This window comes from Ailuropoda melanoleuca, chromosome 10 (genome assembly GCF_002007445.2).
Source record: "Ailuropoda melanoleuca isolate Jingjing chromosome 10, ASM200744v2, whole genome shotgun sequence".
Lineage (NCBI taxonomy): Eukaryota > Metazoa > Chordata > Mammalia > Carnivora > Ursidae > Ailuropoda > Ailuropoda melanoleuca.
In genome coordinates, this window is record NC_048227.1 from 87,313,307 (window position 1) to 87,592,106 (window position 278,800).

At 38.3% G+C, this 278,800-nt stretch overlaps 1 protein-coding gene and 1 long non-coding RNA gene across 6 annotated transcripts; one reads left to right on the plus strand and one right to left on the minus strand.

Moving 5' to 3' along the window:
- The first annotated feature begins 38,825 nt into the window (after window positions 1–38,825).
- ADGRG6 (adhesion G protein-coupled receptor G6) lies at window positions 38,826–175,898 on the plus strand. 5 transcript variants are annotated; one of them, XM_034669210.1, is made up of 26 exons: window positions 38,826–39,021; window positions 39,721–39,999; window positions 47,422–47,522; window positions 103,531–103,872; window positions 106,109–106,732; window positions 115,119–115,187; window positions 117,474–117,557; window positions 123,239–123,324; window positions 126,179–126,231; window positions 127,325–127,387; window positions 133,018–133,160; window positions 135,773–135,884; window positions 136,987–137,051; window positions 137,696–137,906; window positions 138,905–139,076; window positions 140,424–140,564; window positions 142,941–143,060; window positions 144,684–144,729; window positions 146,297–146,403; window positions 150,266–150,393; window positions 151,560–151,828; window positions 153,008–153,104; window positions 155,137–155,420; window positions 166,980–167,081; window positions 167,729–167,881; window positions 173,001–175,898. In XM_034669210.1, coding segments are annotated over exons 2-26 (3,753 nt in total). In that variant the 5' UTR covers window positions 38,826–39,021; window positions 39,721–39,997; the 3' UTR covers window positions 173,180–175,898. The 5 variants fall into 5 exon arrangements, with proteins under 5 accessions (XP_034525101.1, XP_019651789.1, XP_019651793.1 ...); XM_019796237.2 differs by lacking the exon at window positions 38,826–39,021 and adding an exon at window positions 170,431–170,476 and having other exon boundaries at window positions 39,147–39,999; window positions 173,001–173,136; XM_019796230.2 differs by lacking the exon at window positions 38,826–39,021 and having other exon boundaries at window positions 39,143–39,999.
- Window positions 142,087–151,634, minus strand: LOC117804006. Its single transcript, XR_004628156.1, has 4 exons — window positions 151,498–151,634; window positions 150,484–150,616; window positions 146,600–146,638; window positions 142,087–142,366 (listed from the first exon to the last, which is right to left on the minus strand). It is a non-coding gene; the product is annotated as an uncharacterized LOC117804006 (long non-coding RNA).
- Window positions 175,899–278,800: the final 102,902 nt, after the last annotated feature.

Consider the following 278,800-nt stretch of genomic DNA (forward strand, 5'->3'; position numbering starts at 1 on the left):
AACAAGCAGGGGGAGAGGGAGAGGAAGAAGCAGGCTCATAGCAGAGGAGCCTGACGTGGGGCTTGATCCCATGACGCCGGGATCACGCCCTGAGCCGAAGGCAGACGCTTAACCGCTGTGCCGCCCAGGTGCCCCACCGCCTTGTTTTAAACAAGGCTAATATCAGAGCTGGATTCATTTAGTAAAAGAACTTAGTTAAATGGAGAGAGCTCACTGAAGAAAAAATATTGTTTACGGAGACATACAAATGTGCTAAACACATAAAAACATGCAGATGAGAAACTCCCAACTTTCAGATGATGGCTGCCTCAGGTAAGCGAGCTGAGGAAGGGGAAGGGGGCGGAGGAAATGTTAGTTTACAGATCTGAAACAAATATGGTGAATTATGAATGTTTAATATCAGCATTGGGTACACCTCGGTTATAGTATCTCCCGGGCTCCTCTGTGTTTGAAATGAAAATTGGGGAATTTTCAAAATTGCAAATTTACTTGTTTTTAGTGACAAAAGTTTGCCATCAGCCTGGGGCAGACTTTTGGGAGGAATTGGTGGGCAAAACTCTTGCAGTTCAAAATCAGATTATAAAATGCCAGCTATCTTTAGATACTTGCATAGGTAATTGAAGAAATTCCACATTATTTTATAATGGAAAGTATTCTATATTTGTCACTTTTAGGCAGCACACTTTTCTCCTCTAGACTATACTACCTCGTGGTACCGATTCCACTAATCTAGCTAAACGTCCCCATACTTAACGCTTTGTGTACAAGAATCCCTGATCGTCGCCATAGAAAACATCAAAGACAAAAATTTGATCTTTTAAAATACAGGACCATGAGTAAAAATAAATGAAATGACTGTTGCCATATATTAACAAAATGGTTCATATTTATATTTCATTTTCATCTTTAAACATACTGACAAAATCTTTATAGTTTTAGCAAAAATACAAAGTAGCAATTTTTATTCTCACCAGTAAATCCTCACATGACTAGTTAGAAATTAAGCAACAACTTATAAATGGTGTAACTAATATTTGAATCCAGGTTTATCCTGTTTCTTATCCTTACTCTGAAACACTAAGCTACACTCTCTTAACTTTCTTTGTCCCCAACATAGAGAAGTATTAAAATGAGAAAATCATCGAAAAGGCAATCACAATTTCTGAAGGCCGATAATTGTCTTTGTTCTCTTTGGCCAATCTATAGTTATTGTTCTGGTCCATAGTCTTGATAAAAGTGCGTAGGCATGAGCTCACTTCAATCTTATTCTGTGCTATTAAACAGGCAGGATGGGTACGTTCAAAGATAACCAATCTGTTACCTAAAATTTTGTATATAAGCTATTTGTGTGTGACATTCCCAGGTAAATTTCCCTTCTTACTAAAACTAATACTAATATTAATTAACACAAATAAAATGCTAACAGAAGTGTAATGAAAATTTTAAAAAAGAAGAAACGGGGGGTAAATAGAAGGGGGAATGAACCACGAGAGACTATGGACTCTGGGAAACAAACTGAGGGCTTCAGAGGGGAGGGGGGTAGGGGAATGGGATAGGCTGGTGATGGGTAGTAAGGAGGGCACGTATTGCATGGTGCACTGGGTGTTATACACAAGTAATGAATCACGGAACTTTACATCAAAAACTAGGGATGTACTGTATGGTGACTAACATAATAAAAATATTATTATAAAAAATATAAATAAAATCCTTTCTGCCAAAAAAAAATTATCATAACACACTAGGTAGAAAAGACTTTCTCAGATGACTTTAAATGATACAGCTAGGGGTGCCTGGGTGGCTTAGTCGGTTAAGCGTCCAACTCTTGATTTTGGCTCAGGTCATGATCTCAGGGTCGCGAGATGGACTCTGCTGTTAGGCTCTGCATTCATCAGGAAGTCTGCTTCTCTCCTTCTCCTTCTGCCCCTCAGTGCTCTCTCTCTCTCTCTCTCAAACAAATCTTTTTTAAAAAATAAGTGATATAGCTATATTCTCTCCTCTTCAGTTGACTAAAAAGACCCACCCCCTCATCTTGACATTCTTCATGTATAAGTTTGATCTTGCAAATACTGTTCTGTTCTTCCATGAAGCACATCTATCAAGGAGAAAGTTAATGGAGAAAAATCTAAATTTAGAAAAAAATTATGATCAACAAAATATGATAGAGAAATCAGAGCATTGCTATGAGAAAGCTAAAGATATTCATGTAAGGATGATTTTATACCTGAAAATTGCCATATCTAAAAAGAGATCACCATTTACTGGCTCTTAATAAGTTTATAGTTCCATGTAAATAGTAATATACTAAACTTTGCAAAATTCAGATTAAACACATTTAACTATTTCTTCATTACAGGACTTCTCAGAGCCTTTATTTTATCAATCTGATTGATTGCTCTTCAAGAGAAAGGTTTACTATGCATAACTGGATGATCCTCCTCTTTGTCCAGACTCTCTTATTTGGTTTTTCCAATAACAGACACTGAGGACTGCTGCCTCTAAAAGCTATGTCTTTCAATATCCTGTCTTGCCTTTTACTTAGTATGCATGCATTTATTGGATTCCTGGTCTATGTTGGAATCTGGAGACCTCATGAGGTTCAAAGTCTGTTTGGAAAAGCAAACATATGCAAACAACTTGTTACACAATAGGCTTAGTTCAAGGTTGGCTCTCGGTTAGAAAGATACCGAAAGGTAAGGAAGAAAAATCTTTTGCATTAGCAGTGCAGAGGAGAGTAAAATGTCTCAATGGCAGGCAGTCAGAGAAGTAAAATTTAGGACTGCTCCCACAGGAGACTGAGAAATAGGGAGTTTACCTTGAGTATCCACCATAACACTGAAACTCCACCAGGAAGGAACCAGGATTTTTCTTTTCTTTTTAGAAATATGTTCAAAGGATCTGGCATAGAGCAGACATTCAAATATTTGTTGGTTAATTAGTGAATGAATGTATATCCCCCACCTTACACGACCACATCCCTGCCAATAACTCATTTAGAATACTCTTATCTGGAGCTTGTGACTCTAATTCTTTGTCTCCAACTCATTCCTTCTATTCAGGGCTGGAACCCTCCTGAAGCTCTCTGGTCTCCTTATCTGTGGTTGAAGATCTCTTTCCTGAACCAATTGACATATGACTTCCTTTAGTTTTTCCAGAAATGTGTTTCCTTATCCTATCTCCCAAAGCTGGACTTTTTCTATCTTCCAAGGAAACAGCCACTCTATCTGATGGACTGGTTCTCACTACTGTGCTAACAGGCGTGTGTTAGTTTTAGACTTCCAAGAAGCAGGTGCCAAAATGGGACTAGGAGTGCAAGAGAGTTATTGGGGGACATGCTTGTAAAGGATAAAGGGAGGAAATAGGAAAGGACATGAGAACCTTCCATCTGACCCTAGTGAAGGAAAGGTGAGGCAGGAGGACTGGGGTGGGTAAAGAGTCTCAGACTACAGCACAGATCTGAGATTTCAGCCAGGCCAATGGAGGGTTCTTGGGACAAAGTTACCCGTTACAGGAGACCCCGCCAGGTCGGGATGGCTGGCTCTAATGCCCCATGCAGTGCTCAGCCGTTGGCTGGGAGGGGAGCACAGCATGGACACAGGGTGGGATGGGAGCAACAGCCAGAGCCATTGGTCAAATACGCTCCCACTGCAGGATCTGAGTTGTTCCTTTTTATGACCGCTACAGGAAAGAAAAGAGACGCGCCCCTTTTGTGTTTCTCTCCTTGCCGTGGTAAAAAGTGGGCATTTTCTAGTGCTCTCTGGAAACAAGGCTCTCATTTATATTCACACTTCCCAGGCTTTTTTTGTGTGTTTGGACACACATAGAAAGTGATAATATATTGGCAGGGTATTATGGAAAATAGAAGAAATAGAAGAGGCTGCTTGAGGCAAAGGCTCAGGGGCCCAAGCAATTCAGAGACTGAGAGAATCGGCATCTCAAACTCTTTGAATCCATTTGAAGCACACTTTAGGGACTCTGTGCTTTAACCCTTTGTATAAAATAACCCTCTGCATAAAATAACCCTCTGCATAAAATAACCCTCTGTATAAAATAACTAGTTATTTTAGAGGCATTTTCTCTGTGCAGTGGTTCTCAACTCTGGCTGTACATCTGAATTACCTGGAGAATTAAAAAAAAAAAATGAAGACTTTGATCCCACTCCAGACCAGTCACAAGCTTGTGGTGGATCCCTGATGCTGGTATACTGATTTTTGTGTATAGTCAAAGTTGAGAGCTACTGTTCTGGTGCTTTCTACAATGCCAGGGCAATAGAAAAGAGTCAATAGGGTAGGCAGGTCCTACAGCATACGTACTCTTCTCTAAATAGATGTGGCCCAGAGAAGAATGATAATGGGAAAGAGTATTAGGGCAGTCATTGCCTTCAGGATCCTTTTTTCCTATTCCTCTGGGTTTTCTAGGAGCTGGGCAGCCTATGCGGGACTGAATTTCATTGTTTGCCATCAGAGCCTGATTTTCAGTAGTGTTTTGTTACTGATTTCATATGGGAAAGCAAAAGAGGGGTGCCTGGGTGGCTCAGTTGGTTAAACATTTACCTTCAGCTCGGATCATGATCTCAGGGCCCTGGGATTGAGCCCTGTGTCGGGCTCTCTGCTCAGTGGGGAGTCTGCTTCTCCCTCTCCCTCTGTGCTGTCTCTTGCTCTCACTCTCTCTCCAGTAAACAAATAAAATCTTTAAAAAAATTAAAAAAAAAAAAAAAGAACAGCAAAGACCCAGAAAAGTCAACACGATACTGAAGAAGTTTTGTAGTTTTTTGAATTTTTATACCATGGAAATTGGCAAACATTACAAATCATAATTTTTCTTTTCCCTAGAGTGAGTCTAATAGTATATCACTGTTTTTAAGTATTTTTTTACATTTAGATTTCTCCTTCCAATGTTATTTATGTTGTTGTTGTTGTTGTTTTTCAATTTCTTTGTTGCAGATCCCTGGTTGTGTTTGGTGTTTATAACACACCATGGTGTGGTCTAACATGCATTTCCCATACATGAGCAAGTGGCATGACCAGGTTCAAGTTGATCGTTTTGAAGACCACCCGTTGGTGTTATGTTCTTCCATACGGAGGCACACAACTCGTGCTGCTTCTTCTTTTGGTGATGTTTACATCCACTGAAGCTCGCGAACGTGACTGTTAGTTCGTTATGGATAGCAGCGCCATCCCTATTTTCATTGCTTGACTGGAACACGTCTATAAAGAGAAACTCCCCTTGTCTATGATTTGGTGCCACAGTGACATCTATTTTACAGGAAAGGCAGGACACACGTTGGATTTTTTCCCCTTTATTTACCATCCTCGTGATAATCAATCAGTTCCTCAGCATCCTCTAATGGCAACCATTAGGTTGTGCTTGTTTTCCGGTATTACTAGAACTCATGGATATAAACACATACGATGTGTTTTATTCCACTGTAGTCATTATCCTAATAGATGTCGATCTTTGATTGGCGGGACCACTTAATGTTAGATGTTGAGTCCTTCTGACCCTATTCTAGTCTTTGATAGTTTCATTCATCTGGTATAATAACATGTTCTAGGCTCATCTTATATACTTCCTGTCCCAGACCTGGGAATCAAACATATTCCTAAGATAAGTTCATTTGTTTTTTTCTACTGGAAAATAGCACTTAGGGGCCACAATCCAGGCTCTAGGAGTACTTTGCTACTACTCATCATTTCTAGGTCTTTTCAGTGAACAGAGCTACAAAATATATTTTGTATATATATACATATATATATATGTATATGTATATGTATATATATATATATATATATATATATAATTCTGGTATTTCCAATAGAAATTCAGAACTGTATGGTTTTTACATATCCTCAACTATCTTAAATTTTTGTTTCTTTTCTCCAATACCAAGAATTCTGGTTTTCCAGGGTAATGGGATGCTAAAATTTGAATATCACATAAATTACTCATTTGATTTAATATATCTGATTCACAGAACACTCTCAGAATAAGAGCAGAATTACTACTAACAATATAATTATTGAAAGAAGTAAGCATTTTAACAGTTCTTTGGTTGCCTGATAACCCACTAAAACTACATAAATTCTAGTGTTTTAAAGTAATTTGAAATAGTTCCACTTGGTATGTTTGTGGCATCAATAAATAAATACAAAGTAGAGTAACTTATTTATTTTATTTTATTATTTTTAAAAAGATTTTATTCATTTGTTTATTTTAGAGAGAGAGAGAGTGCATGAGCGGGGGGAGGGGCAGAGGGGGAGAGAGAGAGAGAATCTCAAGTAGACTCCATGCTGAGCACAGAGCCTGATGCAGGGCTCAGTTTCACAACCCTGAGATCACAACCTGAGCAGAAATCAAGAGTAAGACGCTTAATCAACTGAGCCACCCAGTCACCCTGATTCACTTGTTTTTTAAATGACTTTTTATATTTAGAGATCCTTTTAAAATTTAAATTTTGTTTTAAAATTATGTAAAATACATATGTGATTCAACGTGCAAATCAACAAAGACAGGAAGTTGTATACAATTTCAAAATTAAAATTTCCAAAATGGTTAATGTGAAACCGACACTTGTTTGGTGACTATAACTTTCTAAAGTCCATTTGAAATAGCAACATGGAATTCCTAATCTGCAATGAAGAGACACTTTGTTCACAAGATGAAGTGACAACAATATCATGGCCTCTAGTTTTACCCATCCAAAAACTTACAAAAGTTTGAATTCTACTAATGAAACTAATGTCTCTTTTTCTTCTTTTGTTGATAAGTGTAACATGACCACGTGCTCTGATTAGTGAGCACGCAGGCTTGACACCACGACCTGATTCCCCTGTTGCCGGGGGATCTGGCCCAGCTTCCTCCGATCAGCTAACCCTGGGCGACACCTGTTCCTGGGGCACCTGGCAAACAAGCTCCCCCCACCACCTCCCCAGTGGAGGAACAGGATGGGCAGTGGCATGCTCTGAAGCTAGTTGCTAACAGAGTTGCCCCCCTTCTTGGTGATCTTGTTTGACCTGTCACATCACTGAGGAATGGTGAGTGCTGGATGCTCGTCACCTGAAGGGCCCTGCAGCCTGAGCCACCACTTACCATTTGAGAAAATCCAGACAAACCCACTCTTGGTCAGAAATGACCATCCCCAGGGCTCCAGCCACCCTGAGGGCTGAGGAAATCAATATGGCCTAGCATACCAGTAACTCAAACTCGTGCAGAAGAGTTGCGATGGTGTACTATGAGTAAAACACACCTGAGAGAAAATGTTCTCTTTAAATCCTTTCTTTAACACTCTATAGTCGGTGCTATAAAGGGAACATAGGCTCAAATAGTTATTTTTACATGGAATGTTTGAAATTTTTTTAAAAATTGAGAAGCTGGGGCACCTGGGTGGCTCAGTTGGTTAAGCATCCAGCTCTTGATTTTGGCTCAGGTCATGATCTTGGTCCTAAGATGAGTCCCATGGCAGGCTCTGTGCCAGGTATTGAGCCTGCTGAAGATTCTCTCTCCCTCTGCTCCCCACCCCCATCCCAGCTCATGCTCTCTCTCTCTTGCTCTCTCACTCTCTGTAAAAAAAAAATGAGAAACAAATCTGCTGTAGATTTTTATCTTACTCACTTGGGTAAAAAGAAGAGTTTTTAGGTAGGAAAACTACATGCATGTGAATTGTATTTCCTGGATGACTTTTCATATTGTCAACCAATGTACTTAGAGCCATCCCAACTGGGTCCCTCAGATTGTGAAACACTGTGGCCTTGCCTTAATGTTCCATTCACTACAACTAAATCAGAGAAGTATAAAAATTACAGAGAAAGAATTGTTGTTGTTGTTGTTGTTGTTTTGTCTTTATTTTTTTAATGTCCCCTACCGATCATCCTAGTTCTTATGTTCCATAGATGAGAGAAATCATATGATAATTGTCTTTCTCTGCTTGACTTATTTCACTTAGCATTATCTCCTCCAGTGCCGTCCATGTTGCAGCAAATGTTGAGAATTCGTTCTTTCTGATAGCTGAGTAATATTCCATTGTATATATGGACCACAGCTTCTTAATCCAGTCATCTGTTGAAGGGCATCTCGGCTCCTTCCATGATTTAGCTATTGTGGGACAATGCTGCTATGAACATTGGGGTGCCTATGGCCCTTCTCTTCACTATGTCTGTATCTTTGGGGTAAATACCCAGTAACTACAATGTTCTACTTTTTGAAGAAGATCTCCTATAAAATCATCACTTCCGTGTACATTGAAATCCATTGGCTTGTAGGCACCCAAATTCTGTCAATTGGTTGAGGTTAGCATAGCAAATTTCTCACTTCTCTAGACAGATTTCAAGAATAATGTAAAGGGGTGTGTGTGTGTGTTGGATGGTAGAGGATACGCAGTAAAGTGAGAATATGGTGGGAAGGGAAGGAAAGTAATGGCTGGGGGGAAGACTGGAGAAGGACAGGATTTGGTCACAAGGACAGAGGAGTAGAGAAAAATATGTGGTCAGAGACAGAGGTTGTTATCATGGGCACAGAAGTGCCCTTTTATAAATTGTTGGCTAATTCCACAAATACTGTCTAAGTGCCCCCTGCACTGGCCGCTGGGATACAACAGTGGATCAAACCAGATGAGCCCCCTGCCACTCACATTTTACATTCTAGCAGATTCTGTGCAATTGCCAAACTGAAGCGAATAATCATCTTATAATATATTTAGGAAAAAGTCCTATTAGTGGTGTGTCTTGAAGGAAAGATGTACATTCTATTTGATTTCTAATCCTGAGAAATGAAGCAAAAGAAAAAGTAGTATGCAACTGTCCTAATTTCAAGAAATATGGTGATGTTTAAAAATACATAAAATATCACAAATTGTTTTGTGAGAAGTTCTAGGAGCGAAGTTGTACATTTCATTATCACTATACATTCTCCTTCCTATATTTTTAAAAGGAATTTTGTGAAGTCTGTGTTTTCACAGAGTTTACTTTCAGATTGCTCATTGATCCCAGTATGCACAATCCCTTCATGAACTATGAAAGTATACATGGAGGGGACAGGAGGAATTCCATTCTCCAATTGGCATATTCCAGGGAGCTTCCCCACGCTCCTCCTGGGGCCCTGATCCAGCCCAGGTTAGGTTAAACAGAACAGGTATCTTATTACACTTTAGTAAAAGGAACAATAGACCCAGACATCTTGTTGTACTGTTACTTTACCAGAGAAGCTGTGAAGGGCAGGGGGACCTCTGTCTGAAACTGTTTCATATAGCCGATTTCAGGAAGGACCAGTTTCTGTCACTCCTTCCAGAGATACACTGAACCTGAAAATATCCACTCTACCAGCTCCATCAAAGGGAAAACCAGCTTGAACTGCCCAATTCTTGGCTCAAACCTAGAGAAAGAATTGTGCCACTGGGGAGGAGAAAGAAAAGGGAGTACGGAGAGAGAAAGACAATGGGCACGCCGATGCCCATCTAAATTTATCAATTTGCACCATGCTCTGGGCTCCAAGAAGGATTTTCAACTAGTAAGAATATGGTTAAAGGGGTTCATAAATATTTTATTGTTATAGTTACTATTGTTGTTACTATAGAGACAGACTCTAAACATGCCTCTCTCTCAGACCTCCCATGCGATCAGTGCTGGCCCCCAACATTCAGACTTCAGGGGTCACAATGGATGTCTTAGAGCAGCAGACCATGCTCACTACACTGTGTCCGTGAGACGGAGGGGGAAACAGCCAAGTTCTCCACATCCGAGGACCCAACCTTCACCTTTCTCCTCTTTGGATTCTCAGTATGTCCTTTTACGTTGGTCCTGCTTTCAGAACAGAAGGAAACTCTAGGCTCTGGACTGTTGTAAAATAGGAACCACTCACTGGAAAAGAACAGAATCATTGGAAAAGTGTTAGATACCTGAAGTGCTTTTCTTTTCTTTAATCTTTACAATAATGCTGCATATTATTACTTTTATTACCGTTATTTTACAGATGAGCAAACAGGCTCAGAAAAGTTAAGTGAATTGTCACCTTGGCTAACAAGTGGTAAAAATGGAATCTATCCCTAAATCTATCCAATGCCAGAGACTCTATATTTTGCACTGTGTATCATTGTCATGTTAATTTAAGGGGCTCTGTGAAAATACTCTATGCGCCTACGATGGCACTGAGTGCTGTGAGGGCCTCGAATGAGTCACTCTGCTGTGTGCTGGGTAAGTAGCTCTGACTCGTGGGCTCACATGTGAGCCAGACTTGTTTCACTCAGAGCAGGCATCGAGCTTTCTGAGGACGGGACTCCAGATGTTTGTCTCTTCTGATGCTATGAAGACTGATTCTATTCTTTGGGTGCCTTCTTTTCCAGAGCCTGCTGTTATTTCTTTCGGTATGATAGTAAAGTATATTGGTTGAAAGATGCAATTTGGAATCAGACCAGATGTGGGTTCAAGAGCTGGTTCCATCACTTTCTAGCTATGTGATTTTAGCTAAATATTCTCATCTGCACAATAGGGATAACACGGATATCTGTTCATGGAGTAACTGAGAATCAATGAAAGAGCGTAGCTCAAATCCTAGCACAGTGTTATATAGTAATCCAGGCAGGTGACGGAGTGAGTTTCTTGGAACTGTATATGCCTAGGTCAAGACATTATTGTTTAACTTTCATTGCCAAGGGCATTTATTCTGACTTTTTAAAAACCTGTTTCCCACTCCTTTTTCTGTTTAAAAGGTCATAATTTCTCTATAAATGATTCTATCTCTTCTGGGAAAAAATGATTTCTTCATAAATAACAGCCCTGTGAGGACGTGGTGTCCTTCTAATCGTAGCCATGCAGAAAAGGCACATTTGTAGACAGTGAGGATAAGTCTCCATCTCAATTTTCCATGGTGAAGTTCCTTGTTCCTTTTCTTCTTCGGCCAGGCCACCAAAACATAAAAGCTGTTAGTTGTATTAAGGGGTCAAATATGTGTCAGACATCTCTAAAAATGTATGTCTCTCAAAAAAAAAAAATGCCTCCTTCCTCAATGCCAAGGCATAGGAAGAACTCAATTGTTAATCAGAAAAGTGTTTGGGTAACATTTTTAACCAGCCACATCCTTCTTTTCTAAATATTTTGGTAAGCTTGAGAAGATTTATATGCAATTTCACTTAATTCAGAGATTTTTCAATTATAAATAGGGAAGTTTGTCCCAAAAGATTCCTTTTTTTGGGTGGGAATGGAGACCCAGACATCGGTATTTCCATGTAATACACAAAAATCTCTGGAACAGAGAAGGTGGCTGCCATATGTTAAGAAAAGTCAGCCTGAAGTGGGAAGGAAATAGATCAAAGGGCTGCCTGTGATCTATTACTCTTTTACTCCAAAAGGCCAGAGGAATCCCTTTTATGTATTTCCTGATTCATGTATGCTGTATTCTAATAGCCAGGTCCTTCCTCAGCTCTTTGGGTGGCAGGATGAATTCCGTAATGCACACACTGAACAGATATTTGATTGGTTGCCTTTGTGTTCCCAGCAGGCTGCTAGGAGCTCAGGGGGCCACAAAGGGAAGAGGAAAGCATGCATCCTCTCTCTCTTAGGAGTTTATATTTTGGTTGAATGAAGTTGAAACAACTCTTCCCTAAGACAAGCTTGCAAGGCTTTCCCTCAAGAGCAAAGAACTCATGTCACTTAATGTAAATTCAAATGCATTTAGACTCCTAGATGATGAAGCGTGGCCATGAAACAGAATGGGGAGGATTATTTGGATTTAAAGTCAAGAAATCTGGATTTTTAGTCTAAGTTTTTCTCTAACTTTCTGGGTCATCTAAGCCAATCACTTTATTCTGGTTTTTGATTTCTTTGCTAATAAAGCTGTGATTAAATAATCTTTAAATCTCTTTCAGTAATATATTTCTATAGTTCTAGATTATCTAATTCCAGGCAACAACACTATATGTGGGAACCTCTGAGCACTGTGCACTGTGCCCCCAGGAATGGAAGTGGAGGGATGAGTGAATCATAGATCCTGTGGACGAGGGCTTACTTTCTACTGGGCAAACTGGACGTGCATCCAATGTGGACCTGTGACTATAGAACCAAGGGGGCTACATGCTCTAACAGAGGTCCAAGAAAAGTAAGATAAGAGTGTTTATATATATTCATTGACTTCACATCTTTTACTTGCTAAGGCACTGGAAGAAGCCAAAAGACCTCTCATATCAGATTGATAATTTCTTCTCCCTGATCTGAACCTCCGTTTGTTATTATTTCAACCTATATGCAGATATCTCTCATATGCACGTATATGTATACACACATACATACAATACACACACACACACATTACTTTGTACATTGTGGGCAAGGTGTGTTTAAATTGTGTTTTTTATATTAACTAATGTTCTAGATGTACAAGGAGAACTGATACATTCATCAGGGTTCTTCAGTTGCAAGCAGTGTCAACAGACTCTGGATAATTTAAGCAAAAAGGGAATTTATTGTAAGTTGCTGAGTGAGAGCACAGAACTGAAGAAGTACAAGGCCCAGGATAAGAAAGTTCAGGAAACAGCTAGCTCCAGGGCTCCTTGTGGCGACAAAAACCCAATTGCCTTTATCAGTGAACCACCCAAGCTAGAAGGTGTATGTCACAGCCATTTTTTCTGACTTTAGGCTCAGGAGTCAAAATCCTTAGAAGACAAAACCCGATTAGTGCAGCTATGGCTTTCTGCTTACCCCTTGATGAGTCAGGGAGAGCACAGTGTTTTGTGATGACTCCAAGACTGCAAACAAAGGAGACAGGAACCTGGGAGATGTAAATATCCAAAGGAAAGAGTGAATGGGTGCTGAGTAGTGGACACCAACCCACATCCACTATGGTGAGCTCTTGGAAGAAAGCCTGAATTTTTCTTGAAAGACCAATCATCCTTAAAGTCTTCCTTTGTTGACACAAAGTGAACAAAACTTTTAGAATCTCTAAAAGTAAGAAAGAGAGTTTTGTTCCAGCCCAAATTAGGAGAGCTGCCCAGGGGACACAATCCTCACAGGGAAGGTAGCGCTCCGAGAATGAAGAACTTCTACAGGATTATATACCTTTTTACATCTTGTAAAAGTGCAAAAGATTATAGATTATCACACAGGCAGGAATCACAAGTTGTAAAGACAAGGAATGCAGGGAGGGCGACATTGATCGATATCTTAAGGACAAGATGGTTTTTCTTTTGGCTACTCATTTACAAAGCAGGTGCACGATGTTTGCTTAGCGGCCGTAAAAGCGGGCTTTTGGTTTAAATAAAGTTTATATGTAGTCATGTTGACTCAGAAAGAAATCTAAAATGGCCACCCTTATAGCTTAGGCCTTTAGAGAGGTTTTTTCTCTCATCCCCTTAAAGGCTGGTTTTGGTTAATTTTTCACTTGTTTTTAAAATCAATGTTATTTTTAATGTATCTATGATAATTTTTCAGACTTTTTTGTGTGTGTGAGTAACATGGATGTCCCAGGAATATATACTGTGTTTATTCTTTGGCTGTGAGTGACCCCTAACACATCCTGTGAAACTCCTGAGAGCAATTCTGGTTTTCTAGGAAAAGGACGTGTGGAAAGGAGCTGGCGCTAATGTCAGAGAATCTGCATTTGAATCTTCATTATCTACTTAATGTATAACTTCAGATAAATCATTTGACTTCTTTGAGTCTCAAATTTCTGAGGTATAAAGTGCAAATAATCCCTGACAAGCGCCTAATGAATGTGGAACACTTACAACAGTACCCCGGGGGGTACGAGACGCTAGTCACACTGCAGCGGTTAGTGCACAGACCAGTAGGGCCAAGGAGAGAGGTAAAATGTCTATTTTCCTTTCTAAGGAACTGGAAAAAGTCAAAAGACTTCTCAAGCAAGAATGAGAATATCTTTTCCCTGTTTTAAAATGCTCCCTAAAAGTCAGATATCATCATTTCCCTCCTGTTCTTAGAATGTGCCACTCTAACCAGGCATGCCTCATATTTCCTCCTTAGCTCAAGTACAATACTTTTTTGATGATAGTGTCTTCGCCTATCGATATATGTCTCCTTTCCCCCTTTCCACGTTTATCCCATTCCTACGTCCAGATATGAACCACGTCTTTCACTTCTTTTCAGCTTTGCACTGACGCTGGCCAGCTGCTAAGTACATTCATGGGACCTCGGTCACTAACAACTGAATTTCACAGAAAGACAGGAAAAGGGGGAAAGAATGATACTCGAGGAATCAGAAAACTCAATGTTGTTCTGGGGTTTTCTTTTCTGAAGTGAATCCAACCTGAATATGTATCCAACTGTTTCAGCTCAGAAAGTTCATGGAACAGAGATCAGAGTGGTCACAGAGGTGTGCGTTCCTTGTCCTTCACGTCCTGCTCCACAAACCTGAGGACCTCCACGAGCTTCCCATGTTACTTCCCAGGGTGCTCTCGCAGCTCTGATGAGAGGCTGTACCTTCAGTAGTTGTGGGATAATTGATACCTTCCTTTGTTTTGTTTTGTTTTGTTTTGTTATTAACTTCTGAGGTAGAGGAAATCAGAGCTCTGACTCCTTACTTTAACTTAGCAGTGGACATAAGATAACCAATCACAGAGAAACAAGAATGTCAATAGGGGTCCTGGGTTTCACCTCTTTGTATCCAGGTTGAGCTATTCTTGGATGATGGTCTATACCTAGATCATCATTCTAATTTTTTAAAAACAAGCACATTATTCCACTTTTATCAGTAATTTGTTTCACTGATTTACAAATTGAGCTTTATGCTTTTTTCTATCACCTTCTGTTGTTATTTACATTTTAAGTCAAACCATTAAAAACTCCATTCTGAGACAACATGAAATTTCCTTTATATTTGCTGTAGAGGCTCCCTGCCCAACGGGGGTCTTTGCATATTTTTATCTCTGTCATACACGTAGTGTTTTCCACAAGGAGCTTTTCACTTTGCTCTGGTTTCCATTGTGACCACTGGATTGTACTGACCACCCACCAGTTCCTTGTTTTTCATGCATAATAAATTTTAAAACCACATGTTTCAGCCAGGGAGGGAAATTAAGTATTCTCTTGATTTACTAATTGACCATTAGGCAAACGCATGTAAGTGCATGCAGAGAAATGCTGCTATAAAGTCCAGGTGGCCAAAGAATAAAGCTTCCTGTAAACAAAATGAAAGGAAACAAAAAGAAACCCCATAAAAACCACATTTCGGGAAATTTCAGAGGGCATATCTTTATTAGCCTCAAGTACGGGGACGGTACACAAATTGCTGGTGGAATTCTGGGCACTTATCAAAATACTCCCCTCACTCAACCAACGGGATAATTTAAGGAGGAATTTAATAATGATTTGGCAATGACACCTGCGGGGCACAGCTGCGAATTCTTACATTCAGCTTTGTCGACAGTTCAAATAGCGAGTGTCCGCGATGTACGTTTCTGTACAGCTGGAGGTACATCAATGATATTTTCTCGGAACTCGGTTTCCTCCAGACACAATCCAAGTGAAAGTCTTTCCAGTCATTTTTTCACATCCTCTTATAAACAATTCGAGTTCCATATTGACATCGGCATGTTGCATAATAATAAGATGCTGTTCTCTCTCGATCTTTTTAAAGATGACCCCCCAAAATGTCACATTCCAGGTGCCATTCTGGTATTTTCCCAATTCCTACTATTTGAATGTAGCTGCCAATTATAGGCCACTTAAAATTGATAGGACTGATTTCGCAGGTGCTGGCAAAAGGTTTCTCCTAAAAATTATCTTTGCTAATAGTGTAAATTCCTGAAATTTTACCTTTAGATATTTATTAGTTTTGTTCCCTACGTGTTAAACTACAAGTACCCAGGGAAGAAGGCAGCTGTAACACTTCTAGTTTTAACACTTATTTATGGATCTCTCAACCTTCTAGTTGGCAGTAGATTTTGCTGGGAATAGAGAGAGAACAGAAAGATCACCAGACAGCCTCGATCATAGGAGAAAGAAGAAAGGGACGCCTGGGTAGCTCAGTCGGTTAAGTATCTGCCTTTGGCTCAGGTCAAGATCTCAGGGTCCTGGGATGGAGCCCACATCAGGCTCTCTGCTCAGTAGGGAGTCTGATTTTCCCCTCTCCCTCTCACTCTCTCTCTCAAATAAAGAAATAAAATCTTTAAAAAATCTGAAAATAAAAAAAATAAAGAGAAAGAAGAAAAAAAGGGGGGTTTAGGGAGAGATTAGTACGAAGGTTCACATTTTTAAGAGTCAATTTTATGTCACTTTCTTCCTGAAGTTTCCTCGTGTGTCCCAGTCAGAAGCAAAATGATGCCTCTTTCCTATCAAATCCAGGAAGATTCAGCACCAATGTCACGATATTTGCACATACTCCCTCGCACTGTGGTAGTTTTTACAAATGTTTAATTTCCTGATTCATGTACACATGTATTTTATAAATCTCTTGCATTCTTTCCCGGCCCCCTCCCCCACACTTCTTATTCATAAGGAGTTTCTCCTAAACCTGGAGCAAGTCGTTTTACGCAGTATTTCATTCTGGAGTCAAGAGATGAGAGAGAACAAAGACTGTCTTCTTTCCTGAGAACAAAAGATGCTTCCCTGAACTATGACCTCAGAGTGCCCTGTCAGTAGCAAGTCTGACTTTGGCTATAGGAAAAACATGCTCTAAACCAGATAACAGCCTGGCTTAAGCAAATACTCTGTGTGCCTAGATTATGTGCTATTTGAATAATAACAGTAATATTCGTGTCCACATAGGTCTTCGTCCTCACTGCAATATAGCAATTCTGTGATGATGTCTAGGGTTTGTTAATTCCCCTCTCTCTCTCTTTTTATGTTTTCTGTCTCAATGGAGATATGAGTCATCTGAAGCTTAGCCAAGTTAAATGACTTGTTTAAAAAGCAGAAAGTTCCAGTGTCTGCAAAATGTACTATATCCAGGAAGGGAGAGTGGGATCACTTTACTATCATAAATGATTTACTGATTTTTTTTCTTTTGACTATAGTTTTTTCTCTCTCTGTGTATGTTCCATTTCAAATGCAAATATTTTGTTCCTCTCCTTCTACTCTTTGTGTCGTGTTGTATTGAAATCCCTGATGTCGTTAAGGATTTTAGCAACTGAGCTTACAAGGAATATTTGTGGATTTTTTTGTCTTGTAATTTTTTTCTTTCTGATTTTTCTGTCAGAGTGATAATGGCCCCATAAAACAAGTTGATAAATATTCCCCTTTTCCTGTTTTCTGGTAGAATTTGTGTAGAGCTGATATTATCTCTCTAATGTTTGATGGGATTTACTAGTCAAGCCCTCTGGGCTCAGAATTATTTTTTGTAGAAAACATTTTAATTATGAATTCGATAGTTTAAATTTGCCACTCAGATCTTCTGTTCCTTCTTTGATTCAGACTTTAGTAGTTTCTTTTAAGGAACTTGTGTATTTAATCTAGGTATTAATTTATTGGCATATGGTTTTTCATAATATGATCCTTTTAATATCTATAGAATCCTCTCATCTTTTTCATTCCTGATATTGATACATTGTGTTTCTCTTTTTTTATTGATCCAGATGACCTAGAGTTTTACCAATTTATCAAAATTTTAAAAAATCCACCTTCTTGTTTCATATATTTTCTCTATTGCTTTACTCCTTTCTATTTCATTGATTTCCACTTTTTTTGTTTCATTGCTTCTGCTAAGATAGGGGTTTTTTTTATATTAGCTTTTTAAGTTGAAAGCTTATATCATTGATTCTAGATCTTTCTTCTTTTCTCATGTAAGCATCGATTGCTATAAATTTCCCTTTAAGGGGCATCTGGGTGGCTCAATCTGTTAAGTGTTTGAATTAGGCTCAGGTCATGATCTCAGGGTCCTGGGATTCAACCCCACATTGGGTTTTGCACTCAGCCAGGAGTATGTTTGTCCCTCTCCCTCTGCCCCTCCCCCCCACTCCTGCGCTCACTCTTTCTTTCTTAAATAAATAAATAAAATCTTTAAAAAATTTCCCTTTAAGCACTGCTTTATTTTCATTCTACAAACTTTGCTATAATGTGTGTCCACTATCATTCATCACAAAATACTTTCTAATTCTCCTTTTGATTTATTTTTTGGCTAATGGGTTAATTTAATTTCTAAGTATTTAATGTCAAAATACTTGGATAAATTTCCACATATGTGTATGTTTGAATTCAAGTTTCATTTTGTTGTTGGAGAACACCCTTTGTATGATATCAGTACTTCACATTTATCAACAATTGTTGTATGGCCTATGGTCTGTATTGGCAAATCCTCCACATATGCTAAAAACGATTGTATATCACGTTGGGTTATGCATTGTCTTCTGTACCTGTCAATTAGTTGGCTGATAATGTGTTCAAGTCTTCTCTATTCTCAATTTTTATGTCTACTTTTTCTGTCAAATACTGAGAAAGGAGTATGGACATCTTCTACTATGGTTTTAAGTTTATCTATTTCTCCTTTTATTTCTGCGAGTTTGGGGAGATCTATTATTAGATGCATATAAATTTACAATCATTGAATCAACTCTTGCAACTTCATGAAATCTTTCATTTTTTCCGCAGTAATATTCCTTGGCTAGGAGTTTTTGTCTTATATTAATAGAGCAACTCCAGTTTTCTTATGCTTGTTATTTGCTTGTCCATTGTTCTTTCTCCTTTTTATTTCAACCTATTTGTGTCTTTGTATTTAAAATTCACTTCTTTTAGACCACACAGGGTAGAACCCTGCTTTTTAAATCCAGTTTTACATTCTCTGCTTTTTATTTTGTGTATTTGGTCAATTCACATTTAATAAAATTATGTATATTGTGGATTTGAAGTCTGCCATTTTGTTGCTATTTTTGTTTCATTTCTGTTTTGTTCCACTACTCCTCCTTCCCTGTTTTCCTTTGTGTTAAGCAAATATCTTGCAGCGTATTATTGTAAATCCTGTATTGATTTTTTAACGTATGTCTTGACAATTTGTTAGTGGTGGCTCTAGGGATTATAACATGCCACTTTAACTCATCAAAATTTACTTAATTCACAATGAAGACTTCCAGTTGAATATAGGAAACTTCCGACAATATAGTTCTGTTTACCCCTCCTTTCTTTGCTATGTTTTCATCTATATATATATATATATAGTAATCCCAACAATATAGTAGTATAAATTTGGCTTAAAGTATACATATATTTTTTAAAGAATCTGATAAAAAAGAAAAAATACATATATTTATATTAACTCACATATCACATATTTATTCTTTCGGGTACTCTTTATCTCCTCTGGTGTATCTGAATTACTATCTGGTGCAATTATCCTTCAGTACGAAAGCTTTCTGTTTCGAATAATGCAGTGTTGCTAACATTAATTTCTCTCAATTATTTTAATTTAAAATTGTCTTGATTTTAGCTTTAGTTTTGAAAAATAATTTCTCTGACTATAGATATCTTGAATAATTTTTTCTTTCACTACTTTGAATATGTCATCCCAATATCTAGCCTCCATTGTTTCTGATGAAAGGTTGAATATGAATCATATTGTCATCTCTGTTTTTAATATTTTATTCATTTTTCTCTTGTTGCTTTCAAATTTTCTATTTATTTTTAGCTTTTATTAGGTTGAATTTGATGTGGCTGGGTATGACTGTCCCTGTTTTTTAAACAATTTTTGAAAAGATTTTATTTATTTATTTTTGAGAGTAAGAGAGAGAGAGAGAGGGAAAGAAAGCAGGGGGAGGGGCAGAGGGAGAGAGAATCTCCAACAGAGGCCATGCTGAGTGCAGAGCCCAATGTGGGGCTCGATCTCAGGACCCTGGGATCATGACCTGAGCCAAAATCAGGACTTAGACACTTAAGCAACTGAGACACCCAAGTGCCCCTGTTTTTATTCCAATTAAGTTTCACAAAGCTTCTTGGATTCATAAATTTATGTTTTTTAATGAATTTAAGAAATTTCAAGCCATTATTTCTTTAACTGTTTTTGTTTTTTCTGCCAGTTTCTTTCAGTCCTCTTCTTCTGGGTGTCTGAATACATTTGTGCTGCATCACTTGATACTGTCACAAAATTTTTTTCATTTTCTTCAAACTTTTCTTCTTTTCTATTTGTCGGATGGGATAATTTTTCAAATACATTAGTTTTTTTTTCTTGCAACATCTGAGATCATCTGAATTTATTGCTGGTTTTTAAAGTTCAGTAATTGTACTTTTTAGATTTGGATTTTTCAAGTTTCAAATATAGTTTCTATTTCTTTGTTGGTATCCCTACATATTTACTCATTAGTATGACGTTTTCTTTAATTATTTGAACAAATTTCCTTTAATTACTTGAATATATTTACAGTAGTGTTTTAAAGTTTATAACAATTATATTCAACCCCTGGGCCCACTTTAAATTAGTGCCTATTGATAGCTTTGTTCCCTGATTTTTCTGTATTATAATGAATACATTTTAGTTAAAAATTAGACACAGTAGCAACTATGGAACCTGTTTTGCTCTTCTGAGGACTGTTGGTTTTTTGTCTAGTAGTCTGTAACTTGCTGGACTCAAATTATGACACTTGTCTTCAGGTGGTGTGATTGTACCTGCTGCCTAGTTTTTTGGGCTTTTAGTTGCTGTCTTTTGTTTATATTTTTGTTTTAGCTGGCCTCCCAGAAATCGCCATTGCTCAGGGAAAAAAAATTCATACAACCAAAGGGTGTGTGTGTGTGTGTGTGTGTGCGCACACATGACTTGTCCTGATTTTGTCTTGAGTTTGCTTGATGAAAATTAACAGTTATAGGACCATAATTCACTCAGAGTCTCTCTGCTACACTGCTATACCAATAGACTGTTTCTTTCCAAGTTGCCACGTTTTTTCCATTTCTTTATTCAGTCTTGCTTCCCCTTCCAGAACATGATGCCAAGGGGGTTCAAGGGTGCTTTAGAGTCCATCCAGTCTACCCCACTCTAATTGTTCCAAACAACAGATATTTGGCTTTGACCATGAGTGTTTCTACTTATGCTGAAACACTCTAAGCTCTGCCAAATCTGCCCAAGGTATTCTCTTTGTGTTCTCTCCTATGATGGCAGGATTTTATCACACTTGGGGGCCCTTCTTTATTTACTATGGTTCAACATTATGATAGTGTTTCTTACTGTCATTGAAGATGAAGCTGTTGATTTTTTTTATGACATTCTAAACTAGAAATCTGAAAACAATTCAAATCACATGGAAAATATTCAAATAATATCAAACACTTACCCTACACTTTGCAGTTTTAAAGGCATTGCCCATCGATTATTTAATGTGATCCACACAATATGTGGAATAGGTGTTGCTATAATTCCAGTTTTACCAAAATTAAGCTAAATGTTCAAAGTTTTTTAGATAGTTATGATGCATATTCACCAAATGCAAGAGACAATGCTTTCATATCCCCATGGATACCATACTCCATTCAACTTCACATCTCTGGAACTACGACAAGGCTCCATATTCATTTTCACTCCAAAATTAATGCTTCTTTCATTTTATGCTATGTTTCCATAGCTATAAATATTGTAGGACTAATAATTACATCAAAAATGTTAGTCTTAGAAATCTAAAAATTAAATCTAATAGTCAAATAATGAAAAAATATTTTTACGTTTTAAATTTAGATTAGATTTGTACCAGATATATTTATATATGATTACAAAACTTATATCTCACACTTATACTTATGTAATATATAGTTCATCAATCAAAGCCAAAGTATTAATTTTACCATATCATTATTTTGCATATGAACATTAAGGAAAATATATAATGTAAATAATTATAAGCTTCATAATACATACAAAGTGAAATGTGACCAAACAGGAAAAATATGATATCAACTTATTAATAAATTATCTATAATTTCAGGCAGAAATTCATGGTTAAATTTGATTTGAAGGAAAGAAGTTTACATATTTATGAGGAAATTTACATACATAAAAGAATAAATAAAAAATTATGAAAACATTGTAGTCAATTCTTTACCTTAATGACTGGGGATTGTTTTGAAAACAAAATAATACTACAAAAATAAAAGGTAATACTTTTGTTAACAATAATTACTGTAATTTATTGAATCCCTATTCTGTCCCAGGCTACACAATTAATAAGTGTTTTTTGTTTATTATTCTAGTCAGTTAGATCTAAAAAGGAAACTTTATTACATTGTTAAAACCTGATTAATAAATTTGAAAAGTGGCTTTAGATATGAGTATACACACACAAAAATAGTCTTCCAGTCTGGGATTATCATTCCTCTTTCTATGAAATATTGAATAATACCTCTCATTGAGTCCTTTGCACATTAGAAACTCAGGAAATGCTGATTTGCTAATAATTAAATGTAAGAAATTCCCAATTGCTTCATGACTCTTGCCCTGAGGGTCAAACACAACTTATTTTTATATCTTCTCATCTAGTTTTATAGATTCAATGAAAGAGTAATTTCTTCCATAAGAGACAGTGGCCATTTTAAATATGTTCAAAGAATAAATCTAGCCACTTTAGAATATGACTTTATTTTGTGTTAACCGTGTTAGCATGCGTTAGCATGATGAAAAAGACCAAAGGCCAAACAGCGTCTAGCAGGAATAGATTAATAGTTCTCTCAAGCTTTGTTGGAATCAGTTCCTACCCAAAGCACTGACCTATGCCTTGATTATAAGAATAAAAGCTTGTTGAGTCTAGCTGAGTTGGGAAAGCAAGATCTGTGATTCAGGTTCATTTGGGGAAACCATAAAAATGATCAGGCATTCACAGACATGAATCTTATTAATTTTGGCAAAGATTTCCTTCCACTTAAATCAATGGCCAGATATAAAAATAGAAATATGTGAGCTAATGATGCAACTCCATAGATCATAAATGGTATTTAGCTATTTAAACAATAGCCACGTTAAATTTAATGGACAGATATGGAGATGATGACAAAGTAAAACAAAAAACCAATTTGTGGTATGAATGATGATTGCTTTGATACCAGCCATAATTTTTTAAATGGGTGAGGAGAAACTGATTATAAATTTATTAATATGATATAGAAATGATTAAGAAAATATCATTAGGGGTACATTGAATATACTGTTTAAAAATATTTTTAATAAAATACATTTTAGGGGCGCCTGGGTAGCGCAGTCGTTAAGCGTCTGCCTTCGGCTCAGGGCGTGATCCCGGCATTGTGGGATCGAGCCCCGCATCAGGCTCCTCCGCTGGAAGCCTGCTTCTTCCTCTCCCGCTTCCCCTGCTGTGTTCCCTCTCTCGCTGGCTGTCTCTGTCAAATAAATAAATAAAAAATCTTTAAAAAAATAAATAAAATACATTTTAAAAATATTTTATTGGTTGAATCAGTTTGGATTCTAGACATAGTTGCCCATGCCCAAATGCACTAGCATTTTCCATGTCAAAATATTTTTTTTCCTGAAGCTACCTAACCATTAGCAGCTGTCTGTGTGAGAATAGAGGGAGGATTGTTTTCACTTCACTCAAAGATTAATGATACTTCACAGCTTCAAAAGAAGTTTTTAATTCTGGCTTTCATGGCAGGCACCACCTTCTTGTCTCCTTTAATTTTATTGCCACTTTTTAAACATAATTATTCATTCTGTGACATATTAAAATAGTCTACAAAGCAAAAGTTTTTATTGGAAAAAAGATTTTGCTTGCTGTTAGCTCTATAGAAGTACACTTCCCTCTTTCTCTCATTTACCAGGTAGCATTGTAATCATTCCAAACATTTTTTGTTTTTATTTTTGCTCGAATATTTAATGCTGGCTAATGGAAACAGGGAAAAGGGGTAAGAGAGGTGAGTTGAATTTGTTCTATTTTCCTCCAGATCGAATTTATTTTTGGTTCTCCAAAGACAACGTAGCAAAATTTCAATGATAAGAATTAAGTTCTGAACTAGTGAGATTATTATCCATATCCACAATTTCTGCCCTGTTATCAGAGCTGGAATTGGGTTGCAGAAGGGTCATAAACTTGCAATCAGCATGGATTCCACCCGTCCCGTCCTGCTTCTATAATCACCAGCATAACTCCATTTCGAAAGACTTGGGTATACTGGGTACTTTGTAATGTTATGTGTGATTCCTACAGGATACGCTCCAAACTCCAAGAATTAGACTTTTAAAAATACATGTAACAACCAACCAAAACCTCAGCAAGATATTTTGTGGATATTGACAAACTCATTCTCAAGTTTATACAGAGAGGCAGGAGACTCAAACTAGCCAACACCATATTAAAGAAGATAAAGTCAGAAAACTGACACAACCTGATGTCAAGACTTGCTATAAAGTGATGGTAATGAAGAGTGCGGTAGTAGTGAAAGAATAGACAAATAGAGCAGGGAAAAGAATAGAAAGCCAAGAAACAGACCCACATAAGCATAGTAACTGACCTTCGACAAAGGAATAAAAGCAGTACAGTGAGGACAAGATACTCTTTTCAATGGTAACAGTTTTTAGCCACATGCAAAAAACCAATTCCAGACACACACCATACACTCTTCATAGACATTAACTCAAAATAGATCACAGACCTAAATGTAAAACCAAAACATCGGTCTCCCAGAAGGTAACCTAAGAGAAACTATGGGCATAAGGACAACTCTTTAGATGCAACACCAAAGGCACGATCCATGAAAGACTTCACTAAAATCAAAAACTTTTGCTCTGCAAAAGACAATGTCAAGAAAATGAGCAGAAAAGCCACAGACTCGGGGAAAATATTTGCAGAAGACACATCTGGTAAAGGACTATTACCCAAAATATACAAAGAACACTTAAAACCCAATAGTAAAACAAACAACTCAATTAAAAAATGGGGCTTAACAGACACCTCAGCAAAGAAGACACACAGATGAGAAGTCAATATATGAACAAAGGCTCCAATCACACGTCATCAGGGAAATGCAGCTTAAGATGACGTATCACGACACACCTGCTACACTGGTCAAAATCCAGACCCCTGACAACACCAGATGCTGGCAAAGATGTGGAACAAGAGGAATCCTCGTTCATTGCTGCTGAAAATGCAAAATGGTACAGCCACTTTGGAATACAGTTTGGCAGTGTCTCACAAAACTAAATATATCCTTACCATACGATCCAGCAATGACGCTTTTTGGTATTGATGCAAAAGAGTTGTAAACTTACATCTGCACAAAAACCTGTACTTGGATATTTACAGCAGATGCTTTCATAACTGTCAAGACTTAGAGAAACCAAGATGTCCTTCAGAATGGCTAAAATAAAAAACACAAGAAATAACAGGTTGGCAAGGATATGGAGAAAAAGAAATCCTCTGGCGCTGTTGGAGGGAATGCAAACTGGTGCAGCCACTGTGGAAAACAGTATGGAGTTTCCTCAAAAAGTTAAAAATAGAATGACCCTATGATTCAGTAATTATAATACCAGGGATTTGCCCCCAAAATACAAAACCAGTAATTCAAAGGGATATACACCCTTATGTTTACAGTAGTATTTACAATAGCCAAATTATGGAAGCAGCCCAGGTGTCCAGTGATAGGTGGACAATTCTTTATATATACGGAATATTATATATAATATAATATATGAAATATTATTCAGCCATTAAAAAAGAAAGAAATCTTGCCATTTGCAATGACATGGATAGAGCTAGAAGGTATAATGCTAAGTGAAATAAGTCAGTCAGAGAAAGACAAATACCATATGATTTCACTCATAGGTGGAATTTAAGAAACAACAGAAAAAAACGAGCAAAGGTAAAAAAAAAAAGAGAGAGAGAGAGACAAACCAAGAAACAGACTTAGCTATAGAGAACAACCTGATGGGGGGTGCCTGCTTGGCTCAGTCAGTAGAGCACACAACTCTTGATCTCAGGGTCACAAGTTCAAATCACACATTGAGCATAGAGCTTACTTTAAAAAAACCCCAAAACAAACAAACAAGCAAACAACAAAACACACTAACAAATTGATGGTTACCACAGGGGAGGTGGGGGGAGGTGAAATAGGTGATGGGTAGTAAGGAGTGCGCTTGTCCTGATGAGCACTAGGTAACGTATGGAATTGTTGAGCCCCTGTATTGTACAATGGAAACTAATATAACGCTGTATGTTAACTATACCGGAATTAAAATTTTTTTTAAAAAAAGATGTTCTTCAGTAGGTGAATGGATAGATAAACAGTACGACATCCAGACAATGGAATATTATTTAGCTCTAGAAAGAAATGAGCTATCAAGACATGGAGGAAATTTAAATGCATATTGCTCAGTGAACAAAACCAGTAATACAATATGATTCCAACCATATGACATTCTAGAAAAAGCATAACTATGGAGACAGTAAAAAGATCAGTGGTTGCCAGGGGTTAGTGGGAGGGAGGGATGAATAGATGGAACACAGAGAATTTTTAGAACAATGAAAATATACAGTGTGATACTATATAATGATGTATACATGTCCTACTACCCTGGTCCAAACTCCTGGAATGCATAACAAGAGTGAACCCTAACATAAACTGTGGACTTGGAGGTGATAATGTTGTGTCAATATATCAGTTGGAACAAATGTACCACTCTGGTGGGGCGATGCTGACAATGGGGGAGGCTGTGCATGTGTGGGGGCAGAGGGATGTATGGGACATCTCTGTATCATCCCCTCAATTTTGCTATGAACCTAAAACTGCTCCTAAAAAATGTCTATTAAAAATAACGTTAATTGATAATTTATGCCTTTGGAAGTGAAAAAAACCCACAACCTTAAAGAGGAATGAAATTCAGATATGAGCTGCAACATAGATGAAACATGAAGATGTTAGGCTAAGTGAAATAAGCCAGACACAAAGGGAAACATATGATGCACCTAGAATAATCAAATTCATAGAGCTAGAAAGCAGAATAGAGGTTGCCAGAGGCTGGGGGAGATGAGAAAGAGGAGTTACTGTTTAGTAGGTATAGAGTTTAAGATTGGAAAGATGAAAAAGTTCTGAAGATAGAAAGTAGTGATGGTTGACAACAATGAGAATGTACTCAATACCACTGACCTGTACACTTGAAAACGTTTAAAACGGTAAATTTATGTTATGCGTATTTTACTACAGTAAAAAAAAGTTGATATAGCTCAATACATTATCTTTACTTTTTTTTAAGATTTCATTTATTTATTTATTTGATAGAGAGAGAGAGCACAAGCAGTGGGAGCGGTGGACAAAGGGAGAGGGAGAAGCAGGCTCCCTGCTGAGCAGAGCCCAATGTGGGACTTGATCTTGGGATCTGGGATCAGGACCTGAGCTGAAGGAAGACGCTTAAATGACTGAGCCACCCAGGCGCTCCTTATTTTAACTTTAGTTTGAAAAGGCATTTTGGAATGTTTCAATAAAACAAATAAGAAATTATTTTTTAGGGGCTCCTGGGTGGCTCAGTCATTAAGCGTCTGCCTTCGGCTCAGGCCGTGACCCGGGGTCCTGCGATCGAGCCCCCCATCGGGCTTCCTGCCCCACTGGGAGCCTGCTTCTTCCTCTTCCACTCCCCCTGCTTGTGTTCCCTCTCTCGCTGGCTGTCTCTTTCTCTGTCAAATAAATAAATAAAACCTTAAAAAAAAAAAGAAAAGAAATAATTTTCTAAAAAAACCCCATACGTCATACAAATGGCGGCACTTCAGGGATATTATGAGAACAAGAGTCCTGTAACTTTCTTGTCAATCAAAAAAAAGAACTGGTTTATAGAGAACTCAGAAAAAAGTAGTTTCTGGTGATGGTACTGCTCACAAAATTATTGTGCTGGAAGGGTTTAGGGTGTGCTGAATACCCAGTTTACCTGGCTTGTACGTTTGCAGTAAATACAGAAACACCAAAAAATCTTCAGTGGGTATGTCACACCTACAGTCCAAGATCTTTGTCTTTCTTCTATGGTGGTCGGCCAGACCATGAACATTTGAGACGGCAAAATCTATCACAGCACAATTCAAGGACTGCTGCCTACAACTGTATCCAAGATGGGAACACAGACCCTACAGAGTCACAGAATCCAACTCAGTTTGATTTAACTACTATTTTTTTGCTATTTATTCTGTTAGTGAATCTTGCCTTCTTCATTGAGGGAATTTTTTTTTCCATAGAAAGTTCTGATTCTAATTATAATTAATAACACTCCTGTCATCTCTAAGCTCTGACCGTGCCAAACATTTTACAAATAGTATCTCTAAACATAATAACAATTAATGAGGCTGGGCATCATTTATTTCCACTTATAGATACGGAACCAGGCTCGAGACCAGTCTCTGCCTAAGGCCACCTAATAAGTGATTGGTAGAGCCTAGGTTTTTATCCCTGCTTCTGTGGTTCGCATCTGTGTGTTTTTCCACTATGCTCTGATTTCTATTGGAGTCCCAAGTTCATTGCTCCTTCTGCTGGACCTAGGTTCTAGACCTTCTTGATTTCTTACTCTTTGAGGCCTCTATTTCAAAGCTAAGTTCAATGAGCAGCTGCTCATTTGAAACAAATTTGACAGCTCATTCCTTTTTTAACAACCCTCATCTACTGTCTAAGAGACATGTCTAATTTTCAGTCATATTTCTTGGCCTGGGATTGTGTTTCTTTTGTTCCCAATTACTCTGTCTCTGCCAGACATGTAACAATAAAACTCAGTTCTTTGAGACCAGCAGAGAAAATATGATTAAAGGTGCTATGAAAGAAAAGAAAAAGTCCAAACTCTGGCAATATTCCACATCAATTGGCATACTAAATATCAAATCAAAAATCATCTAGTTGGAACTTAGGCATGCATAAACTTTAGACAAAACATATTCAAACGTTTACAACATGTAGAAAGATATCTTGGGCTGAAAAATAATTTGTATAAATCTGTAATGAAAAAAAGCCTATTTTTTCAAACAGTTGAAATTTTAAACTAGTCATTGTTTCACTAAGGAATATATGGATTTAAAAATCTAAGATCAATTTTTCCTTCCTAAAAACCCCACAAAGATGATTCTGTGCATATTAATACCTCTACTGGGCTTTTTCTCTAAATACTGTTAGAATTTTGTCAACTGCAGACGTGTTTGATGAGTCAAGTATTTGTGTGTATGTGTGATTTGTTAGTATTTCTAGAAATATAAGCAATATGCTGATTTTGATTTTTGTTTTAGAATTTTCTGAACTAAAACTTGGCATAAGAGTTGGTTATTTCAGAACCACTCAGTAGCATTGCAGTAAGATTTGGTAGGATGTAGTAGTTTTGTCCTAAAAACTAGCATTGGAAATGACAGCTACTATCGTCCTTTTTATGAACTGGGACAAAATTACAGCACATACGTTTGTTAAATAAAATGTGTTAAATAAAAAATGTGAGATTAACTCCATCAATGTTAAGAAATTGCACTTAATTAAAAGTTATGGCAGAGTAAAGATATTATTTAAGAGTATAAATTCAATTAACTCAGCATGATAAGGATTTCACATATTTTAAAACTTGGTTTTTAAGCATAATTTTTTTTAAAGATTTTTTATTTTACTTACTTGACAGAGACGGCCAGCGAGAGAGGGAACACAAGCAGGGGGAGTGGGAGAGGAAGAAGCAGGCTCCTAGTGGAGGAGCCTGATGTGGGGCTCGATCCCAGAACGCCGGGATCACGCCCTGAGCCGAAGGCAGATGCTTAACGACTGTGCCACCCAGGCGCCCCTAAGCATAATTTTTGAAACACCAGAACAAATGTACTAAACTTCAACCTTTTAAATAATTAATTCTCAATAAATGTGCTCAAGTTTGTAAGGTATTCTTCAATTCTTAAATAATCATTTTCACCAATTAAGTCATATTTAACATTTATTTTTCACAATCATGAAACATTTTATCTTCAAACAAACTCCATCTTCAATGGCACTTGGAGATACCTGCATCTGAGGATCAATATATGAACCTGGAAAGCTAATGCAGGAAAGAATAGTAATTTTACAGATGGAAGTCAAACCTAAATGTGCCCAGATGGAGACCAATAGCATAACTGCTCTCAATCCAGGAAGGCTCAGAAATTGGAGGCATGAGGGCACCTGGGGGACTCAGTCGGTTAAGCATCTGCCTTTGGCTCAGGTCATGATCCCAGGATCCTGGGATCAAGGCCCACATCTGGCTCTCTGCTCAGCAGGGAACCTGCTTCTCCCTCTCCCTCTGCCTGTTGCTCTGCCTACTTGTGCTCTCTCTCAAATAAATAAATAAATAAATAAATAAATAAATAAATAAAATATTGAAATTGGAGGCATGAAATTCCTCTGATTTCAGAAGTGAGGTAGGGGACTGCCTTGGGAATCTATATAGCAAGCAACTTAAGACCAAAGACCTATTAAGAGGCAACATCCGGGGTAAAGGGGAATTCTGACTAAACGAACTTGACAGGATTCTTGTGCAGGTAGGCCAGGATGACCAGATACTACCTGGGGAATGGCTGAGATGCAGAATTTGTTCAGATATTAAGAGTGGGGTTTCTGGCTAAACTGACTTAGCAGGATTCTTGCTAAAACTGAGCTCTTGAAGACATGCCCAAGGATGGGGTCTAGTCAGACTCTGAGGAGCTGGCCTAGAGTTTGGTCCAGAAGCGTCTTTGTCAGTTCTAATATGTTTTTAAAATGTAAAATTGGTTGTCTGTTCACGTCTTTAAATATTCTTGGCCACATAGTTCTAAATGAAATGGCAGGATGTCCTTTGTGTTGAGTGTGTTTATTTTTTTTAACAGCTTTTTAAATTAATCATTTTTTCTCCAATTGTAGAAAAGTATCTCAGGTATTAAGTCCTGTACTAGTAAAGAATATTAGTATTGGTTTCACAAAGTGTTTACTTCCTGTCCATATTTGTTTTTCTCCCATGAGTAATTTGATTTCCCTTTTCTCACACACATGCATGTGAGCACATGGGCGCATACGCAAGCACACACACACACACACACATACTTTCCATTTTCTACCAAATCCCTGGAAAATTACTTTCCTTTGATTAAAAAAAAACCAAACAAACAGATCACAGAAAACTTGCATAGAATCAACTCAGGAAAGCAAATACATAATAAAAACTATTACTTCCTGTTTGCTTGTCTCTTTTTGGCCAGAGTTATGAATATCATTACAGTTTGTGTTATATCTGTTGCTCAATACTTTTGAAAAGGAAAGATTTCCCATATAAAATATGTTCCCTTAAATTATTTAAATATCTTTGACATTTGACTGTATAATACTTTATCAATTCCTCGGATAACAGTTACTATATCAGTCAGGATCAGCTAGATTATACCCTAGTAACAAATAACCCAAAATCTTAGTGGCTTATAGGAACAAAAGCATATTTCTCACTCACACTTGACCCTGTAGGTTTGCTGGAGTAGCTGTTCCAATCATCCTCACTCTGAAACTGATGAAATCACTTGATGCAATCACCATCAGTTCATATTTAATATTGCCAGTGGCTGCATCAGGAAGAGATGGTGATGAGTTTGCACTCTACTTTTTAAAAACTTTGTCCCAGGGTGCCTGGGTGGCTCAGATGGTTAAGCATCTGCCTTCGGCTCAGGTCATGATCTCCAGGTCCTGGGATTGAGCCCCACCTTGGGCTCCCAGCTCAGCAGGGAGTCTGCTTCTCTCTTTCCCTCTGCCTCTCCCTCTACTTGTGCTCTCTCTCTCTCTCTCAAATGAATAAATAAAATCTTAAAAAAATAAAAATGATAGAAATTTCTGTTCCAAAGTGACACACACCATTTTTGCTCATATCCTATTTCCCAAAGCAAGTCCCATTCCTATGCCTCACATCCTAGGGAAAGGAAAGAGCCCTCCTACCATGTGCTGAGAAAGAGAACCACAACCCTGGTAAACAGCCCTGATGACTCCTGCAGCTGTATCATGTAGAAATAACAAAGGACGGTGTATAATTGTGTAAATTAATGAGAATCCAGTCAATCATACTTTGTTGGCATGATGCCAAGCATCAAAGAGCTTAGGTATCTGTTACGGAGGCTTGGACTAGATAAGAATCACATACTCTTACCTTTATAAGCCTCTTGAACCTGTTGCTTGCTTTCCATTTCCATTGTTCTCACAATATATATTTTCTCATTCAGAGCTACTGCAGTCCTCCTCTTGCATAAATCTTCTCTACTATAGGCCATCCTGATTAATTCTCTACAAACATTGCTTTCATCCTGTGGCTCCCTTGCCAACAAAATAAACAAAAACAGAAGACAATTAAAAATAAATCAAACTCTTTAGTCTGACCCTCCAAGCCTTCCATAATCTGCCATCAATTAGCCTTTCACTCCTTATCAGCCTCTAGAATCTATGACTGTAGCCAGGCCATTTCCTCACTTGCCCTCAAGTATTTATCATCATTTCCTACATTGTGATTAAAACAGTCCCACTGTTTCAAATTCTCACTCTGTGCCTCTCTCATTGAGAATCAAACCTATTCTTCATGACCTCATGAAACTTCTCACTCTTCTATGAAAGCTTATTCTACAAACAGTTGCCAAAGGAGCTTGACAGAGATCTCAAGAAGAATCTGTGCATGTGGTGCTCGCTTGCTTAATTAAGTAATTAACGTTTATCAAGCATCTAATATATTCCAGTCAGTATGATAGTTGCATGTATTAGCTTGTTCAATAGATATTTCAGATTTACCATCTCTAAAACCGACCTCTTGATTTCCCTCCCAAACCTGCTTCTCCTTCAGTCAGCTCCCTAGGCTATTAGCAACTCAGCTCCCTCAGCTATGGAGGTGAAAATGCTGGAGCACTCCCATTTCTGTTCCATATCCAATTATCAGTAAATCCCCTTCAAAATATCCCAAGTCCAATAACTTTTCACCACTTCCATTTCGATCACCCTAGTTCAAATCTTTACCATCTCTTTCTTTGATGATGCACCCTGCTAAATAGTCTCTCTGCTCCACTTTTGAACCTCCTAGTTTCTATTTTCCAATACGTCAGATGACACTTTTTCCTCTTCAAAATTATTCCAATGTTTACTTATCCTGCAAAAAAATCCAATGTCTGTTCTCTTGCCTGTAACGAAAAAAATTGATCTTTTGCTCTCTCAAATCTCATTCCCTCTTTCCCCTTCAAGTCCTGCCTCTCTGTTCTCCTTGCTCTGATAGGCAAAACTACTGATATGCTAAGATATGCCATGATATGCTGTAGTGCACAGGGCATCTGCACTTGCTTATCCTTCCTGTTTGGAACATTCTCCCTCCGTATAACTGTCTGGTTCTACTCTCCACTTAATTCAAATTTCTTCTATGATGACATCTTATCAGAGAGGCTTCTCCTGACCACTCTAGAAAATAGCACGTCATCACAATCTTTTAAAATCCCTCCTTTCTTTTAGTTCATGGAACTTATCACCATCTGTATACCATAAATCTATTTTTTATTACGTTACCATTTACCTCCCCTCCCACCCCAAGTGAAATTTAAGCTCAGTGAAAGCAGAGACTTTATTTTTGTCCATTGCTATAATGACAGTGCTTAGAACAATGCTTGACATAAAGTAGGCAATCAATATTTTTATTGATGAATGAATAAACGAATGAAAGGGAAATTAATAATTACTTGGATGAATGTAGCTCTCATTATTGCATTTGTTTACATTTGATCTTCTTATACAATTCAGGATTGTTTCCCAGCTTTGAAACTGAAGTTTATATATTCAGCTGGATTCTCAGACACATTAACTAATGCCCACCCTGCTACTGAAAGCTGGTTTTGGAGTGCTTTTAAGAGCAGGGTAACACAATGGCTGAAACACCTGTATGCTTGTACTTTCTGGATCCATATCTACTTTGCTTGCATTTCTTCTGACCAGACTGCACACTTAAACCTCTATGTAAATGTTCCAGGCAAGTATAGCTGGACCTGCATTAATTGGTCAAGGGTAAAGGTGCTGAGTTAGAAAAAAAAAAAAATGAGTTTAAGTTCTGAATGCCTGGGCTCTTTTAGACCAAATCTCTGTATCTATAGGGCTGGTGTGAAGAGTAAAGGAAGTACTGCATGTAATTATCTCAATAGAGTATCAGGTGTGTGAGCAGCTCTAATGGTGGTAATTGCTGTCAATATTAATATTTTTATTATCAGTGGAAGACTACAGAACTAGCTGCCGGTACGTGAAATTCACAGCAGCCTTCATTAGTCACCAAGGACTATGAGACTCAGACTCACAATGCATGTCATGCCAGCTTTAAAACAATACCTAATTTGCTTTGATTTTATCATAGGAAAAAAGGATTTGTGGAAGTAGATTCTAGTGAACTTGGAGTTTCTCCTAGACATTGTCAAGGATGGGTTATACAAAAGATCACTTTTGAGCACTCAAACAGGAGGAGGTATTACTAAGACCCGGTAAGAGCTCACCAAGACCAAGTCCTATCCTCAAACTCACGTTCACGGATGAAAACTAGAACATCTAGATTGGGAAGCAGATCAGGAAAGTATAAAGGCTATGTGAATTTCCTAACCTATATCGTGTTCTGTGATCATCTCGGGGCTGCAGCTGGGGAAAATAGATGGTATAAGAGTAAAGCAAGTCGGATAAGAAATGGTCGTAAATGTGTGTCTTCCAACATTGATTATTAGTAAATCAGTATTAAGTAGCAGGCCCTTCATGGAGTTCCACAGGACTTTGCTTGGGTCAGTATTGTCATTTATGACTCAAATATAGGAAATGGAATTATTAAGTTTTCATGTAACAAAAACTTGGAAAAGATTGTTTACAAGATTAATAAAGGAATCAAATTTCAAATTGATTTCTACTAACTGATACACAGATTTAACTAATGCAACAAAATAAAATGTACTAGGCTCCCTGATGTGAATTCAGATTTTGCATTAGGGCTGGTTGGGCTGTCTGACCTGGTGACACCTCATGCGAAAAGATAAGTGGGGTCAACAGGAAGGAGAGGCCATGTGGGGAAGTACAATATTGGAAGTCGCTCAGACTGCTGTGGGCTCAGCTTTCCCTCGTTTGTTGTGTGATCTTGGGTAAGTTGCTAAACCACTTTGAACTTTAATTTCCTATCTTTAATTAGGAAGAATAATCATTTGCAAAACATTTGAATTTGTGGAAGCATGATGTTTTTGTGAGATTAACTTTTTGTTTTCCTTTTCCCCTTTATTTATTTCCCCTTCTCCTTCTCCCTGTTCGAGCTTCTAGCTGACGTATGCTCAGAGCTTCTGGAAATAATGGGGCAGAGAAAAAAAAACCCAGAATGCATTTAGGATGTCTGGACTTGTTTTTCATACCCTAAAGCATCACATCAAGAGAACTGAGAGGAGTGGAGATGCAGATGAAATGTTGAGACACAGCAGAGTAAGAAGCCATCTCCCTTCTCAGGTTAGAAGGGGAAGTAAGAGAAATTGTGGGTGTATTAAAGCAGAGAGCTGAGTGGTTTCCTGCATGCTGTCTCTCCCATCTCTATGAGATTCCAGAGAGGGGCCAAGGGTCTAGAATGGGAAGGACTACTTGGAGAGACTAGGCTGATGGACGTTGATGGCCCATCAGGAAGTCAAGAGATGGTCACAAACCTGGAGGGGCCTCATTGACAAGATTGACAACCTGTGTGGACTGATGACCAGAGATCAGAGAAGTCGATGTCTGCTGACACAGATAAAATCAAGGACCATGTTTTTCTACCCTCCCTGCTGAAGAAAGCAACTAGCCTGGTGGAAAGGGAACAATCAAATTAATTAAGGCAGAATGAGAAATTAAAACAGAAATTGGGTTGAATTATTTAAAAATAAAGATACATATTTGAACAACTAGATTTGTAGCATAAAACTTATACACTCCCTGCCGTGTAGTAGATCGATATAATAAAAGGTACTCCTATTCCTACTATAAATATTTTATGTGGCTGTTTAAAAGGTCAATATTAACTTTTATTTACACAAGAGTAATAATCCAGTTCAGGAAAGATAAGGATGGATCTCACCGTTACCAGGGGTGAGATGTGGAATCCACTTTGAGTACATTGTCAAGAGGGCTGATGTTGATTCCTGTTTCCATGGGAAAGGGTGACTCACATGTGTAGTGAGGAGCCAGGCACTGAATGGTTAAAATAACCATGGCTGTGGAAACTGAATAAGGAAAAGCTGAGTAGAGAGAGATGTTAGCTGGCTTCAGATATTTGAAAGGCTTTTTGTGGAAGATAGAATGTCCTTGTTCTGAATGGAAGTTGATGGCATGAATGTTTGATTCAATCAACAGAAAGAGGAAGTTTCTCATAGTTGAGTGTTCATCAATGCTAAGGATTCAAACAGATGTTCGATATTCATTTTGTCTGGAATGTTGTCAGAGGATTCCTGTGTGCAAAGGAATGTGGTCCTGGCACTTTCAGTTTTAGGATGATGCATGAGGCAGCAGAGGCAACCGATCTTACCAAATTCCAGGAAATATGCTGGGTGCTCGCTCTGTCTCGTTAGCTCATTGAAGCAGCCTAATGACCCCATGAGTTAAACATTATAAGTATTATTACAAATGAGGTTTATAGTTTACATAGTAAACTGCCAGAGTTCATAGTGCTGGTAAATTACAGGAACAAGTTTTGAACTCAGGTTGTTGCATTAAAAGATCATTTACTTTCCTGTTCATTCTCCCTTTCCCTAACATGCTTTTTGTTTTCTTTTCTTTTTTAAGATTTTATTTATTTATTTGAAAGAAAGAGAGAGAGCATAGGCAGGGAGGAGGGTTAGAGGGAGAAGGAGAAGTAGACTCCCCACTGAGTAAGGTGTCTGATGCAGGGCTCGATCCCTGGACCTGAGATCATGACCTGAGCTGAAGGCAGACACTTAACCGACTGAGCCACCCTGGTGCCCTCGTAACATGCTCTTTCAAGGAAAAGAACAAATCCTCAGTTTGAGGACAGAAGTATCAAAATACACAGATTTAACTAATGTACTGATCAATGAGAGGCCCTGTCTTGAGAAATATTTTACAAGAAAACTTGTAATCATGTAGAAATAACAATATATAAATTTATGAACATTTTAGCATATAATGGCACATGTAAATATACTCTTCCTCTCTGCTAGGCATATGTACAATTGTTTCAGTTACTATGATGGTTAATTTTATATGTCCATTTGGCTGGGCCACAGCATCCAGCTATTTGGTCAAACATTATTCTGGATGTTTCTGTGAAGAAACAGTCTGCCAGCAGACTTCCTTTGGACTTGGACTTATAACTCTTCCCTGAGTCTCCAGCCTGCTGGCCTACCCTGCAGATTTTGAACTTGTACCTTCACAATCACATAGGCCAATTCCTTAAATCTCTCTTTATATGTACGTATACATCCTGTTCATTCTGTTTCTCTAAAGAACCCTAATACAGTTATTTATACTTCATTTTTCACCCTTATGTTTCTTAGTTTTAAAATTCCGAGTGGAACAACTACGTATATGAGCTTGGAAGCAGCTCACTCCTCGGTCACGCCTTCAGATGAGACTGCAGCCTTAGCCAGTCTTGTGAGACGCTGGGCTAAGCTGCCCTCACATTCCTGCACCTGAGAACTGTGAAATAATAAATATTGTTGCTCTAAAGAAAATTCTATGAGTGGAACTTAAATTTTCCTATGACATTCTGGTGTCATAGAGACTGATTTGAATTTTAAGACCTGGATCCTAGCCCCTGGCCACTTCCAGCAAGTTAGTGCAGACCTCCCATCTCTGGGTCTCATTTCCCGTTCTGTAATAAGAGAGTGCTGCACAGAGGAACTTCAGTTTCCCTTAAGTGCTAACTTCAATGTCTCTATTAATTAAACTGTTTATTCATCAAAATACACTGATAAAAGTCACAAGAAGAACACACCCTGGATTTTCAGGCCTCTGAATTTGGTGGCAGTGTCCCAGCTTCCTTTCTGCCAGTAGCTGTCTGTGCTCAACTCCTGCTCTACTTTTTTTCCACCCCAGCAGTCTTCTATCACTAGCCCATCAATGTTCTATAAATTTGTCGACACTTCTCTGTGGGCCTGTGCATGTATGAATGTGCTTGCTCACAGCTCAAGCTGGGCTGCTCTGCTGTGGGCGTGTAGTACAGCTCTATCTATCACCGGAAGAGTTGCCTCCAGCGTTTCAGGGATTAACTCTGGCAGTTCACAAGGGGAAGGGAGCTACTTTCCAAGCGTGAGTCCTTTTTTTTCCTCTTTCCATCACTGAGGAGGTGTGTCCAGATCTTTTTGCCAGTCAGCTACTTTGTAGGAGCCCTGGAGGCCAGGCAGTGCACTTTCCCCAATGAGTAACTGCATTTGTATTTGCAAATCAGTTCTGCTGGATGAAATGCCATGTGAACATTTTCCCAGCCCCCTGTTAATATCCTTTCCTTTTTTTACTGATGGTGCAGATTTTAAAAAAAAAAAATGCACCTTACCTAGTCCCATCTCTAAGTCCTAGTGAAGCAGGGGAAAGGGTTCTGGCAGGACAGTCTCAGTCCAAACTGTGGACCAAGCAGTTTGCCACTAGTCCTGCCAAGTTTTGTTTTCACTGCATTCCTCTGCACCCACTTTCAGACCACCCCCCCCAGTCTGTTTCCACCTCATATCACAGCCCCAACTCCCCCTTCAACCACTTCTTTCCCGAAGGGATTTGAACAACTCAAACTAAGGCAGTGGTAAAGGTTTTAAGTATTAGCAATCCTTGGGGGTATTTAGAGGCACGTAATGAAGAAGACACAATTCTAAGCCAAAGTGATGAATATCTATGAAATTATAGGTGTCAGCAAATCAGTGGAGCTGATAGTGCGTGTACGTGTGGTGGGTACGGTGGTGGGAATAGGTACACTCAAACTGCCGCCTTCTCAGCCTCCTCTTACGTCGGGTCTTCATCCTCCTCGGTGGAAAAGGGTGTGGTGGGAGACCATCCCCTTTCCCGCAGAGCCCAAGAGAGATGAGGCGATGGTACCGGAAAACTCACGGCCTCCCCTTTCACTCCGGTTTTTAGAAAGAAAAAGAACTTAAGAACGAAGAAAGAAAGAAAAGAGGAGAGAGGTGAAAGGAAACAGAAGAAAAGGAAGACAGCAGGGAAGGAAAAGGGACAGAAACGAACAAGAAAAGTAAGGCAAAGCAAGGCGGCGGCCCCGGAGCTTGGTGGAGGGGTCCCGCGCAGGGACCGGGGTGGGCTGAGAGCGCGGAATCCTAGCAGGCGGGGAGGAGATACCCACATCGCCGCCCGCTTTCCGAACTGCTCCTTTCTTGCGCGGAGAGTCTCCCGAATTCAGGGCTCACGGCTTTCTGGTGACCTCGGGTCTTCCCCGTCCCCTCCCCCGCTGGGAGCCGAGCCCGGCCCAGCGCCAATCACCCATCCCGAGCCGGCTGCCCGTTGGGGGAGCGCCCCTCCCGCCCCGCAGTCAGACTTCTCCCTTTCTGCCCCGGGGCAAGCGATCCTGGGTGGGGCAGCCGCGCTTTGGGGACGGCCCCCGCCGCGGAGCGTCGAGACTGGGGCCGCCCGGGCCGCGCGGGGCCCGGCCAGACGCCGCGCGCCGCCGGGGCAGCCGCACCTGAGCCCCCAGCTCGGGCCGAGGGGACGGGCGCTGGAGCAGCTGGAGCCCGCCGGGCGAGTGGGGGGGTGGGGGTAAGCAGAGCCACAAAGGGGTGACCACGTGCCGCCTCCCGCGGGCGGGGGCGCGGACTTGCCGGGTCAGACCCTTCCACCCCCGCCCGGCCCAGATCACCTCGAGCACCCAGCACCAGCTCAGACGCAGACACAACCTCCCTCACCTCTCGCCCTAACTTTTCTTAAACTTGTCTGTAAGGGGGAACCTGCCGCCGCGCCCGCCCCCTAGCCGCGACGATTCGCACTTGAACTCCGCCGCGCCGGCCTTCCACCTTGCGCCGCCCCGAGCGCGGGCGTGGAGTGGCTGCCGGGAAACCCCGATGAACTCTCCAGAAAGAGCGTGAAGGAGGGTCCGGCCGCCGCGCTCGGCTCGGGCGCCCGGGGTCTCCATTGGGGAACTCGGAGCAGCAGAGCCTGGGAAGGACTGTGGACCGTGACCGTGCGGCCCCTGGAGACCTCAGCGCAGTGATGCCAACATGTAAGTCTCACCTTTCAGCTGAGAATTCCTTCACACCTTTACCTGTATCTACCCCTCCACCCCCACCTCAATGAAATGATTTTGTAAGGACTACATCGACAGAATAAACCGGTTTGTCTTCAGTTTGACCCCTGAGGCACTGAGGAGTGAGCTGGTATTGCCAGGCGGAGCTGTGACATGTGTGTGCGGCTTGCTTTTTTTCCAGGGAGAGGTAAACCTCACATTTGGGCGGCGTAAAGCATAATAAAAAGGGCAGGGCTTCAAGAATGGGGAAAACGTGTTTTCGAGTCAAATTAAACAAGGAGTAACAGGCACGGCTCCTCTGTCCAGGGGCCTTGCCCTGCCAAGAAAGAGGGATCCTGGATCAACACCTGGGGGCTTGGAAGGTACTGGTATACCGAGAAAATGTTGACTTTACACATTGTCACCCTTGACTGTAGAAGTTATTCTTGGATCTTTGGGTTATTTGAATGGTTAAAAAAAAAAGCGCGCAGAAAAGTTTCTTGGTTGTGTTTTGTAGATTAAAAAGTAATGAAGGAATATGTCATTTTACAAGATGGGACCTGGGAGGGGACTTGCCTTGAATTAGTGGGGGACACAGGGTTATGAATGGTCAGAGAAACCGAAAAGATTTTGATTTTATGGAATTACCATCGAAGGGGTGAGATTCCTCAGAGCAACCCCGCGAAAGGGCCACCGAGCGCCGCTTGGGCCTTCCAGAATGCAAAACAGAGATTGTTCTAAAAGGGGCCTTTTTTTGTGGCCAATTCAGAAGTTGCTTTTTCTTGTAATATGTAATTTTCCCTCAGATGTTTTATTTAATCTTGCGCAGATACTCTGACAGAAGTTTTACTCCCCTCCATTAACATACAAGTGTTTCTAGACATTGATATTCACCCTCCCTCCCCCAGCTACTGGATCCTTAAGTATTTCCATTAAAATTTCCCCTTTCAGCTTAATACCTGGGAAAAGACTTGCGCCTCAGGCCCTGTCTTTCCCTTCTCTGCAGCTTCTCCTCCTCTCCCCACCCAGCACACAGTTTTAAACAGGAAAAGAGTAGTGCCCACAAGCCTAGCCCTCTGCCCCTCTGTTCCTGGTAGTGAGCAGTATAATTAGAAAAGAACTACTTATTTTTATTAAAACTACATGTGAAGTAATTCCACACCTGTGAGTTTTAAGGTTTCCTTTATGCCAGTGGAATCAGCAAGGTATAACCTGAAATAATTTATCTTGGAATACAGCCAACAGTCCCACATAAGACTCGTTCTCATATACTGGCGACACATTTTGAATGAATGTGAATTTGTTTTGAACTTCAGTTTTTCCTACAACTATAGTAAGGTTTTTAACAGCAGATATTTGTCTAGCTTCCTTTCAGCTTTCCTAGGTAATTTAGATCCCCTGGAAAATGAAAAAAAGTGTGAATACTAATTTTTAAAATAAAACATGTGAAACTGATCAACAGGTAATGTACAGAATTCCTCATTATGCAGTTATTTCGCCCATGTGAATTGTGCATGACTAAAGCCTCTTCTGTCCTTTAGAGTACAAATATGAATATTTAATCACATAAAATATAGTTTAGTACCCTGACTTGAGTTTCTTTATTGAGCTTTTTTGACTGAAAGTTTTTCCATTTCTTGCCAGATTATAACTGTTTCTTTTTCCATTTTGCTGTTTATAATTCATACAGAATGGTTTAAGATGAGCTGATTCTTTATAGATATTAGTATGTTAGAATATATGGAAAGAATACCAACCTTTCCAAAGTAAATGTTCTTACTATCTTGTTGAAGAATGTTAAAATGGGAAACACAAACCCTATTATCTTTAAAATTTTAATTTTAATGGGTTTAAGCCCTCAAACTAAGATATTTTCTGCCTACTCTTTGTGAAGAAAGAGTATTAATATATTATGACATTCAAGTTATGTAATTATAGATTTTATGAATATATTTGGAGTTGTAGGGACTACATATTTTTCATATCCTAAGAAATTTAATAGATTTAGCAAGACTTGTGTTAAATGGTCTCAAGCTGCATGAAGCTCCTATTCGTTCCATTTATAGCTTATATAAATTACATGACATTGTGCTTTTCCAGTGTGAATGGTGAATGAGGCTATTGTCTCTTGGCTTATGGGAAATATTAGAAGCTTGTAGTTTTACTGCCTAACTGGACACGTCACTCTGATTTCTGGAAATAATGATTTGAAAGAGAATCAGTTTATACATTAAAAATAAACTGACAACCACTTCCTTAAACTGACCATTTTTCTAACTGCCCATCTCTTACAGAGTTTACATTTCTGACGGGATGATTAAAAGTTTCTAGAGACAATTTAGACTTTAGACTAAATAGAATAAGACTTTGTTCGATGTGTGTGGCATGCTTAGGCAAAAAAAAAAAAAAGAGTATCTTTCCATTTCATTTCTGATTGGATACCATTATTATATTATCTACATTGGATGGCATTAAGATGTATACTGGGTGACTGGGGTGATAACATTTAAGGGACTTTTCAGTGGTAACTAAAAATGCCAGTAAAACTCGAGTGTGGCTACCTATCATCTTACTTTCCCTTATAAGCATTACTCAGGATGGAATTATTTGGAATGCCCTAAGGAAAACTTCAAGATTACTGTGTTTAAAACATTTGTAGCAAATATGACAAAGGCTTAACATATTTCGTATAGTATTGGTAAAAAGAAGTCACAAATCAGTAAGAAATATATTTCTAATAGAAAACTACAGAAACGACTTGAGCATGGCAACCAAAATGAAGGAAATCCAAATGAGATGCTACTTCTAGCAGACTGGTGATGATGAAACAATCATAGTGATGGGAGTATCATGACATAAACATTGATACACTTCAGTGTCAATGTGGATGGGTGTGTTGAAATTTATTTAGAAATAATTTTAAACCTACAGAAAAGTTGCAAGAATAATACAAAGAACACCTGTTGATTCTTTATGCAGAATCACTTAATGTAAATGTTTACCCCATTTGTTTTTTTTTTCCCCTCCTTCTTCCCTCCACCCACTACTCTCCGTACAGGCACACACACAGTATTTTTCGTGAATCATCTGAATGTAAGTTGTATACATCAGGGCTTCAGGCTTAATTTTTTTTAATTGAAAATTTTATTGAGATGTTTGTAGATTTACATGCAGTTGGAAGAAATAGTAGAGATGCAATGCACCCTTTACGCAGTTTCTACCAGTGGTAACATTTTGCAAACGGTAGTACAATACCACAACCAGGATATTGATAGTCTTTTTCAGATGTGTTTCTCAGGGTTGCCTTTTAATTTCACCTGGGGTACAAGTCATGGTACAATGGATGTTTCTGCTCAAATAAGGGTCAAGATTGTGCATATTTGAAGAACAAATCCTTCTACCTATTTGAAGTGAGGGTGAACGCAACTTAATAAAAGAACTTGAATTGAGTAATAAAGATACTCTCTGTGCTACTCCTCGTGCCCCTTTGACAAGAATAGGGTTGGGAGATGAGGAATGAATGCAATTCTGACCACTGCGGGTAATAGAATTAGTGCCATGTCAATTTCTCCACTGATTTCAAAGTGTCTTCACTAATTTCTTTTTAAATTTGACTTTTAAAGAACCCAGCAGTAGAGAAGTGCAAAACAGTAGGTTTTCTAGATTACAGATTATTTCAGTGATGTGTTTGGATTAAATCACGTTTAAAAGGCGGTCCTTCTGACGTGAAAACAATTCCTATAGAAGGGTTAAGTTCTAGAGTTCCTGAAATAGGACTCAAGCATGTTGTATTTTGTAGCCTATGCCACTTGAAAAGGGGAGCAAGTTTGCAGTTAGAGATAGGTGACTTGGAAGCCAGCGGGCATTTTAGCTCTGCCACACTGGTTACGTGATCTTGGGCAAGTAGTTTGGCTTTGTAATCCTGTTGCCTGTGCAGTGATTGGTTTTGTTACATAATTTTTAGATTCTGTTCAGGCAATAGAAGTCTACGTATGACTCTCTTTTACTTAAAAGAAGAAATTGTTCTCGCTTTCTTCGGAACTTTGAGGCTACAGCATAAGTGATACAAGATTGCATTATGTTTTTTATGGTTCCCTTTTAGAACCTTAGTAACCCTGTTCAGGATTTTCCGTTCTTGTGAGAAAGTTGTTTGAAACTCAGGGATGTGTCTTTGCTAAGTGATCCCCTGAGAAGACACACAGTGCTTTCCTTCCTCTGTTCTATTCTTAATTTATTTGTTTCTGTTCTTCAGTAAACAGTCAACTGGATGAAAGTTGACTTGTCATGGGGTTTAAGTTTGGTTCCAAGTGCTTGCCCTGTCCTGGGTTCCTTTTCAATCCGAAGTGATGGAGTCTTGAGACCCAGAGTGCGCGACGCGCTGGGTCATCAGTTGCAGCTCTTGTCTGAGAGGATCGCAGGCAGCTTTTGTAAAACAGCTTCAGGATTGAGTGTGGAATCCCTAGCTGTCGGAACCTGTTGTCAAAAAGGAAAGTTGCGTGATGAAAAGAAATAGAACCGAATGTTGCCGAGCTAACAAACGTGATTCCTTGAGGATTGTTGAGAGAGCACATAAATCTAAGAGGAGCCCATTATTCACATATTGATAAAGGCAAATTGTCATGTGCCACAAAGATTAAGAAGCTGGGAGTTCTCTTGGGCTGACACTCCTGACTGTTACTGGTACAGCAGGCAGCTAGTTTTGATGGCTCTGCCCCTTTATTTCCCTGGGCCTCAGTTTCCACCTCTGTGAAATGAGGTTAGACTTCGTCTTTGGTCTTTCCAGCTCTAAACTTCTTTGAATATATGATTATGTTATAATTAAATTTTTTTTGTTTTGTTTTAGAAGCATACTCATTCATCTATGGCATGGATGGGAGATAACTCTTTCATCCAACATTAGTGGGAAATGAACCCATTCTTCCAAATGAGTGAACTTTCCATGTAGCAAAAGTCTATCGGCTACCCTTCCCCCCCCCCCGCCCAAAGATTTTATTTATTTGAGAGGGAGCTAGAGAGCACAAGCAGGGTGAAGGGCAAAAGGAGAGGGAGAAGCAAGCTCCCTGCTGAGCAGGGAGCCTGACACAGGGCTCCATCCCAGGACCCTGGGATCATGACCTGAGCTGAAGGCAGACGCTTAACCAACTGAACCACCCAGGCACCCCTATCGTCTACCCTTTTTAAAGCCCTTACTAAGTGCTGAGCAGTATTATCTCTATCTTTTTGATGATTGATATCCTATTTACAGAAGAGGAAATAGTCCAGAGTTTTAAGTACTTGTCTCTAAAGTCACACAATAAATAGAGGCAACAGGTTGTAATTCTGCTATTCCAGAGTTCACACCCGTTATTATTATATTACTAGGATGATGTACTATGGTATATTGCTCCTCATAAGTAGCAACATTGCTTTAAATTTTAACTATTTTGGATGGATATGTATATATATATATATTTAAGATTTTATTTATTTATTTGACAGAGATAGAGACAGCCAGCGAGAGAGGGAACACAAGCAGGGAGTGGGAGAGGGAGAAGCAGGCTCATAACGGAGGAGCCTGATGTGGGGCTCGATCCCATAACGCCGGGATCACGCCCTGAGCCGAAGGCAGATGCTTAACCGCTGTGCCACGCAGGCACCCCTGGATGGATATATTTTAAAACACACCCTCCATACAGAAAAATACTCTTCATATCTTAAGCTTTGCCTGGTTTAGAATTTCCATTAGGAGCTGTGTGATGCTAGAACTTCTAGTTGGGTGAATATAAAAACATGGCTTGAATATCAGACAGTACTCAAAATTTCTGCATTCCTGGCAGACATGAATAATCCGCTCCGTTTCTGTTCCCAGGTGATCCAGAAGTAGCCACAAAGTCAGTTGATGGTGTTGGTTTATGACATCCTATTGTCCGTTCTTGTTTAAGCCTTTTCTTTTGATTTTACTGTGGACAGAATAACCATATTTTTATTAGAATGCCTGGGATGGTAGCCGCAATAATAATAGCTAATATTTGCGGAGCACTTGCTGAGTGTCAGGCAGTGTTCTTAAAAGACATGATCTGACTGAATCATCCAGCAGCTCTGTGGTGTAGCTTCTACTACCCCTTCTATTTTACAGGTGAAAAATAGGTGCGGGGTGGTCAAGTAAATTTCCCAAGGGTTGCATAGTGTACAAGTAGCAAGCCCTGGTCTGTCAGACTCTAGAGCTCGTTCTCTCTGCTGCTTAGGTGGTCTGTAACAGTAAAGGATGGATTGGAAATGAAGGCTTGAGACAGGCACAGGAATCATTTTGTGTTTATTTTTGCTGACTTGAGTATTCCCTTTTCTACTTTTCTGGTTTTGTGTTTAGTATTACATATTTTATTCCAGATCAGCAGCCTTCAGGTTAAGAAGGTATTACTGTGATCCTACAGTGTCTGATTAGTTGTTTCTCTTTTTAGAAATAAAAAGACTCTCAATTATTACCTGGAACCATGGCAACTGCCTTTGGAGATTGTAAGATCTGGAGTTATCTAACTGCTACTTAACCATCTTCCTGCCTGATGGCTCTCATGCTCACCGATCCATTTATGGCCTTTACGGTGACTGAGATCTATGCTTGCTGCCCCATTCACAGGCTCGCCTCTTGTGATGGGTTTGAGTCAATGCAAGGGATCATACCACTGTTTGAAGCCATGATAATATGGATGTTCCTGTCTAAATTATTATTAGGTACAATTTTGAGTTTAAAGATGAGACCATTGTATGCACAAATACTTGAGAGTTTTCAAAGCACCAGCCCTCTATCTAATGTCATTAATGAGTTCACTGATACGCAGTGTATCACTGATACACTGATAGCTATTGTTATATGTAAAGAAGTTATGTAAGGAACAACCATTCTTTTTGGATGTTAGTGCTTCATTGCTTTATTTTAGGGGAAAGAAGACAATTGGACAATTTATTTTTATTTTAAATGTTTCCATTTGTAAAGCAGCAGATGTTAAAAAAGTGAAAACATTTGCTTAAAGTCTAAATTTTTGGAAGATTATAGGAGAGGTTGAAATAAAATCCTCCTGCCACCCAAATGGGTATGTGACTGCTGATACTGAAGGTTGAAGCTGAAAATTGTTTTATTTTTTAATAAATGAACTTGAATTATCTATTTTCCCATCTTCATTGGGAAATCAGCTATTATGTATATTCTCTGATAAGGAAGGTGCCACCAAGTGGCAAATGACATGATGGATTTTTTTTCTTTTGCTTAATTAGCTTAAAAGGGGTGATTTGGTTTATTATCTTTAAAGTTCCTTCTTTATTTGGAAGCAAGATTGAAAACGATTTGTATTTTCCAATCTCTGCTGAAAACCTACACTTTGGCTATGATTGTCCTAATGCTTTCCTGAATGCAGAGTGTCCTGATGGTTACTTCTTCCATTGCAGGATGTTTCACTCAGATCAAATGTGGAACTGTCATTGGAAATGGAAGCCAAGTTCTCTTTTGTTCTTATTTGCTTTGTGTATTGTGTATGTTCCTCTTTCAGGTAAGTAAGAATCTTTCTCTTTCAAACCCTGAATTTAATAGTGATCATGTTGCCTTCAGTATAACTGTGCTATGGGTTTAAGTCAGCTTTATTACTTGTCTTTTTCTTGTTTTGTTACTGCCCTTATAGGCTTTTACTGTCCATGGCCTCTCTGACTTCTATGTGAATACTTTTTCTTTGATCATTGTTCTGTTTTCTAATGAGTGTATTTCTTTAATCTTTGCTGCATTTCTATTAGTTTTATTTATTTATCTAGCCCATACTGAATGATGAGATAGCTACTTGTCTGACATTAAAAATGTGCTAGCTCTTTCTTCAACTGTTGAATAAATATAAAGTACTCAATTCTTTCTCTTTTCAAGTTTTCATATAGTTATTTATGGAAAGTAAAGTATAGAGTTTATCCTGATTTTCTTACTATGTTGCAGTATGAAACAGGAATTTGAAATTATTTTTAGACCATGAAGTTTATTTAGTTGGCTTAAAATGATACAAAAATTTAATTTTAATTGCAGCATTTTTGGATTAAAAATATGAAATCTTTGTAATTACATTTTTTTTTCTGAACTTTGAAACAAGATCCTTTTAGCCGTTGTTGCAAGCTAACTTTTCTATAAACAGTTAATTATATGAATGAGCCAATCAACCTGAGGAATGTGAGTGATATTTAAAAGCAGATTGTTTCTCCGTTATCTGATTTTGTGCCTGAGCAAACTGCATTTCTCTTAAGTCCATTTTGTTTTGCTCTTTTTTTAAAAATTGCCATATTCCTTCAGTTTTTGGAATAAAATTGTTACTCATGTAGTCTTATGTATTTATCACTTGGGGTTTAATCAAGATTTTATACATTCCATATTTATAACATACCTGTATGTTAAAAATAATACATTTAATGAATCATGAAAATAGATTATCTGCTAAAATTGTTCACTCATGGACTAAGAAATTCAACTTGTATTTAATATATAAATCTGATTTTCCAAGCCAGCAAGTATTTTAAGAGATTCAGCTACTAACTTGGAAAATTCCTGGCGCTTGCTTAATGGCTTCAAAACAAAACTGATCTTTGAAGTTTTTTGTGTGTTTGGTTCAATTTCATGATAAAGCCACTCTAACTCTTACTTCCATTGCCAAAAGAGGAAAGAAACTTGTTAAGAGAACTGAAAATTCAATATACATTGGATTTACTTGATATTGGACTTTTTCTTAACTTTGAAAAGTGACCCTCCAAGAGCCAATTACATGATGTAAAATAAATTAATGAGATTAAAATTGGTCGAGGTCTACTTACTTTCATTTTTGTTAGGTCATGGCAATTGTCAATTTTTAAGCCTTTTTCAGACCTGAAATTGAGACTTTTTATTTTTGATGTTAATATTTTAATTGACATATCCACGTTCATTATTTTAATCACTTGAATCAATGAAATGAAACACATGTTCTCAGATTAATTGAAGGAGTCAGCTGGCTAGGAGTAGGATGGGGCCAGGGAAGCACCTGGGTTGCAGAATTTAAGAGGGGACTCATTCTCAAGGTCACGGGAATCAAAGTCTGTAAGTTTGTTTTTAAGTTACTGTCTCACCTAAGAAATCTTTTTTAAAAATTCCTTTCATTACCCAACACTTTATGTGCATCATGTAAGGCTTTGTGACAGTCATCCGTGTTTACTCATGAACCCAGAACACTTTGTGTCTATATATCTGTAATCATGACTCACTCAGAGGGCCGCCACTTCACCTGTGAGTATCTAAACTCACAAAAAATGCGTTAGGGACTATTATTGGTATTTTGATATACAATTTTTGCCTTACAACTTAGTATAAGATTCCCTAAAATAATGCATATCAAAACTGTAGACATATCTAATGTTCAAAGTCCTATCTTTACATCATAGTGTAATTTTGATTAACGGTATTTTTGAAGAACATTTGGTGCTTGACTGTGATGTTGCATCTCAGCGTATGCACTCTCTGATGTTTTCACTTCTCTGGATGACCCCTACCTACCTGATCTTATGGAGTCCAGTTGCTTTCAATGGCGTCTTGTTGCCAATGTCTCCTAAATCTGTATTGTCAGCCCTGGCCCCTTCCTTGACTCTGGAGTCACCTCTAGGGTTGCTTATCCTCACCCATACTTGGATATATAATGGGCCTCAAACCTCACAGGTGCGAACAAGACTCTTGATTCCTACCTCCCCAGATCAACTTCACTTCCTACCTGTACAGTCCATCCTATTATATCCTGCTGTTCTCTCCCACCTTACTATTTTATAGGTATGTTGGCCCATCTGTTTCTTGATCATGCCTCCCTTATCCCCTCTTCTTCCTAAACTGCACACACCTAGTTCTTTCTTGACACTATAATCTTAATTATTACCACCTCAGATAGCCTTCTTGTCCCCTAATTCAAAGGTGCCCCTTTGCCACCCTCTTTCCATGTTACCCTTTAGTGATAATCTCTATAGATTTTGGTTGCTCCCTTGGTTGTTAATGTTGTGGTGATTTGGCTGTGATAGGTAAAATAGAGCGGTGTCAAAACCTCTTTTGATTGTTAAGCTTGAACTTAAGTGAGATGATTAAAAATTATGATCCTGTGGTTTGATTTGGATAATATCCTTCATTTAATTCACATAATAGAATTGCAAGGTTAAGTCTTCTAGTAGATAAGTTAACAATTGTAGTTTCATGGGGGCATTTACAAAGCAAATAGTATGAAGGTTTGTGCCCTTTGAGATTTAAAAAAGGAATGTAGAAAAAGAGCTCCTTGTCCCTTGAAAAGTGATGAATATAACTTTTAATAGGAACTATAACAAAACAGCAGCTGAATATTGAAACTAGTCCCACAGAGGTGTAAATTAAAACAATAAAACATGACTTTTTAAAATACACTGGCTCGACAGTATTTAGAAACATTGGTAATATCCATATCCAGTATTCTCAAAGTTGTTGGGGAAAGGGCACATACTGTTGGCTCTGTCTCTTGGGAGAGTAAGTAGGCAACAGTTTTTAAAAATTAAAAATTTGTATTTTTTTGATGTATCACTCCCACATGTAGGTATCTATCCTGCAGAAATAAATAATACATAGAGAAATAAGTACTGGTATGTTAACTCTAACACCATAGTACCAAACATTCAGCAAAGACTTCAACTTTTCTTCAGCGGGAGAATGGCTATATAAATTATTTTACGTTAATACTATGAAATACGATGCAGTCATTCAAAACAACGTGGTCAAACTGCGTATATTGGCTTTGAAAGATGTCAGTGATAATAATGTTAAGTTAAAAAAGCAAACTGCCGAACAATATCAGATCTGTAATAGGTTGTGTTACAAAACTGGAACGTGTTATGTTTATATGTGTTTGTTGAAGATTATATAAAAATCATAGTAAAACATGGAATGATACACATCAGACTTTAAAATGGGTCATCCTCAAGAGCATAGGTTGGAACAAAAAGGGGGAAGGCAATAGAACTTTACATGGCTCTGAATTATTTGCCTTGTTGCAATGAATATATATTACTTTAGTAATTTGGAAAAACAAAAGAAAACCTGATCTTTTTTTTTTTTTTTTTAAAGCCACATTAAAAAAATGGCCAGGGAGACTGTTGAAGTACATGAATGTTCAAATTTTCTGTTAGACATGCAACCGTTACTTTGGCGTTTCCTTTACTTGATAGGAATCTTTAAAAGGTGTTTCAAAAAATAATCTCCTTTTATGTAGCATGACACTCCATGACTCCGCAGATGAATGATGGTATCTCAAGCAGACTGAAGGTTACCACTTCAAGTAGAAGGGGAAACAAACAGCCAAGAGCCAATGAATTCCTAAGCAACCCAGAGCCTGTTTCCATACAGATAGCCTTAGTCATGAGCACTGAGGGAGGAGCCTCCCTTCTCTCCTGAAAAATAGATGATGTCAGCAGATTATTTCAAAGCTCAGTGTTGTTCTGATATCTATGATACATCAATAGCTAAAAGGGGAAATGTTTTTGAAAGTACAATCTGGCCCGAATTATGTACTTTTCTAGCCCAGAGCACAGCACAGTTCTAGAAGGCAGGTAGATAATTGGGCAAAAGCAATCCTGTACTTTCTGTTTGGTTATGTGCTAATTTTTTTCATGATCAAAGAATGGGCAGTTATTCTATACCATCAATTACATTGCAATCTATATTTAGGTGTTAGGCATATCACCTTATGCATATTTTTATATTTGATCGAAAAGACTTTCAAGTGCATAGAAAAATAACCTTTTTACAAGCTTTTTTTGGGGCCATTTTAGTATTAATGTGTCTGAAAGGTAAAAAAATCAAGGCTCTAAATGTGCCAGCTATTCTTTTTTTAAATTCCAGTATAGTTAATGTACAGGGTTATATTAGTTTCAAGTGTATGATACAGTGATTCAGCAATTTATACATCACCCAGTGCTTCTCAGGACAAGTACACTCCTTAATCCCCATCCCCCATTTCACCCATCCCCGACCCACCTCCCCTCTGTAGCCATCAGTTTGTTCTCAGTAGTTAAGAGTGTTTTCCTTGGCTTTTCTCTCTCTCTCTCTCTCTTTTTTCCTTGCTTGTTTGGTTTCTTAAATTCTACGTATGAGTGAAGTCATATGGTATTTGTCTTTCCCTGACTTATTTCACTTAGCATTATAGTCTCTAGCTCCACCCATGTTGTTACAAATGGCAAGATTTTATTCCTTTTTATGGCTGCATAATATTCCATTGTATGTATATACATACCACATCTTATGATATGCACTCCATATACCATACCATACCATATCATATGTATACATACCACATCTTCTTTATCCATTCATCTATCAGTGGACACTTGGTCTGCTCCTAAAATTTGGCTATTGTAAATAATGCTGCTATAAATCACTCACCATCAGGGAAACGCAAATCAAAACTAGAATGAGATATCACCTAACACCTGTCAGAATGGCTAAAATCAAAGACACAAGAAACAATAAGTGTTGGCAAGGATGTGGAGAAAAAGGAACTGTCACACACTGTTGGTGGGAATGCAGGCTGGTGTAGCCACCATGGAAAACAGTATGGAGGTTACTCAAAAAGTTAAAAATAGAACTACCCTATAAGCCAGCAGACTCTTCTTATCAAGTGAAAAAATACCCAGAATAATGATCAAGCAAGTAACAGAAAATTACATAGTAATAGTTTGTTTTTCAGTTAAGATAAAAATGTTCCAAATTACTGTCTGTAGCCATTAGCTAAAAGGCTCTTTTCTTATTCTACACTTGAGATTAGGGGGAGTCAATGTGATTGAATAAACAGATCCCAGAAATTTGTACACAAAAATTTCCTTGAAGCATCTTCCCAGATAATTTCCTTTGTGTACCTTTGAGATGATCTGAATTTGATGTAGGTAACTATGAAATCCTACGTTGGGGTCATTAATGTCAATCGCATAAACGTGGAAAGAGGATGACTTGTCACCACAGTGACAATTTCAAGTGACTGAGCAGTGTGATGGGCCCACTGATGAAGCTGCCGCCACGCAGACGGCATTAGGAAGAGGGGCTTGTCAGCAGAACCTTGCTCTTCCCTGGTCAGGTGACACTGTCTCCAGGCACAGTTGTCATCTTTAGAGAGAATCCATAAACAGGAGAAGCAGCAGGCAGATCTGCTTGGTGACGGGTCTGGAGCGGTCTGAGGAATGTTTGGGGCCATCTCTGTCTCTGCTGTGCTAGGAGAAGCCTTGCGGGGGGAGGGGCTGCCACTGTAGAAAAAGACTGTAGACTCACGCCCTTTGTCAGAAACAACATGGTTGCTTTTGTGTAGCAATTATTTTCTTTCTTTTTTCTTTTTTTTAAGTAAAAATCCTACTGAATAAAAAACAAAATTAGAGAAATGGCACATTTACTTTGGAGCAATGATGTCAGTCGGAGTAAGATAGTGGCCTTCAGATATTTGAAGAGTGGTCATTTGGAAGTGATAACAGACTTATTCTGAATTATCTCAGAGCAGAGATAAGACGATGGGGTTGGTGCTCTAAGTACCAGATGACTCTCCTAGTAATTGGTTGCCAAGAAATAAAACCAGCTGTCCTTTAAATTCCTCATCGCTGGAAATCAGGGCATGAAGAAGGAATCTTAATGTTGAAGAAGAATTTGTACTAAAGACCTTGAAGTTCTTCTCAGCCTACAACTTAGAGAGAAAGAGAGTGTGTGTGTTGTACAGTCTAGTTTTTTGAGGTACACTTAGTTTTAATTGTTTTACTTCAAAAGTTTCTTCTGTGTGTGTTTCCTTTCATTCAGTGTAGCAGGTATAATTTTTATATTGAACTGCAGATTGGGCAGGTAACTTTGTTTGCCATTAGAGACCTGTGAGAACTCGAGACTTCGGCAGATACAACATTTCCCTCCATTTTCAAATGAATAATTCTTTAAGGAGTTTTCATTTTATTTTCAGCAAGTAGAATATGTGCCTTTTGGCACCATTCTTACTACGACTGCAATGTCATAGGATTCTGTAAGTGAAGAATGTGGAAAAGAACAAAATGGAAATGAAGCAGAGAGAGAGAGAGAGAGAAACTTATTCCAGATTTAAAAAGTAAATATATTTTGCAGGGCGTGGCAGCAGAGAGAAGTATGGAGGTTAGATGAGAAAATATATTCATCCCACAATGAGCGTGAAGTCACAATACTATAAACATCCGTTCCTTCCACTGCACTGAGGCAGTAAAACACCTGAAAGAAAACGTCTTTTGCCAGCACATGGCTGGAGGCTCTCACCAGTTCAGCTAAACCTTTCTAACTATTAAAACACACACACACACACACACACACACACACACCCCAAAACTCTTAAAGAGGCATAAAGTAGTCTTGGTTTATAGTCATTCCTAAATCAGCTTCATCTTAAACTTGTGATTGAGAAAGAATGAGAAAGGATACACTATTTAAAAAAAAAAATTATGACATGTTCTTCAGTACACCAACTCTTAGGAATCAAAGAAAGATGTCTCTCTCTGACGTAATCTGTTTCACCCCTGGTGCTACTGGTTTAGATAAAGAAAAAGCAGGAAAGCTAGAGCTCAGGTGATGGATTGTTGTCAGCTCAGTGAAAAACCAGATTGTTTTTCTTCTCTTTAATTATGAAATTACACTAATCACTATTATTTGCCGCGGCAAAGCAACTGGAACGAGCTACTGCTCATGCTTTTTGCAAATCTCCGAACAAAAGGATCTTTTTTAGAAGATTTCCTTCCCCGGTCAAAACTTTAAAGAGCATTGTCAACGTGAAATTATAGAGCTGAAAAAAAGAAAATCGTGTGAATGGGAATATTAATCACTGCTTTTAAACACGTCCACAGTTCTTTTCTTTCTTTTATTTTTTTTGCTTTAAATATGTATAGTTAATGCTGGCCCCTATCGAGTTTAAGTAACAGTTCTGCTGGATTACTGGCTTTATTGAACACAGTTTTAAGGCACAGGATGAGAGTTTTATGGTCCTAGTGATTTCAGTGGCGTCAGTCATGGTGCTATGGGGGGGAAAAGCAAGACTTTTAAAGATATTTTGCCTGGGTGTGGGGTGTTTGAGAAAGCATGAGCAGTAAGCGTGCACACTAGGGCGCTGTGGAATGTGGCCTCCACCGCTTCCTGAAGGCTCTTACCAGATTATGTGCGCCAGTTGTCTCCTGGCGGGCTCATCCCAGGTCAATATTAGCTTTGCACTTGGGCTGCGACTCTCACGCTCCTTAGAATGGTAACCTGAAATCTGTTACTTGTAGGAAGCTCATGACCACAGCATTTCTATTCCAGTACTGATGACATGCTAATGTTTCAATAAACAATGATAAGGTTTGTGGTTTTTCTCTTGGAGCCTTTGCTCATTTGATATAGGACTTTTTGCTCCCAGTTAAGCAGCTTAGACACTTTTGTTGGGGTTTGGTGAGGACTCTCATGACTTACCAGCTGACTTGCTTCCGTGTCTCTCGCACATATGTTAGAGAGGGCTGCCCCTTTTAGTAACTACTCCCGAAGAAAGTCCTCTTTGAATTTTCAAACATTTCTTGTGTTGAAGGGGGTGCCTGTTTATAAATATGAGGCTATGATCGTGTGGTCCCAGAAGAGGTTTTCTGTAAACGTGTAGTGAATGAATCAAACTGCTTTTTCAAGCTGCCCTTCTGGGCCTTTGATTTTCCCTTAGCAGGGTGAGTCTAGCTGATTTAAGAGTTAGGCCTTCTTCATCAGAGCCTTGCCCTCCCCCTCATATTATTAAAGTACGTTAGACACTTGCGAGAACATTATGGTATTTAAATACCATACAAAGAACATAGAGTTAATATTGCTTCTTTTAGATGCATCTAAAAGCTGAGGGCTATGTCATAATAATATCATAATAATAATATTTGAGCGTTGTGTGCGTATGTGTATCAGATATATGTTAGAGCAAAATCACGTGGTCCTTAATGTCAAGGTGTTTTTGACAATGTTGATGAGGAGGCTGACATGAGACAAATAGGGAGCTCTGTAATACGTGGTCTAGTAGAATTGCACAGGTGATATCAAGGGATAGCAGAGGACAGCTCAGATAAGTTTTCATGGAAGAAGTAATGTTAAAACTGTGTCTTTGGGGCACCTGGGCGGCTCAGTCTGTTAAGTGTCTGCCTTCAGCTTGGGTCATGATCCCAGGGTCCTGGGATTGAGCCAGGAGTTGGGGCTCCCTGCTCAGTGGGAAGTCTGCTTCTCCCTCTCCCTCTGCTGCTCCCCCTACTTATGCTCTCTCTCTCTGTCAGATAAATAAATCTTAAAAAAAACCCCAAAAAACCTATGTGTTCTACCAGAGGTGATTGAACAAAATATTTACAAAATGATATGGCTTCCTCACTGACCATTTGAAGAGATTTCCCTGCTATCAGATTGCATGGATCACTGTAAAAACTGAGGCAGTCATGGGAGTGGTTTCTACCCAGGCAGTATCCCTTCTGATGGGAACAGAAAGCAGGAAAATGGAAAATGGATTTGACAATAGAGAAGGGCAGTGTTGGGGGAGAAAGGGCCAAAGGCAAACCCACGGATGCCTTGAAAATGACTGTGGAGGGATACATACTTCTTGTTACTAGAATAAAGGGTCTCTGCAGAAGGGAGTAAGGAATGAAGTTAGACCGGTGAGTGGGAGGCCAGACTGTGAAGGATGTCACTTGGGGGGTTGTGCTAACAAAGTGAGTGAGGACTTCCAGCCCAGGAGGGGAGAGAGACTTGTCACCACCAGCTATGATTAGGAGGGTCTGTGCAATCAGCAATGCATGCTGAAGGCAACAGAGGTTAAGGACTAACCTATGGTTGTAGTTAGGTAACTCAGTGGTAGAATTGCTGTTTATTGAATGCATAGTGCATGCTTTTTCTCTGTTGTACCATTTTGCTCCAGACATGGCAGCCTCCCTTTGCTCACCAGCGGTGAATAGCAACCATATACATATCTAGAACCTGGAGATACTAATAGAATTCCAGGCACCCCTGATGCCTTCTCTTTCTTGCTCGAACCCATATTTAATTGTGACCAAGGATTGCTGAATCTATATTAGACATGTCGCCTTTATCTTTATAACTGTTACCTCCAAGGCGCTCATCTCCACCAGCTGTGTTAAATGAGCTCCTAAGTCATCTCCCTGCATCCAGTGTGTCTGTTAAACTATACTTGGAATCATGCCACTGCCCTGATTAAGTCGCCTTGAAGATACTCATTACCTACAGGATACAGTCCAGTCCTTAATTTATGTAATTTCATGGCTCTCTAGCTTTGTTATGCCCTATCGAGTGCCTGCCAAATAGTAGGGCCTCAATTAAATATTGAATGAGTGCAGCAGGTAAAGAATTTATATATTTTTGTGAAACAAAATTAGGATTTAGCCATGGATATATAAATATATGTATGTATTGTAAATATCTGTTATACAATATATCATAAATACCCAGTTATGTTATCACAGGTGCTATGTTAAGTTTTAAAAACTAATGGTCAAACACTTCTGTCTTTGTGGAAGACCAACTATTTGAGAGAGGAAATTTCATAAAACTTTACGAGAATTATTTGTGCCAAAAGGAGAAAGTGGTCACTCTAAATGTGTACAATAACCAGAATAGTTTATTTATTTACACTTGCTTTGAGGACTGAGTTTCTTGTGGAAATACATCTTTTTTTAGTACCAAACTAATCTCATCACTCTTAAAATGTACACTTATGTTCCTTTTAAAAATAGCTACTTTTATTGAAAATGGAAAAAAGGTGATTATTGTCTTAAAACCCTTGTAGCTGTTCTCTTTCCCCTTTGCTAGTCTTTTCTGCAGCTATCCCCACCATCACCTGTATCTGAAACTTTTATCTTGCCTTATGCCTTCCCCAGATTAGCTCACAACTCACAAACATATTCACGTCTTGTCTTTTCAAGACAAAAATTTCACACCTCCCCTCAAGCCTCTTGCTCTTTTAGGCAGTCATTTTCATTTGTTATCCCTTCACTTCTGAATGTCTTGAAAGAGTAGTTTACATTTGGGTCTGTAATTTCTTCACCCTTAAAAAAAACAGATCATTCTGTTTGGGAGATGCATTGACAAGTATCTGTGTGTGTGTGTGTGTGTGTGTGTGTTAAACAATTCTGTTATGGTTGTCTCAAGCCCTAAAGATCTCCTGAGTAGTCTGATGTTTTCCAAAGGTTTTATATTTTTAAGAAATTTTTGAAGTAGATGGAGCATATTTGCCATAATAATGTTTGCTATTAAGGGAATAAGGAGGAGAGCACATGTTGGAATGAGCACTGGGTGTTATACTCAACTAATGAATCATTGAACACTACAAGAAAAACTTATGATGTACTATATGTTGGCTAACTGAACATAATGAAAATAAAATAAAAGAAATGCTAGGGAAAAAAGGGGAATAAGGAAAGCCTTCCTTCATGGAAAGTCTGTTTTAGGATGAAATTGTGTCACAAAATGAGATGACTAATGATTTAGAATTGAGTATATTTGCATTTAACTTTTACAAGATACCTTTTTGCATGCAGTTTTCCATATTCTTCAAATTGTTCCTTTAGGTGCCTCCGACTTCCTGTCTGCTTATATTCTCTTTTTTTCTCATTTAAATCAAATTTATATCCTGATTTGCCTAGTTGGTTCTGTTTTCCATTCCTGTTTCTTTCCTTTTCAATATTCCCATCATATCTTAACATTTTCTTGTATTAGGATATTAGGCGGTTATTAGGATTTTTACTTCAAAGTAGTTGGTTCAAGGGAAACAAAAAAAGTGTCTTTAATATTTGTCCAATATGTGTGTGCCCGACTTCACTTTACAATGACCTTTATTTTTGTTGTAATTATGTTTGAAAACATTTGAACTGAGAAATTTTGATTAATCGACATTTAAAGCTCCCATTTGTGGGAGGCAAAGATACACAAGATATAAAAATCTAGTGCTGAAAATCATGCCTTACTGTTTTGGTCAGAAAAAACATAGAGTTCATTAGGCTTTGTTAAAATAGGTTGGAAGTCTTTTAGCTCTTAGAGCAGAATATATAAACTAATCTGGTTTTGTTATTCATATAGAAGCAGAAAATTAGATTTGAAATCTAGTAATAAAATTGAATAGGTGTAGTTTTTCTTCCTTTATTATTAAAGGAGGACTTGTCATTTTTTCAAAAGTAAGACCATACTACTTTCTGAGTGTTTTAATTTTAGTAATCCTAGTCAGAAATAAAATCAGAAAATATGTTGTGGGCTATTTCAGGTTAAAAATGCTAGTGAATCCTGTATTGTTTGAGAGTGAAAATGTGCCCTTGAGAAACAGATTTTAAAAATTGAAACCTATGTTGGATTTTATTTAAACTTGAACTCCACATAGCAGGACATCAGGTTATTTTTAAAATGCATCTAAACTAATGATGATAATGAAAAAGTTGGGGTGATATCAGTGGCACTTGATCAATCAGTAACATGAGTTAAATGCTGGCTTTGAAATTAAATTTTGCAAAGATGTTCATTTGCAGCCAGAGATACCTTTTCGATGTCTGCTAGGGCTTTGTTACAATTACTAAATATTAAACATAACCTAAATATCCAACAATAGGGGATTTGATAAATTCTGGTATGTTTACATGATGAAATGGTACCCATATTTCTAACTTTATTTTTCCAAATGTTTAGTGAAATGGGGGGATCAAGATTCAAGTGTTAATTGAAAAGGGCAGAACATCAAACTATCACTAGTATGATTTTTTTTTTTTAACAATGGTCTGAGTTAAAAAAAATAAATAGAAATACAGCATGATAGCAAGCTCTGTGTTCTTGAGATTCAGGTATTTCCTTTTTCATCATATCTTTATGTTTCTAGCAATAACATGCATTGATTTCTTAATAATATCAAATCAATGCATACTCCTTGTTTTTGTAGCTTTATGTATGAATATGTATATAGTTTATGTATGGACATGATTATAAAACATCTTGATTTTATATTGGCGTATATACAATGTATACATACAGTGCTCATTTGTAATATGTATATAGAGTTCCCTAGTCTAATTCTACTGGTTAATGTTTTTGCTTAAGAAGACAGGTTTGAATAGTGGTAATCTCATCCTAAAAGCTGAAGACACCACTTCATCTCCCCTAGCTTAGCTCAAATTAAGAAGACTGAAAAATTCTAGTGGTGGTGAAGACATGGAATACTTGGAACTTTCATACATTGTTGGAACAAGTGTAAAATTGTACAACTACTTTGCAAAGCTGTTCAGTAGTTTCTTTAAAAAGATTACATACACACACATCTACATGGTGATTTAGTAATTTTATTATTGGGTATGTATCCCAAAGAAATTAAAGCATTTGTTCACAAAACTTCCATAACTACTTTATAATATCATTATTCATAATAGCCCCAAACTGGGAAAAATTCAAATGTCCATCAACATGTAAATGGATCAACAGATTTTGGTGTATTCATCAAATAGAACAGTACTCTGTGAAAAGGAAATGAACTAGTGATTCGTGCAACAGCATGAATTGAGATCTGTAAGACATGTTGAGCAAGGAAGGGACATAAAGTATATTCTCCGTGATTATACTTATATGGAGTTCTAGGATAGACCAACTAATCCATTATGATAAAAATCAGAACAGTGGGTACCCAGGGAGCAGCTGACTGGAAGGAGACCCAGGAAGATACACTAGGTTGATGGAATTGTTCCAAAGTTTAGTTGGGATACAATTATGTAGCGGCATACATCTATCAAAACTCATTGAACACTACCCTTGAAATCTGTGCATTTTATTGCATGTCAATTATAACTCCAAAAAAAGAAATCTCTACTAATTGGAAAAAATACTGGTTAATAGTTCTAGGGCACAATAAATGGAATTACAGTGACCTCAGAACTCTCAGGATTTTACTACCTGTATCAAGAATTAAATAATAGCGGGGCGCCTGGGTGGCACAGCAGTTAAGCGTCTGCCTTCGGCTCAGGGCGTGATCCCGGCGTTCTGGGATCAAGCCCCGCATCAGGCTCTTCCGCTATGAGCCTGCTTCTTCCTCTCCCACTCCCCCTACTTGTGTTCCCTGTCTCGCTGGCTGTCTCTATCTCTGTCGAATAAATAAATAAAATCTTTAAAAAAAAAAAAGAATTAAATAATAGCTTATTTATTTATTTATTTATTTATTTATTTATTTATTTGAAAGTGAGAGAGAGAGAGGACAAGCAGGTGGAGCTGCAAAGGGAGAGGGAGAAGCAGGCTCCCCGCTGAGCAGGGAGCCTGATGAAGGACTCGATTCTAGGACCCTGGGATCATGACCTGAGCAGAAGGCAGACACCTAACAGACTGAGCCACCCAGGTGCCCTGAGAATTAAATAATAGCTTTTTAAAGTACAACTTCTTTATTGTATTTGCTGTGCTTTTTTTTTTCTTTTGCCAGCAAGAGAGGAATATTCAGTATTACTATATATGGATTATTATGGTTGTTCAGATATTTTCGGTACTTAAGAATATTCTTTTGCGTGTGTGGGAGAAGAAATTTCTATAGAGGATATAAACTTCACCTACCTCAAGTGTAAGCTTCATTTCACTCTTCTTTAGTCCCTGCACACATTCTAAAGTTCAGATTATTTTACATCTTTGCCTGGCAGTAGTTTTCCTTGAGAGCTCCTTTGCTCCATCAGCATATCACTTTTTCTTGCTTGTTATATTTTTCATACATACATTGGATTTTCTTTTTAATTAAAACCTTATGGTAGACTTATTATATTTTTGGCTTATTACCTTTAATAAAAATTAGATAAAAAAGATGGCCCAGGGATACTAACTCCCGTTGGCTTGTTGTAAGCATATTTTCCTTCTGTTGAATTTGTTCTGTCTTTACTGAGCTGTTGCTCATTTACTGTAAAGTTATTTGCACTTGTCTCAAAAATTCATGGATCTTTTGAAAAACTTCACAAATCTTTTTGTAAATTTGATGGCTCAGCAAATATGAAGCAATGAGTCAGAAAGTAAATTTCAATCAAACACTTGAAAATTCCGACCTAGAGTGGAGTCAGCACCTGGTGAGTGGTTTCTGAGGGTTCTTTGTTCTGCTTGGTTACTGACTTGAGAGGTTTACATGGGTAAATAGTGGGTTGAAAGCATCAGTCAAGACAGTCTCATTTCTGGAGAAGCACCTGCTACGACTGTGTCCCTGTATCAAGGTCACTATTTGCCCATGGAGGGTCTAATGAGAATGTGGCTATTGATTGAAGGAAAATAATGGGACCTATTATCATCGACTGTTAATATTAAGATCCCAGATGATGCAGAGATTATACACAAACATCTCATGAAAGCGAGAATGTGTCCTTATTGGATGGATAATTTGAGGACGTGCTGTGAGTAATTCAGGAAATCTAAAAGGGGAATAGTATAATTTCACACTTTAATAAATATTACAAAAAAGGTAAAGCTCAACTTTTACATCTTAAATTCTGGTCTCATTTCTAATTTTCATACAAGTTTAAAATTCAGCTGATTTGGCAGATATTTTGCTATGGAGGGCCTGTGCTAATAATTATAGTATCATTGGTGGGGCCATTGAATAGGACATTTTATTTTCTTAAAAATTTTCATACATGGGGGCACCCGGGTGGCTCGTCAGTTAAGCATCCTACTCTTGATTTCAGCTCAGGTCATGATGTCAGGGTCGTGAGATCGAGGCCTGCATCGGGCTCCATGCTGGGTGTGGAGCCTGCTTACAATTCTCCCTCCCCCTCTCTTCCTCTGCCCTTCCCCTCTACGCACGTGCTCTCTTGCTCTCTCTCTCTCTCTCAAAAAAAACTTCATACATTATTAAGGTACCGGGGGTAGCTTGAAACCAAGCTTGTAACATGGTAGAGTAGGGGAAATTTTATAGATACTCTCTCTTGTGAAGCCACTACCCCCTGTTTGGGTTCCAGTTACCTGTACAGTGGCTTGGAAAGGACTCTCAGACAGATATGTAGGGCTCACCTAGTGTGTTTCTTTTCTCTCAAGGATCAGAGAACTTTGTTCTATCAGTTTTCCAGTGTCTGAATGCAATTGCTTCATGTATTTCATCCACTTCTATTTTTGCTTATGCTGGGAGAGGAATCCAGTACTTGTGATGTCATCACGGCTGGAGCCAGGAGTCCCTACCATTTGATTTGCACTTAACGTAAGCTTACACTTCCTTGTCATTCATTTCATATGGTACTAAGGCCTTTGAGGTTGGATCTGAATCGGAGCTCGTTGTTGCCTCTCTTGCAAAAATCATGCCCATAATGTGCTAGTGATCTTTTTGATTCCTTTACAGTGGAGAGAGATTGCTTATGAAGTGTTCTGAATGCAAAATCTTTCCATTTTCCCACCGGTTGTTAAAGAATCATCTTACTCATATTTAATTGAATGGCTATTTCATTTACCTTTATAAAAAACTTTCCCAACCATCCAACCAAGTTTTCATGGACTCATATATCTTTTGACTCTCATATTTTAATTGGTTGGTGTAAAATATAATACATTCTGTAACTACGAAGTGAAGTGCAACCAGCAAAAACTAGTCTGAGGACAGGCATCGTCAATAAACAGCTCACCTGGGGCAGCAGCTGAATCCCAGCCGCCCAGGAGGAATCGCTTTGACAGTTCCCCTTGTTGTATCTTCTTTAACCTGGGCTGCTTTTCCCTGGTCTCAGTGTCTTACTAATACCATTATTTTCCTTTCCTCTAGAATCAAACTTTCAGAGGTATCTTTGTCGCAACACCTCTCAGATATTGAATCCATTGCTAAATCTGGGAATCTCTTGTTTTTGAATGCTCCTTGTTTAAATGTGGACTCTTACTGCTTCTTGCCTCAACTTCTGTGATAATAGAAAAAATGGGCACTGTCGTCTCCTGTCTTCCTCTGCCATCTAGTAGTAAACCACTTTCATATAAACAGTTAGTGAAGTGTAATTTGCTCGGGGACCCTGAAGAGCGCTCGGTTGGGGAATTAAATGCTGCCTTTAGGGACAGTCAGTCAAGGTTCTTCACCAGGGAGCCTCAACCAGTATTTTCTAAGCATTTCTGAGTTTCCTTATTCATAATCTAAGAAAGAAAAAAAAACCAAATTGAAAAACCTATTTTTCTCTGGCATTCCATGTACTTCCCTGCCTTCTAGTCTTTCTTCACACCTCGTCCTCAACCTAAAACTCATTTCCACTTTGCTACCTAATAAAGACTTCCCCATCTCCAGACCCCTGATTAATGCCCTTTTGATGTCGGAAGCATTTAAAATGAGGCTGGTAAGATGGGTAGTTTCTTTTCCTTAATTTTCATGTCTGCGTTTACCCCTGGAACCACATATTGGATGCCATTTTAAAGGTTGAATTAGAGCAGGAAAGTATTTTTTAAATCTGCAGTTTTTCTCCATCTCTCCTTTGAAATTCTGTATGTTTGTCCTTTAGCTTTTGTTGCCGTATTGTGTTTTATGATTGTTAATGTTCATATTTTTTTCTTATTGATGAGGAGTGCTTAAAAGGTAGGGGTCATGTCTTGTTTACCTTTTATGTACAAAACCAAGAGAGTGTATGTACTACAATATAAATGAATTAAAGTACAGTATTTAAAGGGAGACATTTGAGGTTAGGGTAACCCATCCACTCTGCAGGTTTGACGGGAAAGGCATAGGAGCCATGTTTCGAGAAATCTGTAGGCCAAGGCATAAGCATGAGTTTCAGTTGTTGTCCTGGAGCAGGTGGGCTTGAATTAATCCGAATTCGGCAGACCCTGGTAGCCCATTCTGCATTTCATTCATTTTGACTTTGTCAATATATAGACAAAATACCACCCAAAAAGTTGGTAACATAAAAGCTGTGGTCTTAACAAAACAATGTGTCTAAAGGCCAATATCATGAGGTTTACTTCTTCCTGTCTTCCTGTCTTTTTTTGACTGACCCATCCCTGTGATAGGCTGTGCTCCCAGCACATCCTTCCGCTGTAACCCACGTTCCTCCCCCTGTCCACAGGAGAATAGGAGAGGTACAGGAGCTTGTGCCCAGCTCTCCTTTCATATTCTTTACACCTCCCAGGAGGCTTACAGCTTAGCAGAATCTCAGGCTGAAGTTCCAGAGTATTAAGTGGGTTTGGGATTCTGGGCTGCTATTAATTTTGTTTTAGCTATGTTATGAGTTGGCCTGGGATTTTAACAGAATTTTATAATGTTATTTCCATGGGAAAAAGAATTTTAAGATTCAAACAACCAACTAGGAACTTATTTTTTGCAATATAAGAATCAGTACATTTTGGACTTGGTAGTTTGGCTTTTTAAGACCAAATATTTCAAAATTCCTTGTGCCTATGCCCTACTGTTAAAAAGTCAAATTAGAACATCCTTACTGTGAATTACTTAGAAACATGATATAATCAGTGCTTTATCAGTTTATCTAATGTGCTTCTCATTTAAATGAGTATATATAGATTTTTAAAAAGGATTTATCTCTTATAACTAGTGGATTTATCACACTAAAATTATATATGTTTGATTTTTAAAAATAGTCTATGGTGGATGCATCCAGAGAGATGATATTATACCTTCTGATTAATTACTGGGAAATCCACCAAAGAGAACAATTTAGTAGAAGCAAAGGCTTTTCACATAAAGATGCTCATTTAGTACCATCTATGGTAGAAAAAGCAGCCACCTAAAGTTCCATTAATACAAAATAATTTTATTAACTACTTCAAAATGACTACAATTATAATGTAGAAATATGCATTTAGAATAATAAAGTATCGGTACTAAATATTAGGTACACCGTGTTTGCAAAATATGCGTGTATATAGGTGACTGGGAGGTAGTAAGCAAATATTAAAATAGGGGAAGAGAGTTAAGAGCATATAACTTGATTTTTTCAAAATGTGTCATCAAAATAATTATCCTTAATTTTAAATGAGTTGCTTCTGAAACAATAATGCAGGCTGATTTAAAGCAATATGCATTAAGATGAATTCAGAACTTTGATTTTATTTCTCTGCCCTTCCTCCTAACAAGAAAAGTCATTGTTAATAAGCGATCCCCAGTTGTTGTGATTCCTTTTCCCTACATTGCTATATGCCATTTGTGAATTTTTAAAACTCCCATACAAAATAAATGGGAATTAAAAATTAATTTTAATTTTAGGAATATAATTAGCAAATCTCATCAGGCCTATTTATTTATAATATGCAATGTTATCATAATTTTTCAGACTCTAAGCTTTTTTTTTTTTTTTTGGTCTTGAATGTGGTTCAAGATGAGTGTCACACTAATGTTGACTCCTTGTCCAGAAGAGAGTTGTTTATTTCTTATGTACCCCTTGACTGTTCACTGTTATTTTAAATTAATGGTGCAGGGACAAACTCATTCTATGAGACTGAGATCATCTGTTATCAAAACTTAGTTTAGGTGGAGACAGAGACTTCATGGCTGAAGTGATTGCAGAAGCATCTGAGGAAAGGGCCATACAATCAAGTTCTGTAAGAATAAAGGAAGTGTGTGGTGGCGGGGGTTGGGGGGTGTCAGTGGTTAGTTGCCTGTGAACCCTCTCTGTAGACTTATAGGATTTGTATTTACATATATTTGCTTTTCATTTAAAAATCTGTTCACTTTAAGAATCCCTTTTAGATTAAATGACATAGATCATTCTTTCAGAAACTGATAGCATCCAGAAAAATCTTTGTACATTATTTAATGATTCAGTACCAAATCGTGGATATTGTGAAAGTATAATGTCTCATCTTGGTCTGATTATGAAAGACTAGTGTAGGGGCAAAAAAAATGTTCCCTCTTCTCTTCTAGGTTCTTTCGCTGGTCTAATAGTTAAATTGACAGAAGGTGGATTCACAGGAGAAAAACAAATTGAATTTTGTTTATATTAGAGACCTAAATCTATGACACTCAAGGACAAGTCAGTTAGTTGAGGCTTTGGTGGGAGAGGGTTATTCACAGCCTGATAAGAAGAGCAGATGTCGGGGGCGCCTGGGTGGCACAGTGGTTAAGCGTCTGCCTTCAGCTCAGGGCGTGATCCCAGCGTTCTGGGATCGAGCCCCACATCAGGCTCTTCCACTATGAGCCTGCTTCTTCCTCTCCCACTCCCCCTGCTTGTGTTCCCTCTCTCGCTGGCTGTCTCTATCTCTGTCGAATAAATAAATAAAATCTTTAAAAAAAAAAAAGAGCAGATGTCTGTCCTGCTGCATCAAAAGTTATTTCTGGGAATAGCTCTCTTTCTGGGGCAGGTCCCTATAGAAATTTTTTTAGGTATTTAAGGGAGAGGTATAAGGTTTTCTTGAATCTGCTGGGTCTTGATTGCCTTCCGTTCAAAATAATCCACAGGCCAAAGTGGCACATTTTGGCTTCCCCACACTGGTGTCACATCTTGTTTTAATACTTTGTTTGGGTATTTATATTTTATTAATTGTTTCCAGATGTAACGCATCATCAAAACATTAAAAATGTTTTAATTTTTAGACCCCCATAAAATAAAGGCCGAGGCAGATGAACCACGGCTTAAACTAAAAGAATGACAGGTAAGGAGAGAAAAAGAGGAATTTAGGTTTTTTAAATTTATTTATTTTAATAAGTCTTTGAGAACTAGGAGGAACTGGAAGTACTGTAACAGCAACTTTCTGTGTAAGCTGGAAACTCCCCTAATTCAAATTTAACAACTGAAGTCTACTTTTAATTTTAAAAAATGTTGCTTCTGAACACAGTGTGAACAGATTTTCTTAGTACTGACTTCAAATAGACTTCTGAGGCTGAACAGTGTTATTCAGTTTGATTTAAAAATAGCTATTAGATATTTTTAGGAAATATATACTACCTTTTTTTGACAATTGCATAACACCAGAACTGTTTTTACCTGTGTCTGGCAGTAATTGTGAAGGACTTCTTACCCATCACCTTTCTATTTCCGTTCCTTCTCAAGAGAATTGTGTAATCAACCTCCATTCATTTTCTTTCTCGGGAGTTTGTTATTTTTATAAATGGTAAACTCTTTTCCATTTTTCCCACTAAGTTCTCTTCCATGGTTTCCTTTCTTTAGGAAATTTTTGAGTTAAAATATGCTCGAAGCATGACTCACTATGATCAACAATTCATAAATTGGGGGCGCCTGGGTGGCTCAGTCGTTAAGTGTCTGCCTTTGGCTCAGGGCATGATCCTGGCGTCATGGGATTAAGCCTCACATCAGGCTCCTCCACTGGAAGCCTGCTTCTTCCTCTCCCACTCCCCCTGCTTGTGTTCCCTCTCTCGCTGGCTGTCTCTCTCTGTCAAATGAATAAATAAAAAAATCTTAAAAAAATTTATAAATTGGTATAAAATTTAATTTTCTTTAAAGAAAACAAAAGTCCTACATTTTGAGACTAAATCAGACGTAATCAGAATCACAGTAATCTTTATTTTGTACATTGTTCCTTAGTATATAACATTTTTTATTCAGTTACTTCATCAGATTCTTACAATGTTCCAAAAACAAAACAAAACACAACAAACAAACAAAAAAAAGGAAAGGAATTATTTACTACTGTGTTGCACAGAAGAGGAGACCGACTTTAAGACGAAGTGCAGCTGGGGCGCCTGGGTGGCTTAGTCGGTTAAAGCATCTGACTCTTGATTTCAGCTCAGGTCATGATCTCAGTGTGGGAGATTGAGCCCCACGTTGGACATGTACCCCACACTCAGTGTGGAGTCCGCTTGAAATTCTCTCTCCCTCTGCTCCTCCCCCCACTCGCTCTCTCTCTCTCAAATAAATAAATAATCTTAAAAAAAGAAGCAGCAGCAGCACAGCTATGTGGAAGAAGAACCAGAATGTAATTCTTCTGGCTCCTGGTCTTCGTTCTTTCCACTTTGGTAGAGGTAAATCCACAAAGGGCCCAAAATACCAAGCAAGCAAAGGCTGCGAAGGTTCACACATGTTCTCAGGCGCTTATTCTTCTGTGATTCAATGTATTTCATCTCCGTAACCACGAGTCAAGGTATGTATTTTATGCCTAGTTCCTATTCAGTAATAGTACTTGACAAAATTTCTTCCATTGTGTTTCAGTTTTTAGTATCCCTGCTGTGATGGTTTGCAGTTCTGAAAGTGTGATCTGGTCCTGGAACTAGCAGTTATCCGTATCATGTGGGAGCTTGGTAGAAATGCGGATGCTTGGGCCTCATCCCCTCCCTACTGATTCAGAAACTCTGGGGGTGAATCCAGCAGGCTGTGCTCTAACAAGCCCTCCGGGTGATTCTGATGGAAGCTCGCGTGTGAGAACCACTGTTTTTTTTTTTTTTTTTTAAAGATTTTTATTTTTATTTATTTGACAGAGATAGAGACAGCCAACGAGAGAGGGAACACAAGCAGGGGGAGTGGGAGAGGAAGAAAGGCTCATAGCAGAGGAGCCTGATGTGGGGCTCGATCCCATAACGCCAGGATCACGCCCTGAGCCGAAGGCAGACGCTTNCAGCCAGCGAGAGAGGGAACACAAGCAGGGGGAGTGGGAGAGGAAGAAGCAGGCTCATAGCAGAGGAGCCTGATGTGGGGCTCGATCCCATAACGCCAGGATCACGCCCTGAGCCGAAGGCAGACGCTTAACCGCTGTGCCACCCAGGCGCCCCGAGAACCACTGTTTTAAACTGTTGTTCACCACAGTTGAAATGCAAGTTTTCGTTTATTAATCATTTTCTGAGACATATAAGGAACCTATGCCACGTTTATAATACTTTTTTGTGTTTTGAGGTCTGCACCCTCCAAGGCTGGTCACCTGAGATGGTAGAGTGGGATGGTTCAGTACGTGCCCCTGAGCTCAGACTCGGAGATGGAGTCCTGCTTCTGTTATTTACAAGTCCTATGGTTTCAGGAGAAGTTACTTCTGTGAAACGTGGGCCTGATAGTTTCTACTCCGTAGGGTGGTTGTGATGGTTAACAGATCCGTGCGATGTATTTAGCAGAACCTGACCCCTGGGGAAACAGCAGTGAAATGCTAGCTATCGTTTTTATCATTATTCAGCACAGCAGTTTGCACAGTGAGTGATTATTCACCAAGTAAGTATTAGTTAACCAAGGATCTTAAAAATGAACTTTGGAGGAAATGACCCATTTAGAAGACTTTCCAGGGGTAGCCCATAATATGCATGTCTCATTAGCAGCTTCTTTCCTTGCCGAATGTTTGCAATTTCATCTTAATAAACAATTTATTAATAACTAAAAGTAGGCACAAAGAGAATATTATCCCCCCCCAGTCACTTGAAGGTAATATTCCTCATTTTCTTTCCTCTAATATTTTTACTTTTGAAAGGGAAGCAAAGAATTCCGTAAGCATCCGGCCGCTGGGCATCAGCCACCCGCTGCAACACTTAGCATCTACTTTTGTTAATCCGTCAGACGTTCAGACGTTCATGATCCTTGCTAAAAGAAAATTCTTAACCAAGTGAATTTAAGCTACACCTTCTAGCCTTTCCTCCTTCCTTCAGTGAATAGTCATCACCTGTGGAAAGTTCCCATCCCTGAGTCCCGGCTGTGTTGATCCTCACAAAGGGTAAATCAAGGGAAGGACCTTGTGCGAGATGGAAAGGTGTTCTTCCCCTGAAGGGTCCTTTTTTCATTTAAACAGCAGTGGAGTTAAACAGTTTGTGGAGTCGGGGAGCTGCCTCCTGTGATGAGAGGAGGGCAGAAAAAGAAAAGGTGGGGAAGGCAGCTGTGCAAAGGTTCACTGTGTGAGGACTACCATGGAACTCCCCTCTTCCCTCTTCAGGTCAGCCCGTGGCCAGCAGCTGCTGCTCCTTTATTTTAGTCTTTAATGGGTTCTGGCAAGGAAAAAAAAATGCTCTGCTGGAAGAAATTTTTTTTTTTTACTTGCCACTGTAACTTTTTTTAAAAGCAGAAAAACAGAGAGCCTCAGAACTAGGTGGTGAGAACATTTTTTTCTTGATGGTATTCTCAGCCAGAAGGGACTTATGCAAGCCGGAAAGATGTGGGAGTGAATATGGTAATGTCATTCATTAATCATGAAAACCATATTAAGGAAAGGGCTTCCCCTGTCCCGGGGTGTCAGCCACTAGGTCACTGGATCTCTTTTGGGACAGAGTTTTCTGTACTGTTTGGAATCAAGAAGCAGCTAGTGTAGTAGTGTTTTGATACCTCGCCTTTCCCTTCAGGAAAAGAAATAAAATATGCTTGAGAAGAAGACAGTTTGATTTACTATAACCTTGTAATGTTGAATGCATTTAGTGGGCTGAAAGTTGAAAATAGTTTATATGCCTTTTCCCCTAATAGTCATTAATTTAGGATTTTGAAGAGGAGGAATTTACAACGTATTCCTTCCATTTTCATTACTAGAGTATAAAGACATGCTCTTTCTCTCTTGAAAAATCAATTTTCAGTTTATTAGACATCAGAGGAACTGTAGCCTGGGATTTTTAAAGCATAGAATTGTTGGCCATGTAAAACATTTCAGAATTATTTTCGAAAAGGGTTTTTTTAAGCTTCATTTATGGAGCTGGGCTTGATCAACAGTTTTGTCTGTGGGAGCTCAGAAGCAAAACTTGCCTTTGCCTGGAATTCACTGACGGGGGCCCGAGAAGGCGGGTCTCCTTCCGAGTCGGGGTCAGGAATGCCTGTGAGTGACGTGGGTATTCTACAGGAGACAGCAGAATAATAATAATAAATAACCATCAGACTGGTGTTTTTCAGTTGTCTTGGATTTTTTAGTGTTTCCCCCTAAGTTCTAACCTTTGCCATCCCTGTTCCCCTGGTTCTGAGAACATATAGTGCCTCTTCTTTTCCTCCTGCCCCTGCCCCTCCCTGCCTTGAATCTTATGGTGCCTTTAAAGTGTGTAGTTCAAAGAAAAGCCACAGTGAAAAGGGCTGTGTCTTTTTAGGTCCAGCGAAACATGTCCTGCAGCCCATGAGCTTTGTGTGAGGCTTTCTGTGATCTCATCTTTCAGGGTCAGAAATGAAAAGAGATTCTTCTGTTCTGTGTTTGCCGGTATAATCATCATGCTGTATGACGAAAATGCAGGGACTCCAACAATGACATGACCCTCTGAAAACGATGCTAAAAGAAAACTTTTTAGAAATGTCGTTAACTTGACCTTGCTGTATTTTCATTGATGGAAATGTTCTGAAAAGCCCTGGTTTTCACAGACTATGGATCAAGAGTGATATATTTAAAAAAAATTTAAAGCAACGATATTGATTCCTATAGGTAGGGTTAGTGGAACAGAAGCGTCGATGAAAACTATTGCCCTCGGCTGTTTTTTTAAACTTTTTTTTTTCTTTTTTCTTTTTTTTTTTAGTGTACTTATGACTAAGTAGGAAAATATGCATCACTACTTCCCTCATCCCCTCTCCATTAACTAATCAACTTAATTCACAGCTTGTGGAATTTGGCATGTTTTTGTATTAACATTTTTTGTCTAGAATGTTAGACCATCTTTTAATGTTAGACCATCTTTTAATGAGATGTGAAGAAATACTGGTACTTCCAACAAGTTAACCCCAATTTTACAATTCAGGACGATATCGATATCTTGTGTTAACAAGAGTTTCACGGTGGGACAATTAAGTAGAACTCTGTAGACCTTTAGAATAAAATATTGTCAGATCTAAAATTTATATTGTTGGTATTTCAAAAAAAGAGAAACTGTATGTCAATTCATGTATGGCACCCAATTCTTCTCCAAGTAGATGTAACAGAATTTAATATCAAAATACGGGTAGGTTACTCCTTGTTGATTACTTTAAAATGACTGTATCTCTACAGTATTAAATAGGTTCCCATCTTCCTGACAGAAGATTCAGATACAGAAGTGTGAAGAAAGGCTGTACTTGTTAGCATAGTGGCGAGTAGGTATTGTGTCTTGGAATATTAGTGATAGTCTCTTTGAATTCAACTGTGTTCTCCACTAAACTAGAATGTTTTTAACCAGGATGTTTTTTGCCTCGTTTGTGAAGGAAGTCTGGGTTAGGCACAGCTGACATTCCGCTGCCTTAGATAACGAGCCACCTCCTTCCAAGGCAGTTTCTCTAGGAAATGATTTCCTTTCTTCATCTTGCTGTGAGGCTTTCATGTTGTGTGGACATAAAACATTATTATGTCCTAAGCCAAGATATGAGAGCTTTTGCGAGAGAAATGAAGATAGGTTACGTTTATTTTATATACATCTGTACGGTTTAGCTTTGGGCTTTTATCCAGATCTTCCTCCTCTGTAAATTATTCTGTGTAAATTAGTGAGAAGACTCTTGAGCCCCCTTTCCTCTCACTCCAGAGACAAAAGTACAGAACCATGATATGGGCTGAAGGATCGTGGCAGGAGGAACAGGCCAATAGGAATTCTTAAATCTTCCAGGGAAGGGCTTCTGTCTAGAAGCCTGGAAAGCTAAGCATATGGCAACACGACTGTGCTGTCCAGTTATCCTAGCTTAGCTCCAGTAGGAAACTGACCGAGCATAAAAATAGCCTGGCACTTACCTTACTGACTCAGAGGTGTTTGAACTGTTCCAAAAGCTAGAGCCTAGAGATGCTCACAGATTTCCGCCACCCAAACAGTGATAACATTAGAAAAGTATGATCCTGTGGTTTGTCTCAAATTTCAAAGCAAAGAGAATACATGATATGGGCCTTGATGGAAACAACATTAATTTATGTTTCTTGCTTGGGTTTGTTAATTAATCACTGTCTCAGTGATCAGACCTGCCCAGGGAACAGTGTTGGGCAGAGTGTGAGGCCCAGAGCGTTAGAACAAGAGCTTTGTATGTTGACTCATTTGTTTTAATTCATCACCAGGAGTACTTAATGTTGGTTTTATTCCTTCTTAACTATTTTATTTTTCCTTAAGTGTTTGCATATGTCATTAGCATCATAAAATATGATAGATCTTGGATACCAGGGAATTTTTCTTCCTCATTTGAGTGTATGGTGTACTCGAGAGTGGGTGTTGGGGTCAGTCCAACTCGAGCCCCTAACTCACCTTCATCACCTTTAAGCTTCAGGCTCTGGGAACTTGGAGACTACATGTTCTGATCTTTTGAGGATGGGATTAAAAATACCTGTCTTACACTATGATAAGGTTGAAACAGTGTAACAGATGTCTGCCTGCCTACTTGTAGTTTATTATTATTTAAGAAAGAGGGAGTTGAGTTGCAGAGAACTTCGGGTATTTGCCCATCATCAGAGTAGGAGGTAGTAGCTGGGTAGGGCTTCAGTTCCAGCCTTCCGTCTCTAATCCCATGTCTTGCCCAACTATCATTCCTCTTAATTCAAACAGATTTTGGTGAATAAAATCTTTTCCAAGGGATTGCATGTATGTAAGCTAATGATGTTTGCTGAGGGAGAGCTGATACGAATTACCACCCATTCATGATATCAAATCGTTGACTTGGGGGAGAAAGTCATTTTCCAGTAACTCCAGTGAATGGGTGTAGCAGTCTGTTCTGTGGTAGCTTCAAGATATTTCCCAGGTGAGCCCCAAGGTTTGGCGGCTCAACCTGAAATTCTAGAAGTACAATCATTAGAAGAAATATGAAATTCCTATCTGAAAGATGGAAAAATATTCTAATGAGGAAGTTAGAAAGAATAATATTTCATGTAAGAAGCAGGAAATCAAAACAGTGAGCGACTAAAGGGAGAAAGTGGTAAGAAGAAAGGAAACGCAAAAGGACTCCTTATTCCCAGGTCTACTAGACAAATACTATATGGGTTAGCAGCTAGGGGTTCCAGACTATACCAACCAGTGCCCCCTAAAACAATAGGGTGGATTTGCAAATATTAACAGATTGTAGAAATAACAGAAGCCCAAGTGTTTGTAGCACCAGAGCTGGGAGTGATGAGGAAAACTTACCAGGAAGTATGTCTTGGCCCAGAGTAAGGAAGAACTTTCTAACAATAAGAGCTGCCAACAATGGAATGTCCCATTCCCCAAAGTAATGAGCTTCCTTTCACTGGAGAGTCCGACGGCAGCCAGAACATTGTCTGGCAGGGGTTGTCGCATTGGGGTTGTAGCATTGGGTCACAGTTTGAATCAGATGACCCCGAGGGTCCCTTGCCAAGATTCTGTGATTCTATGTTTTGGTTACACCTTATTTCTCTTTCATGCTCCAAGTTTTACTGTTTTTCATAAATATCCTTTAATACGCACAGAGAGAGACTTAGGCTTATGCAATAAGATTAGCTGTGACAATCCTTTAAGAAGTAACCAAATAAATTCAAAGTAATGTATGTTTTGGGAAAATAAGCAGAATATGAGATTCTTTACAAAGTCGTATCGTATAAAGCCTGTGGGAGTGATTATAACTCTCAGTTGGATAAGTGTGATTTGCGATGGACACAAACACATCTAGGAAGGAGTTTTTCGTTGCGTTTAGTATTTGGTATTACTCTGGCAGAGAAAAGAGCTCACACAGGGTAGATGGAAGCCACGTATAAGAAGCTATGAGCAGATGTTTTCCTTTAGTTTAGCTGATGGGAGGACAGTGCTGGCACAAAAGCAGTCAGAAATAGAGTCAGGTATTTCAGGTTCATATGTTTGGCCTTTGGACACCTGATTTCTATTGAAAGGCTTTTGTTTTTTAAATAGAGGCAGACATGATATGAGTTTTGTTTCACAAATATTAATTTGGTAGTGGTTTCCAAGGTTTAGGAAAGAAGAATGAGAAGGGAGGGATAAAATGTCTAAGTGAAATAAGTTGAAGGCCAGAATAGAACTGGGAATTCAGCTCCTAGGAAGACAGAGTTGCCTTTCACTGAAATGGGAAACCCGTAAGGAGGAAAGGTCTTGGAGGGTATCAGAGTGAAGGCAGGTTGTCTTGCCCACCTGACAGCCACCAGTGCAGTACAGAGGTCAGGAATGGGAAAGAGATCAGGAATTGGAGTGAAGCCCAGGAATTGAGGCTCAGATTTGGGAGTTGTTAACACAGAGGACAAAACTGACATAATCAGATTTGATGAAATCCCAAAAGGAGAAACTCAGGGGAAAAGAGACCTCTAAGCTGAACTTTGGTAATATCAAAATATAGGGAATGAGAAGGAAAACTTAGAGAAGGCAGGAATAAGAGAATAACAAATAAGGAGAATAAGCAAGAGATAGTATTTCTTGGAAGCTGAGAAAGAAGAGAATTTCAAGAAAATGTAGTCAGGGGGACACCTGGGTGGCTCAGTCAGTTAAGAGTCTGCCTTCAGCTCAGGTCATGATCCCAGGGTCCCGGGGTCGAGTCCCACATAGGGCTCCCTGCTCAGCGGGGAGTCTGCTTCTCCCTCTCCCTTTGCTGCATGCACGCGTTCTTTCTCTGTCAAATAAATAAATAAAATCTTAAAATAAAATGTAGTCAGGGTCCCTCTGAGAGAGTAGAAAGGTGGGAAGTAAAAACAACCTGAGTGGTTTTTTTTTTTCCTGAGTTGGAGGTTTCTGTGGAAGATTTGAACAACCCATCAAGAGCTTGGAAACTGGGATGACTGTATAATTTTTTAAATCTGAAAGAACAAAAAACAGCCCCCAATTACAAATTATTTAAAGTTTTGTTACTTGCAGGGACTTTTCATGATGTCCTTCTTTGCCTTCTGGGTAACAGCAATGCCTTTCTATGCCCATCTGTGCAGTGCTCTTCCCCACACCGCAGCTCGGACTTCTCTCAGGGATAAAGGCTTCAAGTCAGACTTAATTCATAGTTTGGGATCAGCTCGTTGGAGGATGGCATTGCCCCTCTTTTTCTTGAGGCATGCTAACAGGGAACTTCTCCTTATCTCTGAAATAATGTGCAGGTGATAACGTTGTTGGAAGACTGACTTTGGTCTAAATAGTCGTTCAGAAAGGCCAAATCCTTAGAACTAGTTTCACTATCCATACGGTTAAGACTGTAATTTCACTATCCATACGGTTAAGACTGTAATTGAGGAGTATTTACAGGTTTTCTTTTTTACGTTTTTTTATTCGATATGATAAAAATAACTATATAGTTGAAAGTAAAGTCCTTGATTAAGTAGTTCACCTGTTATATCAGAGCAACTCTAGTGTATGCTGCTGATCCTGAAATACACTCATTCCACTAATATAACAGCTGCACACGTTGAGGCATGTCCTAAGGTGCTTTGGTAGATATTATATATAATCCTACATACAAAAATATGCATCTATATTATCTTTTTTTATAAGCTCCTTAGAGAAGTGTTATTATTGTCATCATATGGGTGAGCAAACTGAGTTTGTAACTGTCCCGTTTTCAAATCCAATATTCTCCATCCCATGCTGTCCTTCCTGGGATATGGAGATCTCAAGGCGGGGACCACCCAAGGACTTCACCATCGAGGTGTGAATGTGAGTGAGCTAACGCGCAGAGAGGTTCAGAGCTCTCTGGGGCCCAGCTGGTGGCCAGCTCTGCACGGATCAGGGCACTGTCCCTTCCACTACCGTGTGCTTCAAGAGGGGCATTTTTTTCTCTTTTTGAATAAATTTCAGAGACCGTTCTATCCAATATTCATCTTCCAAATTCCTTGCCATTAACATTCTTTAGGATCGTATGCTATCATTTTATTGTGATACTATGTGTCTTCAAGAATTTCACGTGATCTGATATTCTTTGTGAATTTGGGAGTGTGCGTTTACCAAAAAAAGCCTGCAACTCTTAGGGTGAATAAAATTTCCACCTACTGGAAGTACTCAAGTGGTATCAGAGCTTAAGAAAAAATTTTCACTTTGTCTTTTGGAAGTCTTAATTAAAATCAAATAAATTGTGGGTCAGTCTTATTAGATTTTTTTTCCCCCTATGGACTGTTTTACCAAGTGCTGCAGTATGACTCAAGCAATGAAATCAAAACAAACCAGAAAATGGCAACGGTGTATTTGGGCAGAAACATGTCTTTCCTTCTGATGACTCCTCCCTGTGAAGGGAGCTCCAGGTTGACTTTATTCTTGAAGGGATTTAAATGATGGGTAATTTGTGGAACATATAACTGCATGCTTAGCCTAAGTGCACCCTTCTATGTGGAGGTGGCTTCCGACCTGAAGGAGGAGGCATTCTAGAGCATTCTAGCGCATCTCCACAGGGACACCTATTGATGTATCTGAAATGAATGTTAGTGAATAGTTATTATCTGATCACTTATATAAAGCTTTCTGACACTAGATTTAAATATACATCTTATATTGAAAATGAACAAATATTCTGATAATTTTTTATGACCTGTATTTTTGATACTATAATGAAATTAAGGAGATAAATCTGTGGTTTTAATTATATTAAAGTTGTTTCTTAAAAAGTACTGAGAATACCTAATTTTCTTTGGTTGTAGTTCAATAATTTAATTCTTAATGAAGGCTCTAAATAAGTATTTATTCTGTTACATAAGTTTAAAAATTTATAAAATACTTGGTGTTTAAATAATGGCTAATAACTTTACATTTATATATAATCACATTTATCTTAGCCATAAAACTTTAAAATATCCAAATTAATTTTCTTTGATATCATTTCAATATAAAAAGTTCTCAGCAAAAATTTTACTAAGGTATTTACCATTTCATAAATAGTTGTAGAATGTTTACATCATTAGATGTATATATTATCATCCTACAAATAATCTAAAAGAAATGAAGCATAATTCTTTATTTTATCTGGTATGTAATGAAACCATTTTAAGTATTTTTTTCCAATTCAAATAATACCTATCATTCCTTTATCCATCCTTTCATCTATCCAGCCCCACGCACCCTTACAAACATGAAAGCAACCCAAATATAAATGAACTATGCTCTCAGTGGATAAACTAATTGTTCCAAAAGTTTGTCAGTCCTACCGCCTGCCATAGACAGAAACACAGTCCGCATCCCACTGGATGTGATTGACACTGTATTAACTCTACCTTTGTAAGAACTTTGTCTTTATTCTTAAGTCTTCATATACTGGACAATTATTAATTTGTAACCTGCCTTAGCTAGCTAGTGTACAAATCTCAGATTTAATTTAAGTGTTTATATATCTTAGTAGAGTTCTTCATATTTTTGAGCCTGAGACCTTTTGAGAATCTGACACTAGATATGCAAAGGCTTTTGTAATCACTTACTGGAGGTTAGTTGACCACTTAGAGCTCATGCAAAGACCAGCCAAGTAGGGAATCCCTTCTATGCTGTAAATTGCCCATTGATGTTGGAGGTATAACAACAATGTGAATGCCTCCAAAGTAGCTAGAGACCAGCAGGCAATCAGAATTGGCATGAAGCATTGAAACTGAGAATTCGATTGAGAAACTATTAAGCATGGATATATCAGGGCTGATCTCAGAGCTTTCTAGAAACTACACTAAAATTAGAACCCCTCCTTTCCCTCTGTAGTGCCAAGAATGAATACTGATACAAACGGGCCATTTCTTTTTTTCTACTCCTGCTTTGCTAGAGTACCCAGATTTGTCCTTCTGAGTTGTTACAGACATTGCCTTATGTTAAAAAACGTAATCCTTCTGTGATTTCAAGGGGTGGGTTTATGCAGCGCTCTCACACTTAGCGATCGTGGGTAGGCCTTCCTCAAGACTATCCATGCCCCTCAGATGTTTTGACTTTAAGAATTATCATGTGCCTTACTAGAAGTACAGAACAAAATCCATTATGAAATTACCTACTTAATCTTTTCATTACAACTGTTTAAATCTAATGCCAGATAATTGTCCTTCGACTGCCTTACATCACTGGAACTTTAGAAACCAAGTGCCTTTTTATTATTATTATTATTCTAGTATATTATCCCTCAACATAATAGGGTAAGTATTCCCTTCTGCGTTGTGTTGTTATTTAATGTGTGTTCTGCAGGTGTGGGTGGCATTAGAAATTCTGGTTCCTGATCTGCAGACAGAAAAGCTTTCAAATATTAGATGCAGAGTTAGGCAATGCTAANATCCATCCTTTCATCTATCCAGCCCCACGCACCCTTACAAACATGAAAGCAACCCAAATATAAATGAACTATGCTCTCAGTGGATAAACTAATTGTTCCAAAAGTTTGTCAGTCCTACCGCCTGCCATAGACAGAAACACAGTCCGCATCCCACTGGATGTGATTGACACTGTATTAACTCTACCTTTGTAAGAACTTTGTCTTTATTCTTAAGTCTTCATATACTGGACAATTATTAATTTGTAACCTGCCTTAGCTAGCTAGTGTACAAATCTCAGATTTAATTTAAGTGTTTATATATCTTAGTAGAGTTCTTCATATTTTTGAGCCTGAGACCTTTTGAGAATCTGACACTAGATATGCAAAGGCTTTTGTAATCACTTACTGGAGGTTAGTTGACCACTTAGAGCTCATGCAAAGACCAGCCAAGTAGGGAATCCCTTCTATGCTGTAAATTGCCCATTGATGTTGGAGGTATAACAACAATGTGAATGCCTCCAAAGTAGCTAGAGACCAGCAGGCAATCAGAATTGGCATGAAGCATTGAAACTGAGAATTCGATTGAGAAACTATTAAGCATGGATATATCAGGGCTGATCTCAGAGCTTTCTAGAAACTACACTAAAATTAGAACCCCTCCTTTCCCTCTGTAGTGCCAAGAATGAATACTGATACAAACGGGCCATTTCTTTTTTTCTACTCCTGCTTTGCTAGAGTACCCAGATTTGTCCTTCTGAGTTGTTACAGACATTGCCTTATGTTAAAAAACGTAATCCTTCTGTGATTTCAAGGGGTGGGTTTATGCAGCGCTCTCACACTTAGCGATCGTGGGTAGGCCTTCCTCAAGACTATCCATGCCCCTCAGATGTTTTGACTTTAAGAATTATCATGTGCCTTACTAGAAGTACAGAACAAAATCCATTATGAAATTACCTACTTAATCTTTTCATTACAACTGTTTAAATCTAATGCCAGATAATTGTCCTTCGACTGCCTTACATCACTGGAACTTTAGAAACCAAGTGCCTTTTTATTATTATTATTATTCTAGTATATTATCCCTCAACATAATAGGGTAAGTATTCCCTTCTGCGTTGTGTTGTTATTTAATGTGTGTTCTGCAGGTGTGGGTGGCATTAGGAAATTCTGGTTCCTGATCTGCAGACAGAAAAGCTTTCAAATATTAGATGCAGAGTTAGGCAATGCTAAGCCACTCCCATTTGGTATAATTAACTGCTTATTTTTGTCTTATTAATGAGAAATAGTGTACTACCAGTGGCTCGTATGTGCAGTGAGATCCGGCTCTTGCCTGTATGAACTGCACATCTGTGGAAAGAGGAACACTGGAAGTGGGAGTGAGATCACGTGGGGTGTTATGCTGACGGACCAGCAATCACTGCAAGTTGTTTTGCAAAGAAGACAATGTGGAATGCAGGTGTATTCCCAAGGAGGAGTGCTTATCTGTGGCAATTTGTTCATCACCAAATATTGATTCCCTGTCTCCTAGGCACAAGTCTCCCTGTTCATGAAAGCCCTATATTTATTCAGTTCCCAGTGTGTACATTTAACTCCCTCGAGGAGGTTTTATGAGAGTCAGATCACTTGCAAGAGCGTGGAAGTGCTCGCGTAGAGGTGGGCGTGTGAAGTTACAGAGCGTGTAATCGTAAGTGCTCATGTGTACATCATGTAAAACAAGAACTTAAATGTACTACGAAAAGTTTCAGAAGAATATATCCTTACTCTTTAGTTAAGAACAAAATAAAGGGAGAAAGAGATTTCCATTCTATCTGGACTTTTAGGCCTTTTTGAGTCATAGACTTTCCCAGAGAGAGAAGCATCCTTTTCTCCCCACCTATTCCAGGTAGAACGAGACATATCTTTATTTCTTAATCAGTGAAGTTGCTTATTTACAAGAGTAACTTTTAAAAGCTTGGAGCATTTATTTGAAGTTTGTATAATGCATATTTCTGTTACCATAAGGTCTCTGAGGATACTTTCATATTAAATTAAGGGGTTTAAATGAGTTAGAGTACTGCTCCACTGTATCATTTTCTTTGGTTATCCTAAACTTCAGGACATTGTAGGATGACTTTGGTTGTAACTTTTAAAAAAAATTAATTAATTAAAGAGAGAGAGAGAGCACGAATAGGGAGAAGAGCAGAGGGAGAGAGACAAGCAGACTCTTTGCTGAGCATGAGTCCGACCTGGGGCTCCATCCCACATCCCAGAGATTATGACCTGCGCTGAAACCAAGAGTCTGACACTTTAAGGAACTGAGTCACCCAGGTGCCCTGTAACATTTTTAATATTTACAGAAAACAACAGTTTCATAAAATGCAGGGGTAGGAATTGGTTTAGGAAGTCATTGTGGAAAGATGTCTTCAAAATTAAAAAAGAAACAGAAGTGCCTGGGTGTCTCAGTCAGTTAAGCAGCCGACTCTTGATTTGGGCTCAGGTAGTGATCTCAAAGTCCTGGGATCCAGCCCTGCAATGCTCAGCATGAGTCTGCTTAAGATTCTCTCTTTCCTTCTGCCCTTCCCCCGCTCTCTTTCCCTTTCAAATAATAGATAAATTTTTTAAAAAAGGAAAAAAGTAAAAAAAAAAAAGTAAAAGGGAAAGGGAAAGTGATAAGAGAGTGTGCTTCTGGCTGGTGGATTTTGAGAATGAAGAGGTCTTCAAAATGGAAAGCGACAGCCTAGAATTGACGTCTGTATTTGAAGGTAATTAATGATGGTGCTCCTGGGTGACAGGGAAGTCCTGGAGTGGAGTCCTTGAGTTTGATTCCTGCTTCTGGCACTTGGAAGCTCTGTGACTTGGGAGTACCTAATTTTCTTTAAGCTTCGGTTTTACCACCTCTCCACTAGGGTTATTAGTAATGTCTGCCTCATTGAGTTCCTTAGCATATGGTAAGAGCTTAATATACCTTTTAATGGAAAATCGAGATCTTGGTTTATTGCTCTTAGAAATATGAATGGAGAGTTCATTGGAACGCAAGATTCTAATCGTAGTTATACTGCTGAGTAATGTGTGAGTAGCTATGTGGCCTTGGACAGGTTACACTGTTCTCCTCTACGTCTTCCTTCTTCTTCTAAATTATAAAATGAAATCGTGGACTGTCTGCTCTTTAATTCTATTCTAGTTAGAGTTCTATAATTGTATGAGCATTTTATTAGTGAATACCAACTTTTTAAAAAACGTGTTCACTCGAATATGAAATGCCCCCAACCTGGTTTTGTTCTGTGAATGTCAGAGGTAGAAGGTGGACTCAGACTCCACGCCTAGAAGGCGTGCCATTTAGGGCTAATCCAGAAAACACTCTTTTGGTGTTTGGTGACTCAATTGGTTCTAAGAGGCTGCCTTACAAGGAAGGACCTGTGCACAAAGGGGGAATAAAATGAAGTGAAAGGCAAGCAGGGCAGTGGGAGTTTTGGAAAGATGAGCAAGTGGTTAAGAGTCAAAGTGTAACTGCATGGAAAAAACGTTCCCCAGAGAAAATTGTTGAAAGGAAAAACATTAGGAAACTAAGTTTATCTCAGGGATTTATTCCAAAAATCAAATTCCGGAGGAGATTCATTTTTACGGTGCTTTCCCAATCCATATTTAAGCTGTAGTTCAGTGATAATTATTATTCAAAGGAGAAATTATAATATCCTGAAGAACCAAGGAAAAACGTGGATGATTTTTATTGTTCTGTAGCACATAGTATGTTCTTCAAAAAGGAATTTTGGGAAAAATGATCCTTATCATTAACTTGAAAATATTTAGGGGCGCCTGGGTGGTTCAGTCGTTAAATGTCTGCCTTCGGCTCAGGGCGTGATCCCAGAGTACTGGGATCGAGCCCCACATCAGGTTCTTCTGCTGGGAGCCTGCTTCTTCCTCTCCCACTCCCCCTGCTTGTGTTCCCTCTCTCACTGGCTGTCTCTCTCTCTCTGTCAAATAAATAAATAAAATCTTAAAAAAAATTGAAAATACTTATTGTAAAACTCCTAATTTCCTGAGCATTCTTACTGAAGCTTTACCATCTCAATAAAGTATATAGAAGTGTTCGTAATTAACTGGCCATCCCAGTTGTTCTTTTACCAAGATCAAAATAAGAAGCCACGAAGCTGACAGTAGTGTTCTTTCCGTTGAGTTTTCTTTTTCATTTTACTAACCTTATCAGTGTTTAAAAAAAGATTATCCAAACTCCTTCAAGCCAATCATCTAGTAGAAAAAACGAATGAAATCAGTTTCATTCATACTCATCTGGCATGAATTATCTCCCCACATGAAATATATTAAATTTAGAAGAGGAAAATAATGGGAAAAAAACAATTTTATTTATTTTAAGATGTAGTTAGACAAGTAAAATTTTTGCTGAGACTATAGAAGAGATTCTGACTTCTGACTTGCTCATGTACTATTGCTTATATGGACCTCAGCATGGCTCCCAGATACACACGAATGCAATCTTTGTATCAAATTGGGCAAAATACAGATATTTGTCTACAAATGTATTCTCTGCGTTTTCTGTAAAATGAGATGTGTTTTTGACGACTCTATAAATATGTTGGCTGCTATTCCTCTACTTTTATTTAATAACTTCAGTGATGCCTAAATAAGTTCCTGGGTGGTCTTTATATTCATGGAGAACTTAATTAAAATTTACTTAGTTATTTGGAATAAAGAAAGCACTTGGATGTAAGAAAGGAACACAGTATCTTAAAAAATTCAATAGCCATAAATAGCCATCTTTAAGTAAATAAATAAAAAGTTTTACTTTTAATAACAGAAAAATTATATGTGTTGTTTTCAATAAAAATGAAGAGGGGCCTCAACATTTTTGACTAAAGATCTTTATCTACTGTGTATTTTAAGTTATGATTTTTCTCTCATGATGATCTTATTTAATGAAATTATTCTATGAAAGATAAAAAAAAGTTTTTAGAGACACATATTTTATTATATATGTTTAGGTTTTTCCTGAGATTGTAAAATTAGAGATTTTTAGCTATGGATTTTAAAATTTTAACATAATAAAAGTAGTTTTAATGTTAATTATCAAAAAAGAGAGAGGGGGCATCTGTGTGGCTCTGTTGGTCAAGTGTCTGCCTTCCTCTTAGGTCATGATCTCAGAGTTCTGGGATCGAGCACAGCATTGAGCTCCTTGCTTAGCAGGGAGCCTGCTTCTCCCTCCCCTCTGTTTCTCCCCTTCTTGTGCTCTTTTGTGTTCTCTCTCTCTCAAATAAACAAATGAAATCTTAAAAAAAAAAAAAAAAGAGAGAGAGAGAGCAAGAGTTACCAATTTGGAAAATATGTCTGTTGTTAAGCGTAATAATATTTAATCATTCCGTAACTTTTAGATTAACCAAATTCAAAGTCATGAAAATTTGCAATTCACTTATTTCTTTTAATTTGGTCCAAAAGTCAAGATTTTTTGTGTGAATTATCTGGCAAAAGAAAAAGTTCAAAAAGGGTAAGTTCTGAATTTATACTCTCCCGAATTGAAACATTAAAATGTATGATACCCCATCGTATTATATTTAGTATACTTCATTAATGTTTGAAATTTACAGCACTGAATTCCCGTATCTAAGTTTTATCTACATGCTAAATGAAATGTATGAAAGATATCTGTGTTGAACAATAACTACAGTTCCTACTGGATTTTTTTTTCCTGTTGGAAGATTGAAAGGGTGTTCAGAGAGAAGTCGGAAAGATCTAGCTTGCATGTTAATACATGATTCATTATTCTGGATTTATTACTCTGTGAAATGTGAAAGGAAAAAACCTTGTAGATGGTGTCACTGATAGTTTTGTTTCCAAAGTATTAGTGATAAGAAAAATATTGCATGAGGTCAAAATTGTTTAAAAAAAAAATGCTTGAGAAAAATCCCATCTAACAATGTGATGATCAGTATAAGTTTTTCTTTATACTATAACTTTGTACTAAAAGGATATTTGTAATGCTTTATTACTACTATCTGAATATTTTACATGAGTTTTAGCATACCACACAGAGCTATTAAGTCATGACTTGAAAAGTATAATACGATTTATCCTTTGCATTTAAAATTAACTTGGCATTTAATTACAAACATATTTTAAAGAAAATAGTGTGGAATAATATTTAAAGGGAAGAAAATTTCTGAGACTAAATAGTCTAGTAATTTACAATTAACTAGTTAAAGGTTTTCTTTAGATACTTACTATCATGTGATATATTAAGAGGCACTGCCTCCTTCAAAAAATTCTGTTAAAGTAGCTGGTGCTTTAAAACTGTAAATAAAAAATTGTTTCCATTTCCGTTTCCCATTCTATTTTAGGCAGTAATTGGTAGGTAAGATTTAATGGAAAGGGTACATAGAAGATACACACACATACACACTCACACACATGCCTTGTTTAACATATCTATCATTGTGATATTCACTTATACTTCCTTAGTTGTCTTTGTGATAAAATAGATTGATGACTACAAGGATATTCACAAATCCCTTAAGATGATGAGGATATGAGGAAATAAGCTGATTGTACTCCCCCTTCAAATAATTCCTGGTACCAAAGAGGGAACATAGTAGAAAGGTGAGAGGGAGATTAGAAAAACTGAGAGTCAAAGCAGCCCAAATAAAGGTCAGAATAATATATAATATACTAGGTTTTGTAGATGCAGTAGTAAATGCAACTGTTCTTGTGCCCAGGGACCTCACTGTATACAAGGGGAGAAAAGTGTTAAACAAGTAACTGGAAGTTTACTTACAAGTAAAAGTAAGTGCAGAAGTCATGGTCAGAACTGATATTCAGCTGTTTTTCATGGTCTGCCTTCCTGACCAACATCTACTCTGATTGGTTAAGGCCCAAGTCCTATCGTTATGGGTTGTTCAGTATTTTTTATATTGTCCCTGTTTACATGGCTTGTATGGAGATATTGCTACTTGAGAAACCAACTTGTAATGAGCTAATTTGTTGATATATAATGAGTACTATCAGAGGAACCAGGAGAATTGGTGGTCCACCTGTGTAGGAAACCAGACAGTGGTCTGAGCATGAATTAGAAGATTGTGATGAATCCCATTTTTAACCTGATCAATCCAATTGAGCCAAATATCCATCTCCCGAGAGACTGGATCTTATCAGTGGCACGAGGTCTCTGGGCCGTTTGCTAGGATTTCCTCCTGGCCCAGCACGGTATTTAGAAGGTACCACCATTGGGTTCAGGTCTTATTCAGGAAGACTCTTTTTCTAAGATGATTATGTCAGTATCAACACAAAAGAGTTAAAACTGAACACTTTAAAGAACAATCTGATTTCTAAATTCTTGGGGGAACTCTTCATCATAGCACCCAAGTACTAATAAGAGTTTTTGTTTGAATAAAGTTGCTGAATGTTCTCCTGGATTCCTGGGTTAGTTTTTTTTATATTCTGGACCAAACTACCATGTTTTTTCTGGCCAAAAGATTTAAAATCTAAACATAAAGGTTTATTTTTCATAAATATGTTTTGAATTCGACCTTCACAGGGAACATTTTAAGTGTTGTGATCAATGAGGTTTCAGGTACCTCTTTACAGAGAACTACTGTGATTATGTTTTTGTGGTTGGATTTTTCTGAACCCGTTAGCTACATGGGAATGGAGTGGTGGAATTAAGGTTTTGAGAATCATCACACCACCCGCTTACCAGAAAGTCAATGAAAAACAAACATGAGTGATAGGTTTATGTTCTAGTACAGTATATTTTTAAAATGGTGTTTGTTAAGCCCTCTAGAGAATACATCAAAGGGAATATAAAAATCCAACTTTGAACAAGTGAACCTTCTTATAATTGGACTCTGCATCAAATGTTAAAAGATCAAATGGGTGAGATAAATTTAGATATAGGCATGAGATAGGTTATTTTCCCAGTGGGAACAATATATATCTTTGGATTGGTAAAAATAGGATATTAGGAAAATGTCATTTTCTAATCCCAATGTTATTTAAAAGTGTCCTTCCACCGTTCATTCCTGACATCACTTGAAAGCATCTGCTACTTGAGTGTGCACAAAAGTGTACTTGAGTAACTAAATAACTTCCTCTCTGTGCCTCAAAAAATTCATGAGTCATGAGCAAAGAAATATGTAGTAATGGAGCTTTCTTTTGAGGTATTTAGAAGGACTAGTTTCCTAAAACTTACTTAGTGGTAATATAGGAAATTTCAATATACTTGCATTAGTAGTCTACAATAAGTTATTTAATGAATTTCTACTTGGCTAGATTAATCTGGAAAGTTGTGCATTCCAAATCTGTTAAGAAAAACATCATGACCTTTCAATTCATCACCTCGGGCCTGTGAATTGATTAGGATTTGATGAAAATACATGTATTGATTTTTTTTTTCAGTACAGGTCATGTTTTTCTTGGCCTGGTAAAAATACTAGGGCTTAAAGGCAGAACTAAAATGAGGGAGCCTAAGTTTTATGTCAAAGTTATAATCCATCACATTTTAAACCATTAAAGCCAAGATATTAAATAAGCAGCCCAGCATTCCTATGTAGTAACTGGAACCAGACTTACACCTTTGGCTTCTTGCTTCAGTATTTATCACATCACTGCAGTTTGAATGGAGATTTCTTTTTTGAACATCCTCAATGCCTCCCGTTTCATTAGGGCACAAGACAATGAAATGATCAGATGTTACAGGTTGAGTTCTCGTGGTTCAAACTCTGAGACGGAGATTAACATGTAAGGGGTTTATCAGGGAGTATTCTTCAACCAACACCACGGGAAAGGAAGAGCAGGGCCGAGGGAGAAGCTGGGCTTCGAATGGCCACAACAGCCTCAGCAGATACTCCAGGGAGCTCTGGAGCTGAGGGGCCCGTCAGAGTGGGTAGCGGGGGGCTGGGCCTTGTGTCCCTACTTTGGTCTGTCCCCGGATGGAGGCTGTACCAGGAACGTGGTGTGACCTTGGGTGCAGTGTCTCTCTTTGGCGGATGGCAGTCTTGAGAGAAACTCAACTGTGAACTGTTAGTAGGCTGACTGTCCCAGCATCTGAGAGAAGGGGATCCGAGGGGCATCTGACTACTGCTCTGTAGCACCCGTTACACCACGAGTAACCAAATAGCCATATCATGTCAGCCAATGCCTGAGGTCCTTTATGGAGGATTTCACTCATCCATTCAGTAACCACAATAAAAGGAAGCAATGTCTTTCCTTTTCTAAGAGGAGAAAAAGGGTTTAGAGGTTATATAATTTGCCCAAGATCCACATACAAACGGCAAGTCTCCCTGACTCCAAAGTTCATGTTCCTTTCATGTTTCTGCTTCTTATGGTAAGAAATATGGCTGGAGTGGGTTATCTAAACTCTAAGATTCCTTGAAATCCTTTGGTTCTGGAGAAAGTTTGGATTAAATTAATTGTTACTAATACTGTGACTACCCATACTGCCCCCACTAGAAATAGATTTTAGCACGTGATGTTGACTAAACCAAGTTAGATGTGGTGATCCCTGGCTTTCAGAAGTGTATGGGCTGGATTATAGAAACAAAGTAATACATTAAAATGATACACAGAAATCTCCATTTTCTCATCAATAAAATCGTGACAACACTATAATTTTCAAGACCGTTACAAGAATTTAATTTACTTATGGAAAGGTAATTGTACGTGACTTCAGATACCTTAGGCACTCTAAATTTATTTACTATGTTTAAATTTAGTGGAAGCATTACAGATATTAGAGAATATTTACATTTACCAGAGTTGAGAGCAGAAATGATTCTTATTTTGATTTTAATTCATGGCGTTCTCCTAGGCAAGTCTGCTGATATCTCTGGGCTTTAGCTTTCATATCTGAAAAATGAAGGGCATGTGGCAGGTGAACTAGAAGCAGTGGTATCCTACCAAATGTTTTGATGATAGAGATCCAGGTGGTTCAAGATGAAACAATGCATAAAGTCAACAACTGGCCTTAAGTAGAGCAACCTTCTAGGTCAGCAAGTTTATGGCATCTCGGCTGTGGCTTCTTGTTATGTCTGAAGGAAATAATTTTCCTCTTTAGTACTTACAACGTGTGTCTTATACGTAATAAGTATAGGTCGACTAGAGCAAAGCAAGCATATTATATGAAATCAAATATCATCTCAGCTAGAATGGAATTCAGTTTAACTTTTATCATGAGCAGGAAGGAACCAAAAATGCCTTGATGCTCTTCTACCATCTAAAACTCATGATTATTACAAAAAAAGTTATCTTGTAACATATATATTTAAAAATATATGTAACTATATGTATGTTAATATTGTATATATTCTGAAGTATGAATGTGTAGGGGTTGTATGTCTGTGTCTTTTTTTCTTAATTTTCGGGTGTTTGGTGAATCCTTGCTATGTGCCGTTGGGCTTTGGAGATTTAGCAGTGAACCAGGTAGGCGTGCTGCCTGACCTCATGGAAATTGTCTGCATACATATCACGTATGTATTCAGAAGGCATACATATTATGGATACACATGTAGAACTTTTCCCTTTTTTATTCTTTACTGTGTTTTTTTTTTTTAGCCTGATTCATGAATTTGTGGTATTGAATTCAGAAAAAAAAATATTTGACAAGGAAAGCAAGCAAATAAAATTAGATGAAGGATGCCAAGGAAAATAGTCTTAAGTTTCAGAGGGTGTGCCACAAGATTTTCAAATCTCCCCCAAATCCAACAACAAAAAAACCCCAAAAAACAAAACAAAACAAAAAAACAAAAACACCAAAAAAAAAAAAAACAGCAAGCCTTTCTCTATGTGAGTTGAAGGAAGTCTGTAACTTTGTGTACTGGCATTATACAATGTCACAGTATGAACTCAAGGTAAGTGGGTCATCTTAGAGATATCCACTTCTTTTTTTCTTTCTACTTCCATTTTTATTGGATATAACCCAAAGAATCAAAGAGGAAGCAGACAGCAAAAGTCTCTCACCCAAGCCATGTCCAAAATATATTTTATTTTACTTCTTTTTATTTCTTACTACCAGTTAGTTACCAAAGGAGGTTGACAGGAAATGTGATAGTTTAATCTGCCCTAACGCATTTCCAATTATATCTAACAAGATGGCACTCATCTTGCAATGATTTAATCACATCCTATATCACACATTCTTAGTGTAACATGTTCCCTCCCAGCCTTCCCCTAAAATCCTGGATCACATCAACTGAGCATTGACTTTATCTTTTCTTCTTCAATTTTTTTTCATCCACTAAAGACAGTGAAAGGATAAGCACATTAATATTACTTGGATGATACAAAAGTGGGCTACAATTTGATGTAGTTTTTTTCATTAAAATTTCTTGAACATTAACATTTGCCTTTATTAATGATTTTAATAGAAAAGTTACTCCAACTTACGAGATTTTTCTCACCCAAGTCTTTATATTTCTGAAATGAGCGCACCCCCAGGCATAGATGTACATCTTTTACATGGCATCTACATCACTTGAAGCCATGTAGGAAAATCAAGCTGTGAATTGAAAGGCTGTACCTAAAAATGACGTCATGAAGCAAATTGATTGAATTACACAGGATATAGTGCTGCCTTTGTCTTCCGCTTCGGCAGCCCAAATCGAATTGTTGAATAATGTGCTTTAGAGGACAGTAGTGTCTTTCACTGAAACACTGTGCAGAAAGTTCCAGCCAGTCAGTGTGCTATTTCTAGTCCAGTGTATGGAGCGTTTACATACTGAGAGCAGCTGTAAGGATGTTGGCATAGGAGCAACTTCAAAGCCAGTTCAACTAGAAACTTAGATTGGTATCCAAAAGAGCGTCTGTGAACTCTAGGTGTTTAATGTTCAGCTCTCCTGGGAGCAGATGTTTAAATCTAGTAAACAAATGACGAGACAGGCTGTCCTTTAATGTTCTGCTTGTCTCACATTCTTCTGTGGAAAGGGCTTTGCTGTGTCTGAATTGTTAATGACCAGATAGGATCCTCCATTTGTCAGCTGTAAGCTGTCTTACGCACAGTCCCATAGAACATTCTGTCTTATGTTGTAGCCAACAACTTTGGCCTGCATCTTAAGATCAGTGGGATACATATATTTCTCACTGACTCTGTTTGTTGGGAGACAGAGAGAGTGACAGAGGAACTTCATCTGCATTGTCTGCTTTTGAATCGTGACTTAGTTTTATAGAAAATAAATGTATAAAGTATCATAAAATAATATCCATAAAATATTTTCGATAATTTAAAAAATGATTCCTTTCAGGCAAAAATCACATGTACGTAAACTTTTGACATCACTTTATAAGCAAAAATTGACTTTTATTAAAATTTCAGTTAACTTTGTTTTTTGGCCCATTTTGCATTGTGAGGCTAACAGTCCTTCCACATAGAACAGTATCACACTGGCTGGGTGGTCTTTCACAAAAATGCCTCATGTCTTGCTCATCATAAAAAACTGAAAGTCAGCTGATCACAAAATCTGCATTAATCACAAAATATTAGAGGGAGAAGAAAATCATTTTGATTTTCTTAAATAGAGATTCAATTCAAATTGCCTCAGTAAATAACTTTCAGAAAGATGTGTTATCCAGATATCTCCTATTTACTTCAACCCATTATTGAAGAATCCCCAAGTCTAAAGTTTCTCATCTTTTTTGGGGTTGAGATTTGGTGCCAGGAGGACTTACAATCTTCCCATCCTATTCCCTTGCCTGGAAAATTGACATATATATATATATGTATCCAAAGCTTTGTATTTATATTGGAATCCCAAATGGCCATTGTTTGTAAAATGGGGCTGTAAAAGGGACTTCCCTGTGTCACTGCAATCATCCCTGGGGCGTGGTCTGCCTCTTCATCAGTGTCATTTTGGAGTGGGGCAGCTCAACTGTGTGCTATAACTTGTATTGAACCAGAATAGTGCATACCTGTTATTATTCCAAAGTCATTTCCCTCTAGAATACCCTTCAAAAGTTCCCTATTCAGTGTTCTACATGGGCTCATGAAAGGAATCTGTATGTTAAAATAATGTTTCCCTTTTTCTCAACACTGCACAGCTAAATAGTAGTCAAGAACATGGAAGCAATCGGACAGAAATTTCAAGCGATCATTAAGCCCCTCAAATGGTAAATGAAACAGACGCTTGCAGCTTGAGCATGCCTCCCCTCTCCAGAGGCAGTCCGGTTTGCCCCAGTTCAGACCTCTGGGACACCAACAAACTTCTGTTCCTAGTCTGTGCCTCCAGTTGGAAATATGCTGCATGCACTGTTTGCTCTGTAGACCACCCAGCCTGCCCACTTGTGGTGGTTTGGCCTTCTCTCGGGCTTGCCTGCAGGTGTGACCTTATTCACCCACCTATGACAAGTCACTCTCCCATTTTTCTGGAGTTTAAAAATATAAGCGGCCAAAAGAGAGTAAGCAAGTAGATTTTTTGGCTATCCTGGAAATTTATAATTACAAAGTTTGGTGACCTTCATGAACTTTCTCAAGGTGTTTTTGCTGCAGATTTTGTGATTAATGCGGAGGACCCCTGGGGCAGAAGTGAAACACTTTAAATGTGGAGAAGTTGACTGGGTTGCCTGGAGGGACATAACCTGCCAGAGGCCCCACGAAGTCAGCACCTACATTACCTCATGCCCAACCCAGGGCAATTTGAAATTTAGATAAACATTTTGGCAATAGTGTGGCAAACCAAAATTCAACCTTACTTCTCAATAGGTGTATTAACTTTATAAAAGTAATAAACTGTTTTTTGCTTTTGTAAAGTAAGCTGGTAGGCATCAAGAACACGCTAGTGCAGCTATATTAGGTAGGGAGTAGGTGATTTTTTTCCCCTGATGTAACCACACTCTAAATCTTTACAATCTGTTACAGATTGTTCTATTAATTCCAAGCCAGCAGTATTCAAAATAGCATTATAACTACTGTTAGCAAGATGTAGAAATTTTCTTGAGCGGTCGGAATATATCCCAGAAGCCTGGATGTTTGCTGACCATTAGCCCTACTTCCATTTAACCTGTATGGGCTGACATATGGCTCAGAGTAGACAAATGAACACAAACAGGCTGAGACTCATGAATATTCAAAAAGGCCCTGTTTCCTCATAGTTCCATGAAAGAAAGCACATTCTTTTCCTCAGGGAAGCACCAGACATCTTCATGACTCTCCTGGAAGCTTCCTCCTACTAAAGCGAGCGATTGAAGCTCTACTGTGTGTGAGGCTCTGAATCTATCACCTATACTGGGATTTTAGAGGTAGAAAAGACATTTCTTTCAGATGTGGCAGCCAGGGCCTCAATGGCTAGTGACTAGCTCAGAGTCCCATGGTTGTTAATGGAAGAGTCAAGACCAGAACCCACTGTGATCCACTCATGATATGACCAAATATTCATATAAACGTTATTTCAGGAGGAAGCCGATGGCATCTTCTCTCACCTGGCACAAAGGAATCACTCATCAAATGCTAATTGTTGTTAGAGTTGTTGCAATTATTACTTCTCTGTTTCTATATATATGGGTTTAAATGACTTATACAGAAATTTTAAAGAGAATACTTTGTAGGGCCCCTGGGTGACTCAGTCGGTTAAGCATCTGACACTTGATTTCAGCTCAGGTCATGATCTCAGAGTCGTGAAATCAAGCTCCACGGTTGGGCTCCACGCTGTCCTTCTCCCTTTGCCTCTTGCACTCATTCTCTCTCTCTCTCTCTCTCTCTGTTCTCTGTCATTAAAAAAAAAAATTACCTTGAAAGGTATAATTTTCCATCTGGAAAGGATTTTGAGAGAGCTTCTAGTTCAGCATCAAGAGTATATTGTCGTTGCCATAGTGTTTCTTTTTTGAAGATAATAATATTTTTTATCAGATCTTATGATGTAGCTAGAAAGAAGTTGGAAATAGAACTTTTTAAAGTTTAATTTCAGAGTGTGCTGAACAAACTTAAGAGAATCTATTTCTCTTTCTCCTTCCCTCTTGCACACAATCCTCAAATATATTATTCCTCAGATCTGTGTGTGAAGTTGACATTATATAAATATTTTGAAAAGTAATTCTAGCGTTGGATGAACTTAAGGCAGTTAGCATATTTAAACAACCTATTTATGTATAAAATGGAAACTTTTACTGCAAAAACGTTTTTATTTTAAAAATCTATGTTATGGAATTTTTACATCAGCCCTTTCTTATTCCCAAAATGTTTACATAAAAAGTATTCCATACAGGGGCAAAATTATGCGAGTTGCATCTATCACTTAATTTGCTCCAAACCCTTCACTATTTAAACTGCTGCCATTTATGTGAACAAACCAGAGTGGTTTTGCTGTTTTTGTTTTGTTTTTAATGCCCTCAAATTAAAGGCTCATTTGGAAAATTTGAGCTACGGGGCACACTTATTCTGCCACTGCCATCTTCTTCCCAATATATTCTCCCAGCTTATTGGGAGGGCAAGGTTCTTAAACCAAAACCTGTTCTAGCTATTAATTTCAGGTTCTTCACCTGCACCACATAACATGCCATAAATTAGAAGCCATAACCTTTGACTCCGCCCTCTGATTCTGACCATCCTCTGTTAACCATATGTAAAGACATCGAAGAGAAAACTGGAAATGAATGGAACTAGGGGCCCAGAAAATGGAACGAATGAATGAATGACTGAACTAACATGATCTGAAGCATTGCTCACATGCTATGAAGTAGCAAGCATAATCACAATGACGCTAAAAACTAATATCATTTGAGCATCTTCCTAGCAGCCAAGTACAGTCCTAGTGTTTTATAGGGTATCTCATTAGCTGCATGCATGTGCTCAAGAAGTTGGTAATGTGCTGGTCAGCAAATAATGATATCATTACCTTCATGGATATTAGAACTATAATCAGCTTTAATTAGGCTAAGACATTCTCCACTCATGTTGGTAACATGTAGCAATATTTTTCTGGCTGATGCCAACATAAACCAGTTTTACCCTGCAGCGCTGCCTAGATAATCCATATGGAAAAGTTTTCCGTGACATTCTCAAGCGAAATGAACATTAGGTGGGCGTTTGTTTTTTGTAGTTCCCTCAGTTTTCATCAGGGGTAATAAAACATGTAAGATCACAGTAAGACAGATCTTCGGTGAACTCTAGATTGGTCACTTGGCTGCTTTTAGATCTTACCCATCAACAGCGAGGCTCTGCTGCGGGAGTCCTTGTGGAATTAATCTTCCTACTGCTGTGACAACTATTCTCTCTCCACAAATGAGCTGCCAGGGTAGTTTGCTGTCTCCTTCTTCTTGTCTCCTGTCATGTCCTTTGAATGAGGCTGCAGGGACTCTTAGAAGGGGCTTTGTTCATTGGTAGTTTTGTGTTGTTTATAAAAGGGTAAAGATTTTTAAAAAATCTGTGCTAAACACAAATCTGATTATTTTACTTTCCCCTAATTAAAACCTCTTTATTTTCTCTGCTGCTCTTACTATAATCTTTCATTTTCTTTAGGATGGCTTGCAGAATCCTGCAGAATATAACTTTGGCCTACCTTGCCATCTTTATCTCTTCTTTTGCCTCACTTTAGATACTACATTTCCATGAAACTAAACTCTTAGAAGTTACCCGAACAGTCATGCTCTCTTTCCCCTGCTACCCTTTATACCTGCTGACCTACTGGCCAGAACACTTTACTTTTTCTCCTCCTTACATGGCCCACTTCTGTGCAGCATAATTAGGTCTTAGTTTCTTTCTCATCTGTTAGAAATAGCACTGTTTCCACAAAATCTAAATCCAGGTGATTGCACACATCTACCTGTTCAATCAGAGCAGTTTTCACATTGTGCTGTTGCTGTCTACTTATTTATCTGTATTTGAAGTAATCTAGATGTTCCATAAAGTCAGGGATTATATCCTGTCCATGATATGCTTGATATTCACAGTGCCAGACACAGAGATGCTTCAGAAGTATTTATCGAGTGAATGGATATGGGGGAATGGGAAGAGATGAGTAGACAGTGTGAACAGGACACTATGGGTGCTTTATGTGTCATTCAAAAAGCTTGTCCTTTTGGGGGTGCCTGGGTGGCTCAGTCGTTAAGCCTCTGCCTTCGGCTTAGGGCATAATCCCAGGGTCCTGGGATCGAGCCCCGCATCAAGCTCTGTGCTCCACCGGGAGTGCTGGGAGCCTGCTTCTTCCTCTCCCACTCCCCTGCTTGTGTTCCCTCTCCACTGGATCCCTCTCTCTGTGTCAAATAAATAAATAAAGTCTTAAAAAACAAACAAACAAAAAACAAAAACAAAAAAAAAACTTGTCCTTTTGGATCCCAGAGAAGATTTTGAGTTAGAAAAAGTGTATTTTTTACATGAGTTGGAGGTGATAGGACTATTGACAAGGAGACTAGCTACTGAGCTTTTTGTCCGAGAGAGAAAAGATGCGAACCTTAAACTAAGTAGCATGGGGATGAGATAAGGGAATGAATTAAATAATCATGAATAAGATGACACAGCTCTTGACAAAATATTTGTAAAGGTAGGGGAGAAGGAAAAATATTCAGAGTTCTACTTCAGATGTTTCTCATACTACAAACAATTGCAAAATGGATAAAAACAAATCATTTGAAAAATGGTGTTTGAATTGAGGGATCTATGGGATATCCAAGTGGAGACATTGAGTAGACATTCGCAAGTGTGGGTGTGGTGCTCGTAGGACAGGCATGTCATCAGCGTTTGGACATAATGAAGGCCTGTGTTTGGATGAGATCATCCAGAGAGACTGAGTGTAGAGACAGAAAAGCTGAAGGGAGAGGAGGGCCCTGTGAGGTATTGCCTGGAGGCACCCTTGGTTGTAAGGAACAGAAATCTGCTGAAAGTGGGTCAAGAGAAGTGAGATTGTAGGTGTGAGTTCTTGTCTTAGAATTCAAGGATAAGCCACAAAGAACAGTTCCTCTCATTGACTTCTGGACATGGAACGTCTAAAATTAAAGTCTCTCTGTTTCTCAGAGGTCTGATTTTCTCTCATCTCTCTGTTCTCTACATTTGCTTTCTTTCTCTTTTCTCTGTCTGCTCATCAGTGTCCTTCATTTGCAAGTTGGCAAGGTAGCTGCTGTCCTTGAATTCATAGAACTTGGACATTCTATTTTTCATCATTCTCTGAATAAATTATCTGTGTCCCTAACTTCACATTCTCAGAGGGAGAATCTGACTGAGAGCCAAGCTCATGATTTGGTTCCCTTCACGTCAGGGGTTCTTCCCTGGGCTGAGGGTACCAATATGACTGCGTGAGATGTGGGAGGGGCAGATCCCTCTGGCAGAAGGTGTATGTGTGGAGATTGTGAATAGCTTCTGTAGTATGTTGTTATTTAAAGGAGCACTTCTCAGATGTTAATGTACTTAATGAATCACCAGAAAATCTTGCTAAAATACGGGTTTTGTGTAGTAGGTCTGGTTGATTCCGTATGTCTGACAAGCACCAGATGATGCTGAAGCCATGGTCTGAGGATCACACTTAAAATAGCAAAGACTGTGAAGGCGGTTAGAGCAGGGGCAGGCTCAGAGAGAGCTGAGAGAAGGGCAGGAGGAGAATAAGGAGAAGGTAGGAGCTATGAGTGGAGAGACTCAAGAATCAGGGAGTGTTCAGAGGCATCGAATGTTGAAGAGGGTGAGTGAGATAAAATTGGAAGCCTCTTTAGTATAAATCTGCCCAGTGTTGTGGATTCTTCCCAACAGTGTTCGGAAGCTTACGTAGTAGAGAGCAAAAGGTCCCTGGCTGGATTAATACAGAGTTGGGGGGGTTTGCAGTGTAGGAATATGGAAAGGGCTAAGAGACTTGAACATATTAACCAGAAGGTAGCTTGAGTGATGGGCCCTGCAGCTTTAGTTTATTTAAAATTATGTATTGCCTTTAGATTGTTTTTTTTAACAGCTGGAGAAGGATTAAACCACTGGTTAAGAGAGAATAGTTTCCCATGAAATGTGGGTGGGTGTGTGTGCATATGCATGCACACGTGCTTGTGTGCGTAATCCCCTTGCAAGGGAAATGTAGCTACATAATAAAGTGAGTCTGGACCGATCTCCAGCAGTTCACGTGTTTGGATCCAGACAGTATTATTTTCACAGTTACATACGGAATGTTCTTATGCTCCGGTGGTTATGGAAAGGCAAGACTTGGAGTTTAAACAAAATTATAGAAGACAGAAATGCATCTGAAGGTGTGGTGCATGTGAATCTCTTTGGAGAGTCAAAAAAAACCTGTCAGGCTCCATGCTGCTTCATCGAGGAACCTTCAGCTTCTTGTTTATTTTCTAGCTATGTCAAACTGAATTGAACTGATTCAAGTAAAGCGCTACCCTTTTCAACTAACATGCAAGTCATGGGATGGCTTCAGATTCATGGTGTCTCCAAGGAACGTCTTGAGGCTGAAACATCCACAGTGGGAAATCAAACAATTTTCTAGCTAACTCTGGGGAATCCTGTGTTTGAGGAGGAGTTTGGGAGCAAATTGATATCCTTGCTTGGCCGCTGGAAATTCCAGCAGGAGATTGGAATGACCAGTGGAAGCCTGGTTTCGGAGGGAGCCTCCCCTCCATGGAAATGCGATCTCTGAGTGCAGAGCTTGAAGAAGAGTGGTGAGGGTGGGCGGGGATGCTCGCCAAGTCTGTCACATTCACAGACACGCAGATGTCACAGCAGACTGCCTTCAGACTCCTTGCCATCCTGAAAAAATATGCATAGAGGCCTGAAATCACTGAGATTTAAACACTTACTTTGATGACTATATATGTTATATATAGTTCTGTGTATTATCTGTCAGCTCATCCATGCAGGCATCGAAAGTATTATCTCTGACAGTTCAGGGATGTTGTGGCTGCGTTGTACTTGATCTGGAGAAATCCTGCGATGCTGCTCCTGGCTTTGTGGTGATTGAGGCATTAGAACAGGTCCTGGAATTCTCAGTTGTTAACCTTTCCACTTAATCTTCAGAAACCACCGAGGCTCCTAAATATCGGAAACCTTTTTAAGCCATTAATAAACCTTATTCGTTAGAATTTAATGTATTCACATAGATAATTCAAACAGTGACTTTGAGTAGATTGAACCTGAGCAGGCAACGTAAGCAAATTTTCTGAGCTGATTTTCAGCAGCAAGGTTTTCCAACAGATTCATTAGCTGCAGTTTGAGACACAGTCAAATAAAAAACAAGATTTCATTTAAGTGCATTTGTTCTGCTCATCATTTAACACAGTGGAGGAAAAAGTTGTTCCATTTACAGATCTGTGTTGAAAGCGGCGAAAATGATTTCTTTTGATATCTTTTGGAACCTGATACTCCAACTTTAGATTTTAAAGAACATGCTGTTTGATTTTGGGGGAAGGACTTGAAGCAAGTGTGGGATAAGAATCCAAATCTCTGAGATAAAACAGCGACGACAAAAAACACAGAAGGTCATGATTGTTAAATCTGGGTCTAAATGTCACTTATAAATCGAAATAGGCTTTGGCACGACTGGGAGGTTTCCAGTCTTAGATTTGAGTTTCTTTGAAGAATAAAGTTTTGCGAAATAAGCATGAGTAAATTATTGCTAAATATTTGCAAGCATAGGCGAGAACCGAAAACGTTGCTTTATAGGTTTATAGGTGTGAATATGTTAGGACGTTGGTCATTGAAAAAAATTTAATCCAGATGTTTTGAGTATCTTAGAAAATATGTTAATTCTGGTTTTACTAAGACCAAATTCCATGCCTACTTCAGTAGTCATCTTTTTCAGTAGCTGTGACTTTAAGGGGGGGACTCATTAAGTTCTTAATGAATTAGCTCATTGTATAGGAATCGATTAACAGTCACAATTGATTGCTCTAAATGGGCAAATTCAAATCACCATATTGTGGAAACTTTTCTTTTCCCCTAGAAAAACACTAGACTTACATTTAGAACAGCTGGTTTGAGTCTTGGTCCTCTTATCAGTTAGATGTATAACTTTGAACAAGTTATAGAATCTGTGTTAGCCTTATTAGATTCATTTGAAGATGGACATGGTGCTAATTCCCAGGGCTGTTATTGATGTCAAATGAGATAATATATATGAAAGCCCTTTGCTGTGAAGTTATCTACAAATACGATGAACACGACGATACTGTGCCTAGTGTAATTGATTTTTCACCCACCTAAGGTCATCGCTATTTAGCAGCACTAACTGCTGCCTAGTGACTTTAAATGAGAATCATAGAAGAAAGCTTTAAATGGTTTTTGAATGAATATTATGGTGTTTTTCTCTTTCACTTTTTCATCCCAGTGAGTGCCGGAAGGAAACAGAGATTCTATTAAAGTGGGATACTGTTTTCATCTCTCAAGTTATCGATGCATGGATTTTGCGTTATAGTAATGATTAATGATAGCCAGCACTTATATGGGGCTCCCAGGACCCTTGGTGCACTTATATGGTGTGGCTCCCAGGACTTTCCAATATTAACCTATCTAATCCTCTCAATAACCACGGGAAATGGGTGCTTCTATTGCCACCAGTGTGAAATGAAGGTAGTGAAACTGGAGCAGATTAACTTGTTCAAGATTACAGAGTCCATGTGCTCAGTCAGGTCAAACATTCCTGTACTTTTCACTCAGCTCTTAGAGAAGAATTAGGCAAAAAATACACACATCAGGATAAAGGAAGTCATGAACATTACTTGGGTTTGGATGTAGGGGATGGTGTTTTATTTTGGAAAAATGATGGTGCGTCATGCTTGTTGAGATGACAGAGATGACACAGAGATTGTATCTTATTTTCCTTTCTGTTTTTCTCTTTTGATCTTCAGTGCCTTTTACTGGGTACAGTGTTGTTAATTTACTAGAATTACCTCTCTCTCTAGGGCCCAAGGTACAGCAACAGGAAGCTAAAGGGTCAGAGAGGACCATTGCTCTCAATCTTATACTATGCGTGAAACATTTGAAAGAAAGAGCCCCAAACCCCCATCCAAAGGGACATTGCAGAGCTCATGCGCTGTCTTTTTCTGACTTGGACTTTGGCTTAGTTTCATATGCTGTTTTAGTCCTTCTTTAATTGAGACATGATTTACGCTATTCATTTATTTGTTCACGAATTTAACAGACTTTGTTGGAAGTCTTCCGTGTGTACCAGAGATGCAGGGACGTCCTGAGGAGTAAGATGGGGAACAGAATAGTACGTACTCTGCTTGTGGGGCTCAGAAAATAGTGGGGAAAACAGACAATAAGCAAATAATGTCACAAGTGGAAGTAACACAACTGCTGTGATTGGAGCTGCAGAGAGGCACGGGTGCTCCAGAGGTGTGTGAGAGAAGGCGTTTGGCGAACACTTGGTGATCATAATTTGTTTTCCCCTCTCTATCTTTGGCCCATATAAGACCTTGAAGACATAGGAAGGAAGAGCAGAGGGAGGGCAAGTTAGAAGGAACTGATGGGGAGCAGGGGGTCAAGGATACGGTACATAACGCAAGGTGGCCATTGGGGAAAGAAAAAAGAAAACCCTAACCTGCGCGGTGTAACATAGCTGTTAAGTCCTGCATATTATCGCTGTATCATAGAAGAAGTAGTAGTATTTGTAGTAACTACCACGTTCAAGGAAAGTTACTGCATATTCATTCTACTCAACCCAGTAAATTTAGAGTGACTTCCATTAACACAGTTAAAGTATTTTATTGTTTTAAAGTGTGTGTGTAGGTTTTATGGTGGTTTATTTATCCAGAACATTGAGTACATGAAATTAGTGCCTATACTTGTACAAATATTTAAAAGAAACATGAATATTAATTGCAAAAGCACCACCAAAGACAGTAGACCTTGGTTTCTTGTTCAGCTGGTGACCAGGCCCTGGAGGATGAATAATTGAGAAAGAATAGATTGCTTTACTTTTCTTCCTACCTCTTCCTACCATCTGTCATTGTATTATTTGTTTATCTTTGGGCCCAGAACCAAAGTGTCAGAATCATTCAGACATAGACTTTTGTCTTTCTTGCTGATTAATATATACTATTTAGAATAGTGCCTGGCATGTAACAGACACTCAATAAATATTCACTGCATGAATGAATGAATGAGATGATCACACAAGCATAGACTCAACCATTGTAATGAACAAATGAGATAAGTGAAACTATTTTCAAAACTATAAATATTCCACACGTACAAGGTGATGCTATTTATTTGAATTTTAGAAAAAAGTACAGTTTGTCAGAAGATAACTTATTTGCTTATTTATTTTGTATTAGTAGATTTCTCTTTAAACACTTACTTCCTAAGTATTTATCTTCCTTTATATCCATGGTTGTAATATTGACTTCTACGTTTATGGGTCTATAACTCCCTTACCCAGTGCAATTACTCTCTAGAGTAGAGATTCTTAACCCAGGCCAGTGAACCTTTGGGAAATCCCTTGTTGCCTCCTAAAACAGTATCCCAAGTGTAGTGGCTTCTGTGCATTTGACAGAGAGTTACTGTAACTTCCATCAGATTCTTAGAGTATGTGACCCCCAAGTTTAAGAATCATGGCTCTAAAATTTTCTGTTTTTCTTTTACTTTTTTTTCCTCTGCTGCTTTTTCCTTCTCTCTTCGAGGTGGTTTCATTCTCCTTTTATTTAGCATGATTGTACTTCGGTATTTTAAAATGCTTACCGTTTGATTGTCCCCAGTGTGTGGTATTCTCGGTTTATTGTATGCCTCTGATCCCCGCCCTTCTCTCTGTCTCTCTCTTGTCTGGCCAACAGTGTGGGGATGTGCCAACTGCAGGGTTATCCTATCCAACCCTTCTGGGACATTTACTTCTCCGTGCTACCCTAACGACTACCCTAACAGCCAGGCTTGCATGTGGACCCTGCGAGCCCCCACCGGCTATATCATTCAGATAACGTTCAATGATTTCGACATTGAAGAAGCTCCCAATTGCATTTATGACTCATTATCCCTTGATAATGGAGAGAGCCAGACTAAATTTTGTGGAGCAACTGCCAAAGGCCTATCATTTAACTCAAGTGCGAATGAGATGCATGTGTCCTTTTCAAGCGACTTCAGCATCCAGAAGAAAGGTTTCAATGCCAGCTACATCAGAGGTATGTAAACCAAAGGCAGTGCCAACCTTCTGCTTTCATTTAACATGTTCTACAGTAAACACCAGGGCCAGAAGACAGAGTCATGCGCTTTTATGTGAATGTGAATGATTAGGATTAGAATTGAAGGGCAAGAATCTGTTAATATTCTCTGAACCTTCTCATTAGCAATATATAGTTACCAGATCCAAAATCTGGTTACAGTAGAGATGAATTTGTTTATATTGTTTATATGCAGAACATTTAAAGGCTGCTTGGAAGATATGGTAGGTATTCCACAGCTAATAATTAAAAGCTGTAATTCTGACAGCTCTTCACTGAACATTTAAAGCATTCCTATTCAGAAATCATTTTATTTTAGGCTTTTAAGTTGTTGCCCTTTTAAGGAACTGTGCTAGGGGACAAATATAAAAAAATTAGCATATAAATTAAAATAAAAAAGAGCTGTTTATAGCTAGAGCTAATAAACAACTTAGCCTGAGGAAAGCCCCTTAAAAATGACTAATGAAAGGAAAAAAATATTTCTGTCAAACATATTTCCCAGATTCTGGCACATTGAAATATTTGAATAATCTCAGTCTCTTTAGAACCTCTCTTTGCTTAAGGGAAGGAAACTCAAGCTTAAGTCAATGTCATGTCTGAAAGAAAGAAACGAAAAAGAAAGGCACCGTTATGAAAATGACCCTCATTATTATAAATTGTGTTTTTGGTGGCAGAGTCATGTACTGTTTGTGATTGACATTAGATGTATGTGTGATTAATTGGAAAACGTGCTTTAATTTTTCAAATCACGTTTTAAAAATTGTAAAATATTATAGGAAATTGGAAAATAAAAAAGAAGCAAAGTAGACTTGCCAATACACCTATAACGCAGCCATAACCACAAATAAAATGTTGAGGGACATATTTCCTTTCAGCCCTTTTAATAATACATATAGAATACTGGGTTCATATAACATAAATATCCTTTTGGGTAAAAAGACCTTTCAAGTTCTTTATATTTAAAAAGTAAACTAAAATCCATGATTCTATTAAATTCGATCATGGATTTTTAACTAGAATATTCATATTAAAGTGTTGTTTTTACCATAGACCTTTTCTTGGTGTGTATTAAAAAGATATTCAAACTGGCATTCCTGTGAAGCTAGCATTAAACAGAATTTTTGAGTAGGACACTTCTGTCTCAGTCAATACATATTTCATGGTGTCTATTATATTAACATGAGGTGAAATCCTTTTTATTTAATAATTTCACATATGTCACAGAAAGACTAGGCTAATGCATTTTATTTGGAATTTATTATGCAGATGATAATAGTAATCTGTATTAGTAATCGGTAACATTAGTAATCAATTCTAGCTATATATTGACTATAGCAGGCACTGTTCTAGTGCTTTCCAGGTATTAACTTAATTCCTATTGGCCACCTATGCGATCGGGGTCATTGTCTTTCATTTTATGGATGAGGAGACTGAGGTAGAGAGTGCTGAGGTAACATGTTCAAAGTCACACTCCATTTTGTGGAAGAGCTAGGGTAGGAAGTTGCATTATCTGCCCCTTTTATCTCTGCTCCTCGCTATCCCTCACAAAGGAGCTCAGACACCCAGCTATAAAGAAAATATAGCTTACAATTCCATTTTTATTTTTATTTTTTTATTACACTGCTTCTCCTTAATAGGGTTATCTTTACCTTTGTTCCTGAAATAGCCTGATGATGGGGAAAATGAATAGGATATGGGGTATCTGAAGGGGAGAGGGTACTATAGGAGTGTTTAGGAAGAGTAAAAGGCTATTAATGAAAAATAGAACTATTAACTATTATGTTTAGAAAATTATTTGAAAAATAACAAATTTCTGAAAATCTTAATGTATAAACAGAGCTTTCCTGAAACAGTAGTTTCCTTAATTTGAGCTTTGGGTTGGTTGTTTTTTGTTGTTGTTGTTGTTGTTTAGTTCAGGGATTAAAAAAAGATACTTATCAACTTGGTTGGCTATAACTCAAAAGGTTTGGTGTAAGAGCCCATCATGATTACAGTTAACGTGAGTGGGGTTACATATTGTTAGTATTATTGGTACAAGGTGATGGGGTGGTGAGAGAGAGTCATGAAAGAGGGGTGATGGGGCAGAAGTCAGTCAGTCCTGAGTGATGGGGTGGGGGTGGGCATATCAGATGTTTTGCATCTCATTAGTTCATACTTGAAGTGAATACATTTTATCTGTTATTATGTTTTGTCCTAGTTGCTGTGTCCTTAAGGAACCAGAAGGTCATTTTACCCCAGACACTAGATAGTTACCAGGTATCCGTTGCCAAAAGTGTCTCTATTCCAGAACTCAGCGCTTTCACGCTCTGTTTTGAAGCAACCAAAATTGGCAAGGAAGACCATGAATGGATAGCTTTCTCCTACTCAAATGCATCCTTCACACAGTTACTCAGCTTTGGAAAGGCCAAGAATGGCTACTTTATTTCTATTTCTGGCTCAAAATGCTTCCTAAACAGCGTGTTACCTGTGAAGGATAAAGAAGACATTTTCACGGAAAGCTTTGAGCAGCTCTGCATCATTTGGAATAATTCTCTGGGTTCTGTTGGTGTAAATTTCAAAAGAAACTATGAAGCAGTTCCGTGTGATTCTACCATCAGTAAAGTTATTCCTGGAAATGGGAAGTTGTTGTTAGGCTCCAGTCACAATGAGATGGCCTCCCTAAAAGGGGACATTTATAACTTTCGACTTTGGAATTTTACCATGAATTCCAAAGTCCTCTCCAACCTCAGCTGTCACGTGAAAGGGAATGTGGTCGACTGGCAAAATGACTTCTGGAATATCCCCACCCTAGCACTGAAAGCAGAAAGCAACCTAAGCTGTGGTAAGTCTGGGCATATCACTGCCCTTTTGTAAAAAGCATTATTCAATGAGTGCTGGTCAACAAGAAATCATACACACGTACATGTGGCTATGTATATGTGTATTTGTGTGTGTATGTATGTGTGCATATATATATATATAGTTGTCATTAATGAGCTTTTGAATTTTTAAAATGTTATATGTTCAGCCATATATAGTACACATTTGATTACAAGCGTTCTTTATTCAATCAGAGCTTTTGGTGCTACCATTTTAAAGTTTTCCTTATGTCATAAAATGTCACACAGTTTATCATTGATGTAAGAAAAGTTATAACTGTCATACCTCAAGTAGAAAGGTTAACACTGGGACCGAAACAAAAGAAACTAATAAGTTACTGTGTTTAGTCACAAAGAGGATACAATAAAAAGTTGATCTTTATGAAATTTCCATTATGTTACTTAAATAAACAACCACAACTGAAAAAGAATGGTATTTACTCAGCCAGGATAACATATCAAAGCTGTCCATTTTATGGAAAAATCTTTGATAATCAGAAATTATCAACTTTTTCTTTGAACTTTTTCCCTCTGTTGGAAGATGAGCATTTGTTGTTTGTTTTGAATACTCCTAATGGTTGCTCTTTGAGAGACTTTAAATGTGATATTACTGGAAGTACCTAAATGCAAAATATTTAGGAAAATAATTCTATATAACAACATTATATTAAAATAGACTTCTATCAGACATTCTTTATGTACATAAGTTAATTTTGAAAGTCCTTATTTTATTACAGGACTGATTAAAATACAAAAAGTAGAAGTTTCATTATCACTTTTGAATTTCATATGACTAAATCTAAAGTGTTGATATATATACTTTTTAGTCACAGAGATAACTTTCATTAAAAGAGGAAAGAAGGTGTCTGATGTTAAAAAGTAATTCTCATGTGACTTTGAACAAAGTAGGACCCCTTAGAAGACCTGAGACCACCTCCCCCGTTTCCCTGACCCCTGTGTGCCCTTCTGCTCCAGGGAACCGTTGTCACCTAACTCTCTCTGTAAGTCACCCATCCCTCCGTGTGTCCGTGGTGCTCCTGATAATGGTGGGAGGCTATGAAGTGATGCCATTTGAGAGCTGTTTGCTTGTGGGTTGTTGGACAGACATAGTGGTGTTCCCCAACATTCTCTCAGTCTGACTAGCTACAGAGAGTGGTCAGGGACCCCTGAGAATCTTTCACTCAGTGAGGAAATGGAGAAGATCAAGTTCATGTGTTTGGTGTGGGATGGTAAGCAGCAAGAGGGCAGGGATATCCCTCCTATGTCCAGGGAGATTGTATTTACTCTAGTGGCCTGTTTTCACCATACCCTTGGCTGTTATTAAAAAGGCATAATATAGACCATTTAATAGTTGCCTTTCTACAGGGCAATATTTGAGGACTGTGGCAACCAAAAAAAATTTGAGTAGGTATATTAATAATTGCTAACTTAAGCAATTAAGTACCTTAACCAGTGTCAATTAGTAAGTGGCCAAGCCAGGAGGTGAAGCCAGGAAGTTGAGTTTTAGAGCTCTGTCTCTTACAAGTATAAATTAGACTGTCTTTTGGAATAAGCAGGACTAGAACCTGAGACATACTAGAGTAAGTGAGCTAATTCTTGCCCAGATGAGGTGTATGAAGGCCCAGGAGTGATCTGTGGGAAAACACCTGCTTTCCAGGGCATAAATATTAAACTTGTTTTAAACAAAAGTAATAAGGTTTCTTTCCTGCATTGCTTCTTGGATACATTAATGTGATAAAATGTGAGGGATATACATGCATTGATTCCTAAACTTTTCTAGGAAATCCTCTAGACCAGGGGTTGGCAAGCTAGGAAGGCCTATGGCAGGCCACCTATTTTTGTAAATAAAGTTTTATTGCAACACAGCCGTGCCTAGGGAGCTTTGTATTGTCTCTGGCTGCCTCTGTGCCACAGGGGCAGGGTTGGTGATGGTGGGAGACTATAACATGGCCCACCACCCTAACATTTTTCCTGTTGGACCCTTTCAGAGAAAATTTGCCAATCCCTGAAACTAGTCCAGAAAATCATGAGGGTCCAGTCTTCTGAAGCACACACTTTGGACAACACTGGGAAAGACCTGTTAGAGATCTCCAGGGCCAAAGGGAGTCAGCCAGCCACTCGTGAGCTCATTTAGCCCTCGGACATCCATGATGGTGGCAACATTAGTTGTTCTCATTTATTTATCTTGGTTCCACACAATGCTTTTAAACGGTGATTTATTTCCAACATTAAAAAAATTAGATTTCAAATGAAAATAAATTTTTGGATTTTCTGGCAGACAAGAAAAAGCCTAGGCTAGTCTTACTGCCAGGCCAACACAGCTGGAGCTAGGTGGTGTCCGCTCCTTACAAAGGGACGGGCATTCTCCTCAGTCCTTACCACTGTCTGTATTCTTCTTACACCAGCCCCCTTTCACCTTTAGGTGGCCTTCTGGCTCCAGGAGGCATTTCTCTTTGGGAATCCCAACTTAGGCCAGTTCCTTCCCTTAATATAGGGCAAGAAACTGAAAATTAAAAAAATAAATTAAAAAAAAATAAGTGGCCAAGCCAGTTGGTGGGCATTTTCTGTCCTCCTTCTGCAGGATTTATATGTTAAAATGTGTACTCACATTTTAACACTGTCTTTAACACTCTTTTCCCAAGGCTTAAGATTACTGGGATGCATCAAACACATGCTTGTGTAACGTAGTCATCTGTACGTTTTCAAAATGATTTCATTGAAAGAGTAGCACACATTACAGACTCAGTGTGCTTGAATTCCTTTAATTTTCACAGCGGTCTTCTTGACATTCCACGATGATGCCAAACACCCCATTCCGTGGATTCAGATATCCTGGGCTGTGTTTCAGGAGTCCTCATGGGAGGGGGAGTTAGTTTCCTGCCACTCAGTCATCAGCTTTGGGAATTGAAGAACCCAAGTCATTTATTAACTGGCAGGAAATACCTGTAGGAGAGATGATAGCTAAGCTTGTTAACTAAGCAGGACTTCAACAAATGAAAAAAGTTTGCTCTATTAACATTTTAACCTTTCTTTTTTTCAGGAACATTTTGGCTTGCTGTTTATGGTAACAGTAATGTGCAAAAACTAATGATCAGTACAGTAACCAATGGGAAAATAGAATTTCATGCCTAACATTCCATTGGACTGACAATGTCTGTTAAATATGACCTTTAATTCCAGATTCAACTTGTGGTGGAAGAATGAATAGATTTTCCAAAGGTCTGTTGCTGAGTAAATTATAATATGAAAATAAGATGGTAAAACAGAACTGATTATATCTAACTTTAAAACATCCTGTCATTTGCTTCAAATAGTAAATATCCTAGCCTTTAAAATCAACATATTATTAATTAATGTTTCAACAATTTCAGGGTTAGACTTTTTTGTTTTCTGACACTATTCTAAGCCTAGTTGGGTAATATACCTTAATTGAGAAATTTTCAGCAGTTTTTTTTTTTAACACAGTTAATTTTGTCAGTCTTTTTCAGAAAGAAATACTTTATTTAGCAGTAATTCTTTTTTCATTTTGTGGCATCATTCTTTTTCTTAGAATTTTTATTTTACAATTTGATTTTAGTAAACATTTTTTATACAATTTTCTTAAAAATATACAGTTTTATGACCTCCATAGATAGACAGTTTTCCTAGTGAGTGGACTCTTTTAATTATCACTGCAAGTATTTGCCTGTTATGATTCAAGTTTAGATACTGGCTAATGTCCATCAATTTTCACAAAGAACAAACAGTGCCTTCCATACCAGTTTTATTTATTTTCCTGATGACTGCTCTTTCCTGAGGAGTGGTACAGTATAACCCAATGAATGGTCTAAGTTCAAACAAACTACATTTATTTAACAAGCATTTATTAAAACTTCCATTTATTAACGACTTGTGGATGTAGAGATAAGACACAATTCATAAGTACCCAGCTTTTTTGTTATTCTTTTCTAGAAATTTTTGGATTCATACTGACTTTTGTTTTCACTTCCAAACTTTTGTGTTTAATTATTAAGGCTTCATCAACTCTTGGATTTCTACCCTTTCTTTTTCAATTGTTACAGTTCTTTCCTTCACAGCCATAAAATTGTGACTCACTGTTGGCTCCTTCCTTTCATCCCTAAAAAAATGATTGAGTATAGCATTTTTAGATAACTGAATTATTTTTTAAATAATAGAATCAAGATAAAATTATAAAGGACTTTATCTTTACAAAGGACTTTATTCTTTGAAGATGCCCCAAACTCTTTATGAGCATAAATCGCTTCCAGAAATAATGTTATTTTAAATTTATTTATGAAAAATTATAAAATTCAATTTAATAATAACTGCAAAGAAGGAATTGAAAGCAATTGTTTTTTTCTCATTATTGCAACTCTCTGTGAGGATTTACCTATTATTTGGATTATCACTATGTTGAATGTAAGATGAGTTCTTGGCTACACATCAGTCTTTTTTACCACAACCTGTGTAAATAGTGACTCCTTTCAGTGGCAAGATTTTGGAAGGACAACAGATAGAGAAGAAAGATTAACAGCTTTGCAGCTTTTCATCACCTGTTCACTTTCGGTGGTTACATTTTTCAAGGAAATTTGCTCTGAATTTTGCAGTTAATATTAAGTAAATACCTTTAAAACCTTTGTGGTATCCACAAACGTCAGTGAACACACATAGGTCACATTCCGAATATAATTCCTTGATAATACTTATATCATGATCCAGGAAAGAAAATTGTCTCTTCTTCCTTAACAATCTGGTTCATAAATATGTCCACCTAAGAAAATTCCAAGAGCGACTTTTCATGCAGATATGCTGAAAATAGAACTGGGTGGAAATAAAAAGTTTGTTGTACACTTTTTATATATTATGTATGTGTGTAATTTGGTGTATTTGTAATACAAGCTTTCATTTGTCAATATAATTTCCTGCTAATTAAATTTGTCACATGCAGAGCACCTGGGTGGCTCTGTCAGTTAACCGTGTACTCTTGGTTTCAGCTCAGGTCCGATCTCAGTCCTGTGATTGAGCCCCACGCCAGGCTCCACACTCAGTGCACAGACTGCCCCTTCCTCTCCCTCTGCTCCTCCCCCTACTGTCTCTCTCTCTCTAAAAAATAAACACATAATAAAATCTTTAAAAAAAGATAAATTTGTCACTTATACTTGCAGCATGTAGTCCTCAGATTTAATTTCTGTTGTTACAGCGAATCATCATAAAATAGTGTTTATTGAGTATTTATAGTGCAGTATCAATTTGCTAAACCGTAAGTACCTAAAAAGGAGCAACCAATAATTTAAATATTGAGAAGTGTTAACAATTTCCTGTGACAAGGGTGTCACATATTGGAATTTATACTTGTTACCATACACTGAAACTGAGGAATGTTAAAAAAAATTGTTAAATATCTTGCTCTGAATCATAATTCTTCTGATTCTGTCCTCATTTCCACTTCTAAGCCCCTTAATGTACTGCACTGGAAGTGTAGTTAGTCTAGAAACTTCTTTCCCACACCATCTCCTTATCTCTCTCTGTCTTCCAGAGATATTGTATCAGTACCAGAAGTGGCCTAAGGAACCTTTGACTGCCAACATTGTGTGTAATTTGAGAAGCACAGGAACTCCATCCAAGGGTGTCTCTCTCTCTCTCATGTTGTGGTAGCTGACATTTCCTCATTTTGAGTTTTGAAGCCTTTTTAGTTTTCAGAAGTTCCTCATTAAAATATAAGTACCTCACAGAGAAGTAAGGTTCTGCAAAAAGGAGGCATAAGTTAAATGTGATGAGAAAGAAGAGTGGACAAAAAACATCAACAGTAAAACTTTACCTCAGTCCTGACCAGGCAAGCCTCAAATTCTGCCTCCTCAGGTGCCCTTTTTCCATAGTACACTTGTCTAAGTTTTTGGTCTTTCAAATTCACCCTCCCTATCTCTGCTTTCTTTCATAGCCAGGCTTCCTCTTTTTGCATTCACTTCTCAAAAGGTGCTCATGAGTTCATCATTTCCACACTACTAAAACTAATTCCTGTACAGTTACCACCAAAATTGCAATGCAAAGTTAAAGGTCTTCTTGGTTTTGACCATTCTTGACCTTTCTAGTGTACTTGATATGGCCACACCTCCTGTGAAATTTCTTCACTTAAATTCTATAAAACCACCTTCCACAAGAACTATTTTTAGTTCTCAGATTTAGAGCTCTTAAAAAAATAATACAACATTTAAGTATAGGAATATCTATGGTTACATCAAATCTCCGTTCTAGCTTGAGTGATCCCAGACACATCTATAGATTCTCTGGCATTGTTTCTTGGCTAGACCTCTTACAAAAACCTGTATACCTGCCCATGTATCCAGATGTCACATAGGCACCTCAGTTCCCATTATTGGATTTATTCATCCCACCCCACCTAAGTGTGCTGTTCTTTTAGTATTTCCTCTTTCCTTTTATGACATCATTATGTACCAGTTTCTCAAGCTGGAGACCAGAAATATATCCCCTAGTCCTCCCTTTCTTTATCTCTTCCCCAATTAGTTACTAAATATTGTACATTCTATTTTTGGATGCCTTGTATCCATCTCTTTCTTACCATCCTCATTGTACTCAAAACATCAAGCCTGAATTAATACTGTTATTTATTCTTATTGTATATTCCCTTTTAGTTGGCCATGGAGCCTCAAAAGTGGTTTCAAATTTAAATCTAATTTTCTCACTTAGTTTCCTTTCATATTTTCCCTTTCCTCTAAGACAGTTCAAAATATTATCAGTGATTCATGATGCATCCAGAAATTTATTCGGTAAAGATTGAGTACCCACCTACTATGGGTGTGGGATATGACAGGAAGACAGAGTCCCACCATTCATGGTGCCAACATTCTATAAGGCCCTCCAATAGTATCCATTACCTATATATCCGATCCTTCCTGCACTTAACTCCAGTAATGCCATGTCACCCAGGTTCCCAGAACTTTTCACTGCCATCTTGGTATGTATTTCAGTAATTCTGTTTGCTAGGAATATTTATCTCTAGTCTCTTGTCCCCACATTGCTATAGTGATCCCTGATATTACTCACAGGTATCCTTTGTAATGGATTGTCTTTGCCCCCTTCTCACCAAACTGCTAGTCATGCCCTCCTTTGAGCCACTGAGGACTTACAGCATTCAGAGAACTGTGACTCTATCTCCCATTCATGCCTCTGTGAGAGCAGTGGCATTGTCTTAGAGCATAATTCTAGCCTGTGTGCCTCACACACTAAACAGTGATTATATTTTTATTGAATGAACATGTAAATGTCTGTGATGAGAGCTTCTTGCCAGTTAACTTCACAGACCTGCCTGTAGAGTTGGGTTTTTCTGAAGTAACATTCCTTCCTTGGGCTAGGTGCCTGAGGCAGTTGAGAATGAAGAAATCATGATTCACAAGATGCGGTTAAACTGTTGTGATGCTTTCTGCTTATGCACATCAATTACCTAATTAGACATCTTTTGTTAGATCACGTACCTTCATGTACTATTCCTACAGGACAGTTTGGAAAATGTTTAAATATTAGAATGGAATCATTATTATAGAAATGTCCTTTTAAAATTAAATATATATATTTGTATACGTGTATGTGTATGCCTATATAAATATTTGTACGTAGTCTTCTGTCTTTATACATAGTGCAGGTGCTTTGTGATAAGTTTAGCCCATCTTCCCCAGTCTCAACCTCTTGGTAAAAGTCTGTTAACTGTCAGGGAGACTTAGTGTAACAGAGAAAATCCATTACTCCTACTAGAAAGCCAGCTTTAAACTTGTTTCTTACTGAGGATGAGTCAGTAAAAAGAACTTGAAATAAAAAGACACAGAGACCAACTTGAAGTCACAGAAGCATATTTCTGGGAAGGCACAGAAACATATTTCTGGAATTGCAAATGGCATATGCTGGTGCCTGTGAACCCCAAATATGCATTTTATGAATATTAATAATATGCGAGTTCACTTTTGAAATTTACCTTTGATGTTTATATTACTTTATTTATATGAATTTCTACCAGAGCTTTATAATTTATTCTGTGAAAAGGCCCTGGACTTTTTACACAAACTCTAACGGGCAGTAGCACTTCTTTCCTTTCATGTGTGGATAGCCAGTAAATTGAGTTGAAGATTTTGAGGGAAATTTCAATAACTCGATTTTACACTTGTGGAAATGAAGACACAAAGACCTTAAGAGACTTCCTTGTTGTTGGAGTATTATTGATGGACTCTTCTAGGGCTGCTCGCATTATACCGACCCTAAGATTCATGGGTTGTTTGGTTTTCTTGGATAATGTCATTAAATCATAAATCAAACTTGTATAATCCCTCTGTGTTGATCAAGGTTCCTACCTGATCCCACTCCCGGCAGCAGAACTAGCCAACTGTGCGGATTTGGGGACCCTCTGCCAAGGTAGGGAGCCAACATCATCCTCTGGAGTCTGTTTCCTACTTGCTATTTTGGATAATGTGGTTGTAATTATGTTGATTATTATCTTAATTTTCACTTGAGAAGCCAGAAACCAGCAAAACAGAATTTCTGGATGTGTGTTTTAGCTGTGTGGGTGCACAGTACGTACACTGTGGAGAAAGAATGCATTCACACACTGGACGACCATATTTCCATAAAGCACTGGGTTTTTAAATGTGAATGATTATATGCTATTAAACAAGGATTTATTTCATTTTTCCCTCTTCTTATTCTCAAGACTATTGCCAACGTCCTGTATAAATATAGTCATGCAATATTTTCAAAAAGTATTCATGTGTAAAAAACGGGGAAAATTAAGTTAAATATTCAGTTAACCTTGAGACAAGACCATAAGGCAATTTATGGTGTACAATATAACTTAAATATTAAGATAAAATTAGTTATGTTAAACTAATCTTAATGTAATTGTATCATTATAATGCATGATGACTGTAGTATGGCCGGTACTCCAATTATATATTATGTACTAAATAGTTGCATGATAATAATATATAATTAAAGTCACATAAGTTTTAAAATAATAAGCATTTTGCTTTAATTTTATCATTGCTCCTCCTAATTACTTATGACCCATTTTCATCCATTTATTCTATTAAATATTTCCTAATGAAGTAACACATTCTATGTACCACATTAAGAATCATGACAATGCCTTTTGAAAAAGCTGGATCTCTTATTAAGAGGATCATATCCTGAAAGTGAGGGATTAGAAGTGCTTCTAAGTAGACAGAAACCTAAGCTCTCTTCTGTGGTTCCAGTGTGGGAGTAGTCAGGGAGAAGAGATGTAATTCAGTATTATGTTTGCTGCTTTTCTGAGACAGTATTTTTTGTTATTATTACTGATGAATGATTTATGAAAATAAAGTCATTACATAATTTCCACATACTCACTGTAGTCTTAAAATAGTTAAATAAAATAGAAAGAAACCTTAATTTTGCTTTGTTCAAGATCTGAAGGGTTTTTTAAATTGTTTTTTTCTTTTAATCTGAGATACCTATAGTACTGATTCCTTGAGTCAAAGAGTGGATGCCTGGCATCTCCCCCCTCCCCCTGCCCCCCGCCATGTCCTAAATGGCCAAAAAGCATTTTTAAATTCATTGATGTATTTTACACTAAGATAAATACAATTTATTGTTCATGATTTTAAAAAATAAAAACTTCAAAGAGAATCCTCATTTTTAAGAATTATATATTACTTTGGAATGGAGAATTATTTTAGTTAAAGATATATATTTTGAATCAAAGAATTTCACTTTCAGAAGGTAATAGTAATCATGATCACTTAATGCATAATCATGTAAGCGTCTTAAATTTAGGTAATATTTTTAAAATTGAGATATATGACAAATAGTCATTGTACACATGAATGTACATCTAATGCAAACATACTCCTAAGATAAACTAAAGGGAAATTGTGTGTACAGTTATTTTACTGCCTCTACAGCTCTTCCAGAATCCCTTAGAAAGTTATAGATTTGAAAGTTATAGAAAATTATATATAGTTATATAGAGAGAGAGCATATAGAAGGTTGTGTATTTGAAATCTTTGAAAGTTTTAATAGTATAAGAAGCATAGCTATGAAAATGTCTCCCCTGTAAGGCTTGTCCTTACGAAATCCATTTTATCCATCAACATTTAGTAGAATTATTGGGATCTATCAATGATACTATACATTTACATTCTGCATAGTCTATACATTTCATTCTCTTTTGTTTTTCTTTACATTTATCTTCTCAAGGAGAAATACATTTTCCTCTGAGACTTTACTTCTCTGGCCTCATTGGAAGACTAACTTCGTTTAGATGATTTTCCAAACTGATAGGTATAATACAGACAGTCTTCTCTAACCTTTTCTTTTTTGCAAACTTAGGAAATTGCGTTCTAGAAAGATTTAGCAATTCACTGTGTGGTCATCAGCCTGTTACTGGCAGACCTGGGTCCCGAATCTACATGTTCTTCCTCCTGTTCCTTGGTCCCAGCTCCAAACTCTTGTGCAGTATGACACCAAAGGACACAGGACATGATTCTTAATGTGCCATAGGCAGCATTGCTTCATTTTATGCATTGTAACCCTAGAGTCTGTTGTATTTAGTAGCAAGAAATGGTTTCTATGCCTCCTCTATATAGCATTAATTATAGATTGCCCATCCATATTAACTGTCATGTGCTCCTTGCAAAATTACATCTTTCTCATCTTTATTACCAGCTACTATAGATTCTCCCAGTACTACACCGCCCACTGTCACCACTAACATGCCTGTTACTAATAGAATCGATAAACAAAGGAATGGTAAGAAATCATTACCTTTTATACTTGTAGTATGTCTGATGTGATAAAAAATTGTATTCTAAGAACGGGGATATCTAATGTTCAAACAAAATCTCTGTTATTGGACTCAATCGGTACATTTGCACATTTGTGAAGATTAATAAGATAAATAAATACCACTTGACTCCCTTGAGTTCCTTATTCCAATGACCGGTGGTATGAGTACATTTCCAGTACTACTCTTGTACACTTTTGCAAAAACTGCTTTCAAAGGAAGATTTTAGAGAAAAGCATTTAATTAAAAGGAATTAATTTGCTTTATACTAGATATCTAAAAAAAATATTCATGGTATCTTGTCAGATTATTCTTTTCAGGAAACTAGTTTCTTAAAGAATTTTATAATTTCAAAAAAAAACTAAATTATGCCAGGAATGTAATTTCTCACTGAAGCCAACTTTATTTATGTTTAAGGGTTCATGTCATTTAGATCAATTTATATGGTAATACTTTTATATGGCTCTCTGTTTTTATTTGTTGGAAGAATAATGGTTAGAATGTGATTGCATATCAACTAAGTCAATTTTCAGCTGACAAAATTTCAATTTAAGTGGCAATACTTCTTGCCTCTTTTTCCATATATACTTTTCTATTTATATTATTTGTAATTTGTAAATAGGGCAGTTATATAAGATACAGAAATGAGCAGAGAAAATGCCAGGTAATGTGAGTTATTTAGTCTGCCACCTATACGGACTACATACATAGCCTCTTGGTAATTCAGAGTAAACGATTTAAGTCTCTTCTAGAAAAGAGAAATTCCAGTCAGGTGACCACACCGTTGCCTCGCCTACAGTAACATTCTCAAATATGAGCTATTAGAAACAAAGGAATTTTTTCAACCCCAACCATTTAACTTGTGAGGCCAAAACATCTGTAATATATCACCAGGCACCAAAACCCAGAGAAAAGAAACCCACATAGTTCATTTTTTTCTCTGGCTTCACGGGTTACACCAACTTCCTCTGTGAGGACATTTAAATTGGAAGTATGGAATATTTTACATGAAACATAGATATAAATTTCACTAGGGTTATAAAGACATCGATTCAGGGAAGTGTTTATGGTTATTCTGGTAGTTACACCAAGGAGATTTATGATGGGGCGAACATTCCAGCAACCCCCAGGAAAGCAGCAGCAGCTGAAGTTCCCAGTGCATATTTCACATGGACGCCAGCCAGTAGATGGGAATATTATAATTCTAACTAAGTATTTCACTCTTTGTATGAACATACAAAGAGCCTCTGTGGCATTCTCCCTCCAGGACTGGCACATCCTCTACTGCCCAAGAACGTTTATAGGATGCTTCAGAGTCCTTGACTTGGTGGAGTGGAACTGTATTCACTCAATCATGTCATTTCTGACATTCTCGAAGAGAGCCTTGTTCAGCCATATCTCTCTGCGTCATAACCTTCACTGGAGTTTCAACAAAGCAAGCGAATGATAGAATCAGTTAAAATGGTGTGACTTGACTACATTAAAGGAAAAAACAATTTAGATGATTTCTTGATAAAAATGTAATCTTAGCATTTAAAAATACTCAACAGTCATCACGTGGTAGAAATATTCTCAAAATTATGTATTCAAATCTGTGTGCTATCAGAACACTTTTTACCACATCCTTGAACCACCTAGACTATTGATTTAATAGTTTTTTTCTAAATTGACTCCCATTTTTACTTACACATTTGCATTTATATGGGCAAATCGATATCGCTTTTGTAAAGTCAGTACTGTTTATTGTAAAATAGAAATGAAAGTGAGAATAAATGTAATGAAAACATAGTTTTCGAATTTTCCCTGTATCCTATTACTTTCTCATATCCCTATGCCTGAAGCCTTCATTATCTTTTTAAAAAGGGAGAGTAACAAAGTGTTTGAGGCAGACTATAATCTAATTAATATTTTTTTCTTTGATGTAGTCAAATTAAAAATAACTGGAAAGAGAATTATTTGTTCACCTTGTGAATAAATGGGATTTAACATCATGTCCCGGACTATCTAAATCATTTACATACTGTCAGCAATTTCAGATACACTTTTCTTATTCCTTGGGAAACTAACACAGTAAACATTTTCAGGCTTATGATCTGATATATTAGAGAATCCTGTTTTATGCACTGTAAGAAAGATAGGCGCAACTATCAAATTTGTCGTTTAACTTATCCAGTCCTTTAAATTCTGGATTATCGAAGAGTTTTGCCGGGTCCATGAATGACAATATGCTGGTGTGGGGAGGGGCAGGGATTGAGATTGTTTGATAATCAGACATATTTCTTCAATGTATCAATGAAATTTGCTTTCCTAAACTTTATGAAGTGTTCCTATTTCTCTATGTAAAGTTCTTTTTGTTATCTTCAATAGGACTTTTATCTGATACCTCAGATTGTGCAGTAGGAAAATCATATCTTTAAGCTACTTTTCATAAACAGATATTTCAGTATGTAATGGATAATCTAGGTATTCCCACGAATAACTTTTGTGCCTTTTACATTACATTCTGAAGGAGAGCTCTTGGGCAAATTATTATTTGCATACCAAACCGTCTCTTCTGTGCTTGAAGCATCACTCCAGTGCTACTGAGTATTAAATCTTGTGGTGTCAACACAAGTAACCCAAGTAAGGAGCTAACTCAGTTAGTCATTATTATTCTAAACACGCAACTTACAGGTATTAGTGGTATCACTGCTTCCAGATTCTTAACATACGTTTAACTACTCAAAAAAAATTATTCTCTGGATATGTGTATAGATTGGACAATCAATCTAACTTTACATGCCAGTTATCTAAAGAAATTGTGTGTATAGGATAAGGAGAACTCCGTTTTATTACAAATGGTGACTGTCATGTTGTGATTGCCTCATCACCAGTTCAAGGAAATCACTTTAACTCTAAAATAACATTTGGTTTATATTTTAACATCTCTCTTTTCAAACAAATATTTTAAAATCTACCTTTTGCAAAACTATATTTCACACTCTTGAATATAGAATAAATACATAGTATCATTTCTATGTCTCCTAAGAACCCCTGAAAAGAGTGTTAAGAAGGACCAAAAAAATGATTAATTGGAGAAAGACCTATTGACAGGAATATACTGTTTTGATACATCTGTAATGGCAAGCACTGATTTCTACTTTGAGGTTCTCCCTGACTGAAAGAGTCCTCTAATTGGAAAACGGGTATACTCTTTAATACTTCTTCCCCCCACCCCACCTCCAGAAATGTCTGTCATAAATTCTTCTAGCTTGGCTGTCATTATTAGGACAATAGCTTTTGAAGTCTCTGGAAAATATGAGAACGTGTGATTGGCTTTTCTATTGAGACACTGTGGGAGTTGTTACATCTGAGAAAACCCCTTGACTGCTGGGATGGCCTGGCAAAGCCTGAATCAGTATGTCATAATTGTGCATTTTCTGCAGCACCAGTACTTAAGCCAATGTATTTTTGTGGCAATCCCAAACCCCTCCCACCAATTCTTTGGTGGACATTTTCTCTTGCTTTGACAGCTCACTCCTGGACATTGCTTATGTTTACTTGTTGGCTACATTATTCACAAATTTTTAACAAGTATAGCAAGTAGCCTCCACTGAGTATACAAATACCTCATTCCAAGGCTTCTGAAGAGAGACTACTTGAAAATGATTTATAGCACAAGAGAATCGGTAACATAGGATGTTACGTTGTTCTCTGTGTTCACCTATTTTATTTGCTATCAGCAATATAACTCTAGGGAGAGTGCTGTATTTATAGATTGATTTAGGCTGTCTCTGATGTGGATGCCCTTCTCATTTATAAATAACAGCAGATTGAAAAAAATGAGGCAGGAAATATTTAAAATTTAAAGAAGAATATCTTAAATGTGTCCAAAACATTTCAGAAATGTCAGTGATAAAAAAAATAATGAATTTTAGTATTTTGCAATATTTTCCTGAGAGGGAAAGAACACTACTCTTAAACATATGCTTTAGGTCTCCATCTAGTGGTGGCTTTTCAGCGGCTCTGTGGGCACCAAGGAGCATACCCAGGATACCCTTAGAATCCTGGAATAACCCTTGGACCTCTGCAATTTGAATTTCTCCTCAGTCGTTCAGAATGTCCATGATTTTATATGATGACGTATACAGTGTGAAAAGGTTTTTTAAAAATCTGAAGTCATATCATTTGTTTTGAATATATTCCTCTAAATATTTTAAATTCAGAATATTTTTAGAGGAGCATAAAATCAACATCATTAAAATACCTGAAGAGATTTAGAAGCTAAATAACCTAGTCTGCATAAGTTAAACCCACTTGTCCTTGGACTTGTACCAATTTCATGTATTTATATTGTTACATCTGAGGGTGGCAAAATTTTTAGCATGAGATTCTGACCCCATACTGGAAAAGCATTCCTTTAATAGTGGGACTGGAATTTGCATTTTGGTAGATATGGGAGTTTCCAGAGGCAGAGTTTTATATTTTTTCTACTGACGTCCCAACTTTTTTATTAAATCTATTCCCCAACATCACTTTAATCATATATTTCTACATTTTCTGTGCATACTTTACTTAAACTACACCAAAATATAAGCATGAGGAAAGATGACTGACAATAATGAAGATTCAATTTTCTTTCTCTGTGTAGCCTATGATATTTTAAAATGATATTTTTCTTATTAGCTACTTATAGTAAGGTACCCTATAGCATACATCTAGAGAGATTTAGCAAACCCTGGCTGGTGACTTCAAACTGCATTTATGATATACATATATCAGGCTACTTTAAAGACTGTCCCAAAAAGAAAACAGCAGAACCTTCTTCTCCCAAAAGAGTTTCTTTCTAAAGCAACTTCGTCCAGTTAAAATTCTATCTGCAAATATGCTTTCTTTTCCCCCTTTACTTTGATACAAGTGACTATATTTATGGAATTTTGATGAAAAATCTCGTAAATGACTCCATAGGAGTAAATGCTACATTGGGGAGGGGAAAGAGAAAAGGAAGAATACGGGGCCGAGGGCACTAAATATGTATATGCCTGTTCTTTTTCAGGTTAACTTCTGTCCATCATCCCACTCAAATTTTCATACCCTAAACTCTGTCATTCTTTATAATGAACAAAAAAATGATAATTTCTTGTTATAAGAGATCAAATTGTACATGAAAAAGTCATGAAAAAATTTTGGAATTCTATATCCAAAATCTATAGAATTAAAGAAATATGTGGGCAATAGTTGAGGAGCAATGAATTATTTATAAGAATAAATTGAAAACTCTAAGAATTATAAATGTCAATGAACATAAAGTCAAAATATCTCAAGTTTTCTGTGCCTATGTATAAGGTGTTTTATTTATTTTTTTAGGTTTTTTTTTAATTGAAGTGTAGGCGACACACCATGTTATGGTGTACAACACAGTGATTTGACAAGTGTGTGTTATGCTGTGCTCACAAATATAGCTACCATCTCATGATACAAATGCTGTTACAATGCCATTGACTATATTCTCTGTACTGTACCTTTTATTATTGTGACTGATTCATTCCATAACTGGAAAACCTGTATCTCCCACAGAAGGCATTTCTTTTAAATTGTGTGATTATAAATTTGAATTGATAATTATATGCATATAATTAACGGACCAAATCCTATTTCCAATGGACAGATGGAATTGTCTATAGAATTTCCATAGTGATTCAAAATATCCTTCGTCACCCTGAGGTTAAAGTACAGAGCAAGGTAGCAGAATGGGTAAGTGAACTTGTACAGTTTCCTCTTTTTGACAGAAAGAAAAGTTTGAAACTTTTAACCTCTGGAAATCTGGAAAGGACTCTACTGTCTGGGGTGCTGACTCCACAGATCACACTGAAACATAGACACTGTTACACTGTTCCTTATATACATTACGAATAGACGTGGAAGTGAGGTGTATGTTGATGCCTAGAAAGGGAGGTGCATTTGAATCAAGGATAAGCCTAATAGACGATTAATGTCTAAGGAGGAAAAGTACCACACAAATAGGAATATATTTTCATAGGTATCTTTATTTACTATTATATCCCTACATTTTCAGCAGAGCTTTGAAAGATAGATTATATATTTTTATTTAATTGCTTGAATGTTTGATTCATAAACCAAAAAGCATAACAAAGTATATCATGAAAATATTCTACCCACCTCTGTAGCTCATCTCCTTGGAGACCAACCCATCTGCTTAGAAATCATTGGGTTTTTTTCCCCTGAATTTCTTTGTGCATATGAAAGAGAGTAAGACTATAGAATCTGCTTTTTCCTCCTTTTACACTAAAAACATATTTTGCATATCTGTTATTGCCAGATTTACATCATGAGTATGCAGAGACCTTCCTTTTTTCTTTTTTCTTTTCTTTTCTTTTCTTTTCTTTTTTCTTTTCTTTTCTTCTTTTCTTTTCTTTTCTTTCTTTTTTTCTTTCTTTCTTTCTTTCTTTCTTTCTTTCTTTCTTTCTTTCTTTCTTTCTTTCTTTTTTTAAATAATGCATAGTATTCCATTAGGTGGCTATCTGGTCATTAATTTAGCAAGTCTTCTACTGATGGAGATTTAGAGTATACTAATTTATTTAATCAGTATTCTGTTAATGAAACTTTTTTTGATTTCCTGTTTAAAGAAAAAGAACTTCAGCGTTTTATTTTCTTGTCCTTACAGATACCACCTATGGGTTTTTGTTTTTGTTTTTGTCTCCATAACAAAAATTTCATTTTCCATAGGTTTCTATTTTTTTCTGTTTTATTTTCTGTCTATATCATACTGTGGGACTTTGTACTGCTTTTTATATATAAAACTATTATAGTTCAAACACTGAATAAAGTCACTCTGGTATACATTTTGAGAAAGATGGGTTTTCTTATGCAGAAGATGTCAAGTAAACATGCCCTTGGTAGCAAAACAAAGTTAAATCATACATTGAGAGGTAGTGGGGACTATCTGTCTGTCTATCTATCTATCATCTTTGGAGAATTATTAAATATAACAATACAGTCTTGAAGGGTCTAGAGTAAGAAAAGTACTATTTTCAATACACTTTAAAACAAGTTGACCACAGGAAACAATAGTATGTAAATAACAGTTCTATTGTAAAATTGAGGGGAAGAGCAACATTCTCTAATAGAAGTCAATGAAAAATGCTGCTGTTAACTTTTTGGACTGACGCATTAAAGTCAGTAACTAATTCAAACACTGGGAGATATGTTTCATTTCCAAATGGAGAGCAGCTTTATAGAAAGAATACGCAAGTAATGAATCATGGAACTTATCAAAAACCAGGGATGTACTGTATGGTGACTAACATAATATAATAAAAAAATATTATTAAAAAAAAGAAAGAAAGAGCCTATTCTTGCAACCCATTTACTTTCAAACACTCTGCTTTTTGTTTTAAGTCAGAATGATTTCAAGAGATAAAATTCTGAATTTTCATTCTCAAATAAGCCACTACTAATATTATTAATCTGGGAAAGTAACATTCACTGGAGAGTCTGTACCTTAAGCAGCATATAATTTTACATTTATATTATTAAATGCATAGCTTTCAGCATAGCTTCATTTTCATCTGAAGCTAAACTTAACGGGACACTTTTCATTTAAGGTGCAGGATACCAAAATAGATGCTTGATACTAGAGAAAACATAAGTGGTGTCCCTAATTTGTATTATTGCTGTTTATAATTTTAAAATAATTTAATACTTTTTGTGAGCACTTCATAGGGTTTACATTCAATTTTAGGAATGCTTCCAAGGAAAGCTAACTGTGTGTATGAAATAAGACCTTAAAAACCCCTTGGAGGTGACACGAAAGTAGGAAGATTTCATATCCGTAAAGAAATCCCACTTGTGATCGTATTGGACAGTGCATCATGGAAGGTTGTTATTTATATTGAGAGGTCCATAGTCCATTGCTTCTTTAAAAGGTCTGGTGGTGAGACCCATAAGACTGTTAAATAGCCACATAATAATTAACATAGTTCCCAATAATGTTGAACTCCTTTTGTTTTTTTTAAATGTATAGTTAATTTGTAATTTTTCTTACTAATATCCTTATCAGGTGATACTTACTAGAAAAACATGTGTTATTGTACCACAGTGTTTGTTGAATGAAGAATATGGAAGGTGTTTATGTGCTTATCCTCTTCTGCAGCACTCAGTGTTATGGCTAATTTGAAGAATCACTAGAGTGGGACCATTATAATAGGGGCTAAAGAAGAAAGTATAGTGTTTCCAAACACTTGACTTGAGTTCCAATGTGGGATCTGTTACTTCTTAGCTGGGGACATTGTGCTCATTGTGCTCTTTCCTCTCCATGAAGCTCAGGGTCTTCATCTATAAGGGTGGGGGAGCAGATAATACGTATCTCATTAGTTGTTGTGAAATCAAAGAAACAACCTTTGTAAAGTTCTTGGCATATAATGATCCAGTGACTGTTATCTTTACCTTTCTCTCAGTCCTCTGGCTCTCTGGGATTTTCCCAGGGTCTTATTCCAATAACAACTTATCTTTTGGGAGGGGAGAAACTAGATTCAGATATTTTTTAGAAAGTATTACCAGACTCACCCTTTTCCATTGTATTTTTCAGCTCAATTCAACCTTCCAAAATTGGAACTACACTGTTTATGTGGTTAATATCAGGTAAATGACAGAATTAATAATTTGAAAAATAAAAAGTAGTGTCTAATTTAATGCTACTCTTCATCTCTCCTATTATACCCCACACACGACACCAGTACACACATACACACATACACCATATTCATAGTCTTTCTAAAACAACTCTACATCATTTTTTGCACAAAAATCTTCCATACTGCAGAAATTGGTTTTAACTTTTTTTGATCGTGGATCCCAATCTTTTTTAAAAAATTAGTATGTATTCCCAAAATATTTTTATGATTTTAAATAAATGTGTGTGTTATAAATATATGTTATAAATATATCACAAATTATAAGAATATAATCAAATATATATAGAAGTTCTGTTAGTTTCATCTTACACCCCAGTGAACCATCAATAGCACCCCAGTTTGGAGTCTGATTTTTTTTTGTAAGATAAGACATCTACAGTCTGCACCTAGATTTTCAAAAATATCTTTTATTATCCTATTTGAATACTTCAACTGCCTATCGAATAGTGTCATCCACATATCTGCCTCTGCACCTTCTTTTCACAGTTTTAAATTAGTTTTCAAGTGTATTTGGTTAACCCTAAGCAGATATGCTGTGAACCCAAGAGATGTCATAAGTTAACACAGAAAAAGGCATCACATGTTGAATTAGCTCAAGATGTATGTTCTAAAACAAACTGAAGCAGATTTCTATATGTCCAATTATTCAGTATAACCAGTATGCATCATGAATCTTGAAAAGAGAGCAAGAGCATGCAGCTGCCATCTTACTTGACAATGGGAGCCGTTCGGTCTTGGGCACATGAAAAGAGCTAGAACCTCAGGACACACGTTTGGAAATACTGGCATAGAATGTTCATTTTGCCTCTTTGTTTTACCTCCTCAAATTTTGTTGTGGATAATATGGCAGATGTGGTTGATAATGGATATATGTANCCATTCGGTCTTGGGCACATGAAAAGAGCTAGAACCTCAGGACACATGTTTGGAAATACTGGCATAGAATGTTCATTTTGCCTCTTTCTTTTACCTCCTCAAATTTTGTTGTGGATAATATGGCAGATGTGGTTGATAATGGATATATGTATTTGTATTTATAGTTTTCACCTGAGCACGGGAGAGGACAAGATTAAAGTCAAGAGAAGCATTGTGAATGACCAAAGGTAACACTGACAAAGTCTTACAGAAAGTGTAACATTCTTTCTCTAGCTCTCTGTTTTGACGGGTAGAGAAATGAAAATAATGAGATAAGAGAGAGCCATTTTAATCAGGTAGCACTTTTAAGTTATATCTTTGGCACTAGTGCACTGATTTTTTTTTTATCTTGTAATTAAAACCATCAAATAGTAGAGAGGATAGAATGTACATCTGACGTAAAATAATTCAGAAGTAGAACATTTAAAATGTATGAGTTACTATTTTTAGTATTTTTCATTTATTTATAACCCATTACCTCTTAATTGAAATTTTGAAAAGACTGCCAAAGGAAAAAAAATAGTCACAACTTTAAGTAAGGTACTTATATGTACAGTAGCTTATACTAATATGGATAATAGCTAATTTTTGGTAATCTCTGTTTTAAAATTTATATCAAGACTATGACTTAAGCAGACAGGTAATTTAACAGATACAGAATCAGTTGGCATGTAGAGGCTGGCTGTTCAGAGTGCTGTATAATTAAAAACAACTTAAATTCCTAAATGAAATAAATTTAGTTGTGTTCAGGTAGTTGATTATATTTCCAAAGAGAAAAAAAAAATGTTGAAAAGCTGAAGTTCATAAGTCTTGCCCAGTTTCAATTGACTGAATTGATTTTACAGATTTACAACCATAACAATGGAATATACTTCTTTTCAGATGATATATTCTTACTAGGAGAAGATAAAAATAGAATTTCATATTGGAGTTGACCAGAGAGTTTCTTCTTTTTTTCTTTTTCTGTTTAATATTAGAAAAGCAGATGTGTTTAAGTTATAATTGAAACTTTTCATCTTGGTATATGTGCAACAGAGTGGTTTGAGCCATCTGATGAGGGAAACTTGTTTTTATCTCCATTGTTCTTTTTCCTTTATGATCTGAAGAACAGAATAATTATTTTAATACTATATTCTTGATGGTGACGGGACTTTCCTATTTAGCCAAATGATTTTTTCTACAACCTGTACTGCTAGATCATGTTGAGCTTTGAAAAACGGTTCAGAGATCTGGATCCCTTTGCTGGACACTTTGTCTAACAATTGAGGAAGCCCTAGTTTAGGGTGTCACAACCGTGAATCCTCTTCAGGAAGTCAGCATGCCTTTTTTAGTGGACCTCCCGTGATTCTTCTACTAACCAGTATAGTAAAGTCAGCCATCATTAGTGTATGTCAGTACCGCAGAAACTCTTGCTTGAAAAACATTTAATTTAATGGAATCTCAGTTTTCTGAGATACCAACAGGTAACTTCACAAAAAATTATAAGGAGTGGGAACCAAGACTGTGTATATGGGAAAGTCCACATGTTTAGTTTTTCTTTGGTATGAATCTTTGTTTCAAAATTTTTTGAAATTGTTTAAAAATCTATTGTTTAAAAATGTTTCAATCATTTTAAAATTGTTTTAAAATGCATTCTTACAGTCTTTCCCCTTTCTTCTCCTCTCTACTGCTCTTATGCTCATTGATGAATCTTTGTAGTCCCTCCTAGTTTTTCTCAAAACCACAGTCTACTAGTTTTACACACAGACTTTTTTCCAAACTTTTTCTTTCAATTTGGTCGTAACACTTAACATAGACCGTAACCTCAGATAATGCTATCACCCTCTATTGCCTAGACAGACAGGAAACCAAAGCCGCAGAGATGGGTTTATTCAAATAAAGGGCGATTGATGATAACAACTGATGGAACTTTGTGGAACCATAAACTAGTTTCAGTTTTCAGGATGAGAGAGGAAAATACAGAGATAAGACGTGTGAAAATGCATGGCCGTTCTTGGATTGCTGAATTTGGGCATTCAGTATTATCACAATGCATTGTACTCCTTATGTTCTCAATATTCAAGAGAAGTAAAAGGTCATGTTCCCAACACTAAGTTCTCAGTAACTGCAGTAGCAAAGCTTATCTTCCAACAATAATTTAATCAGAGGATACTTTTCCTAAGCCATTTAAAAAATTATTAAGTTATCACAGTTCACCATTCTATTTACATCTATGTCTTGCTCAACGTGAAGTATGACTTATATGTGAACAGTGGGGGATAGATCATTTTTGAGATAAATAGATTTTCGGACTGAATTATGAGAACAGTTCCACATTTTCTCCTTGAAATTAACACAGATATTTAGGGGGGGAAATGGAGCTCTTCTTTAATTTCACTTAACCTTGACTAGCATAGATTTCATTTAGTCTTTCTTTTTTTAGCATCACCAATATATCAATATTCGATTTCATTTTTATTGATACCTATATAATTTTATAAATACAAGATGCCATGCTCTCTACTGACAATACTTATTTCAAAAGCAGCGCGACTACCTTGACTTTGGCATGTTTTGATTTCTGCTGTTGACTATAGCTATGATTACAGTGGAACAGATAATTATATTATTTCAAAATAAAGAACCAAAAGTTTTGATGGGGCTTTTAGGATACATCTCTGCTTCTCATAGAAATATTTTCTTTTTAAAGACACTCAAGGTCAGACAGTCTGTAAACTCCTTCTGTAATATGCCAGCCAATCACCATGTATATTTTAAGTATTTAAATTGTAACACATTTTTAAACAATGACACCCTTAATAATTTTAAAGTCAAATGATCAGTTTAGTCAGATTCGTTGGAATTTAATTTTTCTAAAATACTTTATTTTTGGCTCCAAAGAAATAATGACGAATTAACTACAGGTTTGACCCTTTCTTGACCCTTTCTTGCCTGTATGCTATAAATATTACTTAAAGTATTTCNAGGATAGAATGTACATCTGACGTAAAATAATTCAGAAGTAGAACATTTAAAATGTATGAGTTACTATTTTTAGTATTTTTCATTTATTTATAACCCATTACCTCTTAATTGAAATTTTGAAAAGACTGCCAAAGGAAAAAAAATAGTCACAACTTTAAGTAAGGTACTTATATGTACAGTAGCTTATACTAATATGGATAATAGCTAATTTTTGGTAATCTCTGTTTTAAAATTTATATCAAGACTATGACTTAAGCAGACAGGTAATTTAACAGATACAGAATCAGTTGGCATGTAGAGGCTGGCTGTTCAGAGTGCTGTATAATTAAAAACAACTTAAATTCCTAAATGAAATAAATTTAGTTGTGTTCAGGTAGTTGATTATATTTCCAAAGAGAAAAAAAAATAGTTGAAAAGCTGAAGTTCATAAGTCTTGCCCAGTTTCAATTGACTGAATTGATTTTACAGATTTACAACCATAACAATGGAATATACTTCTTTTCAGATGATATATTCTTACTAGGAAAAGATAAAAATAGAATTTCATATTGGAGTTGACCAGAGAGTTTCTTCTTTTTTTCTTTTTCTGTTTAATATTAGAAAAGCAGATGTGTTTAAGTTATAATTGAAACTTTTCATCTTGGTATATGTGCAACAGAGTGGTTTGAGCCATCTGATGAGGGAAACTTGTTTTTATCTCCATTGTTCTTTTTCCTTTATGATCTGAAGAACAGAATAATTATTTTAATACTATATTCTTGATGGTGACGGGACTTTCCTATTTAGCCAAATGATTTTTTCTCCAACCTGTACTGCTAGATCATGTTGAGCTTTGAAAAACGGTTCAGAGATCTGGATCCCTTTGCTGGACACTTTGTCTAACAATTGAGGAAGCCCTAGTTTAGGGTGTCACAACCGTGAATCCTCTTCAGGAAGTCAGCATGCCTTTTTTAGTGGACCTCCCGTGATTCTTCTACTAACCAGTATAGTAAAGTCAGCCATCATTAGTGTATGTCAGTACCGCAGAAACTCTTGCTTGAAAAACATTTAATTTAATGGAATCTCAGTTTTCTGAGATACCAACAGGTAACTTCACAAAAAATTATAAGGAGTGGGAACCAAGACTGTGTATATGGGAAAGTCCACATGTTTAGTTTTTCTTTGGTATGAATCTTTGTTTCAAAAATTTTTGAAATTGTTTAAAAATCTATTGTTTAAAAATGTTTCAATCATTTTAAAATTGTTTTAAAATGCATTCTTACAGTCTTTCCCCTTTCTTCTCCTCTCTACTGCTCTTATGCTCATTGATGAATCTTTGTAGTCCCTCCTAGTTTTTCTCAAAACCACAGTCTACTAGTTTTACACACAGACTTTTTTCCAAACTTTTTCTTTCAATTTGGTCGTAACACTTAACATAGACCGTAACCTCAGATAATGCTATCACCCTCTATTGCCTAGACAGACAGGAAACCAAAGCCGCAGAGATGGGTTTATTCAAATAAAGGGCGATTGATGATAACAACTGATGGAACTTTGTGGAACCATAAACTAGTTTCAGTTTTCAGGATGAGAGAGGAAAATACAGAGATAAGACGTGTGAAAATGCATGTCCGTTCTTGGATTGCTGAATTTGGGCATTCAGTATTATCACAATGCATTGTACTCCTTATGTTCTCAATATTCAAGAGAAGTAAAAGGTCATGTTCCCAACACTAAGTTCTCAGTAACTGCAGTAGCAAAGCTTATCTTCCAACAATAATTTAATCAGAGGATACTTTTCCTAAGCCATTTAAAAAATTATTAAGTTATCACAGTTCACCATTCTATTTACATCTATGTCTTGCTCAACGTGAAGTATGACTTATATGTGAACAGTGGGGGATAGATCATTTTTGAGATAAATAGATTTTCGGACTGAATTATGAGAACAGTTCCACATTTTCTCCTTGAAATTAACACAGATATTTAGGGGGGGAAATGGAGCTCTTCTTTAATTTCACTTAACCTTGACTAGCATAGATTTCATTTAGTCTTTCTTTTTTTAGCATCACCAATATATCAATATTCGATTTCATTTTTATTGATACCTATATAATTTTATAAATACAAGATGCCATGCTCTCTACTGACAATACTTATTTCAAAAGCAGCGCGACTACCTTGACTTTGGCATGTTTTGATTTCTGCTGTTGACTATAGCTATGATTACAGTGGAACAGATAATTATATTATTTCAAAATAAAGAACCAAAAGTTTTGATGGGGCTTTTAGGATACATCTCTGCTTCTCATAGAAATATTTTCTTTTTAAAGACACTCAAGGTCAGACAGTCTGTAAACTCCTTCTGTAATATGCCAGCCAATCACCATGTATATTTTAAGTATTTAAATTGTAACACATTTTTAAACAATGACACCCTTAATAATTTTAAAGTCAAATGATCAGTTTAGTCAGATTCGTTGGAATTTAATTTTTCTAAAATACTTTATTTTTGGCTCCAAAGAAATAATGACGAATTAACTACAGGTTTGACCCTTTCTTGACCCTTTCTTGCCTGTATGCTATAAATATTACTTAAAGTATTTCCTAAAAGAAATGAGGTGATAATGATATGATATGATAGAATTATACATGTGATATCCTATATAACCTATTCATACTGAGATATTTTTAACATTACAATTTATGCAGCCACAGGAGTCTCTGAGTTCCTTGGCCTATTTCTCCTGTCTCAACATTTCATGGTCATCCCTCTTACTACATAGCCAAATGTTCTGCTTCCCCCTCCCCACAAAAAAAAATCAACCAACCAGTCAGCAATTCCAACAATTTTATATCTGAAACATTTTTCTAGGTTGGTGATTTGGGCCCTTCTAGTTTACAATGCTACCAACAATCCCAATTTAGAAGGAAAAGACATTCAACAGAAGCTCTTAAAAAATAACGAGTCCCTGGATGAGGGCTTGAGGCTATATGCAGTGAGTGTGAAGCAACTGGGTAAGTGCCTTTAATTTTTTATATGTATTTTATCTAACTATTCGGGTTTAATTGAAGCAGCAACAACAATATTCTTCCTCTGTGCCTTGTTTGCTTATATAAAACTATTTTTCCTGATGATGCAATTCACCATATTGGTGGCATAGTAACAAATGGTGACATGGTTAACATAAAAGATATCATCACCTATGAATCTAAGGGAATGAAAGAGGCAGAGGAGAGTTTAGAGTTTATTTTGGGGGACATATTCTGGAAAAACTAAGAATATGAGCAAAGTGCCAGGATTGCCTTGACCAGAATTGGCTTTGACTTCAGGAGTAAAGGGTGTGTTATGTGGACACATGAGAGGTAAATCTTAGAAAAGGCAATTTCTTATTAGAAAACATCTCCTTCTCTTATGCTTTCTGTCCTCATTAATGTTAGCCTTGTCTTCACAGGAATAGGCCAGAAATCTGGGAGTGATCCAGGATTTAGTCATTTCTTACCTAGACAGCCATTCACATGCTGAGCTCCATCCACACACGTGGTACTGCGTGCCCCTCCCCAGACACGCCACCCTCTTTATGCCTTTCTTTGTCTTGCCCACCCTGCTCTTCTGTACTCCCACCATCCACCTGCTTATCACATCACTGTTTTAAAGACCACCCAAAGTCCTCTTTCCTGTGATGTGTTGGATGACGTCATCATACATAAACAGGAGTCATTGCCTTTGGGCCTCCACTTCATGCTGTCCAGGTACTCAAAGCACCGTACAAATTAGTTAAGACCATAATATTTGACTGGATTTACTTATGTTTTTATGGATATTTTCTTTAAACAGGAATCTCCTCTGCTTGAGAACACCTTTTTTTTTTTAACAACCTACTTCCCACCTCCCCTATGAGCACCCAGCACATTCCCTATCACTTAAATACTTGAAAAAATAAATGAATGAGATTAGATGGAAATATTTTAGAAAAATTAATGATCACAAATATGGACAACAAAAAGTGAACTTATTATTCTGATGGTATATGATTATGTTATGATTAAGCATATTCATAGAGATCAAGAGAGAAGAAAACTGACGCTTCTCCTTATACACACACAGGAGGCTAAAGGGAGGGAAGCAAGTATTCCTCAGTTTCTAAGAGGCTGATTCCACCTGAGGCCAGAATCCTAGTGTAATAAAGAAGCAGGCATCCCTGCTTCGATGAGAAACTACTCATATGTAACGTGTCCACTTACACAACTACAGGGAACTCATAGAGGTGGCGGAATGCAAATCATCATTATGGACGTCATCATCATGAAGGGTTTCTGAGCCTCTGTGGGAAGGTGCTGGCTTATTAACAAATGGGGCTTCTTGAGGCTGGGGAGAGTACCCGTGCTACCTTTCACACATGAGTCTCCACGAGGAAGGAGCTTGATGAATGGTGCACTGTATATGACGGATGCTCTGGGGGGGCCGGCCAGCTTCATCTCTGTGCTAGGAGGCTGCAGAATCCCAGAAAACTCTGTGCATACCTAGACATATAATTTACATGACTTAATTTAAATTCTGTGCTTTATTGTTTTTCTGCAAGTGGGCCTATGAGGAAAAGTTTCCACCAATCAAAAATATTAAGAACAGGAGTGCCTGGGTGGCTCAGTCGTTAAGCGTCTGCCTTTGGCTCAGGGCGTGATCCTGGCATTCTGGGATCGAGCCCCACATCAGGCTCCTCCTCTGGGAGCCTGCTTCTTCCTCTCCTACTCTCCCTGCTTCTGTTCCCTTTCTCGCTGGCTGTCTCTCTCTCTCTGTCAAATAAATAAATAAAATCTTTAAAAAAAAATATTAAGAACAAACCCTGGTGATGTTAAGGCTTAGAATGTAGATGGGAAATTTCTTTAAATGTTTAGTTGGTGACTATCATACCAGTTCCCAACAGTCTGGTTTAACTTGCTGGTTTTTAGTCCTGAAATGACATAATTTTATTGTCGTTAATATATTGCTTTTATTTGGATATTTTTAAAATTGTAAAATCTCAATTATTGATGCCATGACACTTGCCCAGAGAGTTTTCCAACAACTGGTGGGATGATTTGAGAATGAGGGCGGGTGTGAAAGGCATGTGACACTGGCTCACAGGTCTCCTCTTGCCATCTCCCCAGCAAGCTTCTAGGCAATAGACACTTTCAGAACAGCTGGAAATGTTTTCCATAAAATACGCTTACAACTCAATGACAACATGAGTGATGCATTGTTTTATAGCCTTTCCCCTTTGGAAAAAGATCATATTACATTTTAAATTTTTCAGGATCATCATTGTATGCAGTGTTTATTTTTTGAATAAAGCTTTATTTTACTAATTTTACCAGCCTATGATTTATATTAGAATAATGATGTATATTTCATGATTATACTCCCATAAGTGTGTGACTTTGATTTGAATAATTTTTGTATCTGAAATGTACTAAATGTTTATTGTTCCTAATTTCCAAATGTTTACAAATTCTGGATATAAAAAACTACTATTTTTAGTATTACATGAAATAAATACCTAAGTACCAACATCATCATTTTGCTCTCATCTTGCACCACTAACGTCAAAGAATAGATTAACATTTCCATGCTGGCTCTTGTTTTCACATAGATTTATGTCCTGCTGATGAGGATCCCAAAGGCTTTCATTGGCCACTCATCCCACCTTCTGTCTACAACTTACCCTGTCCAGGGAAACAGGGCTTTTACGCTTCACGGACATGGTAATGCTTTTATTGAACCTTGTCAGTAAAGCTCCGCGTTATCTACCCTCCTGGGTTACACAGGCTGCACGAGAGTTCCCATGCATTGTATATTGATTGGAAAGAAGGACAGGAAAGTCTGTGAACACCTAAATCACAGACTTCACGGAGGGTAAAGAGGCAGGTAGGTTACCCAGAAAAGCCTTTTTACTCCAAGCACCATGCTAATTTAGCCTTCTCCAAAGAAAGATGGGGAAATCTGGAAACCACAAGGTGACTCTAGAGCAAAGTATGTGGGTAAACGGTGCTAACACCCAGCTTTGGAACATGCATCTGAAATTCCAGAACTTTTAAACAATTGGGAATGGCTATTGTTGGAGTGAAAAGAGGCAGAAAAAGAGGGAATAAATTCAGGATCCAGGTTAGGGCAGGCTGCTAATGCAGACGGTTAGGGTGTAGATTTTTCTGAAGTGTTTTACAGAAATCGGAGACAGGTCAACAGCTGAGGATTCACTGAATAGGAAGTCAGACCAGTTCTTCACCCTGCACCTCACCCCCAGTTAGAATTTTCTCACAGGGGTGGAGCGGCGGGGGTCAGAAATGGGAACTGCCCAAACTTCGCACATTCTGCCCTTTGACTTTCGGTAGGAAGGAAAGAAGGGGCTTTAGAGAGTCACTGAGCCTAGTTTGAAACAAGGCTGTACCTCTTCCTGGCTGTGAGACTTAGGAATATTCTTTGCCTTCTCTAAGTCTTTTTCCTCACCTACACGGTGTGGATTGTAATCCACTTTACAGAGTTACGTGAAATCAAAATCAGATTTTATCAAAGTTCTTAAAGAGTTATTTGTCCCATGTTACCGAATATGCCTTTAACCTTAGTAACTGAAAATATCCTAGCTTAGGACACACATTATTTCTAGTAATGTGCTTCCAGGATGCATGGCACCTGATTTTTTTCTAATGAGAATTCTTAGTGGGAGTTTTATTTCAATGTATTAAAATTTTATTTTCAAATGAAATTTACCGAGATATCAAGGCAAATTCTCAAACTTATTATTAAACAGTTTTGTCAGTTAAAATGTCATTTATGTGAAATATTTGAATTATCTCCATTTTGTTCCAGTAATTGGGACCCTGCCAACGCATCTGTAGCCTACTGGGGGCTTCCTGACCTCTCCAATTGTTCAAGTAAGTGAGCAGTTTTTCTTCAGTTCTCACAGGCAAAATGAAATGACTTCATACTTCATAGTTTCGTCCTCTTCAGATATATTCTTCTGTTGTATGATAACCATTGTAATAATAAAAGCTAAGCAAATGATTTTTTCACTTAAGGTAGAAAATTCTGTTTTTCCTGATTCTAACTTTTTGTCCTGTTTATTCTGTTAGAGATTAAAAAGAGACAATTTTAGAGAACATGTAACATATGTATTGATATTTGTGTCAGTGTTTTATAGTTGTGTATTATTTTCTTTAAAGATTTTATTTATTATTTATTTGAGAAAGAGGAGAGCAGAGCTGGGGGGACAGGCAGAGGGAGAAGCAGACTCCCCACTGAGCAGGGAGCCCGCTGCTGGTAGATCCTAAGCCCCTGAGATCAGGACCTGAGCCGAAGGCAGAGGCTTAACCGACTGAGCCACCCCGGGGCCCCTAGTTGTCTATTATTTTTAAGCAGCAGATATGCACTTATTTTTTGTGATTCTAGGGACATTTCTCTTAGAACTATATATGAATATTGGTCCCTCCAAAGTTGGGACTACGAAGTGAAATATCATAGTATGTTTTGGATTCCTGAAATGTTCAAAATTTTGTTGTTTTTTTCGGTCTTTTTTTAGACGAAGCAAATGAAGTGGCCAACCAGATTTTAAATTTAACGGGTGATGGGCAGACCTTAAGCTCAGCCAATATTACCAGCATTGTAGAACAGGTCAAAAGGATTGTGAATAAAGAAGAAAACATTGATATAACACTTGGTTCAACTTTAATGAATATATTTTCCAATATCTTAACCAGTCCAGACAGTGACTTGCTTGAGTCTTCTTCTGAGTAAGTATTTTTTTTTTTCTTCTGGAGAGTAAAATTTGTTGAATACATGTTATGTAATTTCTCAGTTATCTGAATGCTTGGTGGCCAGCTTTCATCATTTAAAGCTCCAGAAGATCTGTGGATATTTCCCAAGATCATTCACAAAGTGAACTTCAAAGTTCTCTATTTTCTTTCTTGAGAAATATAATTTACAAAATGATTAGGATTGTCCATCTGGCAAGATACATAAATAGCCCTAGAAAAACATAATCAGTATATCATTTCTCATCTGAAAAAATGCTAACCAGAATTAATTCACAAGATAAGCTATTATATATATTAGCATAGGGCACTTTGCTTGCAAAGGAGACACTTAGCAAACATTCAGCTCATATCTTTTAGGCATAACTTGGTTGCTGTAAATTCTGTCCTACGGACTGTGACATGAAATACCATAGCTGTGTGATCGTTGTACTTCAGGAATGAAAATGCTCAGCGCATGTGAAATGTACCTGTTTTTCCACAATTAGTTTGCATCCAGTTATTTCATTTAATGTGTTAGTATTTCTTATTTCCTTCCTTTCAACCACATTTCTTCAATGAAAATTTTATATTGTTAAAATGTATGTTTTGACTTATCTACATAATAATTACAATTTTTTATAGTGTCATAGAGTCCAAAAAATGCTTTTACCTAATTATTTTCCTTTGATTCTCACTCAGTTATAGAATGGAAAAAGTATTTTTTTATATGAGGAAAGAAAGGCTGGGAGGTGAAAAACAGTATTTGTTTAGGGTGATTTAACTGTTGGTATTCCTCAAAGTATAACATTTCTCTTGAGGATGCATTCATCATGATGATTCTGTGTTTTAACTGATGTTGTGGTTTGTTGGTATTCATGTGAAGATCAGAAAATTTAAAGACAATTTTGCTTGGTTTGTATCTTGTCCTGTTGCATATCACATGTGTACAAGTACATAAAGCGTGTTACTTAACAGTGGTGTTGTTATTTCTTTAGAGCTTTAAAAACAATTGACGAATTGGCCTTCAAGATAGACCTAAATAGCATATCACGTGTGAATATTACAACTCGGAATTTGGCTCTTGGAGTATCATCCCTGTCCCCAGGGACAAATGAAATTTCAAATTTTAGCATCAGTCTTCCAAGCAATAATGAATCCTATTTCCAGGTAATGAGCCAGTGGTTTCTTTAGTTTTAATTAATTAGACCAGGAAAAACTATCTGATCACTTGCCAGTTTCTACTTGAAGTTCTTGGTTGGCGGGGTGGCGGGCAGGTAGGTCAGGACACTGGCTAAGCTTAATAGTAGCAGTAGCTGCAGGTATGTGGACACTGAAAGCAGGTGTCCTTTTGGAACCTGTGTTCTAAAGGTGGCCAGCTTACCTTCTACAAGAGGTGATAGTGGAACTAAGTGTTCAGCCGGGAGTGGGAAACCCCTATTGAGGGTGGTGGGAGGGCATCCGCTCAGTCAGAAGAAAGGGCTTTATTCAGGGCCTGGTGGGGGAAGAAGCGTCATGCATTCAACCATGCCAGTGGTTGTCAAACTGCATTAAATCACCTGGAGGACTTGACAGAACAGATTGCGGGCTCGCATCCCCAGAGATTCTAATTTAGTAGGTCCTGGGTGGATCTCCAAAGTTTGCACTTGGAACAGGTTCCCGGGCATTGCCGATGGTGCCAGTCTTTGAATGGCGCTCTGAGAACCAGTGGCGTGAAGCCTGGGAGGGGTACGCAGTGCTGAGGCTGGACAGGTTAATGGAGAGCCTCTCTGCCCTGTGAAAGTGACCCTTCAGCAAATGATTTTCAAGTTCCTACTGTGCGTTAGTGTTAGCCACGTGGGCAACTGAGATGAGCACAACATCGTCCTGGACACGGGAGGGCACACGGTGGTGCGTACTGCTTCTCCCCTGTGGAGACACACCAAGATAGAATATTTAAAAATCTGGATAAAAGGAAGGATGTTTTTCTGCTTGAGAGTAGGGGCTCTTTTGGATATCTCTGTTTCACATTTAAGACTGAAAACTTGGTCAGCCTCAGTCTCATTACGAATCCATTTGCGGGAAGACCCGTTTTGGCCCGGTGTGTGGGTTCCGGGAAGATGATATCCAAGAGTATTAATAAAACTTCTACAGCTTCCTCTGTGCAGACATTCTCAGTCTCAGCAATCAGGTTTTTTTCCCTTTTCTGTAGTTATCTTTCACTAGGTGTTTTGAGAAAAGCTCAAAATCTATTAAGTGTAAATCTCACTCTTAATACTTGAAGATGTTCACTGGTTTGTAGATTTCTCAATTTGCCTTAAAATCAGTGCATCTTCTGTGTTTCCACATTTGCAAAACTCATAAGGGATCCAGGCTTTTGTCTGTAGGGATTCATTCAGGAGGGCAGGGACTCCAGTGGAGGTAAAGGGAAGCGCCGGCCCGAGCCAGTTAGCCCTTCTCCTGCCTTGTTCAGTACCTGCAGTAGTTATCATTGTAATTTGTCATTACTCGACCTGTGTATCTCTCTGTGTGTGACAGATGGATTTTGAGAGTGGACAAATGGATCCATTGGCTTCTGTTATTTTGCCTCCAAACTTACTTGAGAATTTAAGTCAAGAAGATTCTGTATTGGTTAAAAGAGCACAGTTTACTTTCTTCAATAAAACTGGACTTTTCCAGGTAAGGGTTCATTAAATTATTTTTCAATTGCAAATTGAGTTTCTTTGCTCAAAAGGAAAACAAAAGTTTGGATTCCTTGAAACTATATCAAGAGGCATAGAGAAATTAACCTACTGTATCTTCAAAAATGAAAAATTTTAACATAATTAGCTAAGCATTTTATTTCAGGTGATTATATGCTTATTACAGGATATGATCATTTAGGCTTTTTAAATAAATCGAATGTTAGATTAAGACTTGCATGGCACAATTAGGAATGGAATTTGTGGAGAAGGGACTATTTATTTTCCTTTTGTTAAACATTTTATGCTCTCCAGCAATTTAGACCTTCAGAGTCAAAGAAATTGTGTGCCAAAGGAAAGGTTTGGTTTTTGTTTCTGTTTTTTTAAATCTAGCAGGAAGCATTGTTTGCATAATGAGCAGCATTCTTGGCTTTAATCAGTTTTCCCATTAATATTTCAAATGACCTTTGGCCTTCACACATCCCCAGAGTGGGGTGGCATTGTGCTGAGCACATATTGTCATTTTTATTGGCATCATTTCTAGACACTAGAAAGTTCACTGCCAGCAAACACTGCTGACCTCTGGTTGCCTCTGAAAGTGCAACCTGATGCAGAGTAGTTTCACTGAACCCTTTTTAAAAAATAAAAGTTATCTTTTAAATTAAAGATACCAGTATATATTAAACAATGCCATCAGGGTAAGAGAAAACAGCCAAGTCTCAAGGCCAATAGAATTGCTTCCAACTGTCATGTACAGAGGCATGGCAATAAAAGTTACAGATAAGAGAAAGAAATACCATGAAATCATTTACAATAATTTTAAAATTTTAAAATTTTTTCAGTAAATGTTTTAGAAGCAAGCTATATAAAAATTTTGAGTAAATTAAGAGTGTAATTAATTATTCTGAAAGTTTTAATAGATATGAACAGATAAAACTGCATTTATTAAAATTATCTGAGGCTTATAATGCCACCTTTAAAAACAAAAAATGCAGTATGTGTCACAAAAATGTGATGGGTGGTGGAGGAGGCTCTCTTCAGAGGAGAGGTTGAGCCCAGAGAGAGGGGTTCGGGAGAAAGACTAAAACTGTAAGATTCTGTCACTGTTTCATTTTGAGTCTCTCTTCTGCACGCTACCTTTCCCTTCTCCCTTGGCATTTCCCAATCAACATATTATCAAGAAACATATATTTGGTTTTTAAAGTAAATTGATAGCAGAGTCCAAAGATTTCAAGGGTTCTCTGGTACTCCCCTAACATAGCGAACGAGATATGAGTCTGTTTTAAAGAAAAGACAAGAAAGACCAACTTTACTGAGCACAACCACATAAAAGTAATAAAAAACCATATTCTGAATGCTGAGATTTATTTGGCATGTAAGAAATCCTGTAATTATTCCCAAACAACTGGTGTGTAAGCTGCAAGAGAGCAATACAGGAGTTTTGACAAGAAAAACACGAGGGGAGAAGGAGTAAGAGATGCTTTTGCTGAGAGACACACTGTTGGCTTGGCCCCGGCCCTTTTGCAGCATGGACTCATTGATTTGATTTCCTGATAACCTTGTCTCTGAAGGGGAAGCGACAGAGGGTGGCATGTATGCAATCAGAGAAGGTAGAAGTTCTGGATGGGGGCACTTGGGTGGCGCAGTTGGTTAAGTGACCCTGAGTTTTGGCTCAGGTCATGATCTCTGAGTCGTGATATTGAGTCCATCCTCCTCGCTTCCGTGCTCAGTATAGAGCCTGCATGAGGCTCTCTCCCTCTGCCCCCACACCTGCTCACTTTCTTTCTCAAATAAATGAGTCTGGAAAAAAAAAAAAAAGAAAGAAGTTTTTTGGGGTGGGGGATAGATGGGACCTTGGGAGTGGATGGGACCTTCCCCTGGTAGAATTCCATTTAGTTGTAAGTTACTAAACACGTCAGGCTGTTGACAAATATGTGAAACAGGAATTGTTTTTTCTGTTTGTCTTTTTTTTTTCACACTGTATTTCTTTTATACTTCTCTAACAGCAAACAACTTCATCTGTTTTCTAGGGCAGGGAAATGATTTGATTGTTTCGTGGCTTTTTATGAGTACGTTATTTCTGGGTTCGCATTGTTTCAGATGGTAACAGGCTGACCTCAGTCGCAGCAATCAAAAGTGAGGTTTTATGAACATTGCCTTACAGCATCAGTTCATAATGTTCCCTCAATGTATTTATTATAATAAGGGAAATAGCAAAGCTCTTTCAGGAAAGCCAGCAATTTGATCTTATAAACAGGATGTTCTGTAATTGAAAATCTTAAATGTAAAAAGTGCTGACAGTTTGCGTGTTTGGAGCACCAAAATGAAATACAAGGGTACTTCTGACTAATAATCCTTTTTTTTTCTTTAAAAGGATGTAGAAACCAAGAAAGGCACCTTAGTGAGTTACGTGATGGCATGCAGTATTGGAAACATTACTATCCAGGGTCTGAAGGATCCTGTTCGAATTAAAATCAAACATACGAGAAACCAGGTAAGAAAATGCTACAAAGAACAATGGATCAGAGGCAGACTGATTCAGAGAAGCGTGAGGCCTTTTTTTTTTTCCCTACATGGTAAGAATTTTATTCAATTGGCACTTTTTTGAGGGGGAGCAATTTCCCCAGAACGGGAGAAGAGTTGAGCAGGTGGTGCTGTAATATCACGGTAAATGTTGGCAAGTGGGGGAATTCATCCCCTCTAGGATTCAGTCATCAGAAGAATGAGAGTGAAGAAAAGGACCCCTCTTTTTAAGGAACGACACATTACTTTGAGAAATTAGAGTCAGATGCAGTTGCACAATCCTGCCATTAAAAGGCTCGGGTTGTTTTTTTAAAGTCAGAAATTACTGCTCCTGGGAAAGCAGAAGGGAAACAGGGCAGGGTTGACTCATTTTTTGAGAGGTTAGCAGTTATCTAGAATCTTGGCAAATGTTGCTTTTTTTGTTGCTTCGTTGCCCTTGCTATCATCTGTTTATTTGATAAAATTATATGAGGGTTCTTTTGGTCCCAGGTAAGGCCAGGCACAGGCTTTGCCCTCTTTTCCAGAGGGCCCCACTCCTGATTCTCCCATTTATTAGGTAGGCAGGAAGGCAGGCAGGAAGGAAGCTGGCTGATAAGGACTGAGGCTTGGAAGTTAGGTCATCTAAGAACTAGCCTGGCTTTGTCACCGAGCCCTCTGAGACGTCCTTGTTCTACCCTTTGGCTTCCTTTGTTTCAGCTCCTTCATCCATGAAGAATTTTTTCATTGTGGTAAAATATACATTACATAATATTTACTGTTATAGCCATTTTTAAATGTACCATTCTGTGACATTTTAGAACATTCCCATTGTTCTGCACCCATCGAGTCATCACCACCAGAACTGCTTCGTGTTCCCCAACCAACACTGTGAACCGTTATATAGTAGCTCCCCATTTCCCTTCCCCTGGGCCCCCGCAACCACTATTTCACTCTCCGTCTCTATGAACTTAACCACTCTAGGCACCTCATGTAATTGGAATCATATAGTATTTTTCCTTTTGTGGCTAGCTTATTTCATTTAACATAATATTTTTCAAAGTTCATCCATATTATAGGATGTACCAGAATTTCCTTCCTTTTTAAGGCTGAATAATATTCTCTCTATATATGTACGTATATCTCCCACATTTTTGTATCCATTCGTCCACCAGTGAGTACTTTGATTGCTTCCACCTTTTGGTTATCGGGAATAACGTCACTGTGAACATGGGTGTGCAAATATCTATTTGAATCCCTACTTTCAATTCCGGGCACATCCTTAGGCATAAAGGAGAATTTTGAAGATGAAGTGAAGTTACAATGTCAAGCACTTGGATAAATGCTAAGGATAGCATTTTATGATGGGACATATATAGCAACCTTTAGATAAACGGGAAGCACGATTCCTCATGAGATTATGGCTGATTTCCACTTGAAGTCTGTGAGAAGAGATCCTTCTGGACTGCCTGCCATTCCTAGGTCGCATTGGCATGACAATACTGGTCTATTTCTTCATGAAAACCTTAGCATTTTGACTCTTTTCCCATATTCAGATCATAAGATTTTTCACTTATTTTAAACACAATTTCGCATGTTTATTCTTATGTTAATATAGGCAGTGCCTCATCCCATCTGTGCCTTCTGGGATCTGAACAAAAACGGTAAGTTTTAAAATATTGGCTGTCTTAAGAACAACTGAATTTTAAACATTGTTAGACACCCCCGTTTCCTTTCATTCCACCCCAGCCAGAGTGAGTCACAGTGTAAGTGTGATGACAACTGAACTGAAAAGTTTGGGTAGCTGGGGAAGCGAGCCTAATTTCTGCAACTTTTTACTCATTGCAAGAAGAAATAAGTAAACTTTTTTTTTTTAACCAAACAACCTCTTTGATTTCAGTTATTTATAAAATATAGTATACACTTTGATTGCCACTTTTAGGTGGACATCAATAGATGCTTGATCTCATTCTTTTAAGGACACCTCTGAGGAGATTATTAATATGCATGAGGCACACAATTTAGAATCTAGCTACCAGACCTCAGATGATGGGGAAAGCATACTATAGGAGCATAAATAAGAAGTTGTTATAATATATATATATTATATGTAATATATATATATATATATCCCTTGAAAGAAAGGAACTGCCTCCAAGATGACATTCGACAATTAAGAGAAAGAGGCAAAATGAAGGGAGAAGTCACGAGAGATAAGGTGTGGGGATCTCTTTGGTGGGAAGGACAAGCTATGAAACCTCCCACCTCGGCCCCCTAAGGGTCACCTTCCCTTGGGGATCCCCAGTGGGGTTATTCTGGCTACATCGTGTCCCAACCCCTGTTTTTGGTGAGCCTTATTACAGATGGAAATTTTGTTGTTGTTGTTTGGTTTCTAGTCGCACAGTTTTGAGAAAGTGGATTTACTAGATACTTCATTAAAAATAATAGCACCTTGCAGACTTAAACTATTCTTTAAACATATGCATTGCTCATATTCCACCTCCTACCATAAAAGTCCGATAAGATGCATTAAAGGCATTTCTAATAAGTTGCCACTGTGCGTGATCGCTGGGTATGTCATAGAATGCAGACCTCAGTTTGTTCTGACATCTTTGCAAAAGTAGAGGCTGACCCAAGGAAAAAAATGTGTTGATCTTCAGAGACTTCATAGTATGTAGCTTATTTGAAAGGGGATACTCTTTTCATGGAAGTTTATTTTGTAATACATTAAAAGTTAAACTAGAATCGAACTTTTGCAGGACCCCTGAGGCACTTCCCTAGAACATAGTTAAAAACCACTGACTGGGCGCCTGGGTGGCACAGCAGTTAAGCGTCTGCCTTTGGCTCAGGGCGTGATCCCGGCGTTATGGGATCGAGCCCCACATCAGGCTCCTCTGCTGTGAGCCTGCTTCTTCCTCTCCCCTCCCCCCCTGCTTGTGTTCCCTCTCTCGCTGGCTGTCTCTCTGTCAAATAAATAAATAAAATCTTTAAAAAAAAAAAAACAAAAAACCACTGACTGGATAATCTCTCACTGACAACCCAGCACTAACACTCTGTGATTCCGGGAATCTAAATTATTCTAAGTATTGGCAGCTTTAAGAACAGTATCTGTTTGATAAACTGCAAGGCAGAAAAGACTGAGGCATATTTTTCTAAAGAAGATATCATCCATTATAGAAAAGGAACTGGCCTGCTGTTATTTTCACACTGTTTGTGGACTTCCTCTTACAGAAGGTTCTGGATTTTGGAACACGTCAGGATGTGTGGCACACAGAGATTCGGATGAGAGCGAGACGGTCTGCTTATGTAACCACCTCACACACTTTGGAGTTCTGATGGTAGGGAAGGAATTTCTAAACTCATTTGGAATGATATAATTTGGGAAGGCATACTTCTTTTTGTAAATCAGCCTTTTTAGATTGTGTGTTTGGGGAATTATTTCCTGGTAATTGTCATCTGTACCGTGAATCTTGCTAATTAGCAGGGGTCGCATATTTAAAATATGTAACAGTAATTATAAAAAAAGAACCCTACCTTTTTTTTTTGTAGCATTAACAGCGATGATAGATAATCCTAGAAACAAGAAAATCACCATGAGACTCTTGAATTAAGAGAGAAACAGAGTCGGGGAGACAGAGAGAGAGATAGGAAAGGAGGGAGGGAGAGAGAGAAAAGTTAAAGGGGAAGACAATGTTGGGTTTTACTCACACAGAAGGGAACTGTGAAAAGTTTGATAAAATATTGTTCTTGCATTAGCACTCATTGGATTGAATGTGACTTTATAGCAGGTACTGGGCTAGGTGATCCAGCTGTCACCCAAAATGATGCAGCCCCCCACAACTCTCAACTGCCACCCCCACCCCACCGCCAGAGAGCACAGCCTGTTAGGACAAACTAGGGACCAGGTCAGCATGGTGTCTTCAGGCCTGCAAGAGAAGACAGGGGTGTGACGTCTCTTACCACTAGGCCTTCATATTATTCTTTCCTTCCTTCCTTCTTTCCCATGACCCTATTTTTATCTCATTCACCAGCCTGTCCAACAGTTTTAAACAAAAATTAGATCACATCGACATGTTTTTTTTCATCCCACCACATTTTCCCGAGCTGCCCTCCATGTAGCAACTCCTTTGAATTCACCCACAGACTTACACCTCTGTCTTGTATCTCCTTCACGTGTATTTTTGCAGATGGTTTTCTCGTGCACAACCCCATCCCATGTGCCGGATTGTAACAGTCCTGCTGTTTCTGGTATTTGGTATAGTTCCCAAGGATCAAACCACGTTTGTGTTGTTTTTTTTTTTTTTTAAATGATGATGGCAGTCACCTATGCTGAGACAGTAAAGCTTTTTGAATTTGAATCACAGACATCATGGTTATGTTTTCCCCTCTCTTAGATCTTACCCCCACTTCTCGTTGGACTGGGCAGGAGCAGTAGAGGCTGTGGAATGTGGCATTAGGCTCATGAACCCACTTGGCCTATGTAAACGGCCATTGTCATATGGCCGTCCTGCAAGTGATTTTCCTAACGGTCTACTGCATAAATGCTCTGAGGGATAAAACAAGTCATTGATAAAGGCAATAATCGTAGCAAATAACCTTTTAACTTCCCCAAAATATAAATAGTTTTCTTTACCGCCAGAGCACGAAAATGAACAATTAAACTATAGCATGTTTTGCCTACGTTAAAAAACAAACAAAGACACTCTCAGTATTTCTTGAAAGATTTTATTTGTGTATTTATTTTAGAGAGATAGCATGGCCTGGGGAAGGGGATCTAAGCAGACGGTCTCTACACTGAGCTCAGAGCCCTATGCCGGGCTCTATCTCAGGACCCTGAGATCATGACCCGAGTGGAAATTACGAGTCAGAGGCTTCACTGACTGAGCCACCCAGGTGCCCCAAAACACGCTCAATTTTAACTTCTCGTTTTTTTTTTCTGCAAAAGTGACAGCAGACATTGCACTTACTTTGCATCCTTATCCATTCAGGTATTATATAAGCTTTAGCTTAATTCATTCAGCTATTTGAATTGTGTGCATGTGCATACGTGTGTGTGTGTGTGTGTGCGTGCGTGCGTGCGTGTGTTTGAGCAGGTTTATGTATGTGGTAGGTCTAGTGTTAGATAAATAGTTGACAGTAATACAATTCAGTATATAGCAGCAATTTATATGTAACCAGAGTTCGGCTTCCCGTTACTTTGGTTATTAGTTTCTTCGCATATTGTTTGAATTTTATTACATATTTATAATTGTGTATTTTTCTGTTGCCATTTGACTAAATACTTGGTTTTACATATATGTGAATATATGCATTTTTTTTAGTACTATCCTTTACACCTTACAAGTTTATAAATTGCTGGGAGAAAAACTTTCCAGAATTTATCCTTCCTGGCGATGAGCCCATGTCCTCTCAGCTTTTCCAGACCACCAAGACTTTGCTAAGAGACTTTCTTGCTTTATAAACTCTTTATTCACTTATTAAGATATTCCCAGAGTCTGCATTGCCCCCATGACACATTTACCATATGGGAAGATAAAAAATGTACCCCAGACCCATAATTATATCTTCTAATCTACAAATGTGTGAAGGATTTAATGCCCTCTCTTAACATTTCCTTGTAAAACTGATTTTAATACTTTTAACATGACTACATTTTCATATTGGCTAGTTCAGAGGAATAAATATTTTCATATTCTTCATTCTCTAAAAGTACAAAACAACATGAAAGTTGTGTGTGTGGATGTGTAATAATAAACATGATTTTATTTAATTTACACTTTAAATTGTGGTTTTACTATTGGCTGGCAAGTTTACCTCCTCACCTAGATGGGAGCTGCAAGTTTTTCTCAAAAGGTAATCACAAGTCACCTGGAGATTCCCCAAGACCATTTCTCTGCTCCATGAAATCCCGGAGTAGCCAAAATGTTGGTCAGGGTAACGTATCTGTGAGTCCGCTGGCACTGACTTGAACCCCATCCCATGTGCCAGGGGAGTCCCAGGTCCTTCCAGTGTTTGGAGGGAGTCCTGGGAGAGAAGGGAAGGCTAAGTCCCTTCTGACCCAGAGCCCCTGTGTCTGCTGGATTCAATCACTGTGCATTTCTGGGAGCCACAGAAGGGCTGTTACCTGTTTCTTACTGCCTCAGCCAAACCGCAGACGGAATCTCCTGTCATCATTTCACACACACATACTCACATGCAAATACCACCTACTGGAAGCTTTGTATGTGAGTAACACATTTTATTGACATGTTGGTGAATATTAAAGAGAATTAACACATAAAATGAAAAGCTTATAAAACAAACTTTCTTTTTCGTAATTTAAGACCTGAAATTTTAAATTAGGTATCCCCTTGGGAATATGGCCTTTCTCCAAGAAGGCTCCATTTTTGAACATCTGCAAAATGGAGTTGTCTGTCCTTCTCCAACCAGGATTGAGGGGACGGTCTTAACTCAAGATTGATTCCTAACCCAATTCCCTATTTAAGGAAGAAAAGAAAGATTTCCCTCCCAGGCCCAGACTTTACAAGTCTGCCTCTACATAGTGAAATTAATGCTTCATGTTAATATGCTAGAAGGTGTTTACTTCTTTCCATTCCACAACCCCTAACACTTTAAATCGTGTCCTTTCAGGTCTACAGAGACTTAAATAAAACAACAACAGCAACTATGATCTAAAAATCCGTAATGGCTTCTCATTTATGAAAAAGAAATATAGACCACCCAAACCAATACACGCCAAGCTTTGAAATGACCATAGTAAAGATCCCCAGCCTGACGCTCAGAGGCCCAGTCTCGCTGCCCACTGGCTGAGCCCATGCCTACTGGACAAAGAGCCAACGCTTGCCTGAGGGTTCCTATTGGCCATGATGGCCTCTATTTTTAGCTGTGTCCCTAGCCCTGCAAATGTTAGCAATGGGCCTGATCATCTACTGTGCAAGGCAGTGACTTTTTCCCCAGTTTCTGGTCTGGACCAACCCAGTGGTTTTGCTCTTCATGCTATGCAACTCTCCATAATGCTACACTTTTGCATGGAATGATTGGCAAGAGTACAATAAACGGAAGCTTCCATCTTGATTTGCACTGTTGTTTTTAGCCCTCAGATTGAGCTAAGATTGTCAGCGTTAGCAGTGAACTTTCTAATAAAACACCGTTCCCGTGAAAATAGAGATTCTTAACAGCTGCTTCCCATATCTTGTGTAGGACCTTCAAGGAACTGCCTCACAGATAGATGCAAGAAACACCAAACTTCTCACCTTCATCACCTATATTGGGTGTGGGGTATCTGCTATATTTTCAGCAGCAACTCTCCTGACATATGTTGCTTTTGAGTAAGTAATTTTTATCTGTCAAAACCCAGTGCTAACTGTCCCAAAATGGGAATAAGAAAATTGCCTTTGCTTTTAAAAATACTTACATACTTTTCAAATCATGGAGGGTGATTCAACTTTCATGTTCAGGTTTCTCATAATGTTTATCATGCAACATAAATTTTCTCGCTATAGAATCTTCACTTATCATTATTGTGTGTCTATGGATAAAATGCATTTAAACCTATAAGAGATGATTATCATATAAATAAAAATTGTATAAAGTGCTTTTTACATGGTAAATATGAAAATATTTGCTTCACAGATCTTATAAAATTAGTCCTGAAACAGGAACCCTTTTTTATAAAGATTTTTTTATTTAGTCATTTACTCATTTATTTATTCATTAATTATTTATTTATTCTGAGAGGGAGAGAGCTTACCCCAGAGCATGAGCAGGTGGGGAGACGGGGAGGGTCAGAGGGAAAGACAGGAGCAGACTCCCCTCTGAGCAGGGACCCTGGAGGTAGGGCTGCATCCCAGGACCCCAGGCAGATGTTCAACCAAGTGAACCACCCAGGCACCCCAGTGGGAACTTTTTTTTTTTTTAAAGGATCCTTACCTCATTAAAAATCAAGAAATTTCAGAAAATTTTAGAGAAATTTTTTTTAAACAAAAATGTCATTTTTACAACTAGTACTTTTCCCGGATTAAAAAAAAAAATCAATCCATTGAAACTAATTGGAAATTTGATAAACAGTTGGAAACAGTTTTGAAATAAAATATTAAAAAAAACTGCAGGGGCACCTGGGTGGCTCAGTCTGTTAGGTGTCTGCCTTCTGCTCAGGTCATGATCCCAGGTGCTGGGATCAAGCCCCGCATTGGGCTCTCTGCTCAGTGGGGAGCCTACTTCTCCCTCTGCCTCTGCCTCTCCCCCTGCTTGGGCACTCTCTCTCTCCCTGTGTCTTTCTATCTCAAATAAATAAATAAAATCTTTAAAAAAATTTTTAAAAACTTTATAATTTGCCAAATCTTCATAAATATCTTTAAATACTCCTAATTAAATACAAATCTCCTCCTTGTGCATGGCTCCATTGCAGAGCTTTGTAGAAAATAGGAACTTACCGCTTGTGCTCAAAACTTTCATTTACAGTATTCCTTCTCTTCTTTCTTTTTCCCTTTTTCAGAAAACTGCGAAGGGACTATCCCTCCAAAATCCTGATGAACTTGAGTACAGCTCTGCTGTTCCTGAACCTCCTCTTCCTCTTGGATGGTTGGATCACCTCGTTTCACGTGGATGGCCTTTGCACGGCCATTGCTGCCCTGCTCCATTTCTTCCTTCTTGCAACCTTTACCTGGATGGGGCTAGAAGCAATTCACATGTACATTGCCCTGGTTAAAGTATTTAACACTTACATTCGCAGATATATACTGAAATTCTGCATCATTGGCTGGGGTAAGCCTCCTAAACCGTTTTGGTTTTGTTTTTACTGTCAGGGAAATCGCCCGTCTCTCAGAGGAAAATCCTGTTTCGAAAGATTAGAGCTGCTAAAAGAAGCTTCAAAACTGTGAATGATGTGGATTTGATGTCCACATCCCCACATCCCTTCCTCGGAATGGTATTTTTAAAAACTCTTCAGCCATCTTTACTAAATTCAGCAGTAAAGGAAAAAGCCCTAGCCTCCTGAGTCACCACAAGCTTATTTCCTGTGACCAGAGCCAGCCCACCCAAGTCTGAAGGAGCAGCTGGCAGACAGGGGTGCATTTCCATTATGTTTCAAAATATAAAGGCCAGCTCAGACTCCTTGCCATCCTCATCCCCTGAACACACGCGCATGTCCTGGATCCAGCGAGAGAATGTTATTTTTGTGTGTGCAACCAGAATGCTGACAGAATTCTTGCCTTGAACTTCTTAACGTGATTCCTCAGCCAGACATGGATGGTAGCCTTAGCCTGTTTGGAATCTTCTAAATGGGCTCCTTTCTTTATCTGGCTTCACATTGGAGCAAGCATTTAGATTTTTTTTTTTTTCTGCAGATGGCAATGTAGACGAATGGGACATTTCCAAGGTGTTTGTCGCTAAAAGCATCTTTCAGGGAATTAGCTTCGTGTGATCTTCCCCAACGAAATAGACACGAACATACTTTATTGATTCTCTGGAGAGAAAAGAGGAGACTGTAAAAACGTTACAGCCCCATAGTTTCTCCCCCACTGTTTCTAAAGAGTTTTCTTTACATAGAAAGGGGCAAAATAAACTTGCTGTTGCCTGACTGCCCTAACCCTGGCAGAATGACGGCTGTCATTAACAAAGCACTTTTGCTTCTGGATTCGGAATAAAGCGAGTTCGGGTTCTCTAATGAGTAACAGGAAGCAAACACAATATTTAAATATCTGTCATTGAAGAATGGGTTTTAACTTTTGCCAGTGAGAGTTGGATGTTCCACACAAAAGACGGGGTTGTATTGTTGCTTTTAAAAAAGTTGCCAATTCTAAAAAATTTCGATTCTGTGATATGGAGGGTTTTCTTTCTCTTCTTTTTTTTTTTTCTTCCCTTGCCATTAACAGTCTTACAAAGCAGTCCCAGATGTGTCAGAACAGTAGAACGGTTGCTTATGTCATGGTCTTTCTACCACAGGTCTGCCTGCCTTAATCGTGTCCATTGTTCTGGCAAGCAGAAACCAAAATGAGGTCTACGGAAAAGAAAGTTATGGAAAAGAACAAGGTGATGAATTGTAAGTAATAAGAACTTGTGGGGAATTTATCTGTGCTGAGTATATATCCTTTGCTTCCTAAAGTGTGGTGCACATTTCCAGGCCAGTAGCGAGCCTCCACGCATGTGCAAGCCTTTGCTGAGGTCTCTGCTGCTCCACAGCTGAATTTGCGTGGGCGCCCGGACTGCGTGAACTGCTTCCCCATGTTCGCCTGTGCTCTGTCATCTGCAGGACTACAGAGGAAGTCTGGGATGTGGTCTTCTAGGCTCAGAAGACCCGTCCTACTATGAGGGGATTCCAAAAGACTGCCCCTCCTTAGGCCCACTCACACTTTCAAGAAAAGAAAATCAGAATTTGTATTTGGTGAACTCCCTTCAGGCTGTGGGATCATAGAGGCCAAAGTCTGGATATTGTTCACTTTTGGCAGTTCTCTCATATTTTATCTAGCCTATAATGGGTACTCAATAAGTATTTGTTGATTGAATGAATTATTGAATGCGTACAGAGCTTACTCCTGAGATGAGACCCGTGAGACCACAATTCTGTGCACGTTTCATGGATGGAGAACATTTTCATATCCAGTCAGTGTCTGACCTGTGTCCCATTCTCTCATGGACTTCCCTTCTCTTATAGTTCCAAAACTGCATTCAAAAAACCCCACAAGAACTGGTAGAAAATAAAGAAGCTAGGTCAGAAACTTTGGGATTCTCAGGGACTTCCAAATGTAAAGATATTAGCACCAGAGACAAGCAGCATCATTTTGGGGATTGTTATAAAACAGATACATTAAAAGTAGAAGTCAGTGCATCGGTCCCAAATAAAAGACTTTCACAAGTATGTTAGTCAACTCTCGTAGGACTTTACAGAACGTTTAGTAAATTGCTGTGCCATCAACAATCTCATTTACTGAGCATTTATTATATGCCAGGAATCATATTAGGTTCTGGGTTTCAGAGATGTTCAAGACAGTTTTTGCCTTTGTAGCTATCATGTTCCAGTGTGGAATACATGACCCAGAATGAAGACCATTTTCATGAGAATTTTTAGATGAATTTTAATTACTTTAAATAATTTGTCCAATTTTTGAGGTACCTAAGAACTCCCATAGTATTAATTAAGCAGTGGTCCTCTGCAAATTGTAGTATGTGTTGACTTGAACACTTTACACGTGGTACAATTATTAAATTACTTTCATCTGTTTTCTGATCTATGTATATTTATCATTCCAAATATCAAGTGTATCCTTCCTCACCTCATGAAGGTGTTGTAATTGGTGTTAAGCTTTTTAGCTGTTCATGAGGACTGTCACTACAGGAATATCACAGTTCTTTAATAAGGTCTTGCCTCAACTAGACCAATTACATTAATAGGAATGATTTTGCAGCAGTAATGGGATTCATGATTATGTGTGTCTTAAGTAGGAGTTTACTCTTCTTACATGACCGGAGACATGGAAGTAGGCAGCTACTGGCATTGGTTTTGTGGCTGAAAATGTCAGCAAGTCTGCAGCAGTCCTGGCCTTTCTCTCAAAGATAGAAGGTGGTTGCTACAGCTCCAGAGCTTGCTAGCAGAAGAGCAAATAAGGGCCTCTCCCAAAAATCCCCTAGCAGATTTTGCTTCCATGTCATTTCGTAGAACAGGGTCCACATGGCCGGCCCTTGATTGCAAAAGAGATCGAGAGAATGAGTACTTAAGTTTCCCATACTCTGGAGTGAAGTCACATAAGAGAAAAGGGATTAGACTTGGTTTTGGGTGAGCCAACCCCGAGTGTCTTTACGCCAAGTCAGAATTCAAGAAGCCACCTTGTTTTCTTTTTAACTGTTGACTTAAATAACTTGATATTAAGACGATGGCTATTTAAAACAAACCAAAAAAACTACGTAAACATCAAAAAAGAAACTGAGGCCCAGGAAGATGAAGTGACTGTCCAAAGGCTTTGAGAAGGGCCCAGCTGTGAAATCTGCAGAAACCCAGACTAAGCCAGGAGAAGTCTTCGGTAAACAGGACATGGTAATAAATCTCTTTTTCTTTCTGGTTTCTTCTTCTCTTTAAGCTGTTGGATCCAGGATCCAGTCATATTTTATGTGACCTGTGCCGGGTATTTTGGAGTCATGTTTTTCCTGAATGTTGCCATGTTCATCGTGGTCATGGTGCAAATCTGCGGGAGGAACGGCAAAAGAAGCAACCGGACCCTGCGTGAAGAGGTTTTAAGGAACTTGCGGAGTGTGGTCAGCCTGACGTTTCTGCTGGGCATGACATGGGGTTTTGCTTTCTTTGCCTGGGGATCCTTAAATGTCCCTTTTATGTACCTCTTCTCCATCTTCAATTCATTACAAGGTAAGATAAGTGGTACCTTTGTGATTTTGGCCTTCCAGTTTTATCATGAACAGCTTCACTTAGGGGCAGATGCCCCTATGTCATCGTTCCAAGTAATGAACATAGTTCCAGGGACAGGGTACTCATTACAAGGATCTTGAGTAGAAAGATGAGGTAGGATGTCAGTTTGTTTTCAGTGATGAGTATCCCAAGCACTAAGAACAGTGCCTGGCAGGTAGCAGGTACTCAATAAATCTGCATTGTTTTATGACTAAATATGGGGCAGGGAGGTACCCAAAAGGGAGTTGAAAGGGAGGCACAGGCAACTTTTACCTTCTTCACAGTTTTCCTTAGTATCCTACGTGCACGTAACATTCTTGGCCAGAAGAATTTTTAGACTCTATGCAGGGACAGAACAATTTTCCTAGATTCCTTGGCCCTTGGATTTCAAAATAAATACCAGTACTCTGGTTCAGAAATGCTCATTTTCTCATGAGATACAGCAGTTGGCTCAACAGTTTAACAAACATTTGCCAATGACCTCCTTTGTTCACAAATCAGTCTTCCTTTGAGGAGCTTTCGGTCATCTTTCTGACTCCACCATACATGCCTGAGTAAACTCTATGATGAATTTAATGTTTAAACTTAAATATAAATTACATTTTTCAAAAGCTGAACAACGTTCTTTCAGATATGGGATAGACCGTGGGTGGGTTGTTGATAAACTCCCCCATGTTCAGAAGCACCATGAGGCCCACATGACAAAAGAATGAGGGGACAAAGCTTGGGATTTTTGAGTAGGGCAATACTACAGGCTTACCTGAAGCTCCTGGCCATGCAGTTGTAAGCGTGTGGGGGAAGGAGAGCTGACTCAAGCTGACTCAGGCTGACTTAAGCTGAGCTGGGGTGGATGGGGTGGTGGGATGCAGGCTTGTATTACTCACCAAACGAGATGCCTGGGCAGCTGTTTCCCTATAGGTGCGTTCAAAGAGAAGTTGGTATTTATCCGCAGGGGAGTGTTTACTGTGTTATAGCGTACATGTCTGTTTTGCCTCACCTCCTAGTTTTCTCATGAGCTCCTGCAAAAAAAAAAAAATGTCATGAGGTAGGTGCTCAGTGATTGTTAAATGAATAAATGGATTTCTGGATGAAGAAAGGGAGGGGCTTTTGAGATGGCCTAAATCCAACCTGTGGCTCTTCAGGCATAAATAGGCATCAATTAGTTCAGCAAATTTTTATTCAGGTTCACATTTCCATAACAGAGGAAGTATGTGGGCTCATTATCTTGAGTAAGTAGAATAATAAGCCTCAAGTGCACCTCCAAAAGTTGGAAACTGGATAGGGTAGCATCTGAATGCACCTTCATATCTAGCTTTGTAAAGGGAGCATTGCTCTATTTAATCTCTTCCATAATATACAACATTAAAAGTGCCTAGATAAATATTGACAGAAATATCCATTAACATTAGAAATTCCATGGTTTTATATTTCAGGCACATTAATCTGCCAGCCCAACCTTGTTTTTGCTTTTAGAATTTCCTGGCGGTTTCAGTAAGCTTCAGCAGCTACAGTTGTCTGTTCAGCTCTGTTTCCATTAATGAGAATTGGGATGTTTTATTTTTCCCAGCATAGGTCTCCTGTCAGGAGGGAAAAATGTTCTAAACCATCAAGTCATAGTTCTTCATAAATCGCTAACTTTTAAGACTGATGTTAAATTATATAAATTCAGGACAGATTTCTGCATATCCAGTGACATTAAAAACACTTCCTGAAAAGGAAATGTAAATTAAAACACAGTGATACAGAGCATATGAGTCCACCAGCAATTGCTTACTGGCTGAGCTTGTGCAAAAACTTGTCAGGATGCTATACAAAGTCACTTAATGGTTCTTATTCGAGTCATTTTCTGAACCTTCCAAGAGGGTGTTGGCTGTTGTTGAAAGGATATGCTTTGTTAAAAGATGCTTGTAGAATCTAGACTGTCTAAAGAAACAATTCAGTGAGCTTCAGGTAGTATCTAGGCAAAATAAAGCCTAGATAAATAAAGGATAGATAATAAAGGACTTAGGTGAACTACATTGTCTGTTTTATTCTTTCTGATATTTTTTTTATTCCAGCAAAAACAACAACAACAACAAAAATCTTGACATGATCCCTTTGTCTCATGGAGTTTATGTTTTAGTAGGAGAGACTGACATTAACCAGATAGTCACCCTATGAATCGTAGCTGGTGGTGCAGAGAGCACATGACAGAAGTCACGGTGTCTGAGCTGGAATCTGAAGGATCAATGGGGATGAACTAGGGGAAGGTGGGGGTAGGAACAGAGAAGAGACAATTTCAAGTGGAAGGGGCTCCACGTGCAAAAAACCTGCTATCATTGATTATTATAGCGTATGCCCCAGGAATTAAAAGAAAGCTCATATAAACCGGAGAACCAAGAAACAGCCATAGAATGACAGAGTGGTGGGCGTGCACAAAAGGGAGGCTGGGGCTGGCCCAGAAGGCCCTGTGTTTTGATCTTGCTGAGAGCCATGGGAAGTCTTTGAAATCTTCTAGGCCTGTGGAATGACATGATCAGATGTGCATTTTATAAAGACGAAGCTGGACATAATGTGGAGAAGGGATTAGAGCCGCCCCACAGTGTCTGTAGGGAGAACAGAGTAGAGGCTATTCCTGTGGTCCAGGTGAGACAAGGCAATGCAGTATTTTAGACTGTGGTGGGGCTGGGGGAGCTGGAGATATGTGAAAAAAGTCAAGAGAAAGTTTGGAACTGTGCTGCCACAAAACACTCATCACTGGTGTTGAGTTTCATTAAAGTAAACGCTTATTTTTCTAGAGTGGTTAGGGCGAGCGGTCTTGCTTACTGCCATGCCATCGCTAATTGAAGCCTGTCATTATTAGACTCGGCAATGGCCAGAGGTTTAAAATGTGATACAATGTTCTAAAAACTAAATCTATGCCAAGCAGATTTTACTCTCAGATTTACTTGGAGCTGAGCATCGAAAAATCAGCCAGGTCTTCATTTTGAATCCCATAAGTCACCCTTTAATGTTACGGGGGGGGGGGGCTCCTCCGAGAAGGACAAGTGTTGGCGCTGGGTCTGCAGGGAGGCCAGGGTGCTGTAGCACGGGAGTTCCTTCTGCTAGCAGCTTTCTTTCCTTTTTTGTGTATGTCTTCAAAACTTTGGTTCAGATGTGAAAAATCCATTTTATCTTTCAGGATTCTTAGAAATAAATGCATGTATGGGTGTGAGTATGTTCAAACACACATATACATGTATAATTATATGGGTACTTACCTAAATTTGCATAGCCTACATACTAAAATTTTATACACGCTTTTCAAACTATTTATTTTAATGTTCAGTTTTAATATATATTTTTGTTTAAGTATATGTCTTTTTAGTTTTTTATGTATGTTTATAACCATACAACTTACCTGCCAAAAATAGTGCTAATTGAATATCAGAACATTATTATAATCTGTGTGGCTTGTGACTAAAATTCTATCTACTTGAATAAGCAGATGAAATCATGAATTGAATCAAGCCTGAACCTGTTTATTGTTTTCTAATTTTCCACATTAAATTGCTTTTTTAAAATTTTACCTTCTTTACTTCAGCAACTTACATTTTAATCCACTAATTTTTTTCCCTGTGATATGAAAAGATAAATATATCTTCTCTTGCCATGGTGGTATTACATATCTACCTATTTTTGCTATCTCTGTTGCTTTCCTAGGATGAAAGTGGCAGATTGCTGTATTAGAAATTTTAATTTTTTTCTAAAGAATACAAATTGAGAAAATGGCAGGGTATACAAATTGCTGTTTAAAAGGGAACAGATGTTTGACAAAAGTGTATCATAATTCACATGCCTGAGAACATTAGCCTACACTCAGGAAATACGATGTAACTCATTTTAAAGAAGTAAAAGACAATGCCCTGATTGTTGAGAAGATCGAAGCCAGAGTCCTCTTGGGCTTCTTGAGCCGTTGGCAATATTGATGTGCTCGTAGAATAGATTATTGCCCTGAGGTGCAGTACGTGCACAAAGTTGCTCATTATAAAAGTCATAAACAGTATTCAGGCTGTACATTTTTTATTAACTCTTTAAAAACATTTGACACTATCAATTAGATTGGGCTTTTTCAACATACAGGGAAGTTTAACACTCCTGACAAGTTTATCAAGATCTGAAGGCTAGTTCCATAGCAAGAAGTTGGTCTTCAATTTTCCATTTCCAGGCATGTGAAACAATATTGACTAATCATCTCGGGCACAATCAGCCCATCTTCTGTACGTATTTATGACAGCGTCATAAGATGCAGCATATGGTTCTGAAAATAGAAGCTGCTGTGGCCAACACAGAAGGCTGTTATCAGTCTACTCAGAGATAATGTTTGCCATTAATGAATTTGATAACATTAAGATATACCCAGAGCAACAGAAATAATTTATATTTGCATAGTGCATTGTGGCTTATAAAAAACTTACACACAACATCCATGATTTGATGTAACTCTTAAAGCAAGTGTAGAAAAGTAGGTACTCAAGAAAGGTGGTATTTTCTGCATTTTACAGATGAAGAAACAGGCTTAGAAGAGCTAACAACTCCCCCCAAGTTCAGTCTGAATCTAACAGTGTAATATTTACAATATAGCATATATGAAAATAGAAAAATACATTATTAGGGGATAAAGCATAAGAAAAATAAATTACTGTCCTTCAATTTTTTGTTTCAAAGTTCTTAGGAAGTTACTATCTGTATCCATTGAAAAAACTTAGTAATTATATGCTTAATGAATAAATGCTAATTTATTCTTACCCTCATTCAGAAAAAAAAATTAAGGAAATATATTTATTATTATTATTTTAATCTTATTGTTAAAGTAAGAAAATTAAATCAGATTAAGGGTTAGGAGCCTCCTGACAGCTCAGCTGTGTCGTAATCACATATGCAGCGTAGGGCATTGGTGCCAAGGTAAAGACACGAACCACCTTTAAACCCTAGCATCTGAAACAACGTCATGTTGGCTGAGATGTTACACACTGCAAGGAAATAAATTACTCACCTTTTGGCAGGGCATTTTGTGCCACAGAGAAATAATGTTCTAAAGGGCATCTTGGAGGTATGAAAGGAGGATTCAAGAGGTTCCCAAAGAGAGCCATAAACCCACCCAGCCCAGCGGCCAGCAGGCTCTGTCTGTGACAACAAAATATATGAGCCGTTCAGAGACCTGGACTCAGGCTTGCTAGGGAGCGGAGAGGTAATCTAAACCATTTTGTCAAAAAATCAGTTCTGTTGGGGCTCCTGGGTGGCTCAGGCAGTTAAGCCGCCAACTCTTGATCTCAGCCCAGGTCTTGATCTCCAGGTCAAGAGTTCAAGCCCTGCATTGGGCTCCACCCTGGGTGGAGCCTACTTAAAAAGAAAAAAAAAAAAAATCAGTTATCTAGAGCACACGTCCTTTTTTTCCCCACATACACGATTTGATTAAATCTTGATTGACTTTCCCATCAAAACTCCAGGACCACTTATGCCCGTGGACCTGATTAAGATACCATTTACTCATCCTTACTACCACTCTGACTCCACCCTGCGTCCCTGAATTTATCTATGGCTAATCTACAGTCTTGCCGCTAACGATGTTTCTGGATCTTTTATTATCCAGAGTAAGAAAAAGTTAAGGGAGGCCATTTGTCGGAATTTGTTGATGACAATCTTGCTGAAATTGTCAGTGGCCTTTTGTTAGTAAAGCACTCATTGAGAGTCGAGGACCCAAGGTTTGGGTTTGGATTTGCGGTTTTTGTTGTTGTTGTTGTTGTTGTTGTTGTTTTTCCTCCACCAAGGCTTCTCGAGTGACCTTTTGGAGCAGAGAAAGAATGACAATCTGTGCTGCCCTGAATTTTACTGTCCCGCTTTCATTTTTATATCCAAGGGAAATTGTTCCTTGGCAATTTTTTTTTTTAATTTTGATAATCAGGCTAAAGATCTGAGAACATCCCTTTGGCTGCTCATTTTACATCTGCCCCAGAAAGCCCCAAATCTCTGCCAGAATCAACCAAAGAGAATGAGTCCCATGCGGGAGCCAAGTTCCTAGCCAAAATATTGAGGCTCAGAATTTTTTTCTAAATACATAGTTAAATAGCTTTTATAAAGACTGAGGTTCAACACGGATCAAAAAATCTACAGCAAACATAGCACCAGTACTTAGAAGTAAGCTTTTTTTTCCTTTTTTTTTTTCCCTCCCCAAACATACTGCTTGAAGGCATTCCCAGGTCAGTGAAAGGACTAGGTATCAAAAGCCAAGTGTACTTCTTGCTGAGAGTTAGGTCCCTCTTGCAGGTGTCCCTTCACCATATTTGCTGACCCAGCCTTGGCCTGTGATGTGCTTCCCAGGGAGGATTTGGGGAGGGGGAGTTCTTTACCTTTCCTTCCCTAGCAGTGCCCATGGGCAGACCCACCATCCCACATACTTGCAACACAATCTGCTATCAAAATTGAAAAGGTCATTTATTTTGAATAAGAAAATTGCAAAATTTACAGAGAAGTAAAACATCTTGAATTCACATATTGGTCTAAATTTTTGTTTTTTAAGGGAGCAGGTCCCTCTGGTTAGTGAAAGATGGTGTGGTAATAGGAAAGCAAGGGTGAGGGGGGATGAGCTGGTAGAGGATGGGTTAGGAATCTCTTCATTTAAAATAGTTTAAATTTTTGTTTTTATTCTTGTTCCAGCATGGAATCTGGGTTCATGCAGGTAAAATAAAGAATCCAAGCAGTTATCAAGTCAAAGAAACTATTGCTAAGGAACTTTGGCTTGGATTCATTAGAGTGGTGGTTTTTCAGGCTAAAACTCACCAAAGGACCATCATGAGCTGTGTTTTGTGAGATGTAAAGGTTTCATGGAACTAGCCCTAGCCTGTCAGGATGAAGTAAAGGTTTTAACTCTGAGTCAATCTTTTTTACCCATTTCAGCTTCCAACTTTTATGAGCAATGTTCCCTACTCCCTGGTCAGTTAAATAAAGCTGTAAGTCGGTATGAAGAGTAAAGGCCAATTCTCCTGGTCCCTGGTCACAGCTGAAAGCCCTTTCCAGAAAGCTGGAAGAGCATATTTTTCCAGGTGGTATGGAGATACCCTTTGAGGTACCATGTGGTTGATAGGCAGATTCTCAAAGGGAAAACATTTGCTAGCAAGAGAGCATAGACGGGGATGAGAAATCAAACAGATCCCCTTGGATGTCAGTGTAGATCTCTAAAATTTCGTGATTTTAGTTCTGCTTTGGCACCAAGACCTATAAATAGATGAGGGGGGAAAAAAACCTTCAAAATTGAAAAGGGAATAGCCCTCTGTTTTCTTGCTTTGGCAGCCAAGTTTCCTTGGCTCTCCTGCTGCATTTTCTCCTCCTCCTTCCTGAAGTATTTAGAATTTCTCTCCATACTGAGTAAGTGCGTTCTTCCAGATGTGCATACCTACCACATTTCCCACAACTGAACTGTGAAAGGGATGTTTTGTCCTGTAAGAATTTTGGTATAATATTTATTGCCAGATGAATTTAAATTCACACAGAAAGGGCTAGTTACTATGAATAGTAAAATAACCTATTACGAGAATCCTATTCTGACTTAAAATGGAAATGTATCTCATGGCTGAAGAATCAGCCTAATACCTTGGCACTTACAAATATATTAACTCCTAAGAATTCTAATTTCTTTTGCCTATTGTTTAATTCTGTCTCATAGCATTGCAGTTCATAGCGGGGGAGGGGGGGCATTTCAATGACTGCCATCACAGCAGTTTAGAAGAGATGTTCAGATTTTGAATCTAATTTACATTCCAGCATCTCCTGAACTTACTGGATGCCTGTAGATTTACTGACACATGCAGATGCTTAAAAATAGGCAATGTCATCTAATGCAGTGTAATTATAATTTAGAACAGCACTGCACAATCTAAAAAATTGTTTTATTAAGTCAGTTTTATCTTATCTCTAACCTCCCCGTCTGTGACTGTGCTCAAAGTAACACCCATCTTAGCATCCCAGTAAGGGTGACAAAGTGAATCCAAGAGCTCGTTCCCTCCCAGTGTCCTCAAAACACCAGCCATAACCTCTGAAGTTTTTTCCTCGAGGAGATAAAACGTGTCTAAAACTGCTGAGTATAACACAAAGGAAGCAGCCTCTGGCAACTCTCACCTTCTGCCCTCAACTAAAAGGAAATCATTTGCTCAGTGAGAGGCCCTATAGTGAGTGATGCTGGGGAGGAAAGTTTCTAATTGAAGTTTGTAATCTCTCCCTGCCCTGATACGTGATTTTGTGAAACAGTGGCTTAAGAACACATGGGTTTTCAACTGTCTGACAAAAATACCTCCAAGAACAAACCCTGCAAATTCTGCCCCAGTTGACAAAAATAGAGTAAACCCACGGCAGGAAGGGCAGCTGCCTTCCTCTGTGACTTGTGTTGACCTGTCCTCGGGCTTTCATGCCCCCCTGCTGCCTCTGCTCAGAAACTGCCACCACCTCCTCGAAACTTCAAAGAATCCGTTAACCAAGTTAAATTATTTATATACCTTGGTTATTCACACTACCAGTGATACCGAAAGGCATGTTTACTTATTAAAGGGATTGTCTGTATCTGCAGACTGCATAGGGAATTGGGGTGGTTGGTGTGGGAAGGTTTTGAAAAGCAATCCGATTTAGTCAGTCAGTGTGAGGGTGTGGTGTGAACCCGGAGATGTCTACTCCCTATGCCCTGGGAGGGTGGGTCAGCCTGCAGGTGCTGACTCCAAGGGTTTGGAGCCTGGAAGAAAATCCCCCCCCCCCCCAATCTGAGACTTGTCGTGCCTGAGCCAGGCAGGTCTGCGAGCAGGTCTCTTCTCTCCGGTTCCTGCTGCTCAACCCAGCTGCCGCCCTCCTGCCACAGCTCAGGCACCGTCACGAGCTGTGTGCGAGTGTGTTCGTTTGTTTTCTGAATGATTGAAATCTGATTCATATTTTTTGGAGCTTTCTTTTGAAATTAGAATTTCCTTGCCCTATCGGATATCATTTCGGACAAATAACTAGGTCACTAGGATATATTTCCTTCACTAATTACTTTATTAAGAATAAAATATTAGTAATAAATAATATAATAGATAAAAGTAATTTTACTTATATAAATATATAGAAGATGTGATGTAATCATAAAAAGAATAAATTGGTATATTACCATATTATTTCACTTGGGTCATTATATGTTTTATTTATACCTCTTACAGATAAATGCATTTGCATTTCCCAGGAATTTTTTAATAGGCTAGCTATCTATTGAAATCAGTGACCAGTGAGAGCAATAGGAATTTATAGAGCACCTCCTAGGTGTCAGGCACTCACTGATGATCAAAGAAGTCAATCCCAGAAGAGGAGAATCAGCCGCGGTCCTTCACTGAGGTCAGGGCCCATCCTGTAGCAAAGCAACACGCTCCTTTTCTAATGGCTCATAATGTAATTTATTCTGGAAGAAAATTATAGACCATTTTGAGTTAAGATACTGAAACATAAAAACATATAAGCATAACTTTAGACATATTTTCCAAGTTTAACTACACACATCAAAAGAGTACTTTAAGTACTTTCCCCCACTTTTCCAGTTGTACATACTACAATATAATTTACAGGTTTTTTTGATGAATACTCTATATTCGAAAAGAACAGGTAAATCTTAATGTCCCTTAAATGTACTGTAATATTTTTTACTTTTACACCTTGCCATGCTAGATCCTCCGCCTCCTGAGAGCAATGATCGTCTACCTTGGTTACCTTTGAATATCCAGTTCCTAAAACAAGTACCTCCTGCTTAACAGGGCTTAGTAGTCATTGAATGAATTACCCCTTTTGGAGACTTCCCTTGCCTCCCTACCCAAAGCTTTCTTCAGGTTCAGTTCAAGCCCTACGTCCTCTAAAAGACCCTCCTTCATGTAGATATTCTGGTTACATGGGGGTATTACTAAGGGGCAACTAGCTTGCATACTTTTTAGAAACTTTTGCCTTAAATATATTTTCATTATATTCTGTGGCTCCTTACTTTGTGTTGTACTCCTATCTTTATCCCCTATCCCTAAATACATTTAACACATTTTAGAATGTACATATAAGTGTTCAGTCAACCCATGTAAATAGATGAGCAGTTAATCATGCTTCCTATTCATTCATTCAACATTCTTGGATTTCCTGCTTAGTTCCTGGTATCCTTCTGGGAATGGCCAGTACAGCTCTGGGTGACAAACATCCCTGTGCTCTTGGAGCTTATTATCTCCTATCAAAAGACAACCAAGCAAGCAAGTAAATAAATATATGAGGAATACAAGAGTATCAGGCACTGATTAGTGCCCTGACAAGAGTATGTGCAAGGATGTGACTAAAGCCAAAACATAAAAGTAAAATGAAAATGAAATAAATAGCTGGACACAGCCTCTTTGAGGAGTTAACAATTGATCTAACACCTGAGTGACAGATAAGATGCAGTTATGGAAAGATTTGAAGGAAGAGCCTTTGACATGGTGTTGGGAAGGAGTGAGCTTGAGATGTTGGTTTGAGGGTAGTGACAAAGAGAATGTCTACTTAGAACATTAGGGGTTTGAGATGCTGCTAAGTGGAGATACAGCCGTTAAAGATGTCCTGTAAGTGGCGGTGGTGGCAGAAGAGAGGGGAATGGGGACAAATGTAAACATTAGCATACGGCACTCATAGCACCTGACTGGAGGGGATGAGTACCTACTGGGACAGTGTAGCCATAGTAAATATAGCAAGCCAGGGAGCAGCTGGTGGCTCAGTTGGTTAAGCGTCCAGCTCTTGGTTTCGGCTCAGGTTGTGATATCAGGGTCGAGAGATCAAGCCCCTTGTTGGGCTCTGCACTCAGAACAGAGTCTGCTTGAAATTCTCTTCTCCCTCTGCCCCTCATGCTTATGCTCTCTCTCACTCACTTGCGTGCGCTCTCTCTCTCAAATAAATAAATAAAATCTCTCTCTCTAAAATAAGTAAAATGTTTTAAAAAATGTTGAGAAACTAAAGCAGAGAAGGTAGAGCCACATGAATTTGCTGATTTTTGGCCATTTTTGACCTGCAAAAATGCCATTTTTCTATGACCCAAACTTATGATAATGTGCATACATAAAATGGCTTAGAATACCCAAATTGCAATAGAGCTTATAGATATTTTCAGTTTTCTCTTTTTTTTCCTATGTTTTTTGAGATGCTTTCAAGAATTTTAAAACAAACATAAGGGAAGTATTAAATGCCTCTTAAGTTGAATATTTCCCATTTCAGCTTAATCTCTAGGTCAAGTCATGATAATTGCTGAGTAGAACAGGCAAAGACAGAATCAGATATGTGTAATTATTCTAGTTTTATTTGAGCCTTTGTACTCTGTTCTAAAGGATAAAGACATCTATTACATATTTCAAGATCCCTTAGGATGTTTGTTTCTTAGTGACTCAGGCATTTAAAAAAGAAACAAAAAACTTAAAATGAATCCATGTGTTTCACAGGATTTATCTTTAAAAATGTGTCTGTTGGCTTACATGTTTATATTTTCTTTTGTTCCAGGCTTCTTTATATTTATTTTCCACTGTGCTATGAAGGAGAATGTTCAGAAACAGTGGAGGCGGCATCTTTGCTGTGGTCGATTTCGGTTAGCAGACAACTCAGGTAAAGGGCCATGCTGGTCATTGGTTTTTATACCTAAGAGTAGTCAGAAACCATTGTCATCTGGTCTTCCATTGTCAGAGCAATCCAGTCCCAATGGTAGCAAATTGTAAAGGGGGTGCACGTGAAGGTGCTTAGTTGGAGTCTTAGAATATTAGGACTGCAAGCCATCTGAGGACTCTGGGCCTGACCCTTCTATTCTGCAGAGAAGTGTGAATACCAGCCAGGTGAAGTGAGTTGTCCAAGGTTTTGTGTCTAATTTAACAACTCAGATATCCAGAGGTTCCACCATACCATGTTCTCCCTTCCAAGGAGATTGTGATTGTGAGGCCCTCAATCACATTATCAGGCAAAGGCATTTTTCTTAGTATAAAAAAATACTTGAAAAGTAGTATTACTTTTTTTTTGGCACTGATTATCACTCACCCTTACAAAATTGAAGTAGGATTTTAAACAATATGTGCAACAGGTCAAGTTTGAAACTTCTTCAGTCTATTATTGTTCATTTGCCAGTCTCTTCTCGGAGCCATTGCTAGCATATACAAAATTGAATGCTTTGGATAAATTACTTAAATGATGTGGTGATGATTCTTCACAGTAGAACATATGCCCCCTGAAACACATTCATGGAGAGATGTTATTTCTTTCAGATTGGAGCAAGACAGCTACTAATATCATCAAGAAAAGTTCTGATAATCTAGGAAAATCTTTGTCCTCAAGCTCCATTGGGTCCAACTCAACATACCTTACATCCAAATCCAAATCCAGCTCTACCACTTACTTCAAAAGGAATAGCCACACTGGTGAGTCATTCTGATGGTGGAAAGATGTTCTCTGGTCCATGTCTCATCATCTTCTTATTGCCTTTGGCATACCATGAAGATTGATAGATAACAGTGCCCATTAGGGTGCTTATGTTAGATTTATGATAATCAAAATCTATTTGAAGACTTTATCCAACACTTTTGTGAACATTTTGTCTTTTTTTTAAGTTTTATAACCAAAATTGAATCCACATAGCCATAATATTATTAGTTCTGAATACTATTGTAACTTCATTTGATTCAAACCTTAGCTTTCTTTTCAAAAGTATGGTATTTAGAAAGTTTTGTTTTTATTTTAAAAATATAGAAACTGAGTTGCAATTGTTCAAAATACTGCATATTTCATGTTTTATAACTTATTATGAAAGTTAATTGGCAAGTTGACATGAGAATAGGTGGAATCACCATCCAGGATGTATTTCATTTAAGACTTAAGTCCATAACCACTGGAAGTGTTATTGTCAGTTGCTCTCTAAATCACTGATTAAATATGACACAATAGAGAGCATCATATTTGGAAAGTGATACAGAATAGTGAGAAACATCATGTCTTTGTTCATTTTCTGGATTTTCATGATGTTTACAGTAACCATAGGTTCTGACACTGAGCATGAGTATAAACAATCCTGAAGACAATGTGGAAATGAAGATTCTTTTGCAGTACTTGATAGCCAGTGAATGGTGTGGAAAGTTGCAATCTTTTAATAATTTCAAAGGAAAAAAGCAGAATTGCTATTTTGAAATACTAATTATACTTCAAGCAAACAGCTGTCAACACTTAGCACCAGCACTTTCCTAATTAAAGATGCTTCTAAAAGGATAATGGAAATGACTTAATTTTGAATTTGTTTAGTTATTAAACATAAGCAGAGGTGAATGACACTGAAGAGATCCATATTTGGCTTTTTGCAAATAGGGAGTGTGTTGGGTAATGTATCTGTAAATGTTCTTATTGCAAACACTTAAATTTCAAAGGAGCCTTATGTACATTTGAATCGTTTTACATGTCCCTGCTTACACCATGGAATGGCCACTGCCTGATATTCAAGATAGCATTATAGAAAAATGTTTGAATGTTTAGAGAGTTTATTAATTACAAAATTAAAGAAAGATCTGAAAACTTAGAGCAGCTTAAGATAGCAGTTCTAAAAGTTTTTTGGAGTACAGGACATTTTCGAGAATCAAATAAAAGCTATGGGCTGTCTTCCAGAATAAAATGAAGCCTCTGAGCCCTGTACACAAACAATTCTGTCCAAAATTAAGAGGTCTGTGTATCCCTTTTTTAAATACTTGTATAAGAAAATTAATAACAGGTATATAGTCTGAGATAGATTATCCTACTTAGTTGGTGGTTGCCTGGCACAAAATATCTTTTACTTATAATGAATGAATATTTCACTTTATTTAATCAGCCTTAAAATTAGATACTTATACAGATCATCTCCACAGATGCAGAAAAAGCATTTGACAAAATACAACATTCATTCATGATAAAAACAAAGTGGTTTTAGAGGGAACATACTTTAACATAAGAAAGGCCACATAGGAAAAACCAACAGGTAATATCATACTCAGTGGTGAAAACTGAGAGCTTTTCCTCTAAGATCAGGAACAAGACAAGGCTTTTATTCAACATGGTTTTGGAAGACCTAGCCATAGGAATCAGACAAGAAAAAGAAAAGGCATCCACATTGGTAAAGAAGAAGTAAAACGTTCACTATTTGGAGATGACATGATATTATATTTAGAAAACCCTAAAGACCCCACCAGAAGACTACTAGAAGTGATAAATGAATTCAGTAAAGTTGTAGGATACAAAATTAATATACTAGAATCTGTTGCATTTCTACACACTAATAATGAAGTGGCAGAAAGCGAAATTAAAACAATGCCATTTATAAGAAAAAAATTAGATACTCATTTTGCCTGTCCTTCTAAAATGCAATTAGTGCATTGTACATCAGTTGTGAATGAATAGGGTTTAGACCGATTAAATTGTTTTCCTCTTAACACAGCTGAGAATAGCTAGCCAGAAAAATACCACTATTAAAAGGGGAGAGAAAATAACAAGGTAGATCATTTGGAACAGGGGGCATTTTGGAAGTATTAATGAAATGTTTAAGCATATTAAGGATCATGGGGAAAATCGACCAAAAGATAAAAAGAAGTACAGAAATGGGGGTGCCAAAGAAAAACTTTGCTATTTCAAAGTGTTATGTATGTTTTTAAAAAAGGAATGCATTATTGTTTTTCTGTTTCCCATAACAAAACCCTTGGGGTTAAATGAGTTCTTGTCAACTAGCATAAGGATATAGTCAGCTATGTGACATTACTTCTGTGACATAGTAATTTCTGGCTTCCAATCGACTGATGTACAAATGGCCTTAAGCTACCGAGCCAGTTCTCAGGGTGACTGCTGGTGTTCTTGGGTCCCTTGGAGTATGCAAAAAGTCACTGCATATCATCATGGATATCTAGTTGGTTTATTTCTTGGAATTGATCTAGAAATTCATATGTTTATGGTGTAGATAATGTCTTCTAAGAGCATTCCTTCAGCAAAAGTGGATCATTCAGGTAAACTTTTATTACTTTTTTGAATGCATGAATTTTTTGCAAGGTAATAAAAGAATATTTGCATGGATTAAACTAAGGCTCTTGCTGCACCAGCAAAATTGCTTGTTCTTTACAATACTTCTCAGCTAGCACAATGACATTCCTGCATTGAGCTGGAATTTCTGAAATTTCAAATGGTTGTGTGCTGTGCTGGTTCTTCTCTGCATGGGGGTGTCTGCAAGCTGCTCCTTCTAGGAAATGTACCATGCTCTGGAGTTAATGGGTCACATATCAGGTAAAATAATGAAAAGAAAGCAGTACTTGAGAAGTTTGTTATAGAAGAGAGTAAAATTTTTTACTTTTCCACTGCTCTTATGAATTACTGGCTATGTCATGGTACATTCATAGAAGTCATAATAGAGAAATTGTCAATTCCAAGCCTGCTTTTTGAAAATTGTTACCTCTTTGATATTTCAGCGTAGGTCAAGTAATAGTTCATTTCCCTAGCCCCTGGTTTTCAAACTTACAGCTATAATCAAAATCTCTATTGTTAATGATGTAATGTCTAACCAGAGGACTGGGAATAGCATACATGTTGAATTACAGCCCTTCCTCAGAATTCTACTTTATTGACTATGAAGACCCAGAAAATTTGGAAAAGAGCTGGTCAAAAATCTCTAAAAGGCACATGCCACTGGAAGTTGTCAATGAAGCAGAATGAGTGTATCCTTGGAGCTTCTTTGAGGATTTGTGGTTTTTCTAAAAACATCAAGTACAAATTATTTGTTACTGATGTTTGAATCAATAGAAAAATCCCCAATAGAAAACCAATGGCTAGTGAATATATGAACTGAAGGAAACACAGAATCAATCAGCTTGCTGAGAGCTAAATGGGGAGGGGACTTTCTACAGTGACTCCCTAAGCCTTTCCTCACCAGTCCTGGGATGTAATCATTCTGTCATGCTTCAATCTGCGATTCTTCCCATGAGCCACCTGTTCTCTCTTTCTTCCTTTAGTATGGAGTGGACACACCATTTCCTCTTTTAGCCTTCATTTTATTTGGGGTCTCCTTCAACACAAAACAGTAGTTGAATGATTTGACTCATTTCCAAAGACAACAGATACAGTGATGATGGCTTTTAAACCAATTACTGATGGATTTTTCATGTTACGTCACATGCTGGGGACAACTTACTCAAAGCATAAAAATGCCTGCAACGAACATTCCAAATTTGGAGCTGTGATTCCTAGAAGCAATTTTTCATGATAGAATTTTTGCCTCTTCCACAGTAAATAGAGAATATACAATGTAGGGAACTGACTACTTTGTAGAAGGTCACATTTGCTCCTTCACTGGTGTGATATCCCTACAGTTAATTTTAAGGTAGAAATTTTCTCCAAAATGTGTTGGGAAGGGAAAGAGAGTTGATACTTACAAGATATTCATAGGGTACGTGAAGATAGCCACATGTATTTGTAGATAATAGGGCTTATGTGAGTTTCATACTACTATCTGAACCAATTTTAGAAAGCCTTTGGCTCTAGGAAATTAATACTTAAATATACAATGTTGAGCATTGAGTAGCTAAATTTTACACCTGAAACTAATATTACACTGTGTGTTAACTAACTGGAATTAAAATTAACTTATAAATAAATAGATAAATAAATAAATAAATAAATAAATGAATAAATAAGATTGAGGAATTCAGAACAGAAATGTATTTAGCAGTCCTTTATTACCATCAATTGCTCTGATATTATTGGCATCAGCAGTAACGTCATTCTGAGAATTGTAGCCTACGTAATAAAAACACATACTTAAAATATTTCTGATAATTTTGATTTGTATCATTGAGAAATAATTAATAAAAGATACCTTTTTCTATATTCCAATCATTTTATAAGTTAAAAACTGTGGGGAAATGTGTTCAAAATACCCTTTCATGTTTATTTTCATTCACTTTATTCTCCAACATCTTTTGAATTATTTTTTATAAAAATTTTTATTATGAAAAGTGGTAAACATGTATAAAATGTAGAGAGGATAGTGTAATGAGTCCCTTTGTACTTATCAACTCATGGTCATCTACCCTACCCATTTCCCCCACCCCATATTATTTTGAAATCATATCTTAGACATCAAACATTTCTTTCATAGATGTTTTGACATCTTTTAATTTATAGGCTATATAATCTGTCCCTGCTTCTTTTGAGTTACTTGTCACATTTATATTTTTGTGGCAATTTTCTGATTATTCTATTCATTGACACTTTGAAAAATGCCACTTTACAGGAACATTTCTTGAAACAAATTCAAACATACATTACTAGAAGGCAAATTAACATTCATTCATGCATAGGAATGCACTTTGAAGATGAAAAGCATGAAATGTTAGTGCTGCCTAGTACCTAACCTTAGAAAGAACCAGGCCTTCATTTCCTTTGTATTTCTTTAATGTGCAATATAGTGTCCAGTTTGGTGGCCCTTAGGCATGTCACCTGCTCATCTCGCAGTCTAATTTCTGCTGTCATTTCTTGCAGACAATGCTTCCATGGACAAATCCTCGTCAAAATTGACCCATGCTGTTGGAGAACAAACATCAATCATCCCCGTCCACCAGGTCATTGATAAGGTCAAGGGTTATTGCAATGCTCATTCAGATAACTTCTATAAAAATATTATCATGTCAGACACTTTCAGCCACAGTACAAAGTTTTAATGTGTTTAGTATACAAGAGAAGAATTCGTCTACAGAGACGTGAAACTCTGCAAGCAGTGAAAACCGTGACTAGCACACGTGAACATGCTGTGTGTACATGTATGAGGAATGTATTTTGTTAAGAAGGCTTTTGTGAAATTTAAAAAATCTGTCTTTTCAGTGTGTTTCTTCCATGGGGGAGTTTTGATCATCACTAAAACTTTAGTACTGAGAGCAACATGACCCAGTAGCCACAGGGAATATGATTTTTTTTTAAAACTATGTAATTGGATCAGACTAATCAGAACTCAGGGAGGTGGGGGACATTAAAGTCAGTGGACAAGGGAGGAGCAGAGCGAGGGACAAGCATAGCTTAGAGCTCATTCATGCCCCACTCTTAGGTTTTGGATATAGACATTTGCTATATTGTCTTTCTCAACAATGAAAAGCATATGAATAGTCACAACTGTTTGGATGCCCACAAGTCCCTTCTCAGTGCTAGTTTCTATGAATGCAGTAGGTTTTCTTTTCTTTCCATAAATTTTCAAACACAGATACAAAAGAATGCTTAAAGTCTGATCCAAAGATTAGAAAGGAATTCGTTCTTATTATACCAAATGTTTCACCTTCAAAATAATTAATATGCTTGAGAAAGAATTTATAAAATCTTGACCCAGTTAATATGGGGCCCTGTAAATTTCTAGTATTTCCCTTATCTTGCTTAAGACACAAGGTTTAAGCATCATCATTAATTAGCATTTAATCCCATACATTTGAATGAAGTATAATGTTGAGATTCCTTTAATGTGGATTTTCCACTACTTGATGAAGAATGAATCTCTTAGACCTCTGGTTTTGCTTCTCTTCTATCTGTTGAGCCCACAGACTCATGGGAGGAATGAGGATTTACATTAGGCATACTGTGTATAATAGTCTCTCCATTTTAGAAAATACAATCATTGAGATTCTGTGGTCCTACCTTTGCTGTAGAGACTTTAAGACATTTCCATTTGCACAATTGGAAAGCCTCTTATTTCCTTTTCAAGTGTTTTGTTACAAAGAATATAAACTGAGACATATGGGTGACTTGTCATAGTCAAAATAATTTATAAACACGTGGGTCTGCAATTGTTGGTCTAAAAACCATTTGTACATGAGTCCTCTGATTATAAGAACCAGAGGAGGTCTGGCAAGATAGATAAATTAATTAGGTTTCAGCGTACAAGGCATGCATATTAAGCAGTTTACCTAATTTTCAAACTCCCCTAAGTGATCTGCTTCCTAGTGAGTGTGTTGGAGATGACGTTTAAATTATTCTTAAATGATGGAGTTGTATCTAGGTCCTTAGAAATTGGTCTCCGTATATGTTGTACCTTTACACTTGCTCCGGGATATCTGGGAAGTATCAGGTCTGGGAGACATTAGCCTATGTGATGAGAAGATAAGGCATTCTGTCAGTGCCGGTCTGCTGAAAGACAGAAGCCAGAACTGAGCACCTGGGGGCCTTTCTCTCTGTGCAAAAGGCAGGTGGCTCTCCATCGGAGACCTAGGAGAGTTTTCAGGCTATGCAGCATCCAAGGGGCCTCTCACCTTTTGCTAATCTTCAGTCATAAAGCTATTTGCCAGACTTAAATGGATGATAGATAATATGGTGGTAGGTTTTTATTACCATTTCGTTTTGCAGCAGCCTGGACCAGGCCTGGGAGACATGAGCATTACCCAGCTTGACTTTCACAGGGGAGGAGTGTACATAGTAGGAAAGGGTAGTAAACCTCAAGTCACTAAGATTCGCTACAGTAGAGACACATCCTTTCCTATAGGCGTATGAGTAATAGGCTGCTTACCCTGGCAAAGGTTACACGTAGATGAAAATGAGTCTTAAATCGTCACTGAATCTTCATATACTTTCCCCCAAGCCTTAGAGATTCATGAGAGAATTTCATTAGCTTTCTACTGTGAGAGCCCTACCCAAAGTGCATAGTTAGTTCATAGTACTTAAGAGAGACCTTCCAAAATGGCTTTCATTTCTACTCCTATTCATTCAGACCTGGGAAAACATTTTCTTTTCTTCATCATTGACAACAATGTCGACTCCGCTTTTAAAATTTCCAGTAATCAGGTAAGGAGAAATGAAGAAACAGCTGAATACAAACTTTTGCAGATGGATTTAAGAGATTGAGCCAAATTCTACCCTCAGTTCCAAGCATGGGCTTCTCACATTCATTAGGTTCCCTCAGAAAGGAATTGCAGGAATTTAGCTGTGGAGCCAAAATTTAGTTTAAACTTGAGAATAATAGCGATTCAGATTCCCTGTTTTTTTCTTCTTCTTCTTCTTCTTTTTCCTCTTTTTTATCTACATTGTGTTAGTCTTAGTCTAGGGTCCTGAGATACTTTCTGTTCTTATCATTGTTCCCTGCATTGTGGAGCTTTTCTTTGTCCATTTTTGGCATAGACTCTTTTGTACATATTTATTTATTTGTGTTTATAAATGCCAGCTTGTTTCATATCTTAGCTTTATATTGCCTGGATTTGTTATTTTAATTAACTTTCTATTGGAGAGACTGTATATATTTTTTTCCTAAATACTTTGTAAAATAGTTTTCTCTAGTAATATCTTTGAATATGATAAATAAAAGTTACTGTGAGTGCAAATTAGAATTAGTAGTAAGAAGCTACTATAACTGATTTGCCTTTTTACTTAAATGGAAAATGTTTTTCAAATAAATACTTATGTTGTTCGTGTTCCAAATTGTTCAATTCCTTTACGAGTGAGTGTTTTTTTTTTTTTTCTGACTCCTAAATAGGAAAATATCATTTGACAACTGGAAAATAACCTGCCACCAATTAAGCCAGTGACATTGGTGCTACTTTGCCAAAACACTAAGAATGAATGTATTACGAAGACCCAGCTCACTGGGGATTAATGCATTTTGAAGTTCTTGGATTTTCTTAAGATGACTGATGTGAAGCCAAGCTCTATGGAAGATTAGAAGTCATGTAGGTTCTTTTCTGAGGATGTCTTCAGCATCTCAGAAAGGGAACCAAACTAGTAATATAGCATGGAGTTAGGTCCTGAGATGTTTTCTTGTAGTTGCGGTTTTCATTGTGGGAAGCTCAGAAAATGACAAAAGTGAGTTAGCTTACTTGCATGATTAGAACAGAACCTCCCCACATCCCTTTGGTGTGGTTATTTAGGCTCTCTTTTCTGCAGAGAGCCAAGGCCAATTTGGCCCCCAGCCCTACTCAGTGCTAAGTTGTGAGGCGTGTTGGCTGGCCACTGCGAAATTAGGTCTTCCGAGCCAATGTTCACAACTCCTGGCCAAGCCACGTTAAGAAAACAGGCAAGCGGTTGCTTCTGATTCATCTACAGTCATATACAAGCAGGTTACTTCAGAAAGCCTGGGGAGTAGCCGTGGCGAGTGGATGGGAAACACTGATTTGATTTGCTGGCCAACCTATGTAATATTGCGAAATCTAAAGGAATTGGGCTTTACACGTACAGTGTTTTGGAAGCACTTCTGTGTTTTCAGTTGAATAACATTCTAATTTTCTTATATAAAGGCATTTAAGAACTTTCTCCTGCCCTCCCTCCTGCCCACACCCTTCTTCCTTTCCTCCCTTCTGCTCTCCTTCTCTTCCTCCCTCCCTTTATTCTTCCAGCTCTCCCTCTTCATTTTAAGGAAGGATACTTAATGGTTTTCTTTTCCTGCTTCCCTAGAGAAAAATGAGAATAAATGTGAAATATTCAAATGTTTGCATTTATATTCTATAGCCTGTCAAAACAAAAAATGAGGGGAAAATGACATGTTGTATTACCATAGGCAACCTCAGCCCAAGCTGGGTAATTTGGACCTCATAGGGAAAAAAATCATCAAAATCTGTAAACACACTTGGGAACGAGATACTTCTCTTTGCTCTCTCTCCTAATTTTTGGCAGAATTCTAGGAGGGGGTGTTGTTTTAATCTTCATTTGGGGGAATTGTTGATCAAAGATGGTAAGTAAGCTGCTGTGGCTACAGAGGAATTAAGAGTGGGTTTGAACCTAAATCCGTCAGACTCTGTGTTCACTTGTCTACATCATAGCGTCTGCAGGCCTTCTTCAAAGAACATGCACCCTCATGAAGGAAGGAAGACATTCCAAGGATGGGATCCATGTCATGAGATTCCAATGAGAGCTTCCAGAATGTCGGAAGCTCTGGGCTAGCAAAAGATTGGTGACAGTGTGGTCTTTGAAGTCCCAAGAGATACTGATAGGCCTGTCCTGAGAGTAAGGAGGGTCATTCCAGGCCTGGCGGTCGGGAAGTCCAGGGCAGTGAGTGGAACATGGGTGCGGGTGGCTTGACTACGGGATGTGGAAGCAGGAGGAGGCCGAGTCCAGGTCACAGCATAAGCAGTGAGCACCTGGCTGGGGCAGGCACAGGGAACGCATTCAGGCTCTAGGCAGGGAAGGAATGGAATCCTCACTGCAAGGGGACTTTAGGACAGTGACTGTAGAAGGACAATTAGAAGACAGAGGGCCTGGACTGGAGGAACGAGAAGGCCCTTGGAGAAGTTGACAGATGAGAGAGGCAATACAAGGAATGGTGTCTGGGCTCGAAGGTCTTGGGAGTGATGTCACCTGCCGCTCGGCTTGCAAAGTGGTGGCCAGCGCAGCTTTACTAAGTAGGTGCCAGCTTATTGCACTTCAGACAGCAGTGAGGGCCCCAGTTCTGCCAGGTGCTATGCGGTTAGAGGAGCTAAGAAACAAAGTAAGCCTTTCAAGAAAGAAGAAGCTGCTTATGTCAAGAAATGTGGCAAAAGCGGGGAGAAGAAAGGGTAGGAGTACGGCTGAGCCTTGAACAACATGGGTTTGAACTGCACAGATCCACACACATGTGGAATGTTTTTGATAAATACAGTAAGTAATGCAAATTAGTTCTCTTGCTTATAATTTTCTTAGTAACGTTCTCTTTTGTCCAACTTTATTGTAAGAATACATATGAACACACACACTATGCATCAATTATGTTATCAGGAAGGCTTTGGTCAACAGTAGGCTATTAGTTCAGTTTTGGGGAGTCACAGCTTACACTAGATTGTCAGATGCATAGGGGTAGGCACTCCCAAGCCTGTGTTGTTCAAGGTCATCTGTATAAATATAAAGGAAATGTGCCTTACTGAGTTTTGTTTCTTGTTTATGAATGGAATGCAACGGCCTTTTTTGAAGGCAAAAAAGAAAGGCAGCAGAAGAGTGGATGCTATGCTCTCTGTGGAAGGTCCTGGAGGTGAGGGAGTGAGAACTGTAGGGAGACAGCTGGCCTTGGCAAAAAGAAGAGGCACCGTGCCCTTTGGAGGGGGAAAGATGGTTATTACATGAGACAAGGAGGGATACCCAGAGAGTGAGGAAGGCTTTTTGAGTTTCCTGATTTTTATCAGTCAAAATAATTAGAGCTTCATTTCACCTGCTGGGTATTATAACAAGAGGTGGTATCCGGGTGGGGATCTGAGTCAAATTAAAAAGATTTGGAGCAACATTACAGGGAATGTAAATCCTTGGCTAATTTACATTAAATAATAAGTGGGGTTTGCCCTTAGAGTAGCTTTTACAAGTATATTCTCCAAATCATCTCATTAAAATATTTTTATTTGGTATGTTTTGAAAAGCTAGTTTATTTCAAGGTCATAACCAAACACTTAATATTCCTAAAGTCTCAAACCTTATTGGTCAAGGATTTATTTTAAACCTTCATGAATAACTGGATGATGAATCATTCCAGACATACTCCAAAATCTTTTGAATCTTTCAAATGACATCTTCTGGTTGGCTTGACTCATTTTCATTCTGAATTAATTTAAATTATTTTTATAAATTCAAGATGTCAGTGAGAATAAAAGACTTGATATTCACATTAAATACATATTAATATAATATTTATAGTGTCTAGTTGCACTGCATGAGAAAACAATACAAAAGAAAGAGTTTAAATACTCTCAGAGCAAAAGAAAGACCTCTAGAGCACTGAGGTATTTTCCTGATTGTCCTGCTTCATAGTCCTGAAGGTCAATCAATCAAGGATATTAAGTGACTACAACCCTGCAACCATCCTACAAGGAATTCATTGGCCAGAGTGAACAGATATGACATGAAGCTATTTTAACTTGAAAAATAATGTTTATCTGTAAAGATCTGAGATGTAATCATTACTGCCAAATTAGAGCTAATGGATTGTCTGCCATAACACAATAGCAATAAATATAAAGTGCCCACATAAACTTGACACATTATATTATGTTCTTTTTAAAATTTCATATGTGTATGTCTTTTCTAGTGAATGAAGTTAATATTAAGGTTTAAGTTTATGCTCATCATTTTCATAGATGATAGCATATTACTAGCTACATAACAGGTGATTTGTTTTAAAGTTTATTTGAATTAAGTTGAAATTCGAATGTAGTTTGCTGGATCCATTTGCATTTTATATTTTGCAAAAGTGGATCTCCACTGTACCTTTGATTTTGGTGGGTTTGGAAGAACATAGATTAGAAACACAAAGCACAGGTGGGGGGGTATTAGCATTATGCTACACAATACCCTTTACCCTAGTTACTGTATGTCACCTTATATGATACAGCAGGTGGGATAAGAATAAAAAAAAAATCACTTTGGTCATAACTCTAAATCCTTCTTAATGGTATTGGAAAAGTAATAGGTTCAATTGGAAAAGGTTCAACTCAAGTCTGAGGTAAATAAATATATAAACCTGCTTTTGAGCTGTTGTCTTGAGAACTGTTTAACGGCTCAAACTAACTTCCATATTAGGGAATTCAATGTAAGAGCACAGAGGGTCCTCCTTTGGGCAAATAGCAAGGAGCACAATGGCTGGATTGTATGGTGAGAGTGTGTTTAATTAGTTTTTTAAGAAACCACCAGACTACAAAGGGGAGCAGCTATGGTGTTTCAGCTTTGCACAATGTTCTCCACCTGCTGTAGGCTCACTTCCTCTCCACGTCTCATAGCTGTGCTTTCCGTGAGGTCTGAAATTACCACTGTGCCGACTCTGGCCTCAACCCTAAATGTGAATTTACATCTCTGCTGCTCAGTACCTATAACCTTGCTTTCAATCTCTCGTCATTTAAGTTCTTGAGAAAAGAGCCCCTGATTCGATTGAGAGGTACAAACTTCCAGTTACAAATAAGTAAGTTACAGGGATGGAGAGCACAGCATCGGAAACATAGTTTATCATACTGTAATAACATTGCATGGTGACAAAACGTCACGGGATGTGGTGAGCATAGTACAATGCGTAGAATGTATAGAACTGTCCAGTCAGTATGTTGCATATCTGAAACTAATACAACATTCTCAGCTATACTTCAATAATTTTAAGAGAATGATGAGAACCTTGCAAATCAGAAAAAAAAATTTTTTTTAAAGGCCCTGGTTGACCCAGGGTTGTTCAAAGGTCTCTACGTTGTCCAAAAACACTTGGCAGGATAATGGCTGCACGGGCTCACCCTTCCACAGCTGTGGATGGGGGGAAGGGGCAAACTGGCTAATTCAGACAGGATTCTTAAAGTACGTTCAATTAGAACAAGGGGATTATGGAAAAAAGTGATTACTAGCTCATCGAGTCAGCTTGGGTCTTCCAGGAAGCAGTTTACTGAGAGTAACACCTGTGAAAGACGAAGGTGCCAAAGAGGGAGCAGGAGGAGCAAAGCAGTGCCTGCCGGCATCGCTCCCATTTAAGGAGGGTGGGAGGGAGAAGGCTGGTGTAGGAAGAGCTCCGAGTGCCGTCCAACTCCGAGCAAGTCCTGGCAGCCCTGGCAGCCCAGCGGGGCACTCCAGCACCAACATCTCTCATCCCTGAGCACACGTTGGGTGGACACACTGGTCCCGCCACTTCTGCTGTGCTCAGCTGCTGGCTGGGACAATTTAGGAGGAGACTGTCTTCCCTTCTACATGGACATGGCCACAGACCTCTGAGGCACTGTGTCTAGAGGCCATTAGCGGACTCCACTCCTTGCAGCATGTTCTCTTTGGAAAGATCCAAGTGGCGCACCCCTCTGGGCACCCCCCCCCCAATTCACAGACATGCAAAATGGCTAGACAGTCTGCCTTGAAGGCTGTGTGGCCAGGAGCCCTGCAGAGTCACCCTGATGGATTGCACCGGGCGCCTTCCAAGGGCTGCTGAGCGCACGGCACGGCAAACACCAAGCACAAGACACGAAGGAGCAGTGTCTTCAGTGGAGATTTACAGAGAGAGGAGATGTGCATAGGACAAAGTGGGGCTTAAAGATTAAGCGTGACTGCCGTGTTTTTCTCTCTCTACGTTTAATGGGTAAAATCCAGAGATGTTTAGGAAGCACGCTGAATTGAACATTTGAGACTTAATTTTTATCCCCATTTTGTAAATTCGTCGGTTCCCTTGAATGTCTGTCAGGTTGCCGAGAGAACAGTGGTAATTTGGCTAACAGAAATCCAGCATCTTTTAGACTTGCTTTGTAGAAGCTTCTGGTAAATATGTTTTTGTTCTGGTTAACTTGTTGCAATTAATGAAAAGTGTGAGATCCCAACCAGCTCATTAGCCTGGGTTCTATTACTATCTGTCTAGCAGTTTCTATAAGAAACCCATGTTGCAGCCTACAGCAAGGACGGTAAGCTCTGATACTGGTAACTCGTAAGGATAAGAACCAGAGAAAGCAGTTAGTATTGTTTAAGGTTTAGAAAGGTATTGACTCCGTTTTGCTAGAGCCAACAGTTCCTTCACTTTGAAAGGAGTCATATAATGTAGAAGAAACGTCACAAGTTTAATTTTTAGGAAATATTTACTCTTCCAGCAATGGTCTATGCCGTGTGCCTTTAGTGTGTCCCCAGCTGCTGTGGGGCTCAGTGTATCAGGTAAATAAAAGAGGCTGAGGATGCCTGGGTGGCTCATTCAGTTAAGTGTCTGCCTTGGGCTCAGGTCATGATCCCAGGGTCCTGGGATTGAGTCCCACATCAGGCTTCCTGCTCAGCGGGGAGTCTGCTTCTCCCTCTACCCTTCCCCTCTGCTCATGATCTCTCTTTCTCTCAAATAAATATTTTTTTTAAAAAATAATAAAAATAAATAAGAGGCTGATTAAGAGCCCAAATATTTTTAGCACTAGAATTTTATAGTTCCCTTTAACTTCTTGAAATATAAAAATGCTCATGGTTTCCATTTAAACACAGAATCCAAAGACCCAAAAACTAATTGTCAACCAAGACATCTGATCTCCTTTGATCTGAATTTTTCAAGGGAATATATAAATTTGGTGTCTTTTTATTTTCAAAACAAATGCCTTTTCTGTACACATACTTTAATATTTTTAGGGCACCAATGAAATCTTTAGGGATTAAATTAGTAGGAAGATTCACTCTTGGATACAAAGAAGATGGCTCAGCAGCGAGTCAGCACTCATTGTGAAAATCAGAGATCAAACCTCAGTTTTCTTTGAACAAATCTGTGCAATTAATGCTCCTCCCAACATGGGTACCGAAAAAACCCCATTTCTCCTCCCCAGCTGTGTGACAACAATGTGCACAGCCACAGTGGAACAGGAGAAAACAGATCAGCAGGAAATACGAAGACAGCAAGCAAAACAGATTTGCCGCTTGGCAAGAATTGTCCTCGGATGTGCAATACAGGATCTCTTGCTGGGTGAGTGAGAAGGCAAAACCAATAGGTTCCATTTAATAAATACACATGGACAAGCCCCACAGCCCAGAGGCACATCTTACACGTTTGCCCCTGGATGCCGAGGCCAGGTCTGCATTTGTATTAGAGAAAGCTGGGTGCATACACCTTGTGGAAGGCAGTACTTAGCACAGAATGCTGCCAAAGACCCAAGACACACTTTGAAGGGGTAATATTCTTGTGATTCCTTTTCAAGGGCCCTGAGAGTCTCCTAAGTTGTAACACGTGAGTTTACAGACACCATGACAATGGGAAATCACCTATGGCCATGCAGATAGGGGGGCAGAGCAGCAGGGTCTCTTGAATAACTGGGCAGTCAGAGCAGCTATTAGATTAGCATCTGAATGTTAATGCAGATACACTTCTGCAAGCAGAAATTGGCACTAGTCTGATTAATTGGCTTCCAGTTAGCGTTTATTTTTGTTTGTTTTTTTAAAGATTTTATTAACTTATCTGACAGAGAGCGAGGCAGTGAGAGAGGGAACACAAGCATGGGGAGTGGGAGAGGGAGAAGCAGGCTTCCTGCTGAGCAGGGAGCCCGATAGGGGCTGGGTCCCAGAACACCTGCATCATGACCTGAGCCAAGGCAGACGCTTAACGACTGAGCCACCCAGGCGCCCCTCCAGTTAACATTTTAACCTGAAGTTAAAAAAAAACCGCATTTGTTCAACATTTTTGGTAGATAACTATATAGATGTGAAAGTGGATACACATGCACACACAGACTGCTTTCTAAATAAAGTACTCAGAATTGTTAAAAGGACATTTTCTTCCCAGAAACAATTCCAAGCAAATACCCCAAACAGAAGAGTTAGAAAATGTTTTCCTAGACCTTTGCCACAATTATAGAAAAATTGGTCGGTAGCTATGAAGTGTTGGGTTGTTTTTTTGTTTTGTTTTGTTTTGTTTTGTTTTGTTCTGCTTGGGTTTGGTTTGGGGGTTTTTGTTGTTGTTTTTATCCACAAAAGCTATAAGGGATTGCTAACATAGTTGTGGCTTTCATTCTTTCAAATAAATCTCAATTCACTTGGACATTTTTTTCCAAGGGACTTTCTCTCTAACATTTGTTCTGCTACTTTGCACAGTCCATGTTTCCTCCCTGCACGGAGCAGTCTGTCCCTAATCCTTGAGTTGATTTTTCCCCCCATATCTCACTTAGTGTATATTTGGGATGCAAGTGGCCATGAGAAACCTGGAGTCACGGCGGCCGTACCAAGGTATATATCACAGCTTCTCCTCGTTTTTAGCTGACTCTTTTACACCCACCAACCTACCCAGGGTGAGTGACTCCTGGGCCCCTATCACTTCCAGAAGGTCGGATTTAGGAAGAGCAACCCCTTGCTTTCTCCATAGTCACAACAAAATAGCAGGGGAAAGCCACTGTGCCCTAACCGCCCCCCCCTCAATTCTCGTCAGCACAAAGCTCTGTGAGTCCAGCGTGGGTGTGGGCAGGAATCTAGAGTCTAATGTTTCCCGAATGACAGTAGCGTTACATTCTCACATTCATGAACATGAGCTGTTAGTTTTCATGAAACATTCCTTCGGGTATGAATTGCTCCATCTTGTCCAGAGAAGTGAAAACAGTCTCCTAGAGGAAAGGAAGGCATGTTGAGTCCTTCTTTGTTTCCTTCTCAGAGAAGGAAGCAAGTAGAATTTAACTGAGATTATTGCCTTCTCTCTTGAACCCCGAACCTCAAATCTGGAGACAGTCAGGGTGTGGTTGTCATCGTCTTAAAAGGATGATTCTGTTTACTTGGTCAGCACACCAGGTTTAATTTTATACGGGGGCAGTGGAGCTCATTCATCCAGTGGCTGCACTGAGTGTACATAGATATATGTATTTGTGTCTATGTGTGTACATATACATATATATTATAAACTGTATAACACATCTAACATTACTGATTATTTAGGGTTCTGCAGAGAAACAAACCCACCAGATACAGAGAGGTTTATTTCAAGGAATTGGCTCCTGCAATTGTGGACAAGTTCAAAATCTGGTGGGAGAGGCCCGCAGCCTGGAGACCCAAAAAAGAGCTGCAGTCTGTGTCCAAAGGCAATCTGCTGGCAGCATTCATTCTTGCTTGGGGGAAGCAAAAAACACCTTCACAGAAACACCCAGGATAATCTTGACCAATTGGACACTGTTTCCCAGCCATGTTGATGTGTAAAATTAACCATCACCTGTATACTAGTAGGGAAGGCCCATGTGCAAGATGCTTTTTGCAGGATGGAGTGATGTAACCACTTGATATATCTTTTCTCAACTCTTGTTCCCTCATAGGATTTGGACAGTTTTGGAAGGCAAACACTTCAGCACTTCCTGGAGGTTTACAAGGGCCAGTGCTAGCTTATGTCTTTGCAGACTGTCTCTGAAAAGGCTAACGTCATGAAATTGGAAGGAGGTCATGGAGCTCTGCCACCAGCTCTCAATTTCTCTGGACCCTGTTTCTTCTTTATACTATCTTTCCCTTCATTTGAGCTACAGGGTGCTCTCCAAAAGTCTAGGAAAATGATATAAAAGTGTCATTCATTTCTAATTAAAATGTTAATAATATTGATGGTTCTGGGGCACCTGGGTGGCTCAGTCGGTTAAGCATCTGCCTTCAGCTCATGATCCCAGTGTCCTGGGATAGAGCCCCTGTCTTGGGATGCCTGCTCAGTGGAGAGCCTGCTTCCCCCTCTCCCTCTCCCTCCACCCCCCCAACTTGTGCTCTCTCTCAAATAAATAAATAAAATCTTTTTAAAAAATAAAAAAAATATTGATGGTTCTTTCTGTCCCTTAAGTGTGATTGCCTTACATCAGAAGTTGATACATGATGTTGTGAAAACAACAAAGGATTTGCCATTAAGAAATAAGTTTTGTAGTCCCGACTATCACTTTCCAAGAAATATTTTTATCTTTCCAAGCCGTGTTTCTCTCACCTCTAAAGGGGGGATGATTCTGATGATGATAACACCTGATTGTGGAGATCAGCTGAGATGAAGAATGTGGAAGTATTTTGTAAGTGATCAAGAAGTGGCCTTGAGTAGTATAGGCAATTTTCTATTAAGTCAAGTTCCCTGAGTTGTGGAATCCTGGGCCCTATTCAAGAGCTCTCTGACCATGACTAGAAATCGTGATTGTTAAAGAAGGCATCTCTCGTGTCTCCATGAGTTATTAAATTGTCACTCAGGAATTTGACCTTCAACTTGGGGATACTTCTGCCTAGTGAGTTGGTGTTTCTACCAAACACACTGTCTCCTCCCTGGAATACGGAATTTCCTATTAAAGGATCCCTCAGCTACGGGAAATGCTTTTCTCCTATAGCACAGCCAGTGGGCCCCCGCATTGGCTGCAATGCTCTCAGAAAATTACTAGATATACCTTCTGTCCTGCTCAGATGGAACTTAAAACAGTAATGTGAAGTGTCATTAAGGTTTATTGCTCCTGGAGAAAACTAGTGTCTGTGATGCTGGTGACAACCTTGTGCCTTCAGAGCTCAGGCTCTCAAATAGCAATGTAAACATACAATCTCAGCCACATTCTACAGACGTTGCCAACTTGTTAGTGGAAAAAACCCGAAGTGCATAACATCTCCGAAATTTATGATGTTTTTCTGTCAAAATCCTGGTTTCTAGCTACGCTAATGTTTTCCAACTCTTGGGAGGATTTCCTTTTCACTGTTGTTGGTGTAAGAGAGATGATTCTGTTTTACTATGATCTATCATGGCATTTTCAACCCTCAGTAAACTTCACTACCTAACTCTTTCCTGACCATCTCTCAAAATAGCTGTCCACTAGATTACTAGAATAATCATAATAATAGCAGAAAGTGTTCTCTATTTATCCTGCACATAAATTTCTATTAGTGTGTAAAATCACCCACATCTCTGTTCGCTCCCATAGCTAATATATATACATACCATACAGTATAACAAGTACTAGGATTTTGTGAAACTTAATCTTACTCTTTTATCAACTTGCATGAGAACTCTTTTGCATTCCTTTTTTTTTTGCTTTGTTCTTATATTCTGAATTTGTAAAGCCATATATTCTCCAACCAACTTTCATTGAGTATATCATGTGGTATGTGCACCAAACATCATACACAGAGAAACCTGATTAATTTTCCTAAAATCTAAGTTTTGACCATATCACCACCCTCTCCCGCCTTGTTTACTAAATCAGATCTAAAGTACTTTCCCTAGAATTCAAGGATTTTGTAATATTAAGAGCCCATGATTGATATAAATATATATGGAAATTTATTATGGGAACTGGCTTATATAAATTTGGAGGCTGAGAAATTCCATGATCTTTTGTCTGCAAGCTGGAGGCCCAGGAAAGCCAGCTGTGTAAGTCCATATCCAAAAGCCAGTCCAAGGGCAAAGCAGATGAATGAAATGTCCCAACTCAACAAGGGTGGAAGAAAAGGACATATTCTTCTTTCCTTTACCTTCATCCAGAAACATCCTTACAGATACACCCAGAAATAATGGATAATCTAGGCATACTTGGCCCTTGCAAGGTGACACATAAAATTAACCATCACACCAGCCCTGATGGAAAACAATGCGGTTAGTGATTGCTGAATCCCAGGAATAGAATAAAAACTTGTCACAGGGCCTCATGGCAAGCCAGAGTCATCTTGAGACACCTGTGACTTTGAGGAATTTAACATTCCTCAAAGACACATTTCTGTTTTTGGATTAGTACACCTGTGCTCCTTATATCCATTTTTCTTTTTGTCCTGAATCAACTTTATTAATTGCATTCATTTTAAGCACACAGTTCAGTAAGATTTGACAAAAGTATAAACCCATGTAACCACCATCACAAAATACAGAATATTGCCATCTTCCTGAAAGCTCATTCATGCCCTTTGCAATCTCTTTTTTCATAGAAAACCACATTCCTGTCACTGTAAATTAGTTCTGTCTATTCTAAAAGTTACCACCAGTGTAATTACACAGTACTTATTATATACTTATTCATTACTTAGTATTTATTTTGCTCAACATGTTTTTAAAATCCATCCATATAATTGCTTGTATCAGTAGCCTTTTCCTTTTTTATTGATAGTGTTAGTCCTCCAAATTTTTCTTCTTTTTCAAAATTGTCTTACCTAGCTAAGTCCTTTGCATTTCATATAAGTTTTAGCAGGGATTGGCAACCATTTTCTAAGGGCTAGATAGTAAATACTTTAGGCTTTGTAGGCCATAAGATTACAATCTCTGTTGCATCTTCTCAGCTCTGTCATTGTAGCATGAAAGCAATATTAGTGTCTGAGCAAGGCTGTGGTCTAATTAAACTTTATTTACTAAAACAGATGGCTGGTGAGATTTAGCTGGCAGGCTGTAGTTTGCTGACCCCCAAGTTTTTTAATAAGCTGAAGTTTAATAAGTCTATAACTCCATCTATCTATCTACACACACACACACACACACACACACTCATACACACACTTGTAAATACACACACACACACAACACACACATATCCCTGTTGGGATTTTGATTGAAGATGCACTGAATCTACAGGTCAATTTGGGATGCTTGACATCTCAAAAATATTGTCTTCCAACCTGTGAACAGTGGACACATCTCCATCTATTTATATCTCCTTTAATTTCTGTCATGTCTCATTTTTAGTGTATATATAGATATATCCATTACATCTTTTGTCAGATTTATTGTTTCATACTGTTAATGCTACTATAAATTATATTTTTAAAATTTCAATTTTTTGTTGTTAATTGCCAGGATGTAAAAACACAATTGCTTTTGTATCCTGCAACATTTCTAAAGTCATTTATGAGTCCTAGCAACTATTTTACAGATTCTATTGGATTTGTATATATACAATCACGTCATCCAGAAATAAAGACAATTTGATTCTTTTCAACCTGGTTGACTTTTATTTCTTCTTATTTTATTGCACTGGCAGAAACCATCAGTTCAATGTTGAATAAGAGTGGTAACCGGGGCGCCTGGGTGGCACAGCGGTTAAGTGTCTGCCTTCGGCTTAGGGCGTGATCCCGGCGTTATGGGATCGAGCCCCACATCAGGCTCTTCCGCGAGGAGCCTGCTTCTTCCTCTCCCACTCCCCCTGCTTGTGTTCCCTCTCTCGCTGGCTGTCTCTATCTCTGTCGAATAAATAAATAAAATCTTAAAAAAAAAAAAAAGAAGTGGTAACCAAGATGGGTTTCATTTTAGATAATCACTTACTGTGGGGTAAACAGAATAAAGTAGAAAAGGCATATGATCATCTTCATAGATACAGAAAAATCCTCTTATCATGAACACCTGCTGGCAAGCTAGAAATCTAGATTACCTACAAAATAAATACTTCTATAAATATTGGATTTCATAATATGAAAAGCTTTGTTTTTGCTTTTAGGAACAAGACAAAGTGCATGCCAACACCACATTTATTCAATAGGCCGTAGCAGGACAATAAGGCAAGAAAAAATTGAAATTATGAGGATTATAAAGGAAAAGCTAAAAATGTAATTATGTAAAAAAAATAAAAAATAAAAAATGTAATTATGTGCAGATAGATACCGTAATTTTGTACACATCTAAAAGCATCATATATAAATTACTAGTTAGTCAATAAATTTAATAAGATTACTGGATAAAATGTCAAGACATCAAATGCATGTCTCTTTTTATATATCTGCATGCTATGTATTTATTTGTATAAATAATAAGTTACATGAAAATAAAATTATAAAGAGTGCCACTTGAAATAGCATAAAAATCATAAATATAGAAAAAATATGCAAGATCTTTACACTGAAAAATATAAAACATTATTGACAAAAATTGAAGATGGCCTGGATAAAATGGGGATGTATACCATGTTCACAGGTTAAAAAGTCATCAATATAAAAATATTAGTTCTTCTCAAACTGACCTGTACATTCAATTCAAGCCTATTTAAAATCCCAGTGGGATTTCTTTTGTTGTATATAGAAATAGACAAGCTAAAACTGAATTTTTACAGAAAAACAGAGACATTCATAACTAAGGCAAACTTTAGAGATTCAAACTAACATTGTCATGTATCAAGACTTATTATAAAGCTACAGTGCGGTGCCTGAATAGTACAGTTGATGAGGCATCTGACTCTTGGTTTCCACTCAGGTTGTGATCTCAGGGTCATGGGCTGGAGCCCTACATCAGGATCCGTGCTCAGTGAGGCGTCTGCTTAAGATGCTCTCTCCCCTCTCTGTCTGCCCTCCCCCTGCTCTTTCACTCTCTCTGTCTCTAAAATAAATAAATCTTTTTAAAAAGCTACAATAATTAAGACAATGTGATATTAACATAAAAATTTGACAAATACATAGAGTCCACAAATACATCCATGGTGTCTTGATTTATGACAAACCCAAGAGCTTACAGAACATAGTTTTTTCAATAAATAATGTGGAGTCAGCTGAATACCCATAAGGAAAAAAATAGATTTTGACTCCTACTGCACACACAGAAAATTGAACCTACATGACTGGTAAATCTGAATGTTAAAGATAAAACAATACAGCTTCTATACAATAACGCACAAGGAAATCTTTGCGACCTTGGAGTAGGCACATATTTCTTAACGAGACCACACAAAAATGTTGTTAAATTTCTGCCTTTCTGTTTTAAATTGAGAACATCCACTTATTAAAAGTACCCTTTAAGACATTGAAAATGCACACTATAAAAATAATTGAAATACATATCTCCTGCAAGTGACTTATGTCCAGAATATTTTTAAATTCCTACATAGGGGCGCCTGGGTGGCACAGCGGTTAAGCGTCTGCCTTCGGCTCAGGGCGTGATCCCGGCATTGTGGGATCGAGCCCCACATCAGGCTCCTCTGCTATGAGCCTGCTTCTTCCTCTCCCACTCCCCCTGCTTGTGTTCCCTCTCTCGCTGGCTGTCTCTCTCTCTGTCAAATAAATAAAATAAAATAAAAAATCTTTAAATTCCTACATAAAACAGAAGTAACCTAACAGAGAGGTGGCCAAAAGACTTCAACAGGAACTTCACAAAATGCAAATTAAAAAAAAAAAAACACAAAAAACACTGAGATCTACTATATGCCCCTTAATGGCTGCAATGAACAAACTGTCAATATCAAAAGAACCTAGAACTCCTCTGCATTCTTGGTGGGAATGTAAATTAATACAACAGTTTGGAAATCTATTAATCTGTAATTCCCACTGCCAAACGTACACAGCCTCTCTGCCCAGCTAGTTCATTGCTAGATGTATAAATAACAGAAATGCAATTGTGTCTACCAGAAAGTATGCACAAGCCTGTGCGCCCTGTAGAAGAACCCCAACCTGGACACAATGTTTCCGCAAACAGTACAATAGGTAAATAAACTGCTTGTAAACACAGAAATACTTTTCAGTAGGGAAAATGCAGAAACTGTGGCTACAAGGAGCAAAAACATAATTTCGAGTGAAAGAATCCAGATGGAAAAGAGCACGTGCTATTGATTTCTTTTATAAATAAAGTTCAAAAACAGGTAAAAGTCAAGATAGATACTTTTGGGGAAGGCTGGCAGCCACTATGAAATGGCAATGAGGAAGCATGAGAGGGGCTGCCTGGGACGCTGGGAAGGCTCCATTTCTTGATGGATGCCAGTAACACAGGAGCATTCACGGTTTCAAAATTCATCAAGCTGCAGTTATGATTTGTGAGCTGCTTCTGTGCACGTGTTTTTAAAAATGAAACAATGTGAGAGTCACTAGAGAGCCAGTTCTCATTGTTCCTGCAATATGGAGTTTCCTTAAAGTTCTATAACTTCTGCTATTTCATAATAAAAGACAACGGAAAAATTGATTTGAGATGGCTATATACTTTTTAGGATTATTTTCTGAAGCATGCCTTTTCTAGAAACTAAAATAAACCCGCAATTAGAGATAATCTCCTTATGTGAGTGTACTAGTTTCCTAGGGCTGCTCTAACATATTGCCCACAATCTTGGAGGCTTACATGATACAAATTTATTCTCTTAATGATTCTGGAGGCCAGAAATCCCAAGTCAGATTCAGTGGCTTAAAGTCAAGGTGTCAGCCAGGTTACGCCCCCTCAGAGGTGCTACGGGAGAATCCATTTCTTTGTCTTTCCCAGATCCTTCTGTTCTTGCCTCATGAGCCCCTCCTTCATTTCTAGAGACAAATCTTTCTCTGCTTCAGTCACATTGCCTTCTTCTCTGTGTGCATCATTCCCTGCCCCCCCGCCCCGTCTTATAAGGACATTTGTGATAATGTTTAGGGCCCACAAAATTAACCCAGGAGAATCTTGCCACCTCAAGATCCTTAACTGAATTAACTCTGCAAGTCTCTATTGCCATACAAGCTACCATCCACAGGTTCCAGGGATTAGGACCTGGATCGCTTCAGGAGGCATAAGTTAGCCTACCACCGTGAGCACATGAAAGAGTGTAAAACCTAATTGATACCCAGGAATCTTATCATACCATCCTATCATCTTATCATTTAAGGGTTTTATTTTGTCTTTACTGTAGCTGATACTTTTGTGTGTGTTTGGGGTGGGGGGGATGACTTTCAGTCTTACTCAATCGTAACTGTGGAACTAAATGGTATTTTACATTAAATATGAATCATCACATTCCAATTTGACAGGCTTCAGGAAAATTCTCTCTGCCAGTCTGTCTCCACCTAGAGTTCTTCCAGGTGAATTACAGCAAACGAGTGCTACTGTGGTCTTCATGGTTTGCTCCCAGTCCTGTTTGCTGTTGCACGCTTCAACTCCCCAAGCAGCACCTGTTCATGAAGAATCAGCGTGGCTCACAGTAGATGTTTCCAAGATTTGAATCTTGTCTGTGCTAATCATCTGTTGAATGATGTTTATCCAGTTACTGACCTCTTAAATTTCAGTTTGACTAACTACAGGCATACCTCAGAGATACTGCAGATTTGGTTCTAGACCATCTCAATAAAAGCAAATCAAGTGAATTTTTTGGTTTTCTAGTGCATATGAAAGTTATGTTTACACTATACTGTGATCTATTAAGTGTGCAATAGTGTGGTCTTAAAAAACTACATGCATACCTTAATTAAAAAATACTTTATTGCTAAGCAATGCTAACCATCATCTGAGCTTCCAGGAAGTCATCACCTTTTTGCTGGTGGAGGGTCTTGCCTTGATATTAATGGCTGCTGACTGATTGGGGTGGTACTTGCCATCTTACGCAGGTGTGCTTCATGGTGCGCCTAAACGACTACAGTGGTAACCCAAGGATCACTGATCACCACAACAAATATAATAATTATGAAAAGGTATGAGATGTTTCAAGAATTGCCAAAATGTGACACAGAGACACAAATTGAGCAAGTGCTGTTGGAAAAATGGCGCCCGTAGACCTGCTTGGTGGGGAGCTGCCACAAACCTTCCATTTGCAAAACAATGCAGAATCTGCAAAGCATGATAGAGTGAAACACAACAAAAGGAGGTGTGGCTGTGTATGATAATACTACCTATTTCACAGAGCTGTTAGAACAATTAAATTGAAAACTACACATAAAAGGAGCTGCCAGATTGGCCAGTCAATAAATAGGAACTTTGCCATTGGAGTGAGATGTCTTTCTGATTTGGCGTACACAGTATAGTCATGAAGGGGAGCTGCATTTTCAGAAATTTCACATCAAGGCTATTTGTGGATGTGATTAATTTCAATTTAACCCATTTTTATTAGGTACCTACTATACGCTACAACCTGGGCACTGAACAGAATCGACCCTCCTTAATAAGCTCATGGTCTGGTGGGGAGAGCAGGTGTGTTCAACAGGTCATGGTAAAGGGCGCCTGGGTGGCTTAGTCGTTAAGCGTCTGCCTTCGGCTCAGGGCGTGATCCCAGAGTCCTGGGATCGAGCCCTGCATAGGGCTCCCTGCTCTGCTGGGAGCCTGCTTCTTCCTCTCCCACTCCCCCTGCTTGTGTTCCCTCTCTCGCTGGTTGTCTGTCTCTCTGTCAAATAAATAAATAAAATCTTAAAAAAAACACACACACAAACACCAAAAAACAGGTCATGGTAATACACAGTGATTGGAGCCATAAAATTAAGGAAATTTGAATATGGCATTCGGTATTAAGGAATGGTTAACTTTGTGGAGTCTGATAATATTGCAATGATTATATTTAAATCATTTTTTATTAAAAATACGTCTTCTACTAGTTCCTATTGCTATTGTAACAAATTACCACAAATTTAGTGACTTGACACAACACGAATTTATTCTTTCAAAGTTCTAGAGATCAGAAGTCTGAAATGAGTCTTCTGGAGCAAGACTCATGGCTGACTCCTTTTGGAGACTCCAGCTTCTAGAGGCCGTGGACACACCTGGCCTTATCACTTCAATCTATTTCTGCTGTCATATTGCCTTTTCTGATTTTGGTCCTCCTCCCGGCTCTTTGAGGCTCCTTGTGATTACACTGGGTTGACCTGGATAATGCAGAGTCATCCCCCCATCTGAAGATCCTTACTTTAATTACATCTGCAAAGTCCCATTTGCCATGTAAATTCTCTTATTCACAGACACTGTATCCTACAGAGAGGAGCGATGGTGAGGATGTTTTTTGAACAGAACAGCTGAAATTCTTAGCAGATCTAATGGTTTTTAGGGCTATAATTACCTTAGAATTTCTCTAGAACAATCTGTATCTTATAGTACAAACTCCAGGCCCAGAGAAATCCCACATTGCAGTAACCTACCCTGGCTTCTAAAAAAACAAATTTTTCTCACAAGGGCTCATGTTAAAACACGGTGGCAAGAATTGAGACATGCCAAGGAAGATTTTGTTTCTAAAGGACCAAGCCCCATAGCAAGTGAGACTTGAGAATTTTCTAGGGAATCAGAAATCGTATTGTTAATTTAAAATTCTCTAAAAAAAGGGTCTAACCTCACCAATGGAGCCTTCATCCTTTCATTCTAGATGAGGCTCAGAATGTCCACAGGGGGGCGCCCCTCACCATTGTTCAGTTTCTTCTTCAGGATTCAGGTGTATTCACTTCTAGCCTTTCCTAGGCTTGCTTAGAATTCTCACTATAGGTGAAGGTTCATGTTTTGTCATTTTGCAGGGAAAATGAAGAGATTTTATGGCCTACAGAGATCATATTTTTTGTTTTGTTATAAAAGACATAAAATGTTCCCACATTATTTTCTCTGTAAAGCAATATAAAGTAAGAAAGGAAAAAAAGTCCCTCAAGATTTCATTTTCAGGGATGCAACTGTAATTATTCATGTTGCCAGCAGATGGCATCGCACCACTAATAATAGCTGAGCATACAATTAGAACAAGGTGGGTTCAATCTTTGGGGATTGGCTGATCTACATAGTTAAATGTTTATGGATCTCCAACTGTGTGCAATGTTCTTATTCAGAATCTGGATTAAAAACTGCTGTGATGGGGAGTAGTCCTAGTGAAGTAACATGTGTAAGCAAGAGAATTGTCCCGAGCTTCTCTTTAAATTTTCTCTCTCGTCCTTCCTCACCTTGCTGAAAGACTTCATTTCCCAGACAAAATGTTACAGTGAAAAGAAGGAAAATAAAGACAACTAAAATCCTCTTGTTTATAAGGAGACTTAAGAATGAGAAAATGATTTGTCTAGACCCACAACCAGTGATAATTAGATACACGTCAGTTGACCCAACCTTTTCTCCAACAGTTCGCCACACTGAGTGTCAGGGTCACAAATTCAGGGTTAAAGAGTTCTAGCCCTTGGGGCTCCTGGCTGGCTCAGTCACAGAGCACAGGACTCTTGATTTCCCCGCAGTGAGTTCAAGCCCCACGTTGGGTAGAGAGCTTACCTAACAACCACAGCAAAAAGTTCTAGTCCTTGTCTCATCGCTGCCTCAGTGGGTTCTTATGCAAGTTATTTAATTTCTCTGGGCCTTAATTTATTTTTCTGTAAAAACGAAGGCATTGGATTAGATAATTAAGCTCAAATATTTTTACCAGTGGAATCTTAAAAGAAAAAAAAAATCTTATCCAAAAGTTCAATATATAAAATAAGAGAAAGTGTTTGAGTGGAAGGAGACTTTCCTCTTGAGCTTCCATATTTCTCTCTGAACTTTCTCCCCTTGAATCTTGAGCTTCCTCAGAGCACAATCTGGATACTATCAGCCTCAGTGATCTTGCAAATACCTTCCAGATCTAAAGAGTCATTATTCACCTAATTCACTGAATTAAGTGTGAGATAGTAATAATCTCAAAAAAAAAATGCTTGCTGCTTGGTAAAAACAAAAACAGAAATAAAACCCTAAATCCAGGGGCGCCTGGGTGGCACGGCGGTTAAGCATCTGTCTTCTGCTCAGGGCGTGATCCCGGCGTTGTGGGATCGAACCCCACATCAGGCTCCTCCGCTAGGAGCCTGCTTCTTCCTCTCCCACTCCCCCTGCTTGTGTTCCCTCTCTCGCTGGCTGTCTCTATCTCTGTTGCATGAATGAATAAAATCTTTAAAAAAAAAAAAAAAACCCCTAAATCCTGATTCTGACAAACTGGTGCTGTTAGAACAAAGGAAAACTTACTTATTTTTTGATATATTCAATACAATGTCTTCTGAATAATGACATTATCTTCATGCTTCATCATGCTCTCAAATATACTCAGACGGATTTCAGCTGAACACCCTCTGGCACAAGCTCTCAGGGGAGAAGGTTGCCTGTGGAGGACACTGGCTCCCCTGCATTTCAGCATCGAGCACACAGGCTTTTGGCTGAAATAAGTGCCAAAAGCCAGACATGTATCGCTTACTGCTGAGCCACAGTGGACTGAGCCAAAGGGTTCTGAAAACCACCCGACCACATAGCCATAGGCATGGTGGGAAGGGTGACATAAGGTCAAAGGACGTTGGGAGAGTGGCTAACACAGACTTGAGAATTAGCCTTCCCGGGTTTACCACATTCCAGCTCCATCAACTACTTCATGGGAATTATAAGACCTTATAGGGCAAATTATCATAGTCAAATAATAGTAGGTTATGGACACCAAGTAAAAGACTCAACTGTGTCTCAGGATTCTTGCAGATGTCTCCAGGCTGGGGTCCTCACTGCTCCTCTTGTCATCTTCCAATCTGTTCTCCACGTGACAGATCGTATGACCTTTAAATTATATGCCGGGTCACATCACTGTAATTTTAAAACCCTGTGGTGACTCTCCTTTGGATTTGAAAGAAAACCTAAATTCCTCATGCCGAACTATGAACCCTGTATGATCTTTCTGGACCACTCCCCAACCTTAACTTGCCACTCGCTGACCACACTGCAGCCAAACCAGCCTTCTGACAGCTCCTGCAACAGCCCACACGCCTCCCACCTCTTAGAACTCTTGTGCTTACTACTTCTTGTCCCAGCACACGCTGGCATTCCCTAAAACCTCAGCTGAAATAGTTCTCCTCAGAGAGGTCTTCTCTGACCCTTCTGTCTAAAGTATCAAGAATAAAGTATGCTTTATTCCCTAGCACAGGGGCTGGAAATTTTGAACAATGGGCCAAACTAGCCCACCATCCCTTTTTTTTTTTTTTTGTATAAAGTTTTATTGGAACACAACCATGCTCATTCATTTATGTATCATCTATGGCTACTTTGGTGCTACGATGGCAGAGTCTAAAATGTGTTACTATCTGGTCCTTTACATAAAAATTTTATCAACCCTTGTTTAGTGGACTATGATATTTACTCTCTTCATCACACTGATCACATTGGTGATGATTTACCTATTTGTGTACTTGTTCATTGTTAGTCACCCCATTTTCTTTCCATGAAGCTGAAGAACTTCTCTGTCTTATCTCCGTTAGGTGTTCAGGACAGTGCCTAACACACTTTCTAAATCTATTGTAAATTGTAAATTACATTTGTAATGTATTGTAAATTACATCGTAATTTGTATGTTGTATATACATGGATGCATAATGTATATTGTAAATTACATTGCTTGAAGAGAGTAATACTTGCTGGAGAAAAATAATAAAATCCAGAATCTTCATAATTTACCATATCCAGGATACAATCTAAAGGACCAAGAAAAAAAAAAGAGATACTTATTTCTCCCATAAGAAACTTATTAATGAAAAAAGTTAAAATAGTAACTTTAGAGTGAAAAAATCTGGAAGATACTACCTTAATCTGATAACTATAGTTAATATCACCAATAATAGGATAGTTTTTTTTTTTAAAGATTTTATTTATTTATTTGACAGAGATAGAGACAGCCAGCGAGAGAGGGAACACAAGCAGGGGGAGTGGGAGAGGAAGAAGCAGGCTTATAGCGGAGGAGCCTGATGTGGGGCTCGATCCCACAACGCCGGGATCACGCCCTGAGCCGAAGGCAGACGCTTAACCGCTGTGCCACCCAGGCGCCCCAATAATAGGATAGTTATTATGTCTCTCCTAATACGATGTACTGAAAAAAATACAGTATTTTATGGTATTTCTGCTAAAAAATGCTAAGCTTCAATCTAGCTATAAGGATGCATCAAACTAACTTAAACTGAAAGAAATTCTACAAAATAAATGGCTCTTCAAAAATGCCATGACCAAAAAAGTCAGGCTGAGAAGTTTTCAATATTAAAGGAAACTAAAAAAGCATAGCAATTAAATTAGATGTGTAATCGTAGGTTGGGATCCAAACTAGAAACATGAAATATGCACGCACGCACATACTATTTTTGCTATAAAGGATATTCATGGGACAACTGGAAATATTTGAAAAAAGTCTGTGGATTAGATAATATGTCTGTATCAATGTTAATTTCCTGATTTTGATAGTTGTGTATGGTTATATAAGAGAATGTTCTTATTTTTAGGAAATACACACCGAGGTATTCATCAGTAAATGGGTACAAGGTCTGCAACTTACAACTTACTCTCAAATAGTTTAAAAATAATCTATCCATCTACATACCTACCTATCTATTTACCTATCATCTATCATCCATGGAAGAGAATGTAAGACCGATTGAATGATAAAGCAAATGTGGTAAGATATTAACATTTGGGGATATCGGTTCCAGGTGAACAGAAATACTTCATGCTATTTTTTTCTTGTTTATAAAACTAAAATTGTTGTAATACACCATGCTAAAATAGGAAGAATATGGGTTTTAGGGTGGCCGATGGGAAATATTATAATTCAGTCCTCACACTTCAACATCATTTCATGGTAACTTTTATTTACCTTTGCAAGATGAAGCACAATAATTCTTAGAAAGGTTTGATCATTTCATGCCTTCCTCCCTCTCCCACACATAGTAGAAATGAGCTGGAAGGCTGTATAAAAACATATTAATAGTGTTTATTTGTAAACTGTATGGTTTCCTAGTGCCATTTATTTTCTTTAAACTTTTCCATCTTTCTAAGTTTCTATAATGAACACTTGTTACCCTTGTTATTGAATCCTTGAATTTCTTCATATTTGCCACAGTCTGAGAAAAGAAAGAAGGAAAGGAAAAGAGAGGCAAGAGGGAAAGAGAGAGAGAAAGAGAGAAAGAGAGAGACAGACCCCAATATCTTCCCTGGCTGCCTGGGAGCCATTAAATGCACCTGGATGGGACCATCGTCCTAAGGCAGGATAGTGTTGGCTAATGCTTGCAGACTGGTACCTGAAGCCCTGTCATGCAGGATCCGCCTGCCCAGAAGAGAATGCAGCTACTCAGCTCTCCAGGCTTGACAACTTGGGGGTCATTGACATCTGTCTGGTGGCTAAACTCTAGTTCTATTCCTCTTGTCCCCATACCACCCTAAAGAAAGAAGCTCGACTCCAAAGGCACGAAGCAGTAACATCAACACACAAAGGCAGTGATGCCAGTGCCAGCTGGAGCCTGACCCAAAGGAGGAGGCGTGAGGAGTTAGTACTGGCACAATGCTGGACAGTGACAAAGGAATTTGTGCAAACCCCTGGAGTGGTTCAGATATTGCTTGGTGAATATCTGTTCGGTGTTAAAAACCTGGAAGAGTACCAAGTACCACAAAATTCACAATTTCCTTTTCTAGGGACAACTTCTTTATTAAGGAGCAGCAATGACAAGCTAAAATAAAGCCTTTTATCCACTAGCTATTTGACTTCCCTCTTCCTGAGTTACTCAAAGGCACAGGGAGGTCTCTTCCTCCATGCCTGTCTCCTACCCCTTAGATAGATTTACACCCCACACCTGGTACTGCTAAGCGTGCTATGGGGCCGCATGTTCCCATTAACAAAGCCACGTGCAAGGGTGGGAGTAGGTGTGGGAGAAGGGATGTCACACAGTTTAATTACTTGGTAGGGGGTATAACTCAATGCACTCTGGTCTAAAGGGATTGTCATGACGTATGGTTAAGAAATGCCTGGACTCATTAGGCACTGAGCTCTCTGAGTCTCGCCATTCTAGAAGACACCTGTTCTGAAGATGTTTTATAGACTGTGGGGTGGAAGGGGGAATTACATCACTTCTGAGAGGCCACGGTGCTTCCTGTTTCCACTTTCCTTCTAGCTACATTTCACTCATTCATTCACTGGCCATTTGGAGCCATGATGTCAGCAGCGCACACAACATAAAAATTATTTTTCTTGTCACGGCTCACAGATAGACAAAAAAGCCAGCACGCAACGCCTCCTCAGATTCAGTGAAACCAAATACTTCAGAGAATCAACCATTTGGTCTTGAGTTAAATAGTTTTTTTCTGCAATCTCTCCATTTTAAAACACCTAATCCACCCCAAGCCTGTCCTCTGAGTTTTCAGGACAGACTCATGAGAAAGAAACATGGATTTTGCCTCCATGTGCACCTCACCTCTGATCCCAGCTCTAATCCGAGGTCACTGTGGGACCTTCAGCAAGTTCCTTACTTCTGAGCACTTCACTCTCCTCATCCATAAAATGAGATTAACCACCACTACTTGTTAGTGTTTGTGTCAGGAATAGAAACAGTGCATATAAAGTAGCTTGCACACAGTAGGTGCTTGACAAGGGTAGCGTCTCTTAACTATTACTATATGAGAATGTGGCTTACTCTTTAACAATTCCCAGGAAAAGAAGTTTTAGTCTTTTGGTTTTTGTTTTTTTTTAACATTCTCTAATCCAACTGGCAAAAAGAGTTGAGAGGAAATGTTAGAGAAAAAGGGAGGGAGGGAAGAAGGAAGGAAGGAAGGAAGGAAGGAAGGAAGGAAGGAAGGAAGGAAGGAAGGAAGGAAGGAAGGAAAATTGATTCAAGGAAGAGTCTGTTAGAATATTTTGGAGACCAGAGGTCTGTTCTCCATGGAAATTTAGACATAGCTCCTCAGGCTGTCAATTTTGCTATTTACAAAATGAGGGCACGTCTTGTTGAGGGATGCAGTTCCTGGGTGTCTGCTTGAGGAAAAGAGTACATTGCCCCTATGGGATGAACAGCCAGCACTCTCTCCTGTCCCCACCCTCAGTGAGAACTTTGCACAATTTACCTGAAGGTACTTATATCTCAGGGTGAGATTTATCCCACAAGAAATTTCCAGCTGAGAATTCTACCCCCCAGAAGCCCTCACTTGCAGCCTCTTGATAAGAAGCGCTCCTTGCACTTAATCTGTGTCAACACTTACTTCTTCTTTTGAGAATTTAAAAAATTACATTCTAAGGAACTTGCGGTGCTGTTGGGTTTTTGTTTGCACCGGCAAATTGTACTCTTTTATCTCGTCTTCCTATCTGGGAACTCTTTAGATTGTTTTATTGCTTATCTATTTTTAAAGAAGGTCTAGGAAATGGCCTCACGGAAAGAATAATCCTGAGAAAGGTCCATGCTTCTACATGGATGTGTCTTCTTTCAGACCTAACCCAGCCTGCGGAGCCGCACTGATATGCCCACCTTTGATAAGACCCTAGGGAAAGCTGTTAAGTTTAGAATTGTTGTTCAGGTGATTTCAGGAGAACAACCTGTACCACCACCTAAGAAGAAAGACTGTGGCGACTCCAAAGAGAGCCCTGGGCTGTAATAGGATGAAGGTTTTGTTTTCTGTTATTCCCCAACTCAGCAAATGGCCATATAGGGTGTGGGATGAGAGCATGGATTTGGGTCTGGGTTGCTGCATTTGAACCCCAGCCCTGCTATTCACCAGCTGTGGGACCTGAGGTCTGTAAGTGATGTATGCTTTCTGCACTCATGACCTCAGCTGTGAAGTAATACCACACCCTAGGCTGTCAAGAGGATAAATGAGTTAATTTATAAAACCCTAAGAACCGGGCCTGACAGGTAGAAAGTGCTATCTTTAAATATTGGTTAGATAAAAGCCACTATCTCTAATAAGCCTAATTAGAGTGTGGATGTTCCTCAGGAGTTCCTTAGTACATGGAAGATAAAGGAAGTAAGTAGGCATCTTTGTTTTTCCTTTTCCTTCCGTGTCCGTGTGTGTGTGTCTCCACTCCTGTGTCCGTGGGTTTACTGATCTCCGGTAATTTGCATATCAACCATGTAGGACTGGCATTGTCACCAACGGGCAGGTAAGGGTCACAGAGGTCCACTGATTGCTCAGGTCACAGCACTTGTAAAGAGCAAAGACAGATTCACAACCCTGTTGCCAAAATCCAGGGCTTGTTCCCTCTCCATTTGCCCCAACGTCCAAAGATGCACACATACGCCTGGAGCTGATCCTAATTTCTACTTTATGAGGACAGTGTTGACAGTTTGGGGGAATAACCAGATGCCTTTTTTTTCTTTTTAAGAAAGGGAGAGAGAAAGAGAGAATCTTAAGCAGGCTCCATGCTCAGTGTGGAGTCCAACTTGGGGCTCCATCTCACCACCCTGAGATCATGACCTGAGCCGAAATCAAGGGTTAGATGCTTAACCGACTGTGCCAGCCAGGCACCCCCCAACCAGATGCCTTTTAACAGCAGAGGCTGCATGACGGAAAATAGGCCAAAAGGCTCAAAGTGGTTTTATTAGGATGGTGGGATAATAAACTTATCCAGTTTCTCTGTTTTTTCAAAATTCTGTCTTACTAAACTTCATTCCTTTTACATAAAACAATGTTTATTTTTAAAGCACCAACAATTGGTAAAATTATTTTTTATGTTCTCTATTTAGATTAAATCTGGGTAAACTGATTTAAGGAAGAGATTCAAAGACTTCCTCCTCCCTGCCCCCAAACATGGGAACCCAAGAGTCTGGGCTATAGCTGGAGGTAGTTGGATGGGGGAATAATGCCTAGACTTAATGAGCGTCCCCTTTTTCCAAATCAAAAACCCTATACTATCTTCTCCCTTTCAACCTGGGAGGAATTGTTTCACATCAAGAGCAGGGAAACTGCTTTAATTCACAAACAGGCCAACCCCCAGCTTTTCCCATAAGCATTCAGAGAGCTCTCAGAGATAGCTGGGGGGCTGTCACGGAGATAGGCCAGATGCCTTCCAGAACAGAATGACCAATAAGGGGCCTCAGGCACTAGATAACTCAGTCAGTTTAACTGTTGAACTTCCCAACCTACACTCTAAGCATGAATCATTTTGCAGAATGACTCACACAAGCACCTTTGGTTCTGAAATAAACCTGACATTGATCCTATCCACTTACAGGGGACAAAGCATTCAGTCTGGTCAGCATGTCATTTTCTGTCCGGTACTTGGGTTTTTCCACCCTATAAGTCACAGTGGGTAGAACTGACTCCCACTTAGAAAGTGAAACTGTGCCTGCTCTTCTGGGCCTTTTCACTGATCAGAACCATCTATTCAAAACTCTGTATTTAAAGACTGTGATTCAAACAAGGAGGCAAAGTGAGAATTTATACCTCCCAGGAACGACAGTAACACCAGGCACTTTGAAGGGTCGGCAAAGGTAGGGGGTGTCCAGGCTGTGTCTGGTGGCATCACCAAGTGAGCTCTGGGCAATGATTTTGGATCCTTCTACCTGGGCTCTCCATGTCCGTGCTGGCTGTTAAGACTCCATCACAATCGGCTCCATGAGGAATTGACCAAACTTGCACCTCATCCCCATTTCCAATTACACCACCAGTCAACACATGCTATGACCCTTCATAGTTGGATGATTCCTTCCATCTCAGTGATCTGTCTTAGAAACCTCATTAATTCTTCCAACACAAGCAATGGCCATAATCATAGCTAATGTTTATAGTGGGTGTACTATTTGCTAATACTTTCTGGTATTACATCAGATAATATTTAGGAAAAATACTTCTTATTGCAATACCAACCTTACTGATTAAGACATGTGCCCAGATGGGTATTAAGGTGGACACGTGCTGTGATGTGTCCTTGGTGTTATACGTAACTAAAGAATCGTTGAACGCTACATGAAAAACTAATGTTGTACTATGCAGTGGCTACCTGAACATAATAAAAAAAAAAAAGAAAGAAAGAAAAGATGTCCCACAGGAAAAAAAAAAAAAAAAGAAAAGAAAAGAAATGTGCCCAGAGTGATAAGTGTCCAGTGTGTACAAACCAGTGCATGACAGAGCTGGGGACTGAGTCCACATCCGTTCAATTCCAGCACGTGCATTCAAACCACCTCCCTCTCGCATCTCTGGGGAGCCCGACAAACTGTGTTCTACTTCAGCCCAGAAAACTGGGTCAGGCTGCCAATCCATCACTATAGAAACATTTCATATAAATTTCAAAAGGCAAAAAAGCAAAAGTTATGTGAGTCTCAGAGATTTGTTGAATCATATTCTATAATGATTGGAATATTTTCTCTTAAATAGGGATGGAAACATTGGAATAATTAACATTCCTTTGTAGTTTCAAAATTCAAGAAATAAGGAATTTAGAAAAAAAATTTTTCTCTTGCTCTAGGTGTCAGGTCCTCTTTCAATATTTCCACTGGGCAATGTGTCTTTGCCAGAACACAGGGCAGTGTGAGCACACCAATTTGTCAATTCAAAATTCAAAGAATTCTAATCAGCACATTTTTTTAGTGCCAATTGCAGGCATTATGGGTCAGGCAGTTTAATACAAAAGACTATTTCTGATCTAAATGACTTGAAAGGTAAAAACAATATATGTATATATTCTTCCTCTTCTCAGTGGGAGCCTGATAAAATAGACATGGAACTCTCAGTGTAAAAATCCTTTCCTGGTAAGAAAGCCATTGATGGATCCCCAGTTCTTCTTCCATAGTTGTTTAATTCATATTCGGAGAATTCTTTGGTTGACAAGAAAAATCAATGTCAAGGTCAGAAGTGGTACTGCTTGGGGGCCCCTGGGTGGCTCAGTCGTTAAGTGTCTGCCCTTGGCTCAGGGCGTGATCCCAGGGTCCTGGGGTGGAGCCCTGTGTTGAGCCCCACATCGGGCTCCCTGCTCAGCTGGAAGCCTGCTTCTCCCTCTCCCACTCCCCCTGCTCGTGTTCTCGCTGGCTGTGTCTCTCTCTGTCAAATAAATAAATAAAATCTTTAAAAAAATAAAAAAGAGTGGTACTGCTTGAGTCTCATTCATGGATATTGATCTCCTTAAAGACTAATTTTAAATTTTCTTCTCTTATCTTTTTGGCATACGAGCATTACTTTCGAGCTCTACTAATGTTTAATGATGATGATAATTCAAAACAGTGGTGATGTTTTACTCCTGGGCAGCTAAGCACTAGAAACCACAGTAAACTACATAGTCTTTCCTGGCAGGAAGGAAACGTCCAACTAGTAACCAACAGCATATGGGTTGGGAGACCTATGTTTTTCTGCCACAAATCCATATAAGGCTTTGGCTAAATAACTTGGTTATATCATCTGCATTTTCCCAACCAAAAGCTGGGAATGGTACCCTTGTGTCCTACAACTCAAAAGTATTGCTCAAATTAGGTGCATATATGATGTGTTGAGAGTACATTTGTAAAAGAGAAGATTTATAAACTTGTAGAATTTCTTCCCTCATGTTTTTCTTTCTTGAAAAAATTTACTGTGTCATTTATGCTTGCCTTACTGTAAAACGATGATATATCAGCTACAGCAGGAGAACAAGTTTGATAATGTATTCTGCAAGAACATTGCCACCGACTTACGCTGAAACCAGCCTTCACAGGGCAAACCAATCCATATTCCATTAGAAGCTCAGAGGAGCTAATGAAACATATCATTGACCTTCAACCCTTATGTTGTCTGCTTGTTGCTTTTTATTTTTTTTTTTCAAATTACCATACCCAATTCTGTTTCTAATGAGTCTCTTCTCCACTGACTGCCTTCCTACCTTTTCCACTCCGCCTTTCCAGAGTCGAACCACAGAGGCTTCAAAGTGGTCTCTGTGCAGCCCCCAAGGAGCTCGTGAGCATCCCGGCAATTCTTTTGCACAGGTCCGCTCCAACATTTACCAGAGCTTCCCTGTGGCTCAAGAAGCAAAGAATGCTTCCTCATTAGGGTCAATATTACTTCTTTTTTTTTTTAATTTTTTTTTATTATATTATGTTAGTCACCATACAGTACATCCCTGGTTTTTGATGTAAAGTTCGATGATTCATTAGTTGCATATAACACCCAGTGCACCATGCAATACGTGCCCTACTTACTACCCATCACCAGACTATCCCAGTCCCCCACCCCCCTCCCCTCTGAAGCCCTCAGTTTGTTTCTCAGAGTCCATAGTCTCTCATGCTTCATTCCCCCTTCTGATTACCCCCCCTTTCTTTATCCCTTTCTTCCCCTACCGATCTTCCTAGTTCTTATGTTCCATAGATGAGAGAAACCATATTATTACTTCTGAACTAAACTTTGTTTCTCTGAAACTAGCTTTAATTCCTCCTGCTTTTGAGGAGAACAGACTCAAGGTAGGAAGGGTGTTAACACCAGTAGACAGCAGCAACTTTCCCAAAATGAGAATCCTCTTTCACTCCAGGAACTGCAGTGTGGAACGTTAAAATAGGCACAGCTGGGATCAAATAATCCAGATTGCGCTATTACAATGTGACAATTTCCTTAATTTCTCAGAGCCTCGATTTTCCTAGTATCTCTTATAAGATTGCTCACACTGATGCGGTTTTGGAATATTGGTGATGTTCAGCAGGGTGCAGTCCGGAGTCAACGACCAAGAAAGAATTCTTGAGGCATCTTTGGTGCAAAGTGGTCGTTTATTAAAGCACGGTGACTGGACCCGTGGGCAGAAAGAGCTGCTGCTCTGGGGTTGTGAAGGGTGGCTGATTATATGCTACAGGGTTGGGGGAGGTAAGGAAAAAGGGAAGTTGAGAAAGGACTTTCATATGTTAAAGAAGACTCAAAAGATACCGGAGGCCTTGCCATTGTCCAGTTAAAGTTGTTTTGCCCTCTAGCAAGAAATTAACTTGAAGATGGGTGGGTCGGGAACTTCCTGGAGGAACATTGCACTCTGCGGGCTTTAACTATCTGTCAAGGGGCTGCATGTTAAAAGGATGTTTAATCGTGTCTACCTTTCCTTCTGGAAGCTAGGTTATTGATAGAAATGCTTTGTTTTTGTAGATTCCTAACTGAGGGAGACTCAGGTCTTGCAGGGTTGTGATCTCTATAAGTTAACTATTTGTTTTCCTTTCCTTAGCTTCAGGGCAGCCAGGGGTGCCTGAGGAATGTCACATAGATCCCACGGGTGGGGGCGGGGGAGGTTGTGGGGTGGCAGCTTCTGTTTCATCCTCAGCTTGTCTTCTGTTCCCTCCTCAGTACTATGCAAAATCCTCGTGTACATAGTAGGCACTCATGACGTGTTGGGTCTTTGGCCCATGATATTTTTGGAAAATTCTATTTTCAATCAACTAAAGAATATTTTTATAACAAGCACAAATCATACATACACACACACACACACCACTCACCAAGCTATTCAAGCTATTATCATGTAAAATATTTAAAAGTTTAGTGACACTCTGAATTTTTTTCATGGTTTCTCTAGGATGGGAGTGGGATGTGAAATGCAACGCAAATGAGAAGAAGAAAAAAGGATTTTTTAAGGGGCACCAGGGTGGCTCAGGTGGTTAAGCGTCTGCCTTGGGCGCAGGTCTTGATCTCCAGGTCCTGGGATCCAGCCACGCGTAGGCTCCCAGCTCAGCAGGGAGTCTGCTTCTCCCTCTCACTCTGCCTTAGCCCCTGCTTGTGCGCTCTCTCTCTCTCAAATGAATAAATAAAATCTTTTTTAAAATAAAAGATCATTTTTTTTCAAGATTTATTTATTTGAGAGAGGTGGGGAGAGGCAGAGGGAGAGAGAGAGTCCCAAACAGACTTCTCCTGAGTGCGAAGTCTCACATGGGGCTCCATCTCGGGACGCTGAGATCGTGACCTGAGCCCACATCAAGAGTTGGATGCTTAACTGACTGAACCACCCAGGTGTCCCTTAAAGATTATTTTTTAATGCAAGTTTAGGTTAGAACAAAACTGAGAGGAAGAAAGAAGTATTTTTTACTTCTAATGTTCGTGAAAGAGAAATAGAAGCATGAGGCTAATGTTTTACAGAATAAGATCTTCAGGCCAAAATATATCATCAGCAATTGCTCTCTTCCCCCAACAGAATTAGTTTTGTTTGAATCATAAAGAAATAAACATTATGAGTCCCAACTGACCAATGAATCGCGTGCACAATACAACAACTGAGCAAATACAGATCAAAAAAGAGCATCTGGCTTTTGGCGAGTGGGGGGGTACACAGTGAATGCAGTGCGAAATTACTCAGGGAACTACAGAGAAGTTAAACTGCATTGTCTTTTGTTAAGGAAGCCACATACAAGGTCATGTTATGTCAAAAAAAAGTATTGGCATACAACCATCCCCTCTTCCTGATACAAGCTTCAATTCTATTCAATTCCAGAAATACTGAGCACCTACTATGAGCATCTGCTATGTATTTCAACATGTTGGTTGGCATTTGTGGCAAGCAGTACACAAGATTGGTGACAAGCTCAGACTTTAGTATCAGGCAAAGAGAGAGGGCATGAAACCCAAGCTACATCCCTTACTAGTTTTTGTGTTTGTTTTTGCCTTGAGAAGTTTGATAGTTTCCTCTGTCTAGAAACAGGAAGGTGAGGCTCATAGCCAGACAGACAGATGGACATTCATTGGGACACAATGATAAAGAGGTAACAATAATAAAGACTGTTGGTTACAAGATGCTTGGCAATGTGCCAAGTACATTTTATATGCTATTTTTCATTTTGTTAGGATACTGAGGCTAAAGAGATCTGACTTTCCTTTCTTGTTTCTACATCATGAATGATTAAAGATGATCCAACCTTAAAGAAGCTATTGTAAAATTTAAAAGGGTGTCTTTGGATCATTAGCAATGACGTGAGGACTTTTGCAGAAACAGTGGCTGACACACAGCATGACTTCACGTCACTTGGCTGTACTTGACTCTGAGCATAGTTGTAGGAAGCAGTAACATTTTAGCAAGAATCAAAGGTGAAGAAGCTGTAAAGCCTTTAACAGTACGTGGGAGTATATGAGAAATTAGCCTAAATACAATTTACTGTGAATAAATGGTGGAGGTGTACGTCTGGACGCAACTATCTTAGAAGGCAAACACACTTACCCAGGAACTAGTGGGATGACCAGGTCCTCTTAGAATTTTCTTTTGAGAAAATAATTATTTTTATTTCACCTATTAATTTAAAAAAATAAAATGAATACAATGATAAAACAAGCTTTTTAGTAGTCACTTTTGGTTTTAAATTTCTAGAATGCTTTATTACAGTCTTTCATCTATTCGAACAGGCACACGTACCTCAGATTTGTTTGAGGTATAATTGGCATGCAATCAACTGCACATATTGAAAATGGGTAATTTAAAATTTTTGTATAATTTTGTACAAAAATACATACAATTTAAAAAGTTTTGGCGTATGTATACAACTGTGAAGTCATTACCACAAACAAGACTGTGAACGGATCCCTCACCCCCGAAAGCTTCCTGTCATTCTTTATAATCCATCCCACCCTCTCCACGCTCTACTTCCATGCTCAGGCAACTACTAACTTACTTTCTGTCAGCATAGGTTAATTTGCATTTTTATAATTTTATATACATGACATCATACAGTATGGATTCTTTTATGTCTAGCTTCTCTCACTCAGCATTATTCCGTGAGTCACCAATATCACTGTGTCTGTCAGTAGTTCATTTCTTTTTTATTACTGAGGAGTTCTCTATTATATGAATAAACCACAATTTGTTTATCTATTCATCTGTAGATGACTTTATTTATTTCCAGCTTGGGACTATCATATGGGGCTGCTGTGAACGTTTGTATATAACTTTTTGTGCGGGCAAATGCTTTCTTTTTTTTTTTTTTTTAAAGATTTTATTTATTTATTCGACAGAGATAGAGACAGCCAGCGAGAGAGGGAACACAAGCAGGGGGAGTGGGAGAGGAAGAAGCAGGCTCATAGCAGAGGAAGCTGATGTGGGGCTCGATCCCACAACGCCGGGATCACGCCCTGAGCCGAAGGCAGACGCTTCACCGCTGTGCCACCCAGGCGCCCCACAAATGCTTTCTTTTCTCGCAGGTAAATAATATGAGGGGAATGGCTGGATCCTATAGAAGGTGGACGTTTATCTTTTTAAGAAACTGATGAGTTTTTCCAAAAAGTCGTACCATTTTATACTCCCACCAGCAGTGAATGAGAGTGCCCATTCTTTCATACCTTTGCCAGTGCTTGGCATGTTTGATCTTTTTCATTTTAGTCATTCTAATAGGTATCTAATTGAGGTTGTAATTTGTGTTTCCCTAATGACTAAAGATGCTGAGCATCTTTCCATATACTTATTTGCCATTCCTGTGTCTTCTTTAGTAAAATGGCTGGTTAAATATTTTGATCATTTTTTTAAAGTGGGCTCCACGCCCAGCGTGGGTCTCGAACTCACAACGCTGAGATCAAGAGTCACATGCTCTACGGCTGAGCCAGCCAGGCAGGCACCCTGATCATTTTTTTAAATTTTTTTTTTCTTATTACTGAGTTTTGAGAATTTTATACATACTGGACACAAGCACCTTATCATAGATATCTTCCAAATATTTTCTCACTTTGTCTTTTTAGTCTCTTAACAGCATCTTTTGAAGAGCTAAGGGTTTTAATTTTGATGAAGTCTGATTATCATTTTTTTTCTTTTATGTTTGGTGTGTCTAGTGTGGAATCTAAGTAATCTTTGCCTGACCCAAGGTCATGATAATTTCACCAATGTTTTCTTCAGAAAATGTTATCATTTCAGGTTTGACATTTACTTCTCTGATTCCCTTTGATCTAATTTTGGTCTATGGTGTGATGTTTAGCTCAAAGTTCATTTTGGGGAAGAGGCCATGTGGATGTCCAATTATTCCAGTGCCATTTGTTGAAAAGAGTATTTCTTCTCCACTGAGTTGCTTGGCACCTTTGTCAGCTACCAGTTATCCATATATGTGTAGTCTATTTCTGGATTCTCTATTCTGTTCCCTTTATCTATCTATTTTTATGTTGATACCACACTGTGTTGATTACCATCACTTAATAAACAACCTTGAAATAGTATCCAAATTTGTTCTTCTTTTTCAAATTTGTTTTATCTCTTCTTGGTTCTTTGCACTTGCATATGAATTTTAGAATCAGATTGTTAATCCTTACAAAATAGGCTGCTAGAATTTTGATTGGGTTTGTTTGCAACCTGTAGATCAATTTTGAGAGAATTAGCATCTTAATATTGAATCTTCTAACCCATAACAAGTATATCTCTACATTTATTTAGATATCCTTTAATTTTGTTAATTTCTCTCAGGAACATTTGTAGTTTTTGATATACAAATCTTACACATCTTTTGTCAGCTTTATCACTAAGTTCATAATATTTATATGATTGTGAACAGTATTCTTTAAAATTTCAATTTCTGATTGTTCATTGCCTGTGCATAAAGATAAAATTGGCTTTGTATATTGAGCTATTCTACAACTATGCAAAACTCAGGTCTTGTTCTAGTGGTGAGAATGGTGAGAAACCATCAAGTATGGTTTTTCTAAGGAATGCAAGGTTGGTTAACATTTGAAAATCAATCATTGTAATGACCATTTTAATAAACTAAAAAATATATACATTATCTCAAAAGATGAAGAAAAAACATTTGACAAAGTCTAATATCTATTCTGAAAAAAATCTCTCAATAATTTAGAAATAGAAGGGAATTTCCTCAATCTGATAAAGAACAACTATGAAAAACAAGGCGCTAATATCACAGTTAATTGTGAAAGATTGAATACATTCTCCCTAAAATCAGAAATAAAATAAAGATGCTACCAGTTTCCTACCTGAAGCTAGTACTACCTTTCACATGGACGACTTCAGACAAAGTTTTGAATAGTTTTATAGTTTAGATAACAGATACTTTCTACAGCCTTATTATTAACCTCTATCACTGGATTTGCCAGAAGGAAAGGAGGAAGGAAGAGAGGGAGGGTGGGAAGGAAGGAAGGAAGGAAGGAAGGAAGGAAGGAAGGAAGGAAGGAAGGAAGGAAGGAAGGAAAAAGAAAGAAAGAAAGAAAAAAGAAAGAAAGAAAGAAAGAAAGAAAGAAAGAAAGAAAGAAAAGAAAAGGAAGAAAGAAAAAGGGAAAGGAAGGGAAAGGAAGGGAAAGGAAAGGAAAGGAAAGGAAAGGAAAGGAAAGGAAAGGAAAGGAAAGGAAAGGGGATGGAAAGGAAAGGAAAGGGGATGGAAAGGAAAGGAAAGGACTTTCCCGATGATAGGTATAAACATTCATTTACTTTAAAGACCAGAACATTTGGTCCATCTTTTTCAGAATAAAATCAGGCCTTCCAATCACTTCCTGGGCTCAAAAGTTTCTTGGTAATCTCTTTAAGGTTTTAGGTATAGAATATAGAATAGCAGCCTGAACATATTATAAAACATCTCAGTTGGAATCATTCTGGAAATATACACTTAATGTGATGGAGTCATGCTCAGCTGCTAGGAAAGAGGAGGTTTAAAAATATATTGGGATAATATAACTATAGAAATTTTCCAAATACTGTGTTCAAATGTTCGTTTAAAAAAAGAAAGAAAACCTGGATAGAAATTCATTTATTTTTTTAAGTTTTTATTTAAATTCCAGTTAGTTAACATACAGTGTAATATTAGTTTCAGGTGTACAATTTTGTGATTCAGTAGTTCCATACAACACCCGGTGCTCATCACAAGTGCCCTCCTTAATCCCCATCATCTGTTTAACCCACCTTCCTATACACTTCCCCTCCAGTGACCATCAGTTTTTTCTCTATGGTTAAGAGTCTGTTTCTTGGCTTGCCTCCCTTTTTCTCTCTGCCCCTTTGTTTTGTTTCTTAAATTCTACATATGAGTGAAATCACATGGTCTTTGTCTTTCTATGACTGAGATATTTTGTTCAGCATAATACTCTTTACCTCCATTCATGTCCTTAAAAATGGCAAGTTTTCATTCTTTTCATGGCTCAGTAATATTCCATTGTGTGTGTGTGTGTGTGTGTACACATATACATCCCACATCTTCTTTATCCATTTATCAGATGATAGATATTTGGGCTGTTTCCATAATTTGCTATTGTAGATAATGCTGCTATAAAAATTGGGGTGCATGTATCTCGTTGAACTAGTATTTTTGTATTCTTTGGGTAAATAATCTAGTAGTTCAATTGCTGGATTATAGGGTAGTTCTATTTTTAACTTTTTGAGGAACCTCCATACTGTTTTCCATAGTGGCTACCAAGAGTGCAAGAGGATTTCTCTTTCTCCACATCCTCACTGACACCTGCTATTTCTTGTATTGTTGATCTAAAGAGATGAACTTTAATTAAGATTATTTCTTATCTTTTCATTTATAGTTAACTTCATCTATTTATTTCCTAAAATCATCATGTAAACTCATCAGCATTCTGGGGTGCTTGTGCATTCTTTAAGGCATTTCTCATTTGTAATTGTTTATAAATTGTTACCTTTGAAAGGAAACTGGACTAAAGCTTGCCTAATTTTTTAGTTTTAGCATAGCAATTCTCTATTCATGCACTGAAATTAAAAAAATGATGTGGAAACTCCCTTTAAGTTGATAAAATTATGCTTTCTTCTCTTCTAAACTTACACGCATATTTCTAAGATTTTTACCTCCATAGACAAAGGATAAATGTAGCTTTTTTTGTTCCTTCATTCATTACTCAACCAAGCAGTCAAGAACACACATTGAGTGTCTCCTATGTCATAGACATAAGATTTAAGGCTTTCCCTTGTAAACTTAGAATCCAGGACAGTTCAGTCTTGCACACAGCGTGGCAATGACTGTGACAGAATTATGGATGAATTACTCTGGAAAGTCAGGAAAATAAGTGGAGCTAACTGAGGCTGGGGAAGTAAGAAAGCCATCACAGGTAGCACGGAAGCTGATGAAACAATGTATGTTTGTCAGAGGGGAATATGAGTGAAGAGTTGTTCTGGCTGACAGCATATGAAAATGGGGATGAGAAAGGGCAATCAGTAGTACTGCCAATCTTATTGACATTAGAGAATGAGTAGACTGAAAGACTTGAAACATGTCAGTTAATCTCCAAATGGTTATTTAACGCCCACTAATTGAGAGCTCTGGGCTAAGTGCTGGGTGTGGCAGGAGGGAATTAAACTGTCCTCCAGTTTATATGCTAAATGGGAAAAGAAGACCTAAGTACATTATGTGTAAGTAATGATGCAAGGCTGTAATAAATGCTAAAAATTTTAGGAAAATTTGAAATTTACTGATAAAAATAGCTGGTTCTTGATGTCTTCATAACTCATTTCTACCAGTAAAAAATGTCTGAGGGTGCATGCCTCTATTGTATATTTATTTACTTAGAAACAATGCACTTGGGATACCTAGGTGGCTCAGTCAGTTAAGTGTCTGACTCTTGGTCTCAGCTCAGGTCATGATCCCGGGGTTGTGGGATCAAGCCCCATGTCGGTCTCCGCACTCCTGCGTACAGTCTGCTTGAGATTCTCTCTCCATTTCCCTCTGCCCCTCCACCCTGCTGTCTCTCTCTTTATCAAATGAATAAATAAATCTTTAAAAAAAGAAACAACACACTTATATTATACTATTGTCCCAACCTAATGAGATTAGTAAAGTTTAATTTTTCTTTTTAGATAAAAGCAAATAGAAATAGAAATTCTAATTTTTTTCCTTCTCCAATGGATCCCCTTGCACAAATCTTAGGGTGCACACTTGGAAGACCACTATCTTTGAGCATTTAAACAGTTTCACAGAGAGAATATTTTTCTTTTTCACAGCATGGCAAAGATTTGGCCCAGAAATGAGTGACATTTTTAAGAAAGAGTGAAAATGGAACAGGATGCATTCTAGAAACTGCAGGAGGAAAGAACTTACTAGATCTTTGATTAAAGGAGGCCATTACATCAAGCTTAGTAAATCTATAGCAGGGTTTCTCATGTGCAGTCCACGGACCCCTTGCATCAGAATGACTTGGGTCCCACCTAAGTCTCACTGAATCAGAATATCTGGAAATAGGGATAGGGAATATGTAAAAAGCCGATTTCTTTCACCACACTAACATTTAAAAACAATCTAAACAATGGAGATTTCAAAGAGTCTAAACTACATTTCAGTTATGTAACCTTAAAAAGTCACAGAGATTATAGACATGTAAAAACAGTCTGTCAGAATACCCATAGGTCAAAATCAATATCACATCTTCGAAAAAGACTTCCTGTCATTATTTAGTTTTGCCAAGTAACGGAAAACTTGCTATTCCGATCCTCATTCAAAATAAGAAATACTTTCTCTGAGAGTAGTGAGCCCATTTGCAATTAAGGTTATACTTTTTTCCCGCAGCAGACAAAATGCTATATTATGCAGGGAAGTGGTTTTAAGTCTTTGGAGCTGCTTGCTTTCCATGTCGACGAGTATAGACAAATAGTGTTGCCTGATTGAACACTTCTCTGTAATGATCATTAGGAAGACTTAATCTTTGGTTTATGGCTCTTGTCATATTTGAGAAGTTCTGGTACAATTAGCTCACTCTTCTCTAAGGCTAATCATCCATGAGGTAACTGAATTAGAAACAAAATTTCTGGTTGGCTTGTTCAATCAGAATATTTTCTGCACATTGGAACTTCCACTCAAGAGTACAAACTGATCTTTTACCTTAAATTGAAAGGAACCCAAATATTGGTTTATGGTGCTATTCATGACACAATTCCAATTTGTATTCAAACGTCCCTTGATTGAATTGGAACCCAGAGCTTGTCTGTGTCTCAATATCCCCATATTTAGATACAGATTTTGCTGGGTTTAGAAAAACAGTGAGAAGTTATCACATCTCTATTACCCCCAACTGAAAGTAAGAGTTTTCCAAACTCGCATAACATTTTATCTACACTTGTCTTATGACACATGACACTTTCTCATTGTATGTCTCTGTATATATATGTCTCTGCATATATCTTGGTGATGATGTTTGCTTTACAGAAGCAGTGCTTGGATTTATTCATCTTTGCAGATCCCAGCGTAACTAATAGTAACTTAAAAAAAAAAAAGTCTTGAAAGTGTTTACTTTATATGAAATGAGCTCTCAACACCTAACCAAGGGTCAGAGAAAGTCCAGTTTATACCTACAAATGCCTGCTTTAGGTCCATTTTGTACCCTCCAAGTTCTTACCATAGCCTGTATCTCTACACTAGGCAAGGCAAGGACTCGAGTCCACTACCTTCCCACTCTTGGACACCCATTTGTGACTTAATTACTAATGGCAATAATTAATATTTACTCTGTTCATTTATAGAGTTGAGGAAACTGATACTCAGAGAGTTTAAACAAGTTGCTCAGGGTCACAGAGCGTTACGTGGGCACAGCTAGTCTTTCCAATCGGGTCTGTTTGACACCAGAGACTCATACCATGACCATATTCTACTTGTCCTCTGTTGTTGATTATTACCCATTTCTCCATTCTGGTTTCCGCTACTTCCTAAATTTATACAATGAAACCAAAATGTATTTACAGTATATTTATAATATTTAACACTGAATCATGATGCTCAGTGAGATAATATTATTTATTAGTTAACCTGTGCATTACATTGGTTTGTTCACAAAAAGAGAAGCACGTTGGCCACATTAGACGAACATGTATAATATCACTATATTATTTATATCCCGAAGTCAGAGTAACCAAGTAATTCCTGGGAAGCTATACTTAAACAAAGGTTTGGATATTCTCTGAAATAATCACACCCTTTGTTGAGCATCAGTCATACATCCGGCTTTGTACTATCTATTTTCAGAGATAATAAAACTCCAAAGAGATAGTGGCTAAACTGCCCATTTTAAATAAGAGAAAGCAGACTCAAGTTGGGGGTGGAGCGGGGGGGAGGGAAGCTTGCTCCCTGAGGCACAGCTGGGAAGCAACTCTCAAATCTTTCCTCCTCCAAAGCCTTCTTCCCTCCAATAAACTACATTTCCCCTTACATGTATTCCCTGCTTGTTTCACTCCAAAGTCGTCCCTTCAAAGTGTGGAAACGGGTGCCATCCCTGAACATTGGTTGTGCGTGAAGTATCATCACTCTCCCGTGCTCCTTTCTAAATTTTCTACTTTGGAGAAGCACTGTAAATCTTTAGTTTGTGCTTCTTTCCCTTTGATTAAGACTGATGTTTTCTCAATTAGCTGTGCATCCAACGTCGGATTAATCTCGTAATCTTGTTCTACTCCGTTTTTTCCTCTCTGGCACTTATTCCCCGTATATTTATAATTCTGCGCTCCCCCCATGAATGTGCAGATCCTCCCCATTCTCTTTTGCTATTTTTAAAAATTATTTTTCTGCTGAGTCTTCCCTTATTGCATTTCCTTATGCCACACACACTGGCATTCCTCAGCACCAGTACCAATGAAAACATGCAGTAGGAGGCGAACTGACAGCCGGCTTCCCATCACCTGGCCTATAGACAGGTCCGCATAGCTGCTTAATTAAAATCCATTCTAGGGCTAAAGGAACACTGGCCATATAAAATATTAATAGTCCAAACCCCCGCCTGCTATACATCTAGAGTGATGTCATTTTCCCAAAAGGATTCAACTTGTGTTTAAGATGCTCCTCACAGGGGAGAATTTTACTGAATTCTCTCTTCTCTGATTGTGACCAAGGAGAAATAGAAAGAAAAAAAGAAGCTTGCTATTTTAGTTCTGGTGGAGGCTATATTTGGAGAGGAAGCTTGTGTTCTATTGGTGGCTAATTTTGAGAAGATTACAGTGGAAATTATGGATAACTAAGATGCAGGGCATTAAGTACATAAAATTGAAAATGTCACTTTTACCTATAACAAGCCAAACCAGGAAACACTCCCACCTGCGGTGCCACACTTCTTCAATGCCCTTTTGGAGATGCTGCAGATTCTGTGTCAGAGATACGATGCATTCACCAGTTTAAACCTTCCCTTCCCTCCTTTGAAAAACTGAAGCCTACTTTTTAAACAGCATACTTGCATTGGAGAAAAAGAAATTTTCTAAGATTATAAATGAATAGCAATTTACCACCTGAAGAAACAGCCACACTGCTTCTGAGCATTTTTTAGGATAGGCAGGACACCCATTTGCTCCTGACATACCCAGACCACATGGACATTTCCTGGGCTGGAATGGAAAATAGAAAATGTTTACCACACCATCACACTCCTCCCAGATGAATGCTAACACTGTATGAATAGCATTTTATTTCAGAGAGATTTAACACTGGAGTAAACTCCTTTTTGCTTCTAAGAGGCGAAGGAAAATGTGGTCTATTAAGGATGTTAGTGATGGAGAATTATAGGCCATGTAGGTAGAATGTTGACTTCAGGAGTTGATGGAATATGCAGCAAATATATTTTTCTCAATTAAAAATAACACTTAAAAATCAAAAGTAATATCTTTTCATTGCAAAAAAACCTAGAAAATTTAGATGAGCAAAAAGAAAATGAGAAAAGAAAAGGAAAAAACCATCTATGATTTTTCCAATATGCAGAGAAAATTATATGATATGCCAGGAATTTTTCCAATGCATAAATCTATGTTTTTCCCAAAACAAATATTGAACATATGATTTGTAAACTATTTATTTCACTTAAACATTATATCATAACCAGGATTTTATCATTAAATATACCTATTCTTTTATTCATTAATTTCAGTGGCTGTATCAAATTAAATAAAATTTTAAATCTAATTTCCTCTTATAGGTTATTTTGTTTCCTGTTTTTAAAATTAACAGTGCTGTGATAATTAATTATATAATTTAATCTTTCTACTTAAAATCTTTTTTCTTCAGGGGTGCCTGGGTGGCTCAGTTGGTTAAGTGCCTGACTTCAGCTCTGGTCATGATCTGGAGGTCCTGGGACGGAGCCCTTGTGTAGGGCTCTATGCTCAATGGAGAGTCTTCTCCCTCTCCCTCTGCCTCTACCCCTTCCTCCACTCCTGCTCTCTTCTCTCTCTCTCTCTCTCAAATAAATAATTAAAATATTTAAAAAATTTTTTTTCTTTAGCAGAATTGTTCAGAGCAAATATTCAAAATCTCAAAATCTGAGGGCTTCTCTATATAAAATAAATTATTATTTATTATTTTGAAATGGATTATTCTATAAACAGCATTTATAATCCCCTCTCAAAAAAGTTGGAAAATTATATAAATTCATTTAAAGATCAAATTGTTTACAATAAAGAAATTTAAAGTTAGTTTTCAATTCATGGATAAGTGTGTTCCAAAAGGTAATTTGTAATTCAATTATTCTTTCCTTTGGATACGTTTTGTGTTTTAGGCTTGTACATGCTGGTATAGTCTCTAGGTTATTCATCATTTATTATTCATTCTACAGATATTTTTTTGAGCTTTTTGCTTACAGAGGTATGGTTAAAATCTATCTCTGTTGGGAAAATGGTAATAAGAGCTTCTAGAAAGATGAAAAGAGGTATACCAGAGGAGAAGGCAGACATGAAGGTACTGTAAGATGAGCCCCTCAACTGCTCCATGCTCCAACCTCTGGTCAAGTCCTTCATTTGTGCACTGGACCCTGTCTTCTCTTGTCCCTCAAAGCCACCACTTCACAACTCTCTCCTCTCATTACCCTATCAATTACTGCTTCTTTATTGGGTCAGTTGGGTCATTTACATCAGTATACAAGCATGTTTTTATATTTCCCATCTTAAACACACGCGCACACACACACACACACACACACACACACACACACACACGTCTTTTGATCCAATTCCCCCAAGAGTTTGTACCCTATTTCTCTTCCTTCCACAGCTAATTCCTCAAAAACTTTGACTATACTCTCCAATTCCTCTCCTCCATCTCCTCCTTTAAAACTCAGATCAGGCATTTTTTCAACCCAAAAATCTCATAGGACTCTCTGAATCTGAGATCAACAGTTTTACTCTGTCTTCCTCTGCCCATCACAGTTCCTACCACCTGGTATTGTAGTGACCTGCTTTCTGGACACTTCTCTCATTAAACTGTAAGGATCTCCTGAACAGATACAATGTCTTATAAAATACTGAGTCCCCAGTGCCTATAGCAGTGTCTGGGAAATTATAAATAACCAGTAAATGTTGCTGAATGAACCCAGTCTTGAAAAATGATCAGTAGTCCACAGTGAACCACGAGAAGAATATTCTAGACAGAAAGAAGAGAATGTGCAAGAGCATAAAGGCCAGAAAGAGCATAACAGGTACATTTGGTGCAAGTCATTCAGGTGGTGGGAACAGAGGATGGGTGTGTGAGGGTAAGAGAAACAATGTCAAATTTATTCTATCCTGGTCATTAAGATTCTAATACCCTATGATAAAGAGATTCGACTTTATCTTATTCACAATAAAGATTCACAAAAGAAGTATAAGCTGGCTAGTAACTTGATCAGATTTTTATTTTAATTATGCCAACATTTATTGAGCTTCCCTATGCCTATATCACATAGAAGGACATAACAGAAAAATTACTCGAGTTACTAGGGTACATAACCAAAAAATAGTAGAGCAGGCATTCAAAACCAGATCACTCTGAGAACAGAAGACTCTCTAATCTCAGTATTCAACACAGAAAGATCACTTCAGCAGTAACAAGGTGCATTGGAGAGATGCACTGTTAGATGGCTATTGCAATAGGCTGGGGAGACATAATGAGGCACGAACTAAGCTAAGCTTTCTCAGGGCAAAGCCCACATCTTGTTCACCATTGTCTTACATGATGTTCCTGACATATTTGTGTGTTTAATATATATTTTCTGAACTAAAAAGTGACTGAGAAGAGGACAGCATAAACTTACTTAAGCAGAGTTGAGAGATGGGATGTAAAGTGTGAGGGTTAGTGAAAACAAGGAGTTGAAGAAGGCCGTGAAGTGAATAGTGATGCCATTAACCGAGCTGTGAAAGCCCCGGGGAGGAGCAGGGTTGGTGGTGTTGAGGAAGAGAGCTCCATTCAGAGTTTTAGGTACCTGTGTAGTGCTTAGATGGAGATGTCTAGCTGGTGGCTCCAAACACAGATCTGGAGCTCAGAAGCGAGGTCTGAAAATAGCCATCGACATATTGGCAGGCATCCATATAAATTACAGTATAAATGAACATGTGTGGATAGAACTTTATGGGCAAAATGTGCAATAAAAGAAGGCTGCCAAGGATCAAATCTGAAACATGGCAACATTTTAGGGGTGGGCAGAGGGTGCTGAGCTTGTGGAGGGCACTGGGAAGGAGTAAGAAAACTCACAAAAGAACAATGCTGTCAAAGCCAAAGGGAGAAGGTCAAGAAGGGAGTCGTTCACTGTGTCAGATTCTGCAGGAGTCTTTCCTTAGGCGTATCAGTCAAGAAAGTAACAGAAAACACTGCAGAAATTTTAATCAAGAAGGGACGGAATTCGCTCAATTGGCTGCTTACAAAATCACGAGAAGGGCTGAAGCAATAGATTTGAGGCTGTACTTTCCCATGAACTGGGTCATGTTTCTTCATTGTGGGACCCAGGCTGTTGGCAACTCTGCCATCTGGAGTGTCTCTGGTTTGTCATGGAAAGGGGAAGGGAACAAAGACATAGGGAGCAGTTTCCTAAAACTGTCCAGTAGTGGCATATGTTACCTCCACTCATATTCTTTTATAATAATTTTTTATTATGTTATGTTAGTCACCATACAGTATATCCTTAGTTTTTGATGTAATGTTCCATGATTCATTATTTGCATATAACACCCAGTGCACCATGCAATGTGTGCCCTCCTTAATACCCATCATCGGCCTATCCATTCATATTTTATTAGACAAAGAAAGCCAAATGGTGACCCTTACCTTCAGGAAGCTGAAGGGTGCTATCCTACCATGCATTTAGAAGGACGGGAACTGTAGTAGTGGTGGGCAAATGTAATCACTCCCACCGGCAAGTTATTTAATTTTCTATACCTCCCTGTATTCATCTGCAATAATTCTACTGTGCTTATCTCTTAGGGTTGTTAGAGGGTTAAATGAAGCAATGTATATAAGATTGTATAAACTGATTGATCTATAGTAAACCCCAAATAACTTTTAGGCATTATTTCGTTTCTCTATTCTTTTTCCTTCACTCTTTACCCTCTCTGGCCCTTCCCTTTCAGCCCTGGACTTGCTCTGTCCAGTCTGCGTTTTGTTCTGGTCTGCCAGTGCACTAATTCTCCAAATGAGAATAGCCCTTCTCTCCATCCCCCACCCCACAAAGCCACTGCTAGGGAAAAAAAAGGAGAACAGAAAATTCCTCTTCTTCCTTGTCAAAATAAATCAGATTCCTCTCTTAAAAGATGAAAACTCAAGGAGATTATAAAATTATCCCTAGGAAACTGCCCTGTACCCTCTACCTCCCCTAATCAGTAACAGTGGACTGGCGCAACAAGCACTGAAACATAATTTGGGGCCAATTGGTTCCTTAACTCTGTGATCAGCTGCTAAGGGGATTTTCACTTTTAATCAACCTCAAATGGCTTAGAACTGCATATGCTCTGAGGCAGGAAGAATGGGTGTGGACAATCCTTCTCTCACTGTGAATTCTCTCTCTCTAAACCAGGGAACTGTATGCCTTCACAAACCTATTTCTGTCCTCTCCCTGAGAGCAACAGCATCCATCACAGCTGTAGCCTGGAAAGGGAAGTATCCTGAGTACAGCTGTCTGGGCTCCTCACACTGGGAGAAATGCAGAGGAATTTATGAAGCCATACACGGTCAGGGCAAGCCATTCCCCTGAGCCTGAGACCCTTTTTGTCTCTCTCTTTGCACCCACCCCTTCTCTGAATCTCCAGCTCCATGGCAGTCTAAGGCACACTGGGGGTTGTCCCCTGATGCCCTAAGGTTTTCCTCTTTCCCCTCATTTCTTGGGAATCAAGGTATCCCCCTGGGAATTCCTCACACTGATGAAAAGCATCCAGCAATCGAACATTCCTCTTTGGTTCTGACCTTGCATTCTTAAAGAAGGAGGGATGGTGATATTTTTCTTCATACTGTCATCTCCATCAAAAATACATTATCTGGAAGTTTCTCTCCACGTTGAGACATTGGTTGTAGTAAAACTGTGTTCATATCATTGCTGGAGTAAAACAAAGTTCTGCAATAATTAAAAAAATACATTATCTGGGATGTCTGAACTCTCCTCCTGCTTTCCTATAGAGTGCTTAGGAATGAATAAAGCCATTGGTCATAAGGTTGTCACCTGCCAACCTGCCCACCCTCTTCTTACAAGCCTGAGCACTCTACCAGTTTATTTCATGCAAGATATCTGGTTCTAGCATGCACTCTAATGGCATCGATATCCTAAAGTCCATTGGTTGACTAGCCAATGAATTAAGCATCTACTATATTCCAAGCATGCCCTCGATGCTGAGGTTATGGAATGGACATGATTCATGCATACTTTGTTTTGCTGTCAAGAAAACTAGGAAACTGCCCTGTACCCTCTACCTCCCCTAATCAGTAACAGTGGACTGGCGCAACAAGCACTGAAACATAATTTGGGGCCAATTGGTTCCTTAACTCTGTGATCAGCTGCTAAGGGGATTTTCACTTTTAATCAACCTCAAATGGCTTAGAACTGCATATGCTCTGAGGCAGGAAGAATGGGTGTGGACAATCCTTCAATAATCCTTGAATAATCCTTGAATTATTGTAAAATAATTCAAATACTCAAAAAAATAGCAATTAATATAATGCTAAGCAGATATAAGCATCAGCATTTTGCCAAATTTTCTTAAGACTCTAATTGGTAAAAAAGAAAATGTTACCAAGAGAATTGAAGAGCTCTCTGTCAACGGTTTAATTTTCCTTTCTCCCTCTCTCCTTCCCTCTCTCTTCCATTCTTTCCCCAAGGTAACTACTAGCCTGCTTACTTGGTGGTCATATACTACAAAATGCATGATTTTGATTTTTAAGAATATATCAAAATGGTATCATACTTTATAAGTCCTCTTGGACATTACATCTTCCATTCAAAATTATGTTTTTGACATTTATTCAATTTGACACACGTAGAGTTAGTTCAGTATATTCTGCTAGTTTACTGTTATTCTGAGTTTACCATAATCATCTTTAGTATTTTTGATGAATATTTACACATTTAAAACTTTTTGCTATTAAAAATCGTGCTGCAGTGAATATTCTTGTATTTGCCTCCTTGCTCATGTGTGAGAATTTCTCTGGGGCAGTGTTTTTCAACCTTGTTTTGACAAGGACACACAGTTTGACTACATTTTGTGTCATCATCCACAAGCCCAAATGCAAACACACATATACATGCATCTAATTGAAACAAAACTGTGGTACAGTCTGATGTATTTCTTTTTTTTTTAAGATTTTATTTTTTATTTATTTGAAGAGATAGAGACAGCCAGTGAGAGAGGGAACACAAGCAGGGGGAGTGGGAGAGGAAGAAGCAGGCTCATAGCTGAGGAGCCTGATGTGGGGCTCGATCCCATAACGCCAGGATCATGCCCTGAGCTGAAGGCAGACGCTTAACGACTGCGCCACCCAGGCGCCCCAGTCTGATGTATTTCTGTTCTATTCTCTTCTATTCTATTCTATTCTATTCTATTCTATTCTATTCTATTCTATTCTATTCTATTCCTTTCTAAATTCTGAGAGCGACATACCGAGTTGACTCTATGACCCAGCAATGAGTTAGGACCTAAAGTTTAAAAAACATTGGCTTGAGGTATATATCTGGGAGCAGAAATGCTTGGTCAGAGGATCTGAGTGTCCTCAACTTTATTAGATATTGCCAAACTATCTTGTCAGTAGCAAGATGCATCCAAATTTAGAGATATTAAAATAAGGGAAAATGTGTATTTTATAATCTAAGTTATGTGATATCTGAATGCTAATTCTTTATCCATTATGTGAGTTTCCAATATTTTGTTTACTTGCCCTTTCACTGTCTTTATGTGTATTTTTTAAAGTGGCAGTTTTTAATTTAGAGTAGACAAATATATACATTTTTTTTTCTATATGGCTTATTTATTTATTAGGCTTTAAGGTATTGCTACTCAATGTCATAATCTCCTCCATCTTTTTCTGAACTTTGGAATTGATATTTTGTTACAGTGTGACTTAGGGATTAATGGGAATAACCAATTATCAAAAAAACATTTTGAGTAATCCATCCATTTCCCATTTGTTTTTAATGCCATCTCGGTCATATACCAAAGTACCCAAAATATACGAGTTTGTTTCTGCTCCATTTTTTTTCAGTTGATCTATTTATTTACCCACACACAAATATCACAGTGTTATTTACTAAAGCTTTTAAATCTCTTCCTATCAAATTGTGTTATCTTGATGGTTTATTTTCCTATATTCCTATTTTCCTATAATCTTTTAGAATCAGCTTGTCTAATTCTATGAAAAACCATCCTGAGAGTGACTGGAATTACACTGAATTTATAGAGCAATTTTGGGAGAATTGTCATAGTTTAACTATTTATTTTTCCAGTCCATCAATGTAATGTATCTCCTTATGCATTCAGTTATTCTTTCAAGTCTTACAAGAAAGTTTTTGCATATTCTGTTATTTTTACATTTTGATAAATGACATTTTAATTATTGCATTTTCAAATCAGTTAATGCAGTTGAATAAAAATATTATATTTCTATCTTTTATCTAGCAAACCTACTTAATTATCTAATTGGTTTTAATTGTTGGTCTGTGTACTGTCTTGGATTTTCCTTATAGATAAGCATTATCTGTGAAAAAAGATAACTTACTGTATTCATTCCAATCCCTAAACTTTATTTTTTGCCTTACAGTTGTCTTGTTGCTACCATCACAAATACTAAAAACACATCTTATACAAATAGACCTACTAAACCCCATGGTATGATACACTGAGAAGAACACAACCTTATTTCTGCATTAGTCTTACCAAAAATGCATAATCTCAGCCTAATTGTAAAAAAACGGCAAACAAATCCAAACTAAGACACATTCAACAAAACAACTGATCAACATTTGTGAACGTGTCCACATCATTAAAGACAAGGAAACACTGGGGAATTACAAATTGCTGGGGACAATTATGTCCAAACAAGAAAATGTAACATAGAAACCTCTTTAGGAAACTAAACCAGGAAAAGGGTATTATGGCAAAATTTGAATAAGGTCTTTAGTTGATAGCATTGTACTAATGTCTATTTCCTGGTCTGATAATTATACTATGGTCATTAAAATGTTAATACTGGGGAATACTGGGTGACAGATATAAAAAAAAGTTGTCTTTTTTTTCAACTTTTCTGTAAGCTTAGAATTCATTGAAAGTAAAAAGTTAAAAAAATCATAAGTTTGTAAATTGGGATCCTTGTGTTATTTGTGATTTTGCAGAAATACCTTTAATGTTTGATAAATAAAGTATGTTGTTTGCTATAAGTGTTTGTTAGGTAGACATTCTTCACCTGTTTAAGGGTTTCCTTCTTATTCATAGTTACCTAAGTAAATGTGTGTGTGTGTGCGTGTGTGTAACAACATCCGAATGTTGAAGTTCACCTGATACTTTTTCTACAACTGAGATATTCAAATAGTTTGTTCCCCCCTCCTTTTTCTCTTTTGAAATGTGTTTACTACCTATTTTGACCTTACTACATTTGCTAATATCAATGCATCCTTACCTTTCTGAGATAAACTCTCTTTTGTCATGTGTATTTAAGATGTTAATTTTTTAGAGAAGCTTTTGATTAATAGCAAAAATGTGAGAAATGTACAGAGCTTTTCTACATACTTCTGCCCCCACAATGCATAGCCTCGCACATTATCAACAACCCCCATCATAATGGTACATTTTTTGTAACTGGTGAACTTACACTGACGCAACGTTATCATCCAAAGTCCATAGTTCACATTAGGGCTCACTCTTGGTGTTGCGTATTCTGTAATGTCGGAAAAATGTATAATGACATGTATTCATCCAATAGTTTCACTGCCCTGAAAAGCCTCTGACTATTCATTTCTTGCCCCACTCTCACTTTTTACGTACGTTGCTAGATTTTGTTTTTATACCTATGTTCATTAGATAGATTACTACTAATTTTACTTTTTAAAATTTTTATTGCTTCATGATCCATGGTCCTATTCTTTTTTTTTTCTCCCTGGGCTTCATTTTACTTTTTCATTTACTTATGGCTTTTGTATTGCTTATGACTCATTCTGTTATTTATTTATTTATTTATTTATTTATGCAGTTTAGCTTTCTTTCACCTTCCTTCTTGAATCACCTGAGGTAGAACTCTAGTTGACTGTTATTTTCCCCTCGTACTTGAAAGGTATTATTCTGTGGTCTTCCACTCTTTACTTTTACTGGTAAGAAATTTTGTCACCAGTCCCATTGCTCTTCCTTTACAGGTAATCTGTTTTTTGGTCAAGTTGGTGTGTCTCTTTGTTTAGGATTTTTCCTTTGTCTGATATTCCAAAGTCTATTGAGTATCTGTGATGCTCAGGGATGAATCTGAGGATCATAACGTTTCTAAATTCTAGAAAATTATCTGTTATTATCTTTTAAAACATGGCCTCACGTACATTAATTCTCTTTTCTTCCCCAGAATTATTTGAATATATATTGGATTTTCTTCTTCCGTCCTTCATGCTCCTTTTTCTGTCTTTAACATATTATTTTTATGTTTTGATCCATTTGTGTTTCGTTCTGAGCACTTGCACCAGATTCATTTTCCAATGAACTGACTTCCCCCCCGCCTTTGGTTATGTTTAATCTATCGTTTAACCAGTTTATTAAGTTTGTTAGCTTAATAACTACAACTTTTATGTTAGAGTGCTGCCTATTTTCTCTTTTCTAAGTTGACATTAGTTCTCCCTCCCATCTTTCATTTCATTTCCTGTTTCTTTTTTTATGTCTTAAACACTTCAATACTATTTTATGGTGTATGCTTTTCATAATTTCAAACCCTTGGGATGTTTTTTGTTATTTCCAATTCTTGTCCCTTATTGTTGTGCTTTCTATTTCTTCCTTGTGGTAGATAATTTCCTAGTGTGCTCTGTCATTTTTTTACTCTAAGCTAATCTTCAGGTGTGTGTTTGTGTGTATGTTTTTGTTGGGGAGTCCCATGTGCCTTGACTGGAGGAGATTGTTCTAGTGAGATATTGTGACTTTGCTTTGATGTGGCACTATAGGTATTTTACCACTCTGGACCAAATTTCATATTAATGTCCTTGAAGCGGGTTGAAGTGTGTTCCCTCCCCAAAATGATATGTTTCCATCATAGCCCCTTATATCTATCAATACATCTTATTTGGAAAGAAGATCTTGGTAGATGTAATCAAATTAAGATGAGGTAGAGTAGATTAGGGTGTACCCTAAATCCAATGACTAGTCTCTTTTTTTTTTTTTTTTAAAGATTTTATTTATTTATTTGACAGAGATAGAGACAGCCAGCGAGAGAGGGAACACAAAGGGGGAGTGGGAGAGGAAGAAGTAGGCTCACAGCAGAGGAGCCTGATGTGGGGCTCGATCCCACAACGCCGGGATCACGCCCTGAGCCGAAGGCAGACGCCTAACCGCTGTGCCACCCAGGCGCCCCCAATGACTAGTCTCTTTATAAGAGAAAGCAGAGGGAGATTTTGATACAGAGACACAGAAAGAGACACAGGAAAGAAGGCCTTGTGACAGTAGAGACTGGGATGGGGGTGATGTAGCCACAAACCAAGCACCACCAAAGATCACCAACCACCACCAGAAGCCAGGTGAGAAGCCTGGAACAGATTCTCCCTCAACCTCCAGAAAAAGCCAACACTGTCATCAGCACTTTGGTTTTAGACTTCTGGCCCCCAGAACTGTGACAGAAAGAAATTTCTGTTATTGTAAGCCACCCAGTTTGTGCCATCATATGGTCCTGGCTTGAGATTTCCTGTGAGGATATTAAACTTCCAGCTTTTAGCCTTTGGAGCTTTTATCTGGGTTAGATACCTCTTGGCATCAGCTTAGACACTCACTGCTTTGACTTTAAAATCCCATTTTACTCCTGGCACTTGAGGGGTTCCTTTTTCCCTATGAATGAATTTTATACTATCATAATTTTGTTTTAAATATTTTATCCATACAGACAAGTGCATCTAAAAGGAAAGACACCTATCTGTCTGCCATATTTCTGGGCCCTGAAATCTGATTCTCATTTACAGGCACAGGAAGGAAGTCCCAGTAGAGTTCTATTAAGGAAGAGTAAATTGCCCTATGGATACAAAGAGGTAGAGATATGTGGAAAGTAGGAAGTATGAAGGGATGCCATGCACCTCCCCAGAGGCTTCCACACCTTCGATTATTCTCATATCTGAGAAAACACAGCTCCTCCACGTAACCTGTAAGACCCTGCCTGCATTTCCTGCCTCACCTCTCAACTACCTCCTCCCTCTCAGAACCCAATGCTCAGGGACAGAGGTGTCTTCCGTTTCCTCAAATGTACTATTATTATGTCTTTCACATTGTTTGTCTCATGTGTCAATTTCTTCTGAGAACATGCTTAGTTCCCCTCTGGTGTCCAAGTCCTGCCTAACCTTCAGGCTTTCGCCAGATGAGAAATGCCCACCAGCTACTGATTAAAGAACGGACAAGAGAGAAACAACACTGAATTTGGGAGACCAGACAGGACATGATGTGGTCTGAACTAAGGTTTGGGGATGGAGAGAAATAGATGGCACTTGCATGGGCAAAGTCATCAACTTCCTATTATTAAACAAATGGTATTGTCCAGTCAGCAGATATCCTGTGCATATTTTGTCTTTTTCTTAACAGATCAAATTCCTTTAGGTCAGGAATGTAATAGAAACACATTTTTTATCCCGCACAGAGCCTATTCCAGGACTTTGCAATAATGCAGTAAACATTTTTTGAGTGAAAGGATAAAGTTGTAAGTTCATGAACATATATTCACTGAAGACATATTTCCCCCCATATTCTAGTATATATGATGTGGCCATCAATTAGTTTGCCTCATTTTGGTTTTTATTTGGGGAGGAGTGGTATTTTGTGTTGTTTTGAGAATGGCTGGTGGAATTCTTTGTATAATTCTATAGTTATGTCTCCTGTTTTAATCTTTTGTTTTTCTACCCTCATTCTGTCTTGTGAGACCTCAGAGAAAGGGTTTTGCTCATTCTATGTAACCACAGAGGGCTTAGCATATTTTTGGCCCTCATTAAATGTTAACATCAACAAAAGCATCATGAAGAATGATTACACAAGAGGGAAGTAAACAGAAAGCAAGGGTTGGCAAGCGCCAAATGGATACACCCACTTCTTCCCCCAAACTCATGATTATAGAAGGTATTTATTTTTTCAGCCTCTTTAACTCTTTCATTTCTGGCTACAAATACAGGGCTGAACAGATTGCAAAAATCATTTTTCTAAAGAATTCATCAGGAACTCAAATTATTTTTTCATGGCAGCAGCAATTCCAGGAATCGTAAAACAACATTTATTCTTTTGAAACCTCCAAGGTCAGCAATATCCATATTGATAGGAATAGTACATGCAGCCCTAATTTTTCCTTTTCTCCAAGTGAAAGTGTTCCAGTGTGAGAAGAGCTCTCTGGTGCCAAAGGACTGTGCCTCTTCACTCCTGTCTATAGCAAAACCAGGGAAATATATTTAAAAAAGCAGGATCCAGCTACCAAACACCTTGTCTCCATCAACAGTTCTGGCTGGATCAGCTGCTTTCTGATTCTAATTAAGTCTTTCCAAAAAAAGTTATATGTCAGCAGAAGTGAGAGAAATAAAGGAAGCATTTTTACTTGGCAACAGTGAAACTTTTCGTTCGCCAAAAAATATGTGAATGAAGTAAGCTTTTAAAGGCTTATGGTTTCTTTGTCAATACAAGCCTAATAAATTAAAATTGGAAATATTTTCTGTCATCCCCTAAGATCTCATCAATCATCAGTGTGCTTCATGTCTCTGCATCTTACCTCGATTCCAATGAGGGAAGGCAGCTGGCAAGCTCTGGGGCTTAGTTAAGGCAAGCCACATTTTTAGTAAAGAAACAGGACTTTTCCTAAAGGAAGTTTGAAGTGCTAGCTGTGGGTTTACTCTTTAAATTGCAAAAGGGAAAAGAATGTTTTTGATGGGGGGGGAGAAAAAAGAAAACCTTTGGAATCTTTAAAGTTGGTGCTTGTTGGCATCACAGCTCAGTGTCAGCACCAAACCCCAAAGACAGGGAAACGAAGAATGAATTAAATATTATCCTCATATCCACATCCTTCAGTGTGAATGCTGTATAGCATCACCCAGGCAGAGAAGTAGGTGTTCTCTGCGGATAAATATCAAAAACCATTTACTAGGTAAAATTTGCACTCTAGTTAAATCACAAAACTATTTTTTCCCTCCCAAATATCTCCTTAAGCTAAAATATCATTAACTTGTTTGTGTATAATGTAAACATAACACAGACTGAAGACTTGACTGTCCTCCTTGTTTTTTAAAAAAGAAAAAGAAATGAAAGGTCTTTTCCATTTGGATCATTTGGACATTAAGTTCCAAAGCCATCAAGTCGTGAAACTCAGAACATCATAAGAAATTATCGAAGACCTAGACGGGGGGTGGTAAACTGAGATGTCTACAGATCTTAAATGAGTGCTTCAGGGCCAGTGTAAACTATGGGAAGTGGTGAGTTCTATGACAAAGTGTACAGCCCAATTCTTATCTTAAGGGTGTGATTTTTAAAAGTTGTCAAATAAGTAAGAAATATTTTAGAAAGCACATTGAAGACCAAGAAAGACTCATCTGCAAAGTCTCTAGGTTTTAATTTATAACCTCTGATCTGATCAAAGAGAAGCAGAATTTCTGACCATTTTCAGATTTCCAACCAGAAAGGCCATTCTCTTAGAAGATTGGGTAAAATACTCTGGTGGCAACCTGGCTTTCATGGCCACATTTGCTCATCTTTACAGCCTATATATGTTCTAATGCTGACATACCAACCAAAACAAGAGATTTTCCTTACTTCTCTGGCTAAAATAAAATCTTACGTTGCAAAAGTCCTTCCCTACTGAGAAATCCACAGTTGTTCTCTATACCAAAGAGAAATGGTTATACCCTAATAATATTGCAGCTACTCCGTAGGAAATCAGAGTTCCCATTTGAGCTTGACAGGCAACACTGCATGAAGCAATGACTTTGCCTGGTGTACATATGTTAATCAATGGTACAACATTGAAGAATTAATGATGTGTGGTTGGTGGAAAGATCATTGGCTATGAATAAGACAGATGTGAGTTCAAATTCTGACTCTGCTTACTATCTGATGAACATGGTATCTGAACATTTTGGGTTTAGGAACATAACTTAATCCCCAGACTTACTAAATGTGGAGCCTGGGATAGTTAAATGTCTTACATATGGTTTGATCCTTGTCTGGAGAAAGATTGAGTCTGCAGAAGGGAAGAGCCATAGCAGGGCATTTGGAATCTGAGCTGGTAAAAGTCTGGAAATGAGGTGAGACTGACATAAGCTACCTTGCAAGAATTTAATAGGAATATCATTTTCCCAGATTTTGTAGCAGTTTTGATAATGCTGTTTCTTATAAATGGAGTTGCATAGAATCTCATTTAAAGAGCTGGCTTTGCTATGATCTAAGTCTTTGCCCTCCATATTCAAATAAATATTTCCTTTGATCTCATTTTGTTTGTGTATTAATTAATTGACACTAGTAACTCAAATTAGAAGTCACACCCTATTTTAGATTCCCCTCTCTCTTTGTTAGCACTTTGGCTGGTCTAGTTGGCTGGTGGGGTGACCTAGATTTTCATTCTTGAGGACTCCAAGCACCCCATTACCATGTTATCGGGTTATGGTTGTTGCAGTTGTCCATTTATCATCAAAATTGGCAAAAAGGATTCTAAGGGACACCTCACTAATTTGCTTAGGTGCCACACATAATTCCCCTCTACTCCCATTGTGTAATAACAGTCTCATCTCCTTCTGAAGATCAGTTCCATCTCCTGATTAGGTAGAGATTCCTCTTCTTAAATGCAGGTCTCTTGGCGTGAGAAGCCTAATGTGTCCAGATGGCAGCCTTAGCTTAATATTCAGTTGCATGCTTGTTGTATTCCCTGTTGGAAACATGTCTCCTTTGGGCATCAGGACCCCAAAACCATAGAGCCTAGGCACAAATTCTCCAGTGCAGTTGATTATCTTGATGGGAAGTGAGGTTATTATTGCTTCCATCCCTTGGTTCCCAGACACATGTATTTTACCTGTTGGGGACACAACACCATATAATAGCTGATTATTTAATGTATATATTACATCTGGGAGGATGGTGTTCCATCCTTGCAAGGTAATGTCTCCAGGCTGATGTACATCAGCTATGCCTTCAACAAGCCTTTCCATCACTTTATTAGTTTGGCAACTTCTGGATGGTGCAGTATGTGATAAGACCCAGGGAGCCCATGGTTACCTGCCCACTCTTGCACCTTCTTTCCTGTGAAGTGACTCACTTGTTTTGATGGAATGTTATGTCAGATAACATGTTAATGGATCAATCACTCTCTCAGCCTTCAAATAATGGTGCCAGCTGAGGCTCTACGGGTAGGAAAAGTAAACTCAAACCAGAAATGTGAATCAATTCTCATAAAAATGAATGACTGGTTTTTTTTAGTGTAGATGATATCCAATGTAGCCAACTTTCTGCCAACTGGCTGATTGGTCTCAAAATAAAATGCTGTACCAGGGAAGAGCGTGTGGGGGAAGGGGGTGTCATCATTATTTTCTGTTTTCTGTTACTGATACGTTCGATATTTGTCAGTACCAGTGGCTAGATTAGCCCTGGGGAGAGGCAGCTCATGTTGTTGGACCCATTATAGCCTCCATTCTTGCCACCAGAGCTATTCCACTCACATACTGTTGAGTACAGACATCTGATGATAGAGGCTGGCTATTATCAACTGGTCAAGTTGTTCTGTCTTGTCTACTTGTTGGTTTAGTGGTGGATATTTTTGTAATGAGTGCTCTCAGGTGACCATTATCATGGAATACAAAGATCTTTGCTTTTCCTTCTCACTCCCGTTAAGCCCATACATAGCTCTCTGATGCAGACTCTCTTAATTTGATCTTTCCATCTGTCTTGACCAGCCAGCTAAGTCATTTGTTTGTCTATGATTTTGCATATATTCTCAGCTGAAGAGGAGAATGGGAGAAAGAGAGGAAAGGAAAAAAGAAAAAGAACAGTTGAACATTGATGGCTCATTTCATGAGAACACTTGAGCAATCAGTGTGCTATGGCAGGTATTACATATTCCTATATAGTTTAAGCATCCGAAGACTCTAAAGACAAATTTTTTTTTATACTTGAAATATTCAACAGGACAAATAATGCTGATATTTAAGTTACTTCAAACATGAATTATTTGACACATCCATAAATCATCTTCTTTTCTCAAACTTCCAGCAAATTAAAAACAGGCAGATAGAAACAGCTTTCAGAATGAGGTAATTCCAAATAAATTTACATGAACTTAAGAAAGAAAGATTGCTTCCTCCTTTGTAAAATGTTAAAACAGAGAGGAGAAGGAGAAGGAAAAGGGGAAGGGGCCAAGAAACATGCATGACTTCCACTCATGCTAGGCACATCACACCGACTCTCTGCAGCTCACATTAAAAGGGAGCAGGACCCAGCGAATTGCCACTTTCTCCCCAGGTCCAAACATTTTGAGCAGCTCAGGTTTTCTCCATGATGCTTCCCCTGGCATTTTCAGCCTTCTTCCCCAGCCCCGGTATCAGTTACAGCTTTAGCTCTAATTGATATCAAAGACTTTATCCCTGTTAGAAAACAAACACTCTATAGAGAGAATGAAACTTTAGTGTCCTTTTTGTCATTTATTTCTCATATTCTTAAAAACTTTTAGTTGAATGTCTCATAAAATGCTGGGTTCTGGGCATATGTGGATGAGCTACACAACCCGTCTGAGTCCAAATATAACATATCATGCACATGATAAAGGAAGTAAAGGGGATTATAGAAGCAAATATTGGGCACTTGTTTCAATCTGGGGAGAGTATAGGGATGCGGTCAGAGACTTGACATTGAAGCTAAGACCTGAGGGGTACTTAGGATTAATACCAGAAGGAGGAGAGGGCTGGAGAGGCAGGAAGAACAGGTAATAAAAGACTAGAGGCTATCCCAAGGCCAGTAGAAAGCCACTGATGGGCTTTAAGCATCTTTCTTTCTTCTCTCCCACTGCTCTCTTCTTTTTTTTTCTGCCTCCCTTCCTGCTTGCTTCCTTTCTCCTCATCCTCCTCCCCCCTCCTCCACCTCTTCCTTCCCCTCCTCCTCCTCCTCCTTCTTCTTTTTGGTATTTTTTGAAAAACAGCTCTTACTGACCTACTGAAAATGGAAGAAATGCACATACTTAAGAGCTGTTTTGAAGGTAAATTCAGTAGAACTTGGCTACAACTGATGTTGCGGTAAGAGATACGCAAGTATAAAGGAGAACACCTTGGTTTCTCTCTTCACTGTGAGTAGATGGTGGTCTCACAGACCGAGATTGGGAGTAAAGGAGGAGCAGTTTCCCTTTCCATTCCCTTATCACAAATATTAATATGCCCTTTATACAGAAGACTAGAGTAAGGATTCTTTTGTTCACTTTTTATTTTAATCTTCAACACCTAGTCATAGATCTCATTTCAGATTTCATTTCAAAATGAATAGATTTGGAGCCTAATTCCTACATGAGAGCAGGAAATAAATACTTTTCTTTCAAAAAGTCCATTGACTTGAAAATGCATTTTTGTGTAGAATGCAAGTGTCGGATAACCTACAGAGGCAAAAAAGAAAAAAAAATGAATTAAAAAAACACAATGGTCAATTTACACTGGGCCTGGAAAACTCAATAATATCCTTTAGTTTGGGAGTGTTCCAGGCTTCAGGCCTGGATTTCCTTCCCTTCAATATCTATACTTATATTCACCTGATTCAATATCAATACTATCCACACTCTAACAACTCCTAAGTTTCTATCGTCAACTCCAATCTGTCTGCTCAACTTCAGATTCGCATATTCCACTCTGTAATTAATATCTCAACATGACATCTAATAAATATCTCAAATGTAGCATGTATAAAACCAAATCATCTTCCCCCAGATTCCATCCTACTTGAGATCTGCTCCATTTCTCTTGTTAGAAGGTAGAAGAGAGACAGTAAAGTATCCCCCAAATTGAGAAGGCACTTTGAGACCAGAAAACAAAGCAGGCCATTTCATACAGTTGACATAGAGTTTTATCCAGGGTAACTTACTGGCGGGGGGTCAGGTGGAGGACAATCCATGGATGGCAGCTACGTAGTTATTCCCTACCCTACAAAATCCAGACCTTAGTCCACAATTTTATAGAGTGAGGGGACCTGCAGAAGGGCACTGTAGTGAGATTAAAGGGTTCACACACACCTCAAAGGGCAGCTTGTGTGCACCTAATTGACAGCTAACCTTCAATTAGATGTTGTGGCATCACCTGTGCATCAGGAAGGGAAAAGACCTCCCAAGGCAAGCAGGCACATAGTAGCCAGAAAAAAGATAAATCAGATGTGGCAGATAAGCAATCATGGTGTAAATGAACCTTGCTTGGATTGGGATCCGGGTGTCATCAAGTCAAATCAAGTCTCTTCACAGTGACACTTTTAATTTGTTTGCAGAGCATTGTTCACCTGTCAATGTTTCATACTATACTTACATAAGAGGGATTCTGAGTCTTCAAAAAGATCAAAATGGCCAGCCTCTCCCTTGTTCTCCAGGCAGTAAAGACGTTCTTAAAGCCTGTGAAGAGTTCAGTTTGATAAACCTAGAACCAGGAAGATTAATTGGGCAATGGATGGCTGGATTCCCAGACCAATTGCCTCTAGCTGTGGGCAACTTTATCCAACAATGATTAATGCAAATATTTTATTTTTTAATGCATACTGTGAGCTGAAAAATTCATAAGTGACTACATAAAATGTGATAAGTGATAGAAGAATATAAGGTGTTATAGAAGTCATAGAGGGACAGCCCATCTATGCTTCTTGATTTCATTAAAAAACTAAAAATCAAAATTTCTGTCTGAATCCAACCATAGTGCAACCATAGGTGACTTCTCAAGAGTTAGTTACGTTCCAATGCTTTTGGAAATCTTTTCAAAATCTTTGCTTAATTTTTAAAACCTTTAAAAATTATTATTGATTGATAAAATATAGGGATTCTAATGAAAAAGCATTCCAGAAATGTAATTGGATTTATCTATGACTAGGTAGGAAGCTTTCCCAGATTTTGGAGGACTAGTGTACAGAAAATTTATATCTAGAAGTCTGTAACATCAATAACCATGCTCCTCTATTTTGCCCATGGTGGCCTTGCCAACACTTCTATGTTGACCAGCAGTTTGGTGAAGGCTGGAATCCTTCTATTTGTAGCTATGCTTCCACCCTCTTCTTTTCACCATTCCCATCCTTCTCCACTACCACTTGTCCAAAGGTCCGGAGAACACATGACCAGACATATTGGAGCAGGTATGAGGGAGAGGGAGAGGATGCACACTTAAGTTTCCTTCTTTCCCCACCTCAAGCCTGACCTGAGAGTCCCAGCTGGTAATCTTCCCTGCTCAATGAGGGTCCAAACCCCAGGTGGTCACAGGCTGCTGTCACATTATTCTGACCAGGCATCTCTAATTGCTTAGTGTGTGTGAAAATGGCGGGGGGGGGGGGGGGGGGGTGGTCCCAGAGCTGTCCCCAGTCTCCTAATATTGATGCACCATCTGTNGGGGGGGGGGGGGGGGGGGGAGGGTGGTCCCAGAGCAGTACCCAGTCTCCTAATATTGATGCACCATCTGTGAAATGTTGTTGGATAATTGGAAATGTTGACGAGATACAGACTTTAGAGCACATGTTTCTGCCTCAGTGTTCAACAACAGGTCTGGGAAAGTTTATATGGTAATTCACTTACCTATCACATGTGTAGGGAAGTGAGTAAAAGGAATACACCTGCATTTAAAAAAAAAAAAAATATATATATATATATATATATGGTTCCCAGGGGCTGTGAACACTGAGAGGTAGGTGGCCTCCTTAAAAAAAATAAAAAATGGCCAAATTGGAATGGGGGGTCTTATGACACTCCACTTCTCACCGGATCTTGGTTACGAGATAGAGTAATATCCCGATTGGCCCCTTCAACATCCCCATTGGATACCTTCTCTATACCTTACTTCTGCCTTCTGGAAGAAGCATATTGTCTGGGATGTGGAGAAGGGCTGCAGCATGCTCCCCTCTTGCTAGAGCCAGAGCTCAGTGAGACTATAGGATGGCCATACACTTCTGGGCTCCAACCCTTGAGAATGCTGGGACCTGCGCCCCATAGACATATATGCACAGTGCTCGGGCAAAAATTTTAAAAACCCTGAAACTTTGGCATTGTGTATAAATCTGCCTGGGATGGAGACTATGAAGCCGTCACTTCTACAGAGGTGACTTTTGAATCCAGCCAACTGCATAACCTGCTGGAGATATGTCTGGGATCCCTCTTTATTCCTTTTCTTGCACTTATTTCTAGTGTGTAGAATATTTTTCTCATACACACCCATCCACCAGTGAGGAATCGTTTAAACTTCAAGGGACGCTATTTAACAGCATGTTTTTATTTAAAAAAAAATACCTATTCAAGTGTTATTTATTAAAGGCACTTTACTGAAATCTTTTCTATGCTTCATGGGGCTCTGTACATATTATCTTGGAGTATATTTAGAGTGAGCCTGTCTCTCCAGCATCCTGGAGGGGGACTGTAAAATCTCTGATAACCGTCACCCATTCCACTGTCCCCATTTCAGGATCATCTGCAAAGCAGGGTGCTGAGAGAATGGGCCTTCACTTGTCCGTGTGCTCACAGGCGTGCACACACTCCCACATACAGGCATACACGTGCATTCACACACGTGCAGACACATGCACGTGCACACACACACACAAGGTGATTTAAGGATAATGCAGCCTTTTAGTATGTAATCCCACTTCTGAATTCAAAGCATATGGTTAAGTTCTGATTTTTTAAAAAATAGCCAATTTGTATGCTTGCTGCACGCAAAACTGGTTTGACTTAACTTGACTTTTTCCGGCTGAAAACTTTTTCAGTTGCTGCCATCAATGGAAAACAGATTAAGAGACAAATTTCAAATGAACTCTTGAAGCCCTTTCATGAAAGGGGGAAAACAGAAGGGGGGAATGCTGTGCCGGGTCTGGTTTTTGCAAGGTTTGCTGTCATCAATACTGGCCTTATTCCTCTGCATTCACGGAGTATATTTAACTGATGCTGAAATGTGCTGGGTTGTGAAAATGTGATTGAGCCCATCCTGTGAAATTTTCGGGGTTACACCATTTACTGCAACTCAATGATTTTTTTTTTGCCTAGAAGTTATCTATATGTCTTGAGATTAAATGCACACCCCCAAATGCTCCACATCATTATTGAATTGACATTTCATACACATTAACCTGAAATTTCCATTCAGTTAGTATTCATATTACCTACAGCTTACTGTATCTGTATATTTTTTTCATTACTAACCCAAGGATAAATGTGGTTACATTGATTTCTCACAAATGAACCTCAAACCCCCAATTTAAAATGAGAAAAATATTGTTCACAATCATTTTCAATCGGAGGTTCCTTTAATTGGTTTTTAAAGAAACATTGCCAACTCATTTGCAAAAACTTTTTTTTTTTTTAAAGATTTTATTTATTTATTTGACAGAGATAGAGACAGCCAGCGAGAGAGGAAACACAAGCAGGGGGAGTGGGAGAGGAAGAAGCAGGCTCATAGCGGAGGAGCCTGATGTGGAGCTCGATCCCATAACTCCGGGATCACGCCCTGAGCCAAAGGCAGACGCTTAACCGCTGTGCCACCCAGGCGCCCCAGCAAAAACTTTTGCATTGGCTCCCGTTCCCAATACCCTAGAAGAAGCTTGACAATGAAGTAACCTCTTTTTTGCTGATTTTATCTATTTCACCCTTGAGGTTGTTTCTCTAGGAAAGTGAAAGCCAATGACCTCCTGCTGGATTCCTTTCTGAGTGCCCCATGCGCTTTGGCCCAGGACTGTTAATGGATAAGCCATGATTTGAACGGTCCCAGCCCAGACTCCAGATTCGGAGAGTGATGTTTACTCTTTGATTCTGAGGGTGTTATTAACAGCAGATCTCTGCTCCCAAGAGCCGTTAATTTAAAGAATAATTATCAAATACTTGACAATCAGATATAACTGGCATTGGTCCACAAAAAGTCAATTTGCCTTAACCTCACTCATTGTCATCATCTGCACTGGGCACCGTCTCTTTGCCCCTCAGATGCATTCCCCTTACCTGTTTCCGATGCCCTGGGAGAATGACTGCCATGTCTGCATCAAAGGCTCTCTGGTCATCTGGCTTCCCATTGTGTTTAGGCAGGGTTGCCCTGGCTGGAGATCAGAGTGAGGAAGGAGAGTGACAGCAGGGTGGGTATGTTTCCCTGAACCTGGCCCTGCTGGGTCATTACTAGTGTTGCTTGAGTTTTTTTCTTTCCTTCCCTGTTTGTTCACTGAAGGCCACAGCTCCTGTCTGACAGGGCTTATTTGCAACAACTAACTATTGCACTTTCTTTAGGTTCTGTTAACTTTTTTGTCTCTTTGACGCTCAGACCTAGTGTGGCGATATCACGCCTGAGAGCTTTGTAACTGTTTCTGCTTAATCCCACTACTTTCCTTATAAAACTCAATCCAATAGCCTCTTTCAATGAACTCTCTGTTTCTGACTAGGACCGCACTGAAACACTACCATAACCTAAGGCCCATTCCTTTACCTACACCTTCCCAGAACGTAGAATGAAGGATATACCACTCACTGACAACTAAGTTCATTAGTCACTTAGAGATACAAACCTGATAATCACCCATGCATGCATAAGGGAAGAAGAAAGTGTGACCAACTCTTACAGCATTTCTTGTTGCCTATCTGAGAACTCCCGGGCTAGCTGTTGCACTCCCCCCTCCTTTTTAAAAAGATTTTATTTATTATTTATTTTAGAGATAGAGCATGTGAGAGCTGGGGGGAGGAGCAGAGGGAAGGGGGGCAAGAGGACTGCACTGAGCTTAGAGGCCGATGTGGGGCTCAATCCCAGGACCCTGAGATCATGACCTGAGCCAAAATCAAGAGTTGGACATCCAACTGACTGAGCTACCAAGGCATCCCTCTACTATGTTTGCTTTAAGGCTATTCTTGAATTTTCTTTTAGCTTTGGGAGCATGGAATAAGGCTTATTTATCTGTCTGATTAGCATTCCTTCTAAGAAGATGAAAAGATCAATTATTAATTTAGGAAAGGTACACATCATTGAATTTGAAGCTACAAATTTGAACAAATATAGCTGATCTGAGTAACATAAACAAATATATGAAGGGAATATTAAACACCTCAGGGTTCTACTTGGAAAGGAGACCAAACAATGGCAAAGTAGTTCAGATGCACATTGCTTCAATGTGATCTACAGATGGAAGCAAAGTGGAAGAAAGAGACCCAAAATTGATATTGATGTTTCAGAATCAGATCATTTGGGTTTAGGTCCCACTCTTAATAGCTATGCTATTTTGAGCAAATTAGTTTTAGAGAGAGGAAATTAGAAGGTAGTTTTCTATGATAGAGTGTTATTGTCCACTATTCTGCTAGAAATTGGCTTCCCTTCATTCAGACACAGGGATCTTAATCATTGGGTTCTCTACTCTACCATAACTGCTAAAACATATGTTTTGATTCCTGTAATTTAAAATATTTAAATTAATAATAGACTTTCGTTTATTTTTCTAGAATAGCTAAGGCTAAATTCCAAATATTTCAATTATTTCTTGAATGGGTAGGAGTCAACTCCAAACTGCAAGTCCTAAACTCACCTAAGCATAATGCCAAACATAAGTTCATCAATTCAGCATTTCTTATTTCAATATATATAAACCTCAGTCTTCTCATATTGACATTTAACCTAACATTTCCTCTTTACCAGATCAAACGTTCTCTAGTCTTCAGATTTCTGGCATTCTTCTCTCCTTACACAAATATATTGACAGTTAACTTTTAAGAGAAGGTTAACCCTAAACCCTCCTTGCTACCCATTTCCCTCACTGTTTAGAGAATAGGGACTCCCCAGACATCTTATACTTGATTTCTCCTATACTTTCACATTCCACTTTCTTAAAATTCTAAAAGCTCCAATATTCTTTGCAATGGCCCATCTCAGATTGTTGGTTTCCTTCATTAATAACACTTAAATCAAATTGAGGCCCCTCAGGGGGGACTCTGGCAGCCTGTCACTGCTTCCTGGCCTTCTCCTTGATATTGTTTACACAATCCATGAAGGATTTTAGCAAATAAGTATTCTATTTCATATTAATACAATCTCTACTGTAAGACTTGTAGATTGTATAGCAGAAAACTTGCTGGCTCCCTGGGGCATTGCTGAAAAAGCTGACTTCATTTATATTTACTACTGACAAATATACAAGATAGAGCTAATAAGTTAGCTAGTTAGTTTAATATGGGTATATTTCCTTATAAACAAACAAATATATGAATAAATATAGATATATGTCCTAGTGGCTAGTTCAGAAATATCTATCAACATTCATTACTCAAGTAAAGAGAGTATTCATGGCTTACTGCTTAAGAACAGCCCTGCGTGGAAAGAGAGATCTTTCCACACACAGGAACAGCAAGTCATAAATCAAGAATGGTCTTCCCATGGTCATGAGCATGCCTCCTGAGCCCTTTTCATTGGGTTTCCTGACACTGCTGCTAATTTAGTTCAATCAAGATTAAATCCATTATTCACAAGATAATTTCTCTCCCCAACTTCCTTAGCTCTCATTGAAATCTCCATTGTCCCGATCATCCAAGATGTGTTGCCTTTTTCATATTCCTATCTTTCAGCCATGTACCTAATCAATTAATGGTCCTTACATCCTTACAATCAATGAAAAGTTCTTCAAAATATCTATCATATTATTGCTGAAAACAGCTAGGATATAATAAGACCGTACCCATTTTAAGAGGCAATGAGCAAGAATGCCATTATGAAAGCTGATTTTCATGAATAGAATTCCAGAATCTTTCAAAAATAAATACCAGCTGCCAGCTGAATTGTGATATTTGCATGGGACATATTGGTAAAATAAAATAATTTTAAATAAATAATTACTAAGGTTTTATATCTCTTTACATATTCTGAAGAGTTTTATTTTTGACAACGGTTTTCCTTAATCCATTCTGCAACTTCATTTTACTTCTCTCAGCTATTTTGTAATGTTGGCTCATTGTCCTGTAAGCACTGACAGTTTTTTTTCTCTGTTTTGTAATGCAAGTGCCTGACTTAAGCTTTGATTATGTAGCATCCACTTTAAAGAGGTATCTACTTCAAGGGTGGCTATCTCAAACACATATGCACAGCCTCACAACTAGACAAAGAATCAGGCCACCTTCCCACAGGGCTATTCCTTCTGGTCTAGAGATGTTGGCTGACTTCAATAATTGATCATTTAGTCACTTGTTTTTTCTCTTCTGCTTTAAATTACCACTCTTATACTTTAAACTCCCCAATAAAGAGTAAACCCATAAGTCCTAGGTCCCACCCTTGACCCCAGTAAAAGCAGAACCCCAGTCCCATGCTCACTTTCCCTCTCTTCCTCCTTCTTTCAACCCTCAAACTCACTGTGTGACCCCAGGTGTGCTATGTAATTTCCGGGTCCCGTAGGTAATAAACTTTTATTTTATAAAAGTTACCTAATCATAATTACTGAAGTATGGATTGCAATGATAAAACGAACCACGAGGGCTGGTCCAGCCACAACACTGGTTATTGATAGGCTGTGACCAACGCATACTAATTGGTATAGTTGGCAGGATCGTAGGATTGCCCTTGGAATTTTTTTTTTAAAGATTTTTATTTATTTATTTGACAGAGAGAGAGACACAGCCAGCGAGAGAGGGAACACAAACAGGGTGAGTGGGAGAGGAAGAAGCAGGCTCATAGCAGAGGAGCCTGATGTGGGGCTCGATCCCATAACGCCGGGATCACGCCCTGGGCCGAAGGCAGACACGCTTGAAGACTGAGCCACCCAGGCGCCCCTGCCCTTGGAATTAATCAAGGGGAATGCCCTTTACCTGCAACTTGCTTACTAACCACCTAACTCAGGTGGGTAACACCATCTGGGAAAGGAGCCCCACTTGCTGTGGGTCTACCCTACAGTTATATGCTTTTGCATACTGCCTCCGTTCTGTGTTCCTGTGCTATCTAACGCAAGAGGTGCCATAATAATCCAACGATCTCCCCAGAGCAGCATGATCAAGGCCATATGGTCCAACAAGATGATTAGACTACTAATTATAAAGTCTTTAATTGACTAATTGACTTAATGAGCACAAGGGTCCTCCACACTGCAAGGCCAACGATGACTAGGGAGAGAGGATTAGATTGCAAGGCTATGGTCAGCACCTAAGGAGAGACTCTGGACTAAAGGCCCACAGAGAAGATTTCCATGGGTGAAGAGGAAGGGAGAACTCCGCCTGTGACCACTGAGCCAGTCGGTCACACCAGAACTGCATATTCTAAACTAGTCTTGCTACTGGAAACTATTAGCATCACCAAAGGGAAAATCCTGCAGAGGCCTGTGGTCTCTCTGGCACCACCTTCACTCACTACTCTTGTTCTTTGCCCTCTCACCTGTTGGGATATTATGGGCCCAATTCCTGGTGTAACGTTGCTAAAAGATTAATGGACAAATAAAAATTCTTGAACATCTGGTGCTAGAACCAGAGGAGGTATGCCAGCCTTTGATAAATGCAAAACCTCGTGACTGCTTCCTGGGTGATACTCAGTGTCATGCACACCAGCACGCCCAGATGCTGGTATCACACTCCTGAGGCCTAGGGGCTTTTCCAAAAGACTCCATGTATATCTCACTGGAGAAGATGGACCCCAATCCCAGAGTGGTCTCTTGGGACACCCTAGAAAGGAAAGCAGCCACCTATGAAGAGGGTTCACAATGAGGAAGGTCATCCAAAATTTTCTGGTAATGACATGTAACATTAAGGTAACAGAATAAAAATAAGAAATAGAAACTAAGATCCACAGCTATACCTCACCTGAAATTCAACCTTTCTTAAAGATTTTACACAGCAGGAAGAAGAGAGGGGAACTAATTGACTAATGTGGGTTTTCTCATTTGTTTGGAACAGGCTGTGAATTGTTATTCACAGCTGCCAAAACACATCAACTGGCCAGAAACTCTATAAAGACACTAAAATCTGTAATTTTCTTAAAGATCTAACTGGGCTATGTGCTTGTTTCCTCGAACAGGGTAGAGCTAGAAGCACACCTCACAAGGAATGAACGGGCCACCAAGGGAAAAGCTGACAGGGTTATTGTGGCTTCTAGTGAGGAGCAAGAGGGGAATGGGAAGGCAAAGGCCCCTAGAGCCACCGATATTCATACCAGGTCCCTCCCTCTCCTCACTTGGATATTTATGACCTGGTACTGTGCCCATTCCTCCATCAGAGCGATCATGGCTAAGGCTCACGGGGAACGGAAAACATTAAGATGAGGCCCATCTCCTGCTGCACAAAGTTGGCATGGTCCAATAGATTTATCATTTCCATGACCACAATGACCCAAATGCCCCCTTTTCATTTCTAACCCTGAAGAGGTTCCATTTGACCTTGAGTCCAGAGAATTAGTTTTCTAGGGCACTCTTCCTAACTACAAGGCAGTGCTACTATATTTTATTAAGACTACAGAAACCATCCAAAAGACAATGAAACTCCTAGGAGAAAACTCACATCCTTTCTCTGTCCTTTGAAGATGTAAATCTTACCATGTTTTTGAAATATAAACACCTTAGAAAGTAACTAAAACTCTGCCCACAGTCACTTGAGACTGAAAGAAAAAAGGGGGGGTTAGGGAAGGAGGAGAGAGGCCTTTTAAAATACAAAATGCTACACTTGTGGTGAGCATAGCTTAAGGTATAAACTTGAATCACTATCTGTACACCTGCAATTAATGTAATGTTATATGTCAACTATACTCAAAATCTATATGCACACAAAATGCTATAAAAGCTTCCTTGTCTAAAACCTAGTCCACAGCCTCCTTAAGATTGGTAAATAAAAGCTAGTTTAAATTCAGTTTAATTAAAATAAGTATGTCTTCTGAGTTATGAGCCCTAAACATAATGCAGATAAACAACTTTAATTCTACCTGCATTTGCTAGTCAAGTCAACTCATGTTCTTTCTATTAGGAATATCGTCAACAAGAAAAATAGCTTGGAATGACACTGACTTTGGCTACCATGTAATCAAGTTTCAAAGGTAGTCTAAACACCATTTTGGGAAGGAAATGATCTACATAGATATAAGTGGAATAAGAGTTTAGGTAAACTTTTCAGCAATAATTGTATGTTATGCTATATCTACTTCAAAATAGTTTCCCAAATCTCTTTGGCTATTTGAAACTTCAGAATTTTGCTAAATTAAATTAAGTGGTGGGAATTCCTTGCATGTCTAGATCATTTCCAAGTAAGATTAAAAATAAAAACATTAAAAATTGTTCCACAATTAAGTCTGAATTTACCTACTTTTGACCTCTTATTACAGAAGAATTGAATTGATATTTGGGTCTGTTAATAAACATGGCTGTGCCACGTTGAAAAATTGTGCTGTGAGGAAAGTATGTTTCTAAAAACTATGAAATGTATTCATAAATTTGCCAATGTAAAAAATACTGGCATAACAGCTTACAGTTGCTTTTCAGTTTTGAGGTTTCAACTAGAAACTGGGGTTTCCAAGGGTTAAGAATTCTAATTAATATGTGTTATTAAAGCTACTGTAAATAGTAAGGGGAACAACTTAGTATGCAAGGAAAGTAGGATGTGTTTTTGGCTAAGAGAAGGTATAAGATATGGAAATGTGTTTTTGTTAAGGGAAAAGAAGGTAATTTTGTCCTAAAAAAAAAGAAAGAGAGAGAGAAAAGAAAAGCTGGTTATTTCAGAATGAGAAAAAGGAAAATAATACAGGAAGCTGGGAAGAAAGAGAGAAAGAGAATTTGACCTTTTGTGGTCAAGTTGGCTAAAATGAATTGTTATTATAAGGGTTGGTTTTTCTTTTTAAATAAGCTTTAATATCAATTGTATGCTTTTGTAATTTTCTTTCATCTGCTAAAAAAACAAAGTTTTCTTGGAACATTGGTCTGCTGCTGATAACAATTTATGAAGGTGTTTCTTTACTTTCGAAGTAATCTGGCTAGAAAGCAAAGATTTTGGTGTTTTATCAAAATAATTTCCTGTGTTTCATGTCGTCTTAATCAGGTATTTGATTACTTAAGAAAATTAAAAGAGCTAAGTTTTGCTCACACTATGTAACTTGTTTTGTCTTTAAAATCTTTTGTCACTTTGGTTAAGTAGATAAGTAAGTATTGTTTCATAATGATCTGTGATCCCAGTTAGTCAAGTGTCCAAAACTTTTAATACTTTTGACAAACTTCCCCAAATCAAATTCTAAGTGAAATCTTTTGACTTGGAAGTCACTTAGGATTTTCCAAAATGTCGCAGGAACATCTCAAAAGAGTTGTTCTCTCTTAATGAAAAGAGAGACATTAAACTAATTAGGATTATTTGATATGTTATATTTCATAGGAAGCATCATCAAATAAATAATGTTAAGCCTTTTTATGCATATCCTCGTGTGGATATGTGTCATTAATATAAGGGTTCCAGAAATTATAGGAAATTCCTAAAAAGCTGATATGAAATGTTCTCAGTCACAATTCCAGTTATCATCTTAAAACACTGTATGTCACAGCAATAATAAAATTTCCTTCTTAATTACATTCTAACAAACTCTCATCAGATCTTTAGCCATGGACATTTTTACGTCTTTTGTCATTTGCGGTTATTGTTTTACCCTGCGTTTTACAAAAGTCCTTCTTCAAGGAGATTCATGGAAAGGACGCTGATAAGAACAAGTTTCTGGTAACTGTCAGATCATACCACTGAACTGGGTAAGTGTTTATGGAGCTCTAAGGAAAAACTGGGTTCATAACATTACTAACAAAAGATTAAGATCAAGAATTAATTACATAGGACTGAATGACCTGATGAAGATAGTTACTTATGACTTTTTGGGGGAAATATTGTTGGTTCTTTAATGTTTTGCTTTTCCAGATTTAAGGAAACCTTTTCCTCTTTCCTCTCAAGCTATCAGCAATTGGGTAAGATGTCCCTTTGTTAACAAAGAAGAAACATTTATCATTTTCTCCTTACCTGATCCCTTAAGAATTCAGAAATTCTTAGTATTTTTTATTTTCATGGCAATGTAGTTATTTGCACAAGTTCAATAAGAATTTGTTCTCTCTGTAACACAAGCACACAATTGACTGGAATATCAAATTTGAGAGAGTATCCACAGACTTGAAAATAACTGGACAACTTCAAGGAAATTGTTTGACTTTATGGATTGATAAAGTCCCTTTGAAAAATCAGACTGGTACCTTTCTTTCCGATTTCCTGGCAGCCTTACCCAGGTGAGTTAGGAAGCTCACTTTCTGGAAGATTCCTGGGTCAAAGTTCAGGATATCCTGGGGGACCTCAAGAAGAGAGGTCATCCAAATCAATAGGTACTGTAGACAAGGTCTGATGGCAAGTCCTTGGTTTGGCTTCCTAGCCTGGAGAGGCTTTTAAAACTTCAATCTGATGCCTGGGTGGCTTAGTCACTTAAGTGTCTGCCTTTTGGCTCAGGTCATGATCTCAGGTCCTGGGATGGAACCCTGAGCCCCGTGTTAGGCTCCCTGCTCAATGGGGAGCCTCTATCAAAAATAAATCAATAAAATCTTTTAAAAATGTTCAATCTGAGATTCCTTATGAAAGATTCCAACAAAGCAGACCTAAAAGAGCCTGTATAGTCAATCACTGTTCTTGCAGCGCTTATGTAAATCATCAGGCCAAGTTTACAGAAACTAGACTTAATTTGCAAACAAATTAGTGTTACTATGGGTATCTTTGATAGAAATGGGTGTGATTGTGAAGAGAAAAATTATTTTTCAGTAGAAACTATAATATACACTTGTGAATATTAGATTATAGTTCTATGAATTGTCTGTTAAGATTTTGTTTTCTACCTATAAATCGGACTAGACTTTTTTTCATTTCCTCCAGTATCTTGCTGCAACTCTCCAAACTAATGTTCTCAATTTTTTTCCCCATCCTTATGACCTGGAGTCATTGAGAACTAAAACTGGCCTTTCTCAAAGCTGTGAAAGCTGAAGTGGGACAACTTTATACAAACTTCAGAGAAATAGCCACAACAGCTCACGTATAGACAATCTTCATGCCTGTTGCTATGCAGGCCCCTCAAAAAGACCACCAGAGACATTCACAGTACAAATCAGGAAAACCTATCAGATTGTCACTGTCTACCCTCACCCCATCTGAAGGTGCTCTGAGCCTGACATCTAGAAATATTCTCGCTGGCCTTCTTCAGAACATAGAAACTGGGATTATAATCTGCTCCAATCATTAAACTTTGTGGGTTTTTTTTCCCTTTTGTTTCCATAGATATGCCTCTTATTAAATACCTGATGCAAATACTTGCATCATATAGGCTTAACTTCGGAACCCCACCTGCATCACCGTTTGCTGAAATAAGACAACCCTGACTTTAGCACATCAGCTACCAGGCAGTCAATGTCCTCACCTTTGACTCTGATGCCTTGGCATCATGGTGTAGATTGTAGTGTAAGTCCTGACTTTAAATTTCTTTTGTGTAATGCGAGTGTCTGACTTAAGCTTTGACTGATGAAGCATCCTCTTCAAAGGGGCATCCAGTTCAAAGGTGGCTATCTCCCATAAACATATGGCCAGCCACAAGACTAGATAAAGAACAGGCTGTCCCCCTGCATTGAAACTCCTTTGGTTTAGAGATGCTGGTTTATTTCAATAACTGAACATTAAGGTCACTTGTTTTTTCTCCTCTGCTTTAAATTCCCACTCTGGTGTTTTAAATTCATCCATAAAGAGTGAGCCTGGGAAAACCCTAGGCACCCACCCTCAATCTCAGGCCCATGCACGTCTCTGTCTCTCTTTCTACCTGAGATCTTGCTGTGTGGCCCCAGGTGTGCTGTGTAATTTTCAACTTCTGTAAGAAGTAAATCTTTATTTTCCAAGTTTCCTGATGGTTACTACCAAAGGGCATCTTGCAATGATAATAAGATCCACAAGGGCTGGTCCAGCCACAACATTGTTTATTAATAGGCTGAGACTGGCACACAACACTCACTCTATGGTCCCCACCCTAGAGAAATATTGGAAGAGGGAACATCAAGAAAGGAAGCAGGGTTTTAGTAATCATTGTTTTGTGGCACTATATAGCTCAGTGGTAACTCTAACTGGACTTCATCCTAACTCCCTGTGTCTGAAGTACTTGAAACATGGCAAACACATTGTACCTATGTAAACTGACCACTTATTTCCTTTTTAAAAAAACTTATTCCAATCATATCTATACTCTTAGTATAATATCAATACAGAGGAATTATAGAAGGGAAAATATTCCCTAGTCTTTTATTAAAGAAAAAAATCATCAGATAAGAACCTCACTAGCAGCAAGTGTGTAATATAATCACCTCCCAGCTGTTCCCAGGCCCTGAATTCAGGTTCTTTAGACTCGGGTTTTCACAATGTTTTCAACATCTGATAGTTACGCCCTAGCATCTAAAGTTCAAGTTGTGATATTTGGTTGTTAAGGCCCACCATAACCGAGGCTCACACTCCTTACTCAGACTAATGGAAAATAATGAAAAATAATGGAAAGTAATCCATTACTTCTTACTCTGTGTTTGTCAGCTAATCTCCTGAATGTCCTCTTCTCCCCTCAAAAACATATCCCTGGTTTTTTTGTTTGTTTGTTTGGGTTTTTTTTGCCTCTATTTGACTGTTCTCTTTCCCTGTATGCCCTTGCTTTTTCCTTCTCTTAATTAAATCCTTCTAGTCCTCAAAGACCATCAATCCTAGTTTACTGATACTGCCTTTATCCTTCTCATACTTCCCTATACTTCTTGGTTTCTTATTGACAGTATCATGTGATTTAGCACTTAGCTTAGCACCCTTATATTGTTCCAGAATTAATGCCTGTGTGCTAGTCTTGTCTCCTCAAGTAGACTGTAATCAGGGACTGTGAAGAAAGTTATTTGTTTATATATATCTACGTGTGAGATTAAGTTTGTTTTAACATATGTTGTGCATAAAAATAACTCTGGTATTTTTAAAAAGATGCCAAGTGATTACATCATTCACCTAGTATCAAACCTAAAGATTTACAAGACTAAAGTCATCCGTGCTGGTCAGGGTGGGCATGAGGTGCATAAAACCATCTGAGAATTTGGGAGAGAGATGTTCACACGCAAGAGCAAGAAGCATAGAGCAAGAGAGGCTATTCCAGGAAAAGAAATCATCACTGTAGAGTAGCAGTTTTGATCAAGGGGAGGATTTTTAGGTTCTTCTAGGAAGAGGCAACTGACTGCTTTGAAACCCAAGAAATAAGCAAAACAGGGGGATAGAAGGTATTTGAATTCTAAGCAATATTAATTTATAATTGGTACTGGGACTTTAATTATTTAGAATGGAAGATAGTAGGGAAAATGATATACTAGTCAGTGGCAGAGATGGAATTAGGTCAAAGTAAGTGATTACACATCTTAGAAAGAGGCAATATATGTCAGGTTTGAGTTGTGTGTGTATTGGGGTGAGTGGTCTGGGTGTGAAAACCCAGCAGTGGGAAATGAGAAGAGAGAAACACATACAGCCAGAGAGGGTAGTAAGAGCGTGTACTGCCAGGTGAGAGGTGGCAGATAGGGAAATGGGGAGGCAGCTTGAGTAAAGTCTGGCAGTGAATACCAGGTAACTGTTTATGCGAGTGAAACCAGGTAGAGAGCTAAGCCTTAGGTGATAAGAAATCGGACTGGTGTAGGAGTTGGAAGTATGAAAAGACAATTAGTATAACCACTTATTTTGATTTGTCTTTAGATATTATTGATGCTGATTGCATTTAAGGTTGAGAATAAATAAGTACTTTTGTTTCTTTTAAGATCATTCTTTTCTTACTATCGGTAATGGTGGCTTGGTGGCATTTCTTCCTTGTTCAGCAGCAAAGCATCTGTCTTCCTTTCTGTGTTCTTTTTAATAGATGGCGGCATTTATTCTGGAGGGTCGTGAATGGGGAAAGGGCAGCATTCAGGAGAAAAATTCTGATGCCCTGTCAGGACTGGGTTCAGCCCCCACTGTTGTGGCAAAGTCTCGGGGGCCCTTTTTATGCTGTTTCTGAAAGCGGCCTCTTTCCACCACCAGGCTGAGCACATGGCAGGTGCTCCGAAAGCACTTGGAGGGGTTGGATTTCTCCACGCAACTGTTAAAAGATGATCTCATTTGCAAAGTTTACTTGCAGGAGTCCTGTTCATTGAATAACAGATTTTTGCCTTAGTTGCAGGAATTTAAACGTTACCATCTTCTTTCAGGGGTACACATTTTACTTTAAATCAGCATGCCTTTATCCATTTTGCTTTCAGTCTGTGATGCTGACCTTCGAATTTCACAGCCCTGAACACTGCGGCATACCCTGGGTCTTCTAGGAATAAGGGCCAGTCTGAAGCTGAAAAGAATATAAAACCTCGGTTATCTTCATTCACTGCTGGCTACTGGGGGACATTTCACAGCTTCTCATAAATTCATCTCTCCACTGGTACAGGAGATAAATCTGCTGGCACAGCTCTTAGCAGAGAACATGTTCCATCCCTGAAAATACATGTTTAAATATTTAATAAAAGCATAAATTCGAAGAACTTCTAGCAGCTGTAGAGAGAGCAACTGAATAGAAGGCAAAACAATCTTCATTTGAGGAGATTAAGAGAGTTAAAGAAATGGCTGAGGTATTATGCAGCTCTATGGTAAACAAACACTCAATGGCAAAAATGAAAGGGAAAAAAAATACATGGAATGCTTGCCTCATGCAAGGGAGTGAACACAGCACAGAATATTCTAGAGGTTCAAATCTGAAGTAAAAATGCAAGCTATGACAGCGCCAAACACTGTCTACAGCCTTGCTTGTAAATCAGCCGGGCCCCTGGGGAAGACAGATGGCTCACTGTGTAACACTTACGTAACCACAACCTGAGCTGAGCGGGACCTGCCAGCAGCGAAGGAACAAGGATGCCTCTGAGAAAAGATAAATTGTGGTCTCCTTAACACCCACTGGAACTGCTCTCCCTGGCAACCCAAGTACAGCAGGGGGCATCAGGATCTTCCAACACACAGGCAACCAGCTGTACAACCTTGGCAAAGCAGCCCGTAACCACAGCCAGTCGGCTGTGTGTCATTTGCTCAAGCCTCCAAACCCCAGGGTGGCTCCCCTGTCCCCCAGGCTTTTCATGGGCGTGGTGGGAGCTGCCTTCTGAAGGTTGAGGGAAGGGGGCATTCCAGTGCCTTGGGGTGGGGAACGTTAGTCAGCCTTCCTGAGCACAGGCAGTACCAGACTTGCACATTCCCAGTTTATAAATAAATGATCCAGGAGAGACCCAAAGGGTCACTCCCGCCCACTCCCGCCCGGGCGACAGGCAGCACCGGCGTTTCTGTTTTCAGGAAAAGTCAGAATGAAATAACAGAGCATTGAGAGAAACTGTGGCTCCTCAAAGCCAGACAAAATCTGGGAAAATCAAGAACAGTTTAGAGGATTAACCTCAATCACCACTCAGCAGAGCGAGCATCTCACAGATAAGTCATTCACTTTTGTGGCATTCATTTGGATCAGTTTGTTTTATGCTGAACACAAGCTTGAGTTCTTGTACAGTAAGAAAATCTGTGTTGTGATTGAAGCTAAAGGGGATATTTTTAAAGTGCAGCATTTTAGGAAATAGGACAGATCTAGGATGAGGCAAAATCATGGTTTAAGATAAATGGGAGAGTCTCAAATATTCCTTTTTCCAAAATACAGCCAAGGACCAACTGCATTTGCACAGAGATGGGAGAAGCCAGACCCCTTCCCTCTTTCAGCATTATGGGCCCCCCAACCCCACCCCAGGTCCACATTTCAGGCTTGTTAACATGTGTCTTCTGAGGCGGTGACATTCTCTGTTACACTGAATTTTATAGCTTGAGTGGGAACCTACCCACCACATATAAAAATGTTTCTCCAAGAAACCCTTTTCAAGTTCTCCACAACAGACACAATAAAATGAACTTCGGGAAAGTCACCTAGTCTCTAACATACCAGCTTATCATCTGTGGTGAATAAAATACATATAATAACAGATAAACATTCCCCGAATTCCATACTCCTCATCGTCTGTCATTTGATAGCTTATTGGGTACTTGCAAGATGCTGTGCAGAATTCCTTAAGACGTGACCCCAGCTCTAAAGGAGTTCATCCGTACCCTGAAAAAGCAGTTACCTCCTGAGACATGAGGGCCGTGGTTGAAGAGAGAACAAGATGCTTTCCTGAGAAGGGGGGATCCTGGGGAAACAGAACAGAAAACTTTTAGGAGGAAGTGCCTCCAGATTTGTGCCTTGAGGGACAAGAATACTAGACTTCTGAGGAACATCTCATAGAATACTCTCTTAAAGGGTGAATCTTGAGTCTATTATTTTATGACCATTTAAAGCAATTATTAAGTGCTGTAATACTCTGAAAACCCCCTAGACCACACCAGTTAGCTACTTTCTTGAGTCTCCCTCCAATGCCACCACGTCCAGTGGATTGTCCGGTTTATTTTTTGGATTTAACTGAGATTTATTTCATTGGAGGTAACTAAATAGAAACATTTCTACCAAATTCCTAGATGCACTGAAAACAGCGGGTCCATGGTTTTAAAGACATCTGGGAGTAATAAAACCTTGACATATTTTGTGACAGGTTCCTCCTTTGCCTCCAGTCTCTATGTGCCTTTAGGGTCAATTGAACTTCTAGAACTCATAGAGGAACAATCAATGGGATTTAGCAATTTGTTGAATATTTAAATGCATTTATTAATTTAGGGAGTATTTCAAATATTATAAGCCTAGAATTTTGTCAGTAAGTACACATGTGGTTCACCAGTATAAGTAATTTAGATTAGCACTTCTCAACTGGTGGATAGTAGTGCAATGTGATGCCATGAATGGGCCACAGGTGTGCCGAGATAATGCTTTCTTTGGCCTGCTGGCAGCCATGTGTGACCTGGAGTTGCCAAAATTCCTGGACTGGTGGCCTCAGGCCAAGAGCATCTTTATCCATTTATCCAAATGCCATAAAATATTATCATTTTCTAGGTTTGCATGATTGGAGAAAGATCGGGAAGCTTCAGTTTGTACTCTAAGCTTGTTAATGGGCCTTGACCTCACATTGTGTACACCAAGGGCAAGATGCAGTCAGACTGTCATGCCCCAAAATAGTTCTCAGCAGCACTGAGCTGAGCGTTGGGTCATTCATTCCAACCGTGCACCAACAGTGCTTACAAATTGTGTTTGGTGATGATGGTGGTGAAGACAAACATGTAATGGGTTTGATGACGATGGCGAAATCTAGACTTCACACCCCCCACTCCCACACTCACGTGACAGAGGGGCTGAATCAGCTGGAGTCCCCTAGGTACTCTTCCATTTGCTTCCAACACTCCCAACTTACTCCTTTTCTCACAGAAGTAACTGCAAAAACAAACTCTTCTATAAGTTGACACTTTTAATTTGTTCTGACTTGTGAGCAATCAAATAAAAGATTTAGAAAAATATACAATGACATATAAGGGATAGTGTTCATGTAAACCTGAGGTCAATGTAATGGGAAATCAGTTGTCAAAATCCTGCCGGGGATAGTAAATGAGAGAAAGAAAAGCAGTGGTACTGTTCGGTGTAAACGTGTGTTACTGGCAGTGATGATGGTTCTGGGCAGCCTCTGGGGCCCTTGTTGTGACATAGCAGTGGAACCTGAAAGACCACACTGCCAGCATGTCACCGTTGGTACCTCCCTCCCAACACTAGAACTCTGAACAACTGGCGGCCGTTTGCTACAGGGTCCAGAGGTGTGAGAGACTATGGGAGGGTAGGCACAGGGAAGCCTCCTCATCCTAGCTATTCTATGCCGATTTTACTCACATGTGTCCTTCATTTCAGACTGAGGAGTTGCCCCAGCCACACAGCTCAGAACTAGCAGTTTTCTTCCTCCACTTGTTTGAGAGCCAGTAGTGCCTCTGAAATGAGAGGTCACGGGCTCAGGATGCAAAGGGCCACCACAATAGGCTTGCAGCCAGGGAGGCTGGCTCAGCAGAACGGCAGCAGATTGCCGTGAGACAGGTGATGTAACGACAAGTGGACAAAGCTGTGCTTTTGAAAAATAGAGATCTGTACGTTACGTAGCCCTCCACTGACGGGGGAAATATTTTCCGAGGTCTTAAAAGGTAGCTGTGTATAGGAATTTTCCTGGGATGGAAGCCTAGATGGTCTAGGTTGTGAGATGACAGTTGTCACATAAAGGTAATTTCTCAGGAAATGCTCTTGAATATTTGTTCTGAGTGGCATCAGTGTACATTTTGAAACAGGATTAAATGAAAAATACTATGTTGGATAGCCACAAGAGCTATTGAAGACTCACGAGACAAATCGAAGGCTTAAAACTAACAATTTGCTTCACATTAATCCTATTGGGAAAGCGTATAGAGTATATATACACGTATAGATAGGTACATATCTATTCTCTAAATTTGTGGATATATAATCTACGCCTATACATATTATATATGCCTATGTGTATATATCATTCACATATACTTGAGGTCATTTCATATACAAGAGAAATGAAGTCATAAAAATAAGTATTACTTATTTTTACTTATTACAAACAGTATTACTTCTTTACCATAGATCTGTGTGTGTTATAGTATATTTATCCATTGATGGTTCATTCATCCTTAAAACATGAAAAGATATTTCTTTTTGCTGTGGGAAAAGAAAGACTTATAAACTTGCAAGAAAAAAATGAAAAAAAAGAAAAAAATTAAATTAAATTGCATTAATAACTCAAAGAAATGCTAAAATAGAGATTTTCTAAAACCTGAGAAAAACCATACTAGTGAATTACGAATGTTATTGTTACCTGACTTCTTAAAGGCAAGAATTGATTTAAAATTAATTTGCATAAGCTACTAGACATTAGGTACAAAGTTTACCCAGACCTCTTCTACATGTGATGTTTTTGAAACCAAGCAAATGATTAAGTAACATCAAATGCCAAAAGTAGAAAAATTTAACAGTTCTAAACTCTTGTCACCCAATTTACGCTACCCCTAGGGCAACAGCATCATGTAGAGAACAGATCATAGGCTGGGAATCAGACCCAATGGACTGAAATGATGACTTCATTTACTAGCTGAATATGGATATTTAAACATTTTGAAGCTCAACTGATCTATGTAAGACAGAGACTATTATTTCAGAGTTATTGTAAATAGTAGATGAGAAACATGATAGTTCTAACATGCATGTGTATATCAAGTACTCAGTAAATGTTCATTTTGCCCCCTGATATCCTTTATCTCAAAATGACAAACATACATTTATTTTTATCCAAGTGTCCAAAATAGTGTATGGAAAAATCTTCAGGACAGCATTAGGCAATAAACGTTATGTTTTTCCAACTACAATGACCTATAATACTATTTAATATATCCTCCAATCCTGTATGTGTCTACATCCCATTTTATAGATGACAAAGCTGAAGCTTTGAAGGTCCATTTTCAAAAGCTAGATCATTGTAATAACAAAGCTTTTCTTCCATATATCAAGCTACCATGATTTTCTGTTGAAGAGAAAGTCCTATGGCAGCATTTGCTCCAAAAGCTACACTAGGTGTCTACAGTGTTAGGCTGGAGTTTCATAGCCCTGGATGCAAAAAGTCCTCTTTTGTTACCCATTCAACAGACATTTGTGATCATATCCTGTATATCAAGCACTGTCATAAACACTGAAAAACTAAGAGACTCCCCTGAAGATACTTAGATAATCCAGTAACTTGGGACTTAAATCTTTAATTTTTTCATTCTACTGCTGTCCTCCCAGAGCTTTGCTGGTAACCATGGGATCTTTCTGTGACCAAGCATTACCACACACCTCGTGACTTAAATGTTTCCTTGAGCCTCTGTGGATTCCATGCAATAGCAAACTTATTTCAGATACCACTTTGAGAATTATAACTCAGATTCTTAAAAGAAGATCACCCTTTTCTACAGCCAGGCAAGCTGTGAGTGAAAAATTGCTTGGGTAACGGGCTTACTGCAAGTGTTTAGCTCAGCATGTAAATGCAGCATTTAGTGCATGGAGAACTAAGAAACAAAGAGACATCACCCAGCAACGCAACACTGCAGAGCGCCTTGTTCTTGACTATCAAGCTGAAACTCCAACAATACGGCAGAGAATTTTACTGAACAGCTACCAAAGGTGCTCCTCGCACCAGACAGTGTTAGTGAAAGTACAGCACAAGGTGTCTTCCTTCAGAGTAAGAGTTATTCTCAGTCAAGGGGCACTTCTGACACTCTGTTGACATTCCAAGAAGCTCTTAGCTCATGAGGTAGGGAGGATATTAGGATTAGAAGGAGCACAGAATTTATAGTGACCCTAAACTATCTTGGGCAGCAATTTCTAGCCTGGAGGCTTTTCGACCAAATGAAATAACCTCAAACCCTTTTTTCTCTCTCTATGGGAATTGCACCAGCATCCTAAAATTCCTGGAATTCTATGGTTCCCTCATACCATACTACCTGAAGAAGTCCTCTTTCCTCTTGCTGTTGAAAATTATTCCCCTGGTGACAGGTCAGTCTTGGTCAACCCATTGGGCTTTGTGGGATAAATGTCTGCCTAGTTGCCCAACATGCCCTCTAACCCAGAAGTGAGTGTTGGAAGCATGAAGATCATGGGCCATAAAGAAAACCACCTCAGTTCACTCAAAACATTCTGTGAGCAGGACTCCAATTTTAAGCAAAAAAGCTTCTTCATCATTTATCTCATCACTCTTTCTACTTTATGGATGCTTCAAGTCTTGGCCCCTTTGTTACAAATTCTATTCCTGAAAGCTCTCTAACATGGTCCATAATTTCTTCCATTTGTTGGATTAGTGTGTACCACATAAACCCACATATGCAACTGTGGGAAATGAACAGGAAAATGATGTCACAAAGCAAAGGAAGTAAGGCTGCTGCAAACCACAAAGTCAATAAAGAGGCATCAGCTAACCATTTATGACCAATCATTAGTTTTTGTCTCCAGGTGGAACAGATAAGATATGGAAAAGACAGAGTTCTCTTCCTGTCTGTGGATCAACTCACCTTAATCGAAATTTCTTCTAGGAGAGAAAAAAATATTAATAAATAAAACCTCTTTTTCTGTTTAATTTTCTCTAGGTAGTCTCTTCTAACTCTTCATAGTATCAGAAATAATGTTTATCGTGAAGGCTTGGAGTTGCTGTTACAGATAACAGGAGCTCTCTCAAATACTTAAGGATTATTTACAAAGGTCTCTGATACAGGCAATATCATGGGTTGTGCTGGTTTTGCATTCAAGTCTCCTAAGTTGAGGAAGGAGAGTGGTTGTAAATGAGAGGGACACAGGGCAGTGGCTCTTTTACACACACACATACACATGCACCCCTATCAGTCACCAGAGGTGTAGTCAAGAAACTTCCAAGGTCTTCTGAGCAATTTCACACTTAGAATACCAGCTAAAAAAATCTTTTGGGACAAAGACAAAGTCAATAGAGAAACATTTTCCCATTTACAAACATATGTCATTCTCATGATGTGACTATAGTGACCCCAAAATTTATTTTGCATTACATCAACAACAAAAAAGCAACAACAAAAAGGCTCTTGTATTTTGTATTTGGTGGCAGCAAGCATAACATGTTGACAAAGAAAGGACTGCTTGGTCTCTAGTCAACAATTTGAATCACAAAGTAATTGTGCAGAGATAACCCCCAGCAGACTGGAGAACACCCTGGAGGGGAAACCCAGTACTGAAAGTCGAAGTGGAGCAGCCCAAGGCAGCCACAAATGCACTAGTGAGCTTGTCCCGAGGGCCGGAGGGATTGAGGCTTCTGGTGTGTTTATCACTTTCTCTCTGTGTCTCACCTGCAGGTCTCTTTTGCCATCTTGCCTAATCCAGGTAACCTTTTCAGGTACCAGGGGACTTGCTAATATTTCCCATCAATTCCCTGTCTTCTTCCCTTTGGTAGTGCTCACGGCTCTGATCTGAGGACAAAATCTCAGTGAAAATCTCCCAGTGTTCACAGCTTTATTGACCAGTCCTCCCATCCCCAAACTAGCTAACGATCCCAAGGCTTTCTATACTTAGGGACATTCCTCCAAAGAGAATAAATGCAAAAAAAAAAAAAAAAAGGCCTTAAATTGTTTTCCTTGCAGGCTGTTCAAGACTTGGTTCCTGTCAGGGCATTGAGAGAAAGATGGGACTTCATTAAGCATGTGTGCAACAGGACCTCCCTTAGGGGCAGACTCAGTGCTGGAATTATGGGGTGTGGCTTTATACCATAAGACTAGATAGAGCATTCCTAAAGTTTGTAGCCAAATAAAACTGGATTGGGATCTTTATCTTATTTATTTGTTTGTTTGTTTGTTTTTAGCTATGTGACCTTGAGTAATTACTCAACTCTGACATTCAGTTTCCTTATCCATAAAATGGGAATAAGAAAATTTATCTTCCTGAATTGTTGTACAGGTTTCATAAAATAATAACTAAAAAGTACTTTGCATCATACCTGCCATACAATGGGTACTCAACAGGTGATAAGTAATTGAAAAATAATATCTTTGATGTTTCTCAACACGCTGGTTGAAAAATGTTAATGATGGTATTCTGTCATTTCAACTCATACAGATAGAGAATTATAATAATAAACACACAATGCTTTAGGCTCCAGCACCAGATACAGAAACTATAGCCTCATATGGATTATTTAACCAGCTCCAATAATTATGTATGGTCAAATTCTTGGAGAAAATTATTATACATATAGTAGCCTGCTAAGGCTACCATAACACAATATCACAGGTTGGGTGGCTTATACAACACACTCATTTTCTCACAGTTCTAGAGGCCAAAAGTCCAAGATCAAGGTACCAGTAGGATTGGCAGTTCTGGTGAGAGTTCTCTTCCTGGCTTATAAACAGCTGCCTTCCCTCTGTGTCTTCAAATGGGTTTTCCTGTGTGTGCATGCGGAAGGAGAAAGAGAAAGGGCTCTAAGAGCTCTTCCTCTTCTTATAAGGACACCAACCCTATCAGATTAGGGCCTCACCTTAATGACTTAACTTAATTTTAATTACCTCTTTAAAAGCCCTACCTCCAAATACAGTTGTACCGGAGGTTAATCTTCAACATATGAATTTTGGGTGGACGAAATCAGTCCATAATATTCCATCCTCTGGCCCTTTAGGATTCCTGTCTTTCTTGCATGAAAAATACGTTCATCCCAGACCAACAGCTCCATGAGTCTTAACCCATTCCAGCATCAACTCCAAGTCTAAAGTCTCATCTAGACATCATCTAAATCAGGTATGGATGAAACTTAAAGTGTGATTCATCCTGAGGCAAAAATTCTTCTCCAGTTGTGAACCTGTGAAATCAGTCAAGTTTTGTGCTTCCAAAATACAATGGCGGGACAGACATAAGATAAGCATTCCCATTCTAAAAAGGAGAAATGGGAAAGGAGAAAGAGGTAACAGCTTCCAAGTGAGTACAAAACCTAACAAGAAAAATTAGAACTTAAACCTCAAGAATAATCCTCTTTGGATGAATGATCTGCCCTTTAGGCTCACTGTGGTGTGGCATTGCCCGCATGGTATAGTGTGGCCCTGTCCTCATGGCTCTTTCTAGTGGATCTGCACACATGAATCTTTGCTGGTGGCAACCCTGAGGCACTGGGTGGGTACGCGTTCCATCACGCTCTGACACAAGGAGAACCAGCTTTGTCCCCTGGGCCTTTACAGCCTGGACCTGTGGTGAAAGTGGCAGATCTCTGAATCAACTTGAAAGTCATTCTTATCTTTGCTTGAAGGATAAAGAATGCTCATAGCTAGATAGTTCTTTTGTCCTCTGCTGTAGAATCCTGGGAGCTTAAAAAGCTTTCCTTTATTTCATCCTGTCACTGTTCCCTTTAATTCAAACTAGCAGTGTCTCCACTAGCCTAATCCCATCTCTATTCCTGGCTTCTGCTGATTTGGCTGATTAGAACCATGGGTAAACTCTTTGTAGAGTGATTGTCCAGCCACGTCCTTGGTTTTTTTTCTCCAGAACTTGATTTCTTATTTTTTTGCAATATGGATAGGCCGAGAATTTTCTAACTCTCCAAGTTCTGGTTCCTTTTTACCTAATGATTTCTTCAATTTATCTCTCTCTCACGTTTTACCATGAGCAGTAAAGAGAAGCCAGGCTACACTTCCAACATTTTGCTTGGAAATCTCTTCAGCCAAATACCTGATTTCATCATTTGCAGAGTGTACCTTCTACTAACACTAGAACATAATTCAGCCAAGTTCTTTGCCACTTTATAAGAAGGCTCACCTTTCCTCCAGTTGTGAATAGTATGTTCTTCATTTCCATCTGCGTTCTTACCAGAATCACCTTTAATACTCCTGTTTCTACCAACAGTGTCTTCAAGGCAGTCTTGGCTTTTTCTAGAATGCACATCAAATCTCTTTAAGCCTCTACACACTACTCAGTTCCAATGCCCCTACTGCATTTTCAGGTATTTGTTATGGCAATACCCCACTTCTTGGTACCAAAATCTGCATTAGTCTGCTCAGGCTGCCATAAAAACATAGCACAGACTAGGTGGTATAAACAATAGAGATTTATTTTCTCACACTCTGGAGGCTGGAAGTCTGAGATCATGACCTTGCTAAATCATAATTACCTCCTAAAAGGCTCTATCTCCAAAAATAATCACACTGGGGGCTAAAGCTTCGACATTTGGAAGGGGTGGGTGGGGAGGATGCATAATTTGGTCCATAACTGATCTATCTATCTATATCTATCTATCTATCATCTATCTATCTATCTATCTATCTATCTATCATCTATTTGTTTTAATATAGTGATTCTAGTAATCCTGCTTTTCTGATCAGACACTGATTAATACAGTTCCTTATGACCCATAAGGAATTAACTTCTCCCACTGTAGTGTGGAGAAAGGCATCCATTCCTTTCATCCCTTTATTCCCAAATTTTAACTTTCTTATCCGTTGAGCCATCCCTAGCTATAGGGATGGACCTAACTGACTTTAGCCAATCAGTAATTTCCCAATATCTTGCAGCAATGATTGACTCAGGGCCATGATCATTAGCTTAGTTAATCTAATCAGAGGGAAGCCCAGGTCTTTGGGATAATTTGAAGGAGAAAGCAAATAGCCTGGAGATTTCCTTGCAGCCATCTCACTGGCATGTGTGAAGTCAGTTTTAGGACAAAACAGGCAGAACGGGGAGGGCAGAACCAAGAGCACAGAAGTGGAGCCACAGCTCTAATGACGTTGTGGACTTCTGCATCCTGAACCCCGTCTTGGCTTTCACCTAGATGATCCATTCCCTTTATTAAGAAAAGAGGAAAAAGGAGTTGAATGGTCTATAATAAGGATCCTTTCTGGAACGCTCGCTTCTTGTGGGAGTCATGATATATAACCACAGTGTCCAATGCAATAGAAGATTTCAGTACTGAACGGGGCCAGTCAGAATCCTTTTTTATGGGTGGGCAGGGTGGTGGGGAAGGAGCAAGGTTTTGGACAAAGGGAAAAGGATGTCTCTTTTTGTGAGGGTCTAGCTGTATCTACCATGTACAGCTGGACATCTTCTGCTGCAGCTTTGTAGAAAGAACTTACAGGATGCAAAACCAACCAATTTTAGCAAAACCTGAAAGACGGAAAAAGTGACAATTCCTGTTGATGTTTTCCGAGCATCTACATCTGGTCCTGCTTCAGACCGTACCCTTATATTTTCGAGATTCATAAACCGAAGATTCTCATTTTTGTTTTAGTTTGAATTGAGTTTCCGTTGATTCCAACTTAACGAGTTCTGATGAATATTTATTATTTTCAGGATGGTTCTGCTTAAATACAACCATAGCCTTTAAGATAACTAACAGGAGTCCATAGGCACAGTGAGTTTATCACAGTAGTCGCCTGCCTGCTCCATGGGACTGTCTCCCTCCCATAAGAGGCCCAATGGATATGGCTGCAGTTTCTGCTCCATTCAAGCTAAGCAGTACTTGTTTTATGTACTGGGCTTCTGCATGAAATGCTATCTGAAAAAAGGATTTCATTATTAGGAGTATTTGAAAATCACTGGCTTGTCAGATTTAATAGAAGAGAGCACAACAAGAAGGCAATGGGATGCAAAGCAATCTGTTTTCCAAGGGAAATTCTGTAGATTTTCTGCCTAACTGAAGTGGCAGTACAGGCAGGGACAGCCAGAGGGCAGTCTAGAGACAGAAGAAGGCTGGGCTCTGGTTCTAAAAAGGTAGGGGAGAGGACATGGAAAAAAGGCTGGCTCAGACTGCCTGCCTGCCTCAGTATTTTTTTCTTAATTTTATTATTATTTATTAGTCCTATGGTGATTCTGTGAATTCAACTACAGTGAGAACAGATACCACAGTATTTTCCACTGCCTTTGCTATTAGTCATTATGCTTCTTGGTGTATGCTGGCCAAATCAATTTACGTGCATTTGTTTTTTTCTGTTCTACTAAAATGATCATTCTGGCAGAAGGGCAAACACCTCAGTACCTGTATATTGTTCTTTCAAAATTATTCACTAGATTTTATGTGTTTGCCTAAGCCCATTTCCCACCACAACCCATACTGGATAATTAACCACTCTGGGTTCTTCTAATAATGAGGACCACAAAATCGATCTCTCAGCCATTTCAACCTAAGATCCAAATACTCATGCTGAAGCCAAGGTTTTTAGACTTCCTATAAATCCAGGCAACTTTTCCCCTGGATGTTCTTCAGTCTTGGAAATACCAATTCAGCTGGAATGTTTTTCACATAAGTGAATAAAGGTCTGTGATGAGAACACTAATGTCCCAGTCATCTGGCTCTCCCTGTGTCACAAGGTCTTCTAGCAGAACAAACATTCTTGGTCTAACTACTGACAGGAGTATGGTGCTCTCTCTCTTTCCCTTGGCTCCCAAAATCTCCATTAGTCATTTCCTCATTGAGACCATTTGCAAAATTCTCCATAGCTTGAAAGTTGAATCTATTCTTGCTGCTTAATAGGCCATCTTATGATCTGGTTTTCTTTTCAAAAGCTTTTTATGCTCTCTCTTCTCAAAATCATTTCCACTTTGCCAAATGATACTATTTTGAATAACAGTAAGAGCATTCTAGAAGTAAATTATGATTCTAAAACTGGCTTCATCAAAATAGGAGCAGATGAAAAAAAAAATTTAATGGGTCTAACTCAAAGGACTTGAGCCAAGGAGGAAAAGCAGAAATCAACTGAACTTCTAGAACTGCATTTCTCAAAGAAGACCACCTGCTTCAGAATCTCTTGGACTCTTGGTAAGAAATGCAAAGTTCTGGGCCCAAACATCTGACTTGTTATTTTTTAATTTTTTATTTATTTTTAAATGTGTTATTATTGAATTTGTTATTATTATTGAATTATTATTATTAAATTTGTTATTATTGTATTACATACAATGTTATATTAGTTTAAGGTGTACAACATAGTAATTCAACAATTCTATACATTATGCAGTGCTCACCATGATAAGTGTAGTTACCATCTGTCACCATACAACATTGTTACAAAGTTATTGACTATTCCCCTACGCTGTACTTTTAATCCTCATGACAGTGACATTTATTTTATAACTTGTTCAACTTTTTAAGTCAAAATCTCTGGGAATAGGGTCTAGACATTTGCATCGTGAACACCTTCCCCTGGGGCACTGATGTACACTGACGTTTGAGAACGGTTGTCCTAACAGGTGAGCCCATTCTTGCTGAATCTTCTTTCTGTGGCCTTTTCCTCACCTGATAGCTACCCTACCCTGAGGGCCCAAAACAAGACTTTGAGCCATGATTAGTTTAATACAGTTCCATGACCACAGACTATGCCCAAGCTACTCAGAAATCCTATTTCAGAGGCCACGAATGGGACGCAGCAAAAGGATATTGCAATGCATCAGTCAAAATGCATCTCCACTATTGGAAAGACCATGCCAGAACCTCCCCTCCTGATCACAGGGCACTGGTATCATGAAAGAATACTGTGTAGGTGGCTATGCCTGTGTGTATATGGGAGTCTAAAGAACACTTCTCTCAATGCTCATATTTTCCTATTAAATAACATATTTCCTAAATTTCTCACCAGCATCTTTCTCAGCCTCTTTCCATATCATTACTATTTTCTTAGACACTTAATTCATACTCACATATTTTTCATTACCTACAGTAGATGTGCTCTTGGAGAATTTTATGAAAAGGTGTTTTTTGTTTTTGATTTTTTGTTTTGTAAATTAAATTATCCTCCATTGACTGAAAATTGTATATGATCTCAAGAAAAAACATACTTCAACAATCATCCATTCTAATTCTCATGTCACAAATGAGGAGACTGAGTTCTTAGCTCTAGAATTATATGATTCTAGATGTCATTGCTCTTTAGTTACAAGTTTTATTTTTAGAGACTGAGTCTCTTTGTAGGAATATGTGCGTTTAGTTTCTTAGTTAGCTATATCTTGATTTAAGCTGATTTTTAATGATCTGAACCTTTGAGGGGGTCTTTTAAAAGGCCAGATTTGAGACAGAGAGGGAAAATGCTAACTCCTGCCTCACTGCCCCCTTCTAATACTCCAATATTAACCTAGAACCTTTCACTACTTTAAGACTGTAGGCTTTATAATTTCCAAAGATAATTTGCCCATAGACAAAATAGCTCCTTTCTTTCCTAAAAGTTGATTAATTGATTCCTTTTGTTGGAAGGGTTTAATATTTGAATGTATATCTACTTCTTATTCTAAAATTGGCAACGACATATGACATACCTTTGTGTAATCAATTCTTTTTTTTCTTTTTTTTATTTAAATTCAATTAGCCACCATATAGTACATCATTAGCTTTTGATATAATGGCTTTTGATATAATGTTCAATGATTCATTAGCTGTGAATAACACCCAGGGCTCATCACATCACGTGTCCTCCTTACTACCCATCACCCAGTTACCCCCCAACCCACCTCCCTTTCCACAACACTCAATTTGTTTCCCAGAGTCAAGAGTCTCATATGGTTTGTCTCCCTCTCTGATTTCCTCCCCTTCATTTTTCCCTCCCTTCCCATATTGTCCTCTGCACTGTTCCTTATGTTCCACATATGAGTGAAACCATGTGATAATTGCCTTTCTCTGATTGATTTATTTCACTTAGCATAATACCCTCCAGTTCCATCCATGTTGATGCAAATGGTAGATATTCATCTTTTCTGATGGCTGGGTAATATTTCATTGTATATATGAACCACATCTTCTGCCTAAACAATTCCTTCTTCTAAAGTACCCTTCCCATTTTAGCCTAAAATCACTTTTTTATAGTACTCGTTATCAGAACTCAAAAGTTCCACAATTCTTTTTTCCCTGAGCCTGTGAGTGGGAAAGGTGAGGGAGCTGGGCTTAGCGGTGAGGCAGAAGAAGAGAACAAAAGTGTGATTGAATGTCTAAGGACTTAAGCAGTCAACCCCTGGGGCGGCTTCTAGTATTGCAGTATTGTCTTCTTGAGCTCTTTGATTGCATCTCTAGCCACTTCACACAATTCATTAAACAATACATCCTTCCATTTACCTCTGTCCTAGGCACTGGGTGATGCAGATATACATAGGCAGGGGCGCCTGGGTGGCAGTCGTTAAGCGTCTGCCTTCAGCCCAGGGCGTGATCCCGGCGTTATGGGATCTAGCCCCACGTCAGGCTCCTTCGCTGAGAGCCTGCTTCTTCCTCTCCCACTCCCTCTGCTTGTGTTCCCTCTCTCCCTGGCTGTCTCTCTGTCAAATAAATAAATAAAATCTTAAAAAAAAAAAAAAAGAAATACATAGGCAGTAAAGTCCTCAAATACCCTATTACTTAGTGAAAAAGAGACATATGAATAGTAATACGATGTGTTGAGTGACATTACAGAGTTTTAGGAAAAAAGGAACTTGAAAGCCAAGAAAGAACTCTTTTCTCAAGAACAGACCAGATTTTTCTTTAAATAATGAATAACATAAAGAAGGAGGAGGTAGAAGGTTTTGAGATTTTTAGATGATACTTGTTTCAGAGTAGGTTGCAACAATTGATTGTTAAGGGTAAATATCAGGTAGACAACAAGGTATGTAGCAGTTGCCACTGCTCATTCAGGAGGTATTTGAGGACAGCTAATGTCAAGTAAAGGAGGATAATGGAAGTTGATTGAATTACATGAAAATATAAGAGAAAATGAACTTTAAAACTAAAGAATAGATAAAATGGGTGACTAAAGCATAGGGTTTCTTCAAAAAGAAAATAAAAATAAACCAAAGGATTTCTTATAATCAAAAGACCAAAGAAACTCTAGAGCAGGTTTGGTTTTGATGGTTTCTGCAGTCATTTTCGTTGTCATGACTGAGGGGTGCAGGGAGAGGTCCTACCGGCAGCTCGTGGGTAGAGGTCGGGGATGTTGATAAAAGTCCCGTAAGCACAGGAAAGCCCCCACAACAAAGAATTATTCAGCCCAAGATGTTGATAGTGCATAGGTTAAGAAACCCTGCTCTAGAAATTTTGTGTAATTCTGGTGTATTAAATCTGTTGAATTGGCATGTTTATAAAGAAAATATGGGGCGCCTGGGTGGCTCAGTCATTAAGCGTCTGCCTTCGGCTCAGGGCGTGATCCCAGCGTTATGGGATTGAGCCCTGCATTGGGCTCTTCCGCTGGGAGCCTGCTTCTTCCTCTCCTACTCCTACTCCCCTTGCTTGTGTTCTGTCTCTCTCTGTCAAATACATAAATAAAAATCTTTTAAAAAATAAATAAAATAAAAATTATCACTAGTAGATAACCTGCATAGAACATTGGAAAAGGGCTTGCATTAGAGTTTTGTCAAGAGTATATTTGGAACCACCCACATGAGAGTATGCTTGGCCTTTGGACTATTAGTACCTTATCCCATGAGCAAGGTTATCCCTCTCTCAGCTGAAGGACTCTTTACAAGATCATCTAAAACTTTTTAAAAACTGACCTCTGTGTTCGCCTAAGAAACATTCTGATTATGATCTTGCTTTTTACATAACTCACCAGCAGTGAGAAAATGCTGAGGGTTTGCCTTCTGCATTCTGGAGAGATCTTTTATCTTCAGTTTTAGTCAAAGACATTTTGGTCTCCCTTTGATTCAGAAAATCCCGCCATGAGTTCTTTAATAAGAGCACGACATAACACTAAACATAAACTTCTGGGCTACCTATTTTCTTTTCTCTTCTTTTCTTTGATTTCTTTTTTCTTTTCTTTTCTTTTCTTCTTCTTCTTCTTCTTCTTCTTCTTCTTCTTCCTCTTTTTTTTTTTTGTTTGCTTCTGACTTATCAACGGGTGTGAAGCAGAGCTGTAGAAGAAAAGGTAACAGACCCTAATCAAATATCATGCACCACATTTTCCTGAATTCACACAAGAAGACATATAATGAGGTATCACCTTACCTATTCTTCACAACTTGCATTTACTCAGAAGTACCAAAATGCAGTCTGCATTCCACTAAGCTCTCCTGGCCACTTTAACGAAGGGAAGAATGAAGGCGGGGTAAGCAGAAGGGGGAATGAACCACAAGAGACTATGGACTCTGGGAAGCAAACTGAGGGCCTCAGAGGGGAGGGGGGTGGGAGACTGGGATAGGCTGGTGATGGGGTATTAAGGAGGGCACGTATTGCATGGAGCACTGGTGTTATATGCATATAATGAATCATGGAACGTTACATCAAAAACTAAGGATGTACTGTGGTGACTAACATAACATAATAAAAAATTATTAAAAAAAAAAAAAGAAATACCAAAATCCAAAGCGACCCCCCAAAGAACTCCTTCCTTCTAATAGGTTGCAAAGCCTCAGAGACCAAATAAATTGTGAGCATTTGAGCTTCAACTGAAACCTCTTGTGTGTATTTTTATTTACTAAATTCAGATCTGCCACTGAGTTTAAGCATCCATTTAAATTTCAAAAATTTATGATTAATATCTAAATTGCTGATTAGAAATTTTTCTGGTCCTGATCATTGCGAAACAAATGGCATGACATTAAGAGCTGGAACAGCAAGATCTAATTTCCAAGGAACTGTACTCTCAGAACACGAGAGGGAAGGAAGAGTCTGAGCAGCTGAATGATAAGCAAGGAACTCTTTTGTTCTTTTCTTTGCGCTATGGAATCAAAGGCATTATAGCTCACTTCCCACCACCTGAGATGTTGTCACTAAGCCCCTTCCTTCTCTTTGAAGTGGTTTTAGACAGTTTGCCGCTCTAAAATTCACATCCTATTCTTTTTCCGAACCACATCCATCCATGCTTTTCTCAGCTCATCCTCCTCAGAAACACCTACTCTCATGTAGGCTGTGCACGTGCCAGTTTAGAGCCTTACGCAACAGATAGAAAACAAATTAAACTGGGGGAAAATTCTCCCTCCAAGGAAGTTGTAAGACCTTTTGAAATGTAGCCTGTTTTGCCAGGTTTCTGATCTTTGTCTGCATGAGGGCCAACCAAAGCAAATTACATTGTAAAAAATATTGTCAATCCCATTGAGTTTTCTTTAAACTAAGTATGTTGATATAAGCTGACAATTTAACCTTGTTTCACTGGGATGCTTACCTGAAACTCACCTCACACATTCCAATTACTGAAGTACATGACAAGTTTTGACTTGTTCATAGTTTTCTCCTGAGCTTTGAAGAGTAGAAACATGGTATTTAACTTTGTGGTTTGTTAGGGTTTACATTTCTGTTGCTATTGCAGCTGTCTTAGTATTGCTAATCCCAAAGCAAAGAATGATGCAAAAATTCATGCTCATTTTGAAAGTGTTGGAGAAAAATTTTTTTGAACATTGATTCTTCATTTTGCACAGGAAATGATGTCATCCAGTTCAAACAACACTACTTTCCACAGAGCCGCTAGTCAAAGGCACATGCTGTTCTATGTTCTTGGAATTCACTAGGTTGGTGTTATGAAAGGTGGAGAAGGCCATTAATAAATAATAGCAAGGAAAGAGTTTAAAGGAATTTTAGGGATGGATGAATTCTTAAGTGACTACTTAATTCATTCCCTTAACTTCAAACAGTTCTGTTGATAAACTATTCCTGATCAAGATCTTTCTGTATTGTTTTCTAAAAATTTTAATACCTTTCTGTATTGTTTTCAAATATTTTTAAAGAATATCTGCCTTCTGGGTTAGATAAAATGAATAGTTAACCTTCAGATAGGACACTAAATGGGACTAACTATATCCATTTTCATGTCTATGAGCAAATTCTCATTTGACTGGCTCTCTCCACATTCAACAGTATATAAATATTTAGAGAAATGATAATTATAAAAGGATATAAACATAATTCCAAAGACTCAGGGAAAAACTTGTCTATAAAAAATAATTTTAAATAAGAAAGAAAAAAATTTAGACAATATTTTCTTAATATTAAAAGAAGCAAGATTACATGGCAACTATAGAAGAGAAATAGGAAATTACAGAGAAAATTCATTAAGATGAAGAAAAAGATTTTTAAAAAACACTCTGATATCTGCTAAGAACCAAAATTAGAACTAAATTTTTTTTGGTTTAGAACCAAAATTAATATCTAAATTAAAGGCATTAATGAATAGAATTGAAAATGCACAAAATGAACAGGTCTTATAGAATATCAACATAAATGTCTCCCAGAATGTCAAGTAAAAAATAAGAATTTAAAATATTGAAATGATAGATGATCAACATTGAGGCCTAGGAAAAGAGAGTAATAAAATTATAAATGTTTCAGAAAAAGATATATGACCAATAAGAATAAAATAGAAATAAAAGATTTAATGAAGCACTATAAATACAAGAAAGTTAAAAAGGAGAAGCATAAAATTAACAGAAGAAAAAACAAATGAAGTAGTTAAGACAAAAATAAAAGTAAGTGGGAAAAAAATTACTTTCTAAAAGGCAAATACCCAGAGTAAACAAAACTAGCAAGTCTACTAGGCTCTTAATATACTACTCAAGTCTACTAGGCACTTAATATACACTCAAGAAATATTAAATATGAAAGAATAAAGAGTATTAGGCAAATATTAAACATATTTCTATCCAGACAAAGTAAAATTATAATTACAATGAGAAAGAGAATCTTTTCATAAATTGGTAAAATTTGTAATCAATATCAAGCCTGAAGCAATCAAGGACATTTTTATGCCAAAAACAACATTAAAATGCAGAATGCAAAAGCATTAGACAATCAAAGAATAATTAACAAAACCCAAACACAAGCTTCAGCCAATGGTATATTGAGGAAGTAATAGCCATGTATTGACTTCTGCACTTTGTAATAATTTCCAACAAATAAGTACTCTTAGGTCCTAGGATCTCGTAAGCCTCAGTCACTCATGGAGCTTGGGGTTGCTGACAGCTTCAGGTTGGCCACCTCCAAACTTGAGCAGCTTTTTCTGGAACTGAACAAAGTGCAATCTGACAACATGGCCCACAGTTCCTGACACTGAGGACTGTAATAGCAACATCTTCTCTCTGTACCACAAGATACAGAGCATGGTCAAGGAAATATTCAACTCTCAGTATAGAGCCAGCTGCTGCTGCCTGTTGTAGACAAAAGGCCTGAAGTTACTAACAAGTTTATGTTGAGATGCCCAAGGAGTAGGCTGTGCAGCTCAGATTGTGGCTGAATGTTAGGGAAGATGAACAACAACATGCCTAGACAGCAGTCTGAAATCACTGTTATCACGTCTTTATGGTTGATGTGCCTTTCAAGCCAGGAGCCAGCAGCAGAATGACTGTTCCAGCAATGCATGCACAAACGGAAAATTAGAACTTCATTGTTATTTTTAAATATTGATATAAAAACTGAAATTACATATAAATTGCATATAAACTCATTTGTCTATCACAATTTATTTCAAGAATGCCTTTGTCAGGGAAAAAAGGAAGAACTGTTGGTTTCTTTAGATATAATTGTAACCGTTTCAAATTAATTTGGGAGAGCTGTGTTTAAAATTTTAAATTTGTTATTATCTATTTGTGTAAACAAAGTTTATTTTCAAGGGTAATAATAAATTATTTGAAGAAATTAGCCTTAAAAATTCGTGGCTAAGAATTGCATGTACATTTTACCAGAGAATAAAAACTAATGTTTATAGAAGTAAGTTTAAGTGCTCAATAAAAAGGTTTTGGAAGATTTTAAGTTTAAAAATATTTTATCAAATTAGCGCTAATTTTATTTTACAAACCTAGTATTCTATTCCACTTATGAAAATTATACAATATAAAGAAAAACGTAGTTTTTTTCACCAAGACTATACATATACAAAATCACTCCCTTATTTCCTCAAGTTTACCCCAGTATGTCACAGAAATATTTCCGTTTCTCATGTGTCATTATATGTAAAAATTGGGAAGTACTGCCCTGAAGAATAATCTGTTTTTGAAACATATGTTTCTTTATGACAATTATGCATATCTAAAACGAAATGTTATTAACTTAGTTACTGATTTTCTTGTTTTTTACCTTAGTTATTGACCATTGCACTTCCACCTTCATGAGGACAGAAGATCTGTCATCACAGGGACCTTTCCTGTGTGGTTCATTACTGTAAGCAGAGAATCTGTAACAATGTCACAAGTGTACTAAGTGGAAATCTTTTTTTGATTTGTAGACTCAAGTTCTTCTATGCAGTTTCTTTCTCTCATATTTTTTATTATTGTTTCTATTTCAATCACCTACATATCTTTCATTAGAATGAACAGAATTCTCTTTTGTTCACTCTTCTTTTTCCCCTGTGATAATATCTCCTTTCACTATTTTCATCATAGTTGACCATCCAGGAATGTTTCAAATCCATCCTCTACATTATATTACCGTCTTAGTCCATTCAGGCTGCTATAACAAAATACCACAGACTGGGTGGCTTATAAAGAACAGAAATTTATTGCCCACAGTTCTGGAGACTACAAGTTCAAGATCATGGCTGGGTGGAGGGTTTAGACTTCTTGTTATAGCCTCACATGGAAGAAGAGGTGAGACATCTCTCTGGAGCCTCTTTTATAAAGTCACCAAACCCATTCATGAGTGCTTTGCCATCATAACCTGATTACCTCCCAAAGGTTCCACCTCCTAAAATCATCACCTTGGAGGTTATGGTTCAACCCTTGAATTATTAGGGGATATATTCAGACCATAGTAATTACTGATTTCTTTTCTTGTATTCCCGATTTTTATCTTTACTGCTTCAAATGCAAAAACTTGGGCTTTTGCTGCTGCTTACGGAATGTCCTTGCATTCCGTCTTTTATCTGAGCTTTCTTTATTTGCATGTTTGTCTTGATCTCATCCTTTATCTTAACTCATTTCTCTTTATTGCCCCTTGTTTTTCTGTCATAGTTGCCATCTATTCCCACTTCTTTTTGAAGACATTAAGCCCATATCACTTCAGTGCCTTATTTCTATATCACTTCAATGCATTATTTCTGGCATATGGATTGATACCATGGGAACTTAAGTTAGATGTTTATCTTGTTTATTATCTCTGTATCAAGGATCTATGCAAACAACTCAAGAAATTAAAAACTCATTTTAAAATTTGGTAATAGATGAGCAACTCATATCAGAAAAAAATTTATGCTTTGGATAAAGCATTTTAAAAAATAAATGATTGAAAGTACTGCAGAATAAACAAAATATGACAAAAGCTAGAAGAAAGTTGAACCATGAAAGAAGGGAATTGTATTTGGTGAGATTTGTGTTTATATAGATTTTTGCCTGAGGCAACTCTCCAGTCTACACAGTATAGAGATATTGGGAACTGGAGCATAAAACGACTTGGTTTTGGGGCGCCTGGGTAGTGCAGTCGTTGGGCGTCTGCCTTCGGCTCAGGGCATGATCCCGGTGTTCCGGAATCGAGTCCCACATCGGGCTCTTCCGCTGGGAGTCTGCTTCTTCCTCTCCCACTCCCCTGCTGTGTTCCCTCTCTCGCTGGCTGTCTCTCTGTCACATAAATAANAATCGAGTCCCACATCGGGCTCTTCCGCTGGGAGTCTGCTTCTTCCTCTCCCACTCCCCTGCTGTGTTCCCTCTCTCGCTGGCTGTCTCTCTGTCACATAAATAAATAAAATAAAATCTTTAAAAAAAAAAAAAAAACTTGGTTTTACTGGCCTAAGGGTCAAAGTGTAGGGTCCAGGGATGCCAGAGCAGGTGGAAAATATGAGGATAAGTTCAGAAAGAAGAGAACTACAGAACAGGGGAGCCCCAAATCTGAGCAAAGTATCCTTCAATTCTGTGGCTGAACCCTTATTCATGCATGAGAGGCTTCAAGAAATTCAGCAAAGAGCAACAGTTGGAAGACAAAACAGTGATTACAACAACAAACAGACAAGGTTTCAGCTGCTTCTCACTTCAGGAAAGAGTTTGAACCTGTTTCCAGCCAAGATTACTTGTTTTTAAAATAAAAATGAGTATTTCTCAGAAGAAGATAACAGAATCAGGAGTTCTGAAATGTACTTTTTATGAGATCCATTGTTATGGACTGAATCATGTCCCCTCAAATTCTTATGTATCACAGAATGTGACTGAATTTGGAAATAGGGTCCTTAAAGAGGCAATTAACTTAAGTTGGTGAGCCCTAATCCAGTATGACTGGTGCCCTTATTAGAAGAGGATATTAGGACATGGACAATATAGACAGGGGGAAGACCATGTGAGGACACAGTGAGAGGGTGACCATCTGCAAGCAAAAGAAAGAGGCCTCAAGAAGAAAACAAACTTGCTAAAATCTTGATCTTCAACCTTTAGACTCCAGAATTATAAGAAAAGTTTCTGTTGTTTAAGCCACCTAGTTTGTGGTATTTTGTAATGGCAGTCCTAGTAAACCAATACAAAAATTGGGCAATAAAATTACTAGACATATAAAGAAATGAAAATGTGACCCACAGGAGAGAGGAAAAAGCAATCAATAAAACAAACTCTGAGATGACTGATATTTTGCAAAAAAAGCTGACAAGAACCTTAAGGGAGTGGTTGCAAATATATTCAGAGACCCAGGGAATTACAAATATATTCAAGACAAAGAGGGCCATCATAAATGTACTTATTAGGAATCTCATAAATGGAAGTTCTAGAACTAGAAAATATAATGTCTGAAATGAAAAATTCACTAGATAGGCTTAACAGCAGAGTAAAGATGGTAGGGAGAAAAAGTAAGTGAACTTGAATGTAGAACAATGAAAATTATCCAATCTCAGGAAAAGAGAGTAAAAGATCAACAACAACAAATGTACAAAAACTCTTGACTGAGACAACATAAAAACGCATCTATATGTAACTAGACTTTCAGAAAAAGAGAAGAAAAGGAGAGGATGGGGGAATTTTAAATAAATATTTATTTAAACCCTTCCATAATTGGTCAAAAACATGGACTTAGCAATCAAAGTTGTTTAGGGAACTCTAAACAAGATAACTTAAACACAGACACACACACGTGCATGTATATACACACACATAACTTGGCACATCATAGTCAAACTGCTGGGGAGAAAAAAGACTTAAAAATTTGTGAAGGAAGTCAGGGAAAAAATGGCGTATTGTATTACAGGGACCAACGTATGAATCATAGTTTACATCTCAAAAGCCATAATGGAGGCAAGAAGACATTAAATGGCATCTTCAAAACGCCTAAAGAAAAAAACAATTGTTAATCTAGAATTTTACACTCAGAGAATATATTCTTTAAAAGAATGCAAAATAAAGGCTATTGCATATAATACAAAAGTAGGAGAATTCATTGCTAGCTGAGCTTATTTACAAGAAATGCAAAAAGGAAGTTCTTATCTGAAGGTAAATGACATCAGATGGAAACTTGTATCTACAGGAAGGAATGAAAAACCCTGGAGATGATAAATATGTAGGAAAATATAAAAGATTCCTAATTTTTTCTTATTTTCTTTAAAAAGTTTATGACTGGGGATCCTGGGTGGCCTAGTCAGTTAGGTGTCTGACTCTTGGTTTTGGCTCAAGTCATGAACTCAGGGTCATGATTTTGAGCCCCACATCAAGCTACTCACTCAGCCTGGAGTCTGCTTGGGTTTCTCTCTCCCTCTCCTTCTGCCCCTTCCCCCCAATCTCTCTCTCTCACTTGAAAATAAATATTTTTTTTTAAAAAGCCTATGACTGTTTACAACAAAAATTATACCATATTGTAGGGTACATAATACATGTGGATATATATTAAAAACTCATACAAATAATGGGGGTAAACTACACTATTACAAGCTTCTTATATTTCATATGAAATAATATAATACCAATTACTCTAAGTATATATAATAAGTTAGGAATGCATATCATTATATTCACAGCAAGTTATATAAGTATATAAGTAGTGCAAAGAAATACACTAAAAACCAACAGAGAAATTAAAATAGAATCTCACAAAATGCAGCTAACAATTATTCTAAAAAAGATAAGAAAACAGGCAGATAAGAAAAAAATGGCACACTAGGAAACTTATAGAAAACCAATAGACATAATCCAACTATATAAAACTTAAATTGAATTGAAATAAATACTCTAATTAAAAGACAGTTATTGCCAGTGGATTAAAAAAATATAGGACCCAATCTTTGTTGTGTATGAGGAGCTCTTTAAATGTAAAGAAACAGGGAAGTTGAAAATAAAAGAATGGAAAAAGGTATACCATAAAAACAGTAAGATAAGAAAGTTAGAGTAACTACAATTTCAGACAAAATAGGCTTCACAACAAGAAATATTCTCAGCAATCAGGAGAGATATTTCAAAATGATAAATGATCAATTCATCAGGAAAAAACAATTGTGGTTGTGTGATTTCCAATAACAAAGTTTCAAAATACATGAAGGAAGTAACTGACAAAACTAAAGAGAGAAATAGCCAAGTCCACCATCATAGATGGAGATTTTAACAACGCTCTCAGCAATTGATCAAACACATAAACAGGAAGTCAGTATGGCTATAGAAGATTCAAACAACATTATCAATCATTATGGCCTAATTGACATTTATATAACAAATCACCCAATAACTGCAAAATACACATTCCTTTTTACTACACATAGAATACTTATCAAGAAGAACTGCATGCAGTAAAGTAAAACAAGTTTTAATACATTTCAGAAGTTTAAAATCTTACCAAGTATGTTTTCACCACATAGAATTAAATTAGAAATCAATCATAAAGTATTTACAAAACCCCAAATATTTGGAAATTAATCAGCATGATGTTAAATATCCCACGGGTCATGGAAGAAATCAGAAGTAAAAT

Coding starts and splice junctions, on each gene's coding strand:
- ADGRG6 (XM_034669210.1), top strand. Junction 47,523..103,530: donor TGTGTATGTTCCTCTTTCAG/GTAAGTAAGAAT, acceptor TCTGGCCAACAG/TGTGGGGATGTGCCAACTGC. Junction 167,082..167,728: donor TCGGTTAGCAGACAACTCAG/GTAAAGGGCCAT, acceptor TATTTCTTTCAG/ATTGGAGCAAGACAGCTACT.